The following is a 288,358-nucleotide window of genomic DNA, read 5'->3' on the forward strand; positions in this document are numbered from 1 at the left end:
GTGTGTGTGTGTGTGTGTGTGTGTGTGTGTGTGTGTGTGTGTGTGCGTGTGTGTGCTTATTTGTGCATCAGCCACTTGTACACAACACTACAGGAAAGTGTGAGGGTTTTATATCAGGATTCGGTTTTTGTTTGTGTTTTGCCAATTAGACGGACACTAATATGCTTCACAATGCTCGAACTGCGCAGCAGCAGGGGCTCGGTGTGTTGCAGGTCGCTATCTTTGCAAAACAATGCAGCTCAAACGACGTATATGTGAAGAATCTGATTGCCGCTCGTCAGAGCCGAACCAGCCTGAACGACCCAGTGGCTGTCGTCAGGCTCCACAGATGTCGCCTCCTTCGCTAGATCAGCTCCTGGAAAGTTGTCAGCGTTGCTCCGCTGGCAGAACTGCCGCTTCTCTTCTTCTTGTCTGTTGTACGTCTCCTGCTCGTCTTTGCTTCGGTGTTTAGCATTTGCTGACTGAACAGCAGAGGCGATAATGAGGGAAGGTGTATTGTCTTTCTGTCCCTGCATCAATGTCCTCCTTTTGCAGTGAAACACGTGGGATTACATCCCTATACATTTTGATTTTCAATATGTGTGTTTTGTCATTTATTCATTCAATTGTAATGCGAAATTACAGTTATGTAAAGACTGGATAAATTATAAGCACTTTCTTGAATATCAACACATTTATTGTCTGTTTGGTGGTTATGGAAGACGTTCTTTGTATAAAACTGACACGTTGGCATCAGTTCCCAGTTCCAGCGAACCAGCAGACACTGATCAACATTAGCAATCATTTCGAATCATGTCTCTGTCCATCCAGCAAATGTCAGTCCAATAGTCCACTCGCATTTTTTGGTTTGTTTTTTGTATTTTATTTATTCCATTCATTAAAAAGAAGAAAATAAAAATCAATTTAATGTTAACACAAAAGTTTACAAACGTCTTCTGAATGAAAAGGAGCAGAAGGAAGAATAATCTTCTTTAATCTGTCCCTAATCAGTCCTTGTCTGGCCACCATCAGACCCTGAGACACTCACTGGTTATTTAACTTTAATTCTGCCGTTTGGTTCTGAGCAGGTAGGTTACAGGGAGGTTCGCCATACTATTTTCACCAAAAACATTTTTTTTCCAGCAGGAAATGAGACGAGAAAACCAGAACAGTTCAACAGCAGTGGCTATTGTATGTATTGGACAGTATTTCAATGGTTCATTTGGTAAGCTTGGTAATATCTTCAGTGTCGTATTCATAATCTAGGACTGCACAGTGGTGTATTGGTGAGCCATCTCATGGTGAATAGGGCACTGGTTTGACTTGGCATGGGGGGGGTGTCTTTAAGACAAGGTAAGGTAAGGACAGGACAGGACGAACAGCAAAACAATATTAACAATAACATATATTGTGCCACTGGCCCATATTCTATGGAGGTCCATTTACAATCTTACACCGGTTTCCTTCACTTGACAACAAACATTCATGTGAGGCGAATTAGTGACCCCAGATTGCCCCTGGATGTGAATGATGGGGTTTGTAATTGTCTTTCCATTCTTGCTCTTGTGATCTGTCCATTAGACTTAGACTTAGACTCAACTTGATTTATCCCTTGGGATGATTCCGTCAGGGAACCTTCCCAAGTGATAAATAAATTTGAGTCTTTGTCCAGTCGGCTGGATTCAGTTACAGCTCCCATAAGTTGGATAAAGACAATATAGAGAATAAATAATTTTGCTCAGCTATAATTCAGCTTTTCTAATCAACAATATATGACATGCACACGGCAAATCAATGATTTAGAGAAACCTACGCTTACAAGGTTTTACTAAATCCAACAGAAAAGTGATTTGACCTCAAGCGATGCCACAGTGTGACAGTTTGACCTCACAGCCACAAGTTGCCAGGTTTGATCTTCCGTTCACTGGTGCGTTGTGTTGCATTTGCGCTCTTTTTTTGTCCCGGTGGCTTTCTTCCAACGCTTCTTCCTAGACATACAATCAGGTGGATTAGGGATTCAAAATTTCCCACCGGAATGAATGTGGGGCTGTGTCTGTTTATCTGTCAATCTGTGTTCGCTCTGCGATAGACTGGCAGGGCTTTCCCTGCCTTCTGCACAGTGTGTGATGATACAGGATCCACCGCTTCCCCATTATCAGCCTGAAAGGAAATATGTGAGGAAGGACTGGATTTCCTTTTTTCCCTAAGAGAAGCAAAATTTCTTGTGTAATTTAGTTTAATGTTTGCTGAGGAGGAGTTTGCCACAAGCAGTAGATGAACACACCATGTGTGTGTGTGTGTGTGTATGTGTGTGTGTGTGTGTGTGTGTGTGTGTGTGTGTGTGTTTATAAGTAGGACAGTTCTACATTAATAATGGCCTGTCACTATGTATTTTTGGAGGCGGCGTTCGGCAATTAGGGTTGACTTAAATCGCCCGGGTAAATACTTTAGTGTTTTTGTTTTTGCTACAAAGAATGACACAAAACCCGGAGCAATGACATCAATCATTGATTGTGGAACTGTGTAGCTCATTTTGAGTTTTAGTGACGTACTGACGTGTTTCTCCACCACTCTACTGGCTTCACGCAACTTTCAAGCAAATACAACATGCATACTGACTTCTTTACAGATACAGAGTGAATATAAACTATTGTTTTTGCACAAAATAATGTAATGTACCGTAAATTAAACAAACACAATTTATTTAACTTGACAACACACTAACGGTTGGAATATTTCACGGATGATCACAAGCAGTTAAGGCAGGGGTGTCAAACACATTTTGGTTCAGGAGCCACATATATCCTAATTTCCCCTTGAGTGGGACGGACCAGTAAAATAGTGCCATAATAACCTTCAAATTTAAACTTTAAAAGTTTTTGTTTGTTGTTGCACAGAGTACACGTGATGAAAATGTCTTAATTAACTTTCACATGTGACCCTGGCACTTGACCTAAGCTGGACTTCCTGGCATCAGTGCTCCAAGCTGCGGAGCCAGACAACACAGAACATGTCTTCTGAACACACACAAAAGTAGCCGAAGAAAATATGAAAATATATGAATGAGAGTCCATGAAAATTCACTTCAATACCTAGACAAAATTCAAGGAGAATTCTAAACCATTTTTCCTTGAAAATTTAAAAATCAACGTAAACAGGAGAATCTTGTTTGCGACTAAATATCAATTATTTTTGCATGCTCAGAACACAACTCAATAAATACCAAAATATAACATAGGAGATTGCATTTCAGGTAGTAGTGCTCTATGACGGTCAGCCATTTTCTGACTACACAAATAAAAGCAGATTGTTAGATTCACTATTCATATTCTTAGCATGTCTGCTGTGAACTTTTTGTTTGAGGTCGCTCCACAGCATTTCTCAGGGATTCAACTCTGGCCTGTGACCAGGCCACTGCAAAGCTTACTGTTTATCTCTTCTTCTTTTTTCCCCCAGCTATTCTGTAGACGATCTAAGATTTACCTCAATTTTAATGGTCATTGTTTTGCTGCAACAGCCAAGAGCTTCGGGTGGCAGACAGCCAGCTGAAGTATAATCACATTATTCTGTAGGATACCTTGAAAAACTTGGGAATTCATTTTCCCCAGGAGGATGGCAAGTGAGCCAACAAAGCAGCCCCAAGTCCTAATGCAACCTTCACTGTACTTCACTGTGTTTTTTTTTTTTTATGTTTTATGGAGCGAGGTATCCATTCATTCATCCATCTTCTATAAATAATTTCACTTAACTTAGGGTTACATTGTACAGGAGCCGATCCCAGCTGACTATAAAGACAGGCATTGTACAACCCAGTCGCTCACTCCGATTGCCATGGTTACAGTCATCAAATGATGTCCAATGCTGCCGTTGGAGGGAACTAGAGTACCTGGAGAAAACCCTGTCGCTCGCTGGGAAAACATGCAATCTCTTTTAGAGCCATTAGACTAATATTGCCGGGCCTAGAGATTGCTTGTATGTAACTTTCAGGTACAAGTAAGCTTTACCATCAGCTGCTTCGGTCATCTTCTATAGCCTACTGAACAAATGACGTTAGTTCCCTGTACTCCTTGCTCTTCCCCCATCGTCGTCACAAACATCCCCTCTTCTCAAAGCAAAGGAATCAGGTTAACGAGACTTGGTCACGTGTCTTGGTAAACGTTTTGCCTCTTATCAAAGTGGTTTAATCAGTTCTTTGAAACAAACTGACCAAGTTCTATTGACCTGATTCATTTGCTTTGGGTTGCCTCATAGGTTTTTGTTTTTGATAACAAATCTACTATGTGTACGTCCCACTATGAACATATAAAGTTTTGAACGGTGAAAAACAAACTGATGTATGATGCATTACTTTTTAATCCGCCTCCAAATAAGTAGTCATGGGTGACCTGTTCAATAATCTTTTACCCTAAACCACAAACACACTCATTTCATTCTGTCCAAGTATCTGTTAGGCAGCTTTAGCCTGGGGCGTCACAATCCTAATTCAATTACTCACAGCCTTAATCACTGATCCTGTTAAATGGCCCTTGTGTGGATTGTAAGTTGGATAGCTTTGCAGCTTGAGACATGCTGCTGGACTTCTAAGGCCAGCATTACAGATACCCTCCTCACCCAGGAGCTGGCGTGAGCGAATGTGTGACACCCACGGACCAGACGGTCTCACTCCGCACCCAGTTCATAATAGCTGCTCCTGTCAAAGCTGGGCTGAGCCAGTGTGAATAGACGGTGATGCATCCTGGTCAACCGTTACATCCACTGATGACACCTGCCAGTGCAACTGATCAGCACTGCAAGACTGAAAGAGTGTGACGAACTGTGTGTGAAGAGTCAGTCACACTGAGCGCAGAACTTTTAATGTGATTCGAAGGAGGGACAGAAATGTGTGCGTGATGAAAGTTAAATGTTAGAAACACAGTCCAACATGTATATGTATGTATTGACTAAATTAACAGGATCAATCCACCTTCTATCTCACTTTATCCAACTCAGGGTTGAAAGCGGTTCTCTTCCATTCACCAGGCACCAGGAAGTACGGAGGTTAGTTGAGGTTTTAAGTCCAGGCTGTTTGTGATATCCTACCAAGTCCAGCAAACCTCATCTGGGGCAAAAAAAACAGACAACTTCCTGTCCCCGGTATCCAGGCCGGGGATTCCTCGAGCCCCTCCTCAGCAGCTGCCTGAAAGCACTTTGTGATGGGTGCTATCGCTGGCGCCACCACCAGGTGCTTACAGCATAACCACGGTCATCAACACCATCAAAGCCCACCACAAGCCAAATAACCGAAGCGGAGAGATGCCTAACACACATGCCTCGGGCAGCCTGGCCGACTCACCTCCGCCGCCGACAGGAAGTGGACCTTGTGTCAGATTCCACCGAGCAGTTGGGCATTCTGGAGCTCAGGGTTCCTTGAGAAGAGCCCATAGACCAGGCCTACGAGAGGAAGCCTGCCATGAACCAGGAGCTGGTTGATGAGTGCAGGAGGCGAGGCTGGAAAACCCCGCTGTGAACCTCCGGAGGTGGGATGCCGAGGTTATGATGCCCGGTGTCTGGATCAAGAGGGCAGATCTGTGGACAAACGCTGCTGGAACACTGTCTGGGGTCTGATCGACCGCAGTTGGGTCGCCTGCGCGAGGGTCTCTGATGTTGAAAGACCCCCTAAATCCATTCCATTGACCCGAATGAAAATACATTCGAACGCTTTTTAGATTTCATCATGACCTCAATACATTTCTATTTTGAAAACATTGCTTTGTACCCACTTTGACAGCTGATTTCTCAAGTTCTATTTTAGTTGAAATTAGTTGCATATTTGAAGTGTATTTCAATGTTAAATTAAGGATGCACTGCTGAAGATATGGCAACATCTAACCCAATCCGTGACATACCATACATATCGGGGCATTACGGTACATTCATAATTATTGTACTTTGACTTTTTCCTTAAGATAAGAGCAATACTTTGATTTAAATGGCTTCTAATGAGTTTCATCCTCCCTCCTCTGTCTGACACATCTGCTTTACACAAACTGTCACACTGCTCGACGCTCAAACGTGCGGTGAAACTGAACTCAACCTAAAGAAGCTGAGATACAATTAGACAAACATACTTACTCACCTTCACTCACCCGTATGAGTGCAGCTCTTTCTGTCCGGTTATTGAAATTGGCAGGTTAAGAAAATCTATACAACGGGTGCTGGCAACCTCACGCTTCTTCTCATCGTTTTCAGTTGAAGACGGCATCGAGTTCTCACAGGTAATTCACCAACTGCTGTTTCGGAGTGTGAAAACAGCTTTTTCTCTTTGTGTTTCTCAACACTGCGCTTGTGTAAATTATTCCTTAACTAGTCCCTTGCTCAAAAGAATGATTACAGTGAAAATTAGACCAAAAAGAAATACTCAATAATATTTTTCATTTAAACAAGCCAACTAAAGAATTTTACCTGTTAGAACTACACAGAACACATTGGACCAATGACAACATTGTTTTACCTTTTGTCAGTAACGTACAATTTCCACAGAGGAAGATCCTTAAACCCAGTTTTGAACTGAAGGTCATCTCTCTCTGAAGCGGCGGTGATAACCACTGCACAAGCATACGGCCCCATTCGACGCGTCACTAAAATTATGATCACAGTCCCTAAAACATCCTCAAGCACTCATTAAAAGCCTCTGGCCTGCTGAGCAAAATAAAGCAAAGGATGAGTACTGACATTTAGCCCTCCGAAGTGAAAAGTGGGCGGTGGGAAGGAGGCCGAGGCTTACTGCTAAGATGATAATCTGGAGCTCTGTAATTGTTCCTTGTGTCACTACAGCACACTGCTGGCCAGCACACTCCTGTGCTCTTTGTGCTTTCACATCCAGAGCTGCGGATTCACCCCGTAGGCTGAGGGCGCCTGCGGTCCCCCGGGGACTCCGGCGACTAATGGAGGTGCAACATGGGGAGTGGTCAAGTGGCACAGTGCGCCTCCCGCGGCCAATCTTATTTGATGCTCTTTGGCCTTCTTTACCCTTGCTTCGGAGTTAAATGTCAATCAGAAGCAGTGGAGGGACTGGCACAGAGGGATAGAGGGTCCCACCTCGCAGATGAGTTGACCTCGCCATTTAAAAAAAGGGGCTGTCGAAAAATAGAGCGAGGGCGGAGAGTTTAGGGAGTGAGACCTTCGGCGTCGGGGTGACCGGATGGAGCGGTCTTGAAAGACAAGCCACTGCGCCTTCTAAAAGCCATGACCGCCACCCTGTAGTGCTCTAAAGAGCAGCGCAGCAATGTCTGTCTCAGCACATAAATAATTCCAGTGTGCGAGTGTGTGTGCAACCTCGAATGTGGACACAGCCGCAATATGAGTGAGCCCTTTCATATATAGGCCTACTGCATCTGTGTACCTTTGACACCGCGGGGAAAAGATTTGTCTTAATATACACTTTTCATTATATCTGTCTAACTGAGAGAGGGAGCGCAGCAGCACTGTTTGTTTTTCCACGGTTGCTGTCCACCACCTCCCTGTCTGATTTTCCAAACCTTGTCAACATGTGTCTCGCTGTGTTTTGTTTGTGTCAGTGACAGAGCGCGCGATTCTCATGCAGTATTGAGCAGGTTATGACCTAGACAGCTTGTCCTCCTCATCCAACACCTCTCCATCTTCAGCCTCCCACCGGCCCGCGTCCTGCCCCCAACACTGATACCTTGTGCCGTCCGTCTTAATTCAAGCATGAAAAGCTCACTTGAAAAATCATTCCACTGTACACTAACAAAGGGGCTAAACATAGAGGGGCTGATTGTTGTGATGGTGTGTTCCCCTCCTTCGCAGTTAAATATATTCAGTCGTTTAAGCCCCACTGATCCCCTCCCTCTCTCTCCAACTCTCAGATGTGAGACAGACGGAGGGGCCTGACCGCTGGCCAAGGTTAACAGAGCCTTAAACTGTGTTTGAGCTCTGCATCACACGCCCACCACCGCAGAGATCAAACGCCGTTCTTCTCTCGGCTCCCACTGACAACTCTCGGCTAACAAAACTGTCTCGCTTCTCCTTTCTCGGGCCTGTCTGCCGTGAAGCCGCTCGCGGCCCAGAGCAGACCCGATCACACCCAAAGCCCGGTGCGAATCACGCCAGCGTGAACCAGTTTGAACCTTCCCACAGTCATTATGCATGTCGATCCTGAATATTCAAGCGTGGTGATTGATTATTGCCCTGTGTGTGATTTCGATAATCTGGCTGTATTTGGGAAAATTCTCTTGCAGGATATAAAGTGGCGATCATCTGAAATCCTGCGTGTTTGGAGTGAGATTTCTTCAAGGTCATGGATCCACATTTTTGCACACAGACCAACTTTAATAGTGAATTTCATTGAGAAAACAGGCAATTTTGTTAAAAACGTTAAATGGCATTGGCACTCCTTCTACCAGCCCCATGCATCTCCACTAACGAACCACTCCAGGATGCATCCGGCTGTGCTCCAGGGTACAAACATTATCTGTAGTTCATGAGCACCACTCTGTGGCACAATGTGGAATGACAGCGGTTTGCACTCTGCAATAAAGCCAACAGATAGCAGCAGAGGACTCACAATGCAGGGCTGTGATCCCTTCATATCTAGGAATGGTAAGATTATATGGAGATGTATGCCAATTATGGGACAATCACATGTGTGAGGCTCTTCTCATCCTTGTATGTGTTCATGTTCCCCTCCCTTGGGATTCAGCAGTGCTTCATGAGAGGGAAGGCCGAGCCTTGTGAAGTCAAAGTTTTGATGCGAAATAGAATAAATTTGGGTTGTAGAAAAGCACTACTGGGCTGATTCACATTACACTGCTGACAGACTGAATGTAGCCTGTCAAGACATACCAAGACACTCCAAGTGAGAGCTTCTTCTTTTTTCTTTTTTTTATTGTGCTGTGAGGCCTTTCTTGCCCTGACAAGTCTGCCATTGCCTGGCAGTTCATTGTCTTCCCTCTGTGACTTTATCATAGCCTCTGGGAAGGTATTCCACTCCTTCTCCTCCTCGGCGCACGCCCACACGCCACTTTACGAACACACAGCAAGCACTTTGCACTCGCTATATGGGTGTGGTTTCTGCTGTGCAAGCAAGAGCTCAGGGCGCAGGCATAATGACAGCCAGTGCAAATATGAATCCTTGACACTCAAGGCCCCCGTTTGATAGCTGATTAAATAGAGTTGATGATGAGGGAAGTTGCGCCAAGCCTGAAAGCGGCATCCAACAATATATAATGAACTCCTTATCTCAGTGTTTTTGTACATGCCCCTGCTTTCATGGGTGCTTTGCAAGCATACAAGATGACCCAGATCACTCAGAAAATGTAGATCATTCTGTCAGTCAGATCAATTATTCATAATTAAAACATTTTTTGTTAAAAAAGATGACATGGCATGCTCGCTTCGTCTTGATGCGCCAGAGACACAATACAGATGGTTGCTTCTTAATGGGCGGGATAATGTGAAGCACTAAGAAGAAAAGTCCCCAGTCAGCATTACTGGAATCGGGGTTAAACTGGAAGTCATCCTTCCCTCTTTCTTCTCCTTCTCGTCCTTTAAATCCTCTGTCATGCGAGCAAATGGTGGTAGCAAGGTTGCTATATATAGGTGCTAAGTAGAAAAGGAAACTACATTAGCATTTTCATCAAGGTCTCTGTGTGCCCAATAGGGGGCATCTATTCAAGCTACAAATGAGCGTTAATCCTTAGTTTACATGTATAATCCCCGTCAAAACGTCTTTTTTAAAATAACCATTTTAAAAGCCATTTATTGTTTAGTTGTTTTTTTTTATCTAAATTTCTTTACTTGTTACAGAGTTTAATTGTTTTTGAATCAGCTGATTGTGTCTGTTGTGACAAACTGCTGTATTTAAAACCAAAGCCCATAAATTGGATAATCTATTTGGAGGTGGGGATGTGAATGCTTGAGCTTTCTCCAAATACTCAGATTTTGTCCCACAGTCTGAAGAAGTGCATTTTAGGTCAACATCCCAGTAGGCCTGTATGTGTCTATGTTTGTCTGTCTGTAATGTATCGGTAAAGCGGTTAAAAAAAACAAGACGTGGGGCAGGGTAAGAAATTCAACAAGTATCCTAAATAAGTTGAAATGTGTCAAAAATGACTGGAAAAGCCTGACCTTGTGTAATGTAGGCAAACAGGTGCATGGAAGCAGACAAGCCTTGGTACTCAAACAGGGAAAGAAACTGTCATGCTGCGAAGGCCATGGATCGATATACAAACCAAAACCTCAATTTCAGAGCATGTATGCAGAATATCAGCAGAGGAGTGAAGAGTATTAAAAAATTGCACACATATACAACTACTTGATCATTGCCTGAATGGTTCTCAAATACTAAAAGTTTTACTTTTTAATTGAAATTTTTTATTTAAATGCATTTTTTTCATGGCACATCTGTCATTAAACATGTGAACCGCTGTGTGGCCATTCGAAGAAAATATGATTATAGATTTTTCGAAGTACATTACATATTGTATATTGTATGTGTAAAATTACAAATTAAAGAAAAAAAAGTGACAGTAATGTGAGTCTGATACTTTCACCACAGAAGAGAATTTACATTATGTGTATGGGAAGGCCTTTTCCAGAAAATCGACCTTGTGTTAGGCTCCGTGTCTCATGAATCCGATGTTATTTCAATTTTAAAAGATGATTTAAGTCTGACATGAACTACACTAAAGTCAAGAAGTGAATACCGGCAACTAAATCTTTGCATTTCATTGTAGAGGATCTGAGTTTCTTGTACTAACGCAAAACTGTGCATGAATGTACAAATATAATGTATTTCACATGTATAACCACTTCAACTCCTTTTTTTATCAGAGGCAGCTGAAGTTCTTGAGAAGATCAAAACTAATTCCCTGAAAGAAAAGCTGCCCACTCGTTGTCTGATCTCCAGTTATAGTCAAGCCAAATACTGGCGGGCACGCACTCTTATCAACGTACAAAACACGGAGTTTTCTATTTAAAAAAAAAGAAAGAAAAAAGGATTGTATCTTATTGTGCATTTCTTTTACATGTTCAAGTCTAAATTTAACAACCTCAGCGCAGACCAAGCCTGAACTGTCGACCTCGTGACCTCTGGCGCCCTGGACCCCATGCTGAAAACCAGGAAACCAATGGCCATAGGATAGACGATGAGCAGAGCCCACTGTAACACCAAATTATGTCACAAACTAAAATCCTCACACTTCACTTGGCCACTGTAGTCTAATCGACTGATAGATAAATGTCTGGCTGGATAAGACGGTTAATAATTGATTTACTATTATTTTTTTATGGACGTACTTACAATGGATGGATCAATACATAGATAGCAGTTATCGCTGCCAAAGGAGGTTTGACCACCCAATAAATCCAAGGTTCACATTGCGATATAAATGTTTAACAATAGTAGTTGAGAAGATGAATTGTATTGGGTAGTATCTATTCATGTCGCTCAGAGGATTATCGGAGCAGAGTCAATGCAGTTCATGCTGAATATTACAATTACCCCCCCCCCCCCGTAGACCTCCTCTCTGATCTGATTTACGACAACATTCCACCAAATGCTAGTGGAAACAAGCATTTTTCACCAAAATACAAAAGCAAGAGCCTTCAAAATAAAATGTGATTCATGTGTTTTGATAAAATTCTGATTCTATTGATTGTTTAAAATGTCATCATGTTCCTCGGCACACTTCCGAGGTGGTTACAGACCCCCGATTGGGATTTATTGGATTAGACTACAGTGGCCACGTGAAGTATGAGATTCTGGTTTGCTGTGAATGTGCACTGTGCAGCTATGTAGTCAATAATGAATGGCCATTATTTCTAATGTATGTAATTTCCTTTGGAGAAAAAAAAAAAGATTGATTCGTGGAAAGTTTAACCCATTGATTATATCACACAAAGCATTTTATAGATGCATACAAAAATATACATCATAGACGTGAACAACATTTCTTTACAAAAGGCTCAAACATAAGGCTTTAAAAGTGTCTAAAAACCAAAATATAAACGCACACACAAACAGTAATGAAGTGCCAAAATGCATCATAATACTGTACCAGATGTTGCACTGGATTTATTTTTGATGAATTATTGCACTGGATTGTTGCCTCATCCTCAGACCTGACAGCAGACTATTTGCACTACAGAGGTCTTACGGCCTGAGGAGAGAAAAGCTGCTGCAGAACCTGGTTGTTCTGCCGCCTCATGCCTCACACTTTATTCTATATTCCTGCATGTGCAAAATCTGAGTGATTCCGCCATTGCGTAAACACTGCAGCTTTTAGTCGCGAGTGAGATTAACACTCTGTTAATCGAGATCTAATGGTAAAGACCTAACTGGTGGTTTGCTGAGGGAGGTTTGAGTTTTGTTTTTCGTGGACCGCATGGTCAGTGTTTGTAGGAAACACACAGATCTGGAGATCAAGATTAAGATTCTTCATTATCTGTTTTAAAGTATTTCTTTTAAAGCTTTAGTGTATTTCTTTTATTGATATATTTTTTCTTAATTGCTTTGTAAAGCTTTTCTGTATTTCTTTGTAAAGCACTGTGAATTGCCCTGCGTTTGAATGGTGCTCTTTAAATACATTTGCCTTGCCTTTCCTTGCGAGCCCTGCAAACAGTCCTCCAGTCTGGTTTCTTACAACTCTTTTGAATTGAAATTGAAACACGCCCATCCCCTTGTTGACAGATCGATCTGCGTAATTCCTGCCGCCAGGGGTCGCTGTCACACTGAACCAGGCTTGCTGTGCCCGAGTCTGGGTTCAGGGGCATTAACGTGAGTGTTGTGAGGCGTGTGTGTGTGTGTGTGTGTGTGTGTGTGTGTGTGTGTGAGTGAGAGAGAGCTAGAGAGAGAGAGAGAGAGTGTGTGTGTGTCGCCAGTGAAAAATACCCGGAGACGGACTGAAACAGTTTTGGTTTGTTTGTTTTGACCGTGCCAATGTGTGTGGCCTTTGAATATATGATATTCACCCCGGCGGAATCATCTCATGGACACAAAGAGCATATCGAGAATGAGGGAATAATCGGTGGAGACGCGCGGCGGAGGGCTCGTCTGTAGCTTGACGGTTTTGTTGAAACTGCGAGTGGGATCCACACAGCTGCCGCTGCTGCTGCTGCCGCTGCTGCTGGCTACGAAAATGTCGAGAAAAATAGAGAGCAAGCAAGGTAAGTTTAAAAAAAATTATAATAATAAGACTCCTCCGACACGCCGCTTCCAAACCTTCTGGTTTTCAGCGGGATAACGGTATTCCTCACGCGGGACGCGGATGGATCGAATGCGGGTTCCGTGGTGCCGTGTGTCAGCCCCCTCCGCCAGACGGGTCCGTTTCAGTGTGATTTGTAAATTGGGCCTCACGGATGAAGCCGTCAGCTAGCTGGCATTAGCTCCATCCCTTGTAACCGTTCGGACCTCGTGTCTGGCGGAGATGGTCCGCTTTTACCGACCCGTTGGCTGGATGATTACCGTGGCTTCCCCCCACCCCCCCACCCCCCCGAGTCAGACGGCGGAGCGAGACGGTGGGAGAAGCTCGGCTGCAGGGGGAGAGAGCCATTTAAACGTGCTGTAGCCTCCGCCGGTATTCCACCACTCTGGTTCAGTGTTTGAAAGCACTGTCTGGGCAAAACTTTTCAGTTTAATACAAACATATTCTCCCTATTTCTATTTTGCTTCCTTGTTTATCGTTTTGCGACATTTGAGGATTTTATTTTGTTTTATTTTTAGTGTTGCTAGTAGAAGCTACACGTTAGCGGCTAACGCCACTAGCTGCGTTGTTACAGTGCACTAGAGTTGTAACACGCCCCAAAAAAAAAAAAAAACACTGCCTTGTGTCTATTTATGTTGATATCAACGTGGGGGGTTCTTTTTTTATTCCTTGATTTTCTTCTCTTTCTCGTTCGTGTCTGCCAAGCACCGCTCGTTCAGTGTGTGAGAGAGAGAGAGAGCTCCGCAGAGCGCAAGCAAAACCACGAGAGGAAACGAAGTGGTGTTGGTGGAGGAGGTGGCGGAGGAGGGAAGAGCTGCATTTTGGAAAGGAAACTTTATACCCGCCAGCTACACTTGCATCCCGCTCCACCAGCTGTCTCTCTCTCTCTCTCTCTCTCTCTCCTGCCCTCGTCCCTCCTGAGCTGCCTGCAGCAAATGGACACACACCAGCAGCAGCAGCAGCAGCAGCAGCTCACACAGGGACCGACGCTGGGAGGGAGTGTCATCCACCACTCAGGCTTCACAGGCATAAAAGTTTCCGATTCCTTTCGTGTCTTTGCAGACAGATGACTACTTATGGTCACGACCCAGAGGTTTTTATCTGCAAGAAATGTTCACGTCCACGTCATGTCACCCACCACTGGCAGGTGGAACTCATGCAGATACAAATAAAGAATGTGTAAACAACCACCAACATTTCTTTATGGTAGATGGATCTCACTTATGTGGTGCTTTTCCACTGCGTGAGCGGTCCCCAAAGTGATTCACACTGTTATTCTCATTCACCCATATGTATGGCCTGTCCGTACAAGAATGCTGTTTCACGAAACCCCATCGTTTTTTGGGCCGATTGTCTGCACGGCGCAGCATTTGAGGAGCCTGAAAACGGGTTCCCGAGTGGGGAAATTTTAAAATATTGCCTCAGCTTTGAGGTGTGGATGGACACAACATGTCATTGCCCCACCTCTAGACCCGATAACCCTGCGACCTTTTCTGCAACGTCACTTAATAACAACAATGGTTGCTAGTGGGTTTAATAAGACGATGTCTCAAATACCAGGATAAGCTGGAATATTCTGTGTCTTCACCTACGTTTTTGTGTTCTCTGTGTTTTGGTCTCCGTTTCTGGTGTATTTCAGTGGCAGAGCTACTTGCCAGGCCCGTGTACTACATTGTTTTGAGTGTTGAGTGTTTACAGTTACGTTAGGATGGAGATTTTTTTTAAGAAAGAAAAAAGCTTGTTTTGGCTTGTATGGACAGGGCTTAATGGAGGCGACTGCCATGCAAGATGCTCTGTCCATACATTGGGATGGACCTGTGACCTGAACGCAAATCTGTTTTTCTGGCCTGGGTCGTCTGCCACCTTGAACGCCTGAATCACCCACAACCAAACAAAGTTTGTCGAGAGTTGTAAACCATATTGAACTTTGAAAATTAGCCTGACACATTTTCTCAAGCTCAGTTTGAGGTTAATTGATAACTTAATCCTTTATAAATGTGAGTGTGTAACAGCTCCAGCAGCGCAACCCGAAGTTGGATAAAGCAGCATAGATGATGCATGAGTTGGGTCAGGGGCAGCCACAACACTGAGACGTAGCTACCTGGTTGCTCTCGTAGATGTTTTTGTACCAGCACTATATTTCACTTGAGATGAAATTGGGCTGCGTGTGGTCCCTGGGCTAAAATCTGTCCGACACCCCTGGGTTTGGTTCGAATTTCAGTTGACAATATATGAAAGATTAATTTTCTATTCAATTTTTATCTTTGTCAACTCAATCTAAATGATACAATTCCTTTTCAAAAATTTGTCTGCAACTGTTTATTCACATGTAATTATGTGAAAGGTTCACTAAACCAATGCAAAGAGGCTAAAGAGCCCCATGTAGCTGCTGGTCTATCCTCAGTATGACTTTGCTTCAGTGGTCTCTAAGCCATTATGTGAATTTGAGTTCATTGAAGGATATCTCTTTTAAATCCATCAATCCATCTGCAGTCCCAGCTTTATCCACTTAGTGTCACGGGGGCCTCGAGCTCATTTCATCTTAAAGCCTGAAAGCAAAAGGCAGTGCACACCCATGACATGTCGCCAGTCCATCACAATGGTGACCTTCTAATTTTCGAGGGGGTCTTATTTGCATAAAAAAACAGGGAGCAGCACTTCTAAACAAAACAACTCGACATTGAATACGGCGCAAGTACAGACAGCTCGGCTCACCCACTCCCACCCACACTACCAGCCCCAGCAGCCGTGCAAAAAAAACAAATCAAAGTTGGCAGCACAGACCAAAGTAAAAGATCATATCTGTGCCATGTAGAAGTTTGAGGAAGTTGTTTTAAAATATGAAAAGAGAGAGGAGGGGGATAATTCCACTCAGATGGAGCTTTGTATTCAAGTAATATGTTTCTGACTTTGGCACAAACTCCAGGGGCCAACAGACATCCAAGAGTGATCGTTCTCTCCAAAAAAGGATTATTTTCATAACTGCACCTTCCTCACAACAGACAGATATTTGTGCATAAAAGTCTGCTCATCTTCAGATATAATTATTCTGTACTTGGCAAGACAGACCAAAGTAAAAGACCTTGTCGGTGCAATCAGCAAGGTGATTTAAAGTGAGAAATTATAGAAGCTTTCGGCAGCAGAAAGAGGTGGGGAGAGTTCTCTCAGAGGGAGCTTTCTGATATGCGTCTGACTCCTTTGAAAGCTCCAGGGACAAAGAAAAAGGGCTACGCAAAACTGCTTTAGGTGTGAGGACTAATTGATGTAAACACTTTAGAGGATGAACTAGTTCTTTTTAATTTTCTGGAATCTTAACGTCAACCATCCAGGAAAGCTGTACATTGTGCTATGATCCGAAGGGAGACTTTTCTCTAGAGGATACATTTAGCTTTGTCGCATTATAACCACAAAAACAACTAAAGAGACGATGAAATAAAACTGCATGTTCACATGAAATTAAATACAAAGTTTACTTTTAAGGCAAAACTGCGGCTGTGGCTCCAAATTGCACACTCGTGCTAGAACAACACATTTTAGCCCATTGTCAGCCGGTATGAGCGCCAACCTTCCTGGGTATGATAAAGAGGTATAGAAGATGGTTGGAAAAAGTTCATTATTGAGAATTCTCACGTTTTGCACTGTGTCTCCAGGCAATTAACAACAATACTGACCTTCAAGACCTATGAAGGGGGTTGTTTGCTTACTGTTGTGGTAAAACCACGCATTTAGAGCTTGTACATCGTGAAACCTTTGTTGTTTTTAACATCAGATGACTTTCCTGCATTTAGTTCTTGTGTTTAGCTCTATTGCAAATGCAGCTTCCTCCACTTTTCATCATGTTGTCAAAATGGTCAAATTCAAGAATATTCTTTTTCAAGCAAAACTTTTTGACTTTCTGGGTACTTCTGAGGATTTGCATTTAATTTACATGGTCATGCAAAAGAAATCCATCTATGTTCTTTACTAGTTAATCCACACAGAGCCAATCCCTAATAATCAGCAAAAGAAGGATACACTGGACCATCACATGATCACAAACTGATTTCATCCCAACAAGTAATTAAACTAGGAAGTGGTGTATTAATTTCTGCCTCACTGTGGTTCAACATGATCTCACCCATCAGCTCTCCCATGTATCCATCCTCTGGGGTGGACCTGATTCCCCAGGCTTCCCGTGGTGTTTACTGGGTCACTTGTTGGTCTGTTGTCATGTACCCATCGATCCCAAATTAGACCCAGAGGACACGCAACACTGGCAGGCAGTATAATGGAAACGGGCAGAGGCAGGGCCAGGGATTTGTGGCAACACTGAAAAACTGTTAAAGCAGCTTCAGTGTAGTAAGCCCTGTCTCCCCAGAGAGTGAAAGTGTGGAAGAACGTATAGAAATGGTGTTAAAAGTGGTCTGTGGTACGTGGAGCCTCTGAAAAAGGAGCACAAAGACTGATACGCTGGTGCTTATAAAAGGATGGCACATAGGCAGAGTCATGGGCCGAGGCTGATTAACTGGTGTCCAGATTCTGAATAAATGTGGCATGCAAATGGTTACCATAGCACACAGTCTGAGCAGGCCTATCAATGCACACACCAACACCGAGCTCCAGCAGGAGACTTATGGCTGGCGTCTTTACCGAACTGCTCACTATGGATGCAGCGTCTCTCCGTCAATGACTTGTGCTCTCTGGGGAGTCAGGCGCTCAGTGTTACCTCTCCGGAGTCGACTTCTCACCCTGCAGTCTGGAGTTCAGTGAGGATGTCGCCTTCTAGGGAACAGAGCGGGCGCGTTATTGTTCCTCTTTCAACACTGAACCCCCTTCTCTGCATACGCACCCACATGACTTCATCACTCAGGCAGCCCGAACTGTTCTCCATAAACAGATCCACTGTCTGCTGGTGTTTCCCAAAAGCTGTCAGCAGCCGGCAGCCCGACTTGCGTCTTTGTGTTCTCCTCAGAGAAAATGAATTGGGTGGAGAAGACTGCAGAAGGTTTTGGGAGTGTGTTTTTATTTGCCACTTCGCACATGGTGTACTGTGTTGTTTTTGTTTGTACGGACTCTGACAAACAAGGCTGTCAGGGGGCTGTAAAATGAAAAGGATTCAAACCTGGGGATGTTTTGGAGTCCGCCCATAATGAGTATCTAGTTTACTCTTTCTGTGTTGGCGTGTAGCTCGTTAATAACTCTTTGGGTGTCTCTCTTCAATTTGAGTTGAAGAATTGAAGTCAGAAGTTCTGTTTTGTTAGTAGTGCAAAACATGAGCCTAGGATGACTGGAATACATTTCTTGCATAGAAATATGGGAATGCTTGCTTTTACACAAAAACATTTTTACAGCACAAAATGTCTTATATGTTTATACGACAACGTTTTCAAGTGAAAACCTAAAAGTTTTGTCGTGTCTTGGGTTTCCATTTACACACGGCAGTCCAAGCCACTGAAAACTTGAAAATGGCTTCCAAGTTTTATAGTGTCGCCCATAAACCTCATTTTATTCTTTCAGAGTTTTTTTTTTAACACACTTGGTTCAGAAGCTGAGAACCTTTTGAATTTCAGCACTTTATATAACTTTGGTAAACTTTCTACAGGGCCAACTTGAGATGTAGTCAGCAAAAAAATCCAAAGTTCAGTTGTGGATTTTAGGGCCTTTTTGTTTAGAGTTTACCTGTTTTGCCTTGGATTTTCTCCAGAACGCCACAGTCCAAGAACATACAAATAAGTTTGCATGTGGCTGTATGTCTTGGGTGTACCCTGCATTTTGTACGCCGGATTGCAATGTTTGACATTTTTTGTACTGGCTATAGGTTGTGACGTGTATAATCAAATGAAAGGCAAATTTCTTTAAAAATATTTGAGTAAAGTACATATTAAGTTAACCTTGCTAAATGAACCGATGGTTAAAAAAAAAAAAGTTGCCTATAAAACTCGTCACAGCTCTTTATGATTCATTTGAGACAAATTTTTTGAGTCAACACAATTTCTATTCAGTGGAAAGAAAAGGAAGTAGCATCATTAGGTTGTCACTCCGGTGCACTCTTTCTAAACCATTGATGACTATCTTTTAGCCATTGCGTTGCATTTCAAAAACAAGAGACTCTTAAACATTTAATGCAAAAATAGATGTCATTTTGGTTTCATTGTGATTTTCTCATGTAAACTATCATGGAACCCAGAAACTTTAGGAATCAGACTCTAATTGACACTTTTGCATGTATATTTTTACTTTCATATTTTTAGTAGTGTATATAGTTGCAAAAAGGATCTTTTCCTGTGTTCCCCTTGCAGACAGGAATTGCGACACAACAGACTCGCCTGTGTGGCAACAACGGCGTGGGAGTAGCACAGTGTTTTATAATTAGCATGTGGACTCTCCTCTGACTGGACAGTTGATGATAGTAGCCAGCCACAGCGGAACTGATCCATCACTTCCTTATTTTAGACGCTCGGCTCCCAACCCGTTTGCACAGTGTGGCAGTGTGCGTCCGTGTGTTTGCCTTTGCAAAGGGTTTAGCTGTAATGCAAAGTGTTTACTCTCAAGCATTCCAAGAATTAACGCCCAAGTGTAAGTCAGTTTGATGGCTTTGTGTTGGATGAGTGGTTGCTGCATAGCTTCAGACCAAAATATCTCCCTGTGAGATGCACAGAAATAGCGAGCCCCACGCTTTAGTCACCGAGGAAGAGCTAAAGTAGTCCCGATTACAAAAGGGTTCCCTAGACAATTGGGTCTACCCACATTGCTGATGAGTGATCCCACTGTTGCACAGGGCAAGCTATGAGACTTGGTTTGACATGCTGCAATTTTGAGGTTTCATGGCAGCAAGCATTTCACCCTCCCTCTACCACAGAATGAGAGGCTTGCTGTTCCCGTATAGGTTTAGCTGTGTTGTAATTAGATTTTTCGTGTGTGTGTGAAAGCCATGCATGGGAAAGCGAAAAAGAAGGAGGGAAAGGAGTTCAGAGGGAGAAAGAAACAGGGTGGAGAACTGAGAGGAACAGTCTCTGCACGTACAGCGAGTCAGGTAGACAATTGGATGGATTACACGATGGGTAATGATTGGACGGAAGCGATCGATGAGAAGTGGAAAACAGTGTCTCGGAGGGCCATCGGGCCTTTGTAATATGAATGTTTTCAAGGCCGCTCTGCTCTCAGCATCTTCAACAACATCTTCCGCGGAGCTAAAGCCGGGAGTTAAGATTATTTTCAGAGATCTCGTATGTAATTCAATACGACTTGCATTTGTGGCGCACACTCTTTTCTCTACTTTCATCCGTGCGTCCGAGACTTTGTTCGTCTGAAAGGATTCTGAGACGATGCTTCGCTGGATTCCACTGCTGTGTGTTGGCCTACATGCCACAGAGCAGGTCATTTATTCCTGCAGGTGGCCCGCTCTCTCTCTCTGATGAATGTTGAGTACACGCTCGCTCTAGTTACCTGTGGATTGGAGCCTCTCCAGGATCACTGATGTCAGCGGGTTTCACCGAGCTGGCCCTGCCCGGGAGTATGTGATTCTCGCCCTCTTACAAGAGCATTTTAAAATAAACAAATCACCCTAATTTGGAAAAAGGAACACTGCTTTTTAAATTCCTCTTGACTTCTGTCAGGGCTATTTGTGGATCTTTCCTTTAAAGTGGTGTCTTAACGTGACTGAGTCAAGTGAGAACGGTCATGAGGACCGGATAGTTTATGACTAACGCTCAGCAGTGCTTTTGAGTGATTGCTGTAAAAATGGCAGCCTGACTAAAACGCACCGTGTACAAAGAGTGCAACCATCACAATCACCTGGATTAGACGCTGTGAGAACTAATTGTTCGTGGATGGGGAATATAAGCTGGAGGAGCCAGGCCTCCTCGGAGGACACGGACTCCTCTCTACAGGGGGATCTAGATGAGGACACAGGTAAACACATCTAAATATATACACACACTATGTCTGTGTTTTTTGTTTTAATCGACAGTGAGATCAATGTTGCAGTTCATACTTTCTTATTGAAGCTGGTGTCTTTTTGTTGCATCAACAAGGAGAATAACATCGATGAGACTTTTTATACTTTTGTTATTCGCTACTTTTGCTTCAGTAAACCCGAATAGATTGAAATTGAAATGAAGACCACTAAAAAAATTCCTTTGTAACACATAGTCTTGTTTCACTTGCACAGTTTCTGGAGTAACTGCTTACGGAAGTTTCTTGGAATGCATTTATTCAACACTTTTTTGGGGGGGAGTGTTGGGTGAATGCATATTTTCATTGTTCTTTAGGGCGATGCACGCTTCTTTGTTTAAGGCTGCTGTTGCCAGTTTTGGAGCTCTCATGTAAAATAGGCTTGCTGGCAGAATAAAATGCAGGGGACATTCCTCACTGTGCTTTTTGTGTCGTGTGGCTTTATAGAAGGTGCTCATTTGCTCTGCTGCTGCCTTTTGGGTGGACCCAGCCCGAGGAGGCTGCTCTACAGAGCCACAGCCTTCCATCACCGGCTGCTCCTTTTGCCTGATTGAAACCAAAACTTGTAGACCAAACAGAATATATAGCCACTCTAATCCTGCCTCATGAGGTGAGGAGACTTTAGTGTACCTACATTCTGTGGTCTTAAACCTGTTGGTATTGGTTGCACACTATAATCGTTGCACCCTAAATCCAAGCCACCTGCCTTGCTTCACCATGGCAGTTTAGTGTGTTTGTTGACCCACATGTTTGGTTAACACAGCTTGATTTATTAATGTGTTATGAGCTTGTGCTTTTCCCGTTAAGCTGTGTGAACAGATCCACCCTGGTGAGCCTGTAGCACATAGAGAGGCTCCATAATTAAGGTAGTTGAGTCCATCATTGTGTAATTACACAGCGCCGGGCGCTATAATACCCTGTTTTCAAAACACACAGTCTGTGGTGTGCTGGGCCTAATAAATCTGTGCATTTCAACCCAACAGGCAGTAAGAGTCGGTGTTTGTGTATGTGTGTGTGCATGTATCTAGTCTGTCTGCGCTGACCTCCCCGGTCTCTGTGGCTGTGATGACCCACAGTAGACATGGATAAAATGAGTAATGTGTTTCGGAGAGATGTACTGAACTGGTGTACAGATGAGGTGTTCTTATTTTTTCAGCCGCAGATGAGCTGGAAATGCACTGATAGTAGCTTTGGTTGGTCACTGCAGATGCTTTTTGAGTCCCCTCACTGTATTTTAAGTTTTCACTTTCCAATAACCGAAGATAAACGAGGTATTCAAATGCAGCTATGTTACCTAATTAGGCTTTCTACATTATTTATTTATGCTTGCACATTCTTCCTTGAAGCAGATTTACCTAGTTGAAGCCTCAATCTGTTCGCATAAAACTGCTATGCATATTTTCTTTTATCAAGCTCAGAGAGAAAGAATAAGAAACTTTGCAGTTGATATGTTTCAAATGTGTGCCAATCAATGGCTCTTAATCTGTCTGTGATCCATTTGACTGCTTCTGTGTGAATTTAAATAAAGAAATACTGCATATTTCATGGCTTTTAACACAGTCACATTTAAGCTGCATGCGTCGTTGCATCCAGAGTTACATGTTTGCATGCAAGGATTAAATGGCCCTAATATTATTTGAAACTTGTATCTGGATGACAAAGAATAAATAAAAAATGTTCAGCTGCAGTGAAATACTTTAATGTCAAGTTATGCTTGTGGCTGTGTGCTGGTGATGAGTGTATCAAATCATTGAGACCCCCAGGGTGGCATGGCCGGGTCAGGGAGTTGGCATACAATGAAGGGGATGTCCCGCAGTGGCTGCCAGTTTCCGACGCCCGTCTAAATCAGGAATGGGCAGCGAGAAGTCGCCATCGCTTGCAGACAAGTCACCCTTGTTGTCAAGGCAGATGTGGGTGTGTGCATGTGTGAATGTTTGCTTGCATAAATAATCACAAATCCTTGCTTTAATGTTTTGGTTTTTTTTGTATCCTACTCTAACCACAGTTGACATACTTTATTGCAGACACACATTTTGTGTACTTCGTCAGTGATTCCTCGAGCCTGTAGCCTTCTGGATTGAGTGGAGACTTTGTGTTTGATTGTGTCAGTCTTCACTGACCCATTTCCTCAAGGATATTCTCATTCATGCAGCCAGAATGAGTGAATATGCTTTTAAACCAGCAATCAAACTTAAAGCACATCAGTTGTAAAATACACCACACCACACCTTACTTTATTTACTCTAATCAGTAAAGTTGTCATTCAAAGCACTCATTTTATTACACTTTTTGACTTAATACCTTTAAAGGAAAAGCCTGTATGCCAGGATGAGGCCAAACTTTAGTTCTTAAATTTCTTGCTGATATTGACAAAGTACAAACCTTTCCTTATTTACATTCTTCGTTAGTAACCTTAAAGTTGCAGATCGGTTGATGGCCCCTGATTTCAAGCATCAGATGTGTTTTCAAGGGAAACCCCAAAGTATTTTTGCTGTAATTCAAACATGTTTGATTGCCTTGTTTAACGTCAGCTCTTTCCTTCCTGTGTACTGCATTGTGCCTGCATTCAGAGGTGATACCAGACATCTGCTAAGCAATGAATATGTGCGCAGTCCTGAAATGCAGAAACACATTTGTGTTGTTTCACTTTTAGCTTCTCTTGTCTCGAAAATTCGGATTTTGGAGTTTTTGATTTACTGTCTGAAATTCAATCTGCGAGTGACACAAGTTCAGTAAATGTTCTTGTTTGAGTCAAAGTTTCTTCTGCACACTACTTGCTAAATGGCACCTCAGAGATTGTTCGGGACTTCACCTCACCAGTAAAGTTTCACTCTCAATTTCTGTATGAGGGGGCTGTACTGCTGGTGCTAGTGGTTAGCACTCTGGGTCTCACCACAAGATTGGATTCTGGAGCCATTTCTGTCTAGAGTTTGCATGTTATGCATGCATTTTTTTCTTTCTTTCGGTTTCCTCCCACAGTCCTACAACATGTGCTTGAGGCGAACTGATGTGAATGTGGCTTCTTTAGTTGTGAAGATTACCTTGTTAACAACTATTCTAACAAGTTTAAATGGTTGTTCTTCACTCAATTTCTTTTTTTCTGTAACAATCCAGAAAACCCACGAGAAAAAAATCACCAGCACCTTTTAATCAACGCATGTATAGTTGTGTTTATCTATGTTACGTTACGACAATACACACGCATCTGTTATATTGGAGGTTTTAATAGTTTGATTAATTCTCATTTTAAAGACTGTTTTTTCGGCTAATCCCGAACCATAAAGTTGTTGCGGTTGTCCTCCCACTTTCATTTAACGTCCCAAATCTAGTTTCTCCAGGATTTTTTTTATGCGTCGCTCCGACACGCTGTTTCATGTGGAGAGATGTCATTCCACAGAAGAAAATTAAAATCTCACAGCTGTTTTATGTGAATGCTTCAAAAAAACAAAAACAAAAAAACTTTAGACGCCACAACGTGCTCTGCTCAGAAGTGATAGATCACCATTTTTCCATGGCTACTATAAATATAGTGCTCTAAATGCAGTAATAGTTGGACACTTTGATGGAGAAAATTCAGATCATAAAGTTAGAATCCTATAATTGGAATTACATTTAGCTGCTGCATTTAAATCTTTAATTGCTTAAATGAAAAGCGTTTGGGTTTATTTATTGGGAAATAAATAACAGAGAAAGTGCTCAAGTCAGAACATGGTCATTGTACTTTTGTGTGTGCATGGATGAATGTCTATTTAAAAACAAGAACAGGTCGGTTCAAGTTGACTTTGTGTTACTGCAGTGGGCGACTGATTATTAATCTCTGACATGGTTGAAACAGTCACCGCCTAATTATAAGTGGCCTGGTGTGAGGGTGAGTCTCTGCTGCATGATGGACACGTCTGTTATCAAAGTCTATTTTCAACCAGCTGTGAAAATGACAACATTCCTTTTGAGTTTGGTTTGCCGGTGTGCATTTCAGCTGCGAGATGCCATGAAATATGTGCCATCTGTCTGTCAGTCTCGCCCAATAATGTGCTTGTGCAGTGTCAAGAGGATTGACAAGTCGCCCGCCACCAAGACAAGATGGGTTTTGTGGGGCACTCTTACACGTGGAGAGTGGTACCACTCCTCACTGCTTGAGGCCATTTACTGTTGCCTGTGCTCCTCTGTCTCGCTGTATCTGTCTCTGGCTTGTACTCAGCAGTGAAGTGATTGGTTCTCTTGTGGCTGTTTGTCTGTGTGTAGGATCTGTCTCCTATCTCAAGTGCTTTATAGTGCCTGTTTGCTTCCTGCTCTCTTGCCAAACAGCTGCCGCTCAGTGAGAATTCTGAATTCATCTCAGCAGATCACAGGGGCTTTTTTTTTTTTCTTTTTTCTTTTTTAACTGTCGCAGCGACTCCGTTCTGGTGCTGCTTGATGTTAGAGATACTGACAAGCCGGGTATTTATAGCACTTTGTGGTTCTTGAGTCTATTGGCGTTACCCAAGGTGAACCTGCCGCCTGCCTGTCAGTCTGCTCTCTTTCTGCACAAAGATTCAGTTCAGGAAGCCAGCTTTAAATGGCATGCAAAAAAAATAATAAAAAAATGCAGTAAGACGCTGCATCCCGGAGGTCATCTGAAGGATCAGAGTACTTTGATTGTGTCTATGTTGTGTGGCGCATTGTGCTTCTTTGTCTCGTGTGTGTCTCTGCGCAGGCAGGATTCAGGGAGGTGAGTTGTTTCATATGGGTGCTGCAGAAGTTGGGTTTAGTCTGAACTATGAACGGGGAGCGGCCCTCCGCAAGGGAGACATGGGACAGGAAATCATACCAGTGACTTCGGCGTCAGTGGGGAAGGAACAGGAGGGGTACCCAGGATGGTGTGTGCCGTGTGATTTCCCGCTTGCAACACTTTACATCATATAAGCTTGCCATGCCCTCCAGTGGAATTTTATAAATATATAGCACTCTTGACTTGTCATTCTTCACGCCTATTGATGTGATCCAAAAATATCCCTTTTTTGATACTACAAGACATTTTCACAATTATATTTCTGATCATCGATAAGCACCAGGAAAAGTACGACCATTTCAGCTTTCGTAGCACTAGGTTAAGTTGTGAATAATCAGTTTCTCAATTTGTTTATAGACATAAAGAAATACCTCCAATAACGTTTTGAAGTACTGTCTATTTTTATTGTACAATCACAATTGCATTCATTGTAAACCGGGCTGCAAGCTTCTCTAAAACGCAGTTGACCGATAATCTGAACTGTCCTTGAGCATTGCTTCAAATTTGCCAAAAGCACAGGCGACCAACACTCTGAATTATCCTTGAACACTTGTGAGAATGTGCTAAAAAAAAAAAAAAAGGTCCTCATGCAGTGGAGAATCTTTCTGTTCATGCAGCACTGGAAAAAAAATACTTAGAATGGAAAACATTATATTATCCATATTTTATCATATTTAGTGCTACTTTTAGCTAAAACGTGTAAGGTCATATCATTAATCAACAAAACCCGATGTCATAACAAATGTGGCAATTTGATTTAAGTTTTTTTGTTTTGTTTTTTTTAACTTATTCTCTGAATCGTAATGAGACGTTTCTACTCTCATCACAACAATCTAAGATAACTATGTATCGTAACTTGGAAATATTCCGATGATTAGCTGTGTATTCGAAATGAGTCATTTAGATCTGTACCAGGGGAAAAAACATGTTTTTATAACCTTTTCTGGTCAACGATTGCGTGAAAACTCAAGCGTTGGATGTTTAATAATACATAACACAAAGAAGACCATTACTAAAGCTGGCATTAGCTAATAATTTGTGTTTTTGTTGGAACAGTTTGACTTAAAACTGTTGGAGTTCTCTGAATCGCTTAACTTTATTGGGAAATCAACCAAAACCAAAAGAATGATCATATGAAAGAATTGCAACCATGATATATTTCTCACGGTTGCATGTTTCATACTAATTCTGTGACTTGAATAACAAATTACTTCATTGGGCTTTGCCCTGTACTGATCAACTCTCATCTAACTGACTGGTAATACTACATTACTGCTTTGGAAGATGTAGGAGATTTTCCCTTTTTCAGCAGTGACACACATTCAGGCTTTCAACTTTGATTTATCGTCTTTGGGTTTCATTTTGTGGTTCAAGCTCGCCTCTGGACCTTTTGTACCTCACTTTGTTGTTTACTCAACCCCGTTGTCATTGTACCCAAGTGTGGTTGGGAAGTATTATTTTTTTATTTTTTACAACTGGGGCATCAAAAGCTTCCAGCTTATGTGCCATATATTATGTTTTGTTTGTTGTCGATGATGTTTGAAAACCAGGCCCTGAGGCATCCCCTCCACAACCTTTTGCTTGTGGTTGAATAGTTTAGAGAGACTCTTTGTTTGCTCATTTGTGTCTGTCTGTGGATGCGGATTCTTGTGTGAATAATCCGTGTATTGTTAGTTTGTGTGTAACTGTTGTGTGTAGGACAGTCGAGTCAGCGCAGCCTCGGGGTGAGCGCCATAGCTTTTAGTACACACCCCCCAATGAGCTGCTGTGCCAAATGCTCCCATTATCTGGTTCCTTCAGCTGGTCCAGTGCCCACTACGGCACGTTGACCCACATTGTGGCTATCCTACTACTACTACTACTACTACTACCACCACTACTATCACTAAGGCACTTTAATTTGGAATACTGATTAAATCAAGTGTAAAAGTTGGAATTTTGTGAACAGAATTCAATTTTTATTTCCTACTTGTTGTATAGTTCCTGAAGTAATCCACCATGGTTTGGTTTCGGTTATTATAGCACAGACTGGGCAGTTGTTAGCAATTCAATTCTTTTTACATTTCAGAAATTACAAGTTATTCATTTAAAACAAAAGAAAAAATAGACTTGTTACCTAATAGGACCCGTTTAGTTGTGGCTTAAGTCATCCGCAGAGCGGAGCACGATCCAGGGGACCAATATGAGTCATGAAATGAACTGCTCTGTAAGTTTTTCCATTGATAACTCATCCCCCTCATTGTTAGACACTTGTTTTGAAAACCCAATGTGCTCACATGGAAAACACAAAGGTTAGAATGAAAGGTTACAATTTGAAACATTAAAAATACATTTATTTGGGCCTTTATTACTGGAGCTACTACTACTCCTCTTAATGCTGCCAGAGTGAGAATTGTTTGCTCACACTAATTGACAAGATCAGTCACAGCCCACAGCCAGTGCTGCGTGATGCGATCCTGCAACACATACAGCCTAATATACCAAATTCCTCTTAACTTATTTGCAATTACACATGCCATTAAAAGCAGTGGAGTGGAGTAATTGACGTGGAAAATTGCGAATATAGCTAGCCTAGGGGTGCGAGTTAATTTGGCAACCAAACTACCAAAAGCAAATTGGATAACGTTCTGTTATCACAGATCTGCAGTGAGGTGCAAATGTGGACAAACAATGTGGTCTTTGCAATCAATTCGCTTTACCTAGAAAAGGGGAAATGTGTGGGTAAACTGCAAGCAGCAGTAGCAGCAGCAGCAGTGGCGGCGGTGGTGGTGGTGGTGGTGGGAAGAGACAGAGAGCTGTAGAAAAAGAAACGAAGATGGCGAGGAACGATGGTGTTAACTCTGGACAGAGAACGCTTTGGGAGATGGAGTTGTGTTGGCTTCATAGCTGAACAGAGCAAGCACCGAGGCCAAAAGCTTGTAAATGTTTATGCCACCACACAATGCACTAGCCTAATGGTCCCACCCTCTTCTAACACTGACTTCAGAGTTAAATGACCTACATGAGTATTGTGGTCGAAAAACCACCCTGCATGTAATCAACTCAGTTTTAACACTGCATCTGAAATATTTAGAACAAGAACAGTTAATGTAATTGCTCACTGTTAATTCTGTGGTGATGAAATCGTCTTCTGAAAAGATGAAGCTCGTTGTGAAGTATGAAGATAACCACAATGCTTTGCTGCTGGTTTCTTTTACCAAGCCCTTGCATGTGTGCCAAACCTGTGTGGTATTACACAGTCTGTCAAGGTCTCCCATGGGGTGGTAGAGCTGAGTCAAGGTCATGAGTTATGAGTGACGTCAATGTACACCCCGAACAGGTCACCGCTCCATCATGGAGCAAACACGGAGACAGAGAATCTCATACTTTCACACCTATGGGGAATTTAAACAGACTTTGGCTCTGAGGTCTGTTGGTTCAAATCCCACTGCTGACCTGTGGGTCCTAGAACAAGGCCTTTGCCGCCCCACCGGCCCCCTATGTGATACAGTAATTTAACCAAAAGGGATCAGAAATGTTTTAACAGTTGTCACCCAAGAAAGTCAATGTACTGTTTATATATCCCTGATTTGATCTTTTCGCCATCCTTGTATATTCTGCATTTAACTCGCATATCATCAGAAATGCACCGTGCACTTGTGAGCTCAACGACCAGAATTTTTCAGAGCTGCCATACTACCCTCAATATAGCCTCATCATCCACCACATCGAATCTGCAAGATATGTCATTATGAAGTAGCTTATAGTGTCCTCTGACCTGCATTGAATCCAGGTGCTGTAGTTTACTTGTAGCTGTGTTATGACAACAACAAGTTTCCATATCTTCCTCTGCCTGAAATCCTAGTTATCTTAAACAATAGCACAGTATGCCATTGTATATTTCTTGTGTGGATTAAAAGTACTGCTGCGTTACCGAAGCTGCTGTTTTACTGCAATCTGTGACTGAATATTGTAATGATAGATCATTGGTTGATCCATTAGTCCGTCTTGTTCAATGTGTGTGATATCAATGATCTTGTAAATCTTTATCCAGTTTATAATCTGCAACTGTTACACTGATAGTTTTCTGTTCATGGGTTGCCTTCCCTTCATTTATTCCCATTATGATTTTTCTCTAAACTCAAAGAAAATCTCATGCCGGGGATAGCCTCCCCTTAACCCCCCAGATTATTCCTGTGGCTGCATGCTCCATGAAGCATTCTAGCACCTCCTAGGGGTGCCCACTACTTGAATCCACTGTTAATATTTTAATTAACACGATACCAGACAAACCGACAGACTCAAGAATTCAGGTGTGTCACCAAACGATTAGACCGGATTAAATGCTATTGTGTCTCTGCTTGCTGCTCGTTATGTCTTAATACAACATATTTTATTGTTGCTGATAATTCCTGTTTTGCTTCACCTAGAGATTTATTACACAATATTATTGTTGCACAGCATTCCTGTTGGAATAGTTGTTCAGAAGTTGGGATGGGAGTCGGTCATACTTTCTAGCTGAAAAGCACTCAAAAGTCTTTCTTTCAAGCTTTCTAAGCCAAACACATATGTCCAATGTGACCGAAAAGAAAGAAGGTTAGCTTGTGTGGTTGCTGGTTAATATTCTGTTTAGCTCAGAGTTATCTCATGACTCACTCGGGGAATGATGTCTCTTTTCACAGAACAGGAGTTTCCCTTTATAGACGTGTTTTCAGTCATCGCTCCACTGTGTTGTTTGCTTAGACTCGTGTGAAGATGGCTCAAACCCTCTGAAGCTATGTTTTGGGTTGGGTGGTTGTTGTTTTTTTCTTTCCCCTCCTTCCTGTGTTACTGTTCACTCTCTCTCATCTTCACATTGCACACAGACTGAACACAGATGACCAAATGCAATCTCGCTGAGCTGCTATGGATCCGATTGGCTGTTTTGTTCAAATAGATTTGCATTATAGATCGCCTTGGTTTGTGCGCTCTGTTAGCCACAGTTGACCAGGCCATCTGTTTCCATGCAACCCGGCACACAGAGCAGCTTCATCACCACACTGATATTTGCTCCTGATTATTGACCTGTGACGGGTGGGCCTGCTTTGCTAGTCATCGACACGCTGAGGGCCACGTTTGAGTAAGTTATTGTTACAAAATATTGGATGAGATGAATTTCATAGAAAGGAGAGAGCAGCAAATCCAAAAACTTACTTATTTCTGCTTGGATGAAAAATATAACCAATTGCATTGATGTGTAGTGGTTAGTGCTCTTGCCTCACAGTGAGAAAATCCCCAGTTCGAGTCCAAGCTTGGTGGCTTTTCTGTGTTTCTGAACTGATAACCTCTTCGAGATTTATTCTGCCTGACTCTGTGGCTCTGAGCTTCATAAAGTGGCAGAGAAGTTAAATGGACTGAATAGTGTAACTCTCCACTGGACAACAAAAAACATTCTGCAAACATTTTGGGGATGTTGTGTGCACAATTTCTATAATTGCTAGGTTTAATTAAGTGAGCCACAAGTGTATCACTTCAGTGTTACACTTATTCAAATATAAATAAACTTCACGTCTGTTAGAATTCAATTTTCTTTTTATTTCTTTATTTTTTTATGTCTAATTCATCAAAAATCATGTTTATTGCCATTTTCTGGAGTCGTCAAGAAGTGATTGGTTGTAGAAATCACGGACTTGGACTTGCCGTTCTGTTGATGATTGTACAGTCCATGTGGAAACCATCTCCTGTGTCTCATTTAGTCATTTGTTAAGTGAAATACAATACATTGGAAGTGCGTGGAGCACTTAGCGTCCATTGTATCTCATTTACTTACTCGGTAAGTGGACCTGATGCGCTTGGTGTCCCTGTGGCTCATTGATGAACGACACACTCGAACAGCACAGCTTGAAAACTATAAAGACCACAGTTGGACCTCTTTTTCTATTGCTCCTCAACCCAGCTGTTAACCAGGATCAGGGCTCGATCCTCCACCAGGGCTTCCTCTCCTCGCTGCTATGCTTTGGATTGCAGCTTGGCCTGCGGCACTGTGAGATGGAGAGCCTGGTGTATCCTACAGCGATGCATGAGTGCAGCACATTGATAACAAAGGACATAAAGAGGATTCATATTGAACACTGAACACAGCCAGCAGGAATAAACCACTACAATGGAGAGAATAAATAATTCACTAAGCACTTAACTGTTTCCTGTTGAGTTTTTTTCTCTTTCCTCGCCATATTTCTTGCTGCTGTTCATCCCACATGCCTCAGGCCTGCATTTCCCCCTCTTGCTTTCACAACAGGTCTTCCCTGTGGAGATGGGATGTTTGGCACAGCTCCTCCACGTTATGTGTTCCACAGTATAGCAGCCAGTTTGATTCTTTCACATTGCTGTAATGTTCAATGACAGATACGGCCTCGATGTACGTTGCTTACGAAGCACTAATTTCAAGTTTGCCCAAATTAACAGGTGAATAATTTCTCAGTCGACTAAACGGAGATTTGAAATTAAGACTACTTGACCAATGTCAAGGAAAAACTTCAGTAAACTTTGTGTTCTATAAATTCAGATGGAAGCATATCATGAGCTGTGTAATCTTGTCCGACTGGTTTGTATCCCATTGTCTCCTGGTAGATTATATCAAATTGGAGTGTGGTCAGCATGCAGTCGTTCGGCCAGCTTTATATCCAAATGCTTGAATCAGTTGTAGTTATGCATTGCTCTAATAGAGTAGTTCTCCAATTTATATTGTTGACGGTATAGGTTTCAGGGAGGTTTTGTTTTTATCATGTAAAGCACTTCGTGTTACATTATTTTTCGATGAAAAGTGCTATAGGCACAAAGAATGAATGAATAAGATATGTTGAGTTTGAATATACTTTCATATACTTGTTGAAAACTGGAATTGGAGGCATCAATAAGACTCCTTAACAATATATTTTAGGGACAATATTTCAAATACTCGACTATACTTTGTGCTAAAATCTGAGTGTTATCCTTTTTGTAGACTAGATTAATTCAGTCAGTTCTCGACGCAACAAAAAAATGTCAAAAGTTACTAATCTGCATCCCCATCCTAGTGTGTCGTAGTAAAAACTCCCAGTAATATATTTATGCATTGGTTTGTTATTAATTGATTCCATGGCTACAAAATGATGTATCATTTTCCACTGTGTTGTGCTGCACTAGAAAAAGTTTTCAAATTGTTTTGTTAACTGTCTGAATAACTCCAAAATCGTATTTTCTTCAGCTTTTCACACCACAAATGAACTCATTGAACAATCGAGTTGCTCAGAACATCATGAGTCACGTAATGATAACAATAGTCAACCTGTTGATTGTGCTTCTGCTTCCCTAAATATAACTGTAACAACCTCAGGAAGGTACTAGAAAATCTGTGGGGCGCAGGCGCTAATGCACTCGTGTAAAAATACAGTAAGATAAATATTATGGTGGCGCTCGTGCTAAAAGCAGTGAAACTCCTTTTCTGTTTCTCTGCCATGTAAAGTATATACGCAAATATCATGAACACTCAATAATGTTGAATACATCCTTTTTTTTCTCAGAGGAAGTCAAAGAGTTGCATCATTGCAAGTATGAGTAGTTTTTATTTGAAGTAATCTCAAGTTCCAAGTATTCAAGTATTATTCATCAAGTCCTCTGTATGTAAACACTTTTAGTTTTATTTCCCCCACAGTTGCATTGGCAATGTTGGCTAAAGGTGCATGAAATACATAATGAGGTCTTGGGAAATTGTTTCCACATCTGCATAATGAAGGAAGTGAGATACTTTTCATGTGTGCAGCACGCATCATCTGCTCTGCTGCTCATTCCACAAATGCACGTTCCTTACAAAATGGTGTGAGATGCATTGCCAAGAAGCATCGTTTACAACAAAGGAATAATCTACCAAACACAAATTTCCTCCTTTTGTAGATAAGAACACAGAATGTGTCGACATGCATGCAGATGTTGTTTATGAAACGAACAAAAAAAAAAAGTCTCTCATCCTCATTCTCTTTGTTTACAGTCCAGTGCAGCTTTGAAACTGATTTTTTCAGTATGTCTTGCACACATGCTTTTAGACCATGCTCCTCCTCTTTTTCCCTCCTCAACAGCTGGCACAGTGACCTTTGTGACTCTTGTTTCAGTCTGGGAGCGGGCTAAACAGGTCCATAAACGCAGCTCCTGCACACACTTTCACTGTGGATCCCTCACTGTTGGAGTTCAGCAGGAGGTGACAGCTGTGTGCGTAACCTTAAGCACAGCCTCCGCCGTATCTTTTTCCACCCTGTTCCCATCTCTTTCCGAGGGTATAGGAGGCAACGAGGGGGCTGACCAGCTGTCCTGTGCAGATCACACCTGTACTGAATGAGAAGCACATCAATCCAGTCAGTCCCTCAGTCAGACCTGGACAGGCGCGTATGCTGCCCGTCATCAGCTGTGTTCTTCAACAACAGCACAGTTCCTGTCTGGTCTTTTCGTTGTTTGAGCCTCTCATGACTAAGGACGCTTGGATTTATTGTGATTTTATGGTTGTAGATGTGTTAGAGAATTAATGTGCAATAGGTGAGTGCTTCTGCCCCTTTTACCCAGACACCTTTTAATGTTGGGAATACAATTACGAAACACCATTTAAAGCAAATCGCACCAGTGTTCACGTCACTGAACACAGTCTGTCAGGCACACATCCAATTTGTTGGCAGTTTGTGTCCCCAGAGAAATCGGTCGAATCCTGCTCCTAGAAACTGCTATAAATAAAGAAAAAGCACATTAAAAGGCAGAGTTTCAAAGACCTTCAGGTGTATTTGTCTGACAGCCTGTTTTGGGAATGGAGGAGCTTTATTTATTTATTTGAGCTTTGTGTGAACATGATTAAGCTGCATTTTGACTGTTTTGCATTACCAGTAGCAAAACATTTATACCCTGGCTGAATGAGCTGTTGATGTAAATTCATGTTTATGTTTACTTTATGTTTGACATATTTTGCACACTGATCGACAATCTTGTTAACATAGCGAGTTAATGAATGTGTCTACCGTAGCAGCTCTGTGGCGTTGATGGGGAAACAGTAGACTGGTTGTATTCCTCAGAGGATACCAGCGGAAATTGGGAATCTATACATTGCCTTAAGGCCACTGTATTGAATTTTGTGGTTTGTTAAGATACACATTTGACTTGGCAAATGTGATGTGAAATCGACACAAAATCCATTTCAAGGTGTATTGCATATATTTAACACTTAAGCGTTTTCCTTTTTGCCAGGAGCACCCATAAATTTACACCCTCTATGTGTGTGGGTTTCTGCTTGCTTGTAGAGTAACAAAGCCTTCAGACAAACCAGCAGCTGGAACGCTCCTGGGGACTCAACAGTGTTGTGAGAACTCTCCCAGGCTTTGTTCAAGAGTCGTTCAGGCTGGAGTGTTTGTTTTAAATGTCCCCATGGCCTTTCACAGCAGCCAAGTGTCTGAGCAATTTAAATGCCTCCAAAAGATGTTTACTTGGTAAATCTTTGACTATTGACTTTTGACAATGTCATTCTAGCTGTTTAACAATTCTTTCTTTTTTGCATATCCAGCAGATTTGTTTTTGTTGCTTCAGTCTAAATTAGGGGTGTCAAACGGGCCCACAAGAAGCTCCAATCTGGCCCGCCAAACCACGAAGGAAATTTCAAAGAAAACATTTTTTATTTCTTTTTTAACTACTTTCTTAAGAGTAGTAGAGACGACGCTGCCTTGAAAGCGAGCTACTTCTTTGTTCGTAAATCAGCATTTGCCTAAAAGCCATGCTGTCAAGGTGATTTTGTATAGACATGCATAATGCAACAGCTATAGGAGACAGGGTTTTTTGGGACATTTCACTGTACTATTGCACCAGAGGGTTATCATTAACATCGGCTTTATGTTGAGGTTGTAGTCATTTTCTGTAGTAAATGCTTGGTTTTGCCAAAATAAAGACATTTTCATTTCATATTCTCTGTGCCACAACAAAGAAAAAGTATAAATATAACGGTTATTATGGCAGACAAAGGTGTACATATACCCAACGTAAGTAAAAGACACTTATTAAAGAGGATAGATATACCTAATGTATAGATGTCTCAACAGAAAACACATAACTGTTTAAATGTTTAAATATGGTTCAGCAAAATAGAGGTGAACATGTCATCAACACAATGGCGCTCACCACTGTATGGCTTTAGTCGCACTCTTGTGGTCCTTGTATAGTGTAAAAGCCACCATTCTCGGGTGCCACACCACCTACCGTAAATCCTGGAGCACGCATTACTAAGTGCTATCAAATAAGTGCTGTGGGAAAACCCAGAGTGAATGCCTGTTAACTATAAACACAGAACCGCCCACAGACAATGGTGTTAACACTTTTTGAAAGGTGTTTCAGTTAATTTGTCACCGTGCTGCATTCAACCCCCCCAAAAGTTTACATTTTCTCCAAAAATGTGACTTAAGTCTGGGCTAAACATAAAGCATTATCAAAAAGTCCAAATGTTTTTCAGTTATTCATGCTTCATTATTAGTACTTCATCATTTCCCACCTCTGACCATCAGACTATGGCTCAGAAATGCTGTAACAAGTGTGAACTCGTCACATTGTTCTGTAAATGCTGGTGCGTTTACAGCATAATGCAGCTTATGAAGATAAACCTAACCTTTTATGGAAGTCTAGCCACACTTTGCTGCTTGTTGGCCACACTCCTCTGCTCAGTTTTTCCTGAGCCTCAAATTAAATGTCAAATCTTCTGTTCACTTCTTCCTGCTTCTGCAGCCGCTTTGAAAAGTTATAAAAAAAACATGGCTGTGAGTACTCCTCATGAAAAGTACAAATGTTGTCACAGGTGTACCAGTGCGCTAGAGTTCTCTGAGGCGCACCAATATTAAGTGTGTGTTGTGGCCCAGACAGCTGAAAAACATTAGGGGGAAAAATATTTTCAGTGTGAGGTTTTTCTCTTTCTCTCTCTGCTCTGTCCATGACTAGTCAGATTCAGTGCGAGAGACATTACAACCAATGACATCACCAGCTCATAACTCTTAGCAGCAGCAGGCAGGAAGCCGGGGAGCAGGAGGGATGGCTGGAGGAGGGTGGACACCGAGAAGGCCTGCATGACTATAACAGAGCACTTCACTGTATTCTCTCTCTCTTTCTCTCTCTTGGTTTCCTCCTCTTCATTGCTGACTTTTTCTTTCACACTTGTTCATTTCTTTCGGGTTAGTGATGTCATTCTTTTTCTGTGGCCAGACTTCCACTGAAGTGGAAGTCTGGTTTTCTTACAGGGGGTTGGCTCTGTTCTCAGAAGTGAGAATTTCTAAGAGGTGGTGGAGAAGTGAGAATTGTGCAGTGGATAGCGGGAACCAGTCCCGCACTTGTGAAAAAAAAAAACCCAAACCAAAAAAACAGCTGAGCTGCAGGGACTGCGATGAGGAACCGTCTGTATCGATCATGCGTGGCGGTGACTCACTGCACTCAGGTCAGTGTTGCGGGATTGGCCGCCAAGTCGCAGCTGTAAAAACGCGCATAGTCCTTCTGGGCCTGTTCAATCTGGGATTGAGTTGAGAGGGTTCAGCATATTGTGATGTCAGCTACAGTCTCTGCACTTGTGCCAAGAATAAAACGGGCAACCGGGTCAAACTGATATCCGAGATTATCTGAGCCAAAATTCATGCCACGAGGCTGCTGTGCAATCAAAAGCATACGGATGCTCTGTGCGACTTTGCCAGGCTCCCATCCTGGCTTGAGGCGAAACTGGCCAGCACAGGTATGCACAGCCTCAGGATAGGAAGGCATAAAAACACACTTTCAGCCTTAGCCATGTTATTCAGGCTCCAATCGGATGAACTGAAGAAGCACAGCGTCCCCTGTGGCTGAGCTACAGCATATCGATCGAGGCAGCTCTCGAGAGGAGAAGGTTGTCCATTTCTGCCAGGGTCTTCAGTGTGCAGAGTCACTGCTCCCCCTCAGATAAACTCGAGCACCTTCCTCTGCCTGGCTGCCCACACCGGCTTTTATTTCTCAACTCCACTGTGTTTTAGCAGTCAGAGACATTGTGAAATGAAGAAGCACAACACACCATGAGGAGGTGACTGTCTCTGTCACATGGTGTTGTTCCACTGGCTTTACTTGAGCACAATTTACAATCGTAGAAAACACACATTTCTAAAATAGAAATTTGGGGCTGTTGCTTGGTTGGTGAAGTGAGCCATCCTCCAATCCTATTGTTGGCAGTTTGATCCCCCACTTCAGCAGGATGCTGAACCCCAAGTTGCTCTTAATGGTGCACAAGCACCTTGTATGGCAGCTGTTGATATTTCAGTGCATGAGCAAAGGGCTAAATGTGAGGATGAATCACATAAAGCACCTTCAGACTGCTCAAGCTGTGCATTACTTATTTGATAGGTATTTGCCAAAGTCCATTTAGAGTGATAAAGTAGAGAATATTCTAATTAGTGTACCCTCCTCACACTGTGTCAGCTAATGATTTTAAGTTCACAGTGTACCGAATGTGGCCCAATGTCACGTATGTACAATTGATTTGACCTATTTGGGTGTTAAGAACTAGGTCAGATACAGATTATAGGTGGTGAACTGCCGTGAGACACGTTTCCAGCAACGCTTTAGTTTATTGAATCAGCTAAAGGACTTGATTCAGTAGTGCTCACGGAACGGCCTGTGTCGGTTTATTTTTACACAACACTGATAAGATTCTCCACAAAAATGCGGCGTAAAACACGAGCCAGAAGGGTCACGCATACCTCAACTCGCAGCTTCCTAATGGGAGTGAACTTAACTGTGGCTGCGTTCTCATCAACATTTTTAATGAGACACACAGAGTCTTCCTTGGCTGCCTCAGTGAACTTTGGCTTTTGCAGGGAGTGAGGGATGATGAGGATTAAGGGTGGGTAGAGTGAACAGTAGGGTGGGTATGTGCGTGGCATGTTGATCGATGGAACAGATGAAAGCGCAGCCCTGCTGGAAGTCTGGTTTGTGTTGTTTTCCTGCTCTTGATTACCATTTGGAATCCTTTTCTTTCTTTCTCTATTTCTTTCTTTTTCTTTCTTTTTTTTACGTCGATGCCCATGGAATGCCAGATCCCGCTGTCATCGAGCAGAGGGGAGATTACAGCAGATAGAGGCGCAATTTTGTCACTGACAAAAACCCACATTTCCTGCCTTCTCCCACTGCTGTTATTAGGCATTATCTACTGATTCAGCTTGGTGTGGAGATAGTGAAAGAGGGACAAAGACGTGAAGGAACGCCATGCGCGAGCAGTCAATTATCGAGGGATTAACAGAGTAGGGGGCTCTCTCCTCTTTCTGGATTCAACCAGCACTCACCACAGTGAACACACTGCGATTATGAAGCTGCTCGCAATATTGTGCCATGAAGCAAATTTCAGCACTCGCCAGAGTGTTTTATTTTAACCACATTTCATCTGCTCTGTCACATGTGTATATCTGTGCACATGTTGGGCATCTAGATGAGCCTGTCCTTGAGAATTAGGTTGCAACCAGAATGATTAAACTGCAGATATTTGAAAAGTTATTGCAAATAAGACGGGCATGACATTTTCTCAAAAATGCATGTACGTAATAATTGTGGGTTCATGACTATCTAGGAAGTTGCCAATGTGCCACTTCTAAGTGGAAAGAAGTATATCGAAAAGTGTTATTTTCTCAGCATGAAAGTGGAACGTTTTAGAGCCTTCAAAGAAGCTAATGCCACTGAACATGACAGCATTTGTACAGCTACATGATCCATCCATCTTCTATACCACTTTATTCCTCTGAGTCACAGAGCACTGGAGCAGATCCCAGATAACTGAGAAATGGTAGGATACCGTTGGCCATGCACAAAAACGTATTTTTTACTCATTCATTTCAGGCATGTGACATTCAAACATTTTGTGCAATCAACATCGTCTATCAACATACATACTTTGTGTATCTGATTAACATGCCTGAAAAGGAGTAGGAAGAAGTAAACATACTAAAACCTAATCCTTCTCCAATATTTAATAATTATTTTTCTGTATTAGGAATAGTTAATATTATATATGTAAATATAACAGTAAGAATGTTATCTAATATAGACTTATATATATACACACACAAGATCTCATCTTGTGTGTGTATATTCAGACAGTGCTCCTGTTCTCAATAGGCCTGTTCACACCCAAACCCTATATACAAATATACCTTCAATTACTCGTGATGTGTGACCTTTAGATGTGTTATTTGGAGTTGCCAGTTTGCCCCAAGTGCCTCCTCCTGAAATGTAGGAGGGATTGTTGTTATGAGGCGACATTGCTAATCACTACAACACTGTGCGACCCATCCACATGACGAATTGCGTATTTTGATATTGTACCAAGTATTAAACATGAAAGCTCGCCGCAACAAACATTAGTATTTCCTTGTGTGTGTAAATGAGGTGTGTTTGTCCGCACTAATGTGTGTTTGAAGTGTTTCTTGTTTATCCGCACATTTATATGGGGCTGATGTCTTAGCCTTGTTGCGAATGCTACAAACGGGTAATATTTCAAGCTCACAGTTGCATTAGCGCAAACTTCGCCAGTGTACTTTATGCCATATAATTTAGTCCATAGGCGAGTACTTCTGCTTCAACATGTTTGTACCAAGTGTCTATGCTTCCGCAAGACCAAACAATTACTGCAGAAAATTATACAATCACAACATAAAGCCGATTTTAATGAAACCTTCTAGTGCAACATACAGTGAAATCACCAGAAAGCTGTTGCATTAACCATGTTTTTACAAAGTCACCTTGACAGCAGGATTTTGAAGCTAATTTGATAGCAACGAGGTAGTTGGCTACAAACAGAATGTTTGACACCCCTGATCTAGACTGTTCTCAGTTCATGAAGACAAGCAAAGGCAGCAGTTCCTGACGTTTAGAAGCAAAAAAGGAAAATGCAAAGATTCAGAAGAGTCTTAATCATTACACCTTTTTATTCGAATTAAATAAGAAGTTGATATGTTTCAATCTTCAGCTCTTCATTTGGGTTTAATTTCAGCAGAGTCAGATGCTGTGAAAGTAATATCAGCACTATAACGATCTTGTGCCATCTGTTCACATCTAATTTTTGGTGCCCCCTTCCTGTGATTCCTTCCTCCTCGACTGACCACCCCATCTCCTCTGTTTTCCTTCCGTCCACAGACTCGCAACGGTCCCATCTGTCCACCTTCACCATGATACTGAAGGACAAGTTCCATTCTCCCAAGATCAAGAGGACTCCATCCAAGAAGGGCAAGCAGCTGCAGCCCGAGCCGGCAGCCAAGAACACTGAGAAACCTACCAACAAGGTGTGTTTGCGGCCACGTGACTGAAAATGTGTGTGCATGTGAAATCTCTTTCCCACCTACTCCTTGTGTTTGTTTGCCTATCGGTGAGACTATTGTTTTCCTGTCTGATGCTTTGTGCTCCCTCACTCCATTGTGTCTGTGTGTGTGCGTGCAAATTTCCCCTGCTGGTTCCCACAGCCTCCCAGTCGCTGGGCTGGCTGGCTGCGCTACAGCAGGTGTCTAAACCTATAAAGACATGAATGAGACTGGGCCACTTCCTGAATGAACTCCTCCGCTGCCTCTTAAGGGTTTTGGTGTAATGAGTATACTCCCCCAGCAGCCCCGCTGGGGCAGACTGGAGAAGCGGAAAGAGCGCTTCGCAGGAGTACTAAGATCGCTCCAAGCCAAAGTGCTTTGGAACTGTGAGCAAATCATAGAAACAGTCGGGTTTATGCAAAGAATCAAGTTTCTCCTACTACTCAATATTAGGAAATGATAACTACGTACAATAAACGCATAAATACATTGAAGAGCTCAATGAAAGCCTATTTATTTGACTTGTGGGACACTTTTTGGTGTCTTGGCTATCGCTGACTGGCCCAGGCGAGGTCAGTGAAACTCCACAATGCATGCGGTACAGCTGCTTTGCTGCCATTGGTTGTTGCACCTTTGCCCATCTTCACTGTCGGCTAGCAGAACTGACAATCATCAACCCACATGAAGGTCAGTCAGGTTCTAGTTTAGGGGAAGGGGGGGGGGGATGTTGAATGCAGTGTATTTCACCTGACACAGACATCAAATAGTTGCATTGCTGCCCTCAGCCTTGAGGTCAGAGGATCAAGCTTGTAACTGGAACATCAAGTCATGACCCAGCGTGAGATTTAGGAGGGGAAAGTGATAGCCACTGCTTGTCCCCATCATGAACCGGGGGACCCCCCACCGCCTCCTGGGGAAAGGAAATCCTCACTAAGTACGCAAGACTTAAGCCTTTCTTAAACTAAAAGATAAGGACATTTGCTTAGTTTGAGCATGACAAATTTCAGTTTTTATGGATTCGAATTTCAATTCAAGCTTTTGACTGATTCTAAATGTAAACATGAGCTTGTCAGAACCATGTAACCTGTAGCTTGGCCTTGCACAATAATTTGTTTTTATTTATTTTTTATTAATGTGACTATATGAAAATTAATTGTCCATCCACGATTTACAGTATACTGTATCTTGGGAGTCATCCAGTAATCCAGGAGCACTGTAATCCTAAATTTTCAATGCCATTGCCTGTATGTTGGAGCTGCAGGGTTACGAGTTAAGAATAATATCCCTGATTTAAGTTTGGGCTTGAGGGCTTTTCTGTGTGGAGTTTGCATAATCACCCCTGTGACAAAGTAAATGGAATGAGGAATAAACAAAGCAAATAACTGGACTGATTTGGGTTAAAAAAGCAGATAATTTGTAACATGGTGTGTTTGTGTGTGTGTTTTCCAGAAGGTGAGTCGGCTGGAAGAGCACGAGAAGGAGGTGGTCAGTGCCCTGCGATACTTCAAGACAATCGTGGACAAAATGGTTGTTGAAAAGAAGGTGTTGGAGATGCTCCCGGGCTCTGCCAGTAAGGTGCTGGAAGCTATCCTACCTCTGGTCCATGTGGAGGCACGGATACAGCACAGGTGAGTCACGAGTTCTTCTCAAACACTTATAAATCAGTAAAGGACAAATTTAATTGGTTAAAGTCTAGGTGATTCCATTTTTTTTAATATTGTTTTTTACATGTACATCGACTTACGAAAATTAATCTTAACATGTCATTACGATAAACCAGGTTTGTTAGTTGCCGCTGTTGATGTGAAAGTTCACAAGGTACTATTTGTCAATAGGTTCTTGCTCATGTGCCCTGAGGCTGTTAATAGCAGAGCTGGTGCTCACATTCTCTACTTAAGTAGAAGTAGAGCGACCTTCACTTAGAGGTAAATAAAAAGACTGTTAAAAGTACTGATTGAACTTAGTGGGGTGGTTTTGAAGTACAAAAATAGAAATGAATTCTTGACTTTCTTGTGTCCTTTTGTAAAGCATTTTGTGTGCCTACACATGTATACACATGCACCTCGCTCACATTATAAATGTTGTTATTGTCAGACTTTGTTTGTCAGTATGGATACACCAGCTGAAAAATTTGCAGTGACACATGATTCAACTTGTATCATAGTTTTCGAGTCAGAAACGAAATAATTTTATCAAGCTGGCTATGGACCTGACTGGACTTCATATGAAACCGTAATATTTCCATTGAAAAACTTACAAGAGGAACTTCAAAGAGGTCAAAACAAGGTTTGCGCTAGTTTGAGGAACGTCAGGAGGAGAAAGTAGAAATATTTGTGTTAATTTGTATGGAGTAAAATTTAAGCAAATTTAACAATAGAAAGGGGGGGGATAAAAAGCAAAACACTCAGACACCGGAAAAACTGTAACAAAGTGCAAATTCCTCTTTACTTACTGGTGTTGGTAGTTACATGTTGGGACCAGCACTCGCATCGAAAACACGGTGGGACAAATGACACCACCTTCCTGGACTCGATACAGGAAATGTTACGAATTCCATTCATGTTTTGCACTTTGTTGACGTGTCACATTATCAGTTTTTTTGGCTTTCAGGCACTGAGATAAATTCACTCTCTGAGACGTGTCACCTGATGTTATGTGTCAGCTTGTTTTACTTCCTCTGTGGCATAAATGAAGTATTTTTGTCGGAGTAACCTAAGCTGTGTTCAGATTACTGGAACATGTTAAAACTCCTCTCTGGGTCTTTGTGTTTCTTCCCCCCATCCATCAGTAAGAGGTGAAACTACGGAGGTCGGAGGTGACAGATTTTGTATCTTGCGGCGTCGTGTCTAGAAGCAGTTGATGGATTGTTGCTGTAATGTTGCCATGTCAAATCCCAGCAGATGAAAATTGGAGCATTTTGCTCTAACCTTTTGAAATCGAACCTATTTTCGACCTCTACTCAATAATTACTTACCCCTTCTCTATTCAAGTAACCTGTGGAGTCTCTGCTGTTTCTTTTATTGTACAGGTTGTGACACTTTGTGCAATGTTTTACACGGTCTATTGCAGAACGTTCTGTTTTTACCTCAGGGTACATGCAGCAAGGTAAACATTGCCGTACTCGACTTATCACCCAACTTCAGCCCAGACGTTTTTTGGGCCAATAGGCTATGTAACTATTGCATAACAAATTCATTGCGTCAATATTGTTGTTGCTTTTACAGGTAAAACTCTTTCCTCATTGGCTGAAGAAACTTCTCTGATTGTTTGCTGTGATTTGAATCAATATTCGCCCAATAACTGGGTCACCAGTGGGTGTGACGCCTACACACTGCAGTTAGCTTTGATTTATTTGCCGGAAGATTAGTGGATCAGTCCCTACAAGTTCAAGTGACTGAGCAATCAAAGCTGCCCACTTTGTGCAATCCGCACTATTTCTACCCATGTCCACTGTAACCTATAGCTCAAAGCCACCCATACATCAAATGCCTTCGTCAAGCCTTCCAGCTTCAGTTGTCCCCTACTCAGTTCAGGGCTAAGCTGTGCAGAGGCAGTGGAAGGATATTCCAGCACTGTGAATCAGCTGCAGCATGTTGGTACAGGCCTTTGCCACACCTTAGTGTTAGGTCTAGCTGCATGGTTTGCAGGAGAGAGAAAAAAACCCCACTCCGCTCCCCCCCGTGTGGTTATACATTCCTCTGTCAGCAGCAGCACTATCCAGCTTATTCCAGCTTCCAGGCTTGTTGTCAGACATTTCTGCAGTCCCTCAAGGAATGCCAATCCGAGAAATATAGTTCCACAGATGAAATGCATGGAAGGAAATGAGTCATGTGTACATATGTCTGTGATATTTCACACTTCCTGTCTAACATTTGCTTGTCTGGTTCTTTTAGTCTTCACACCCCACTGTTATCTTCAATCATCCTCCTTCTGCACCTCTGGTTTCTTCTCTCATCTCCATTTTTATTTTGCTATTTTTTTCGACTCCACACATCACTCAAATTTTTTCCTGCCCCTTCTTAAATTTCTCTCCTTCGTTCTTTACTCCACCCTTACCCACCTCCCGCTCCCAACAGTTCGGCGCTGTCTTCGTGCCACAGCCGCGTGTACCAGAGTCTGGCAAACCTCATTCGTTGGGCAGACCAGGTGATGCTGGACGGCATCGACTTGGAGGACAAGGAGAACGTGGCGTCCGTCACCACTGTAATCAAAGCAGTGCTGGATGGAGTAAAGGTACGCCCTCCAATCATCAAGGAAATGTGGCGTTGGGACCGTCTTTCTGTTGTGTGTGACCACAGTTACAATCTTTAATCAGAGAGACTGCAGTATAACGTTTTCCACCCTGATTAGGATGACGATGACCAGTTTTTACCACCACGGTAAACCCCATTCACATGACAACATTTCAAGTGAAAAACACATTGTTTTTGTGTTTTCCTTTCAGAAAAGTTTTGCTTGTACAAAGCAGCCTTTTAAAAACAATGGCAAAAAGCTCAATAGCCCTAAAAAAGGATACGCTGGCAAGTTTAGCCCTCATTTGAGATATATTCCCACATTAGTATACAGTTGTCTACATTTGTCTGTAGGAAGCAAACAACAAACAAAGCAGTAGTTATTATTTTAAATGAATATATCCTGCAGCCTAAAAGCCATAAAAGAGGCAACCATGAAAAATGTTGTCAGTCTTTTCACGTTAAATTAAACTCCACATTTTCCTCTGAGACGCTTCCACTTACTGAGTGCTGGAGGTCATAAACTCAACATTATTGATTTATCATGAAAGACATCAGACAGGTGACATTGTCACATGTGACGATTAGATTAGGTGACAAAATACTTCACATTCTTTACCTCAATCTGTGAGGAAAGTCTAAAGAATGGAAAACAAAAAAAAAAGGAATTAAAACAATTGCTTACTTCAATTTAACTTATGGAAAAAAACGCCAGAGAGGCTGAAGAGCTGCAGACGCCGGGCACAGGTTGTGAGTGGGTGCAATAACACATCATTAATGATTAAAGTATCTATTATGTTTTATAAAATCGGAACATAGTTAAAATGCCATTTTATTTTGAGGCATCAATTAGCAAAAGGAACTTGTCATTTTGCCAATCTGTCTTGTGTTTTGTCTTAAGTAGACAATACAATGAAGAGTTTTTTTTGGGGGGGGTTGTTTGTTTTTTTCCAAAGTTTGTTAAGTGTCGAAATAATTTTGTAAGGGATGTAACTACAATACATGCGCTCAGCTTATGCTGATCACATTGAGGCTGGTGAACAACAGTTTTCCCTCCCCCTGCGATGCTCACGGAAAGGCCTGCTAAAAGATGCGACTTCTGCTGGAGCCAATGTGCAGCTCACCCCACTCAAAGTAGCTCGGTGCTTCGCTCCAGTCTAATGTTGACGGAAGCCGCGAAGAGATCGAGTCGGACAGGAAGTTCCCACACATGGGGCATAGAAAAGCAGGAAACATTCCAGATAAAACATATAATGTTGACAGATTGTATTTGACTGAATTTATTGAACATTATCTCATACGTGGGGACAGCAGGCCAGAAGTCAACTTGACAGTCTGGTTGCTATTGAAGTGTGCAATGATGTCATGTTTGAGAGAAACTCAGCATCTCTAGTTAATCATGAAAACATGGTAAGGTGACTTGTTGTGGATCTCTAAATTGAAAAATCAGATGAAAGCTTTTTTTTTTTCTGTCTGAACAGGAATTGGTGAAGTTGACCATAGAGAAGCAAGAGCAGCCGTCACCCACCACCCCTAACAAGCCCACGCCACCTGCAACCACAACGGAGAGGTGAGTACAAAGCATGCAGACGATTCACACATGCAAAGCAGCTCATTCACTCAACCGCCTTTTTTTCCCCCCACCCCCGTCTGTGCAGCAACGCGTCTTCGGAGGTGCCCTCGATAGATCGGGAGCAGGAGGTCTCGAACAAGACGCCTCCACCAGCTGCTCCTGCAGAACCTGCTCCCGAGGTCCCAGACGAGGACGTCGCCCCTCCCAAGCCGCCGCTTCCCGAAGCCAAGATGGCCGAGCTCAGGTGAGGACGTCACACACTAATGCAGAAATCCTCTGGATAGAGAAAACTTTTGACAGTTCACGAGATGAAAGTGTTTGAGAAGTTGTTGAAGTTCGGCGTGGTTGCATTGTGATCGGCAATTTTTTTTTCCCTCACTTAAAATAAAAATACAAAAAGCAGAAGTCCCAGTTCTCTATATATCTATCTGAATTCTTTCATTTTTAAGTTTCAAGCTTTGTCACACAAAACAGGATTTTCCCCAGATTTCTTTCGTTTTCATACTGAACTTAGTTTTCACGTTTTAATCGACCTTGCAGTTTTTGATATGCAGTTTTGGTTTGATTATAAAACAGGCTTATTTCCTGGGATTCACTCATCAAATCATCTCAAGGCTTTAAAAGGCCTAAATGCTTTGGAGGGCAGCGAGGATGAGGCACTGTGGGATGAGCAGGTGGAACCGGAGAATTAGAATGATAGTAGCTGGAGTGAAACCAGTGAAATAGCAAATCTGTGATAGGAGCACTATAGACTGAACTCAAAACTGCATGTACCAAAGAAACATCCTGAGAGATTCTGCAGAGTGGTGCCGTTTTAAGGCAAGCGCTGTTAATGATAATACAAAATGTTCACAACAGCTGTTTAACTCTACATATTTTCGTCTTGTTCAAGAAAATGAAATTAACGTCTTCATGAAAATTGGATTTTTGTCTTCAAACCGTTTTCCAAATATGTGCTTTGTAAAAGCAGAGGTCCTATAATCAAAGGCCCTCTTATATTAGTATCAATACAGTAGTTTTGAATTTTCCAGGGGCTTGCATAGCTTTCACACTCTTTCACATTGGTATGTTTGTTGCTCTGCCTTTTCCTTCCTTACTCTTTCTGCTGTGTCTCTCAAAATGCCCCCTCCCAATCTTTGATTTTCCTTTTGACTCTGGGAACAGAGCGCAGTTGAGTGCTGACGCTGGCCCAAGGAGACCCTCTCAGAAGGAGAAGTATGTTAGCCCATAGGATCATTCGTCTCCATAATAACATCCCACCCTAGCCTCCCCTCCTCCCCCTTCTCATAAAGCTTCTGGATTGGATGAAAGTGTTTCTTTTTGAGGTTTTTTTATTTTGGTTTTTAAACTGCATGGCTGCATTGTCCTAAAGTATGTCATCCTGGATATTTCCCCGAAGACCTCCTCATCCAATCAGAAGACCGCCCGATGCATGAGAGTGTATGACTGACCTATGAAGTGTCTTCATTCGCTGGCCTTCATATATCACAGTCGCTTCTGTTGGCTCGTCGCCCCCCATTTTGACCTGATATGAAATCACAGAGAGACGTGTGACAAGCAGGTTGCCTTCATGTCTAAGCTGAGAGAAGCTTACATGAAACACCCTCACACTCCACAGGAGGGATGACGATGTGTGTGTTCATGTATCCATACATGGATTTTTTTTTTTTGTGTGTGTTGCATACGTGTCAGACAGTGTGTTCCGCCATGCTTGCCTGATTGTCCCTGATTGACTTATAATCTGCCTGACAAAGAGAATTAGCCTTTTCTGTTGATTTGCTGTTTTTTGTTTTTGCACTTATTATTTTTTAATTGAGTGTTTTCAATCATTTGCCAACAGCCCTCCGCCAGCCCTTCCCCCGAAGAAGCGTCAGTCAGCGCCTTCGCCCACTCCGGTGGCAGTGGTCGCACCAATGAGCCGTGGCTCCAGCCTGCCATGCAGCGACCACAGACAGGTGAGCGATTTGCTTAACATTGCTTTACGGCATACCCTCAGTTTTATTGTAAGACCACATCAACACAATATAATAAAAGCCAACTATTGAGCAGGAGTGCAAGTTTAGATCTGTGTCTCTGCGTGCGTCCGTGTGTTTGTGCAGGATTACGAGCAGGAGTTCCCTCATAGGCGTTTCTCTGGAGGGAGCCAGTCTTATGGCGGTGACTCCCCACGCCTGTCTCCGTGCAGCAGCATGGGGAAACTCAGCAAGTCCGATGAGCAGCTGTCTTCCATGGAGCAGGATAGCGGTCAGTGTTCCCGAAACACCAGCTGTGAGACACTCGGTAAGAAAACTAAGACATAACCAGACAGCTAAGGCGGTCCTAACGAATCATCATAACCTTTTTTTTTTTGTACGTTTAAATGTGAGATAAGCAATATACAACGATGATTTTAACCTATCTAAACATTGATCCATCTTGATTTAGGTGTTAAAGTTAAAAGCTAAAATACTCACTTCAGATTAATAAGCAGAAAGTTTCATCAGCTTTGTTATGAATTGCAAATAAAAGACTTGATGAGCCATTCATTTCACATGATTAGCGGTGCTATTTCTCCAGAGGAACACTATTGTTGAGCTCCAGTTACACACAGTGTATTTGTGACAGTCTGGCTTGAAAAGGGCACATTTACAGGATAATAAAGCACAATTTACCCTGAGGTGTCAAACTATCCTCACATTCTTGAATTAAATATAAATACAGATACAAATCTGTGCAGAAATACTCTAGTAAATGCAAAAATGTGAAACTACACATTCTGAAAAGGTTTTAACTGGAAATGGAAACATTCAATCTTGGCATTCAAACATTAATGATTTGACTTGATTCCTCCCAAACCAAATTCCTCAATTTCCGTTTCTATAACTGTTATCATCAGCTGCTTTCATCCTTGAACTGCAGCCCTCAATCGTCTTCAAAGGGTTTAAAACAATTAATCTGCTGGTTTGAAGAATGGAATGCGGAGAAAGTACAGACATTTGTGGTCAAATGTAGGTTGTAAAATTAAAAGGTACAGCACCTAAAAAAAAAATCTACTTAAGTACAGTTGCAATATTCCAATATCTTCCCACTGCTGTATTTAAAGATGATACTCAACTCCATAAAGTTTTGTTTTGGTTTACAAAGTTTAAAGTTAAAATACATTTCTTCTTGTTCAGTTTGTGTGTGTCATGACTGTGCTGTTGTTAAAATCTGTGCTGCGACCTTGAGTGTATCATCATTATATTTAGATAGATATTTCCCTTTTCTTTTCCTTTTCAGACAACACCGAGAATTACGACCCCGACTACGACTTCCTCCACCAGGACTTGTCAGTCGGGGAGCACCTGCCCCCGATCCCGGTGGGAGGGTGTCTGAGCCCCCTGCCCGAGTCCCACAGCGAGTCCTCCTCCCCCGTTCCTGGACAGCAGCCCACACACCCCCGCTTCAGCGCTCCACCGCAGCAGCATGAATACTGGACGCCACAGCCCAATCAGCCCAACCCCTTATCGTCCCGCATCAGCGCGCCGCCGGCGCTGCCGCTGAAGAAGCGGCGCAGCACCCAAACGCCGGCCTTCCCCGACGCGGGGTCCCGGGTGCTGTACGAGCGCTACCCCTCCCAGTACGACAACCTGTCGGAAGAGGAGCTTCACCCAACCCCGCCGTTCCCTCTTTTCACGCCCATCTCGCCCATGCCCCAGACAAACGGGGGCGTGTTCGTCGCGCAGTACATCGCCAGCGAGAGTGCGGACGTCCCCGCCAGCCCACCGCCGCTGCCGGAGAAGAAAAGCAGACACAGTAAGTGAGGGGGCCGGCGGTATAATGAGGGAGTAGTTCAGCCTTTAAATGAGATGACAAAGGCATCTGGAGGTGAAGAAAAGGACAAAGAGTCTAACAAAGAGAAGGGGGGGGGGGGATGAAGGGACAGGGTTCATTTAGGAAAGGAGTGCAGGATGTTGCCTGCATTTCGTCACGGAGATTCATTGAAGCATAGTTGATGTCAAGGAAATATTCTTCTGTGAAAAGAGGCAGGAAGTGAATATCAGGAAGTGCTACAATGGGGTCTGGCTGCGGAGGCACCGAGGCCAACATTTGGTCATTTCCTCCCTCATCTGCTGCATCACTTCCTGCTCTGCTACTGTATTATGTCATCGAGTGCAGTCAGCCCTTCCTGTCTGCTCACCAGTTTGCAATGTGTCAAGATGCAAGCATTCAAGGTTTTTAATGGCCGCCTATTCATTATATTCTTCTGACATTGAAGTGGTAGTATTTATATTGACAGATTTATTGATTAAGTTCCTTTCATAGGGAGAGAGAGAAAATAACTTAGTAGTAACCTTCTGATTACAATGTTTCTTCACTGACCTGTAGGTACGGTTGGCAATTGACTCACACTCTTTACTTGAGTTGAAGCACAGACTTTGGTAAAAGCACAAATTCATAAGTTAAAGTGAAAAAGTACAGGTTTGAAAATGCACGTAGACCCTTTTATGGTGGATTTAATGATTCTCGAAGTCTAGGGGCCCCAGACATATTGGCAATATAGCAATTTTTTGGTTGAACAATTTAACATACAGGAGGGTCTTCCTCGTGGTGATCACCATCAAATGAATCTGTGAAGCATCACAACCCACATACTCAACTTTGCTGCACATCCCACAAATGCATTCTACTTAGAAAGCCTGGTTTTAAATGATGCCACGTTTTGATCTTATAAAGTTTATTGGTTTTAGACAACTTCCCTACCTTTTACAATATAAATAGCTGTAGAAAAGTAAGAGACTGGTAATAAAGAAGGTTTTCAGCTCTTTTCAAAACTTTACAAAAGATGCTTGATGACTCATTTTTTTTGTTTTAACAAAACTAATCATTGAGTACCAGAAAGCTGCTTTGATTTCCCATTTTGTGCTTCGTCATAAGAGAATTTAATAGAGCAGCAGTCATTGATCCTGAAACACTGTGTTGCAGCACTTAAGAGAGGAATGATGGTGCTTATCAGTCCTGAATGAGACGCCAACTAATGTAATTAAGCTAAAAACCGACAGTCTGTGGGGGTTTTTATGTAATAACTTGCAGAATGACAGACTTATCATATGCATGGAATCAATCACCGCAACAGGGTGTATTTAAAAAGTTCATTTGGGGAAATAGAGGAATCTGGGTTTCTGGGGCTCAGCCCACAAGTACAGTAACTGTCAGACTGAGAAAATGTCATTTGTAAGGTTATTACAAGAAACTGAATCACTGGACCTCTTGGAATTATGAAGAAATTGTTGGAGAAAAACAGTTTACCTCATGGAATGAGTCCATTTGTGGCTTGGTTGAGCTTAGTGATGCAACTTTTAGGCAGTAAATATTTGATAATTGAATCCATCTCCCTTCCCCAGTCCTCCAGTACATGCAGTTTGTGGAAGACTACTCGGAGCCGCAGCCGTCGGTTTTCTACCAGATGCCACAGAGCGAAAGCATCTATGAGCAGCGCAACAAGCGTTTCCAGGAGGTCTACGGCTTCAACGACTCCTTCAGTAGCACAGACTCCGTCCACGAGCCTCTGCAGCCCCCCGCATTGCCACCCAAACAGAGACAACTGGTAAGAGAAGCCCTGCTTGTGTGCCGACAGTCAAGCGACTTCGAAAATTGCGCCCATGTTTCATCAACAGAAGAAGATGAAAAGCTTGGCTTGTGTTTTATTTTAAATTCCTGATGTTGATGAGGTCAGTTTGGACCAAATATTTGAGGCGTGAAATCCTTCATTGATAAAATTGGGAATTTCTCTGTAGAATCACATGACAAAAAGTGTTGCGCAATAGCACAAGCATCTCCACTATCTTCATGCTGTTTACTGACTGGATCTGGCGTGACAGAACGCATCCTGCATCCTGGGCTTGAAGTACATTCCCGTGGTAACTCTCATCAATTGTCTGTCAATCTCCCCCCCCCCCCCCGCCCGGGGTTATCTGTGTTATCTCCCGCCACCTATTCAGCTCTCTGGCCCCGATACCTCTATCTTTCTCCTTTTTGTGTAACCGCAGCAGATGCTTGTGCCAACCCGGAGGTGTTTGGTCATTAGCAGTGGATAAGACTCGCCGTTATCAGCTCCCCGCATCAGATGCAGTCCGCTCCTCTTAATCTGGGTCGTCGTCTGGGTTAATTGAGACGCCTGTCTGACAGTGAGTCAGTGGGGAGAGAGAGCGGAAGAGACGCGACGGGATAGGTCGTCGCAGGGGGAGGCAACGCTGTGAGGTTGAAGTGAAACCTTTAAAGGTCCTGAAAAATTACTCGTACGGGCAGCTTTTCACTGTGAGTGATGGGAGTCAAACCTCCACGCCGATTTTCCACCACCGTTCAAACTAATTTGTCCGCTACTTTTCAGGCTTATTTTTAGACTCCTCTTGAATGCGCTCTCTCTGCTTTAAAGAGAGGATTTAGTACAAAATGAGTCTTTATTTTTCTATTCACCAATCACAACTTAGAGCATTGGTGTCAAACATAAGACCCGTGGGCCAAAACCGGCCCGCAAGAAGCTCCAATCTGGCCCACCAAGAAAACTTTTTTTTGACACCCTGACACCCAAGCTGAGATATCAGTGATGCTGCCATGAAAGCCAGTTGCCTCCTTGCTCGTAACCTCGCCGTAAGGCCATGTGAGTTTGTAAAAACACCCATAATGCAACAGCTATAAGAGAAGCTTGTTGGACATTTCACTGCATTTTGCACCCAAAGGTGTCATTAAAATTGGCTTTATGTTGAGATTGTAGTCATTTTCCATAGTTCCAACGTAAATGATATAATTGAGGGACTCCTTATTCCCAAGCTTATCATTAGATTTAAGTATGTTGACACAGGAGGACAGCTCAGACAACCAGGACCAGGGATGGAGACGAGGTGAAGTTCTAATCCAGGCGTCCACCCATCACAATGTGGTGATATCTCCCAGATGCCATAATCACCTCAGTGGTCATAGAATTATGGCTGATGGGTTTGTAATTATAAAAAGTATTCTCAACGTGAACTTCAAAGTTGAGCAACAATTATGACATGTGTAGGGGTCACAGGAGAGAGCTGCAAGGGCAATGTGTTTAGTGTTAAACATGATTTTTGACTCTAGTTTTTAAATGGTTGCAAAATGTAGAATTTAGGACATGCTGTTATGATATAATTGTTTTCATTGTTCAGTTAAAGGCCTTGACAGTCTCTACAGTCCTCTAATTTATTGCTTGTTATCAACTTTCTATGATATAGGTAAAAACCTGATATGTAGTTTTATATAATTATATATATATATCCTGCATATATTGATACCATTCCAAAAAAGTGTTTATTTAATTCCCCATTCCTGCAACAGTCTTATTACCTAATGCAAAAAGTAGCTTTGACATAATAACTACATCTCCTCTTTCAAAATGTGAAAACCTCCTGAGCCTGTGTTAACCGCAGATCTTAGTTCAGGCGCCGAACCAGAAAAGACAGTGATATTGTGGAGAGGGAACTGCAACAATTTTCATTTGTTTGACCTATTTCCAGGTTCAAGGACTCATTCCCGCAGCATTTCTTGCAGACTACCTGTTGTCGGCTGGATTTTAAAACGTCAAAACACAACGTTCTCACACAGCAACAGTCTTGCAGAGTTTTCCTTCACTAGAGCCGGTCAAATTATACTTGAGAGTGACAAACTGTGGGGGGGCCCGAAGCAATCAATGAGACATTTGTGGACAATAAGCAGATGACACTGCCCCAATTGTGGGCATTTTCATTAGTCCAGGGAAGAAAATAGACTTTGTGGCTGTGTGGCAGTCTGTCCTGGACACCTTCCCTCCCGCTGTCCATTGTCCCCTTTCTGCCACCGCGGCCGTGTATTTTGAGCCGCACGCAGGGCCTTTTTATTTTTATCATTCTTTTGTCTGAGCGTACAGTCGAAACCGCGCTCATCTCTGCTCCCGCCGCGAGGCCTAATCTGGCCCTCATGTTTTGGACTTGATGAGCTCGTGGCCCAGTGGAATAAGCCTGTTTGCCTCCTCCATAAACCCGTGTTCCAGGCTTACACGCTTTGGCGACTTTACACGGCTTTACGGGAAGGGGAAAAAAAAAAAAGTCATTTCAGCTGCTGTGTGGATAAGGAAATAGATGAAAAAAAAAAAAATGAACGGATCATATTGGCTCTGTTTAGAGTGTGCTGTAGTTGGCCTGGTTTCTGTAAAGCCCTTAAAGCTAAGGACGTTAAAAGGTTTGTTGGTCTGTCACAGTAGATATGAATGTGAGTAACCTGTACACGCCACGTCCCTGGTCATTGGAGCTTTCGAGGAAGACCCCTTGGCTTAAACTGAACGACTATAGATTCACGCTCTTATAACGTTCTGCTCATTTCCTCCTCGGTTGTTTATAATTGCAGCCAGCGAGACGATGCTCCTGATGACCTCCTCGGCTTTCTCCATTTTGATTCCACTTCTCCGCTGCGCAACTTTGATTAAACCTGCTCTAATTCAGCCTTGCTTACTCGTATAATCAACTGTACTTTCTTCATTTTTTTTTCTTTTTCTAACACCCCGTTTTCCTTCCTTGCCTCCCCTGAACTTCCGTTTTCTCTCATTCCCTCTCTTTCTCTTCTTCCCATCTTCTCTTTCTTTGTCTTTGTTTCCCTCCCAGGCCTCCCACTCTTCTTCCCCTTCTTCCTCCTCCTCCTCTTCTCTCTCCTGCCACCTCCAGCCGTCTGTAGCGGCCATGGAGGAGGCGGGCTCTGGGCTGGGCCTCAGCATGTCCGTCTCTAACTCCTACCTGATTGGCCAGGCCTCTCTGACCACACCCACGGTGAGTGGCCCCCGCCCCTCCTTCTCGTCCCTCCCATTTCTCCACTCTGGCGTGGGTGCTGTGTGGTCCTGGACCGGTCCGGGGTGGCTTGACCTGTGTGTGTGTGTGTTTGAGGTTTACAACAGATCCATCCCTCAAGGGTCAGCCATTCGGTTGCTGTGTGGTCCTGACTGTTAGTCATCCCTCCATCCATGTGTGTGTTTTGACTGCGTGGCTCTTTTTGTTTTGCCGTGTGCTGTTCCTTTTTCTTTTTTTTTTAGACGCTAGATGCTGTGTGATTAATGCGTGCTCGGCGTGGCTATTGAGTCTTTTTGTGGTGGGTTTTGTGCAGCTTCTGGCTTCCCCCGGTTTGTGTGTTTGTGTGCTGTGCTGAAAGCATTCCTCCACATGACAGGTAATTATTTGACCCCTTTTACAGTTTGCCTCACACAAACAGTCAGCGGGCCTCATACAGAAGCAATAACGCCACAACAGACTTTCGCTTATTTTTAGGTTCCTTTCCACAATCTGTTGCCACCTGGTTACTTTTTGATGTCCTCCAGTGTATTTGATTTGTGCTTTTCCCACTCATCCGAAAAATAGATTTTTAAGGAATTTAATTTCCCGTTTTACTGTTATTATAATGATTTCGAAGCAACATTTTTTTTTTTTTATCATTCATATTCATCTTCTATACTATTATAAGATAAGAGACGTACAATAACAGATATTAGGGTGAACAGGAATAAGTCCAGTAATGCAAAGTAATATGAAATATTGCACATGGGATTAATATACTGTACACATGGGAATAGGAGTTTTATTCATGATTTTGGACTGTGGTAGAGGACTGAAGTACCATACAACTTCTACACAGAATGACCCGTAACTTCAGGCTCAAACTGGGGCTCGCCTGTCAAGAGTGCTCACCACTAAACCACCGTGGCCCTTTTTGCAAATCGCTCAGTTCTTTTTGAACGTGCAATTTTTTTTTGCTTCCGTCTGTTCTCATTCTTTACAACAACAAAAGTTATCTGCGCGTTGGTTTATCTTGACGCCTCAGTTGTACAACTGCAGGTTATTTTTATTGTACTTTTTTCATTCAGACTTAGGGGTTCATGAACCTGAAAATGCTTTCAAACATCATACTTTAAAAAAGAATATGTTTGGAAATTGAAGCAGCAACACATTAAACTAAATAAAATTCCCACAGCTGTATTATTTTACTGAAAGCTGTATTGATATATTCCAGGGCTCATGTGTTTGGTATTTATGTGTCAGTAATAGTTCATTTCAGTTTGCCATCCTTTCTCAATACCTTTGGTACAGTAGCTACTCTCCTGGTCTGCTTTTATTCTTAAGAAAGCCATAAAGGTTTAAAAATGTTGCATATCTGTAGATACACTCATGTCTGTTCTCGGGTCCTTGTGCAGCGTTTGAGGGGCGTTGTCTGAGATAATAAACTATTGGCTGCTGTCATTGTTTTAGCACAGCAGGGTAGAAGAAACTTGTACAGTTAAGCATGGATGGACGTGCATGAAGTTTGCTTATCTTGTTTGTTTTATCTTTAATTGAAAATTAAAAGAAAATATTGGAAACGGTTCAAAGGCCGGCCACTGCATAAGGCTCATTGACTCTCGTGTCCAAACCAGCTCATCACAACGTCTGCAGAGATTTTCAGGCCTTTGGTTGAGGATTATATAGAACAAAATCACTTTTTAGTGGGGGAGATTGGGACACTTGTCAGTGGTTTCAGCTGGTGGTCGCGCCCCTGCGCGACCCGGCTGTACACTCCCGTCTCCTGGTCAGTATTTGGGGGGGGTTGGGGGTTTGACCCGTGATGACCCCGAAGTGCATGAGACACGACGTGGATCTCCCTCAGGATAACTCCGCTGGAATGCAGCACCAGATGGACCTGATGGAAAACACATTTCCTCGCTTTCCACTGCCATTCCCTCCGCCCTTCTCTTTTCTCCTCGCTGGTTTTGTGTCACCGTCGCTGTCCTCGCTCCTTCTCCATCCTCTCACTCCGTGCTCCTTGTGGCCCTGCCATATCGACTCCTTCCCTCCTGAAACCCGCAAACACTCCCACACCTCCCGTCTTTTTCTCTTAGGATTGTTTGCATTCTTCAACTCCTTGGGGCACGATTGTTTTTTTTTTTTTTTTTTTTTTGGGGAGGGGGGGGGTCTTGTCAATGGGGGAAGACAGCCATCGCAGCAAAGCTACTTTGCATATGCTGAGAGGAAATCACTGTTTATTAATAATCTGGACTTCCTCATTTTAAGTTTGAGACTGCAGAAGGGGTTTTATTTACCATCCCATTTGTCCTCGCATGAACATGTGCATTCTTGTGTGTGTGCACGTGTGCATGCGTGATTTGGTGATTTGTGTATGCACAAATCTACATCGGTGTGCTGAAACAGGACTGGTATGTGCAACGTGTTAAAACAGGTTACCGCTGCCTCCCTGTTGGCAGGCGTCTCATGAGCTGGCCATACACACACACACACACACACACACACACACACACACACACACACACACACACACACACACACACACACACACACACACACACACACACACACACACACACACACACACACACACACACACACACACACACACACACACCCACACACGCACACACACACTGTTAGGGCATCTCTTGTCCAAACACATACGCGCCCTCGGTTGATGTGAGCTTATCTGTTGCCCTTGTTCAACATTTCTGTCTCATTATCTTCCGTGTCATCTCAGTGGAGATGTTCCTGTCGTCACTGGTTCCGCTTTAGCGTTTTTTTTTACTCTTTTTTTTTTTTTCTCAGAAGTATGTGTGAGTGCATTTCATGTTCAGGCACATCACTCCTCTAGTCCTATAGGCTTCTAACAGAAGTCCTGCAAAATGAGGTGAACTCTTATTCTCCCTCCTTTGCTTCCTTATTGTTCAAGCTTCTTTTGCTACCTGCTCTACTTTTCTCCTCTCTGACCTCTTAGTCCTGTCTTCTTCTGTCTCCCCCCCCACTTTCGTTCTTTCCACCAATCGCAGAGCTTGGACCAGGTTGCCTTGACCAATGCCACCATTCTGGATGGCAGCGGGGGCGGGCCCAACGGTTCCCTGGCTGGCTCAATGGGTTCTGTGGCCGTCTGTCTTCCTTCTGAGTCTTCTCTCACTGACTCCCTCCACACCTCGGCGGTGAGCTTCACTCAGGATAGATGATGGAAGCAGGATAAACTGATTCTGGACCACCTTCCCTGGTGCAGATTGGCGATAGATTACAGCTGTTTGGTGTTCAGTATTGTTGTTCATATGACAATATAGTGACTCATCCACTCAGTGGCATCTTGTTGTCATTATCACTGCCCACAAACTGTCTGCTGTCTGATTATTGGTCTAAAAAAGAATCCCAGTGGAGCATGTTGCACTGCATGTTCTTCTTGCAAGTAAATACTGTTCCCTTTAGAAACCATGCACTCCAGTGCCACCTGGTGGGCAAGAGGACATTGAGCTGGAGGGAGAGAAAAAAACAAAAACAAAACACAGGCTATAGCTGCTGCCTCTCCTTCTGAGCCACATCGTCACTCTCCATGTCTGCTGCACCCTGAGCAAACATTCTGCGACCCTCTCTCCGCCGCCTTACGCCTCGGTTTGTGTCCCTCCTCTTTTCCCGTAGAGCGAGAGCGCGAATGACGAGGGCGGGGAGGGGGAGTATGTCAACTTGTACTCTTCCAGCCAGGCCAATGGGGAGCTGCCTCTCTCCCTCAGAGTAAGTAGCTTGACCACCACGGGTGAAAGGCCAATTCCATTTACACGTCCCATCTCTTCGGGGTATGAATCAATCCAGATGCGGCGGTGGTGTTCTGAAGAGTCGAGGGGCCTGTTGTCTGGCTGGCAGATGTCACTCTCACACGCGTCGCACTGAGTATTGATTCATCTCCTGGACGGATGGTGCTGGAATGGAATGCGAATGTACTGTAGACGAACCTGACTGAGCATGACTTCAGGTTCACGAGGTTTGCCTGCTGAGGGACCCATGTGCTTCGGCTGGTGTTTGTGGGAAATAAAAAAAAAAAAAAGATGTGTGTGTGTGTTGTTTTGACTGCCTGGTGATTGCTGTCTCTCTGGCTGCGCTTCAACTCTTAACGAGCATTTAACCTTGTTTCCCGATCTAACACCCGACATGTCGCTGCTCCGAGAAGGGATTCTCAATGGTTCACCAGTTTTCAATTTTCCAATAACATTCCTCCATAACAGTATAAGTGCATTGGTCGCATGTGTGGCAAATTACGTGTGTGTGTGTGTGTGTGTGTGCGTGTGGTTGTGTTTGTACTCCCTTGGGTCAGCTTCTGCATTTGAAGTGTATTTCTGGCTTCTGTAAATGTGTGACAACGACTGAGTGAAGGACGTGTGATTGTATTTGTAGTTCTACATTTGTGTGCAGCATCGGGTGCGCTGGTGTCATTCTGTTTAGGTACTCATCTGTTGGGGTTTTTTTCTTTTTTTCTTTCCTCATGTTGGGTAAAAGCTGCATTTTACCCATCGACCCTTTCAAACCTGATCAACGTCTGTGATAATAGGCATAACATTCATACGAAGCGTTCATTCTCTTCTCCACCACACATGTTGCATGAGATCCTGGTGGTTCATATGATCTCATCAGTAGTCCGCCTCCTGTCTTTCACTGCATGGAATCGCTCACCGGTGATGGTCAATGTATCCCACAGCGCCGACGTTCATTATTATTATTGCTTATTTTCCTCCATCGATTAGGAAACGATTGCAGCCGATGATGTGCTGCAGGACCAGACCCCTCAGATACCATCCACCAATAGCAAAGAGGCTTTAGAAAAAGAAAGGTAAGTGTTGCATTCATATTTAATTAGGAACAACAATCATCAAATGATCAATATAGAAAATAAAGGATATTTTATAATAAGTCATATTGATAAAAGGAGTTGTCTGTGTATGTATATATATATATATATATATATAACAGTATATACTGTAAGCTCGTCTTGATATCGCAGTGTATTTGTAGTGAGTAAAGAAAAAAAAAAAAAAGTATTTGTAGTGAGTATATACTCTATCTATCATATATTAGCTTTTAATCTTTTTCAATTCTGTTTCACAGATTTCCAATAAAAAAAACTATCACATTTAAATCACATTTTCATTCTGAAAGTTTTAAATAACCACATATTGACACATGGATAAATTATGTATGATTTGTTGTTGGGCGAATTGAAATGATAAGTCATTCATTATTAGACTGTTTGACAAACAATTAATTGTTTCACCACCTAAAGCTCTTACGGCTCTTCACATTGTGGCATTGGCCTTCTGAGACGGAAAAAAAAACCTGGCAGTTATTATATAGAATGGTTTGTTCATGCTCCTGCGATGTGACAGCTGCTAACAACCAATAGAAAAGCAGCAGAAAAAAATGCACCGAAACGATAATTAACTTTTTGTAAAGGAGTCAAAATGCAGGACTATGTCCACATTCTCCCGCTACTTTTATACAAGCTACTGCTACTTCAACTTTATTCACTTGACTTTATTTATAAACAATATTAATTCCCACCATTAATATTAATAGTGGCTATAATGTTATTCTTTTACATCATACATGTTTCAATAGAGAGCAACATGTTGAATATTATAGCAAATAATAACACTGAGTTGTTCAAAGTACACAGTCTGTGGGAGTTTTAATGCCGAGCATGGATTCAGGTCATGTTTCTAATCATTGGTGCCTGAAACGACGGCGTCGGTGTCTTTCAGGAGGCAGAAATCCACGGACTCGGCCGGGAGTGACGAGGAAGACGTGGACGAACTCTCCCTCATCGACCACAAGGAGATCATGAGCAGGATAACACTAAAACAAGAAGTAAGACGGCAACCGCTGCTGGTGTTGTGTGCCGCTTTTTTCGGAATCTGCGGTGCAGAAGCAGCGGCGGCATACAAAGCACATTTTATCCCGTCAGTCCACATCAGGCTAAAGGTCACAGTCTCTCCCAGATGCACCACTGATAGCCGCTGCTGCCCTCTGGAGTCAAAACTCTAAAATTGCAGAGCTAAAACTGACAAACCACCCTCCTCCTTTTCCTCCTCCTCCTCCTCCTCCTCCTCCTCCTTTGTCCTGTGTGGTGCAGTCTGATGTGCAGATGTGTGAAAATGCTGCTTGCTAATCTGCAAGGTGAGGAGCAGCGTGACAGGGATCTGCAGGAGGAGATGGAGGGGAGATCAGATTTGCAGGGGAGGGGAGATTTACGGCCTGGGCTGACATTCAGGGCTTTGCTGAGGGGGAGACGTTGCAGTGCTTGTGATTTTTCTTTTTTCTTTTTTCTTTTTTTTTAATCACTCTGTAGTCTGACTTTTTCTCCGTCATCAGAGGATCTGGTGCAGGACAGGGAGGGCTGAGGGAGGAAAATGTGCCGGCGACAGTTTGGGCAGGAACCGCATCGCCTCACGTCAACTCTAACGTCATCTTTCCCTTTCTCTCTGTCCTTCATCTTCCTTTCCAAATCCTCCGCACCCCACCGACTCTTCCCCAGAATGACGATGGCCCTGACGTTCGTGCCGGATCAGGAGACATTCTATTAGTCCACGCCACAGAGACGGACCGCAAAGGTACAGTACAGCTGCTGTTCTCACTGTGTTTCTGGGTCACTGGCACAGCCTCGTCTTGACAACTTGATGCATCTGCTCTCATTTTCTACATCCAAAGGCGTATTGTTTATATTTGTTGAGTGTGATTCTCTGGTTTGACTGCTGTTGTTATTACTGCTCTGTGAGGAGCATGTTAAATAGCCCCAGTCTGTCTGTGGCCCGGGATGTTTGCAGTGTGCACCCGTCAGACTTGAAGGATGTGTTGTCAGCTTTAATTAGTCAGCTCCGAACATGTCGACTGAAATGCATTTTCTCTTCCTCCCGACAGATCTTGTTTTGTACTGTGAAGCCTTTCTGACTACATATAGGACTTTTATAACCCCAGAAGACCTCATTAAGAAGCTACACTACAGATATCCTTTTTAAATCACTCAACTTGTCACTCCAAGCTTTTCTTTTTTTTTTTTTTTTTTTTGTTGCCAGAAGTCTGTATTTCTGGCTTTAATCCTTCTTTAATTTGGAAAGATTTGTTTATCTTGTTTGGGTTTAAAGCCTTCCTGGCCTCTAAGTCAACTAAAATCCTTCACCACAGGAAACTGATGCTTAAACTACCTGAAAATATTAGATCTTTACTAGAGCCTGAACTCTGAGCTAAGTTTGAACAACTTAAAATTTCCTCAAATTCAGGTCACCAATATTCCTAAATAAAGCCGCTGCTACACTACTCCGGCTGTGGCTCGCTTGGCAGAGTTAAACCTCTCACAATTGCAATGTCGCAGGTTCGATTCCGAGTCTGAACCTGTAGACGTGTTCTTGAGCAAGGCACTGAATCCCAAACTCCTCCCATCGGATAGTTAGAAATCCTTGCAGCCACATCTACAGAGCAGAAAGAACATCTCTGGGTTTAGTGAAGTGTTTGTATACTCCTCTAACTTAATGTGATTTTTGCATTTGATCCCAACGAGGTCGGTTAAAACAAACCTCCTGTTTTATGAAGCTGGAAACTTCTTCCAGTTTTTCTGCACATTTTGTCAGAGAGAGAGAAGAAGTCCGAATTCCATTCATTCTGTTTCTGCAACAAAATCATTAGAATATTACAAAACAGTAACGGTTTAGACCAGAGAATTGGTAAAAAGCTGAAAGGAAATCTGAAAAGGATGAAGAATAGTATGGACAAACATGTTCTGAACTGTAAATCAACAGTCAATAGGAGTATGATCACTAGATTACTTTATCACATACTGACAGTTATTAAACAACCATGGGGGGGGATTATGTTTATTAATCTTCAAAAGTAATTTGCAGAATTAAAAGAAAATGGCCTCTGTTGAAGCTTTATCAATGTGCAAAAGGCTGGAAATCCCGTTTGTGAACGGACCTTAACCACGTGGCACATTTACAACATTCTGCCACAGTCCGGACACGTTCAAGAAGCGCGTCAGCAAGAACACCTTCTTTGTGCTGGTTCGTGTGGTGGACGAGCTCTGGTGAGTGTGAGCGCATTGCATGACGGTCCAACGAGTGTGTAAACCATTCTGTCGGCTCCTGGTTGAATGTGATGCGACGATGCAAAGCCAGTTGAATAAAAAATGTCGCTCTACATTACCTCATTGATTCAATTCAGAAAAAAAGAAACTTGGATAAACTGTCGCTTTATGAAAACCAACAGCTTTTTTTTGTCTATTCACTTTCCTCGTCTCGTCTATTCTCCTTATTCCCACCATCATTCCTCCTCCTCCTCCTCCTCCTTCATCCTGCAGCCTGGTGGAGCTGACGGAGGACATCTTGAAGCAGCTCATGGACCTGGTGTTCACGCTGGTGTGCAATGGCGAGCTCAGCCTCGCCCGCGTCCTCCGCAAGAACATCCTGGATAAGGTGGAGCAGAAGAAGCTGCTGCGCTACACTAACTCCCTCAAACCCCTGGCCGCCCGCGGCGTCTCTGCAAGGTAAGGTGGCGGCAGACGCACAAGAAGTCAGCCGACGTAATGCTTCCGTTAAGCAATTAGTATGAAACCTGTAACCTTGAAGATGGCAGGATCTTTTTCTCTTTTTTTTTTTTTTTTAACCACTTGGCAGAAATGGCAACACGATGAATGAATTTAAATTGTTGAAGTTGTTCCTGGGTGAAGTCCTCTAGTGGAGCGCCGAGGGGCTTTAATGTCCCTTGAAATACAAACTCATATAAGTAAACTAAACATCCAACTAAATGACATCAATTTTGTGCCTGGAATTATTTTATCTAACTTTTATCCAACGATCGATTATGACTAAACCAAATTTAAAAAAAATGTGTCCGTCATTACACACTTTTTAATTTAACCCGTTAAACAGACACGTTTCTAAATTATATTCTTTCTAAATGACTAGTGCCTTGCTTTTGGTGTGATATGAATAATAAGCGGCTTCAAAAAGCCTTAATACTGTCCAGCTTTTGCTTTTAATCATCAGTTTGAGAACAAGAAGTAGGAAAACTCATGAGTGAGAATCAAACCAGATGCAATCGGGATTACTGAAAATCCAGGAAAATGGATTTCATCAGACAGGAGGTCAAAGACAGCTGGGAAACATTGACATGTGGCTGCGACAGGTGGAGGTGAGCCTGTGAGTATTAACTGATAGACTGTTGTCAGAGGGGGGAGGAAAGTGTGAGGACATCTAGTGGACAGAAGAGGAACAACAGACCAGAGGAATTCAGTATCCGCAAACTGAGTTAAAAGTTGTCTCTTTCTATTAAATACAGTAAATTAATTAATTACAGATTTTAAAACTTTTCTTATCAGTGATTTAAAGCAATAAATGCTAATGCATCTAAAAGAAAGTTTTTCGCAAATCATTTCTATTAATTGTTGTTTTTAATTCACAAACTGTCACAGACTCTCAGGTTTTCTGGTTCCTGACTTTAAAATGTTCCGATGCTGCTTTTAGCTGAAACGGTCCTGCAGAGAGTCTGAGACATTTAATATTTTTAAAAATGAGTCTAGATTCTCTGGAGCATGCACTGTAATCTCTGTCTCGTCCAGCCTGAGGTTTCTCTCTCATATTATTCTCTGTTGATCTTTTAATTATAATCAAGCCCCATTTCATTTGTTAATTACTTATAAACAAATTCAATCAATAATTGTATGTCGGCTAAATTTATTCAGCCATTCAAGTTGGTCGATGTTTTTCCGTCTTTATATTAATTTGGATTTTAGTATTGATAAATGTGATGCATCTATTAAGGCTAAATTCATTAAAATCCTATTTTTGTCAAGATATTTGTTCCTCGGTGTGTCTCTGTGAAATGCTGAATCAAATAAATGACTGTTATTATTGGATTTATTACATCTAGTAGTGTTACATTCTCCCGTCATTCGCTTTCATATTATTATTTAATATTTTAAATTCAATTTTTTTCTGTGTTCTGTTCTGCGTGGAGCAACACTCCAGAGACTTCCCCTCTTTAAGAACTGTCCTCCTTTGTCCTCGACAGGCCCGGGACGCTCCACGACTTCCGCAGCCACGAGATCGCCGATCAGCTCACGCTCCTCGACGCTGAACTTTTCTACAAAATCGAGGTGACGGCAGCTTCCGTCGCGGGAATCCATCTCACCGTCGACTTCCAGCTTCTCGCCCGGTCGTGATGGTAAAATTCTTTTTGGCTCCCGGCAGATTCCCGAGGTCCTGCTGTGGGCGAAGGAGCAGAACGAGGAGAAGAGCCCGAACCTGACTCAGTTCACAGAGCACTTTAACAACATGAGCTACTGGTGAGACGACAGAAACACAAACTGCAGCTCTGGAATGACACTTTTAACTGAAATTCTTAGAAGTGAAGCTTCAACTTGATTTTTGACGCCTTGTCATGATGTGATTCTCACACGTTTATAAGACTGGAAGGATTTACTGTTTGTTAATATTCATATTGGATCAAACTGTGTCGTTTATTCTGTCTGCTCTTCTGGATTTGTTATTTTTAACTAGTCTAGTTTTGAGTTAAAACGATGCATTTCTTTTTTCTTTTTATTACTGTCGATTGTCAAAAGACTTGATTTGACTTTTAAAGAATCGGTCAATTTTAACGTCTTCGCAGCCTCTGAATGTCTGACTGTGTCTTGAACTGGAGTCAAACTCTCGGTTGTGATCAGTAACGTTTCCCTGAATAGTGGGAAGCCTCTAACATCTGTGCACGTTTTGTGTTGGAGCCCTTGGTTTCGCTCTTTAAACGGTTGGAGTTAAATGTGGAGGCGTGTTTTGAGTTGGTGGTGACGCAGCAGTGTTGGTGCTCCTGCAGGGTTCGCTCTCTGATCATTCAGCAGGAGAAAGCTCAAGACAGAGAGAAGCTGCTTCTCAAGTTCATTAAGATAATGAAGGTTGGTTAATGAAAAGCACACACACACACACACACACAGACACACACACACACACACACACACACACACACACACACACACACACACACACACACACACACACACACACACACACACACACACTCGCCACTGAACTATTGTTGTTTTTTTTCTTCCTCAGCACTTAAGAAAGTTGAATAATTTCAACTCGTACTTGGCAATACTGTCGGCTCTGGACTCGGCTCCCATCAGGAGGCTGGAGTGGCAGAAGCAGACGTCGGAGGTTTGAGGATCGATGTCTTTCATTCTGCACGTCGCCTCCCAGCGTTCTAACAGCCGGAGTGTGTAAGACGTCTTCTTTCTTTCTTTCTCAGGGCTTAGAGGAATATTGCACCCTGATCGACAGCTCCTCGTCCTTCAGAGCGTACAGAGCAGCGCTGGCGGAGGTGGAGCCCCCCTGCATCCCCTACCTGTGAGTAAAACCCGCTGGGATAGTACCGATCTCACCCAACACAGTAAAGGTCAGCGTTAACCAATAGCCAGAAACTCGACCGTCGAGCAACTTGGGATGTTTTTGTATCAAAAGAAAACTTGAATTTTACTTGTTTCAGGCCCAAAGTTTCACCTTTACTAAGTTATGAAGCATCAAATTTCTCTGGTTTTTGTCCCCAGAATCAGAATGAAACATCATTTTTAGTTTCAAGTACCTAATATTTAAATTAAGCTCTGAGAAAACTTCTTCTTCTTCTTCTTTTCTTTAACAAGGCTGAAACAGCCCTCGTCTTTAACACTTACGTTGTATATTATTTTGATGATTTTCTCTTTTTCTGTCGTCCCGACGATACAAACACAGGATTGAATTATTGTTGAAATCGTGTCGCCTCTGTACGTGGCATTATGCGCTCTTGTCATATGTCAGTATTGGACTATTTATTTTTTTCTAAGCTGTTTTCAATCTTGAAGAAAATCTGAACGTGTTGACTCATCCTCGTTTGTCTCCTTCCTCCTCCTCCTCCTCCTCCTCCTCACAGGGGTCTCATCCTCCAGGACTTGACCTTCGTCCATCTGGGGAACCCCGACCTCATTGAAGGGAAGGTCAACTTCTCCAAACGCTGGCAGCAGTTCAACATCCTGGACAGCATGCGGCGGTTCCAGCAAGTGTAAGTCCATACCCCCCCCCCCCCCCCCTACCCCCCCCGCCATCCATTTCTAAATGAGACATCCTGTCTGGCGCGCGGCGTCTCCACACATCAATAAATTGTCATCGTCTGTTTGGAGCCTCAATGTGCTCCACGTTTGTGTCTCAAGATTTTTAATCTGGTTTTATTTATTTATTTATTTATTCTCCCCCCCCCCCCCCCCTGATAAATGGCTGCATTGATGAAACGCCGTCTGGCCGCAGGCACTACGAGCTGAAGCGCAACGAAGACATCGTCTGCTTCTTCAACGACTTCAGCGACCACCTGGCGGAGGAGGCCCTGTGGGAGCTGTCGCTGAAGATCAAGCCTCGAAACATCACCCGGCGCAAGACGGACCGCGAGGAGAAGACCTAGGGGGGGGGGGGGCGCTCCACTCCACCCCGCTCCGCCGCCCCCCCCAACCCCACCCCCGACTCTGACCTCCAACTGTGCTTCATGACACTAACTCCACTTTAACTACGAGACAAAGAGAGAGACGGACGGAAAAGCGATCCGCTGAAGCTCAACGGGAGAATCCAGAACAAACGTAGAAACAAGTGACGCGTCGCCGAGGTTTACAAAGAGCGCCGCCGCTCCGGGAGATTATTATTATTATTATTATTATTATTGGGATTACGAGGCGCGTTGCTGGAACCAGAGGAAGCCACACAGAGTGGACAGGGAGACACGACGGGAACTACCAGCGTCCACTCCCTTGCGCTCTCTGTTCTGAGCGGCGCTGATGCGCGAGATCGGGCTGGACGGTCCGGACGGCCCGTTTACCCTCCCCACCCCACCGCACCCCACCCCACCCCCACCCCCCTTCAGTCACTCCTTCCTCTCCCTCATCTACGTGCCATTCGTCAAGTCATCTTCTGCAGCCCGCCGCGGACTGCCGCGCCGAAGAGAGGATGGCCTTTACAGACTGGAACCTACGAGTTTGTTTTGAAACTTTTTATTATTATTTTTTTTTTTTTGTGTAAGAATCATGTATGGTTATGAATTGTATTATATACAGTGCTCCTTTTGTTCTCGAAAAGGATGTTTAAGCTTATGAGAAGAGCTTAGCTTCTCCCAAAGTGCCATACGAATGTGCACTAAAAAAAAAAAAAAAAAAAAAAGCGAAGCAAAAACACACACACACACAAAAAAGAGATGAAATTACTAAAGATGCTGTGATCTATGTACGTCATACTGAATCATCGAGTGCCGTGTTCAAGTGTAGAGAACCATCGGGCAATCACAATCAACGTCCTCCCCGTCACGCGTGTGTGTGTGAAAGTGTGTGTGTGTGTGTGCGACTGAAGTCCTCCGCGACCTGTGTGTGTGTCTGCGTCATTCCAAAAATGTGCTGTAGTAAATCATTGCAATTCTTTTTATTTTATTTTTTTTTGTTGTTGTGGGCGGATTAATGGTCAAAACCAACACATCACACTGTGCTCTCAAAAAACTCCAATAAAACAAAAAAAACAGCTGTTTCTATACACACCGTGTCGCTCACGCGCTTCTTATCACAACTCAAGAAGAAGAGATTTCAAAACTTCACAAAAAGAACTTTTTATTCACTGTGCAAAGGGAAGAGATGAAGGTGAACTCAAATAGTTTTACTCTCGAGTTCCATGAGGAGAGCAGAACCACTTTCTCAATCGAGTAATATTTAATATTAAAGATGTTGTTTAAAGCTGTAGGGATCCGTCAACACTTCGTGCTGCTCACATGCCAAACCTCGACAGATTTAAAAAAAAATAAATAAATAAAATGGAGACCTCGTCCAGAATGCAGAACCTTTAAAGCAGAGGCGTGAACCACATTTTACAGACCAGAAACCAAATGATTATTACCAAAAAAAATGACAACAATCTCAACATAAATCCAGTCTTAATTATATTTTCTGGTGCAAAATACAGTGGAATGTCTGAAACAAAAAAAAAAAATTCTAAATTTTTTAATTGTTTCACTATTTCCATTGATGAGCCGGTTTGTTGTTCGACGCCCCTGCTTTCAGTTCAGCGTGTCATATAAGCAGTGCTACTTTTGTACACTAGATGGCAGCAGTGAGTCTTAAGATGGACTTACATGCTATATTCAGCTCGTTAGTTTGCTAACCTACAAAACAGTTTCATCAACTCTTCTGAATTCAAAGTGGTACATACATCTTTTCTTAAAAAAAACAATAGCCAAAAACTTAAGGCATTGACTCAGTGTTGAATGGAGGAAGTCCTCGATGCCACATAAATGCTTTGAAAAGGCTTTTTATAACAAGAACAGGGAAAGCAATGAGACATTAGATTATTACTATAGTTTTAAATATATTAATCTCACTTAGAGCAACAAAACAACATTCTTTTAGTGGTCAGGTCCAAGTGTGAAAGCGTGCATCAAATTCTACCGTCGACTCCGAAGACCTTCCAGCTCAGCAATGTGTCGCGTGACCCATTTTGACATAGAACAGTATCAAGGAAGACTGTACACTTAAAAGTAGAAAGTACACTGAAACCAGGCCGCGGCACTGACCGAGTACAGCGAGGGATGTTTTTCAAAAAATAAAAAGGATGAGAACCTTCTCATCCGCTGTGCACAAGTCGATAGCAGCGGCTCAGGACTTCACAGTTTGCACGTGGGCGGGGCTTAGTGAGGCCGACTGCTGGGCTCCAGCAGGACTCTCTTCCCCAGGAGGCCGGCGGCGGTGCCGCCGGTGGCGCCGGCGTTCTGCAGGTCGCTCTGCTCGCTGATGGCTCGCTTCAGGCTCCGGCTCTGGCCGTTCGTGGAGCCGCGCTGCCACTTGCAGAGGTCGCCGTTCAGGATGTCCTGGATGTGCTGCACGATGAGGTTGATGGCCACTGACCGCAGGTGAATAAAGGATTTTGTTTGTTTTTATTAAAAGGTGCCGCTGAAGTATTGAGAGAACTTGGATGGAAAAGTTAAAAACAAAGCTCTCACCCATATTATCGACTCCCCTCGGAATGATGACATCGGCGTATTTCTTGGTCTGGAAAGAAGAAAACAACCTTTAAAATTAAAAAAAAAAAAAAGATTCTGCTGTATGAAATCAGGTAATTTTGTGTGATATTGGAATTTGCGGTCTCCACCGCTGAAATGACCCGCGTGTGCAAAAGATAAGAAGTAAATCTGGATGCAACAACGATAAAAGAAAAGACGTTTAAGAAGTAGGAGTGCACAGGTTTTCACGGAGCCTGAGGTTTTGTCCACTTTCAACGCTCCGTTAAAACGCAAAACTTCCCGTTACATTCTTGGGGATCCGTTTTACGTGACATCGGTGCTCGGAGCCACTGAAATCGCAACTTTTTGAAAACACTCGAGACTTTTCTGAAAAGCTGCTACTGATCATGTGCACCCCGGCCGTCATTAGTATAGAGTTAGTAATAGTTCTTCTGCACATGCTCAGTAGAAGGACAAGAAGAACCATGTTTTCCTCCATCGTGTCATGACTCCCAGTCCATATTCTCCTGGGACTTGGTACTTTTATTTTGATAGTCACCATATTGACAATCCAACTTGGTCGTCTGTCCACTAGAATGTTGGCGTTCTCCCATTGTTAATGTTTAGAGCAGATTGTCCTCTGCTGTGTGTGTGTGTGTGTGGTTTCATTACAAAAACAACCAACAGCGCCCACTAGTGGCCCCACATGGCGAAACCTCGTGTAAACGGGGTCTAGAATGTGATCTTTCCGTGACGCTCGACTAATTCAGTGAGGTAACGGAAACAAGAAGCACAAAACATGCAAACGGCCGTCGTACTTACAGGTAAACAAAACTCCTCAAAAGCAGGTTTGACAAACGTCGTGTACTGACCGAGGATCTGCTCCAGGTCTCTCCCTCTGCTCATGTCTCGCAGAACTACAGGGGGGGGGGGGGGGGGGGGGGGATAAAATGGCAGATTACAAACGGGACCGCAGCCGGGGCGGAGGGTCCGAGAGAGAGAGACCTTCGGTACCTCTGCGAGACAGCCGTACGTCTGAATCCGTGTCCACGAAGAGCTTCATGTGAAACATGTCGCGCACCTTCTGCGGGTAAAAAACGAGGATTCCTTCGAACAGGACGACGTCCGCCGGGTAAACCGTGATCCTGTCCTCTAACCTGGAGACACGCACGAGGGATTTCAGAGAGAGATGCACTGAGAAAGGGAGAACGAAGGATTCTGAGTCTTTCTCTACCTGGAATGGGTGACGAAGTCGTACGTTGGCACTTCTACGGCGTGCCCCTCCACGATATCCTTCAACGTCTGGTACATGAACTCCGTATCGAACGCCTCTGAGACAGAATCAGAAACATCTGTGACCCGTTTTCTTAAATTAAAACAACAAGGCTCACTTGAGCTCTTTCAGATCCAAAGGACACGTTTGTTTTTCTGTGCTTCTCCCTTTCAAGCTGGAGCGTGACGGGTCGCTCCCTCCCACCCATACGTCTGTTATAACGGATCCTAACGTTCTTCTTAAGGAACCGGGTGCTTAAAAACACAGATCATGTTGCTCCAGGTCTGACGAGGATGTGTTATTTGCAGCTTCAAACTCGGGGCTCAATTTAAATGATCATACGTGAGCGGGGTAATTATGTGTCCACACTTAGAATTTGAGGTGGATTATGTTCAAATGAAAATGAATCCAAGACTTGAAGAGCAGACAGAACCCCATACATACATTAAGGGATTAGCAGATCCACCTGAGAACGATGCCGAATTTATCAGTATTCGGTACCGCGTATAAGAGCCACCTCATGGAACACTTGTCCATCTCGTGTTGACGTGCTTTGAGTGCGATGTGACTGTCGATATTAATTTTTAATAACACCGATGGCAGATAAGCGAGCCATCGAAGTGTCACTGAATAACTCATCGGTCATCTGCTTGAATAGAAACTAGGGTCGTTGGTTCTATTGGGAGGCTCTCCACCTTTCGTGGCCCAATGGAATAGAGGCAGAGCATTGTTTTGTTGGCTCACCCGGATGGTCGAAGTTGTACTGGCCTTTCAGGGCTTTGGCCTTCTGATCTGGAGTCAGGACCTTGTAGAAGCAGTCCTGGCTCACGATAGCGACCTTCCTCTGGCGGTGCTCCACCATGTGCTGGCCCAGCAGCTCCATGATCTTGGCGCAAACTGTGGACTGCGAATAAAAACGAGTCACGTTTATTACGCTGGCATGCGCGATAAGACTGTTGATGAGTAGTTTAAACACACAATGTGAATTTGTTGCATCATAAGTCTTGTTTGTTTTTTTTACGTTTATTATGTTTAATATTTACGATCAGCTGATTTCTTGCAGCAGCTGCACGGAGCCTTGGTATGTAATATAGAAACGTGCTAATATATACACATAGCAATTGGAATGGTTTTAATAATAATGAAAAATGCGTTTAATCTCTAAAACGCTGCAGACAGTTTAGATATCTGGTTAATGTTTTGTTTTAATTGTCACACATTGCTAAGCTACCGGAAGATGCTAATTTGTCGCCCCGAAGCTAAAAACACGTCCCGACCTTCCCGCTGGCGGTTCCCCCGCTGACTCCGATCAAAAAGGGGTGATGCCGCGGCCTCTCGGCCTCTCCCGGGGCTACCGAACCGTCCATGGCGGCCTCACTCGGGGGAGGAAGACGGGAGGAAAAGTGGAGGTTAGCTCGGCTCGGAGCTAACAGTGCTAACTGGGGGAATAGCGACACTGCGGGTGATCTCGCGAGAACTGTCAAAACAACGCGCTTCAGAAGTGACGTCACGCATGAAAACAAATGGCAAAAAGTTTATTTTTCTCCAATTTCCACGGAATTATTACAACGCCAAAAAAAAACTTTTCTAGAGGTGGAAGTCATGTAAACACATTACTGCAATTTAGAAATGCTGGTATACTTCTATAACAAATTAAATAAATTAATATTTTTTCATTATGTATGTCTTCTCATTCATTGCATGTAATTCACTCTTAAAAACCGTAGTTGCTACTCAGTACACCGACAATTTACCTTTGCTTATCTTTAGGCAAGTTTCTTTTTTTAATCATACTTTATTAATCCCCTTTTTTTTTAACTTGTTAAAACAGAGAAGGGAGTCACGAGTAAAGATAAAGTGAATGCAAGCAAAAAAAACGATTTTGAAAACTATGTTGACTCAGTCTTTGCTCGGAATGACGACAAAATGCAAAAACAGAAAGCTGACCATTTATTATAAAATAAATATAAATATATTACACTTTACAGAGAGGTGAAAAATGAAAGAAACTTCTTTTAACATGTTTCCTCTAAAAGACATTTCCCCAATCCTGTTTTTTTTATGCCTGCTTTATACACAACAATGTCTCATATCGGAGAGAATTTGAGTTCGGGTGACTGTGACGGCCAGGAAATGTGTGTCCTGCTGATAGAATAAACCTCTTCCACCAGGAGAGGTTTCATCCCGGGATAATAAACCTCTTAGTAGAGATCCAGCACACAGATTCCTCCTTTGCTTTTGTCATGTACAGTATCAACACGTGACAGACTTTATTGCTTTTCCGGCTCATTGTCAGTCTTTTCAATGTCTTTTCCATGTTGTGAATGATTCTTTCTGGATTCGTCCAACACGATCTCCACAGCGTCACTCCCCTCCACCCTCCTCACCGTCTCTCCTTTGGCAGCGAGGATTTCCTCGATGTTTCTGAAGCACAAAGCAACACAAGTCAATCCAAAGCGACTCGACTTCCTTGCACAAGTTCGAAAGGCTTCAGGAGATGTAGTTTGTCCGCCTTGAACCAAAGCGCCACCCACCTCTTCCCCTCCAGATCGGAGAACCAGGCGAGATTATCAGCGATGATGTGATGGTTCCTGCACCCCGAACACGTGACTATCACAACACCTTTGTGGTAAGCCAGCTTGGAGACCTTCTGCGTGGACCTCGTGGAGCAGACCTGCAGACGGAAACAAAGAGATGACGAGTCGATGAAAAGACAGGCAAGGTCACATAAATTTTTTTATTTTAGGACGAACCACAATCACACACATTTCACCCTTTCTAGAATGAAAAATGGCTCAAGCCCAGTTTAAAAATTGCTTTTACTTTCTGAGATATTACTAATGTTGTTATACTCGAAACCGGCTTTGGACTCTTTGGTCCAGTGTCAGTCTTGGCCTCTTAAAAGTCTTGGTCTTGACTCGGTCTCGGGCTAGTTGGTCTTGATTACAACACTATCACTGTCTTTTATTTATATATATATATATATATATATATATATATATATATCAAATACCACAAAAACACACAAAGTATGACTTCATTTATTGGGGACATGTTTAAAAACAGATACTGTCTTTCAGGTAGTTTTTGATGTACAGTGCATGTAAAGTTGAAAGACTTAAAATATATATATATTTTTTAGATAACTGCGTTAATCAAAGGGGCAAAATCTGGTGTTTAATCAACACAATAAAAAATATTAGCACAATATTTCTTTATATTCTAGCATTTTCCTCAATTTAACATGGCTAGTTTCTAAGAAAAACAAAAATAATACATTTCCATGTTTTGAACAAATCTGTGGGCTCTTAGAGAGAAAACATTAACGATTAATTTGGTGTCCTCTTGTGATCCGGATGTGACACTAGTGTAACACTGGAGACACAGAAGCACACGTGTTACCTTGCACGTGTAAACGAGTTGATAATGAGTCGACTCGATCTTTCCTACAGCGTCACTTCTTCTCCTGATGCAGGTTGAGGTTTGAAATCCTCCGTGAGAGCAGAGAGCAGCTCCACGTGTCCGAGGGGGCGAGGACTGGTGGAGCCTCCTCCGGTGCTCGCAGCAGAGCAGCTCCGTCCCGAAGCTCCAGGTTCCCCCCGGGCGAAGGGACGAAGTGTAGCCGGGTCCAGACGCTCCTGCCCGGCCGTAGAAGGACCGGAACAGCGGCCCGGCTGCGCCATGGATCCTGGAGGAAGAAGCGAGGACACGATACGTTTGTAAAAGCGACATGACAGGTTCTCTTGAGGGTTGTGTTGTTTTGTTTCCGTGAAGGGTTCACGCGGAAGTGACGTCGAGATGTATTTCTGTTTTGTTTTTCAGAATAAAATCATTTATGATCTTCACTAAATAAAAAATATTTTAAATTTTGGACATAAACTTTGTTACATCACTAATATATTTACCCAACATACAAGCATGTTAATAAAACACCACTCCTTATTCGATTAGTAATTCAGTTTCCATCAGCTTTTAATATATATATATATATATATATATATATGTGTGTGTTTTTGTATTGATTGATTAACAAAATGCGATTGCATTCTCTCTGGGATGTCATTATAAAAGCCTTCCTGTATTATATTATTATCGCTCATGGAGGTGGATAATCTCCACAGTTAACATCTTTCTTCACATTCCCTGAGAAGAACATTTTGAACAGATGAAGGATCTATTTTTTAACGATGTTCCTGCTGTCAGTAGAGCTGAAGTGAATCACAAACTCAGTAGTAAGTTAAATGAATGAAGCTGAATCTTAAGAAAGAATGTGTTTGTTTTAGAGAGGATGGGCTCCTCTGACTCCATGTCCCTTTGGTCGCATGAAGCTTTTCTGAATTCCTTTACTTAAAACGAAAGGTTACGACTTGAGTAAATAAGAACGAAGAAATGTTGATTTTACTTTATAAGATCAAACATAAAAGGAAAAAAAAATGTATATATTCATGTTGAAAGACCACGTGTTGTTTCAAACTTTGCATTTTTACAGGAAACATCCATGTCTTATTCATGAAACTTCAATTTAGAACAGCATTATTTATTCAGCAGGAACAATCCTGTGTAAAAGTTTAATTTCAGCCGCGATGCATCTGTTCGGGAGTTAAATGACGTTAAGTACATTTGCCACAATGCTTGATAATGACTGTGTCTAATCTCTGCAATATTGAGTAAAGCCGACGGTACAAGCCTGAGCCAGTCGGCATCGACAAATGAACTGTGACAAGCTCTCCCAAACTGCTGCACACAACCGGCCTGCCTTACATCTTAAATTGTGCGAGTGTACACAGGAGAAGAGGTGACGTGGTGTGCGTTTTAAATGCATTATGTGCGTCCGAACTTTGTTTAGCAAAGCGGATTCCTAACTTGGTTTAGACAAGGCACGGCAAAATGATTTGGATAGCACCATTCAGAGACAGGGTATTTCACACACGGGGCTTTACAAGGGAATAAAGGAAATACATTGAAACAGACAATAAAGAACCAAATATTCAGAGGTTAAGATTATGAAATTATGAATTTGTTGTTTTGACTGACTTGGAGTCGAGGAGTACTGACGTTTAACATTTTCGCTTTAAGGCCTAAAACAATTACCTTCATTTTTTCCAAATTAATTTGTAGATATTTCTGACACGTCCACTTAATTTCATTTATGCTCTCACTCCGCAGGTATAAGACGCTGTGGTCATTCACTGGCACCGATACTGTTTATAGAGCTGCGTGTCATCTGCATTATTATGATAGGAAATGTCGTAATGTTCCATTTCATGAGCCAGAGGGACCATGCAGATGTTTAATCAAAGAGGCCAAAGGATGGAGCTTTGTGGAACCGCACACTTTAGAAGATAAGATTTTATACACCGAACACGGGGGAACCCTTGTTATTGCACAGAGACCAGCAGGTAAGAAAAACAAAAGCCTTATTTTAACCTTTAAAATATTCCTAATATTAAAAAAATGAAGGCAATAAGAATGAATATATACCCATGGTCATATTTTCAAAATTTTTATTGACATTATTTCTGCTTTTGTCTTTTCGCTCTTGATAGCGTGAAGCCATTTTGTGATCTTAATCTGTGAAAGGTGCTATTTAAATAAAATGCACTTATCACTCGAATTCAAAGGTCAAAGAAAAGTTTCACTGATTGGGAGCCGGTTTGAAAAAGTGACGGTAGCACCGTTGCCGTGTAAATGAACACCCAAGATGTGAGCAATTTTTTCCGGTTTCACTTGTTTTCATTGTTGTGTAAACGGGACTGGCTGCAATTCGGGACCAATAGCGATAAAATGACGTTGGACCTCTGACACCTGTAAGAAATTGTTGAAGAAATGTATAATATGGGACCTTTACTTTGTGATATATATATATATATATATATATATCACATATATATATATATATTGTTTTATTCTGACGGCGCCTCGGTGAACCACTTCCGCCCGAGCGCGCCGCCGCGTCTGTGTGCTCCTCGTGCGCGCGCTGACGGACCTTCCTCCGAGCGGTGTTGTTGTTCCTCCTCCGGGCGCAGCGCGAGACGAGCGACTCTCCGGCCCGGCGTCCCTCCCTCCCTCCCGCTCTCCCACTCCCGGCTGGAGCCCCCCCCCCCCCCCTCCTCCTCCCTGCCTGGAGCCACCCGGAGACCCGGTCCGAGAGAAATGTGTCCCCCGTGTGCGGGGGAGGCGAGAGACGGCAGCTCGGATAAAACAGGTGGGTCCTCCGGCGGCGGCGGGTCGTAGCTCCCCGGCTAGCCGCGGCCGCTGCACGCCGCAGAGAGCGACGCGGGCAGCCGGGTGGGACGCGCCTCACCCCCGCAGAGCGAAAGGTCGCAGTCCGGGTTCGATTACATGTAATTTTATCTGACTGCATCACTGACACTCTCTTAATCCGCGTTTAAATCAGATGATGTCATAATCTTTGATTGTTTTTTCTTTATTTGAAGGCCGGTAAGGTGTTTTTATATTTTGACAATATTTCTGCCAAAAAAAAGTGAGATTTCATACAAACTGGGTTGATTCGAGGTTCTTATTATCATAAACTTATTATCAGGTGTTTCTTCTTTTATCTTGAATTTATAATACGTTTATCTTTCATAGATTAAAAAAAAAAAAAAGTAAACTTTTTTAACAACAAAGTTAACATTTGTTAAGAAGGAACCTGATTATATTATTGTAGTTGTATTATTAAAACTTACCTGTAATACTCACACTTCTGCTTGTTTCTTTGATTTTTGATTTTTTTTTTTTTACTTGAATGTTTATTGAGTTTCTCCATAAACAAAACATGAATTGATAAACATTGCAAAACTATTTTCAAACGAAAAGCACATCCACAAACGCATTTTTTTTTTTTTAGCACTCGCCATATCCTCATCAAATTGCCTGAACCTCTTCTAGAATATCTTTTCTCTTAGCCCTATGTTATTGGTCATTTTTTTATATTCTTAAGTGTGTGTCTTCTCTCATGACTGTCTTTAATTTCTCTGAGGTACATTACGGGAATGTATTTGGAATTTCATATCCTAATTTATTTTAAAATAACATCTGCAGGTCCACACATCCCTTAGCTTTTTCTTTCTTTTTTAACGTCCTACCATGTTCAGAGATGTGTTTTCTTCACGTATTCTGCTGCATTTTAATTTAATTCAGTGGTTCTCTGATCAGGGGTGAATCTGAGTATCTGAATAATACATTTTATTTATCAGGACACTCGAGGTACGTCATGAACTGGTTAAGATAAAAATGGCAACGACATAAAAAAAAAAAATCAACATGAGTATATTTGGTGCGACATTTAAAGATTTAGCAGATTTAGGCAGTGTTCACACTCTCAAGTGAAAATGCATTATCGATTTGTGTTTTCATTACAGAAAGTTTTCACCTTTACACGGTGAAGCTTTGAAAACGACGCCCGTTCAAACGTTATCACGGTTGACTGTCAAAATAAAAGTCCCGGGAGAATCTGGTCTGGGAGTCGTGACACTGTGGAGGAAACTTTGTCCGTCTAATCGCACATGTCAGATGCTGAATTCGCAAATAAATGCGCCCTTTTATTTCCCCAACTCAGGCAGTTTGTAATCGAGTACAAATATTTAGTACTCTCTGTTTAAGACGCAGTACCACAGAGCAAAGTGTCACTACACTGCTTTCTTCTCCTAACAGTAACAAAAGCTGATAATATTCATGTTTTAATTACTCCGAGTTCCTGTGGACGTTGACGCCGTCATCGCTACGGCGGCATCATTAAACAGAACGCATTAAAAAAAAAAAAATTCTTTATTTATTTAATTAGACAACATGTGGTTTTAGTAGTTGGAGGATTAGTTCAGTCCAGTTTTCACAGGTTCTCCTTTTCCCCGTCAAGACGTCATTGAATTGGTGACGTTTGGACTTTGGACGCCACTCCAGGGCGTGTTCACACTCGGTTCAAACAAACTCTGTGTCCATTAAGGGAAGTCAGAATGCTGGCGTAAATAAAATACCGGAGGAGGTATCTTTGTAGTTTATGTTGATTGTTTTGTGTGTTGAAGGAATGTTTGTTTGTTTTTTGTTTTTTTTGACTCGTTCACATTTTTCATAGTCTGTTCACGAGTTCTCTGTCGGTACTAATATCTTAACATGGACATTTACTGCAGCATCCTCTGCATAATCGTGTTTCATAAAAGTTCCACGTGTTTTGTAAAGTGCTGCATCTTAGGCCCTGTTTCCATGACGACGGAAAACTTTCTCTGCGTTTTGGTTAGGGCTGGGCAAAAAAATCTATTTAAATGATTCATGGAATTTAAAAACTATTTTTATTTTGTAAATTCAAGGGTTTTTTTCCCCCCACAGTTTCCCCCAAAAATTTCCCGTTCGGTTCTACCGTTCCTTGTGGCTTTCCGTAGTTGCTGTTACACTTTTGCTTAAACCTGGTTAAAGCTTTTTTTTTTTTTTTATTTAATTGAACTTTTTTATTTTGGGATTTTTTGTTTTTGCATTTTAACACCGAGGACTATCACGGCGATAAAGTTGCACTTTTGACAATATATATCTGACGTCTGCAGCTATTTTAAAGTGCATTGAGAAAAAAAGAATTTAATCGAAACTCAAATTTTTCATTTAAAAAAAAAATAATAAAATCATAGATTTTTTATTTATTTTAAGCCAAAGCGCCCGGCCCTAGTTTTGGGTTTCCCTTTACATGACGACGGCGCTCGGAGCCACTGAAAACCGAACTATTTTAAAACGGTTCCCAACTCTCTCGAAAACGCGCCGCGGAAACGGCTAAATAGTAAATAGCTCCTCTGTGCGTGCGCGAGTAGAGGGACAATAACAACAATGGCGGCCTCCAGGCCGCCATCTCTCCCGGGACTTGGTGGTTTTATAGTTGGGAGTAACAATCCAGTCGTCTGTCCACTAGAATGTCTCGCCGTTGTTGGTATTTTTCGAGTGTTGTTCTCATCGCCATGGCAAACAACAGCGCCCACCCATGGTCCGGCATGCTAACTACCTCGTTTTCAGCGTTTCCGTGGAAACGTCCGACATTTGCAAAAACGCCTTTTCTGAAAATGCCAAAAACAAAACGTCGTGGGTTAGGGTTATACCTGAGTGCCAACTGATGTGTATTTTTTCCATTTAGCTCTTTTATCTTGTAGTTTGTTTTGTTTTTTTTCGGTTTTGAAGGGTAAAATCTGACATTGTTCTCAGATTTCTGTCTGGATCCTATGGGGGATTTTTTTTCTGGTGTTCTTTCAGTGGGAGGCGTGGCGCGGCGCTGTAATCAGGTATGTTGGTGGACCTCTGTGTCCTTGAGGGGAATTCGTTGGCTCGGTAACATATTGGCCCGGTTCACCCGCTTCACCGACAGAAGCACAAAAGCAGCTCTGTTCGAGACACAGACTCCGTAGATAAAGTACCAGGACACAACAGTACACCAAGCCCAGACCTTTTCCTGTCCAGGTTTTCATCTTTCGTCACGCCGTGTCCCTCTGGTCTGGACTTGTGGCGGTGAGGCAGGGTGTTTCAGTTCCTCCTTGAGATTTGTGGGAGGCCATTTTAGGAAGATGGAGACTGTGATTTCTTGGACAAGATAAGCTGCTTCCTGTGTCACGACTCCCGGATGTTCTCTTGAACTGATTTCTGTGACTGATTCTGATGAGGTGGCGCCGTTGAGCCGACCGGATTGTCATAGTTTAATTGTCCTGGATGGCGGCTTCGCCTTTCTTTAAGAGCACTTCGGTGTTGTGTCGTCTTTGTAGTTCATACAATTCAGTTGCTCTCTTATCTGTCAAGTCACATGATCGTGGATTATCTGTAGTCTGAATGAACGGACACGCCTTTGTTAAAAGTGTTTGATGTGTACTCTAGAAATGTGTACCGTCAATCTGGCTTTTTAAATACCTCGTGTACCCAGTGGGTACTTTGAAAATATAACTCAATACTCTCCTATACAGTGTATTTACCTGAGAGCTGTAAAGGAAAGTTAAGTTGATTCTTAACAATTACTAATGTATAAGAACTGTAGAATATTCCAGATTAAGTTTAACGCCCATACTTACAGAAACGATGTCTCCAGTTTCCACAAAGTTCTTGAGCCAAACGCCAAATTTAAAGTATAATTTCACTTATATATTATAAGTGAAACCTGAAATCAGGATTTAAATGTGAATAAAAATAAGATCCTAATCTGAAAACATTAAACCTGCAAATGAAATAAAATAAAAAAAAAGATATTTAAGAGTGAAAAATGAAAAGAAATAGTTTTATCAAAAAGAGTTCCAGAACTGAATCAAAATTATATTTAAGTTGAAAAATTAACTAAACTGTTGGAAACACAACGTTTCTGAACACTGCACAAGCGCACCACGGCCGTAGTTAATACTTCTTCTGCACATGCTCAGTAGCTGGACAACGACAACAATGGCGGCCTCCAGAGTGTCATGCCTCCCAGTCCGTACTCTCCGGTGATTTGTTGGTTTTTATAGTTGAATCACCGGTAATAGCAACTGAGCTTTGTATGTGTCCTCATTGCGAAAACAACCAACAGCGCCAACTTGTGGCCTGGCATGGTAACTACATCGTTTTCAGCATTTCTGCCATTTCTGGGTTGTTGTTTTTTTTTTGGTTTCCCTGGACTTCATAATGCTTTTTCACCTTTTGCTTTAGTCTAAATGCTTGACGGGAGCTGTTTCTACATTCATAACTGCGTGTTTGTTAAAGCACTTTGAATTGGATTGTTGCTGAGATGTGTCACCCGACTGGATCCGCGTCAGTCGGTTTCCTTTTGGCTGCTGCGAGTTCTGAGCTGGAGAAAAGCCCAACAGAGGAGCGACACACAGCCTGCCGTTCTGGTTTGCGCTGGATAAAACACTGCGTTTTTGTTTTTGTGGCCACTTCCCTTTCTACCAGCTATCCTCTTTCTTCCTCCTGCTGGGAGGTCCGGCAGACAGAGACTTACAGGATTTTCCTTTTTTTCACCTCCTTCTATCAACTCATCCAAACTTTAGAACTTTGCCACAGAATTTAATTAATATTTATATAAAAGCTTAGTCTACTGCAGACATGGACATTTTGTGGCCTGGGGGTTCATAACCTTCCTTCAACCGATGGTTAAGTCATTGTGACGTCACGTTATAAAGAATGTACATGATGCGTGCAACACGGCTGCTTTGCTTGGATTCTTCCTTCTTCTGGTGGCCATGTTTCATATTTAATTTGACTGTGTTGAAAGATTATCAGAGAAAAATCCTCAAGATATACAGGACTGATGCTGGGTGGACCGTATGCCTCCCTGTTAACAGTAACATTTAAAACAAACTGATCATGCTGCTGTACGTCCTGCAGTGAGGAGGCGGAGGAGCTTTTGACACACAAGGAGAGTTTTGTATTTTCCGCGTTGTCACACTTGTCTCTTTCACTTCCATTTTTTATGTTTGTTTTTTTTAAAGTGTGTACTAAGTTAGTTTCTCTTGATTTTACTAAAGAGACATGTCCGTTTTTAAGATTTTGAAGTCGGACTTCTCACCGTAATGAGAAACTTGCCGCACATCGGGGCAGGTAGAGAAAAAGAAACTTGTACGGACGTGCACGCTATTTCAATATCGCGGCCCTTTTCCGATCTGGCTCGGTTTGCAGTTTTGTCGGCACATGCAAGAATGTCTGCCATTTCCCCGACGCTCAGCACTTTGCACAGCAGATATAATGACCGCGGCAGTTCTTGTGCTTCTAATTCTGCAGCCCCAAAATTTAAATTTGCTGATTGGGCGGCAAGTAATATGATGACGACGGCTCTTGTGCTCGCTTTTGTGCAGGTTGTGTTAATATGTTGAGACGGTCTGTGTTCCATTTTATAGTTGAATGTCTAATCCGACTTTTGTCATTTCGTTTTTTTTTAGTTTTTTTAACATCAAGCAGATTGTCTGTGCTGAGAAGTGCTTTTGATTTAGGCTCTGCTTACACAATATTTCCTTAGTGCTTCTGGGGATTCTTGCTCGGAGCCGCCGAAGCGTTTTGAAAACGGCTCCCAAAGAAACGCATTTAAAAACACGCCCTCTCCATGGAAACGAGGGAGGAAAAAAATGCAAACGTTTTTAGAAAGACGGTTACTGCGCATGAAAATAGTTCGTATGGTCACCGTGATAAAGATCCCACCGTTATCAGCCGTCCGCGTACTCGCCATTGTTAATGTTTACACGTGTGTTGGTCTCTGCGTACGTGTGTGTGGTTTCATTCCCAAAAAACCCAAAACAACAGCACCCACTAGTGGCCATACGTAAAAAGTTCTGAGTTAACGGACAAAAACAAAGTTTCCTGAAGCGAAAACACGATCGCACTGTATTGTAACAAAACAAACCTTCTATAATATATTGTGTGTAATTTATTCCTTATATAAATTATATCTATTCTCTTGTGATTGCCTTCTTTTTCTTTCAGATAAACCATCATGATTCCCATCACAGAGCTCCGGTACTTTGCTGACACTCAGCCAGCGTACCGCATCCTGAAGCCATGGTGGGACGTTTTCACCGACTACATCTCCGTCGTCATGCTGATGATCGCCGTGTTCGGCGGGACGCTGCAGGTCACGCAGGACAAGATGATCTGCCTGCCGTGCAAGTGGGTCGTCAACATGTCGTGCGAGCCCATGCCCGCCGCGAATCTGACCGCGGCCTTCGCGCCGGAGCCCAAGGGCATCCAGTACGACCTCGACCGCCACCAGTACAACTACGTGGACGCGGTGTGCTACGAGAACAAGCTCCACTGGTTCGCTAAGTATTTCCCCTACCTGGTGCTTCTTCACACCCTCATCTTCCTGGCCTGCAGCAACTTCTGGTTCAAGTTTCCCCGCACGAGCTCCAAACTGGAGCACTTCGTCTCCATCCTCCTCAAGTGCTTCGACTCGCCGTGGACGACCCGGGCTCTGTCCGAGACCGTGGTGGAGGAGAGCGACCCCAAGCCCGTGGGCAAAATGAACGGCTCGATGGACAAGAAGGCCTCCAGCGTGAGCGAGGACGTGGAGGCCAGCGTGCCCATGCTCCAGCGGACCAAGTCCAGGATTGAGCAGGGGATCGTGGATCGCTCCGAGACTGGCGTCCTGGACAAGAAGGAAGGGGAGCAGGCCAAAGCGCTTTTTGAGAAGGTGAAGAAATTCAGGATTCACGTGGAGGAGGGCGACATAGTGTATCGTCTTTACATACGTCAGACCATCATCAAGGTCATCAAGTTCATTCTGATAATCAGCTACACGGCCTACTACGTAAGATACATCCGATTCAGCGTGGTGTGTGCCGTGAACATTGAGAAACTGACGGGGTACAACATGTACCACTGTGCCCACCCACTGGCGACTCTCTTCAAGATCCTGGCCTGTTTCTACATCAGTCTGGTGGGGGTTTACGGGATAATCTGCATGTACACGCTCTGCTGGATGCTCAGCCGCTCCCTCAAGCGCTACTCCTTTGAATCGATCCGCGAGGAGAGCAGCTACAGCGACATCCCCGACTTGAAGAACGACTTTGCCTTCATGCTGCACATGATAGATCAGTACGACCCGCTCTACTCCAAGCGCTTCGCCGTGTTCCTGTCGGAGGTGAGCGAAAACAAGCTGAGGCAGCTGAACCTGAACAACGAGTGGACATTGGAGAAGCTGAGGCAGCGCATCACCAAGAACTCCCAGGAGAAGCTGGAGCTGCATCTGTTCATGCTCAGCGGGATCCCGGACACTGTGTTCGACCTGGTGGAGCTGGAAGTGCTCAAGCTGGAGCTCATCCCGGACGTGACGATCCCGCCCATCATCGCCCAGCTGTCCAGCCTGCGGGAGATGTGGCTCTATCACACCCCGGCTAAAATTGAAGCTCCGGCCTTGGCTTTCCTGAGGGAAAACCTAAAGTCTCTCCACATCAAGTTCACAGACATCAAGGAGATCCCACTCTGGATCTACAGCCTCAAGAACCTCGGTGAGCTGCACCTGACCGGGAACTTGAGTGCTGAAAACAACCGATACATCGTCATCGACGGGCTCAGGGAGCTGAAGAGCCTCAAGGTGCTGCGTCTGAAGAGCAACCTGACCAAGCTGCCGCAGGTGGTGACCGACGTGGGCGTGCACCTCCAGAAGCTCTCCATCAACAACGAGGGCACCAAGCTCATGGTGCTCAACAGCCTGAAGAAAATGGTCAACCTGACGGAGCTGGAGCTCGTCCGCTGCGACCTGGAGCGCATCCCGCACTCCATCTTCAGCCTGCACAACCTGCAGGAGATCGACCTGAAGGACAACAACCTGAAGACCATCGAGGAGATCATCAGCTTCCAGCACCTGCACCGCCTGGTGTGCCTGAAGCTGTGGTACAACCAGATCGCCTACATCCCCATTCAGATCGGGACGCTCACCAACCTGGAGCGGCTGTATCTGAACCGGAACAAGATCGAGAAGATCCCCAGCCAGCTCTTCTTCTGCCGCAAGCTGCGCTTCTTAGACCTGAGCCACAACAACCTGACCAGCATCCACGCCGACGTGGGCTTCCTCCAGAACCTGCAGTACTTCGCCGTGACGGCCAACAGGGTAAGCGGCACAATCGGCTTGAAATCATGCAGCGAGCGCGTAGTTTCATCTTAATTCCTGGAGACGTTCTTTGAGCGCATGCGTGGATTTGCTGTGGTTGTGTTGAGCCTGTTTACACTGTTTACAACCTTTTTAAATGAAAACAGAAAACTTCCGTTGCATTTTGGGGGCTCGTCTACGTGTGTGTGTGTGTATGTGTGTGAGCACGGCCTGTTAACCCATGACATCACATGTCCACGTGTTTTTATTGTGAAGTACCAGAAGTAATGGAAAAGTATTATTAAAGGAGCAGTGCGTGTTGCCGGGCAGATTTGGTGCAGCTATTTCTGTTGCCACGGAGACGGAGCACCTGACACTGACGCAGCAGCGGGTGTGAAAGGTGTTTTTGAGACGGTTTCAGCCCTGTGTTGGACGGATGAATTGTCTGTTGTTAACTCATTATCAGCGGCTGCGTTCCGGCTCAAGAATAAGATAAAAAAAAAATATTAAATGTTTTTTTAATCTGTAAGTGAAGAAAATCAAGTACGAACTTCAAGGGACATTCTTAAGTTCTTAAGTTCTTAAGTTCTTTCATGTCGTTCATCTGAAATCGCCGGGCAGGTCGTGCAGATGTTGGATAAAACGCCTCCTATGTAAGAGTGAATCGCTGGCTGTACGGCCAGGGTCTCCTTTTCTTTAAGGCCAGACTGTCAAATCTAATTACACGAGACGTCACGGGGGATTATGTCATGTACTTTTTGCTCCACGTATCGAGGAGGAATGCTCCTGCAGATTATCCCGAGACGCGCAACTAATGCATTTTGTTGAGGAGATGTGTTCCACAAAGGGAAATTACAATAAATGATGACGTATTCCTCAAAATATCTATATATTCAGCAAGTAATTACATTTTTTGTTATAATGAAGGAGTTGACTGAGGACAGGAGTCAGAAACATGCATGTGTTTTTAAGTAAAGATTACTGCTGTTTTACTGTTTGCCTGTTGTGTTACTCTGAAAATGGCTTCCAGCAGGTTTGTGTGGAGCCGCATAAAACCCCATTAAACACAAACTTTTTATTTTTTTCTTGTAAAGCATCCGTATGAACCATCTTTGCATAATCGGCACGTTATCAGGAGAGGTCAGAGGTCACTATTGTTTGATCCAGGGTGTTTATTTTAATTAAGAGGGTGTTTTAAAGGCAGCAGCTGAAGTTTAAACCTTTTTTTTTTTTTTTTCTTCTCAGATCGAGACTTTGCCCCCGGAGTTGTTCCAGTGCAGGAAGCTTCGCACTCTCAACCTGGGGAACAACTGCCTGCAGACGCTGCCCTCGCGCTTCGGCGAGCTCACCGGCCTCACCCAGCTGGAGCTGCGGGGAAACCGCCTGGAGTGCCTCCCCGTGGAGCTCGGCGAGTGCCGCCTGCTGAAGAGGGGCGGCCTGGTGGTGGAGGAGGACCTGTTCAACACGCTGCCGCCGGAGGTCAAGGAGCAGCTGTGGAGGGCCGACAAGGAGCAAGTCTGAGGGGGACGAGAGGAACCAAGAAGCCGGGGGCGGTAAACTTTTTTCTTTTTCTTTTTTTTTTTTAATGGAAAACATCACGACGGGATAAAGCAGGGTGACGTCATCGTATGAAGGGGCCGTCCACACGAGAACGCCGGTTCACGCACCGTTTTTGGCCGATCATCCACAACGAGGCGGCGTTTTTAGAAGCCCGCGATGTCATCTAATAACCACAACAATGGCGGGACTACATGCTCCAGGTGGCGCTGCAGAAGCTACTGACGCTAGCCGGAGGAGGAGCTATACTAGACCTATACAACTCAGAGTTATAAAGAAGTCTATGAGCAGGAGTCCACTTCTATGTGCTCCGTGTCTTCCTCTGCGTTTTTGGTGTGTTTGGTGAGTCACAGCGCCCCCCAAAGGCCTGGAATATGTACTACATGCCTTTAAGCCTCGTGTTGAGCTGCGTTCATCGTGACTGTAAAGACTGTAAAGTGTAAAAGCCATGCAATGAAGTGACGTCGAGTATGCGTGGCCACAGTCGGGATTCTACCTGTTTCATCCAGGAGCCCCCCCCCCCCCCCCCCCCCCAACAGAAACTTTTTTTAAACTCTGCATGAACGGTCTTGCGATCGCTACTCTGCTGGTCGTCGGTTAAATCGCACAAAATAATCCCGCTGGGAGTTGCACCTGCCTTCCTCTGGCCTTCAGACTCAAAAGACTTTCTTTGGGGGACTTTTTTTTTTTTTTTTTTTTTTTTTTTTTTTTTTACAGTGTGGCTCAAGATATGAGTGGACATTGTTGAAATGTGTAACTGAAACCATTTGGTTTGTTTTGAAGCATGAAGGTGTGGCTGGGTCGCTTTCTCTCAGGCTCGACCTACACGAGACACAAAAAAAACAAAAACAAAAAAGACTGCGAGGAAATGTAAGGTGATTCTCACAGCTTGGCCCTTATGAACTCAGAAGACTGATGGACGGTGGTTAATTTATAACGCCAGGCTGTTAGTTAACTACACAGGGTGCCATGGTGGAGAAACAATCCACACTTTCCTATCGGACTCTTTGTTTTTTTTTGTTTTTCTTTTGCTTCACCAAAACACGATCATCTTGTATTTTTATATTTGCATCGTTTTCACGGCTTCTACACATCCACCGAGCTGTTGTTTTCTTTGAGCTTTTATTTTGAAGGCGCCGTAGTCGGATGTCTTAAGTGACCTTTGTCCGATTCTAGTCTTAATGTTTGGCTCTCCCAGCAACAATATGATTTCCTTTTATTAATTTATATGCAAGTTTGTTCGCCCCTTCGACAAGGTACACTTTATTCCGTGAGACGTAACCAACGCCGGTGTGACCGTCTGCGTCGACTCTTGTGGTTGTGCATTCGTCACGCTCGGTTTGCTCAGTGACACTTTCTGTCCTTTCATCGAGGACAAACGGGAGAGTGAGCGAGGGGGGGGGGGGATACATACGATTTCCGACGCTACAGAAGTTTATCTGGCGAGAGGAATGCAAGGAAATGTAATTTCCACCTTTTCAACAAGGAAAAGAACGTTAATCGCTGAGTCGGATTAATGCATGTTTCTGGCGCCGAGTTAAATAAAGCAACGGTTGATCTGTTTGACGCAGACGAACGTGTGATTTAGGATCCCGATGATAAATAATAAAGTAGTAAGATCACTATTTCAGGAGTATTAATGGATAGTAATCAATCCAGGATTCGTGGCCAAAACATCCGTAACCACAGTGAGTAGTATGAATTTAAGTTTCAGAGACGCGTTTTAAAATCGTGTCTGTTAAATCCACGCGGAGCGACGTCGACTTCAGATGTGATTTAAATGAGAAGAAGACACACACACACACACACACACACACACACAGTGATTGTTTTAATGATTGTCTTTAGCTTTAACATGCTGGTTCATGTCCATTGATTCACACACGACAAAATATTTATTTTCACTGCTTTTTAGGGAGAAAGTCCGACCTGCATGAGTTAAAAACTGATCCCTTGAGGGAGTATTAATAGTTCGGAGATGACGAGTGCCATAGAAAAGTTTCTTGGGGGTCTTATTGGGAACTCCTTGATATTTCAATTTGCCAAAATTGTTGGGATATCTGTAGGAATTTTGGTTTCCAATAACGGGAGCCGCTCCCCCACCCCCACCCCCCCCCCCCCCCCCCTCCACACCCCAATGCATCATTAAAGGAAGTGTAAAGTTCTAAAGTATATTTAAGTAAATCTGTAGTGTTGCGCGCACAAAAAGAGAAAAAGATGATTGACTGGATTTTACTGGTCCCACCGATCCATGGCGAAGCTGTTGTGAAGGGAAACGCAACTTTTTTTTAAGCGCTCCTACTTTGTTTCAAGGGAAATTGGGTGAAATGCAACTTTTCGACAACTCCTCCCCCGGGGAGACGGGATGTAACTTTTCAAAAAGGCTCCAACTTCGTTTTCACAGAAATCGGTGGAACGCAACTTTTTGAAAATGCTCCATCTCCATCGAAATCAGGGGGGAAGTGCAACTTTTTGAAAAGGCTCCAACTTCGTCGCCATAAAAATCGGCAAAAAGAAATCTTTTTGGAAATGCTTAAATTTTGTTTTTACGGAACTGAGGGGAAAGCAACTTTTCAAAAATGCTCTAACTCCATCTCAGTCAAAATCGGGGGGGGGGGGGGGGGGACAACCTTTTAAAAACATTCCCAACTCTCCATGAAAATTGAGGGGAAACGCAACTTTTTGAAAATGCTCCAACTGTTTCAACGGAAATGGGGTGAAATGCAACATTTTGAAAATGCTCTGTCTCCATCAAAATGGGGGAGAAATGCAACTTTTCAAGAACACTCCCAACTCCATCTCCGTTGAAATCGGGGGGAAAGACGCAACTTTTTGACAAGCCTCCATCTCCCGTCGGTTTTGGCATTAACAAGCTGGTTTCATGTGAATCACACACAACAAAATATTTGTTTTCATTACTTTTTTAGGGAGAAAGGCCGACCTGGGTGAGTTGAACATTGATCCCTTGAGGAGTATTAATAGTTTGAAGATGACGAGTGCCATAGAAAAGTTTCTCCGGGGTCTTACTGGAAACTCTGATATTTGAAACAGTGTTTTTCTGGGCCCACCGATCCATGACGAAGCTGTTGTGGAGGGATTACGTGACACCAGTGACTCGCGGCCAGGAAATGCCTCCGTTGTTTTTCCTCTGACCTCCGCAGTCGTGACTCAGCGTTGCAGCTCCTCCGTCGCTTCCGCTGAGTCGTGAGTTTCACTCTCGGCCGCCCCTTCCTTTCCTTCGGAGGATTACCGAAAAGAGGGAAGTTTGGATGGTTTGTTTGTGCTTCGTAGCTACAACTCCAGCAGTTGGTTTATCAAACCACAGTATGAGTCTGCATCTCAGAGCCCCCCCACCCAACCCCCACCCCCCCACACACACCCACACACACAAACACTCACACTTCAATTGAATTCTGCCAAAAAAAAAAGTGCTACTCCGGTTCTTTGCTTTAAACTTTTGCATTTTTTTTGTTAAAATGCAATTTATCTGAATGTGTTTATTGTGTTTTCCTTAAAGGGGTCATTTTATGCAAAATTCACTTCCTAAAGGTTTTCCAACGGTACTAATCGTCCCCATACAAGGAACAACGCCCCAGAAGTGAAGACAGTCTGTCCTCTCTCTCCCTGGCTTGTTTCAGGTTTTAAAAAGTGTGTTGCTCCAACCAGCCAATCAGAAATCAAACCCTATATAGTGTCATCGGGGGTTTAGCCAATCACAATCAAGGTAGGCCCTCCCTTTGACTCCTCCCACAATTAGGCAGCTCTGCTCTGGCACATGGCACCACGAGAGGAAGAACTTCCTCCTCTTCCCAAGATGGGCATGTGTGGACGGAGCCAATCCAGTTCACACAGACACAGCAGATTCTGAATGTAGCTCCTATGATCCAATATTCAAATGCAGGAAAATCAATCAACTTTGAATTAAAAGTTTTTGTGGCCAACGAGATCCGTGTGGAAGTTTTGAAAAACTGAATAATATGACTCCTTTAAGGGACTTTTTTTTTTTTTTTCCTGTGTGATTTGTTTGCTCTGTGGCGTCGTGGTTCAAACTCCTGCTGCACAGCGAGAAGGTTCCCGGTTTGAGTCTCCATCTTCCCCCGGTGTTCTCCCACAGTCAGAAAACACAAGGCCCCGTTCACACCACCACGTTTTCAAGTGAAAACACAACCTTTTGAAAACACTCCAACTTCGTCTCCTTGAAAAAAGGAGTCAAATGCAACTTTTTGAAAATGCCCCAAATGTGTTTTTTTCAGGGAAATTTGGAAAAATGCAACTTTCTGAAAATGTTCCAACTCCCATCTCCATCGAAATCAAAGGGGGGGTGGTGCAAGTTTTTGATAACACTCCAACGCTGTCTCAGTGGAAAGGGGGGGGGGTGCGCAACTTTTTGAAAATGTTCCAACTCCCATCTCCATCGAAATCAGATCGGGGGGAATGCATGTTTTTGAAAACACTCCACTGAGAAACGCACCCCCGTTTCCACTGAGAAACGGGGGTGCTTGCAACTTTTTGAAAATGCTCCAACTTCATCTCTGTAGAAACAGGTGGAGATGCAACTTTGTCTCCGTGGAAACAGGAGGGACGGGACACATCTTTTCGACGAAGCCCCGACAGAAAAACGTGTTTTTCAGTGTTTCTGTGACCGTCGTTTTCAAAGCGTTGGAAAAGAAACGCTGTGAAAATGAAAAATAAAAATGATGTGCTTTCACTTGACACACTGTGATGTGAACGGGGCCTGATCAACAGGTGAGACTGTTTGTTACTGTGACTCCGCCCACAGTGACGTAGCATCAGAACCGGTCCGCCGGGACTCTGAACCTGAAGAAAAGCAGTTTGGAAGAGGAATGAACCGACTCTGACAGAACTCCTGTAACTCCGACAATCCTTCTGTAAACGGAGGGGAGCTGTGCACCTTTGGGTCGGACGAACATGAGAGAATTCACGTGACTCACAAATCGCATTATTCTTAAACTGCCATATTTGCATTGCATCGACGTATGTATGAAATATATATATATTTTTTTCTTTTATAAATACACGATTGTATTTGCTCTATTCAATGAGTTCATCTCTGTATTCTGATGCCTGTAGATCAGGGATATTAGGTTTGTTTCTTGTCATTTTGGAGCATGACACCGACTGCCTCCCACTAAAACCCGACTGGCAGCCATGTTGAATATTAACTTGCACGCCGGTTTCAGTCGGCACCGTCTGCATCACACCTGATTTAAAAAAAAAAAGTAAAAAAATAAATGAAGGCCTTTACGATTTGATTGTTGCCCAGCGGACGGACCGCTGGCTTTTTGAGCTGTAACGTCTGTAATTATGGACGACTGAAGTTTGATTTCCTGATGTTCTAACGCTACTTTTTGTACCATTATGACACAATAATAAAATGACACTTAACACTGATGGCTGTTTTTACTTTCGTAAGACCTTACATTAAAGATAACTTTTTTTGGGGGGGGGGTAAAGCTGGTTATTTAGACTTTGAGCTGCATTTCAGCAGAGGTTAGTGCTTCTCTGAAAGAACCAGATTAATTAAACTAATTGTTGATGTCATAATGCTGCTGCGTACATGTTTAGAAGAATGTACGGAAGTAAATCAAACTGTTTATGTAGGTTAAATTATGCTTAAGTTAGATTAAAAAAAGATGTTTTTACAATACTTCTACTAAACTACAGAAATGAGAGAAAATTACTAAAGCAAGGTAAAACAATTTAAAGCACAAGTATGATATGAGATCTAGAAATAAATGAGAAAAGATCAATTTTAATTGTATATTGGATTTATTTTTTAGCATAACCGGGGTCCAGTCCTCGGCGGTGAGGCTTTTTCCGACTCAAAATTGCCGAAATAAAATAAAAATACCTCCACAGCAGATTGTGAAAACTGTTTATTTCTTTTTTGTATATCTGCTCATAATTGGCCCCACTGAAATGTTTTAGCAAATTAGAAATACTAAAAGAATAGAAGGAGGCTCAATGAGGGAAAACAAAAGGTTTATAACCACGGCTTTACTTTATTAAAAACTAAACAAATCCATGTTTTCAAGCTGGATTGCCACTTTGCTTCCTGATTCGTGCAGTAGTAGCCCAGAGCGGCCGACAGAGGGCGCCGTGCTTTCACTTCGTTTGTCCACATCACCGCCACACGCGCGACGCCTACAGGCCGTTCTGTGTAACTACATCAACTCTAAGCTCCGCCACAGGTCTGCGAGGAAAGAGTTAAAGTCCAAAATCCTCTTAAGAGCCGCTGCTCCTCGTCGGTTCCGCCGTAATTGGTTCGGACTCGTCGTCACATGGTCGGAAATCGGCGGTTTGTGAGGCGCACGAGACGCTCGACTCACCGTGTGGCTCCCGTGAACTGATGAAGAGGAGTCTCCTCTGCACGACAACATGGACTTCATGACAGACCGAGATGTGGAGAAGGTGAGGATTACTACAAAGTAACGAAGTAACGAAGGATCGCATGCAGGCTGCAGCCATGCGTTCATCTCACACTGTAAATCTGCATAATATGTTTTTATTTATTTATTTAAAATCCTCTGTGTTCCATCTAAAGTTGCCTTTTCTGGGTTGTTTTTCTTTCCTGCACGAGCAGTTCGCTTCGACCTGATTACATAACATGCTGCAGACTGGAGTGTCCCACTGAGGACAAACACAGACCCTCTTCACCCTGCAGTGCAAACTAATGTCATGAAAAAGTCAAGGTTCTCATGAAAAGAGGAGTCAGTGTTTAAGTTATTTCGAGGTAAAAGTACACAAGAAACGTTAACTTTTAATTGCAGCAGATTGTGCAACGCAACCAAGAATGTTTAATGTTTAAAAAAAGCAATGTTGCAATCCTGCAACTTTTTTTTTTAAAGCAAATGAGTGCATATATTCTATTTTGCTGTAAAACATGAAAAAAATGCAAACTTCACGACTAAAATTGGAATTAAAACTGCTTAATTTAAAGCTAATGTTTATAATAAAACACCAAACAATCACATATCGAGTCCATATTCGCTGGAAAATTCACCCAAAACTATTTAAGTACAGAAGCCTGTCCAGAAGTCAGAATATAATTGCAAAGTTGATTGATCCGTCTGTGTTTATACTATTATAAACTAAAAAGTTCAAAACGTTTGTAAATATTTAACCATTTAGTGAACAAGTGACCACGTTCTTCCTGTAGTAAATGAATGACGGCCACTGAATACAGGATTTAAAAGGTTCAGCTCAACCTTTTAATAAACTGTTTTAAATGTTGATTAAACAAGACAATTCATCTTTGCATTTAAAATTCCACAGATTCTGGTGTTGTGGCCTTTAGTTAATATTCAGGTATAGATGCTTTAAAGATGAATCATTACCCTGCTCGGTCATTGACCCTACAAATATAAACTTGTTGAAAGTGACAGCAGGTCACTTTTTATTCTTCTTCTGAAAACATGTTTCTTTAGTTCTTCTGTAGTGGATCGCTTCAGCTTTCATAAAGTTACATGTAAATCTCATTTAATCTCATAAAAAATATTCTGCAAACATCTAAAATAATTTTTAAAAAGGCTTAAAAAAAAAAAAAAAAGAACCCAGGATAGTTGAAACCGGAAAGAATGTTAAATGGATTTAAAAAAAAAATAAATAAAAAATGTTTGAAACTGCCATGAATGGCTGAAGCTGCTAAAACATATAATCTAATAATATAAATAATAATCAGCTAAAAAAAAAAAAAACTCACTAATATCAACTAAAATGGCCAAATGCCAAAAACTGCTAAAACAGCTTAAGCCACTGAAAAAGGGAAGTTAAAACTAAGAACAGCTTCAAATGTTAAAACAACAAAGATTCTCTATAGATTATATTTAGGAAACTTCATAAGACAAGATACACAACTTCCTACGCCGTCTTATCGGTGCTCTTTTTATTGTTAACCATGTTTTTGAACCTCGAGTCGGCCACTTTTAATTTAACGCCACGATCGATGTTGTTTTAATCGAAGGTCTCAAGATCACAGAAGCTTTATTATAATTTATTAGATTCAAAGTCATGAATTGTGAAATTTTAATGTGGTTTTGTTATGTTTTGTCTTTTTTTTTTAAACCTATATATATATATATATATATATATATATATACTTATGACACATGTCTGTTTTCTAGTGTTTTAAATTAATCACATTTTTTTTTTTTTTTTACGTCTTTAAATAGCTTTCTATAGAATCCGGACATTCATTGAAATACTGAAATATTTTAGCTTCAAAATTCATCCCAGTTTCTAATAAAAAAAAAAAAAAAAAGGCTTATATGAGACATATTTCACTATTTGTAATCCAAAACGTTTCACTGTTATTTGGACGCGTTCGCCACCGGTCAAACGTGGCGTCTCGTCTGGGTGACGCTGCTTTGCGTCCTCAGTACAGGGAGGACGGCTACGTGGTGATGGACGGGCTGCTGACCCCCCGGGAGTGCGACGAGCTGCGGCAGCGGATGGTGGAGATCGTGGACGAGATGGACGTCCCCGATCACTGCCGCATCACCTTCTCCACCGACCACGACGAGCAGCTGAAGGAGCAGGTGGCCCGCTGCGCACGCACGCACACACACACACACACACACACACACACACACACACACACACACACACACACACACACACACACACACACACACACACACACACACACACACACACACACATTGTTTCCGTGACACCGTCAGACGCTCATCCAGCCACGTTTCTCCCACATGCTTTCCACAACTCCAAAAAAAAAAAAAAAGATGCAGGTAAGATACTCTGATGATCAGCCAGAACATTATGACCTTATTTATCCGTCATCGTGTGGGACGTATCAGGGCAGGATATACTTGATGATTTTATTTATTTGGGGGGGGGGGGGGGGGCGCATGCGCAGAAGACACGCCGTTTACAGACGGAAATATGGCTGCCACGCCGGTCAGCGACCGGGGTTGCCAGACGTGACTCACTGCTTTTCAGCCCAAACGACGTAAAAACTCACACACCTCGATAAATTCAGCCTAAATCTCAGCCTGTGTAGGAATCATGTTAAAACCGTGAAACTATTATATGTGTATTTAAAGAACACGTCATAAAGACGCAAATACACGAAACAAACGAAATTAAAAAGTAAAGAGAGTTTGGCTCCCCAGTTGGGGGATACGCGCCATATCTGGCAACGCTGGTCAGCATGGAGATTCATTGTCAAGTGGTTGTTAAATATTAGACGACAAACTCTCGACAACATGACGAGGAAAAGAAGAAGAAGGAGGATGGGGGGGGGGAGCAGAGCTTTTATTCTGGCGGAGCCGCTTCCTCTGTTGAGCTGGTACCACATATGAGCGAGGCCCGGGTCTGGTGTGAAAAAACATCAGAATTGGATTTTCACACGGCCACAGAACATTTCAGATGTGAGTCACTGCGAGTGAAAATAATCTGAATTGCGTCGCTTTTCCCTGCAGTGTGAACGAGGCCCCGAAACACAAAGCAATGATACGGTCACAGTGTTCTGGCTGGTCTGCTCTGCCTCGGAGTTACTTTGACCCTGAGAGTCCCTGTGTGTGTGTGTGTGTGTGTGTGTGTGTGTGTGTGTGTGTGTGTGTGTGTGTGTGTGTGTGTGTGTGTGTGTGTGTGTGTGTGTGTGTGTGTGTGTGTGTGTGTGTGTGTGTGTGTGTGTGTGTGTGTGTGTGTGTGTGTGTGTGTGTGTGTGTGTGTGTGTGTGTGTGTGTGTGTGTGTGTGTGTGTGTGTGTGTGTGTGTGTGTGTGTGTGTGTGTGTGTGTGTGTGTGTGTGTGTGTGTGTGTGTGTGTGTGTGTGTGTGTGCGTGTGTGCGCGTGCGTGTGTGCGCGTGCGTGCGTGCGTGCGCTTCCTCTTAACTAAAGTGAAACTCTGACCTGCAGGGAAACGCCGACTATTTCATCACCAGCGGTGATAAGATCTGCTTCTTCTTTGAAAAGGGAGTTTTTGATGACAAAGGTGAGCTGCAGTGAAAGTACAGTGTGTGTGTGTGTGTGTGTGTGTGTGTGTGTGTGTGTGTATTAAAACTTGTGTGAACACCTTCTTTTCTTCCAGGGGAATTCATCGTACCAAAACAGCGATCTGTTAATAAAGTTGGACACGGTGAGCTGCATTTCATTTCCCCAACACGTCTGTACAAAGAACTCTTCAAAAAATAAATCTTCCAATTCGTTTGTGTTTTTTTTTTTTTACTTCCTTAGCGCTACACGCCTACGAGCCTTTGTACAAAAAAGTCGCTCATTCATCCAAAGTTCAGGTGAGTTCACCGGCAGGATGAAGTACTTTTCTCACAGAGTAACTAACACCGTTTCTCTCAAAGGGAATCGCTAAAAAACTGGGTTTGGTGAGTCCCGTCATACTGCAGGGCATGTACATCTTTAAGGTAAGGCGTACATCTGTAATACTTTATTATCACTTGAGCTTGATGAGGAAACTTTAATCGATTTAAAAAAAAAAAAAAAAAACTATTTTCCAGCAACCAGGAATTGGTGGCGAAGGTAAGAAATGTCTTTATTAACATTTTTAATTCAATATAAAGACAAATTTTTAATCTGGATTAAATGAAACATCTTCCTGCCTTTGATTCATTTTCATTCAGTGACACAACAAAATTGCTGAGTTGTGTTTCTGAGTCTGAAAGGAGTTTTTCCTGACAGTCCTCATAACGTACACATTAAGTTTTAATGTTAGTTTAAATAGACGACAATGTTAGAAAGAAGAAGAGTTACTCGGCTCGTGACCGCAGATTAAAGAAAAGGTAAGTACTAACTTTGTGAAGGGACAGTTATACACATAATAATGATAAATTTAACTTTCATTATAAGGAAAAGTTGCTTACAAGATGATTTTGCGCTGCAATGATTACCCACAGATTTGTTCATAAGATATTAACATATGTTTATGTTCACATTGTGTTAATTCACAGTGATTAAAGTTTGACGCAGTAAATCCTTCATGTGATTCACAAGATATATCTACAGTATATATTTACACAAACTAATTCACTGATAGATTCTGGTGAATCTTTATTATATATATTTAATGTTCTCAGGTTGTTTGAATACTAATTATTTCCTTAATTGGTTTCAAAAATCATTGGAATGTTTTGAATTAGGGATTGACAGTTTGTTTTTTAATCTAGATAAATGATTATTATATAATGGGGAGGGAGGGATAAGCATTTTGTTTCCTCCTCCTCCTTTTGGGACAGCAAATATTTTATTATTATTTTAATATTTTTCTCATTATTAGAAGTAATAGAATTATTGTTTTATTGTCTTTATATTTGTAAAATGTCTGAAATAAAGAGATATAATAATATATTGAGGACAACAGCTACTCAGATGTTTGAGGTCATATTATCAAAAGATATCGTATTATACATTTAAAACGGGTTAGGGTTAGGTAGGGTTAGGTAGGGTTAGGTAGGGTTAAGGTTAGGTAGGGTTAAGGTTAGGTAGGGTTAAGGTTAGGTAGGGTTAGGTAGGGTTAAGGTTAGGTAGGGTTAGGTAGGGTTAAGGTTAGGTAGGGTTAGGGTTAAGGTGAGGTAGGGTTAGGGTTAAGTAGGGTTAGGTAGGGTTAGGGTTAAGTAGGGTTACGGTTAGGTAGGGTTAAGGTTAGGTAGGGTTAGGTAGGATTAGGTAGGGTTATGGTTAGGTAGGGTTATGGTTAGGTAGGGTTAAGGTTAGGTAGAGTTAGGGTTAGGTAGGGTTAGGGTTAAGGTTAGGTAGGGTTAGGGTTAGGGCTAACTAACCTTAACCCTACAGACCTCTACAACTGTTTTGTTTTGTGATATTCCCAATAGAAATTTTGATTTATTGATGATTTAGCCGATTTATATTTTCTATTATTTAGTGTGTACTTTGATACTGCGTGATTATTTTTATTAAATGTTTTTCAGTGACTCCCCACCAAGACGCCACCTTCCTGTACACGGAGCCTCTGGGCAGAGTCATGGGCCTGTGGATCGCTCTGGAAGACGCCACCGTCAACAACGGCTGCCTGTGGTTCATCCCGGGGTCGCACAATAGTACGAGCGGCACATGTGGGGTTCAGCCCGGCGACGCGATTATAAAGTAGTGAACAAAATGCAGGTCTCTCTCTCTCTCTCTCTCTCTCTCTCTCTCTCTCTCTCTCTCTCTCTCTCTCTCTCTCTCTCTCTCAGGTGGAATCACTCGACGTATGGTTCGAACCCACAAAGGTACTTTTCCGCTCACGGACTTCGTGGGCCGAGAGCAGCAGTACGACCAGGACAAGTTTGTGGCGACGCCGGTTAAAAAAGGTAATTTACTGGATGTTCAGTGTTTGAGAAAAATTCATAATAAATTTTTTTTTAAATGAATGTAAGTTTTAAACTGATATTAACTATTTAAAAAAAACTAAAGACGAATTACAAAGAATAAAAATGTGTTCAGGCGGCGTCGTTCTCATCCACGGCGAGGTGGTGCATCGAAGCGCCGTCAACACGTCTCACGACTCTCGCCACGTCTACACCTTCCACCTGATGGAGGCCCAGGACACCCGCTGGAGCGCCGACAACTGGTGAGAGAGAGACACCAGAGTCGTCCATCTTCAGTCATTTCAAAATAAGAGAATCGAAACTAGCGGGAGAACAACGTCGATGCTTTCTCGAATATTTACTTTGTTTGAGGGACAATACTGCAAAAAAAAGAGAGAACATGGTATTAACACAGACATACAGGAAGCACTCTATATCAAATTTAGTTATTAATTGGAAACTTACACATTAACTGTAACTCTGTAAAGCTAAAGTGGACGTCATAAACATACATCGCCTGGATAGTTATTAGAAAGTTGTTTGTGTTAATTACTTGATCTTGAATTGTCGAGAAATGATGCTGCTATAATTAACTATACCCGACTAGTACACTGGTAGAAAATTGGTCTACTAGTCGGGGTTCTAGCTTGTTGTAGTCGACTATTATGACTCGTCGTCCCAACCCAAGAATTAATAAATATTTTTGAATAAATTTAAACACTTAAATTAAGTAGTTTTTTGATATAAATGAAAAAAAGCGGCTTTTTTTAAAACAGTAAAAAAAAAAATTTATCTTAATTTTGAAAACCCGCGTGTGAGATCAAATTTGCAAAAAAAAATTCACTGTTTTGTTATTCTGTGTGCCTGTCTCTTTAAGAGGCGGGGCCCAAAGGTTACTATAGGAAGCTCCTGTTTATTTTTTTTTCCTCATCATCTTTTTCTTCCTCCGCATTTTGGAGGGTAACTAGTCCCACACTGTTGGGCGTAACCGAAACATCAAAATGTGTGGAAAATATGAGAATATTATGCTGTGACTTTAGTTAATGATTCGCCAAACCGTTTCCGCTAACCGTTTCCTAAAATCTGCAAAAAAAATGTGCAAATCAAAACGGATGGCATTTTAGGAAAAATGGAAGCGCATACTCAAAAAGCACATTGAAACTTGAGAAAAATTCTGGAATAATGTACGATGACTTTTGTTTACAATTCTCCAAGCAGTTTGCACACAAAAAAACAAAAAATGCAAAAAATTGGCCAGTCAAAGCGGATGGGATCAAGAAAATACCTCATATTGTCATTTTAAATTGTAAATGACTACATTTACTCTGCTTATATCTTTTTAATCATGATTTCTTCTCAAAACTAAAAAGGTAAAAGTACTTCTCGCTGCGGCGCTACACTTTTAAAAACCCTCGCTGACTGTATTTTATCGTCTTTTTCATCTTTAAAGGTTGCAGCCGTCTGAGGAGCTCCCCTTCCAGCCACTCTACACTAAATGAAGGACGTCTCTGGCAACGTAAAATAATTAATTATCCCCCGAAAGAAGGACCAGAACTCATGTCAACTGTGAAAAAAGTTTTTAAAGTAGTTTACATTCCTCTGATCTCCAGTTTGCAGTCTGATGCGCTACAATCATGTATTAACTGTGAGGAACTTTTAAAAAAAATGTTTCAGTGTTTTTAAACGGGACCAAAAACTTTTAATTCGAATAAACACTTTTCAAATTATTAATTGACTCCTCATTGACGCCAAACTGACATTTAAATCCACTTTTATTTAGCACGTTCCCATCAACAGTTACACCAAGTGTTTTTTAATTTTTTATTTGTGTTCAAATGAGATGATTTTGTTTTTTTATAAATATTTTATCTTTCCAGTCAAAGTTGAGCATTTCTCTTTTCAAGTATGTTCATATTAAGACAAAACTTCCAACTTTCTGCGATACATTATTAAACCCAAACTTTTTAAAATCAATCAGAGAAAACAAGGGGCTGATTGTTATATTGTCGGTTCTAATTGAAGCTTCAGGAAACTTGAGAAAAAAAACTAAAACTGCGACGTGAGTGGGAAAACGTCACAGCACGAATAGAATCTAAATTCAGTAAAAGGACAGACGTTTTGTTAAATATAAACAGAACCCAGCGATTTTATCTTCCGATTGAACACGGAGAAGAAATTCGATGCTGATCGTCGCAGTTTTTTTTGTATATCTTAATGTGTGGTACACATAGCAGGTTTTTTCCCGGAAAATGTCCATTTCCCTTGTTCCAACTTCTCTGACGCGTCTTCTTTCCCTCAAATTCAAAATGTATTTAAATATTTCAGACGAAAAGTAAAAAAAAAAAAAAAAAAAAAAAACTCCACATCTTCTGTTTATTTGCCATGTGGGTTCCTGCATTTTTTGCAAATCATTGTATTTCATTTTTATTTACATTTAACGCAGCATCTCGTTTGAGTGTTTTGCAGTCTAGTTTTTGATCCTCCGTGGCCACCATACCTGGGTCCTCCTGCTAACCCCCCCCCCCCCCCCTCACAAACAAGAGCATTAAACAGAGAAAGTCCAAGGAATATTAGTCATATCTTTAAATTTCTTCACCGGTGCACTCAACATGCAGTATTACATTGTCTTTTTTTTAATGTAAGGATGATGGAAAAACAACATACTTGCAGAATCATGCGAGAGAAAAAACAAAATCACAGCATAAAATAATTTTTTTTTACAAGAGAGCAATATTCTTTTTTCTTCCTGAAAACAAAGTTAAGATAACGACTTATCGCAATCTAATGATTGGAGGCTATTTGTATAAAGCAGAGTAAATAATTTAATATTTCTGATTTCGCGTGGGGGAAAAAAAAGGAGCCTTTGTGTATCGATACGACTCGAAGCGCATCTACAAAAAAAAAAAACCCATGGTTTGGAGGCTCGGTAATACTAAGAAATGTTTATATTCAGGTAATACTTTAGGGGGGGGGGGGGGGGGGGGGAATGGGGAGGGAGTCCCATCAAACCACCGGAAATACTAAGCGAAGTGGATTCATCCAAACCAAAATATATACCGTATTATACCTGCATACATGTTCCAGTACTGGAGTTCACATTAGTTAGTGTCATGCAGGAGCGTCGGGAGTTTTCAGCCACACCCAAGTACAAATCAGCCCTTTGTGGTAAAGAGTTGAGACGGGCTGCCATGCGTTCGCTCACGTGTGATAGAAAATACACGTCTTAAGGCAAATATTTTTAAGTACTTCGTATTGCCGTCGAGGAGGCAAAAAAATTTAATAAAAAAATCAAAGCCTAAGAATGAAGATTCGAAGCAATGTACAAGTTAAGTTTAAATAATGTTCTTCAAAGGCAATACAAAGGCAAGGTTGTTTCTGGATTTGGGGGGGAAAAGATCAAAAATCATAAGAATTTAAAAGACTTTTGTTTCCCACTTTGCTAAACTGAATCCCCCCCGTTACATAATTCAGTTGTCGGCGTCAGCGGTCGAGTATTTCAGGGGTCGGGTCGGGTCGTTGACGGAAAGCGAACGCCGCCGCCGGGAATACTGTATTTAGCAACTCTTCCTCAGATTTCTTCCAAAATACTGAAATGACTGAGACTTTAAAGTCACAAAGTAAAGAGCAGAGTTTCAAACATTTATTGACCCTGCGTGAATAAAACTGTCAAACTACCATAATCAAGAGTAAACAAATGACTTAAATATAAATTCATGTCATTAAATCCACCAGAAACAAGAAGTTGAGTGAAATGTTTGTTTTGTCGTCATTTTTTTTTTCCCCTAGTGCATTTTAACATTTTCTAACTATACTTATGTCATAAAGGGTTTTACCTCTGGAAATAGGCCATCCATACACGATCCAGACATTCAGCAAATTTAAAATCGCCAAATAATTTTTTTTCTTTTTGCTGACTGTGGGGAAAAAAAACCCAGGAAACCTGCAGACCATGCAAACTCCACAAAGTAAATATTCCAAGCCCCCCGACTGGAATTCTATTCGCTGCACTAACCGCCAACACCACCGTGCAGCTGTTACTAAGCTACCGTGGGTGTATTTTCTATAATCTGGATGTGTCTGCAGACTCGTGGTGTGGTTGGACCTGAACAGTCTGTACACAGACCATCACATTCACACGTGATCGAGAGCCCGTCGACCTAAAAAGCAGGAAACCCAAGCATGCGCCAGACTGCATAGAATTGAAGTCACATTTCCTGAACCGAATACTTTAAAAGAAAACTCCTCGGTGCAATTTACTGACGCATTTATTCATTTCCGATGATGGAAGTCTCGTTCCTGCCTTGTGCTAATGAATCGATTCTGGTACGTCTGATATCGTCTCTCATTGTCCTCCTCCTCCTCTCTGACGAGGCTGATCGCTGGCGGGAGGGAAGGATCCGTTTGTTTGTTTGCGCCATTCAAAGCAACAGCAGGATGAAGAGGTAGAGCGGGAGCAGGAGGTTGTCTATCTGGGAGGGAGGTGTAGGCCTCCAGCAGCGCCACCAGCGTGACGGAGCCCACGATCCACGAGTAGGTGGAGTTCAGGTTGATGCTCCCGTCGAAGATGAGAAACATGGCCACGGCGATGATCTGCGCGAACACCGACGTGGCGGTGCCCTCCATCGTTTTCTTGGTGCCGGGCCAACGGATTTCCCCCATGGCGCTGCCGAAGACGGAGGCCACCGTGTCGCCCACGCCCACGGCCAGCACGCCGGCATACGGCACCAGGCCGCCGGCCCCGGGCAGGACCCCCTTGGGGGCGCAGGGCGAGGGGAAGAGCCAGATGGGCAGCGACATGCCCAGCAGCAGGTAGACGTGGGTGAGGATGAGAGGCCCGGAGTCCCGCTCGTCCAGGAAGAGCGTGAGCAGCTGCCTGAGCAGCTGGCCCAGGGGCCGGATCCTGAAGTAACGCACGTACTCCAGGAACAGGAAGACGGCCAGGCAGCCCACCGACGCCACGTGGAGCAGCTGCTTGTCGTAGATCAGCCCCGGGACGTACGTGGCCACGACGATCAGGTGGAAGTACTTCCTCACGATGGTGGACGCCTGGTGCTTCTTGGACCCCGCCTGGCGCTGGTAGTTCTGGTGGAGCACGACGCCGGTGGCCACGACGGCCAGGAGCGCCCAGTAGGCCAGCAGGCAGAGCCGCCGCTCGTTCAGCGCGACGAAGTCCAGCAGCCACATGAGCGGGTGGCGGCCGATGAACAGCGACAGCCACGGCATCAGGATCCCCAGCGCCAGCACCGCCGTCATCGTGTGGAAGAAGAGCGACGACACCCACGTCTCCGACTCCATGAAGCAGAAGAGCAGCGCGAAGAAGACCCCCAGCAGCAGCGAGCCCACCACCACCACGGGCAGGAAGTAGTTCACCGGGTCGCCCTTGACCTCCGCCAGGTTCAGCGAGCGCTTGATGAGCTGGTTCACGATGAAGCTGATCCCGCCGACCACGAGCAGCGCCTCGCCGGGCGTGAAGCAGCGCGGCAGCAGGTAGAGCACGATCAGGCTGAGGTACACGAAGATCAGCAGCACCTCCAGGACCTCGATGACCTCCGACACCGTCAGCGTCTGCTTGGTGGTGTAGAGGATGGCGCTGCCCGCCATCGCTGCCCGCCATCCCCGCGATCACGCAGGTGTTGGTGGGCACCGGCCGGGTGATGCCCAGCGCGATGAGCGACAGGAACAGCGCCAGCATCATGCCGGTGATGGTGACCACCATGGAGAAGCGCTCGAAGTAGACGTTCCCCGAGGCGGAGCACTTCTCCCGCAGCGCCAGGCCCAGCAGCGGCATCACCATGGACGCCGGGACGATGCCGCTGTTCGCCGTCGGGCGGAACTGGAAGACGGCGCCGCCTCGATCCGCAGCAGGCGGTCCCATTTGTGCTGCACGTAGAAAGGCCTAGCACCACCAGGGCGATGCTGCACCAGGAAGTGCTGGTTCCAGACCACCGTAGTGGACGCACAGCACACACCGCCAGCACCACGGTGGACTCCACCAGGACGGGGTTAGATATGCATGGCGGCGCTGGTGGAGGAGGAGGTGGAGGAACGACTGGATCATAACGTCGGTCAGTTTGTCCTCCTGACGCACTTCATCGTTTGGCAGGTACTTTTCTCCTCCTCGCTGGAAAAACAGAGAGGAATCAGTGGAAGTTTTACGCCGCCTGAACTTTATTGTGTCACAAAAAAAAACAACAGTTAATCAAGTGAAAGTATCAGATTCTCTGTGTACTCTACAAAGAATACTCTCGCGCAGTCGCTGCTCACATGCAACAAAACATTTTCAATATTGTTCAAGATTTATAATTATAAAAGTGAATAACGTAGTAAAAGTTAGACGATCAAAAGTAGAAGTAACCAAAAGAAAAGTGGAAACGGGTTGGTAAGGCGACGGGATTCTCCATCGATGGTAAAATAATATGAGGCAATACTCCGTATGTGTTTAAAAAAAGAACAGTTTGTTCAAGGACACAATTTGCCTCAATAAACCATTACAAAAAAGAAACATAGAACAAATTTTTAACCTTTTTTTTTTTTTTTTTTTTACTCTCCACCAGTCAAACTGTCCTCAAGGACCAGGACGGAGGAAAAAGAAACAATATTAAAATATATATATATGTATAAAATCTGTGCATGATTACGAGTTAAATGTGTTTGAAGCCCCTTCAGATGAACTTTTCTCTCTGAAGTCATTAATTAATCTGAATCACACTGATCATTTTGTCTTCTGGAGGCTGTCCACAGTGAAGCAGCCTCAGGGGGGGTTCTCACATGACGCTTTCCGGAAAAAGTTCATCCCCGTCGAATCAGTTTGCAAAGGAAAATAACCAGAAACTACAACTTAGTTTGCAAAAACTAAGAAGCTTTTGTTTTCTCCATTTAAAGATGACATGATGGGATTGTTCGATGAAGCTTTCTTTCACATTAAAGAAGTCATTTCAGCCTGTCTTTATATGGGAACTTCATATTCCAAACGAATACCAATCAATTGACATTAAACCAAAGCTCGGTAGAAAAATATGATTTAGGACTTTTAAGAAGCGAGATAGAACATCCTGCCACTGCACAGATTGCTGCTTCATAAGAACATATACTCATATATAAACATTGTCCTGTCCCAACTATTTCGAGAAGCAATCAAATGTCAAATATTTTCCCATTAGAGGGTAAAATGTCACTTTCAACATCCGGTGTGTGGTTTTGTGGGTAAGACGTTTCATGACTGCATCCTGCTTGGATCAATATTTTTACGCACTAATCCAACCTGGGACACGAGAGAAGACTGACTGTCCCGTTTCTCTGGACGGTTTGTCCTCAGGCTGGACCTTGCTCTCTTGCTTTATCTCCCCCGTCATGAACCATGGCCTCACTTTGCACATTCATCCGGCCCGTGTGAAATTCTCTCTTCACCCTCTGAGCTCAGATCGAGGAGAAATAGAGCTGCAACCTTTTGTTCCCTGCAGGTTTGAGGGACACGCGCGTCTCTCTCTCTCTCTCTCTCTCTCTCTCTCGTCTCTCTCTCTCTCTCTCTCTCGTCTCTCTCTCTCTCTCTCTCTCTCTCTCTCTCTCTCTCTCTCTCTCTCTCTCTCTCTCTCTCTCTCTCTCTCTCTCTCTCTCTCCTCTCTCTCGTCTCTCTCTCTCTCTCTCTCTCTCTCTCTCTCGACTCTCTCATCTCTCTCTCTCTCTCTCTCTCCTCTCTCTCTCTCTCTCTCTCTCTCTCTCTCTCTCTCTCTCTCTCTCTCAGCCTGGATCTCCAGGAAACATCCAAGGCCACATCTGTCCAGGAAAACATCAAACCTCCATCCACGTTCTGATTTAAGCGGCCTGGGTCCAGGGAGGAGCAGCCGAATCCTCACTGGAGCCGAACCACAGGGATGCTGCTGCTGCTGCAGCATCGAGCTAATTCAGCTGAGTCCGCCGGGTCGGCAGCGCGCGCCAGCCCGCCTGGAGGGACTCGAGTCCCGGGCTGACGGAGTGACCGAGGCTGGAGTACCTACCGCATAAGGGATCCGGTCCGAGGGGCGCCGCGGTCCTGTTTGGACAGATCTGTCTCCTTTGTCAGCAGCTGTCGCTCCTCAGTCCTCACACCCAGAAGGAGGGGGCCATGTTTGACAGCCGGGTCACGTGGTGCGCGCGTATAAATATCTCTTAAAGGCGCGAGATTCATTATATCTTTATTCTATTAAAAGAAAATATTGGAGAGAAAAAATCACACACATACAAGCGGCACAATATAGAGACTTTAAACATATATATGTGGTTAGGGTCATATATATAGGATACATCTTTATATTGGTTCAGTTATGTGCTTTTAAATAAGTATGTTTCTTCCTTAGACCTACAATTTATCACGTCACAATGTAGTATTTAGTAGCACACTTTGTATGAGACATTATTGTCGCATTTTCTATTTTGTTTTAGATTTTTTTGCCAAATCGTTAAGAAGAGTCGGAGCAACTTTCTTTACTGGGTAGAATTATTGTTTCTTCCGCTGTAACTTCCGCTAGATGGCAGTACAGTAAGCATCGTCATGCTGTCTATCTCGCTCATGAAGAAGAAGAATCCGTCCACGTAGGAGAACGTGCTTACGTTGTTGGTGACCAAATTGACCATCAGCCAATCAGATGGCAGGAGTGAAGATGGCGGAATCGGAGATGAGCGTCAGGTAGGAGCATAGCAACAAACTTTATTTTAAAGTCTGGACTTAATAAACAACTATTTGAAAATTATTTGTTGGCGGGAGATGATTCATCCCCAGTATGTCTTCCTAACTCGTCGGGTTAGCAGATACGTTCAGATTTCAGAATTTCTATTTTGAGCCCTGAGCAACACGCTAACTTAGCTTAGCATCTGCTAGCAGCTCTGGTTTGAATGACTCGTGAGCAGCGCGGTGTGTCAGCCGCATGTCAACAATAGGACGGCACTGCCGGACACTACGGCCAGGTTACAGTCTTTTGACTTGCAGTATTAAGTCAAAGTGGTTTAGTTAGCATCCCGGGTCAGTCTGACCACGATAACGCCAACGTTGCTGATAGAATCAGAAGAAGAGCTAACCCTTATTTTAAAAAAAACATAAAAATCATATTCCCTGCTGTCACGTTCGGTCTGTCAATAAATTAAACCAGCTGATCTGTCACATGCTGTTAATATTTCCAGTGCACTTTTCTCAAAACCAAGGAAGACCTACTTTGGACGTTATAATATATCACCATTTAATAAACTACTTTTTTAAGTGTTCACCTGAAGGCGCTTGACGATGCATCACGTAGATTAGTTCCCCCCTTGTTGTTGATAATCACATTTTCCAACGAAGTGTCATTCTTGTTTTAGGAGCTGTCGAGAATTATGGACTATTCTCCTCGGCAGGTCTGCACTGAGAGAGCCGGTATGTCTGCTTGACACTAGTAGTCATGAAATGTGAAGTGTTATTAAATCTGAAGGTAAACCAACAGATGTTCTTCTATCTGACCCCCACAGGGTCAGATAGAAGCCGAGCTGGACAGACATTGGGACAGACTGCATCAAGGACTCAGTTACTACAAACCACCCAGGTACGCCCGCTGTTATTTTTAATTACAGTTACATTACTTTTTAGGATTCCTAATGTAGTTGTCATTATCGCTGGTTTTAGCTCGTCCTCTGCTGGGAAAGTGAAGGACAACAAAGATGTTGCGCAGCCTTTGAAGGAATTTGGTCTGAGGATCAGTAAACTTCTGGTAAGAAATCAACAACTCCTTTGCCAGAAAATGTCAGAAGTGTTTGGTTGAATGAATGAATGAAGGAAGGAATTTGGATTTTCTGCATGTGCATACAAAATAAAACATACAATATATTGTATTATTAATCATTTTGATGGCATGTAAAAAAACAAACAAACAGAGGGTGACACAGAAAAGTACTGTATAAATTTACAATAAATAGATAAATACAAGTTCTACCTATACAAACCTATTGCACAAAATTATTTATCAAGTTATCACAGAGCGATTCATCATAAAGAATAATGAGAAATATAAACTGCACCACAAAGGAAAATTTTGAATAATTAAGTAGTTTGTATTGATTCCAATAAAAACCTTTTGCTTGGTTTTGTTTGAGTGACTGCAGCCACAAATATGTCTATTTTTATTGTAGACATATATATTATAACTATTTCAGTATCTCTGTCTGTATTCTGTATGAATATTTTAGTGAGTTTACATAATATAAATACGTCCAATTGTAGTTCATGTGTTTCAGTACATCTTTCATGACCTAAACCATTTTAATCAATAGTCTTTTGATATCCTTACAGAATCTCGATGAGCAGCAGAGTGTACAGATTTTACAGTGCTACCTACAGGAGGACTACAGAGGAACCCGTGATTCACTCAAGGTACTTGTTGTCACTGCTTCGACATATGTGGTGAAATCTTCGTCTGCAATCTTTGTTTTCAACAAAACTTTTGGTTTTACATGATATTAAGCTTCTTTTTTTTTTCCGCCTTTGTTGCTATGAATTAAAATTTCTGTCCAATATCTAATGATAAAGTGCTTTTATTTAACATTACAGGTTGTTCTCAAGGATGAAAGGCAAAGCCAGGCGCTGCTGCTGAAGGTCAGTGCAGAGCTTTTGAGGCATGCGCAACTTTTTTATTTTTTTTAATGCACACAAACCGATCTGGATGCACAAAACTACTTGCTACTCTCACAAATGTAATATCAATAATACGACTCAACGTATATGTGTTCCTTCACATTAAGGCTTTTTGCTGCTAGATTATCCAGCTTTCTCCATCACTCGATTTTTGATGTTTCAATGTAACTTTGACTTTTTATTTTAAATTTGTTGTTACAGATAGCTGATTATTACTATGAGGAGCGGATGTGTCTGCTCAGATGCGTCCTCCTCCTGCTGACTTACTTTCAGGACGAGCGCCATCCCTACAGCGTAAGAATCATTTTTATACAGTCAGATAGGTGAAGAACAACTTTTACATGAACCATGTAGTTCTTGTTTTTGCTTCTGTACTGTAATCGTGTGTGCGTGTGTGTGTTTTCTGCTCAGGCGGAGTACAGTAACTGTGTCACTAAGCTGGAGAAAGACCTTGTGAGCTGCTATCAGGCACAGTTTGAGAGTCTCTTCAAGGCGGAAGCGCCAACATGGGAAACCCACGGAAACCACATGGTGATTTAAAAAAAAAAATGACTGACTGAATGATTGACGTGTATTTAGTTGTCATTCTATATATATTCACTCACGTTTTTTGTTGCTCGTGTTTCCAGACGGAGAGGCAGGTGTCGCGCTGGTTCCTGCAGTGTCTGAGAGAACAGTCTCTGCTGCTGGAGATCATCTTTCTGTATTACGCCTACTTTGAGATGAGCCCTTCTGACCTCCTGAGCTTCACCAAAATGTTCAAAGAAGAGGGCTTCGGTCTGCGGCAGACAAACAGACACCTGGTGGACAAGAGCATGGACGCGCTGGTCGACCGGATTGGGTAAGTGCACCTCCGAAGAGTTTGGGTTCATTTTGGCAGTTGTTAAGTTTGAATTCGGTAGGATCTGTTCATGAAGGATATTGAAGGATATTGAACATCAAATGGTGAATTATTGCCACATAGTTCATTATAGAGCACATTAGCATTAGGAATCACAATAGCTCCGCTCCGCTGCTTTTTTTTTTTGTTGCGCATTTGTTTGCTTGACTGACCTATAAACTGATGGAGAGTTATTGCTGAATTTACTGTTTTCTGGTTTATATATATATTGAGAGTTTTATTTGTATTGCCAGCTTTTTATTTATTTTATATTAATCTCTTTTCTGTTCCTCTTGCTTGCAGATACTTGAGCTCCCTCATCCTGGTGGAAGGAATGGACATTGACTTCTTGCACAAGTGTGCTCTGGAAGATTGTACAGAACAACACCAGTTCTCCAGTGCTGCAGAAGTCGTTAAGGTTTGTCTCAAGTAAACGTTACCACCGGTGGTGCACCATCTACCGTTTTTGAGAATCAGTGAATTCGGCTGAAAGCTTTCCAGGAATGAAAGAATTAAGTAAAACCTCGATTTCTGAGTATTTCAAGGGTGGGCAGTTGAAAACCTGGTCTACTGTGGAAGGCCGACCTTATTAGATCCACTGAGTTCTGCTCCTTATGCATATATATATATATATATATATCTTTTAAGTTTTTTTGCTTGCCTTTTTTTGAAGGTGCTATACAAGGAAATACATTAAAACAAAGTGATTAAAAAAAGGAGAATAAACAAAGTAAAATATTTATTAAAATAAAGGTCAACAAATTTGTATCGTCTATTAGAAAGCTTAAACAGATAATAGTGTTTTAAGTCCTAATTTAAAAAAAAAAAAAAAAAAGGTAAAATGTGTTTGCAGGAGGTTTTTTCCACAGGTGAGCAGCGTAGGAACTAGAAGCTGCTTCGCCTTGTTTGCTTCTTACGGTGGGAACATTTAGTAAACCTCAAGCGTCTCAATGTGTCACATTCTGCAAGATAATATGAGATGCATTTATGCCCGAGAATATTCTAGATTATAGTTTGACTGATCATGGTAATTCAAGGTGCCATCTCTCAACACGGTAAACGGTTCTACCACAACCATGAACTTACTACAGAGAAATAATAAAGCTGCCGCGACAATTATAAAAGCAAAATAAAACTAAAATTGTACGCAATTTTCGTTGGACTCGTTTGATATTTCAGCCTGTTCATTTTCGTCGCGTCTCTTCCAGGAGATGGACCAGCTGCTGCTGACGTTCGGGGACATTCCTCATCACGGGCCAGTGCTGTTGGCCTGGGTCCTGCTGAGACACACTCTGAGACCGGACGAGACCAGTCCGGTGATCCGGAGGATCGGCAACACGGCGCTGCAGCTCGGAGTGTTCCAGTACCTCTCTACCATGCTGAAAGGCCTCGGAGTCTCTGGGAATAACGTAAGTTATTGGCTTTGAGAAGACAAGAATCACCTTTAGGTAAAATGGAGACACTATTTCATTAGAAGAAGTAGGTCTTTTTAGCAGGTCACAATCCACAATCTAGGTTTTCTATAGTTTGTTTTTTTTACTTCAATAATATGTTTTCACTCTCTCCTTCCAGTGTACAGCAAGCACAGCAAAAATGTGCATATATGGCCTCCTGTCATTCGTGATCACTTCTTTTGAAGAGGAGAGCCTACAGGTACGCGGCGTTATTATACAGCAGTGTGTCAGGTTGAACCTAAATTGCTAACGTGCTTTCTTCTCATGCCTCAGATTGACGGCGTGGCCACGCAGTGCTCTCACCTGATTGATGCTGCATGCGAGGTTCTCTCTGCTCCCAGTTTGGCTGAAGTCTTTTGGGAAATGGTGCGGAAGGCAATCGAAGGATTTTCTTTCATTTGAATTTGGGTAGAACACGTTTGGACAAATGTTGATGTGCTGTCTTGTTTTGACGTTTTTTAATTGCAGAAGCCTAACATGGGGCTGGGGATGATCCTGGACAGCGCAGTGGGGATGTTTCCTCACAAGATCGGGCCTCTGCTGCAGCTGCTAACGGCACTTCTGTCCAACAAATCCACCGTTAAAAAGGTAAATGTTATGCAAACACACCAACGCTCTCTCTCTATTTATTTTTTTTTTTTGGTCTCCTGATGTAAATACACTTTGACTTCTCTTCAACAGGTTTACAACTTTTTGGATAAGATGTCCTTCTACACACAAGTTTACAAACACAAGCCCAACGACGTCATATCCAAGGACGACGAGACACTTTGGAGGAGGCAAACGCAAAAACTCCTCTACCCTCTCGGTTAGCCTTTTGTTTTGTTTTCTCCTACGCAATCTAAACACCTACATAATATTATTTATAGATTACATCTCAGATAACTGCTTCTTGAATTTCATGACCTTGTGTTCCAATGTTTGGTCTCCCTCCCTCAGGCACGGGGCAGACCAACCTGTGGATGCCGCAGGGGGTTCTGGGCCAGGTGATGATCGGGGGCGAGCAGAGCTACGTGGTGAGGTGGGACTACTCCTACAGCTCCTGGACTCTCTTCACCTGCGAGGTGGAGATGCTGCTGCACGTCGTTTCAACTGCAGGTGCTCGTCTCAACTTCTTCTTCTGGGGGGGAGAGGAAGACGACTATACAAATTTCAGTGTTTATAAAAACACAACCGCTGTCTGTTGAGCCGGCAGGTTTTTATAATTCTTTTAAAGTTTGTTTTGATTGAAAGTTGATCGTGAAGCTCATCGGTTACCTCACGAAGGGAAATGAGCACCAGATGAAAAAGGGCCACAGTTTTGTCTCTTTTAAGTTTTCCTGGTTTTGAATGCGGGCACGTATATTTAAATACAAATTTGTTAAACAAGAACACATTGTGTATTTGTAAGGAACAATGTTCAGCTGTAAATGTGCTTAGTTTTTTTGTTTTTATTATTTATTTCAGTGTTGTGGTCAGTTCATAATCGAATACGCTTTATAGTCCTTTGTAATGAAGGAGCAACGCTTTGCATTTTTGGCATTTCGAGCCGAAACAGAGTGAAGGTAGATCTTTTGTTAAGATGTGCCGCAAAGATGAAATGCTTCTGCGTTCTGACTCTTGAATTCAGTTGACTCACTCCACAGTTGAGACCTGCTTATTAAAGAGAATAGGTTTGTTTTAGTGCTCACCTGGAGTAGAATAGCAGTTTTCACATCATCACTTTGTGTTTATGGACAAATTACACAATAGTCCCGTTGTTGCTGAGGCTGATTTACATCCAGCGACCCGTCGGTGTTTTTGATCATCATGAATGAAACCTGCCGACTTATCAGCTGAAGCTAACTGGTTGTTGAAGCCCGTTGAAGTTTCACTGCAGATTTCCATTTTGTCGTTCCAGATGTCTTGGCTCACTGTGCGCGAGTGAAGCCCATCCTGGACCTGGTCCACAAGATCATCAGCACCGACTGGACGGTGTCTGATTGTCTGCTGCCGCTCACCTCGCGCATCTACATGCTGCTGCAGAGGTACAGTGACCTCCCCGGGACGGGAAGGCAACGGCGTGTGTTCTTTTGGATTGGATTTGGAAAACATACCTGGATTTGTTATTTTTCTTTCTTTTGTCTTTATCAGATTAACGTCAGTTATCAACCCTCCCGTGGACGTGATCGCTTCCTGCGTCAACTGCTTGTCTGTCCTGGCTGCCAGGATGCCGGGGAAGGTGGGTTCTGCCTTTCACTTCAAAAATGGAGGGTGAAATTAATTCTTCATACATTTACCAGATTATTTTTCTCTTTCTTTTTCCCTTCAGGTGTGGTCCAGTTTGCATCACACTGGTTTCCTCCCATTCGCCTCCAACCCTCTGACCACCATGGCTCAGTGTCTCAGGTGAACTAGAAATATTTCCCGCCTGGTAAATATAACACGCTTCCTTTCTAAACTACTGAGAAATATCTTTTTCTTTTTCTTTTTTGTTTTCCCAGTGCTGAGGGAATGAAGGCAGGTAATTACGGCAACCTGCTGGTCCAGATAGAGCAGCCCAGAGGCGAGTACGCTGTGACCATCGCCTTTCTGCGCCTCCTCACAACCCTGGTCAAGGTGATTCAGCCTCCGAAGAGAACTGTTATATCTGTAATCGGGCTGCTGTAATGTGCAAAGGGCATATTTGATTGTGTTGCAGGGTCAGCTCGGCAGCACCCAGAACAAAGGTCTGATCCCCTGTGTGCTGCTGGTGCTGAAGGAGATGCTGCCCACGTATCATAAATGGCGTTACAACGCCTACGGAGTCAGAGAAAGGATTGGTAAGGGTTTGTTTTTTTTATTATTATTCTCAATTGGGGGAAAAAAGTGACTGTGAATAATAATAGACTCCTTCATTTCTGTGCAGGTTGTCTGATTTTGGAGCTGATTCATGCTATTCTCAATCTGAGTCCCGAGGGAGAGGACCAGGGCAGGTGAGGATGAGTGTTATATCTCATGGAGGGACAACAAATACACACTTAACAACTTAAGTGTAATATGAATAGATCATTAATTTTCTTCATTTAAAAAAAAAATATATATATATTTTTTTAAACTAACCACGAAGACTTTGTGACTACAATCTGATAACAGTACTAATAACAGTACTACGTGGAAGTTGTATGCATCACTGGGAGAATTTCTGCATAACAATATACTTTAGTCAGTCAATTTACAAGATGAAATCATTGTGGTGAGCGCATCGCCTGTAACCCCGTGAAGTTTCTCACGTTCTCCTCTCGCTCTTGGTGCAGCACTCCCACGCTGCAGTCTCTCTGTATCTACAGCCTGGCAAACACCGAAGCTGGACAGGCGGTCGTCAACATCATGGGAGTCGGTGTGGACACGATAGACGTCGTCCTGGCCGCACAGCCCAGCAGGTGAACCGTCTGATTAAATTACATGATTTCCTCTTCGCTTTCAACAGACCCTGACTTTTACTATTTGCTGCATACATTATGTTTTAATGGTTTAAAGTCTTTTGGGTCATTGTGGCTGAATTGATGCTTTACCTTTATGTTCGCCTATATGAGATAAATCCACATGATATATTTCACCCCTTCCCGATGCTTCCAGCTGTGGCTCTGAGGGTCCCGGTCAGATCCTCATCCAGACGGTCAAACTGGCCTTCTCCGTCACAAACAACGTCATCCGGCTGAAGCCGCCATCCGACACCGTGTCCCCTCTGGAGCAGGCGCTGACTCAGCACGGCGGCCACGGCAGTAACCTCATCGTCGTCCTGGCCAAATATATCTACCACAAACACGACCCGGCGCTGCCTCGTCTCGCCATCCAGCTGCTCAAGCGGCTCGCCACAGTAAGACTTACCAATGGTGGTAGAGGATTACCACGGTTTTTGTTGAATGGCGTCTTAATATTAATCCTATAAGTTCAAAACAAGTCAATGGCAGATAAAGCAGCCTGCCAACGTCATGTTGCTGCTGCTGCTCATCCCACAGATGCATGTTCCACTCAAACGTGGCACGATTCAAAAGGGAAATTAAGAAACGGGCTTCGCAAATGTGTGAGATTTAGAATTATTACTAAGCACAGATTTACCCAATTTTTTTCAGCTTCGTTTTAAACATCAGCTAAGGAAATGAACAGCGAAGCAATTTGTCGTCACTCTGAGAAGTAAAAGGCCACAGAGGCTGGACTTTTCTTTAATTTCCACTTAAAACACACACTGCACCAGCTGGTTGTTCAGAGACTCGGTTCTGCCACAGAATGTAAAAGTAGCCTCGCTTTAATTTGACTGTACTGTACCTTTAAGTGTCGCCGTGATGAAGCGCTGAACTCGTGTTGTGTTCAGGTGGCGCCCATGTCGGTCTACGCCTGCCTCGGCAGCGACGCCGCCGCCATCCGTGACGCGTTCCTCACGCGGCTGCAGAGCAAAACCGAAGACATGAGGATCAAGGTCATGATCCTGGAGTTTCTCACCGTCGCCGTGGAAACGCAGCCCGGCCTCATCGAGCTCTTCCTCAACCTGGAGGTGAAAGACGGGAGCGAAGGTTCAAAGGTACCTTTTGTTTTTTTGTTTTTTTTTGCTTTTAGTGCCGCAGCTTTAGGACTGCGGGTCATCGCAGTGTTTTACGCCTTGCAGGAGTTCCTCCTGGGCGAGTGGAGCTGTCTGCACGTGGTGTTGGACCTGATCGACTCCAAACAGCAGGGGAAGTACTGGTGCCCCCCCCTGCTGCACCGAGCAGCCCTGGCCTTCCTCCTCGCCCTGTGGCAGGACCGCAGGGACAGCGCCATCTCTGTCCTCCGCACCAAGTACGCACAGTTTCTCACAAACTTCATTTTTACAGTCAGAGTCTCTGAAAACTTGTTTAATTTGCCGTGCTTTTCCTCCAGAGAACGGTTCTGGGAGAATTTGACGACGCCTCTGTTTGGGACCCTCACACCACCTTCAGACACCGCAGAGGTACTTTTGCTTTGGGGCTCGCATACATTTAAGAAAAATCTGTTATTTTTCAGATTCATCTCCAGAAATAGTAGTTTTTTTTGAAGATCTGAGATTCTTCTTCTTTGTAGTACGATATAAAGGACCTGAAAAGAATTCATATATATATATAAAATATTATTTATTTTTTAGGGATTAAAAACCCACGAAACCTGACTTTTTGTATAATTGTAATCGTGTAACCACACCTCTGTTTTTGTCATTTGTCCCCCGCAGCCTTGCGTCCTCGAGACCTGTGCCTTTGTCATGAAAATCATCGGCCTGGAGATCTACTACGTCGTCAGGTAGCCCCGCATTTTATCTCCTGAACAATAAACTTCCAGACGCTCCCCTCCCGCCTCACCTGACGGCTGTGGCCTCTGTTTGGCTGCAGCGGCTCCTTGGAGCAGTGCCTGAAGGACGGCCTGCAGAAGTTCTCCAACGCCCGGCGCTACGAATACTGGTCGCAGTACGTGAAGTCGCTGGTGAGCCACGTGGCGGAGATGGAGGAGGAAGGAATCTGCTGCTTCGCAGAGACCCAGATGTTGATCTCTGCTTGGCGCATGCTGCTGATTCTCGCCACGAGCCACGTACGTGACCGGAGCTGATGGCAACAAGCTTTTGTCTTGATTTGTTGTATATATGGCTTCTAGTCAGAAGCTGATTTATTAAATTTTTTTAGCTCAGCTTTGTTAGCTTAGCATGAATAATTAAAGTATATATTTCTATATAATTTCCTCCTTGATCCGTCTCAATTTGCCAAAATCCACCCTGTGCTGCACACGAAAGGTGCTTGTATGTCTTAATTCCAAACTGTCCCAGTGTGGATGTATGATGGTGTTTTGAAGGAGATTGTAACCTCTTATAATATCTTGTCATGTATATTATTATTAATATAATTGAAACTCACTGAGCCAGACATTCAGAAGAAAAAAAAAGGTTTTATCGTCTTGTAACTTAACCAAATTAAATATTTGACCTATTGTCCAAACTAATTCTTCATGGTTTTACTCGAGCAGGATTTTTTTTTTGAGTTGAATAATATTTGCTTTGTTTTTAATTTTCAGTCCGATGTGATGCAGCTGACAGACGATTCAACCAAACTGAAGCTTTTCATGGACGTTTTAGACGGAACTAAAGCAGCTGTGAGTCGCCACAACTTGAATAACCACGCTGTATTTTATCTATATTTGTTCTTCCTAATTTGCTAAATAATTTCTCTCCTCCAGCTGACGTCGCCCACGTCTGTACCTTGTCTTCGCCTCGGGTCCATGATGGCCACTCTGCTCCTCATCCTCCTCAAACAGTGGCGAAGGTGTGTCTTCATGCAGTTGATGCTATTTAACTCTTGTTGTTGTCTTGTTGACTCTTGTTGCTCTGTGCGTCTCCAGTGTGGTTGCAGCGGCTCCGGACATCCTGTCGCCGCTCTCCCTCATCCTGGAGAGCGTCCTGCAAGCCGACCAGCAGATGATGGAGAGGACCAAAGCCAAAATCTTCTCTGCTCTCATTTCCGTGCTGCAGATTCAAGGACTCAATGGTAAGAAGTAACTTAAACGCAGGTAAACGCGCCGTTTTTGACCGATCATCCACACGAAGCGACGTTTTAGAAGCCCGAAAATGTTTTTTGTTTGTTTGTTTGTTTGTTTGTTTGTTTTAAAACACTGGTCCCAGAGTGGGGAAATTCTAACTCGCCGGCTCGACTTTGAGGTGTGGACGATCATCTGTGGGAAAAAAGATGACGATGTTGCCCCTATATGCTCCAGCAGGAGTCCACTTCTAAATTTCTATGTGTTCCGTGTCTTTTTTTTTTTTTGCGTTTTCAGTGTATTTGGTGAGTCACAGCGCCCCTAAAGGCCTGGCATATGTACTACATGCCCTGAAGCCTCGTGTTCATAGTGACGAGTGGACGGAATTTTTTTTTGAGAACCTCAGGGAGAAAATAAAGATTGTTTTTGTTCACGCGTCTCTCTCTCTCTCTCTCTCTCTCTCTCTGCGTCTCTCTCTCTCTCTCTCTCTCTCTCTCCTCCCCCCCCCCCCCCCCTAGGCGGAGATATTTCCCAGCTGCCCCAGCTGTTGCTGTCGGTGTGTGAGACGGTGAAAGACGAGGCGCTGGCGCTCATCGACAGCACTCGTCACGCGAGTCAGATGGGCGACGCGGTGGAGGACGAGGACAGCATGGAGACAGACTGTCCTCGCGGCCCACAGAAGGACCAAAGAGACGGGGTGAGGCAGGCAAACACGGGCTCATCTGACTAATAATCTCATTTTAAGAGGTAGAGGTGCCAGAAAACAGAATTGCGAGTGAAAACAGCCACGAATCAAGAAGAAAGATGCTCACTTATTTATTTAATCTTGTTTTTGTTTTGTTTTTTCAAGCTTGATGTAATTCAAACTTTTACCTAATTCAGTCCACTTTCTCACTTTTGCCCCGCCAGGTGTGTGTCCTGGCTCTCCACTTGGCGAAGGAGCTGTGTCGCACCGACGAGGACGGCGAGCACTGGGTGTTGGTGATGAGGAAGGTTCCCGTCCTGCCGTCGGTCCTGAGCGCCGTGGAGCTCAGCCTGCGCTCCAAGAACAACCTGTACTTCACCGAGGCGGCTCTCCACCTGCTGCTCACGCTCGCCCGCACTCCGCAGGTGAACGCCGGCCAAGTAAACCAACATTTTTTCACGCAGACTCAACGTGTCGGGACTTTAATGACGTCTTCGTTTTCCCCCCAGGGGGCGGCGGCCGTCGCCGGAGCCGGAGTCATTCAAACCATCTGCCTGCCTCTCCTCAGCGTGTACGAGGGCTCTTCCAACGGGGCGTCGCAGGTGAGAGAGTCCACAGTGTCCCAGTAAGAACAGAGCGAACGAAGCATCAGAATGACCTGATGACACTGAATTCCTCTCTGCGCCCGAGCAGAGCTTCTCCCGGAAGTCCCAGGACTCCGCCTGCTGGCCGGGAGTTTACCGCCTCTGCATGTCTCTGATGGAGAGTCTGCTCAAGACGCTGCGCTACAACTTTGTCAACGAAGCCCTGGACTTCGTGGGAGTCCACCAGGAGCGAATTCTGCAGGTGGGACTGATTTCACGTCTTTCAGCAGAGACAGGTTTACGGTTTTAAGGGTTCATGTCAGAAAAGTGAAGCTCTCACTGCTCTTGTTTCGTGTCCCACATGACGCCGTCGTCTCTTCCTCAGTGTCTGAACGCAGTGCGCACCGTGCAGAGTCTGTCCTGTCTGGACGAGGCCGACCACACCGTGGGCTTCCTGCTGCAGCTCTCCAGCTTCTGTAAGGAGTGGCAGTTCCACCTGCCCACGCTGCTCCGAGACATTCAGGTCAGTCCACTCGTCGTCGTCCAACAAGGCCACGACTGGAGCTCCTGTCCTGAAGGTCTTCTCTCTCTCTCCGCAGGTGCATCTGTGTTACCTGTGCCAAACCTGCACGTACCTGCTGCACAGCAAGAAGATGCTGCATCACTACCTGCAGGTCAGAAACCACCAACGTTACTGAAGTTACAAAGAATACATTAGGAACGCCGTCACGCTCTATTGCGCATCACAACTAATCGACACTCGATTGTGAACTTCACTAATCGAGGTGATTCTTCATGTTCGTGTAAGATCGTTTTTCCGCGCTCCACAAATATCAGGAACGTCACGAACCGACACGCCGCGTTAAGAGGAACCTGTTCAGACGTGTGAAGTCACATTGCGAATGTTACCAATGTGCCACGACTGACGGGGGGGGGAATAACCGTAACACGTCGCGCCCGCGTGGAATCCCTGCATCACCAAAACGGATCAGAGCAAAGGAATCAGAATTGGGTCACTTCACTCTCATCCGCTGTGTTTCTGGTCTCAGGCTAAAAACGGCGAGGCGCTGCCCCCCGGGCCCCTCCCCAGGACGCAGCGGCCCCCTCCGGCGAAGGAGGCGGCGGCAGCGGCGGTAGGTGGAGGCGAGCGGGAGGAGGCGGAGCAGAAAGCTCTGCTGGCTGTGCAGTGCAGCCTCCTGAAGATCCTCAGCAAGACGCTGGCCACCCTGCAGCACTTCACTCCCGACTGCTGCCAGATCCTCCTGGACCAGGTCAGAACCAGAACACACACACACACACACACAGAGAAACGGTTCAAACTCACGCAGCTCTCCCCCGTGTGTCAGTGTATGGACCTGGCCGAGTACCGGACGCTGTTCGTGCTCAGCTTCACCACGCCGGCCTTCGACCCCGACGTGGCGCCGTCGTTCGGGACGCTACTGGCCACCGTCAACGTGGCGCTCGGCATGCTGGGCGAGATGGAGAAGAAGAAGGAGCCGGTTTCCCTCAGCATCGTCGCCCTCGCCTCCTCGGAGGAGATCCAGGCACTGAAGTGAGTCGCTCTGTCGCCTCGCTCGTCCCGGGAGACGCCGACGCGACGGCAGGAGAAAAAAACCTGTGTGTGTGTGTGTGTGTGTGTGTGTGTGTGTGTGTGTGTGTGTGTGTGTGTGTGTGTGTGTGTGTGTGTGTGTGTGTGTGTGTGTGTGTGTGTGTGTGTGTGTGTGTGTGTGTGTGTGTGTGTGTGTGTGTGTGTGTGTGTGTGTGTGTGTGTGTGTGTGTGTGTCCCCCTCCCTCCCCCCAGGTCTCTGCTGATGTTCACCATGGAGAACTGCTTCTACGTCCTGACCTCTCAGGCGGTGCGCTGCCTCAAAGACCCCTCCATCCTCCCGCGAGACAAGCAGAGACTCAAACAGGAGCTCAGCTCGGAGCTGGTGAGACGCCGCAGCTTCGCTTCAAACACCAAACATGATTTTTTTCGGCAGAACAAACAACATTACTTAGTTCCTGCTCTCTGATTAATGAGTATGAACTGTCCCCCCCACCCCCCTCACACCCCCTCCCACAGAGCACGCTGCTCTCCAGTCTGTCCCGTCACTTCCGCCGAGGTTCCCCGTCGTCGCCGGCCGGCGGCGGACTCCTCCCCTCCTCACAGTCCAAGCCCGCCACGCCGGGCTCCAAGGCGGCGCCGGAGGGCCAGGAGCCGTTCATCCAGCTGGTTCAGGCCTTCGTCAGGCTGGTGCAGAGATAGTCCTTCATCCTCTTTTTTTTTTTTTTTTTTTTTTTTTTTTCGTTCACACCCGGTGTTTTTGCGGATGTGAATTGTGCCGTGTTTCACATTTATGCTTTTTTTTTTTTTTTTTGAAATTTCTAACTTTATTTTGCCAAAAAAAAAAAAAAAAAGAGAAAGTTCGCCCACCACCAAAGCGATGACTTTGGAAGCCGCCTGACCTCCAGTGAAAACTGTTCCTCGTGACCTCGGTTCTATTAAACATCAATGGTCCTTCTTTTTCTTTTTTCTTTTTTCCACAGGTCTAGTTTTATAGGCCGCCGCCGCCACGACGCAAAATAAACCCGGACGCCCTTCAAGTGCGACTTAAAATTAGTTTTAAGGTTATATATTCATTTTTTTTTTAAAGTGGTGGTTAAAAGTTCATCCTGTACAAGTCATTTTCTGTTAATTCTCGGAAACGTAACCTATTTTCTTATTTGTGCTTCTCCGTGTGCGAGTTTCCAAAAAGGCTGCCAACATTTGTACTAAACAAAACTTGTGTGTATTATATGCTAATAAAGGGACTTTTATACCACAACCGGTTCTCTTCGTCTGTTACAGTGTGATTTGTAATTTTTCTTATGGCGACACGAGTGATTATATGTAAATATTTGTTAAAAGGAGTATGTGTCGGCGCTCGTTCAAGCTTACGAAGTTACTATGTACAGCGCCCATTTCAAAAAAATCACGTTTATCCCCTCAGTGACCGATGAGATTTTTAATATCTGGGACGGGAACGGCTTACATTCTTTGTTTAATTTGTATATAGACAATACTTTTTGTTCCTTTGAACAGTTGGTCAAAAACTTCAATGTTCCAAAGTCACACTTTTCTTCCGATATCTGCAATTAGGAAATTTAGTTAGACTGTTTTCCTTTACGTCCCTCTCGGTCACTGGTGGGTGAACTCTTGGACTGCCGGACAGACGTTTAAAAAGGTTTTAAGTAGGATCTAGAACTTGCTCGCGTCTTATCATGAGACCAATTTGAATGGACTTAAGCGGAAATGGGAAATATGACTTGAAGGAAACCTTATCGGACTCAGTTTGGCAAAAGGCCAATATTATTTCTTCTTCAATGTCACAGACGTGCAGTGGTTCAGTATAAAATTGTTCACCGTTTGCACTGGTGCAAAGACAACCTGTGAAAACCCAAGCCAGATCTAGACCCTTCGTGTTCAAATGGCGGCCATTTATATCCTAACTTGCACAAGCTCTGTACTTTGAATACCAAATGTTTGATATAACTGTAATTTTGATGTAGGCTGCTTTATTTGATCTGGTATAGCGGATCCGATTTTTTATTTTTCCAAAAAACAGTATCTTATAAATTCAGAAAAACAGCCATTTATAAAAAAAAATTTAAATTTTTATCTCATAATTCTGAGTTAATTATGTCATTAATTCAGAAAAAGTAGATTTTTATTTTTTCATGTGAATGCAATACGCTTCCATACCAAATATATATATATATATATATATATAATTATTTTTTTACTTTTTGCAAATAATTTAATATATTACACAAAAGTATTAGGGACGCCGAAGAAGAAAAAATTTGCAGGTAAAAAAACAAACCTTCGTGCACTTCAGAAAAAGTCGAAAATCAAAGTCGAGATTTAATTTTTTTTCCAAAGTGCGTCCATCCACATGCCAGCGGTGTGACGACTTTTACAAAATGCATCGCAGGCGGTTTAATGAAGCGGTGAAAAGATGCTTCAGGACAGAATTTAGCTCATAAACACGGTCAGTTATCAGTATCGGGACTAGAAGACACAGTAGTAAGCCTGCAGCGTTATTCCGTCACGTCGAGTACGAAAGATAAAGGAACGGATCCCGGGCTGCTTATTTAAATGTTCTTATTAATCAAGGAACTCCTGTGTAAAATCACATGTTCATAACAAGTACTTATTTTTTTAGCCCCAAAAAAAGTTTTTTCCTTCAATGGCCCTAATATTCTTCCGTAATATGTAAAGTAGCAACAAAAGTGTAAATTGTTTTAATCAATAATTTACTATGACTGGAGTCATTGAATTTAAACAGATTTTTTTGTGCAAAATTAATATAGTTGACCATTTTATTTACAACAAACTTGAAGTTGGCCGGTTGTGTCTCTTCAAAATAAAAGCAAAACTCGCCAGGTTTCATCAGTCAACTGTTTTCTTTACTGCATTTGGACATAATTTCTTTTCACAGACGGGGACCTTAAAACTTCCTACACATAAAACAAAAAAGTAAAAACACGGTCGGTAATAAAATACACTTTCATGTTCTTATAAAAAGAAAAAAATAGCAGGCAAAGTATATACAGAGGCTTTTCTTTGTTTTTTTTAAAGAGAATAAACTTTTACAGCTTCAGTACCTAAAGAACATGTGCAATAATAAGGTGACGCTTTGCCAGCAGGATGACGAAGATGAAGATGAAGAGCAGCGGGTTCAGTAGCCGCAGTGCACAGAGGCGGCGCCGCCGCCGCCGCTCTCGTTGGAGGAATCGGACCGGGCGCCGCTCTGCTCGGGCCGGCGCTCCGCTACTGTCCATTGATCGGCACCTCCTGAAAGAAGAAGACGACGATGATGATGGTGATGGTGAAGAAACAGGAAGCTGGAAAGAAGCCGCAGCTGCAGACATGCAGGACGAACGTGCAGCCGTCGACATTTTGTTAAGATGCTTATTACCTTTACTTGTTTATTCAGTTTTAGACACATGAAACACTAAAACACTAAATTATTCCTGCTTCACGTCTAATAAATACTCAGACGACTGCGTCTCACTAGTATTGGATTTAGCACTACTGGTGCTACTTTTGGCCTACTAGTACGCAATCAAACCTATTTTCTTTACCTCACTAGTACTAGTAGTGAGTGCCAAAATGTCTACTAGTGGTACTAGTAGGGTAAGTTTTATCTTACTAGTACTACTAGTCCACTAGTAGCGTACTCCTGACCTCACTATTAGTACGAGGGAGGCACAAAATGTCTACTAGTGGGTATTTTAGCACTACTAGTAGTGTCGAGGAGGCTACTAGTGAGTGACACATGCCTACTAGTAGGTTTGATTGTGTACTAGTAGGCAGGTAATTGTCTTACCAGTGAGAACAAAGAACTTACTAGTACAACGACCTTAAAAGTTTTCATGTTCTTTTAGTTCTTATATTTTTAGGAGGGAATTAAAATACCGACAGCTGAACAATATCTTTTTTTTCTTTTCTACTTTTGAGACGTATTACTACCCTTTCCTTTTCTTTACTATAATATATGAAAATAAACGTTCTGATTTAGAAGTATTTTCACACGAAACATCGATTGATCAGGGACGTCCTGTCACGTGCAGGAGTTGTTGAAATAGTTTTAAATCTTAATTTTAAACATTTTAGTTTAGGGGCCACATAAACACCAATCTCATCTGGACTGGGTCGGGACCGGTAAATTATTTTAATTTGAAATTTTCTCTGTTGTGCTGCAGACGATACGTCACGGAATCTCGTCTATACGTTTGCAAAATGTTGAAATTTACAACCAAAAGTAAGTCCAGTTTCAACATAAAGCAAATTTTACTGACACTTTCTGGTGCAAATAAACCAAATAAAATAAATGAATGAATGAATAAGAAGCAGCGTTGGCGCTCGGTTAACCGTCTCCTGACTCTTTGGCGAGAAAGCGAACAAGCATGCCTCGGCCTCTTCATGCATCGTGAAAATGTCGCCGTCGTTTGATAAAACCCTCTTTTAAAAAACGCAGGCGGAGGATTTACGCCGTCGCGCCGCCGTCATGCAGGAGACGAAACTTCATGCTTCACGTCAACTGAAAGCTGCGGCGGCGCCGCACTGACCTGCCGCCGCTCCTCCACTCGGGCCCTGCAGCCCGGAGAGGCTGCAGTAATTTGTCTACGGCGTTAAACCGGCGGGGGAGGACGAGAGGGGAGAGAGGGACAGGGTGAGTCGCTGCTCCTCGTCCGCACTGGAATCCACACCGGGACGTTTGAGGGTGAAACTCACCTCCAGGTTCCCCCGGGCTTTCTTCAGCACGCCGTGAGTCAGGGACACTGCGGAGAGGGAAACAGCACCTCCGTTTATTTACGTCCTGAAACCAACGACGTGTTTCAGCCTCAACGTCTGACTTTGGATTTGCTGGAAGTTTCGTCCAGTTAAAAATCTGATTTTGTTGTTGTTGTTGTTGTTTTCTTTCCTTCACATCAGAGCCGAGACACTAAATGTGACACATTTTTCTTCTTAATTAAAAAAATCTATATTTTGAATAATTACAATTGATCTGAATGTATTTACTTTAAGATGATCATGTTTTCTACATATTACATTTTATTTGACTGTTTATTATATTTTTTTCGATCCTTAAAACACAAAGACTTTATCAAATTAAATACTGAAAATGTATAATACAAAATTGTCTCATAGGCCACAAACAGCAGGTGAATATATCTGCTGCATGTTTTATTTGAAACTTATGTATAATAATGTCATTTGCACTTAAATTAAATTAAATAAATTTTTTTAAGTCTAAATAGAAATAATATTGAGGCAAATTCACTATTTCTGCCTTTTCACTTGATCACAGTCGCACGTTTATGAAAACTGCAGGAGTCTGAACGTTCTCAGCAACGTGTTTTACTGTGAAGGTATTTTCTCCTTCCACGTTTCACGGGACGTTTGAGTAGACGAAGCGACCCGTACGCTGATCGATGATGACCCTCTCCATCCCCTCCTTCAGCTGGTTGGTGGTCCGCAGACGTTTGACGGCTCCGCTCAGCATCCTCTCCTGCTGCGACAGCCGACTCTTCAGCCTGCCGATCTCGTTCTTCAGCAGCTCATCCTGATGCGAGGGGCAGAAGCAAAAGGATCCGCTTGTAAAAGATACTTAGTTCGCTTAATTCTAAGTTGTGCGGCGAGTCTGGTCACCTGCTGGTTGTTGTTGCCGTCCCCTGCTGTGTTCCCAGCCGGCAGAGAGACTCTCCACACCAGTTTGAGCAGCCGGCCGGCTTCCTCTAAAACCTGCTGCATCGTGTTCATGCTGCCGGATAAACTCTTCAGATGCTGCTGCTCCAGAACCTGGAAGAAAAGAAAAACTTTTTTAAACACAATCTAAAGTTTCGGCGCCGCGGCTCCAAACGAAGCGGGGGTTTTTCCGGACCTTGTTGTCGGAGCCGTGCTGTCTGAGCGCGTGCAGACTCTCCTGCAGCTGCGAGTCCATGCTGCGCGACAGCCTGCGGCCCTCCGAGATCTGCTTGCGCAGGGCGTTGTGGTCCTCGATCAGGCCCAGGACGTGGCGGCCGCCGCGGCTGGCCCACATGCGGTGACCCGGCACCAGGCGGGACGGCGGGACGGAGGCGCTGTCGCCGGAGCTGCTGCTGAGCGAGCCGCCGTCCGCCTCTGAGGGACGGAAGGAAAGGAGCTCAAGACGCAGGTTTCATCCCAGATAGACGATTCCCAGTTAGACGACTTATTATAATAAGTTAATTATTTGTAACATTCCAGTGACCGAGGATGACTAGTGATGTATTTCTACACATAAAGACACATAGTTCCTTTGAAACTATCTATTTATCTAGAAAGCGTCTATCTGGGATGAAGCCGGAGTTCACGACGCGTCTGTTCTCAACCTGCAGCCGTTAATTTATCTGTATTTTCCTACCGTGTTGGAAACCGGTGTGTTCGCCGCGAGTTTGAAACGAATGCTGATGAGGATCGCAGCCTTCGCGTCCCGGCGACCTGCCGCCTTCATCTGCAAGAAAAAAAAAAACAAAACAAACGCCCAGCGTGTGGTTAGTCGCGTGCGACGCAGAACAAGCCGCCAGCCGAGCGTCTGGCCGTTCACCTGGCGAGGACAGCAGGTAGTTGATGTTGATGGTCTCGGAGCGGTTGGGGCCCCAGAGCAGCTGCTCCTCCAGCCGCTGCCGCAGCGCCGTGTTGGTCTGGATGCTTCGCTCCAGCTGCAGGCGGAGGTGGCGGATCTCACGCAGCAGCTCGCTCAAGTCCAGGGAGCCGGAGGGAGAGGCGGCGGCGGCGGGATCCTGGGCAGCTTCTCGCCACTCTGCAGCATCACAGACACACAGTAGAGAAGATTACATCATTTATCCAGCAGGGGGCAGCGATGAGTTCATGTTTGTGCTGTTAAATATTTTTATCAATTAGAAAAAAAGAAAAGTGTTTGTCATGTGACGTGAATAAAGGAATAGAGCTCAGGAATAATAACTTTAATGATTTAGATTAGATCGTTCTTTAATTCACATTGTTACGGCAGCAATGAGGTAAAAGAAGCTAAATATACAATAGACCTTAACAGAAAAGATAAACTACTGTGAAAAATATTAACAATAAGTAAACTGTGTCAGGAGTGTTTTAAAGCAGCAGGTATGGAGGTATATGACCATCGAATTTACAAAAATAAATATTTCACACGACAACAGTGTAAAAACATTTGAAATAATGACGTCACCAATTAAAAGTGTAAACCAGAGGTCTCCAACCCTTTACCTTTTAGCTTCCCTTTAGCGGAATATTATCTGTATATTATCATAGGGTCAATACTTACAATATGCAAATTCTATTCTTAAAAATGTCATAGAAATATTTTAATAAAGTCTTTCAAATGTTGTGAAATGGAACATAACTGCATCAAGAGAGTTTGTTTTAATCCTTAAAAAATGTTAAAAAGAGCATTAAGTAGAAAGCAAATCAAGTTTTTTCAGCAAAGGTTTGATTTACAGCTCGTTGACGATCATTTTATCTTTGAGTGGGCGGGACATTGGTCATTTTGATTGGCTGGAAACTTAAAAGTGGCTTATTTAGTTCAATTCTTTACATTAACTTATCATCCTTGTAAAACAAAATAAACCAAATCAAACAAATAAGAAAATCTGTGATCTAAACAAGAGTCACGTTTCACATAAAACATTACGACTCAAAAAAAATTCTAGATATTCTCACTTGCAGGCTGTATTATATGACCAAAAATCTGCCTAAATACTGATGAACTCCGCTTTGGACTGAAGGTTTCGAGGTTTCGAGCTTTTGCGTTACCGTCGTGTTTGTTGGACTCGGTCTTCATCTTCTCGTGAACCTGCAGCTCGACTCGGAGCGACTGCAGGAGGCGCTGCGAGTCGGACAGCTGCTGCCTCTGGAGCTTCACTTCGCTCTGCAGCCTGCAAACACCAGATCAACCGTTTCTGACGGCTTCCATCCAGACACAACCAGCCGTAACATTACAACCACCGGTACTTTCTTTATGATGGCAGGAAGAGTCGATGTGTTGACAGCAGCAGAAATAACAACGATTTTCAGCAAATTGAAAGGATGATGATGATTCTGGACATTTTGAACGTAATAAAGCCAATGACAGAATAACTTGCCAACCTATTAAGTTATTTACTTTGACATTCTGACAATATTGGTTGCAAAAGTGAAATTATGATGGTGGAAGACACTTCAGAGCATCTCGAAAAAACTGCAGCGCTTGTTTGGTTTTCTCAGCTTGTTTCGTTCAAAAGTGGTGAAGTTCGCTGGTCGGAGTGATTCGATCCTACAGAAGTTTTACTTATTATTATTCTTATTCAGCGTGAGAAATGTGTTTGAATAACAAATAACTAAAGGAAAAGGTTGAGATTTCTTTGGCTGATCGGTGTAAAAAACACAAAGTCGAGTGAGGAAGGTGATTTTTCTGATGAACACTTTTACTGTTCTAAAGAAGAACGATGAAACACGAGTGGATTTTTAGGGGGAATATGGAGGAAAAAAAGTTTTCCACCTATTCAACAGTCAAACTAATATCCTACTTTAAAAAAAAAAAAAGAATGTGTAATAACAGATAATAAAACCAGTCTTATGCGCCGTGTCGGGGGAGATCGGTGAGTGAAAGGGAGAGGAGTCCGGGTCTGACAGTAAGCTGGAGTCCTGGTTTCTGGTTTCAGCCTCACTGAACTGTGTCGGCGGGATCCGGGGTTAACGGGTCACCTCCTGCCATGATGGCGTTTACGTTTGTTCAGAGATGAACCTCCACCTGTCAAACTCTCAGGTTTCAGAGTTGTGCGAGTCGTATGTAATAATGATAACAGTAATGACTCTTTAGGGTAGTAATCGGCAGCTTCGGGTTTCGTGGAGGAGCGTCTTAATGACAGTGATTGTTGTTATGGCGACGGTCTAAAATGCAGAAAGAAACTTTATTTTGTTAGATTTTCAGGCCTACTGTTATTGAGCTGATGTTCTACACTTTGTTTACGACTTGAGGTGATAAAAGCTGTGTTGGTACCTGTGCAGCTCCTCTTTGCTGTACTGCAGTGAATCCTGCAGCTGAGAGTTCTCCTGGTCGCCGAGCTCCAGTCGCTCCAGCAGTCGGACGTTTTCCTCCCGGAGGGCTTCGCACTCGTTCCTGCTCTGCTCCAGCTTGGCCGTCCGCCGGGACAGAGTCTCTCGAAGCTTCTCGTTCTCCTTCTGCTTGTCTGATGGAGAGAAAAACAAAACGCTTGTACCTCATAGAAGAGATCAGAGCAGTTTGAAGAGGACTGGAGCGTCGTCTCTACACTTAGATTTTCACCTCTGGATCCCAAGCTGAGCTGCTCTTTGAGGGCCTGGTTTTGCCCCCAGAGGAATCGAACCTCGTTTGCCAGCTGACCCTGCTCTTCATTGCCGTGGATGAAAATGTTGGTGGCGGCTGCAACGCGGATTAAAACATGAAATTCTCAGTAAACCTTAGGAACATTCCTACACGGGATCCCAACAGTAAGCTGCGACATTCAGAGGACGCAGGCTGGTGGATTTCGGCTTGTTACCCGAGTCGCTCTCCACCTCGGCGAGTCTCTTCTCCAGCTGCTCGCGGAGGCGGTCGTTGGTGCGAATGCTTTCCTCCAGCCGCTGCCGCAGAGCTCGGATCTCCTGGAGATGTTCGGCGAGCAAGTCTGACCAGACAAGTACAAGACTGTATTAGCTGCGTGGGTACTTCACTGAGACTCAAGATGTTGAAAACACAAAGAATTAAACATTTTAGTTGCGATAAATGTGAGAAAACACAACCAGCGCAGGATCTAAGGTGACAACACATTAAAGACATTCTAAAATGTTAAAAAGTCAAAACCGAACCTGCCAGATGTATTGAAATTTATATCCAACAAAAAAATGTCGTCATTAACCAACAAGTAAACTCTATAAGTGGAAGAATGCCTCATTAATATGTCTTCTATTTAAAAAAGCACGACAAGAATGCAAATTCTGAATGTGCAAACAGAGAAATGAATCTGCATATTTACCAGGATTCACGCCTGCGATCTTCAGCGAGTCTCCGTCCTCTTTATGAGTTTCTGACTGAAGGCCCGAGTCCTGGTCCCGAGTCTGGTCCTGGTCCTGATGCTGGGAGCCGGTCTGGGCCATGATGGAGCGGTGCAGGTCCAGCTCGCTGCGCAGGGTGGCGTTGAGCTCCTCGCTGCCCCTCAGCTGCTCCTGCAGCCGCCCGTTCTCCCTCTGCAGGCCCTGCAGGCCCTGCAGGCGGCTGGCGGCGTCCCGCTGACCCGACACACCTTCATCCTGAACTCCTCCCACAGGAGCTCCGGTCCAATCGGCCGCCTGTCGATGGCCTAAACACGCGGAGAAGAATAGAAACAGATAAATAAGCTTAACGTTCTTGTTCCTGAACACTATTTGCAGTAGAAGCGGTTTTAAATACCCGTTTTGATAAAACTTTATTATGAAATCACTCCAAGATCGATTAACAACGAAGCAAACAGGTGAGGACTGGGAGCTAAATGTTGTGGAATATCGAGAGGAAGAGTTAAGACCTGCAGACCAACATGCTTCGCTTGTGTCTGGAGTCTCCCTCCCAGCCTCCCTTCCCATCCGGGGGAAACACAATGTGAAAACTGAACCCGATAGGTGCCGCTGAATAATGCAGCTTCAAGTGGAGGTGGATTGAAAGCGGACACCGGCTCCGTCCTTGGCCAGCGAGCTTCGTCCTGAGGGACGCGTCGCCGCCACAGAAAGGATCTGAGTGGAAAATAAGTGCCGCTACAGGCCGTGACCACACCGACTGCTCCCCTGGAGAAGGACGCAGGTAATCTCAACGGCATGTAAGATATTGAGTGAATATGCATTTTTAATGCAGCGCGAGGAGTAAATCCTAGTTTAGCACACACCTAAATATCACATCTTGATTTTAAACGTGTAGTGTATACTTATAACTTTATAACTACTGAGAGACTATCACTGAAAAGTTTTTGGTTTAAGTTACTCCCACACTTATAACAACTGAAGAGTAATTTTAAATTCTAATTGTACAAATTCTGGTCCCTGAATAAATAAATTTTAAAAAATCAAGTAAAATGGACCTTATTTTTATTATTCACATTAAGCAAAATATATAAAGAAAAACAGCAATAAACTGACATTTTATGTAAGTTGTACTGAATTGAAATATGGGGAAAATTTGCTATTTTATTGTGTTTTTAAAAAAATCTTTGTGACACTTGATATTTAAACTGAGCAGTCACACCAAATGAATTCTTCAGCATGGGATCTTGTTTGAGAAGTGATGTGGGAAGTCTTACTGTGAGCTCGGCCTGCAGCTGGCGCTGTCGGGCTGCTGTGGCAGGAGGAGGACGTCCGGTCTGAGTGGTGCAGATCTGAGTGAGAGCTGCTGTGGCTCCCGACGCTCTGGACTCTGATCTGACTCTGCAGGCTCTGGATGACTCGGTTCTTCTCCTGCAGCTCCTTGGCCAGTCTGGTGAGATGTGGAATGACTCACGTTAACAATGACTCGGCTTTCGACTCAACAGCTGCATTTTATCAGTCACATTAAGTGAACAGGTTTTGGAGATCAAACAACCAGCAAGTCAAGAAGCAAGGCGGACAGAACTGGAGGAAGAAGCTGAGAGAAAAAAAAAAAAAGTGTTTCTACAGAAAAACACAGCTGGAAAATGTGAAACGCAGGGAGTTCACTGCAAACGTCATGCTGTCCATCAGCGTCACACGCCCACTCACAGGTCCAGCTGCTCCCGGGTGCACTCAGCCAGGCTGAGGTTCTGCTGGACGAGGAGGCTGACGTGCAGCTGCAGCAGCTCTCGCTCGCCCTCTAGCTCCAGGCGCAGATTATCTAACTCGCGCTGGATGTTAGACAGGCTGTCGGGAGGCTCTCCCACGCTCGCCTCGTGGGAGATCGGCGACCGTGGCGCCTGATGAAGCTCCCCGAGACTGCCCATACAGCAGCAGCGACATGCATTAATGCACGTTACTACTTTTAACTGGGAGTTAACATACATATTAGCATAGATTGAATAAGTCACTGATTATTTACCCAATCATTTGATGCTAAAATCCATTTTAGTGTCCCCCCCCCCGCAAAAAACCCAAACATATTCCAATCTAATGTATATATTGTCAATAATTAAAAATCAAAATGTAAAAAATGTAAAATGATTGTTATACAAGAAGTTGATTTACATTGACATGTGGTGTGTGAGACACCAGTGACCCATTTAGGAGCCGAATAACCTTAATGTTTCAGTTCGTCGTCACAAAATTAGGTCAACAGCAGGACACTATTCATAAACAACACACACAGACACTGCGGGTCAAAGAGCAGGGTCAGTGGTGGTGGTGGTGGGGGGGGGTGTCGGATTTAATAAGGTCATGAGACACAAATCAAAACAGCTCAGCAAACAACCCCCCTCGACCTAAAAAGCAGAAACACGTTCACATGAAGACGCAAACAGCTAAATAAATCTAATTAACTTTTTTTTTTTTTTAAAAAGAAGCAGAAAATCTGATAAGTAGAGTCAAATAAAACTTGAAAGTTTCCAATTGAATTGTGTGTTTGTGTGTCTGCCGCTCGCTGCTGACAGGTAATAAACTCTTCATTTTGTGTTTTTCACTAAACTCCAATCCGCTTTGACTGGCCACTCTGCCAGATTTTTGCGGAAACGGTTTGGCGAATGGTTAACGAAAGCCAGGTCACACTATTCCCGTGCTCTCTGCACATTTTGCTTCTAGAGTACACGCACCAAATGGTGCAGGATGAGCGAGGACGCCGGGAGAAAATGACGACGAAGAAAAATAAACCGGGGCCGAGGATTGTGATCTTTGCACCTTGCCTCTTTAAAGAGACAGATACACAGAATGAAAATGACAAATCTGACAATCAAGTGAGAAAAATAAAGAATTGTTCCAACTTTTGAGAAAACTTGATATTCCTCCTCATACTAACATCTTAATAGCTGAAGCAATTCTCCCTTTAGAACCTGATGTGATGTGAACAGATTTTGTTGATACTTTCCTTTAAAAAAACTAAACCAGATGAATGAAATACATCATCAAGGAAATGGAAAGGTAAAATCAGCTCTAAAGACAGAGGAGCCAAACAACACAGAGTCGTATAGAAACAGGTGTACATGTCAACGTTAAATCTTAAAAGCAATAAGCTCCACTTTAATAGGATTGGTGAACCCTAATAGTCTTATTGTGTCTACTGATAGGATTTGGCATGTGTACTTCTAACTTCTGTATGTCTCCAAAATTAACTAGAAAACGGAAAGAAAGCAAAGAGATTTGTAAGAGACTTCTTCCTACGACCGCCCAGATGCATCAAGGTGACATGAACTTATTGGTTCAATCAAAAAACAATTTCAGCTTTCAGGTCTTCAATATTACTGCTTATCTTGGATAAAAAAATCACAAACTATTTAAATGTTTTTGAAATCTCCTCAGTCATAAAATCTAAATAAATAAATAAATAAATAAATAGACCCATTAATAAACTTGCCTCATGCTGAATATATGAGCATTAAATACAGAATTGGTGTGGCTGCTACAGAACTTACCTACGGGACAGTTCAAGAGCCGCCACATCCTCATTATCCAGATGAGACTCTCCTGCAGAAAAGCAGAAAAGACGGTGTCATGAACCCGTCTGTACAAATCATCCCTGGATGACTGCTCCTCTCCTCGTGGCTCCCACTTCCTCTTTGTGGAGAGGTTTTAAACGCCGCTGTGATTGACTAAGACTTAAAGTGACAACACTCCTTTTGACATTACCACATGAAGAAACAGTGTACAAATGCAGATTCATGCAGAACGTTTGCGCAGCTACCTTTGTCCAGCCGGCCCTCCAGCCTGTCCAGGATGCTCAGACTCTTGTCGAGCTGCTCTTTCACCACCTCCCCCATGTAATAGTCCACATTGCTGCCCTGCAGCACCTCCCTGAAGGCCTTGTTCAGCTCCTCCAGCTGCCGACGCTGCAGACCTCCCAGCCTGCGGCTCTCCTTGATCTGCCGCCTCAGTTGTGACAGCTCCCTGGCCTGCGACTGCACCAAGGAGTCCAGTCTGCTGAGAGAGAAAGAAAAATCCTCCAGTCATCTGCATTAATCAAAATTTAGCAGAATTAAATATTTTAATCTAATATTGACTTAATAGACTTTGGGACCTAGCAGGTGATGTGGAGCGACTGCGGCTCTGCTGGAGTTGATCACCGGGGCTTCTGTTGAGCGTTTTCCCTCTTTCAAAGTCCATATTCAGATGGCTGGTGTTCTTCAGGGCCTGGTTCTCCCCTTCTTTTTTCTCCCTGAGCTGGCCATTTCGGTAACTCTTATTCGGGCTGCGGTCCTCTTTGTGTGTGCCTTCATGATCCCTGATGAGGGACGGGTCAGACGTGCTGGCAGCTGGGTCACTTGAGAGGGAGCTTCTTCGCAGGAGACTTTGCATCTGGAGGATCAGTCTGGTTTGGTTTTCCAGCTGGACCTTCAGCTCTCTGACTTGGCCCTGAAGCTGAAGAGGATCCTCAGAGACGCCGTACTCATCGTAGACCTGCAAGCTTTTCAGACTAACCTGAAAACGAAATAAAAGACAGCAGAGGGTTTAACTGTAACTTTAACAAATTCGGCAAAATGGTTGTTGAATGCAATTCAGCAGAACATTTCTTATCTTTTCGAACAATAAAAGGTTGAATATCTAGATTAGGGGTGTCAAAAATCTTTTTTCTTTTATAACAAATTTCTTAAGCGTAACAGACAAAACACAAAACTTGACACCTGAGCTGAGATATCAGTGAGGCTGTCATGAACAATAAGCTACCTGGTTGCCTCAAAGCCATACTGCCAGGTTGAGTTTGTAAAAACATGCATAATGGAACGGCTATAGGAGAAGCTTTTTGGGACATTTCTCTGTATTTTGCACCAGAAGGTTTCATTAAAATTGGCTTTATGTTAAATTATAGTCATTTTCCATAGTAATTGTTTGATTTTGTAATTTTTTTTTAGACATTTTCATTATGTATACTCTGCGCCACAACAAAGAAAAACTTTAAAAGTTATAAACAAATATTATTACAGAACGATTTTACCAGTCCTGTCCACTCAAGATGAAATGTGGCCCCTGAGCTAAAATGTGTTTGACACTCCGGATCGAGATCATTGCTCCATGAACTGAATAAATACCTTGGCTGAGCTGAGTGCTGGGGAGCTCGGGTACGGGGTGCTGGAGTTCGAGTCCAAGTTTTCAGTGGAGGAGAAGGCAGCCTGTTCATGTTTCAGCAGAGAAGGAAGGCTGGAGGCACTGCAGCTGGGATTCACACCCACCTCCAGATCTGGCAACAGAATGAACACAGAAACATTGAGGAGAAAGGGAATGCTTTATGTTCCCAAAACAAATGTGATGGCGCCCATTTGAAGAGGTAACAAAAAAAAAAAAAAAAAAAGAGTGAAAGGTTAATGAGTGATCGAAAGACAATCTCCAACTTTAGAGTGAAAACATGCAAGAATTCATTGACAAGCCGTTTGAATAAAGGAACAGTGCAGAAAAAAACCGAGTTGAAACCAGGAAAAAAAAAAAAGAGACTTGTGTTGTTATAAGACCCAAACAGTGAAAGTTTATCAACGTGGAGAGACAGTGTGTTACAGGTGCCTTTGCTCAATCCCCATGCAGATATTGAAGGAATCTATCCACGCTTCAGATTAGTGTCCATTCAGCTGACAGACATGCAGAGTCTGCCTGAAGGCCGTCTACCTGTGCTACTGCTCTCTTCCCTATCGTTCTCACTCTTGCCACTGGTTTCGTAACCCAGGTCCTGCAAATCCACCTGCACGCCTTTGTCATCCTGCTCAGGAGCTGGCATTGGAAGCAATATATGTTTGTGGTTAGGGGGGGAAATCATAAAAAGAGACTTGTCTCCTAAAGTTGTTGCTAAATCATTTAGAATAAAAAAAAAAAAAATCAAGTTTAAACATCAGTTTATATGATACTGCAGTGCAAATTTCAACTGTTACACACATTCAAAGTAAATAAGCAGATGTGTTATCCTACCTTTCCGTGCCGTTTCAGGGGAAGACGTGTTGGTGAGAGCAGTAGTCAGCTTGTCTTCCAGGTTTTTACAAGCTTTCTTCTTCTCCCTCAGCTCCTTGTGAAGAGCCTCCAGTTGGGCCTGAACAGTTGGTGGTAAGGATTTGGCATCCTGTGAAGTCCTGTGGACCTCGCTCTCCCCTCTGTGCCTCCTCTCTTCCTGCAGTTCACAGATCCTCTGAGAGTAATCAGTGATGACCTTGTGGAGGAAACACAAATGCTGATGGAGCTTTTGTCCCTTTGTTCCAGTTGAAGCGGGCTGACTGCTGCTGGGTTTGGTGGCCAGATGGGTGGTTTCCCTCAGCTGTTCCTTCATCAGAAGAGCTCCCCGAAGTTTGTCCAAATACATTTGAAGGTCAGAGCTGATCTGTGATCTGCCTGAAACTAGAGCGCTCGTGTTTGTACAGTGTGCTGCGAGAAAGGCGACGGCAGACTCCGCCGCATCGAAGCAGTTCAATAAAACTTGGATCACTTCTTGATTTGAACTGTTATTTTCAAAGTCTCCTCCTGAGCCATGCTGCTCCTGTGAGTCTTTGTCTTCAGGTGACTTTGCAGCTGTTTCCTTGTGCTTGGAGGAGGTGCTGTGTTGCGCAGCACATTCTGCAGCCCTCAGTTTTTCCTGCAGCTCTGCATTAAGCCTGTTCTGTTCCCAAAGTGCCTCCTGCAAAGAGTCTGCACGCTGCTGCAGCTCCGGCAAAGTGCCATCAGTACCTCCGAAGACCCCTCTTGGGCCCTTTTTGTGTGAAGAAGCGTTCACCTGTTGTAAAGCGTCCTGTATCCTCGAACAGAGCTCAGCACTGGCTGCATTTCCCTCCTGCTGGTCAGAACAAGCGATGGCTTTCTCTGCCGTGTTCAGAAGTTCGATGAGCTGGCGGTTGAGCGCCTCCTTCTCCTGCAGGACTTTCTGGAGCTCCAAGCATCTGCTGAGGACGCCAACGTCCGTACCAACAGAGCCAGAACCGGTGTGTGAACCAAATCCACCCTGGCTGTCCAGACTGCAGGCAGTCAGGTAAGCGATGGTGGATTCTGCGGCCTGCAGAGCTTCTACATACTGCCGATTGAGTCGGTCCTTTTCCTGGATCTGAGCGTGGAGCTCTTCCCAACCAGAGAGCTGCTCGGTCAGCTTGTTGATCAGAGCGCCTTTCTCTTGACACTCTTGATGAAGGATCTCCAGCTGAGTGAAAAGGACAGCGACGGACTGAGTGTGATCCACTGCTGTTGAATCGTTGTCCGACTCCACTGGACTGCAGCTACGACGAGCAGGCCCCAGGGTGGCAGAAGGGGAAAGATTTTGCTGTATTGATGAGGAAGAGTCCAATTCTGAAGGCATCTGTCGGTCAGATTCATAATTTTCCTCCGATGAAAGTCCTTGACGTCCATCAGCTTCCAGCTGGCCGGAGCCCACAGAGTGACAGCTGCTGCTGACGGCCTCGGCTCTCAGCCTCACAGGCACAGGCAGGCGAGATTTACCACCAGCCTACAATTGAAACAGTGTCATAGATGGTAAAAACAGTGACAGACATCAAGCAGAAAGTCTGAACATGTTTATCAATTTATCAAAACCTACCCTGTGTTTTGCCACATGCTGCCCGGGACTATCTGCAGTGCCGTCAGTGGCAACAGGAGTCTCTCCATTCGTCACCTCACTCAATTTATTTTCCTTCCTTTTCTTCAGCTGTTTGATTACATTACAGTCATCTTTTGTGCCGGGCTGCAGTGTTTCCAAACTCTTTCTCATTTCAGACTGTCCTTCACTGCTGTTCCCGGAAGCGTCTGTGCTCTCCTTCTCCTTAAGCTCAGCAGATTTCTGTTCTTTCAGCAGACCCCGCAGCGCTGTGTTTTCTGATCTGAGCCTGAGCACCTCCGCTCTGCAACAAGAAATACTTGATTAGTCTTAAGTTCAGGGAACTGGCTCGAAAGCAGTTGGGAAATAAAAGATGTAGACTCTGAGGAATCCTGGATAAAAGACCCACCTCAGGTGTGGAATGGATGTGAGCCCGCAGTCAGTCAACAGGACTCTGATTGCTGTTAAATCTCTATTTCTCTCCCTGGAATCTCTCTCAACAGTGTCCAATCTGTAATCCCCAGTCTGACTGAGGTCACTGCCCATGCTTTCACTATCTGACAACTTTCCAGACATGACCTAAAACAAGATGATGTAGACATTTCAAGCATATTTATCTCAGATTTTTCAATAGATATTTTCAAAATGTACAGTATTTAAGGTACTATTTTGTACCTCTTCCGGTTTCATGGCCGTCTTGCCCTCTTCATCCTGACTGGGGAGATGAGTCCTCGTTCTGTGAGCTAATGGCTGCTTCTCCTGCGTCTTGTCAAGCTGCTAGAGTAATGGGATGGGAGGCGAGTATGACAAACATGGCTCGGTAAAAGAAAACTTAATGAGGGAACAGAATCCATAAAACACTGCACAGCAACAGCAAAATGGCGTGATGTGTCTAATGTGGCATGGCGAAGAAAGACCATTTCATGGGAACACAGAGATAAAAAAACAAAAAAACAAAAAAACAGGGACTGATTAGGAAAGGAGAAGGACAGGAAGAGAGGGTAGATTCTACTACAGACGAGAAACACTTGTTAAGAGAAAAAAGATCAAAGACTAACGAGACATTAGTGACAAGCTAGACAGAGCAGAGGTTAAGAAGTAGGTTCAAAAGTTAGAAAGGAGCTAATAAAGGTGGATGTTAGACAATGACTCATGATTCATTACATTTAAATATAACTATCTTTGTCTACTCAAAGGATCAGGAAAACAAACCTGCGACATCTCAAGCTTAAATACAAAATCATTCACGAGGGCCTTTTTGGCCTCTAACCTGTTTCAATTTGACAAGATCCTCATCGTCTTTGTCGTCAGCTTCACGCTCCAGTTTTTCCATTTGTGACAATCGAGTCTGGAGTTCAGTGTTTACAGTCTGCAGTCTGTTGACCCAGTCTTGAAGCTCCACCACCTACAGAAATATTTAGAGGTCATTCCTTATTTGTACCAACAGTAGGTAAATTCAAACTATGCTGAACTGAACAACACCTCATTCAACTGTCCTGGCCTCACTTCACATTCTCACTGGGAGTTATGGAATTGATTTAAATGTATTTTCTTGCTTTCACATCCTTCAATGGGCTGGCTGATGCTTATTTAAGAGAACTTTTCACTCCTTTGAGCCTGTTTGTTGCTTGAGACATTTTTTTTAGTGGTGTCCTTTTAGTTATGGCTAAATTAAAACTTTAACTGGGACACGACTGTACTTTTGTTAAAATAAACAAAGAGTTTTTTTGTGGTAGCACATCGCATTACGTCTTGAGTGTTTGAGACCTTGGATTTTAATCAGAAGTGCATCAACTGTAAAAACCAATTACAATGATATGTAGTGGCAACCAGTGATTAAGTTAAATTTCAAAGCATGTTGCAACCTTATATATATATATATATATATATACATATCAATTACACAATTATCTAACTCTCCAGTGTTCCAGGTATGTTACCTTTTCTCTGAGCTCCTGGGCAGAGAGTTGAGATAAACTATCATCCTGCCCCTCCCCCACGCAGAAGCTCAAGTATGAAGTCTGATCTCCAAGGAAACTTAACGTTTCACCTGCAACAACACAATCAAATAGAATGAAGAGGATTTCATCAAAAAAATAAATAAATAAATAAAATCAGAGTAAATGCATTTTAAAATGGAACCTTCTTTTCAAGCCTTACCGCCATCATTGGCTCCACCAACTCCTCCTCCACGGTTCTGAATGGCTCCCAAACGAGCCTGCAGAGACGCGTTCCAGCGCTGAGCATCTTCAAGCTGATGCCTCATGCGCTCTAGTTCCTTGGGATCATTCAGATCCAGACCTGAACACAGGCACAGAAGGGTCACTTATTGACATTTAAATTCAGAGCATTCTTCTGCAGTTGCATCATTTTGCAACAATTCACAAGCTGCATAAATATAATTTAAGGTTTTGTGAAACTATGTAAACTTGATCATTATGACGCTTTATGTTTCAGTTGAACATCACAACCACGGAAAGCCTGCCGTTAACAAAAGACACTTGCATATCTTTTCAAGTTTTTGCATTTGAAATCGAGACGAAATTTTATTAAATTCCAAACTGAAAAAATTATCAGGTGCATCTCCCAAAATGTTTTAATACAATTAAAATATGTAGTTTTCCCTTTATGTAATTTAAATCAGCGTAACTTCTATTCTATTCTAAAACTTTAAAAAATGCCATGTTTAAGATTTATTACAAATACATTAATAGATTTATGAGGTATTCTTATTTTGAATTGACAAGTTATGAAAATCAAAATGCAGTGTCTCAGAATATTAAAATATTTCATGTTTTTACTCTCAATTTTTTATCGCTAATTAAACTGAAAAAATACTGTAAAATATTGAGTCTGGAAATTATTTTTTAATGTACATATCGCACCATGCAAAATTAGTAAATTAAACAAGCAAATTGGCTTTTTGAATCCTCATTTTTGTTCATCAGATGTTTAATCAGACAAGCTTGTGGCTGAATTCATTTACTCTGAGTGGGTAAAAAAACTGTGGAGTCCAAAGCCACAAGAAAAAAAAAAAAGATTATTACAGTATTGTGTCGTCACAATACAGCATGTGCCTGCAATGTGCAGAAATGATGGTGATTATATAACTGAAACAAGGATGAGTGGTCATGACCCTGCTGCATCTCTGCTGCTGTCTGTGGGAATGTGAGCCTTCGTCCTGTTACTTACAGCTGACCTATTTACACACCTGGCTCTCTGAACGCAGGGGTAAAGGAGGAACGTGTGCGCGCACACACACACACACACACACACACACACACACACACACACACACACACACACACACACACACACACACACACACACACACACACACACACACACACACACACACACACACACACACACACACACACACACACACACACACACACACACACACACACACACACACACACACACACACACACGCATGTGAGTAGACACTTGAGTTATTTGGCTTTGACAACAAACTCAGTGACAGTTTGATTCCATCTTAATGTGTCCAACTGTCTTAAGTTAGTGATGCTGAGAAACATAACCACTGGATTTTGGGGTGGGGGTATTAGGATCCATTTTTAATCCTTAATGGTGTTCTCCATAAACATAAAGCTTTAATGCCTTTATTGACGTTATGTAATAACACACTTCATGTGACAGATGGCTGAAGGAATTGGATTAAAAACCAGAGGGGTGTTAAGAGATGATGCAATCGACATAAAAACAAATGTTTAAAAGGGACAGACAAAACGAGCAGACAGCGTGGTGAAAGTGGCAGGGAGAAGACTGGCTGGCAGCAGCCTTTATTATTTTTTTAATAAAGGAGAGACAGTGCAGATGTTACACACATATGAGAAGGTGACGATGTAAAGAGAAGCAAACAAAGTGAGAACAGTGGAAGGACCAGGTGGCCATGCTGAATGAAACAACAGAGAAGGGGCATGCGCGACTGTTGACAGCAAACACAGCAGACAAAGAAGAAAGTGGCATTTGTGTGTTACCAGAGAGCTCCGAATATACCTCCTGACTCATCGTGCTTAAGAGCTCCACCGGCTTACAATCGATCTGTGTATTTTGACCTCACTTTTCTCTGCGTTACTTTGATTTGATTCAATCGCCATCCTCATTTAGAAACCCGATCTGTTTGCACTGCACCTTCTCTGAGCTTGGCTCTCTGTATCTCTCTCTCCAAGTCATCCCTTAGTTCCTCGTTCGCATTAATGCCATCTTCTAGCTGCTGCCTGAGGAGCTGCACCGCTGTCAGTTCCAGCTGCAAAGCATGAAGACGCTGGGCACTGCAAAACACACGTGAATGAGCGCAGAGTTAGAAAGCACAAACTAAATGAAGCACAAATGTTTTCTGATATTGACAGTGTTTTCCTACCTGTCCTGCTCCTTCACAGTCCTGACTAGGTTAGAGTAGAGCTGTTGCTCAGCCCTGAGGGCTTTGTTTAGAGCATCGTGCTCCTGCTGCAAGGCTATAATGTTGGGGAAAGCCTGAGGATGGAAGAAAAACAGTGTTATAGGCAGAGCATTCAGAATAATGTTTTATTTCTATTTATTTTATTTATATGATGACGTAAAGCTTTACATCTTGCTTGCTGTCTCCGCCTATCATGGTACTCTCCCTTTGAGGGAGCACTGGCAGTGATCGATCCAGGCCAGTGCCAATCACATCATGTGCATGATCAGGACGACTATCGCCTTTCTGACCAAGTCGCTGGTGGAGAACCTGCAGAATCAGAAACAAACCATTAGACTGCTGAGGAAGTATCCACTCAGTAATAATGTAATCTTTTGTTTTACTGTTTGTCTACATGAATACAAAGGACTCATACGCTGATAATCTCCTCCTTGGTTGTGAGAGTGGCAGTCAGGGACTCAATATTAGCCACTTGGCCTTCATTACGACCCTCCAGCTCAGACATCAATGACTGAAGCTCAGCCAGGCTAATCTGGAAATGACATGACAGCAGCAATTTTAGTAATCGCATTCTAATCAGTGAAGTCAAATGCTTCGAACTCACTCACCTTTAGTTCATTTTCCCTTTTCAGTGCTTTGTTCAAAGCTTCAGTCTTCTGTGCCAACTCCTTCTTTAGGACCACAACGGTCTTCTTGGGGAGCGGGATGTTCTCCGTATTGTCCTCACTGTTCCTCCTGGAGAGTACAGCTTCAGCACAGACAAAAACAAAGTGAATGTAGGATTAATATGTGCTTTAGCACGACAAATCTTCAAACTGGGTGTTTAACATGAACGTGCTCACTTTCTCTCTCATCCAACTTCTCTTGCATAATCTGGATGGTTTGTTTAAGCTCCAAGATGTGATCCGGCTCTGCCTTGAGCCTCATCTCTGCCAGAAATTGGTCTCGCTCCTGACCACGCTGCAGAAGCTTCTGCAAAATTACAAAAATAGCCACTGAGCAAACTCGAATACAGCTCGTCTCTTACATTTCAAGACAGGCAAGTAAGTAATTTAGCCTCAGAAAGGAAAAAGCTTGTTGTTCTATGAGGTAGTTCTTATTTCCTCTTCATGTAAAGCAGATTTTACAGCCGACTGACTGCGTAGTATCCCAGAGGATCTTACATTGATGAGGCTGTCTTTTTCAGCCAGAAGTGCTCGGAGTTCTGCGGTTTCTAAATAACCCTCCTGGGCCACTGCGGAGCTTTGCTTCTCAGCGGTGGTGAGCTGCTGTTGTCTGTCAGACAGCTGTCTCCTCACTTCCTGGATCTCCTGAGTACGCTCAGACAGCATGCGGTTGTAGTGCTCAGCAGACTCCTGAGAAGACAAAACGCCACAGTAATGAGAATTAGCAATGTTTGGACTCGAAATATGAATGGCTTTTTAAAATCCTTTTAATTACAGTAGCTTCACCAGGCTCTGCTACGTTCAGGTCTGCGTTTTCTGAACGTTTGTGCACAAAATCTGACATGTAAATACACTGTAGAATATTGAGAGTGAATATGCCAACCTGTAATGAAAGGGAGAGTTGAGTTCATGACTGAGGAGAACTGGAGTGAAACCAGTAAAACTTTTTTGTGAGCTAAACTTAAAGGGAGAAGAAAGAGTGCGCTCGCTCACAGGGATTATGACACTGTCTTGTGCAAAAAGGCACTTTTAGGGACTCATATATAGACCCTTCTGCCGGTAGTTTATAAACTTAATAAATAAAAATACGTTGAAAAGCTGGAAGCAAGCACAACTTTGGCTTTAACCAGCATTTTGGTAAAAACTGAGTAACAAGCTATCATTACATAAGATGTGAACTACCAATTTATTCTTTCAGAAAAGACAGAGAAAATAATGATTTGTCTACTGAAGTTAGTCAAATTACAGTTCTTTGCCTCGAGAAAGCGATGCATGACCAGCAGTACACCATATTATAAGAGTGACACACCAATTACTGCACCGATCTGTATCAGAACAGCCGAGTGGTCTGAAGTGTTAAATATTAAACTTCACATATCTGTCCATGCTTAATTGTCTTTTTCATAGACATGGCTGTTAAGTTTATTTATTTATTTATGACCGATAATGTATCTTTGTATGTTGCTTCCATTAACAAAATTTCTCAGTGAAACCAAAAGTTTTCATCATGAAATGCTGACCTTGAGAAGCTGGTCTTTGCTGCTAATGGTCGCCAACAGCCCTTCTACGGCGCTCTCGTTGTCAGCAACCAGTCTCTCTCTGGCCTTTACAGCCTCGGCCAACATGGCCTCAGTGACCTTCAACCTCTGGCCCATCTGTTCTGCAAGGTCGCGTGCGTGAGTCTGTGACTGACTGAGCAGTGAAGCAGCCATTTCCTACAAGGTGTGATGAGAGCAGAGAAATGTAAGACAGACTGGTGGAAAACTATAGGGAATATGGGTCAAGACACAGCAGAGGATGTAATCAACTAACCTCCATGTCCTTTGTCTTCCCCTCCAGGGAGAGTTGTAGCTGACTGATGATGGAGTCTTTCTCCCTCAGTGATCGGTTCAGGTTGTCTTCAACATCTTGCTTGGCTCTCTGCAGGTTCTTTAAGGTGTTTGCAAGATGCTGCAGCTCTGCGTCCTTTTCCTTGATCATACTGTTAAAATTCTGCGAGGAGAGGAGAGCAATGTGCATGCATCAAAATAAACTCAAACTAATTAAAGAACTCAAAAAAAAAAGAGTCAAAGTTCACGACGAAACACTAACAACTACTCACATCGATGGTTTCCTCGTGATGGGAGAGCAAGTTATTGAGTCTGTCCAGGTCTCTTTCCCTTTCTCTTAGTGATAGCTGCAGCTCGTGAATCTCATTGTCCTTTTCTTCAATGGCGGCAAATTTCTCATCCAGTGCTTGCTGTGAGAGAGCAAACACAATAATATCTGTTTCAAATCATAGACGCAATGGTGAAAACATTACGCGGAGGCGATACCCACTTCCAAGGCCTTCTCTTTTTCCTTCAACCTCTGCCGCAGTTTGGAAAGCATGCCATCGTTACTGCCCGGACTTCTGCTTTGCTCAAAATCTCTGACCATGTTGATATACTCCTGTTTAAAACAAAAAGGTGCCAACATTTTAAGACTATGATAGTAGTAACACCAATTCTTTTTTTTTTTTTACTGGAATAATAATAATGAACTGATATGTGTCTGCACATGTTGAATGTTGGCGAGTCACCTGCAGCTGCTGCTCTTTATCAGCCAGGGTGGACGTGAGTCGCTGGATGGTCACTTCATGTGCCTGAAGTTTCCTCTTGGTTTGGTCCAGCAGCTCCTGATACTGATGCTCCAGAGCACTCTCCCTTTGCCCAATCTCACCACCCAGCTTCTTCAGCTGATTGTTCAGGTCCTGGGGGGAAAATGAGGTGGACATCAGAGATGAGATATAACAATATTCGATTTCAGTGGGAAAATTCAATCCTCGAACCACCTCACATTCAGGGCTTTATCTCCTTTCTTCTTTTGTTGTTGCAGGTCCTCCAGTTCGACCTCGAGCTGCTCCTTCGTCTGCTGCAGGTCCATTAGCTCCTGTTCCTTCCTGTCCAGGGCACGCTGCAGTTTTTGGGCTTCAAGCACTTTTGTGTGGTGTTCCCCCTGGAGTTGGGCCAACTCCGTTTGCTTTTCCATTAGTAGGTTTTGATGTTCTTCTACTCCCTGAAGGGAACACACATATTGATTAAAACAAACGTGAACGTTCTGTTATCATATAGAAAGTAACACCATTGAGTGTAATTCCGCATAAAAGGTACAAATAACATGCCTGGTATTTTTGCAGTTGAGCTTTGTGTGCTGCTTCTCTGGCCTTAGACAAAGCATCATCTCTGTCCTCAATCTCATGACACAACTCCAAAATCTGCAAAATATAAAAAGACAAGTTTGTATTAAATCTTTGCAGAAGAGTCCTATTTCTGGCATGAAGTACTCTTCTTACCTCTTTTTCCTTTTCTTGGAGGACCTGAGTGAGTCCCTGGATTGTTTTGTCTCGCTTCAGAGCATTTTTCTTCTCAGAGTTCAGTTCATTTTCCTTCTCCTCCAACTTCACTGACAGGGTCTGATAATATATGGTAGGCAGAGACCAAAAATTAGCCAATAATACAATTTGCAATTAACCAATGGAGCTGAGTGTCAAGACAATGTACCTTGTTCTGATTCTGGGAATCCTCCAAGGTTTTTGTCAGGTTCTCGTTGGTACTCTTTGTCTGCTTAAGCTCTTCGGAGAGCAGTTTATTGATCGACTCCAATCGATTGATGTCACTCTGTTCAGCAAATCAAGAAAACAAAAAGCAGGAAAGTAAAAACCCATTATTACTGGAAGGTATGTTTAGAAACAAAGCTGCAGTCTGTCACTTCGCATTAACTTTGCTGCAGCGCTTTAGTCAATAGGGATAACTGAAGTAAACTACCTTCACTCTGACTGGAGTGTATTCATCATCAAATTCCTCTGTAAGATCATGCAGGGACTTCCAATCCACCTGTCTAGGCCTACGCTTGGCTCGGGTGTGAGGAGGTATGCCATTTAACCTCTTCAGGACTGGGATCTGACTGCCAGCAGGAGCAGACACTGGCTGCTTGGAGATGCAGCGCAGGATCTGGATCAGGTCAGAGATCACGGAGGGCTGAGTCGAGGAGCTTTGGAGCAGCGCTCTGGCTTGAACCTTTTTTCCAGGGTCATTAGGGGCAACATGTCTGGCAGCAAACACTTTGGCTTCTCTAGGTTTTCGTTTTGCTAGAAGGTCTGGAGCGCCGTCTGAAGAAAAGTCTCGGTTCAGCGACTGCAGGGATGTGGAGCGGCTTTTAAATCCAAGTCTGGGAAACGTGCCGTGACGTTGGACCAGGTCGAGGTACATGCTCTGTGAACGATGTCGTGTGCCTCGGAGTCCAGAATTCCTCATGAACCCTTCCGGTCCAGTACCTGATCCAAGCTTGCTGCCCTTTATGCTTGAGCGCCTGGAAAATGGCCCTTGACTGGCAATTCTATCCAGGCTTACACACCTTCTCATACGACCACTTCCACTTTCCCTGAACTGCAGCCCTTCATGGGCCAGCTGAGACACAGACTCATCATCAAGACTTTGCACCCTCGAGGACTTAAACAGAGTCTTAGAACCCGAGGGGTCCCTGTTGCTGCGTCCGAGGTTGTTTTTGTTGTAGACGTGAACAATGCACTGGATGAGGTGTTCTTTCTCTGCTAGTAGTTTCTGGATCTGACTGATGTGATCTTCCTGCAGTTGGCTGATATTGATGTCACACTGCACCACCTTCTCCAACTGGAACACGCACTTTCCACACAGGAACTCCCCGCCGCCATCCCGAGTCACCTCCCAGCCAAGCACATGGGACAGAATGACTTGGAGCCTCCTCTTTGCTGATGCGCTGAAGATCCAGCGACACTGGCTTCCCACGAGACGAACGCCACATATTCGACACGGTTCCCTCATCGTGCCTTAAGATCGTCCGCTCACTTACTTAAAGCCAGTCAAAAAAATCTCTCGCTGACGCACCAACTGTCCCGAGGACCAAATGGCATGCCAGCCATAGAGTAGCCATCCATCATTTTCTCTCACTGCGACAGCAAGTGAAGCAGAGAGGAAAATGACTGAGTGCAAAGCACTATAAGCCCTAAGCCTTAATAATCCCTGCTCCCGCCTCTATTCCACTCTCCCCACGCATTCAATCAGTTCAAATCCTCTCGGACTCCTGCAACGATCTGCGTTATTGCCTGTTCTAAACCATCTCTAGAAAATCACGCCATGGATACTCTGAGTTAGACCTCAGGTATAGGTTGGACACATGCAGGCATCTCTCTCAGAAGTACTGGTCGTGGTGGGGATTGCTCCATAGAACGCAATATAGTTCATTCTGCATGCCAGTGGACCTAAAAACCTGCTGTGAGATTAAAGGAGGTGTTTTCAAAAACTGTTCCAGTCGTATATTTCACTACACCTTCATTCTGCATGGGCGTCATCCCATCAAGGGTCATTTATAAAAGTCTTCAGAACAGATGCACAATCAACAACACTAAGAAACCAAACCATTTCTCACTTAATAAAGGATGATGCCCATAAATAACTCTAAGGAAAGCCAGACAGCGAAGTAATCCAGTCTTAACTCCATGACCTTTGTGCAGACGCTAAAGGCTGATGAAGAACTATGAACACAAGCCAACTAACAGCTTTCTAATTCCAATGTCAACACCGCGGCACTTTTACTCTCAGCCCTTGTGATGGAACTTTCAGTCCAAAGTAAAAACCAAAAAAATCTACAAACTACATTAAATATTCAACAGAATTTTATGAAACACATATGTGAAATCAAAAACCCCATTCACAAATGATGACGTATAATAAACCAGCATCAGGTAAACCTTAGTATTACCACAACAAAGCAAATGTGCCACAATCGGTTCAGTGGAAACTAAAAAGGCCCTGGGAGGCGAATGGAGGACAAAGGTGTGTCATAAAACATGCCCACATACATTTCCTGAGGGTCACCAGAACAACGTTGACAATCCTCTGAAGTCAAGAGCACTACGCACCTGCTTTGTGTGTCACAGCAGAGAACATCGTGTGCCACAGCGTACAACCCCTCCGATCGGCATTTGAATGACTTGACACTTTTATTGCGCCGTTTTATGAATCAGCTTATGGCATGAGACAAATTCGAAGACGTGGAATCAAAAACAGACATTAAAATGTCTCTTTGTTTGAAAAGGCATGACTCAAAGACCCATCAAAGCCAAAAAGTGCTCAATGAGCTGCCCTCAGCACCGTGAAGCAGATATTTGCTCACAGATTTGGACAGAGAAATCACTCACCTGTCGATCTGGCTGTGGTTTGCCCTTTTCTCGATGGAGCTCATCCCTCAGTGCCTAACAAAAAATAGACAGAGGATACTTGGAAGTCCTTTCATGTTTTAATTATTTAGAGAATGACGGTAAAGTGCAATTTAAAGAATGCACCTATCTGAACATTTCTGTTTTCTACCTGAAGTTCCTGATCTCTCCGGGCCACGAGATCAGACAGCTGTTTAAGGCTGTCAGCAGTTGGCGAATCTCTGCTGTTCTGCTGAATCACACCTTCCTGATCTTTGAGAGAGATTCTCAACTGCTCGATGATGCTGGTAGGAGTATAAGAAAATATGAAATGATTTGCAGAAAAAAAAAAAAGGTTGATGTTGTCTGTGCTCAGGTCCTTTATTTTCTCACTTGTCTTTCTCCTGCAGAGCCTGCTGCAGATGTGAGACAGCACTGGGGCCCGGAGCAGAGGTGAAGGTGCCTGATGAATTTAGGTTTTGGAGTTGCTTCTCCATGTCAATATTTCGGAGCTTCTCCTGCTCTGCGATAGCTGCCATCTTCTCGACCTCTTCTTCTGCCGTTCGCAGACACTGAATGAAACGATAACACCAAATAAAAAATAAAAACAAATCATGATTTTGAGATGAAATCAAGGGCGTATTGATTCTATACTCTCCTGTCAATAAACTGAGTTTTAGACTCACCTGTTCGAGGTCAGCAATCCTCTTGCTAAAAGCATCTCTGAGCGATTCCATCTCCTTCTGAGCTTGCTCCCTTACACGTTGCGGTTCTCCTGATTCTCGACTGGCCAAACTCTCCAAGGCTTTGCTGAGAGCCAGAAAAGATGAGATCTATCATAGCGGACCCGAATATTTGACTTCAACTGACACTGAAATGCAGAATAATACGTACGATGCAGAAACGAGCAGCTCTTGTTTCTCTGCCAGCTCCCTCTTCATGGACTCCAACTCCACCTTCAACTCAATGTTCTATTAAGAGAGAACATTTCAGTAAAATGAACATCTTAAAAGAGGAAACATTCTGAGAGGTTGTTCTGGCAGCTGCATTATTAATTGGGCCAAGCTAATTGATTCCAAGGTTTATACTGGCGTGTGTACATCAAGATAACATTCTTGAAGCAGTTTGTTTTTTAACTAAACTGGGAAAAGCACACACGAAGACAAAGAGATTCCAATGTGATTACAGCTCACTCCAAAAAAAGCTGAAATCATGAAAAGACATTACTGTTCTGCATTTTTTTGTTGTTGAATAAAATCCATCTGTTGCTTTAGTTCTGATCTACTTTAGTCCTGTTAAAGCATCGCTTCACATAAGACTGGGTTAAAATACAAGCAAAAAAAACCCAAATAAACAGAATACCGTTTTAAATACATCCTCGGTGGAGTCATCGCATTTCTGCTGCATGCGCTCTTCCATGAAGTAAATGCGCAGCTTCAGGTTAAAGTTCTCTTTCTTCAGAGCTGTGATTTGCTGGAGATGAATGTGACAAAAATATATTAGCTTAAAGGAAAATAGAGCAATAACTTTTTTTTTTTTTTTTTTTTACAAAAGAGACAAAAAAAAAGATTGAGAAACATTTGGAGGTCTAAGAATAATCTGAGAACATTATATCTGTGTTGAAAAGCTGGCTGACATGTTTACACAGCAGAAAGGGGACATGTGTATGGTCATTGTAAGAACGAAGGAAGGGCCTCGTGTTTGTATGTGTCTGAGTGGCCCGTGTGTGTGAAGTAGACTGTGCATCATTGTGCTCCAGGCTCAGAGCAGCATACATCTGGTAATGGGGGTTGGGTAGACTGTCAAAGGGACGAGGAGGAGGAGGAAGAGGAGGAGGAGGTAAAAGTCTGGACCCCTCTGTAAACCTCTAATCACGTAGCCTGCCAGGCAACACGCGCCCAAAATCTGAGCAAGCATTCCTCCCAAATAGTGAAATATAGGATTTGGCCCACCTCGATCCTCCTCCTCCTCCTACAACACACAAACTTCATCACTAAACTTCCATAAAAGGTCAGTCTGGCTTGATTTTAGTGAAACTGTGGATCAAGTTTAAAACTTCTTTGTTGTGGTGAGATAAAGCCGTCAGCATAACTCATACCAACAAGCTTATCAGTTCAATTTATCAACCATAAACCTCATTACTAAACAAATTACAGAGAATCTCATAACTACAAACTGGAATTGCCTTTAATGTGCAACATTAGTGCAAATCACTCACGTTCTCATAGTCCTTCATGGTGAGCGCTTTAATTGGGGACATCTTGTCGGAGAAAGGTGGAGCTACAAAACGAGAGGAGAGCACAAGAATTAGGTTTGACCATTTGCACTGTTTCCATAAATAACTTCCATCGCCTGCTTCCACATTTATCCTAACTCTGTTTATTTTAGAGAGATAGAGAGAAAGCAGTCGTGTTTTTCACTCCAGTGCCATCAGAGGTTAGAGCAGCTTCAGGAGAGCTGCCCTGTTTAGGCCAGTTGAAGCAGTCCACGGCCGACCATGTAACATGAGTCAACAACACATTTCTCAACACCCAACTCTTGATTCATGGCCGGCTGCAACTTGACAGGAAAGGCCTCATCACCATTAACTTTGACTGTCTGGGCTGCTTGTTTATCTGCATTTTATTTCTCCATTTACAGTCCTCAACATAAGTGTCGGTGACAATAAGAGTCTACGTAGATCTTTGCAGGTAAATTCAATATTATTCCTGTAATCGCAAGATTTTTCCAACACCTGCTGCCTCAGTTGGAAACAAAACTTTGAAGTTGATCTGATTTCTAGAATTAAAGGATTAGCCGGTCTAATTCAGCTGGGAGCTTATTTTGTTTAAATCTGCAATCCAAACCTAGAAACCCAAACTGTACTACTAAAGGGCAACTTCACTGAATATTTTCTTTCTTGAACTCTTTCCCAGTAATATCCGCTGGATGCCCTTGGCTGGATGAAACTTGACTTAAAAGATGTATAAATATGTTTATCACAACATACAGTGCGTTTCATCATGAATCAACTGATTTTCAAATACTTTTTAGAAGAAAGGTGGAAGTTTCCCAGTGCAGCGAGAAGCCAAAAAAGGGTGAAAGACACAGATGACATTTATTCAATAGGTCTTATTTAACCTGTTTGGACTTGTAATAAATGCCTAAATGACACCTGGAGTAGGTTATGAGGTCTGATAAATTCTCAGGCTTAAAAAACTTTAACAACCATCACTTCTAACAAAACACCACTTACTGGAGACGTGAAAATGAAATCAAACAATGCCTAGACATTCAATAAAATGACATTAAAGCACTTTAAAGTTTATGTTCTCCACAGTCTAAGAAGCTGCAGTTAATGTGTGCAAGTCAGAACAAAAACTGGAAGAGCAAGAAGACATGTGATAAGAGCACACGGTCGCTGCACAGGCAGGAAAAGCAAAAGGCCTTTGAGGTTGCAAGAAAAGCTGAAGAAATGCTGATCTGACACAAGTGGTTGTGCATCATTCCAGTGTGCAGAGGCAATGCCTTAAACAAGGTCGACATTGTAAATAGAAATCAGTTCTCACCATTTTAAAAGTTGAATAAGTAAAAGGACTGCATAATATACCACAGATATATCATTATCATGACATCAGCATTCATGTCAAAAATGACCAAAAAGCTCAAGTCATACACAAAAAAAAGAAGTGATTTACTTATTTCAAAAAGGTAGTTGCTTCACAGGCCTAATTATCTTATTCAGTGTAAAAACAACAAAACTCAAAACTGCTCCTGTGATTAAAACAATGAAAACATGGCTCAATCACAGCTAGTGTAAACTCGGGTCAAGAAAACGAGCACTGCTGTCTGGAGGAACAAATCACAGAAAAACCCCTAACACAATAAGATAAACTTCTTGTATTTATAGCAAATCATACCATTTATTGCAATACTCAACAATTACTGCATGTTTATGTGATATTATGCAGTCCTAAGAGCAACATTATCAAACATAACAACTGAAGTAGAGTAGGCAATGTTTTAATAATAAGAACTTCTAACAGATTGGTCAATGCCACAGAGGGTTTGTAGAGAGAGAAACAAGGGGCATCGTTTAATGGAAATAAAGCCATTATTATGTAACTGTTTGCCTGTGGGTCACTGAACACTCCATAGATGGATGCATATAAAGATAAATGCAATCAACTGAATCGGTGAAACTCCACATGCAAATATTATGAAACCAGTCATGAAAGTAAAACGAGGTAAATGTCCACTTGTACCTCCAGCTGCGCCACAAAAACAACAAACAATCAAAGTCAATGCACAAATATGTGTTTTAGTCCAAGTTGCATGATTAACACGGCAAAACGCATAAAATCAAGTAGAAAGGGGTTTCAAGCTGGCGAGGGTTATATTAGGTAACATAAATAGAAACTAAAAGTGCATTGAACTATTAGAACTTGTTCATTTTGAGCAGATTTTACCTCAAGGGGTTCTACTTTTACTTAAGTAATTTGCAAAATCTGAAATTTGTCCATGCTTGCCTTCACCCCTGCAGACATCAATCAAGTGAAGAGCTGTTTTATTTTGTTCTCTCTTCAAAAATGCAACAATATCAGTGCTTTTTAAATAATAAAAATATTATTTAGACGATTTCAGTTTTGTTGGACTAATTATATGGCATCTGCCTGAGTGTCTTTGTGAATTTGTCCACACAATTGACAGGAAGACACAGATGCTGACCTCCATCTATAAATTAGTTGTTTACAGGCTTGCGGGTTTGAGTGGATATTGTTGGTACACAACAAGAGCACGATGCAGAAATAGCCTATTCTTATCAACCACCTTATCCCTTATTGCATCTTCAGGGACCAAATTGTGGGAGGTCACAGCTATGATTCAGCAGCAGTATTAATTAATACACACGGGAGTCACACGCATACACACACCTGAGCAAGATAAAAGAACAAAAGGGAGAAGAAATTAAAGACTTACTGTACCTGTCATGCTGTCGGTGGAGAATTCTCCAGCATTTATAGAGTCTGGCAGCCTGCAGCTGAGGACAGAAACATGTGTCAGTCATTTATAACAGCCACTTTCAGGATTTGATTAAAACTATTAAATTTCCCTAGAAATAATCAAGAGGGACAAGCAGCTCTACAATCTGAGCTCGGAGAGTACACACGACCGCTGATCTGTTGGGTATTCCAAAAACACAGATTCATAGCGTTCATGCATTACTCACGCTGGCCAGTTCCATTGAGCCCTAAGGACACTCCATAAATAGCTTAAGAATGACTCGCTGCTTCATTTACATCCACTCTGGCAGCCTCCTTTCAGCATGCGTGTGCGTGTGTGTGTGTGTGTGTGTGTGTGTGTGTGTGTGTGTGTGTGTGTGTGTGTGTGTGTGTGTGTGTGTGTGTGTGTGTGTGTGTGTGTGTGTGTGTGTGTGTGTGTGTGTGTGTGTGTGTGTGACCATGTGCCAGTGGCAGCCTTGCTCGTGTTTGGTAGACAGACAAGAGGAGGGGAAAACAGAGAAACCAGTGGACGGAGAAGGCTTTCACCGGCAGACAAATGGAGCACTGTGGCTTCAGATCGGCTAAGCATCACAAAGTGGCGGGACAGTGTCGTCACTCACAAACACAGCACAATGCCCCAAACAGCAGCGCCGCACATCTGGATCGCAAAGGCCGTTTGATGGGAACCAGGTAAACGTCAACTGCACATGTAATAATCCTGTTCATTAAAGCACCGTTTCTGTAGACAGACCTGAGAGGGAAATAACATCTATAATGAAAGAAAAACAAGAACTGTGTGGCTCAAGCTCATGTTCCTCCACCCTGACCCTTTGAGTCTAATAATACTCAGTTTAGCATTGAATAACTTCCTCTCATATCTCTGCTGTCGTTAAAAACACAGCTTCACTCTTTCTCTGGTACATTTCTCAGCATAAATGCACAGAATCGGCTTGAAACTGAACAGAAATTAAAATTCTATTGACGGATAAATGTCCTTGTTTTTAATATGCTTTAGTTAAGCATCAAGAAAATATTGACACCATAAATAAAAAAAATAAAAGCGTTATACAGTGACAGTTATACAACACCAGAATCCTGCTGCATCAAATAAAGCATTTCCAAACAGAAATGGAATGTTTTCACCTCGAAACAAAGCAGAAGCATCAGATTTACAGTATTTTCCATTTTCTCGGGTCCCTGGCTTTCTGGGACTTTTGAATATCAAAGCAAAAATGTATTTATAGCCGTCACAGTATCCGTCTTAGACCATAATGACACTGCTTTTTCCCATCTTTGTTTGACTTTGACACACACACACACACACACACACACACACACACACACACACACACACACACACACACACACACACACACACACACACACGAAGGAAATGAGATTCACGGACAAAAAAATTAATAAAAAATCTCTGCAGCCTGAATTTTACCACAATAAATCAAAGCAGATGCAAATCAACTTTTTGCCTGTGACCAGCAAAAAAAAAAGAAAAGAAAAACTTCTTTCAGGGTTTAGAGTGGACTGGTGTAATCACATAAGGCCATTAGTAAGTACAAAAGTTACTACAAACTGCTGACATATATTGCATCACAAAGGTTTCACATGCTAAGCATCTCCTTCCTGTGTTAATGGGGCGGAAGCTGTCCGAAACAAGAAACTCTGATAAGATTAAAAGCCCCCCAATTGAAAACAAGCGAAGCAACTCCCATATGAAACATGGCAAACGTTAAAGAATAAAAGATAATAAAACAAATCGCTGAGAGTTTTGCAGTCGCAGTAGTGACCCCCTGCAAGCAGCCCGTGGAAAACAATACATGAGCCTGTAAACAATGACTTCCTCTTTTTCTCACTGTATTCAGCCACAGACTAACACGGATACACTCGTTCAAATAAAACGACAATACCCAACCATCCATGTACAACTTTAAAACTATAAGCAGTAAAGTGAGTCGTGTTTCAGAATTACCTTATGAGTAATGCAACCCACACATATCAGCTAACATCTTGGATTACTGAGGCGCGTTTACCACCTGGATGACTGCTGTCAAGCACAGCTGGGCTCTGGCACCTAAAGGGAAACTATAAGCAGGAGATAGAACTACACAGTGAGGCCACAACTACCTCTGCAGTAACGCTCCAAACTAGTTGTATCCAGATAACGCACGTTTTACGTACCGATCACATCCGTCTGTCATGTCAAGGAGAAAGAATGTTGACAATAGAAGAGGAACAACATGTTAACTCCACATTTGGCACACACACACACACAAAAAAAAGAGAGCATTGGAGACGTCGCTGCTGCAGTTTGAACACACTGGCTCACATCATTTCCGCTTTCATTCACTCTCTGGGTCAACAAGCCAACCAGCCAATGGCAGTGACATCCCAGCAACCACCGATGAACACGATTTATAACGGTAATAAACCAACAGACACACATGCTCATAGTCACTGGACTTTCTATGAATCAGTGGAGCGTGGATCATGTCTACTTTCTATTTTCGTAGCTCGATTGCTCAGTTAAAATTGCCCCAATACAACGAAAGATGATGTAGTGTAATCCAAAGATGGAGGGTTAATGCGTTTGTAATAGCAGATTATTACTTAGATTATGTTCCTGAGACAACAGTGGAACTGATCGTACTTATAATTATACATCCAGAAACGATCCTTAAATGTTAAAAGCATAATAATAATAATAGTAATCAGGAACCACCCCTTGTGATGTCTAAGGAAATAATAATAATGTAAAATGAAAGTCCAGGTATGTTTTAATCCTGCAGAATACCTTGGATGAAACTAAAAAGTTAACCACCTGCGAGTGTAATTACATCAAAGCCAGAAAGGCAAGCATAAAGAGGAAGATTGCATGTGTATATAATGGTTTTTTTCTCCAAAGCTATGTAACGGAAAACTCTAATACTTTTATGTGATCCTCTGTGTCAGATGACCTCAAGTTGCTTCTTGTTCTGGACTAGACGTGAGTCGAGCTATGCATAACACACGGCCCCGACACAGCTGATACATTAAAAGTATTGTAATCCAGCAGGAAGTTAAATATGTTAAGATAAATGCAGCTGTGTAACAGTCAGGGCCCGAGCAGCGGTGACTGGGTAAAAAAAACTGCTTCTTTTTTTTCTCGGGATTAGCGGGTTAGCTTGCTAGCCGCCGTTGTTAAGTTTTACCTCCCGTTGATGTCAATGGGGAGCGTCAGGTCGTCCCCCACGACGGAATCCATCACGGCGGTTAATTCCTCTTACGGTATCCACAGATTAGTGAGACATTTCACCGACACAAACTACCAAAAAGCGGGACGGAATTCAAAATATCCCAGGCTACCGCCATCACGATATGGTAGACGTCACCATTGTGCACGTTGGAAACTGGTGCTGCCTTCAGGTGCTATGGGAAACAATTTGAATTTACAGCAAAACCTCATAGCAGACACATCAACATGCTAGATATAACGAATAAAAGTCACACATGTATATTTTTTGTCCTTCATTTGCTACTATCTCAATTTCAGTGTTTGTTCAAAACGTTGCATTGACGTGTAATAGGTGTTGACGTCTTCAAATAAGAACTGTCCGAGCCGTTGGAAATGCACCATAAAACAGGGTGGATACTGGTACAAAGCGATTGGCCAAAGCAAACACTTAAAAACACATATGTTGTCAATTTGAACGATGTTGCGTTGACACCCATACTAGCTGTCAGGTGTCTTTCTCTGACGAAGTGTTTATTTTAAGAATCGGTGTCAGATTTTCCATATAAAGTGCCCCATAAACATCCTACTGGTGTAATAACAATAACAGTGGAAGAGTCTCTGCACGTGCATTTTTGCGACGTTGGGATTATATGTATAAGTATTTGTTATTTATCAGTATTTACATTCAAACAAACACATAACTTTGGGAGGACTTTTACTCTTTGAAAACGTGTGTGCGTGTGTGTCTGAATTGTCACAGCGTTAAGAATACACTTTAATCCATATAATTTGTATGTGTCTGTGGTGAGTAGGGTGGCTGTTGTGTTGTATGGTGCAGCAGCATAATTAACACTTTGCTAGAGTGACTGGACTAATTATAGTATGTATGTGTAAAAAAAAAAAAAAAAAAAAGAGTAATCCCTGCTGATCTTCCCTGGTGCAAACAGCTGGTTCTGCGGCGCATGAAATCATCCACATAACGATAGCGACACCATGTGGTTGTATTCTCGATTGCAGCCAGATTAGTGCGAATACAAATGCGACACACAATTGTCCCTCAACGAAATTCGATGATGATTAGTTTCTGTGAAAAATGCACCGCTATTGTTAATGTGTAATGCCAGGCTGAATTATGCGTGCAGTTATAGAAGCAACCAATTTTATGTATAACTTATTTGCACACCATTTTAATAACATCAGAAGACACAATAAATCACTGTGACCAAGAAAGAGACATATATTTGGACAAAATCACTCAGACAAAGGGGATTTCACCCCCCCCCCCCCTTTTTTTAATCAAATTTGAAGCTGTTTGAACATGCACAGATAGAAACTTTCAGATTTCGGTGGACCTAATAGAATGTTTCGCAGAAATCCCCTCAATAGATGTTTCAGAAGGCAACCAATTGTGAAGTTTCACCCCAGAATTGCAAAGTATTTTATTCTGGACTCATTACATCCTTTTCCAACCACTAAGTCAATGTTAATTCATTAACTTTTGTATCTGCGGTGAATGCTTAAAATCATATTTAAGTGATGGTAAACTATTCACCTTAATAAAAATATATTTATCTATTTAGATTACATAGCACTGCTGATACAAAAGTTACCTATTATAGTATATATACAGTTGGAGAGACTTCCAAAGCACCCCATTAACATTCTTTAATGAAGTTATGTCAAAGGTATAGCAGTTAATCACACCCTATTATACTAATAAGCAGCATATGATGATTTAGTTCCTTTTTTGTTTTTTTATTCAGCTCCCTTTTAAAGGTCCCATATTATGCAAAAGTCCCTTTATGATAGTTTTCCAACAGTAGTATGTGTCCCCATAGCCTGTGTGTGAGGCCCCGGAAGTGAAGAAAGTCTGCCATCTCCCTCACTTGCTTGCTCCACTTTTTCGCAAACGTGTGCTCATACAGAGGAATCTGAGATTTTCCCTTCATGATGTCATGCGGGGAAATAACCACTCCCTCTGGCAGTGGATACTCCTTTTGATCCTCCCACAAGTAGATGAGCTTCGCCCTCTACAAGTACGAGCGGGTGCCATTTTTTCCCCCCTTGCAACCACAAGCATAAAACAAACATTGAGTAGACACGGACAGACACCGCTTATTAGCATTTAAAGGAACAGACACAGAAACGGCCTCTTCTCAGTAGAGGGACTTTTAGACTGGCTGAAATTTAGGACCAACGCTGGATTTAGCACGATACACTTTGAATATAATGTTGTTGGACCTGTATGTGAAATTGTTGGAAAACCTTGGGACCTTTCATTCTTACCAATGTGTGTAAAAAAAAAAAAAAAATGATAACGAGCCACACAAAATTGAAAATATTTATTGAACAAATGGACATTGAACAATGACTAAAGAGTAGACAGATAAAGGCACCAGAAATTATCTTGTTCAGAGTTTGATGACTTGCTGTATTTGGCTGATGTTTCCCAAAAAGGTTTCAATTATGAAGGTAACAGAAAAAAAAAAAAAAAAAGCTTTGCACCAAGTCCTATGTGTAAAATTGTGAGGTATTCTTAGCTTTTTAAACATCTACAACAGATTTACAAAAACAAAATAAAAAGAAGAAATTTCACATATTTGCATAATTCTTTAAAACACAAGTTATAGTATAGCACAGCCTTGGTACAGTACATGTTTGATTATCATAGAGAGAGAAAAGACCCAACATAACAAAAATTAAAAAAATAAAAGAATTAACATTGCAATAAATTTGTTCTCTGGAGCCCCAAATTTACACATTAAAAAAAAAAAAAAAAATCTATAAACTCCAAGACCAGTTGGGATAACTGATATATAAAGTTGTCAGAAAGAGTAGTTCAGCTTCAACCAACAGTTATGCTCAGTCAGCAACCACGTTAACAACATTAAATAACATTAAATTAGCAAGAGGGGATCCACTGTATACAGCAAGGTTTACACAATTATACACATTTGTGTCCAGCTACAACAAAGAAAATGTTTTAGTAAAACTATCTCCACAAGATGTGATTCTACCAAGTATTTCACACAGCTGTGTGTGAGGAGGGGGGGGGGGGTCTTTGTACAGAAGAAAGACAACTTTATTGTTTAAAAAAAAAAAAAAAAAAAAAGAACTTCCAGCCCTGTGATTTACACTGGATACCAAAGCAAAAATCTGGTCTTACTTTTAATAGTTATCTCAAAAATATTTTCCCTCAGAATAAGCATCTCTTTAAATTGCAGCATTTAAGAAAGAATCACTCGTAATGACCAACAGATGGCCGACTATCAGGGAACTACGTAGTGTTGGATGGGATATCACCATTGTTGTAGTGCACTATGGAGCTACGGCGTAGGGACTTTTTCTTTGTCTAAGCAAGCATGCACTATAAAGAGAATATATCAGAAAAGTGGTGTCATAACAGCACTATAGTTAGCACCTTAGATCATTTATGTAGCACCATGCATTTGAGGGAGGACCATGGAGGTCTTTTTTTTAGATTCATCAATCCTCTCCGTTGTGGCTCAGTTCTTCTCTAAGGATTGCCCGTACCTGTAGACTGTCAACTGTTAGATGGGAAGGTTGAGAGTCCCACGTGGCTAAATATCGTACCTTTCTATTTTTTAATTCATCATTTAATTTCACACTCCACAGATACAGAGGGTCTAAAAAAAACAAACAAAAAAAAAAACACTACCGAGAACTAGAGCTCCGCAGTCGTCCTCCTCGATGTGACCTCTGACCTCACTCTCCCTTCATCAGTGGCATCCGGTTTAATAATGTATTACGTTTATTACCAATACACCGACGTCCCCCATGTGGACGGCTTGCGAGCATCTCTTTGTGGCTCCAAATGTAATTTGCTAAGATCTGATTAGGCGCCACGTTTTTTTGTGTGTGTGTGTTTTTCCCCCCCCTCCAAAAACAGGGAGAAAATCTCTCATTTGAAGTCCGTACAAATGGGACATCTGCTCAGTTGAGCCTCTCGCTGGATTAATTCGCCTGTGTGGGATCGAGAGGAGATAAGCACTGAAGGCAATTAAAATGGCACCCCTGAAAAATCCTTCCATTTAGGTTTAAAATATCAAATTATCCTCTTATCTTCTATTGCACTTAAAAGATTTTTTATTTTTTTTTACATGAGATATACATGTATAAAAAGTTAATAATAAGCTTATATATATATTTATATGTACATTTAACTGATCCCAATTATGTTAATTCTTCTCTTCTGATTGAATTGAATTCCTGGAATCCCCCCCACCCCCTCTGCCCCCCCCCCCCCCAAAAAAACAAAAAAAACACACACAGCATACAGACTGTGTGCACTTACAAAAATAAGTTATTATAATGTCCGCTGATTAAACTTGGCCTTGGTCTCCCTTCACTAAACAATGTTCTGGAGAGATTCTGTGGCATAGAGCCTTTTTTTTTGTTGTTTTTTTTCCTCCAAGCAGGCACATTAGGTGGAGATCCATCTTGACGAGCTTGACGAAGCTTTTGCCATATTGAGAAGCTATTAGTGCAAGAACTCCGCTCTTCCTCCTCAGCTCTTCTTTGACCCCCCCCCACCCCCCCCACCAACACACCTCCCTGTACTTTCTGCCTATGTGTCTGCAGTCCAATGGGAGATTGGTAGAGTGAAGCAGGATCTATATGGAGGGGGTGGTGGCCTTTTTTGTTTTTTTCTCGGACAGTGTTTGGCCGTGGCTTCGGAGGAGGCTGCTCGGATGCACGCCTGCACGTGTGGTTCTCCAGTCCCTCCGTGCTCAGAGGGCTTAACACTCACAGGAAGCACACGGGACCTACTTCTAGGTGGTAATGCGAACCCGGACTGCTTTTCGGGAGGTTGAAGATATCGACCACAGGGAGCAGGGTGGGGTCCGTGGAGTAAAACACAAATTGGGTCTGGTGCCAGCGTCCGTCTTTTATCTGTATGTGCAATTCAAAAAAAAATTAAAAGTTAGTGAATTAAAAGCCAGAAATTCAGCAGCGGGTTATTCTCGGAATAGACACAAATATAGACGTGAAATCTTCGTGTGCTTCTTCTAAAAGGTTTTGTTAAATATTCAGGTAATATAAAGACTGTTGTCGTTAGCATTCCCGCCTCAAACCAAGAAGGTTTTAGATTTGACTCCGAGCACAGCGTTTCTATACGTGTTTCCTCCTTTAGTCCAAAAACATGCATTTGAGGCTCATTGGTGACAATAAATTGTCTGTAGACCGGTCAAGGTGTATCCTACTTCTGTCCATCGTGAGCCGAGAGCTGCTCCAGATTAAATTGGACAGATGGAAAGTCAAAAGTCATGAATTTTATTTTGGATTTGTATTTGAGTGGGTTCCCAGTCATCTTCTTCACCCAGCTTTGACTTGTTCCACTTTTTGCTTTGTAATGTGAAAACGAGGTGCCGTGCATTGACCGTCTATCACCGAGTCTGGATGTGTGAAGGCATGACATGGGGGTGTAGTGGGATTTATTGAAGGATATTGCTGTTAAATCTGCACGTGTACGAGTTTAATGAGTCTCTGAAATATTGTAGGTGCACACCACTCACCAATTTTGGGCTATTATACACTTTTCGGCTACAACTGATCCAAACTAATCAAGTGTAAAACATACACGGAAAAATGTTAAAACAGATGGCAGTATCTTATTCCTACCCAGCAGGAATCCTCCAAGACTTCTGGCTCCAGTTCTCCTCCGACCTCAAACACCTCCCCAGTCCAGGCCTTGAATTTCACAGACCCCTGGGAAGCCGGTTGATCCTCGGCCGACCTCCAAACCGAGGCGTTCAGACAGTGGACGGTGATGTGTTGCACGGCCTCCGAGCTCAGCAGGTGTAGAAAGTTCAACTGGACACGGCCGACAGTCATCGTTGGCTGCACACACAAAAAAAAACAAAAAAACATGGAGAAACGAGAGTAAAGTCACGTTAATGCTCGTCTATGTTGGGTTTATAATTCGTGTGATATTTTCCTGGTTTATTGTGGTGGCTTTCTACGTACCTTTGACACGGTTACTGGTTTCAGGCAAGTCTGTCCACCTCCAGTAAAGTTGCAGGAGACTTCTATTGTGTCTGACGAGCAACCCAGGTTGGGATCAATCCAGTAAGTGCCTGAACATCGAAAACACATTAATGACATTAATAATCCACAAAAACATGATCCGGTCTTTTAGCACAGCGGGCACACGATCCTCACCGTCATTTAACTTCTGTTCACAGCTGTGCAGGTCCCTGCAGATACGAGCAGGGTTATCCCGGGTGCCCAGTGGGTTCTTCAGGCTCTGGATCAGGTTACTGAGGTAGTGGAGGGTCTTAAAGATCTCTGCACCCTGGTCCAGCATCGGCAGGTCCATTACTGGCTTATTCTAAGAGATGGGGAGAATTAAAATCTGTAAAATCCTGAAGAGTTTAAAAAAAAAAAAAAAAAAAAAAAACATTGAAATATTGATAATCTACTAACCTCAGTCCTGAGTGAGGTGGGTGAATCCAAAAACAAAATACCATCTTCTTTCTGCAGCAAAAAAACAATAATGTGTTTTACAATTACAGCACATATCAACTGTATGAGCCTCATTGGCTGTAATGAAATGAACAAATATAACATGTCTTACAAATGATTGAGGGACAGCCGGGGGACCCTAAAGAGAGAGAGAGAGAGAGAGAAAAAAACAAGTATTAGTTACACAACCAAAAATGTACTTTCTGTTAAACCAATGAGAGTGGAGAACTTACTGGAAGTCCAGGGGGTCCACGGGGTCCAGGAGATCCCTGATGAAGAAGAAAAACATCCACACGAATGTTAACGTCTGTGTTCTCAATCAAGTGCCCACCGTAATATACAAATCACTTGGAATAACAGGGGGAAAAAAATGATATTCAAACATACCCTTGGACCTTGCACTCCCTGTTTAAAAAGAGAGAAAAGACAGATTTTCAGCTGGGATGTTCGTTTTAAAATTCCATATTTCACAGAGCAGACAATGTGAACAACGTGCAAAACTGAATGAAAAGGTGAGGAATACTTACATTCTCCCCACGGTTGCCTTTCTCGCCTCGAGGACCCTGTGAAGACATGCACCTGGTCAGTACGCTGAAGAGCGACAGCTTTTAGAAAAGGTCACGCTTCTTTCAAGGATAAGACTTACCGCGCTTCCACTGGGACCAATTATTCCCACAGGGCCAACCACTCCGATTCTGCCCTGATCAGGACAAACAGGAGAAATGGAGTGAAATAGGGATCTTGAGGATTTCATTACTAAAAGTGTAATCTGAATAGCCTTCTTACTATTGTGCCCTGTGGGCCCTTTGGTCCCCGCATGCCCTTTGGCCCAAAGTCTCCTGGCGGTCCCTGAAAACAGCAGTGATATGTTTTATAGCCACTCATCAAACACAACAAAAACCCATGTGTTAAAGAATGCTCTGTTATACTCCAACCGCGATTTCCAAGTTAATCTGTGCCTCATTTTGAGACATGTGGCATCGACTAACCATTTCCATATCGCAGACAGTGTTTCTAGCAAATAAAGTCTGGCCTTGGCTTCTGCATTATGATTTCAATAAAAAAACTAAATCAGATCTTTACTGTTACACAAACAGGACACAGATGAAATATGTTTTTGGGGTTTTTTTGCATGATGGAAAATTTGATTTACACTTGGGAGCGTAAATCAACTCCGGATTGACGGATGCAGCCAGTGCTGAAAATGAGACTACTTTTCCTAAAACTGGTGATTTACGAAATGAGATTATAAGGACCACAGAATAGGAAGTGAATGGAAGAATTTTTCTTTTATTAACTAGATCTTATGAGGAAAGAAAACAGCCTGTGTTTGGGAAAACTATGATGGGACTGAGTAATAAAGCTGGAAACTGGCTGTTTCTTCTCTGTCTATATATGAAATATTTAGATTATTCTAGTTTATTTGACACTGAAATGTATGTGGCAATGCTTACTTGTATATTCAAACATTCCATTTTCATCAGAAAACCTCTACTTTATGACTAATTGAATTTTATGTATACAGTGTACCCCCCCAACCTCACACCCAATAGTATAGTATACAGTTTTTTATTGTATTTTAAGATATTATTGTTGATGGCTGATAGATTCAAAGGCAAAAAAAGCAAAACTCTTCCAAGATACATCCTTATAAGTAATCTGTAATGGTGTAATTTCACTTTCAATTTTATAATTTAATTTGTTTCTATGACACAAAAAAGTGTGTTTTAATGATGCACTCAATAGTTTAATGCTTTTTTCCATTAAGGTTTTTTCTAAAAAATTAGACGTAAAAAAAAACCCAAACATGCTAAGTATAGGAATCCACATGAACCTAAGGTTCTTGCCTCATTGTGAATTAGTATGTGTCATATCCAGTCGCAATTTTAAAAAAAAATCTTTATTTTGGCTGAAGTAATTCCCACAGTATAAAGGTGATCATGGTTGCATTATGTGCAAACAAGATCCTGTCTTGTGACGAACACATGAACATACCCTCGGTCCAAATACGCCCAGAATTCCTGGAAACCCTGGTGCCCCCGTATCGCCCTGAAGAAGAATTTAATCAACAATCAAAACGCTAAAAAACAATGTACACGTTTATCAAGAATTCCTATTAGTCAGTGATAATATAGCATACGTATGTACATGCAGCTGATACTTACAGGTTGTCCTTTGGGTCCTGCGTCTCCTCGTAGCCCTGGTAGTCCCATCCCACCTTTAAAACCTCGTTTTCCTGGAGGTCCGCTCTGGCCTCGAAGGCCCCGCTCACCCTGGATGCAGGAGTATAGAGAAAAGTTTCATCATCATCAAAACTGTGATATCATATATTGCTTGTTTACTCATACAACATAACACCTGCTCTGTGTTAAGTTGTGTGAAGTAATAATTATATTTACTCTTACCTTTGGTCCAATGCTTCCCTGATCACCTGGGAGTCCGACAACGCCGGTTTTACCACGTGAGCCGTGTTTACCGGGAAGACCAGCCTCGCCATCATCACCGTGCTCTCCCTAGACACATATTGGGAGATCACAAGATAAGCAAAAGCTCTTGTTCCGACCGCCATGGGAGCATTAGATGTCGAAAGAAATAGAGCAGGAAATCCCATTAAATACTGTCCAGATTGGAATGAAGTTCACTTCATGTCGTCAAGCTGAAGATGAGGCTTTTCTGTTGCTATGAACCGATGATAGCTTTTCATAATAAGACCCAAATATGTCCAAATTTGTATGGTTCCAAAGAATGAATACTGTTTATATGTGAACTTTTATGAAGACAAAGCCCTTCTTTATCCTCCTACTACAGTCAACTCTTGAAAGACAGCAAACCCAACAAACCTGGGACTTTGTTACTCCAACATATAGCACATTGCAATTATCACTTGTACCTCTAAAGAGTAGTACTTTGGGTATAGACGTCTAAATATACACCGATCAACCATCATATTATGAATATGTACAGGCTCCATGTTTTGCAGCCAGATACACAAACTGGGATGTTTTCTCATAACCTTTCTATCAGAACCAAATAGGCTGGCGTACACACCCACTCTGCACTAATGATCTTTGACAGCCCATGAGTCTTTTCCAGGATCACTACGTTTCCATCCTTGGACCACATTTGAAATGCTCCGATCAAGACATCTAGTCACCACAATTTGGCTCAGGTCAGACTTGCTCAAATCCTTTATATTTCCCATTTTCCCTGCTTGTGATGAATCAGTTTTGATGGCAAAATTGCTGCCTAATTAATCCCACCCACTGACAATTGCCACGAGAGTCATAATGTTATGTCTGATCAGTTTGTTTTAAGTTTTCTGAGCAAAGGATTAATGATTTCTTTGAAGGACTCACCGGCATGCCTGTGCTGCCATCTTTTCCTGGGACTCCATCAACCCCGGGTACACCCTCCTGCCCTTCTGGACCTACGACACCTCTGGGACCAGAGGAACCACCCCCACCCTGAAGGGACAAGAGGACATAGGTACACGTATAGGTATAATGAAATTATTAGAATCTTTTTTTCTAATCTGTATTTGCTTGAAAATTTAACAAATTTTTGCTTAGACCTCATTTTCATAAATAACTTAAAAAAAAATTCTTATCTTACCTCGGGTCCTTTGGCTCCTTTTTGTCCTGTCTGACCTTTTTTGCCCTTTAGTCCCTTAAAAGATAGAGGAAAGAGATTTTCTATAAAGAATTCACTCCAAGGCACTTCAGTAAAAGCCAGCAGCGTCTGGCACTTATTTGCAGAGGTCACAACAAGACTTCGTAAGTTTCCCTAAAGATTTACAAACTCAGCGTCGAGGCTTAATCAAATGCAGCTTCATGAAGGAATACTGAAAGCTATATAAATCTGTGCATGCCATTCTCTTTAAGCATTAAACTGAAATGAGAGCTGTGTTGTGATCTGTGACGAACTGCAGTGAGCCCATTTTCCTCGGTTAGTTTTTTTTCTTTTCACACATTCAGCTTACATCTTTTAAAGGTAGAAGACACAATCAAATGCAGGGAATCACTCAAATAAAGTACTACTCAGACAAAGCAGAACCTTGGTAATTGTAATCGAGCAAAGGTCAAATTGTAATCGTAATAATACAAGGTTAGAAACTCTTATTGTGTAACACAACTAACTCAGGAAATATCTAAATTTTAACGTCCTTACTCGGTCTCCTTTGGCCCCTTTCGGTCCTTGCTGTCCTCGTGGTCCAGGTTGTCCCTGAAAAAGCCATTTGTGTAAATAAACGCTTCTAAAAACAACTTGTGTGGACACACCTTGGTTGTTTATTTGTATTGAATTAATGTCAGCTGCATATGGAAATCACAAGTTTTGACACTCACCGGCAGCCCAAGAGCTCCAGATCGGCCTCGCTCTCCGTCCACACCAATCTGACCCTGAAACATATCAAACCCGGTGTTATGAACCCAAATGTCAATGTAAGAAACTGCTGGATGAAGTGAAAACCCTCTGGAGTACTCACTTTGTACCCTGGATCTCCTGGTTCACCTCTTTCTCCTCTGTCACCAACAGGCCCCTGATAAAACCAGAATTATATGAGTCAACTGCAAATAATGTGACTTCTGCAACCGTATTCATAACAATCAGCGGGAAAATGAAGCCAGGTAAGTCAAATGTGACTTACTATGTCACCTGGAGGACCAGGAGGACCCTCTACCTTCCCATCGTCCCCCTGCTCGCCCTGCAGATACAAACAATACACACTTTTAAAAACAGTTGGTCTTTGTTTCCAGTCATCATATTTACAAGAAAAAAAAATAATGAAGCACAGTAAACAAGATGCCAAAATGGCCAAGGGTCCAGAACTTCTGATCCAGAGACTGAGAGGCTTTAGTCCAGACTTACTTGAAAAAAATAAAAATAAAACAAAACGGAGGAGGGGGGAGGGGGACGGAGGCTGTCTGGTGCTCATATTTAAGAAACTTTGTCTATTTTGACCGAACTTGCGTTTTTCAAAAGGTGACTCTCTAATATAAAATGATCCACTTGTATGTATATTAAGGGCATGTCATTTCACATTAGGCTGATCTCCAGTTCATGTATGGGTTCGGTTAGTTTCCATGTGGGATTTGCATGTTCTCCCTGTACATGCATCCGAGGCAGTTTTGGTTCCATTCAGGGTGTATTCTATTTTTTTTTTTCTTAATCAGCTGGGATAAGCTCCAGCCCCCTACCTTATGATAGATAACACAGTATTGAGAATTAATGCATTAATAGATGAATATGAAGTGTTAATATCCAACTGTGTACAGGAGGCATTTGTATTTATTGCCAATTCCGTATCCTGGTTTTCTTTCAGGTCACTCAAATGCAATGATTGTTTTTTTTTTTTTTATATTTCATCCTGGACAAATGATTCTAATCCTGATAACACAAAACGAAATCTAACTTGCTAAGGCTTTGCACAGGTTAAACGTGAAGCGAGACAGGCCAGGTCAGGATGGTGTGGACACATCCTGAGGAGAAGTGGTGGATATTTTAGACAAGGAGGTCATGAATGTAGGAGGACATGGAAATGCTTTGTGTAGAGGAGGCAAGGTTAGGGTGATCTGTTGTGGTGACTCCTGACGGGTGCAGCCGAAAAACGAAATAAAAAAAGAACATCTAACTTAAAAGAAAGGAGAAAAAAACAAACATGTTACACATAAAGTGAACGAGGTGTACCTTTTCACCTTTTGGTCCTGGAGACCCCATGGGGCCTTGTGGTCCCTGATGGCCCTGTGAAAAAAAAAACCCAGGAACTTGTGTCAAACACACAAAAGAACCAGAAGACGTTTGTGTAAAGTTCCTCGTAAAGTGATCTTACTTCATAACCGCCAAGACCAGTGTCCCCCTGTTGACCCATTCGACCAGGAGCTCCCTGAACACAACAAATCCTTTCAGTTGATAATTGTAGTCCAAATTAACTGTGATTTTACAAGTGGTTATTATTGTAAACATTCATATAAGTACTGTTAAACTTTACCACGTGTCCAATAGTCCCTCTGGATCCCTTTAGCCCGACAAAGCCCAGCGGTCCAATCTTTCCCACGGTCCCAGTCTCCCCAAGGTAGCCTTGATTTCCTTTGGCACCCTACAAATGTACAAATGATGGCATCCATGTCTTTCACATGCAAAGATTGAGATTGACGGAAGGATTAGTGGTGGATGATCATCTGATGTTCAAACCTTTGAGCCTAGTTTGCCTCTTTCCCCAATTTTGCCAGATTTTCCTTCTTGACCCTTGAGTGAGGAGAAGAAGAAACACATTAAGAGAAGATACAGGGATATTAGTGGACGACGAAGGTGTTCACAAGGTGGCTTACCCGGACGCCAGTGAGGCCAGGACTTCCAGGTGGTCCTTCCTTTCCCTTTAGTCCGATTTCGCCTTTTTCTCCCGAGTCACCCTCCTGACCCATGTCACCTTTTTCACCCTGAGAATATTCAATATTCATAAATACATTTACCAACCTACACCGAATCCAAGGACATCAGGAATATCTATGCTTCACCTTGGTTCCATCGGGACCGGATTGACCGGCTTCTCCCTCCAGGCCTGGCTCTCCCTGCGCGCACAGACGGAAACCAAAATAAATAAAGTCGGCAGCAAGTATATAATACAAAGAATTGATTGTTTATCACTGGTAAACATACCCGCTGTCCAATTAGGCCCTGCTCTCCAATGTTTCCAGCAGGTCCAACAGCTCCCTATCACACAAAGACATGATAAACCAACTGTACTGTGGAATGTAAATAAAGTGTAACTCGAATATGAAACTGCAGCAGTGTCACTCTCTCACCTTCTCTCCCGGCTCGCCTGGCAGTCCTGGTTCACCCACGTTGCCTGGAGGACCCTGAAGAGTGTATTCCATAAGTATCATCAGAGACAAAAGGCATCTTTGTGAAGTAGTTTCACTGAACAGAATCGTGAAATCAAAAGAAATTATTGATCCATCGGGGAGACGGAGTGGAACTGATGGCACACATTTAATCATTTAGTCCCAATAGACCATTTTGTGACATCTGTGACACGCGTGTGTGTGTGTGTGTGTGTGTGTGTGTGTGTGTGTGTGTGTGTGTGTGTGTGTGTGTGTGTGTGTGTGTGTATTTTGTGTTTAGATGTAGAGTTCAGCTTAAATCTATGTTAAAATGAGATTCAAAACTAAGCTTGAGGTCTTTGTTGTTGTGGTTGAGGTTATAATAGCAGGCTGGTGAAAGAACTACGTCAAAGCACAGAGGTGTTTGTGTGTATTTGTTTTGGTTGTGGGGACCTAAATTTGTATGGACAATCACATTATTTTAGGAGAAGACATGTTTTAACATAGGTATGGTTAGAGGCTAAGGTGAGGGTAAGAGTTTAGGGTTGAGCATGCCGCAGTTACGGATGAGTTTAGTTCCAGTAAGTCGATTCAATCTCCCAGGAAGGCAAGAAAGCAAAAGATGTGTGCGCATGAGTGTGTCATGCTTAAGGTTTGACCAAAGAATTAACATTTAACATTCATTCATGGGGTTTTATGATGTTTAAGATCTGGTTTTTAGGGCAAATATTCTCACCTTTTGACCAATTTCCCCCAACAGTCCCACAGTCCCCGGTGGCCCAGGTGATCCCTGCAGAAAACAACAGAGGAAAAAAAACCCACTTGAGATGTTTAAACCTTTTAATCAAATCAAATCAGCTTAAATTCGGTGGAAACTGTAAAAAAAAAAGAGGATGTTGACTTCGAACCAGCCAGTGGCAGATAAATCAGCAAGCCATCTGTAAGCAGTTTGGCTCTGAATGTGATGAGTAAGTGTGCCACTAATTATGCTTGTAAAATGCTGGTGCTTCGCCAACGATACTTATTCATCTCAGTTTATATGAATAACGTTTGTTCCCCGGTTGACTTGCATCCAGCTCACAAACAGTGACGGTAATTCAACTGAAATCCCCTGTGTTGTCCTTTATTTGTATTTCTCAGTAATTATCAAAAGAGAAAAACTAAACTCAGAGTTGCATTGGATTTGGGGGGAAAGCAATTGTGCAGCACAAGAGAGGAGACATTACACAGTATATAAATACAACTTGTTTATGGAGCCTGTCGGCGTGTGTTTGTAGAGTGAATGGACAGTTTCTGCTCTTTCTTTATGAGAGGGGAGATCAGTTTATTCTGGAGGGCTATGCAATAACAAAAGACAATCAATTCAATTATATTCGATCCGTTCATCTTCCATATCACCTTATCCAACTACAGTTTGAAGAGAATAGCAGCTGATCACAGATAACCATGAGCTAAATAGAAGTCATCACAAGTCCATAACAGACCAAACACAGATAGAAAGACACTTTTATTCCCACCTATGGGCCTTTCAGAAAGACAATTTACTCCACACACAAACCAAACCAAATATTACATTGAAACAGGAGCGTGCTCATCGCTACACCGCAGCTTACCCATCCATCCATCCATCCATCCACCCATCCATCCATCCATCCATCCATCCATCCATCCATCCACCCACCCACCATGTGAAAATGCATGATCTCAAGTATTTTACAGCAGATGACATAGTGTTGCACTCGTGTATTGCCAATTAAAATGCAACACGTGCCACTTTAAATACACATAGTCTACTGTATAGAGTACAATAAAAGTATCAGCCATAGTATTTAAACTGGCAACAGAGTAATATTAACGAATGGTTCCTGCGTGTGAACACAAACTATACGGGACTGGGCGCCTCTGGACGACACCCAGCATGCATACATACAGTCCTTCACTTTTCTGCTTTGCATCTCACACGGCTCATAAAACTAAAACCAGGAGAAGGACAGCAAATATCTAACAGTCAAGATTCTATCCATTATAGCAAGAGCCACACTTATTTTCTGTTGGAGGGGCACAGTTCACTCTCCTGCCACTACTGAACAGATGTGTGAAGGATGAGACAATTCTCTGGCTCCTCTGGAGGAAACATTTAATACAGCTGAATATATTTTTTAATAAGCACTAAAATATGTCTCGTAAACTACCTGTTGGCTGTTTGTGCTCTGCAGCTAACAGGATTGGGCGCAGTGAAACCAGGCTGCTGTGCCGTGCCAAAGAGAAACTAATGAAACTTTGTGAAAAGGGAATCGAGGAAGAGTTTGACAGGCAGATTAAACGAAATAGAAAGGAGAAGAACCAATCGAATATTAACAATGACAGGATGTGAGGATACAGAGACGTGAATGAGAAGATGGAAAACAGACTTCGTACCGGCTCGCCTGCTATTCCCTTGTCCCCTGGAGGTCCCGAGGGCCCTTGGACACCCTGAAAATACAACGGTCAGTAAATACACAGTACACATATCACAGTACACAGCATCATCAGCTATTTCTATGTAAGAGAACAATGAACTCACAGGAAAACCTTTAGGCCCAACGTCCCCCGTGTCTCCAATCTTTCCCTGGAGTGACACAAAAAGAGGAAAAAAAAAAGTGTAGAACAGGATTAATTAAACTGCAGTTCATCAGTGCGTGATCCGTGACGTTCACAAAATAACAGGTCCGGACCTGTTACGCTGACGCATGTGGCGAAAGGATCTGAAGGCTTGCTATTTATATAATAACAGCTCGCACGATGATCAGCCACTCCATTATGACCGCTGACAGGTGAATTGAAAGAAACCCCGCTGGTTATCCCTCAATCGTAGCACCAGTTAAAAGGTGGGGTATGTTTGGCAGCAAGTGAGGATTTTCTCCTCAAAGTTGAAGCACAAGAATGGGTGAGCGTAAAGATTTAAGTACAAATTGGAAAAAAATGTAACTGGATCAGAAGATCTCCAAAACAGATGTTCTTCTGGATCTGCAGCGGTCAGTAATTATCAAAAGTGGTGACGAGGTCATGGTCCGCTGAGTCTCACTGATGAATGTGGATAGTAAAGGCTGGCCCGTTTGGGCTGATGAGATGCTGATATCAAACTGTAGAAGATAAACGTGGTTCTCATTGATCGCAGTTCATTGTAATTTCTTGTGTATTGGGCTGCATAGAGAAGTCGTGATGCCAATAGTGACGTTTTGTCTCACACTGAGAGTGTCATCGAGGACGTGAGTGTCAAAACTGAACCATGGCGCAATGGAAGAATGAATCAAAGGACCTTGTGTGTTAATGGTCGCATTAAGGCCCCGCCACACAGTTTCCAGTGTTTGCTGCTATCGTGTTGATCGCCCATACCACACCTTGGTCATAATGTAATGGCTCTCCATAGATTATATCCATATATTTCATGAAGGTAAGTATTGTTTGACAGGTTTAATTGCAGGTTGAGCAAATACAAACACTACAAATGAGCCATGCAAGAAACTTAATGCTGCATTACAAGGTATGGAAATCTAGCCCACAGTTTGTAAAAAAAGAACAACAACGACAAAAAAACTCCTGACAGTGTTTTTCTCATGAGGAATATGCTTTTTTTTTTTTTTTTTCTTTTCACCGCAGGCTTCCACACTGCTGGTATCATGCAGCTCCCCTAAATCATGCACATATCTCGCCCCTCCTGAGAAACATAAGCACCGAAAAAATATATGAGCCTGAGGAGTGGAAAAGTAGAAAAGTACCCCAAAGCTTTACCTGTGGTCCAGGGAAACCTATTTTTCCTGGAGGACCGTCAAAACCCTGCGGAGGCAGAAAGAAGGATGAGGCACGATCAGTGTCCAGACATCAATTTATTGTACATTTCCTGCCTTCTCAGTGGAAGGAGAAGATGTGCGGCCTGCTGTTATTTGATGCACAAGATCCAGTTTCCCTCTCAACAGTCTCTTATGTGTGCTGGATTAAACATTCGTGTGCACCTCTATGGTATTTTTTTTATAGCCATTACTCTCGTGGTTGCCAGCATCCTTACCTTCTTGCCTTCTATCCCCAACTCTCCTGTTGGACCGTCGGGCCCAATCGCTCCCTGAAACGCAAGACAGCTGTCACTTCACCAACAGAGGTCACTGTAACACTGCCAGGCAGCCACGAAGTACTGTAAACAAACATCTCTAGTATAGCTTGACACCAGCTGAACCCAGGTGGGGGAAACTCTCTGAGGGGCTCCGCTTCGAAAATGCATTAACTGAGACAACAGAGAGATAATGATAAGGTCACACGAGGCACCGGAATCGATGATTTGACTAAAGTTCACGATACAAAGTGTGGGAACACACACACAGCTCATACTTAAAACACTCCCCGTCAGAACAGTGGGACTGTTTAGATTACATGGGTGCAACTGTCAAACACAATCAACCTAATGTACATAAAGCTCGACAAGTCCAGTGTGCAGGGATAATAAATAGGAGACAGGCAGTCCATCTGCTTTGCACCTGCCACCAGACGAGTTCCTCATCTTTACTCTGGGAAAAAAAAAAAAAAGCTGGCAAGTCACTGAACTTATACTAACTTCACAAGATGTATTTTTGTAGATTACACTACTTCCTTTCAGATATTCACTCATTTCAGTGTTATCACTTATTCCATGTATATGAACATGCTGTGTCATTTGTTCTAGTCAACAAAGAAATAATAAAAAAACTTTTCATCGTCTTCATAACTGGAAATAGAAACAGTAACAACTAAGCGTATTTCCCAGCATGATTTTCTTTTCTTCTTTAATCTTTGAGAACGGATAATTATATAAAGAGGAATGAGGAAAGGTCAGCATAGCAGTGCAGAGGTTAGCACTCTGGCCTCACAGTAAAAAAAGTTGTCGGTCCAAATACTGGCCGGGCCTTCCTATGTGGAGTTTGCATGTTCTTTCAGCTTGTGCGTGGGCTTTCCCATCCGGGTTCTCCGGTTCACTCCCACAGAAAAGCAAAAATAGATTATTCTAAAACAGAATTTTATCGTTAGTAAAATTGAGGTGAATCAAAATGATGTAAAAAAGGAAACAGTTGCAGACTATATCTAAAGACTTACAGATTTATAGAGTAATTTAATTGAAAGAATTAAAGGCATCAACCAAGCACATGATGAGGTAGGCGATACTTCTTATTGCCTATGGCTCATTTCCAGCATTTTATTTTATATATCTGCCCGTCTTCTATTAGCTTAATCCAACTTAGTGTTGTGGGGGGGTTGAAACCAATCACAGCTGACCATGGGCAAAAGTCATCAGTCCTTTAGATGGAGAACAAAATAAAGAATCACAATCTCATCACATTCGCGGTCATTTTTAACGCCATTGAAAAAAAAAATGAGGTGTTTTTTTCAGGGTTGTGAGAATAAACCATTGTACCAAGAAAAAAGAAAAAAACGACCTCTGGCTCAGTGTCAAACGGGGAATATTATTGCTCTGAGGTAAGGGTGCGAACCACTACACCACCTTGTAGCCCGATAATATCTCATAACGAGAAAACCATTAGGAAGTATGCCAAAGAACCAAAAATGACTACTTGGGGTGAGACAAGACGTATGTGGTGAGTTGAGGAGGCTGGAAGGACACGATGTGGCTCCTGCTCTGCGAGGGTGGGTGGGTGGGTGGCTCACCTCCCACACTTTGAAAACCACTGTTCTAATGCTAACAGATGCTACTGAGACAGAAACTGTGTTTGTGTGTGTGTGTGTGTGTGTGTGTGTGTGTGTGTGTGTGTGTGTGTGTGTGTGTGTGTGTGTGTGTGTGTGTGTGTGTGTGTGTGTGTGTGTGTGTGAAAAGAAAAGGCAGTCAAGATGCTGGCTCGCTGACACAGAGGAGATTCTCACTGACTTGATAATCAAGACACCGTGAGGGTCAGTGTCAGTCCCCACTGTGGTTAGAAGTAACAAGCAGCTTACTGTGATTTTCTGAGGATAATTAATTGTTTCAAAGCAAGTATCAAATACAACATGACACAGCCACAAAGGAGGCCTTGTTGTGTGAGTGATTGATGACTGGGCACAGTGGGAGCTTGGCCCGCGGAGAGCAACGCTTGCTGAAGTGCCATAAGCCTATTATTCATAGAGCTGGATGAGCAGCGCTCATTAACATTCCTGTCTGGGGTACCTGCAACCCGCTGGGTGCGTTTACATAGCCTGATTAGCCAATGAGTAAAGAACATATTTCATCCAATCTGATCATGGAAAAAAAAACACTCAAATATTGTGCCTGAAAGTCAATTAATGACATCAAGCATCTGATGTTCTTTAAACAAAAGGCGGAGACGGAACAACAGGAGCACGAAATTCAAAATAATCAACATCAGCGGCACATATATTGAATCAGGTCAAAAATAACCACGGGCCGCTGAGAGGGGAGGGATGATGAGTCTGCCTTCCAATGTGGAAAACATTAGTTGGTTCGGACGTCATGAGGAGTAATTATACGGAGCCTGATTAGTCTGACTGGAGATTCCTCGTGGCTGGCGTCCAAATATTGAGTCAGAAAGTTTGGATATCACTCACACCCGTAAGTAAAGCAAGGGAAACTGAGACAGGAGTGGTACTAACCTCCTCGTCTGATGCCAATACGCACTTTAGTCTGAAGCCCCAGCACGTCCGTACTCGAAACAACTCGGATTTGAGCAGAGCCCGATGTCGCATCGCTGTCAAAAATTAATGCTTCACGCTAAGTAGCGTCTTAAAAAGGCGTGCATTCATCTTCTATACTGGTTTATGCTGTTAAGAGTCGCAAAACCCATATATGCAAAGAGAGGAAACATGCAAACTCAATCTACCACCTTCGCGCTATGAGGCCAGAGTACCAACCACTGCGTTGTGTTGAGAGAATGCAACATCCAGGAAAAATAAATAAATAAATAAATAAAATCGTGAAGAGAACATGCAAACTCCAGAGGTTTGAGCCTGTAACGTTCTTCCAATGGGGTGACAGCGCATACCACTGCAGCAATGGGCCATATATCTTTTTAGGTCGTCAATATTTAACCTTTAAGGGCAATTCAGGATAAGACATATCAGATTTTTTTCTTTAAATTCCACCAAATCTATATATATATGTGTGTGTGTGTGTGTGTGTGTGTGTGTGTGTGTGTGTGTGTGTGTGTGTGTGTGTGTGTGTGTGTGTGTGTGTGTGTGTGTGTGTGTGTGTGTGTGTGTGTGTGTGTGCGCGTGCGTGGTTGCATACATATAATGTCACAGCTGCTAACAGATTCTGAAAGAGATACCGCTCTGTGTCTCCTGGCTTTGCTAATCTCGGGTTTCTAATCTTGGCCTAACTCGACCGTAAGTCATGAAGCAGCAGGCAGATTTCCCGGCAGTGGAAGTTAACTGAAAACACAACGTGGAGCATCCGCGCCGACCTCAGCAGGCTTTGAATAGGAGCTATTTTAACTTCATTGTTTTGCTGGCTCAGTGGTCCATAGCAACAACTATATATACACACATATAAAAAAACAGGATATGCATAACAGAAGAAGAGCTGCTTAGGTGCATAAAAAAACAGTCTTTTCCATCCTTGAATTCATAAATGTATTCATATGCTTTGTTCCAGAGGTCAAATTTCCTGAGCAACATGACTTATCTGGGCAGTGGATGGTATTTATCCAGGTACAAATCCAGCTGCTGTTCACCGTTTCATTGTCTTTCCACTTACAAATAATCAAATCAATTGCAGCGTTGTGTACAATTTCACTTTTACGGAGATGGCCAAGCTGGAATTAGACATGTCTCGGGGTTGTCTTTGGCTATTTCCAAACAGAACAGGGAAACAGTTTAAGAGAAAAAGGACAAGGTGTAACAAGTAATACTGTCTGCATCAATAAGCCACTGAGTGGATATCTGCCATTATAAACTGGATAAGTAATACATGTGATTTATTGACTGACATTCTGCACCCGGTTCTACACAGACACTTTTTTTTTTTTTTTGGGGGGGGGGGGGGGGGGGGGGGGGGTTCCATATTTATTTACACTTGTGATGAAGTGGCAACCTGCCCAGGATGTACCATGACTTTCTCTAACTTAATTACAACCACTGTTACGTCACTTAAATTGCACTTTGTTATGATTATCTTTTATCTATATTCAGACACAAGCTCTCATTCTGAAGAGACGCCTGTTTGCATTCTAAGTAAAAGTGCTGTCGATTAAAGAATACTCTGACGAAAAAGTAGTCTTCTCTAAAAGTCCTCAAAGTACATTACAGCCACACTTAATTGCATCATCAATAGTATGTATTTGAATCTATTTATCTGGATGAAGCTTTACTGTTTACTCAGTTTGAAGAACAAATCTAAAAAAAATGTTTGATTGTTAATTTAAAATGTTGCGTGGTGAGTAAAAGATGACGTGTTGTAAACTACACCTGGACATGAATCAAATGATCTCGGGCTGCACAGTCTGTCACATTCACTATGAAACGCAAGAGTTTGACTCTAAACACACAAACCTTTGTCATGATAAACTAGAATCTTTCTCTAAACTGACTTCAAAACTGTGCAGTCCTACAGATACTACTGGAAGTACTTAATTACAGCCACTGCAGCTTTGATTTTTCCAAATATTTTGCACATGTGAGCTGATAATGACACTGGATTGTGCTTCTATGCCTATTTTTAGGAAGGTTACACATCTGTAAGCTGCTGTTTTGGACTTCTTGAACACTGCGTGAGTTCTCCGCTGAAGCAGAACAAACACAAAGGCCGATACAAGCCGTCGTTAATCTTCCCACGAATCCCGCTTCCCCGGTTTCACTGTATTGATCTGCAGCAGGCTTCCAGATTAGCCCCAAAAGCCAGGTCACATTTTCCAACCACCACAGAGGTCATGTAGTTGGATTGACTGCAGATCCTTCTTACAAACTGCACCCACTATTTCATGTTTAATGTAATTGTTGAAAAAAAAAGAAAAGAAAAAAGAAATCAGCGTGTTTGTTTTAAAACACTGGCGCTCGTCCAGCAGTTGGAACGACTCTGAAAACGGGATGAAACTTCCTCAGCTTTGACCCTCACATGTGCTGAATGCAGGCGCCCGTGTGCATTGGGCCGGTCATGACACCAGTCTGGAAGCAGCCCCACGTTACTTAATCTGCAATAACAGGCGAGGTGAGCCCTCAAAACTCACCCGCAAGCCTTTGGGTCCTCTGGTACCGGCCGGCCCGACCGCTCCAGCAGGGCCCTGATGAACACAGGAGGAAGCAGGATAAAGTGGGGGGGAAAAGAAAGGGGGAAGGAAAAAGGAAAGAGAAGATAAAACAAAGGTTTACACTGACAGACTGAAGAGCGACCCCCCCCTCACCCCCCCCAGCTGATGACCCCGGGGGGCAGTCTGACCTCAGGAACACACTATAGGGTTTGTTGTTAGATCTGTCACTCACACCAATTAAAGGGTCTGCTCTGGAATCCTGTCCCGCTGCACACTAGAGCCCCATATTTATGTTTGTTTTGGTGGCTCAGTGGCCCCCACCTTCAACTCGTACTCAGTCCCATCTCTGTCAAACCTGGCCACTGCAAGGGGGGATGCAGGGGCAGCTTCTAATTGGTTATAGGTGTTGGGGTTTTGACTGACGGGAGGGTAATGCAGGTTCAGCAGGAGGCTGCCAGGTCTTATAATGCTCAGAGGAGCCACTGCTGCAGACTGCGGGGGCATTAACACTACATGTTACCATCATATACCACAAAGCAACAGTCTTTCAAAACATTGTTTGCCCTCTTATAGCTTTTCAGAAAATAATTTCCCCCCTCCACACACTCATCCTCACTACTCCAGTCTGGGGTTCATTCGTCGACTAAACTCATAAAACATCAAGTGCAACAATTATTGGGTAGAAGAATGTGGGAAGTGCACAAAAGAATAATGACTTACTGTTCTTCCTGGTGGTCCTGGTAGTCCGGTCTCGCCTGGTGTTCCCGGATGACCCTGTTGCATGTGAACAAACAACAATGAAAGGGTTAAAACTCACATTACATCGATTGTGCATCAGTGGATACATAATGAGATTGTCTTATGTAGGAGTCTTTGTCCACAGACGGTCGGCTGGAAAAACATAAGATCAATTTGAAATGTAAAAAGAGGTATTTGAGGTATTTGAGGAAAAATAAGTGTGTTAATGTAGATATCAAGTCAAACTAATCCTTTTTGGCTAGACAAAGCTAAAATAATGCAAATTATTGGCATACTCAGTGGGAAATTATCGTTTTAAAAAGTTGATATCATGGTGTGAATCTAAGTGAATTACATTGAAAACAATACAAAAAAGTAGGTTTGCTCCAAAAATGGAACCTAATCAAAGTAATGCGAGTATTTGTGATACATTATTTGCACTCCTGCTTAACATAGACTTGAATTAGAGAGAATGTGTTTCTTCAGCCACAGAAATCATCTCTTCACAAGAAAGCACACGGACAAAAATACTGGCGAGGAGTAAAAGACTGAGCCACTTAATGAGGAGATGACTTTACACCCGAAAACACAGGACTTCTGGCAGCGCGTCTCCCCTCCTTTCTTTACTGCGCCTCGTTTGAAGGCCAAAGTATTTGTCGAACCACAACTAATACAATAGGGAGTATTTTGGTCACTGGAGTCTGAACAGCTGAGTGCAATAAATATTCAACCCTGTGGCACAGTCCGCGGCTCCGATGGCAGATATCCACGGGAATAAAACGTGGATTTCCACAGTATGAGCTCTCTGTTAGCGGCCACTGATGTCTGCAGGTCGGCCTCCTTCACGCTGCATGAAGCAGTCTTTTCCAGAGGGTCTGTTTCTGTTTTGCAGCCGAGGGAGAAGGGCCAATAGAGAACTTCCTTGTGAGAGCGCGAGTGTGTGTGGTGAAGAAGTCCTGAGAGAAGTCCAACTGGCTGCCAGCCAGCAGGAAACCTCTCTCTCTCTGTTTCAGCAAGAATGATGACTAAATTCCTACCCACTCCAGCTGGTTACATACATTAAACAGTCGGTATAAAATAAAAGCCCCCGACACGACAAAGAAGCCTGTTTGCTTTGTTTTAAAGAGCAGGCAAAGTGTGTGTGAGATGCAAGAAGAAGAGCACAAAGAATGTCTAAAACGTCCGCTTTTTTAAAAGCTTTTCATTATATTGAGTAGATGTTTGCAGGATTGCGTTAATTATAACCAGCGAAGTAAATTTCTACTGGATCTATTTAATTTTGGGGCTTTTTTTTTTTTTTTGTTGAAAACTTTGCAGCAGAAAGTCTTCAGCCAAAGTGCCAAACCGCTGCTTAGAAAACATCCCATGTTGTCCGTGGTGTGATGTGCCTCCTTTCCTCCCTTGGTAAGGAGGCTCTCACCCCCGAGCATGTGCAATATTCCCATGGGAATATCAGACGCAGTTTAGTTTAGTTTAAGTTGGCCATTTCTTAGGTTTCGCTCCAAGACAAACCAACTCCTCTAAACTCTAAAAGATTTCAATACATATCTTTATGCATCAGAGATCCCCCCCCCCCCCATTCCCCGTCTTGTTTACATCTCACCGTTGATCCCTTTTCTCCAGGTGGTCCAGGAACACCCATCTCCCCTCGATCCCCCTAAAAAATACCCAAAATAAAACATTCAGTCTTCAAAGTCACCTTGTGAGACATTCCCAGACAAAGTTGGGAAAAGATTTTTTTGTATTTTTTTTTTTCCTCCAACCTTCTCTCCTGCAAGTCCAGCCTCTCCCACAGGTCCGATGAAACCCACCAAGCCCTGAAACAATACACACTCAGTGTTGGAAGCATGAATGAATGGATAAATAAGAGGGAAACTTCAGTTACTCAACAGTGGAAGTAGCCAAAGGCTTTATTTCTTACTCGTTCTCCCATGGAGCCAACTTTTCCTGCAATACCTGGTTCACCCTGAGGAGGCAAAGTCACTGTTATTTGTTAAGTTCACAAGATTATATCAAACATTCTTCTGTCTCAAGACTGTTTCTTTAATTCACCTTAACGCCTTCTGGGCCAACCTTCCCAGGAAATCCTTTTCTACCCATTCTGCCCTGCAAAAACAAAAATAAAAACCCCAACATGTTGGACAGGATGATGAATTGTGAATAACGTTGATGCATCATTAACACTCATCACAAATACTCAGCAAAAAGAAAAAGAAGGATCTGTTTCCTACGAGATGACATTTTGAGGAGCGGTTTGGGAAGCAGCTGGCAGACGGCCGAACATGCTCGCCGAAATAAGCAGAGCGCAGGTAATGCTGACGGGACTTTTTTTTTTTTTGGCCGGCTGTGAAAGCGGTCAGTGGCTGTAATGTTCCTCAGTGTACAGACAGTCGCTCCCAGGGTAAAGAAGAGAGGGGGTGGGGGTGGGGAAGGGGGGGGTTGCTTCATGCTTTCAAATCAGCGATACCTGAAGGTCAGACTGCAGCAGTCATACGACGGTACAACGTTTCATTGTCCTCACTCACACGCGCAGTAAAAGCTGAATCTTCTTGCAAAATGAATTTGTGTTTTTTTCCGGGATTGCGACGTCTAATCTTCGGATTTAGATTTATGTTTGTTTAACGAGCTAAATGAAGACAGACAGGGAGAATATACTCAGTGCCCAGGATGAGCAATAAACGGCACAGGAGACAGTTTCAGAGATAGTAAAACTGAAATGTACAGAGAAAGGGCCCATTATGTTTTAGAGCTGCGAGGATAAAAGACAGCGAGCTGATGAGGTGGAGGAGGTGGAGGAGGCGGAGGACCGGTGGCACCGAGCCAGAGATCAGTCACAGCACCCGGAGGAGGCATGCACATCTTGGATAGAGGACTTAAAGTGGGTCAGAGGATGAGAGAGGAGAGTGGGTGGAAGATGGGTAAACTTTATGATTAAAAAAAAAAAATAGAAAAGAAAAGAAAAAAATAGGAAGCATCTGGGATAATAATCTTGTTTTCAGTTCCAAAAACTCAGCTTGCAGGCATATCCATGATTCAAATAAAACCCTTTTCTTTATCTTTTGATAAAGTGTTTAAAAATACAAACAAATCCCCTATTGCTGCAGTGGTCCATTACCGTGCTCTCGCTCTTTATTGCAGCTATAAATCCCGGTGCCTATAAACACGGGGGTGGCAGTTATCACCCCCTGGTGGCCAGGACCAGGGATTGCATACAATCCTTTGTCGAGACTTAAGTTCACAAATCAGCCAGACACAAGCCGCAACAACATCTATACAACACCGTGCGTGCATGTTTGTAACTCCTTTCAAATCCAAACGTAAAAATGCACGAGGGGAATCACACTTTATCGCCTCGGACACATTTCAGATGAATTCATACGGTGGTACAACAAAATCTGGGATGCACAATTAAATGTAGACTATTAAATTATACTGCAAACAATACAGGACACTGAGAATTAAAACGGTGCAGTGGAGATTGGGAACAAGTATTGATCTGATATCGATCCATATCTTCACTTAAAAAAGTGCAAAAAGTTACAGAACATGCAAATCAGCTCTAAAATACAGATCCTCAGTCATAGATGGTATAAATCAAAACCATTGATGCACATGAACATCTGCAAATTCACATCAGACACATCCATACATACACGTTATTCATTTTCTGAATATAGAAACATCAGACACTAAAGTTAAACTATAATGGTTTAAATGGACGGAGTTAAGAAGTCTCACAGTCTGACCTGCCCAAGTCAAAACTGGTGCTGATATTCTAACTCACCTCAAGTCCTGTGGGGCCCGGTGGTCCTAATGGGCCTTCGTCTCCCTGAAGAGGAAGGATATTGATCTTAGCATGACTTTTGTTTGGGGACATAAAGCATCCTTCGCCAACACGAAAGGTCTTGTGCAGTAAAAGTTTTAAAGCCTGTCTGGCACTTTGGGGTTGTTATGATGTGGGCGGCATCTGATACTCTTACCTCCAAGCCAGGCACCCCTCGTGGCCCCGGTAAACCTCTGACCCCTGGTTTTCCCTAGATGGATTAAAGGAAGTAAAATAATCATATAGTGTTGAGGTAAATATAGAACATACACAGGTTTCTTTTGTTGTTTTAAGCCAAAGCGGCAACGTGGAAGTAATGCACGTCGGTCACATTGGTCAAAGTGTCATTAAATGACGGATAATTCTATAATTACAATCTGCAAAAGACAAATCCTTATGGCAAATACGTATCTGATATTTCCACGTTTTCTAATGAAATACCACGCTTTTAATTTGTCTAATACTTGAGTTTTTCAACAACTAATGAAAGATCGTGATATGAAGTACTGTGGTTTCTAGAAATACACAGATTATTAGACGACACAGCAAAAGTGATGGTTTTACCTTTGGTCCCTCAAGGCCATTTTCTCCTGGTGGTCCCATGTCACCAGGAAAACCCTGTTTGGATAAAAGAAAACTCTGTTGTTTCTGTAAAGGGTAGATAAGCACATTTCATGTATCAATCGGGACGAAAATACAAACCTCGGGGCCTGGAGGTCCGGGCACACCGTCAGGGCCTCTCTCTCCTAATCTGCCCTGTAAAATCACAAATAAAACCATGAGAAAATTGCTGGATAATCTATTAAATGACTGGATACGATCTGCTTGAAAGGGATCGGGCAATAGGGTTCAAACTTGTCTCCCCTCTTATTCTTAATCTCTTATTGAGAGTAATCTAACTTATAATTTTAGCACACTGGACCAAGAACATCGTCAAATACATGTCTGTTAAGGTATAAGTAAAGCAAAACACATAGAAAGTGAAACAAACAATTAACGAGTGAAAAGTAGAGAATTTTGGTTTAATTTCAGCTTTTCAAAGTTGCTCTTAGTCTAAAAGCCATAGAAAGAGCCTGAACGATTTATTATGCTGTTGTATTGCAATTTGTCTGCATTACATCATGAAATGATGTAATGAAAGAAAAAAGGCTAAAAGCAAAAGTCCAGCTGAAGTCGTAAAGATCTGTATGACTTTCCTTTTAAAAGCTTTTAACTCCTTTTAAGGACTATTTTTTTAATTTGCAATTTTAAGTGTTTTTCTTGTTTCATTGTTACTGTATTATTATTATTATTATTATTATCATTATTATTATTATATAGCGCTGCACAGAATAAAAAGAACAATCAAAAGTGGGTAACTTGGCTTCCAATAAAGAAAAGAAAGGATAATGTTGTTGCACATGTGAAGTTTTCTAATTGACTTGACTTCCTTGACTCTCTAACAACTGAGTCACAATCAGTGATTAAAAAAAAGTTCAAGAAATGAGGTAAAGAAACATAACCTAACAGTTATTAAATCCAGTGTTTAAAATGTTTAAAATAAATAAGGAAAGAGGAAAGCAAAAATACCGAGATGGAGGGAGCTGTTTCCCTTTGCCACCTGTAGCCATATATTAAAAGATGTATTCATAGTCTGATCCAATCTTTGACAGCACCCCCCCCCCCCCCCAAAAACCTGATCTTTATGACAAGAAGCTTTATGTCTTGTTCTATCATTTTTGAGCATTTCTGGTTATTAAAGCCAGACCAGAACTAACCTGCGGTCCGGGTTTCCCACGGATGCCTGGTAATCCTGGAGCCCCCTGGATGCCCTGTCCAATGCAAACAAAACACATTAAAAAAAAAAAAAAAAAAAAAAAAAAAAAAAAAAGGTCAGACACACAGGATTCAGAAGCAACAAGCAGAACCTTGATTTCGTTTATGGGGAAACAGACATTAGGCATGCATGACTCCGCTCACAGTGTTATCTCTTGGGGCCACTCTGTTCTGCGATTGGCTGGATCTGACTGACACTTTAAGACAATTGTGGAGGGCCAACATCAGCGGGATAAGAGACATCTGGCTAAGTCATTGTTTTTTTGTTTTTTTGTAAAGACATAGTTCTGCTACAAAGGCCGTGTAACTCAGGTTATGTGTGCAGCGGAGGCAGGACACGATTTGGATAAAGAATTGAGAGCGTTTTTAAAAAGAAAAACCAACCTTGTCTCCTTTGAACCCAATCTCCCCTTGCTCTCCAGGGATCCCGATGTCACCCTGATGGGTGCAGAGAAAGAAACAAAGAAAGGAAAAAAAACAACAACATTAGGGGGAATTGTACAATTTCAGCTCTGTGAGTCGTTTTATTCATCAGGCAGTTTTTTAACTAGTAGTTTGTACAATCTAAACATTCACAGAGAGCGAGGACAGATCGACGCGTTCGCCAAGTTTCTCAGGTGGCGTCAATCTTTTTCATGTCACAGCAATTGCTTTGTTGCGTTACCCCCACAAATGTTGGCGGGATCGAGCCAGCACAATAAAAATAAATACATAAAAAATGGCAGAGTTTTGATTATTTCAGCTCGACAATGAGAAGCAAGAAGCTTCCAGTCATACCAACAATCATCTCAGACTAAATTAGAGCGGCTCGACCGAGCTGGTGAATATGTGCCGTTATCGCATCTGGACTCATTCGAGGTTTTGGCAGGAGAAACGTCGGCAAAAACACACAAGAGTTCAAGATTTTTACGGTGGGCGCTAAAAGCTCGCCGTGTTCAGGCTTCCGCTTAAATCTGTGGGATTATAACTGTCTGTTGGTGTCTTGAGATACGGTTGCAAAGACCTTTGAACAGATCCCAACACCGACTTCACCGAACAGACCAACATGGTTCACAAGCTCTCTAGAGCTCTTCTCTCCACGCAGTAAATCTTGGTTGATCCGCTTTTTGTATTTTTATATCGGTCACCTGGAGTATTCACGCTTTCTGAACTCTTTTTAAAAAAATCGTATTAATGCAAACCGAGTCAACTGACATTTTAAATAAATAACAACAACAACAGTCGGCTTGACAAAAGCATGCTCCATGTCTCATCTCAGGGTGGAATAGAAGTGACAACATTGCGATGCAAAAAGGTGCACAAATCCATCACATGCTGCTCAAACACGGGCCAATAACAGGAATATTCAGATCACCTTATCACCTTTCAGTCCTGGTTCTCCTGGATTCCCGGGCACCCCCTGCAACAAGCAACAGCAAGCCGGTTAGGAAGCGACCCCCCATCAGATAAACCCTCAGCAGAAACCTACCTTCAACTTTTTTTGCTTTGCTGTCAATGTTATCAACCTTCAGCTGATCCAAACAGATCAACAGAAACCTTCAATTCTAAAAAGATAAATGTAGTGAATGTGATAGTTTCCATGTGTGAGGGATCGACTACCTTGAGTCCATTAAGTCCTGGAGGGCCCATCTCTCCTACAGGTCCCATGTCACCCTGATGCCAGGAGAAGAGATAAACAAGAAATATACCCATATTCACCGACATCAAACACACAAGGCTTTTTACTGATCAAACACACATCCAATAATGACATCAATTCATTAAATTCAACATTGAACTTCATTGTCTAGCTTCCAGATAATCGGTATGGCAGCAGGCAACAGAAAACAAAGGGTGAAAACGTAGAATATTTTATTAGAATTTATTTGAGATGAAGCATCAATCCTGTAATCACAAGTCAACATTGTGCTTCACTTGACGCCTGAATCAAAGAGGGCGCTTGGCTCAGCACCTCAGATATCTGTAGTTGTAATACGTGTGACGGACATCAGAATATGATGCAACGCAACGCCTGAGAATGAAGTCGTGTCCTACTGGAGAGACGTTTCCTCTAAAAACAACAGGGTCTGTTTTAAAGGTCGAGTGCAGGAGAGCACAAGAGGGCTCATTCACTGCTGACGGTTTATATCAACATGATATTTCCTGTTCACAAATTGCAAGAAAAACTAGAAGAAGTATGAGATGTCGTATGACTAAATGGAGCGTTCTGGATGCGTTATCGCTTCCTGCCACAAGGGGCAGACAATTCCAGCTACTCGGCCCGTGCAACGACCTTACATATAGGATAAAGAAAAAAATGATGTTCACGTCAAAGGAAATCTATTTGACTTGATATTTTGTTCACTTAAAACAGCAAATGGAGACATAACTTCCCTTTTCAAGGAATATCTGATCTCTTCTTGTGAAAGTGACAGTTGCTGTCCAGACACTTTGCCTCCTCAGAGAGAAGGACGTTTGTATATTTATGTACTTGAAGCTGCTGCTGCTGCTGCTGCCCTCTGTACATTATTACACTGGACGAAATGGATGCAGAGGACACCGGGCTCGGAGTAGAGCTGTAATCAGAGAGTCCTCCAATTACAGGCCTACCACCACCGCCGAGAATAGACCGGGAGGAGCGGCAGTGACGGGCGAAGACGGGACACGACAGGCATGGAGTGATGAAAGTGTGGATGACCATCATGTCAGATTGGTATTCCATCTTGCAAAAAAACTCTAATTTAAAAAAAAAAGTTTTAAGTGTCTGGTGGTGAAAATGATTACAGGAGTTAATTAAGGCTGTTTTGTTTTATTTTATTTTTTTAAAAACATATACTCATGAGCATTATGTATTGATGGAACGGACGCCTGGAGAGTGAGGGGATGTTCGACAGGACAAGAACACACACGTTACACAGAGAAGCTGCTACTCACGATAAGGCCAAGAACTCCGCTCGGACCGGGGGCTCCCATGTCACCCTGGTCGGAGAGGACGAGAGAGAGAGAGAGAGAGAGAGAGAGAGAGAGAGAGAGAGAGAGAGAGAGAGAGAGAGAGAGAGAGAGAGCGAGATGAAGGCAACGGGAGAAGCAGCAAGTTTCATGGAGTTATTGGCTCTTTTTTCTTCTTCTTCTTTTTTTTTTAAAAAACAAACATGCACAGAAGAGTGGCTCAGTTGTTCATTGCAGGTTATGAGAGGGGGGCAGTGTGCATGTATGTGTGTGTGTGTGTGTGTGTGTGTGTGTGTGTGTGTGTGTGTGTGTGTGTGTGTGTGTGTGTGTGTGTGTGTGTGTGTGTGTGTGTGTGTGTGTGTGTGTGTGTGTGTGTGTGTGTGTGTGTGTGTGTGTTTGTGTGTGTGTTTGTGTGTTTGTGTGTGTGTGGCTTTTCCAAATATGCACAATTTTCTACCTCAAAACGTTGAAGCGAGAGAAAGTTTTGCGAACTCTTGATCTGTGCGCTCCAATAAAACCTGTCGCGTTCAGTCTTGAGTTTTTTGAGCTTTAAGGTCTTAAAGTGTCTCAAAAGAATCCGGCATGGTTTGGTACATGCATCTTCTTTAAAGTTTGAGACGTCACCACTGGGGTTGTTGTTTTTTTTTCTCCACAGAAATCTCAAAATGTTAGCCTGCTGACTTGCAAATTTCCGAGAGTAAACATGGTTGTTCACCGTATCTAAATGGATCAGCCCCGATGGTTAAGTGGTTAGGGCATGTAGCACAATAGCATGAACGCCCTGAACACTCCGCGGTTTGACTTCCTGCAAGCGTCGCTGCATTTTGCATTTCAAGTTAACTTTCTATCTGCACTTATTTCAACACAGAGAGTCCACGGGGGTCCACTGCCTTTCTTCGAGTCAGATTCACACTATGTAGTACAGGTAAACCTGGCATTGCTGGGATTTATGGACTTTTTTTTTGGGAGTGGGTCTTAAGAACAGATGACATATCGAAGTTGCTTCCTGGTTTTCTCAGTGGGAAGAAGCGATCCAGTCGGCAAACATCAGGTTTTCTTGGTGCTTTTGCTTGGTTTGTAGAAAATATCCAGCATATAGGCAGAAAAGTCAGATTATTGTACCTCACACTACATCATTTATCTGCTCTCCCATTAATTGTTCTGTTTATTATCCCCCAACTGGACTGAAGTGACATTTCTGTCATTCATCTCTAGTTCCTCACAAGAAGCAAGAGGATGACCACTTGCTATTTCATATGAATATCTCAATTTTGTGCACTACAATTAAAGTTACACATAAAGACTTTAAAGCCAAAAATGCAAATGAGAATTAAAACAATGGGGCCAGTGTCTTGAATTAAGTGGCTTTTAGTGGGGAGGCTGCAGATTACAACCAATTGAATAGCATTGCAAGCTTACAGGAGAACAAATGGTGGCGACAAAACTTAAAATAACAAAAGAATTCCAAACTTTTTATGATAAAAATGATCAGAAACAGCTTTGTCAGACTGTATTTGCATTTCATTTTCTTCAGCAGGCACATCATAAATCGCCTCTTAAAGTTTCTTTTTTTCACATGTAGAGGAAAAAGTGTTAAATATACTATCTTTGTACTGTATGCCATCAGCTTAGCATCTAATGAGTTTGATCTACGTTGGAATATAAGTCTGGAAAAAGGTTTATTATCAGTTAAATTGCCTGATGTACAAGTCAGAACAGTTTGAAAAACAAAAAAACCGACGTGTGAATGAAGTGCTTTTCAAAACACAAATGTGTTTTATATCTTTTGTTTTTTTCCCCCAGAGGTCTTCAAAGGAGCTGTTGGGGAAGTAATTAAGTTTAAGAGTTTTTCTTTCTGACTGATGTGATGGTTAGAATGAAAGTCATTTGCCACAAATAGTAAAAAAAAAAAAACCCCAACAAAAAAACACTAATTCAAAACATTTGAAAGGCGTCTATATAAACCGAATGGTGTTGGAAACTGTTTGCTGACCCAGCGTTTCTGAACCTGGTACAATTACTCAAAATGACATCCAATTACATCATTTACTATTCTTGGATATCGCCTCCTAATAATACCGAGTGTGTGTCTCAGCAGTCGGTTTACAGCGGAAAATGAAAAATGATGCATTGAAAATTGATTCCTCGCCTCTTAAGACTGCAGGTTTTATTTTTTTTTTGGGGTGGGGGGTGTGGGGGGGGGGGCGTAATATAATCTGCACTTCAGGAAATCCTGGGATGAAATGAAATACAGTAGTAAAGTGGACCCAAATCAAATTCAAACAAAACAGAACAACAGAGGCGAGCTGCTCTGCTGCCAGATGATTTAACCACTCGTGCTGCCAAAGAGTCGCAGCACTAAAACACCGGGAGGGTGTGCGAGTGAAGCCACATTGTGTGTTTGAGCATGTGGTTTGGTTATGTATTTAGGAGTGTGGGTGACCGAGTGTGTGACATACCGGCTCTCCATCTGGTCCAGGTGGTCCTCTCTCCCCGAAGTCCCCCGGAAACCCCTGAGAACAAAGAGAGGAACTTTTAAGTTTGTCTGGCACAAAATCAGACAGCCAATAAAGGTATGCCCTGCTGCTTATTCTGTCTCCATTTATTAACACAGTTATGACTCTGTTTCTGGCCACCTGGTGGAGACAGAAAGCTGGAGGTGCAACGTTTCAACCGAGACAGTAAACGGGCTTATTTATATATTTAGCATTCATTAAACATTAAACAAGCATAACATAGATTATCATTAGTCTTTATATATAGTCTGCACATGTCATAACTGCTCAACAGAACTCAAAATGTCATTTCTTTTGAATGAAGGAAATAAATCATGCAAGGACAAGCAATTTCCCTGACCCCCAGATTCACTTTTTACACCCTCTATGGGAGCTTACTGACCCCCCCGAAAGGCCTGCCCCAAAATCTGTGCTCTGAACACCCTATGAATTTTACTCTCTTCTCAAAACTCCAGTACTCTCTTTTTGCTCAGTTATTATTATAATTCACTGAATTGCGACTGTAATAATGATAATATATTTAATTTATCAACACCTTTCGGGACACCCAAAGTACCCAATGAACAGTTAAAATACAGCTGAACAGTAAAAAACTAAACATTAGAAACATTCAAGGATTTGCAGCAGACAGACATTGTTTAAAATGAAAACTGTCGTTAAAACCTTTAACCCGCTGATAATTTCATCTGTTTGCTGACTTTATTGATTTCTAATGTTGCACTTTTGGTTTTAACACCTAACCTACAACTTTACCAGTTGTAGCTGAACACAAAAAGCGAGAACAAAACAAAACAAAAAATCATAAGAGTGACGTTAAAAAAACTACCTGAAAGAGTATAAATCGCATTACAAGGGTTGTAATTGGACAACAGTGGAGTTTTGATTGCTGTTGCAATAATAACTGGGCAACTATTAATGTTTGAATCATGCATATTTACATTACTACAATCAAGTAGTATTTTTGGGATATTTGTGGCCTACTTGTCATTGTATTCACACAATTACAAAACATAATCTCCTCTAAGAGTTTTCAAGTCATACATTGTTATTGATTATACCCTCAATTTGAATTCCAAAACGTTTGATCCCGACGGAAGTCAAATGAAGAAGAAGAAGAAATGTTGGAGCATTATGCCTTGAAAGTACAGTTAAATGTAATCAAATGCCTGTACTTTGCCCGTTTGCTTAAGTATGTCTTTAACGACAGTACTTTTACGTGTAATTGAGTGTAATGTTCAATAAGTAACAGTGGATGTACAAATGCTGCTGTAATAACAAATTTTCATCGAGGGAGTCTGTGTTTACCTTCAGTACCACGAATAATAATGTGTTGAGGATTTGCGTGTCTCTAATTCCAGAGATAAACTGACAAAGCGAACTTTTACAACTGTTACACAACCAAGCGTGTCCCTCCAGCCACTGAGTCCAATATAACGTGAGGCGATTTGAAATGTGGACCAAATTGGAGCATAATGACCTCATTAAAAGCATTAAATCTATCAGCTGTGGGGTGTAGCTGTTCCACCTAACTTAAGTGCACATGCAGCAGAGAGGGAGAGCGATTATTCTGCCCATTTAGCAGTAAACGAGGAGCTAATGTGAGCCTCGCTAACAGTCTGTGGTGCTGCGAAGAGAAACCACGTCTGCATAAAGCAAGAGGTTCGACAGCACGTCCTCCAGAAACACTCGTAATGGGTAGGTTCTGCTATTCTAGCCTCTGTGCATTGTTTCAAAATGCTTATTACCGCCGCTACCTCCACAAAATGTCAGCTATTTCTGTGAAAGTACAGACGGTTTAGATACACGGCGTGTATATTTATTTTAATCTACGGCTCAGCTCAGAAACAGAGTAAAATGGACTTCTTTGTATTTGAGTTAGTAGTTTGTTTTTCAAGGAAAAAAAAAAAAAAATCACTTGGGGGAGATTTTGACTTTATACTCACAACGTGTTCACCTCGTCCTGAACCTGGTGATCAGAACTGCGGTAAATGCTCTATTTGTACAGATAAAAAAGTGGCTTTATGTCTCTAATAGGTCTCTGGTGCTGTCCTACACCAACTATCCTTATCCCCCAGCCCCCCCAAAAAAATCCACATTAAAGTCAGGTCAAAGAAACACATGAATCTGTTTTATGACTTCAAGAAATTGAGCATACAGGGGAAACCTGTGAAGCATGACAGTGACCCCTAAAAAAAAAAAACCTGAATCATACATCTGTCACCGCAGCCAAACAAACAGAGGACAAATGTGAGAATCCAAAGCACTTAAAAAAAAGAATAAATACTTTGGGGGAAATTCATGTGAGCGTTTAACTGCATCTCTGCATCTGACATGATTTCAAACAAGCCTGTTCTTCGAACATCAAACGGGATCAAACTTCGGCAAAAAACTCGACTGATGGATCTGATAAAGACGACCGCAAAAAACACACACGAAAATCCAGTTTTATGCAAAAAATAAAAAAAATAAAAATTCAAGGTGAAACTGACAACTATTGGCAGCACGCTTTGGAAACTTTTCACTCTGTGCTCTGTTTTAGATTTATATATTACGCCATCGCTCTTTGGTGAAGGATGGATTGTGTGTGTGTGTGTGTGTGTGTGTGGTTGTGTGTGTGTGTGTGTGTGTGTGTGTGTGTGTGTTTCCTCGACAGACTACAAGTGCTCTGGTTCTGCCCATTAAATTTGTTTGGCTCAGGTTCATCTGGTTCTTCTTTCTGCTCCATCCGGGAGGAGAGGACCCGTCTCCGAGGGATCATCTTGTTAAGTGTCCTAGCTTTCCATTTTCCGTATAGGAACGCTGGAAGCAGGAAGACGGGGGATGACGGCGATGGATGCGTTTTCCAGTCGCAGGTTAGTCCAAAAAAAAACAACAAAAAAAAAAGCCACCTGTAGATTCTGAAATCATCCAAACTACACAATGCCTCTGTTGTTCTCCTCTCGACGTCACTCCGTCACTCATTCATTGATAATCTTCTAAAATAGACATACTTTTCTTTTCTCTCTTATAAAGATGTTTGGGAGGGGGGACAAGCGTATGTAAAGCAGATGATTATTAATCATAATAAGTACTCGGCGGATTGGGTAGCTCCAATCTGGTCCAAAAATGTCAAAGAAACCATTGATTGTTTGTTAATAAATTACTTAAGAGTGGTGGCGACAACAAACCACTGAGGTGCAAGTTGAAAAACTGGCATTAGTCTTAAAGTCATGTTGTCAGGGTGAGTTTGTAAAAACATGCATAACATCTATGGGGAAGGTTTTTTTGGACGTATTACAGTATTTTGCATCATTCGGATTGGCGTTATATTGAGATTGTACTAATTTTCAGTAATAATTGATTGGCTTTGCAAAGATATAGCCACAACAAATACAAACTTTAAAATTAATATCTAAAGGTTATTGTGGAACTATTTTACCGGTGCGGTTCATTCTCGATGACGCTGGGCTGAATGCGGTCATGTTTGACACCCCCCCTGATGTAGAGTAACGACCTCCTCATCCCTAAAAGCTCCTCAATTAAAAAACTAGTCGACTTGTAAAGCCTCGATCTCGGCGGACACCAGCTCGCGTGCGCTCAGACTTTTGGCCTTATTTACTGAAAAGCCAATAAGCAACAGCTGCAGGATGATCTCAGCCGTGTGTTTGCTCTCTCTTTTTAAAAACACTCCGTCAAACTGACTTTGAACACTATCTGACACACACACACACACACACACACACACACACACACACACACAGCAGAATCAACGGCTGCCTTCAAATGGCTGGGTTCCATGCTGTGTGTGGGGGGGGGAAACCCCCAAAGAAAGAAAAGAAACCCTTTAACTCCAACAAAAGCCTTTTTCTTGCTGCATCCAAGACCCCGATGTGTGGCTGGTGGGACGCCGCTGTGTTGGGGCTGCAGTGAACCCTCCCAGAAGCCGTGGAAATACTGAGCAGACTCAAACAATGACGTAAATGCCGACCTTATAAATATTCGCATGTGTAGGTGTTGGATTCCTCGTTGAAAAGTGTCAATGCGACACAAAGGAATCCATGATGAGGTAGTGTAAATTAATATTAATGTCTTACTGGGTGAGGGTTAAGGTGAGGGTCCAAACTCAGGATCTGAGTGCAGTGAAACTGTTTTCCCAAGCTTAAGTCATTTTTTTCACCACAAAATTCATCACACTTTAGAAAGATCATCTGTAAAGTATGTTGAGACAAAACTTTACCGGCCTACCCATCTTGCCCCTCTTCCCTGGTTCGCCGGGAATGCCCTAAAAAAAAAAAAAAAAATCCAGACAGGGGAGAAGACAGTGTAGAAGAGGGGGGAAAAAACAAAACAAAGAAAAACAAGAGAAAGTCAGACATTGTGTAAAAAAAACAGCATGTCAAAAGCAAACATAACACAGTTGGCAGTAACTGATCCAAACCCAAAGGACACATTTAAAAAGCCACAGCTCTCTCATCTCCCGCTTCGACAGATGTGAGGAGCAGCTGCCTGCAGCCAATCTCACATTTCTACAGTCTATTATGTGGGAGTTCGGCCTCTATCTCGTTGAGATATCTGTTAATTACACACAAGTTTCTCGGAGAACAAAGTCAAGCATGATCCGCTGTAATTCAAGGTCTGAGCCGCGTCGCCGACTGGGACCAAGACGGGTTTTGATTATGACTTGCCCCGCGCTGACGCAACCCTGGAGCGGGCCATAAGTAGGCTAATTGCTCCGTGTTCTAGACGCTGTACAGGAGTAGGAGGTCTTGATGAGTTCAGGCAGTTGAAAGGCTCTTGAGGGCTTTTAATGTATGACTCATCATTACTCCCACACAACTTTCTGCAGCCAAATCCTGGACAGCTGGGGACCTTTATATCTATTACAACATCAACAACGGGCTGAATGAATTGGCAGACAGGACCATTAGTTAGTTACACTTGGTCATTGCACATTCTTGCAATTCTTTACTTAACAACCAGGCAATCCATCGTCTGATAGTCCCATATTATTACCACACTATATCAGACAACACTTTACTGTCTCTATTTTTTTTGAGATCTCACAGTTAGGCTGGGCTCAGGTCAACCTGGACCATTATCTAATTGAGTGGCTATCGGTTTATACTGTTGGAAAATGTTTTTTCCACGACAACAATCATCTGTCACAATTGCATAAAATTAACTTTAACTGTGTTCTTCTGTCGTGTGCGCCCTCTCCTATCTGTAGATTGTGACAAGGGACGTTATCTCCTTGCAACCATCACGTCTGCAGGTTTAACTTGTTTGTTTGTTGTTTCCTGTCCATTCCTTTTGTTTCTTCTATCGACTAAAGCCTCTACCCCTGAGCCTGGATCTGTAAGAGATTTCCTGTTTATGAAAGAGAGATTTCCTCTTGACCTTGCTAATGCTTGCTCGTGCAGTATGAGTCGTTGCTTTTCCTTATGCATGATATGTACATGTTGTAACCGGTGCTACACACAGTACAGCGAATAAAACTGGATTGAAAGTGGCTGTGAATGAACTCACTCTTTCGCCATCAGACCCGGGCAGGCCGAAAAGGCCAGGGATTCCAATGAAACCCTGCAGGAGAGGACAGGAGAGAGGAGAGAGGAGAGGGAAATGAATGTGAACGGTCGGGTGATCAGAAGAGCCGCGGGAGAAATTAAAAAAAAACAGCAACTCCAACTGGCGTTAGGACTGCGTTTCAGGGGGCCGACGGGTCCAGCATGGATAAGGCGGGCTTCCATGAAGAACCAAGCCATGAGGCAAGTGTATATGCCCATGGACTGCATGGTGCTGGCTTCCACGATGTAGTCCAAGGGCACATACCCTCACGCCAGGGATCTCTGAAGAATGCCAGGACATCACAGTGGGCTGTCAGTGCAGTGGACACACACACACACACACACACACACACACACACACACACACACACACACACACACACACACACACACACACACACACACACACACACACACACACACACACACACACACACACACACACACACACACACACACACACACACACACACACACACACACACACACACACACACACACACACAGAGGGGAAGAAAAACAAAACAAGCACAAACACCACAGTTCAACACCGAAGAGGAACAGTCGAGATGCGAGTTACAAACGAGCACGAGGTGAGCGGGTTTACACATTGTGGAAGGGAGAGGGCAGAGTATGCAGAAAGGTGGCTCAGTGAGCGAGGCAGAGGCGACTTGAATGCCTCCTTAAGACAGCAGGGCCTCATACGGAGCTTAAACAGGAAATTCCAGCCAGTGGGGGCAGGGGAGGCTTTGGAAGCAGCCAAAGGGAGCTGATAAAGAACCTTTATTGGAACGCAACATAAAAAAAAAAAAAATCAGTTTGTGTCCCCGAGTGTGTGTTTCTTTGTTTGTGTACCTAAAGGGTGTGTTTGTGTGTTGAGGCTTATCAACAGCCAGCCTTTTCAATAAGTGTCTGTATGCAGTGACACAATGTTTACACGTCAAGTAAAGGCTTCTAAGTTTAGAGTACTATTTATAGAGATGCACACCAGGCCCGGGTGTGTACGTAGAAATGTGTTTATGTGTGCAGAGGTGGATGCTGATGCACACACACACACACGCACGCACGAACACACACGTGTTGCTTTCATACATGCACTCAGATGGATGTTGTTGCACTGAAGTGTTCATGCATGCTCTCGTGCAGATCAACCAGGTTTCCGTCACATATAAATAGGAATAGTGTTGCAGCCATCGAAGGAGCTGGTTTTATCTGAGATTTACAACTTTCTATAAATACCGAGAGGCAAAAAGTCAACCTGACAGCACTGACTATCAGCATATTACTGATCCTGTCGAACATTAATCGCTCAAACTTGTGCAGAACATTTGATAGAGACGAAGCTGATGTTGTTGACTCTCCTTACCCGCACACCTTTAGGCCCCACCGGTCCTACGGGCCCTGGTAAACCCTGAAAAAAAAGAATTAAACTTTATCTTTTAAAGTTAAACACCCGACTCAGAGTAATTTACCCATGGCAAGCCAAGTATACAACTCAAATAAAAACACAGGTCTTAAAAGCTCATTTGACTTAAGCTGTTTATATGACATACTACCAGAACCCTTAAAAAATGTCGGCTTCCACAACATACTACAGCTCTGCAATAAAAAGTAAATTACAAGGACCATTTCTGTGGCTGGCGTTGCAGCCATGCTAAAGTAAATCAAAATATTCCAATCTCTCTACTCAGTATTTACCCACATATCCCCCCAAAGTCATCTGTTCAGTTTAACCTAATTCCACTTGGCCCTCAGCCCTCGACTCTGCCTCCTGACTACAACTGTACCAGTCACAGCAGAGGATTTACTGCACCTGCCTGCCAGGATAACCTTTGGCACCTGGGCTTCCGACTGGACCAAGCTCTCCCTGCAGGGAGAGAAAAAAAAAAAAGAGAGCAACAGAGGGATGAGGGGATGAGGGGTGGGGGTGGATGATCAGAATTACTGTGATGCAAACACACAGGCTGGTTTCAAAGAGGAAGACGGAGCAGAGGAGATGAAACACGGTGAAATGAGGCAGGTATGTACATGTTTAACCCTTCAGGCGCTGAAGGGACACATGGGCAACCCTTTTCTTTGAGCCATATTTGTTGTAAGGATCTACATATATTCAGAAATACATGAGAAAACAATCCTAAGGAGACGGAATATTCACCTCAAGCCTTAAATGACTTGCATTTGCAGGATAAGGAATCATTTTAGATTAAACAAGATTGATTACAATAACTGTCTGTTGTACGCCGTATGACTGTTTTTATTATGATACTGGTATTTACACATATTTTGAATTTAAGTCTTCTCTTTCTGCCTTTAAACTTTCTCATATATTTAGAATGTGACACATGGCACAGACTGCACCTACATTTTGATTGTAACAACCATTGTCCTCTGTTCTGATTCTGATCTAACAGCCTACCTCTTCTCAAGTTGCAATTTCAATCATGATTACACCAAATCAGTGATGAGAAAAATTCTTGAATTATTCACACTCATGTAAAATAAAATGGTGGAATACGATCTGATTGTTTATTTGATCAGTTCCCAGATCTATAGTTGCATTTTCACAGAACTATTGGAAGAGATGGTATTCAACTATCAAGTACTGTATAAACACCTAAAATGTACTTGATTACAAAACTTCTACATTTATGACATATTTCTCTACATATGCATGTATGCATTGGTAAAATGTAGTGACAATTATAAAGGTAAAGTTCCTGTGTCTTTCTAGACAGTGCTACAATATATACTTTATTCATTGGCTTTTATTGTTCATTTGAACCAAGTTGTGTTATTTTGAAAGGTCATATAAATTCATTATGGGATAGATAAATTATACAAACTACCCACATTTCAAAATATGCTAAATACAATTGTAATTACAAGGAATAAAAGTATAAAACACACATCTTATATTCTGTACGTGCACCTCGACTATATTTAGGTGTTCAAAAGCTGTTGTGTATATGTTAGATACCACGACTGCTAAAAGACTTTTATGTTTTTTTCCTCCACACATTTCAGATGTGGTCTCTGTAGACACCACAGTTGCTAATTACAAGTTCAGTTTGTGTGAGTGTGAGTGTGAGTGTGAGTGTGAGTGTGAGTGTGAGTGTGTGTATATGCATATGCATATGCGACCATCAGAAAACATAACACACATGCACAGAGGCAGGTTGTGTCCAGGATTTACAGTGCACGAGCATCCATGTATAACTTCCTTTGACACGCTGTGGACGTGCAGCCGTGCACGCGCTCTCCCTCTCTTGGATAAATATTGTGCATAACGCTGCCAGTTAAGGGCAGACAAGGATTTGGCAAAGTTTTGGAGCTTTTAACTGGCCGGTGGCGGCGGCAGCGGGAGCGGGAGCGGCAGCAGCAGCGGCAGCAGCAGCGGCAGCAGCAGCGGCAGCAGCAGCAGCAGCAGCAAGGAGTGACTCCGAACACGGCCAGTGGTGTATTACAGTAACAAAGAGTCATCAGCACTTTATGCACACCAGCTGGGTTCTGCTTTCAATAAGTGGAGAATACGCAGTGCCAAACAGTTGTGCTTAATACTCAGTCAGTAGTGCTACGGTGACTCAGACTCGAGACCAGAGTTGTGGTCATCATCATCCTCATCAGCAGCAGCAGCACTGTGGGAAAGAGGGGGGCGTTCGAGGATGGACAGAGTGGGAGGACATAACAGACAGAGAGAGAGAGAGAGAGAGAGAGAGAGGTTCCTGTTCTCCGCCGTGCGTGGTTTGGGAACTCCTTCGGCTAAAAACATCATCGTGGAGATGGGGTTTTACTTAAAAGTGTGTGTGACAGTGAGGAACATGTTCCACTTTGCTGTTCATGACTCAGGTCCTTTCCTAATACAAGCAGTCGTCGGACCGGGCCAGACTGAAAATAGCTCTGCGTGTGGAGCGCCACACTTTCAACAGTCACGTTTCCTCCCACTTAGAGAATGAAAGAGTCCATTGACACTGATTTTCACAGTTGAAAAACAGAACGGCAGATAGAGGAGAGGGTAAAGTTTGAGCAGAACTAATGGAGCTTCGGTTTAACGTCCCGTAAGAGAGTCTGAACGACAAATGACAAGTGGCAACGGCAGATCCCGAGAAACGAAAACAGACAAAGGGAAACGTTCTCCAAGGCTGCAGCATAACGAGCCTTGAGTGTGTCACTGTTGGCCTACTTGGCTTGTTCCCGTTTCTCTTCCCTCTCTTTTTCTCTCTCCTTGGCATCACTTTCTGATATCCTGGAGAGCATCGCTGCAGCGCAGCACTTTTGGCCAGATGTCTGTCCTCACTAGTGCCTCGTAACAGGCTAATCTAATCTGGCCGCACTGCAAGCATGCTTTGGTGCGCGCACACATCCACACAAAGTCTGAGAGGTCAAGCGACCTGGGAGTCGTCGGCTAATCGGGACGTTAAAGAATGAGGTGGCGAGGAGGAATCGGGGTCGACGCGGACAGATACAGCCAAACTAAATCCTGCAAAGTACAGGTAACGTGTAATGGTGATTTTGATTTGTTTGAGCAGCTGTGCACATTTTAAAAAGGGGGGGAACAGAAAGTGAGTAATGATAAAGGGTAGATAAAGAGAGGAAGATACTCACAGGCTCTCCGGGGAGTCCAGGAGGACCAGGGTATCCTTTCTGTCCCTAGAGAGGCAAAATAAAATCAGACATAAATTAGTGTGGGATATCAATGAAAGAAAGAAATGCAAGGCAAACGAGGGAGGGGACCGTCTTCGCTGTGTGGGAAGTTTTCTGCAGAGTGCAAATATGCATCTTTAGCCCTAACGGCACACAACATTCAGTGTCACATGTAAGGAATCAATCGGCACTTCTGTCAAGGGATCAGACTTTCCACTGGCTGAGTTCACAGAGTAAATGGCGCTGTAGGAGCGGGTGCCAGGATCCTGGCATGTTGAGGATATAAATGCCTTCCTGTTTGAGTCAGATAGCGCTTCCCTCCTCCTGCATGCGCAGCAGAAAAACAACAGTACAAGACAGCCTGACTTAGTGCTTGTCTCAAGCTTTTGCTGACTCCAGCAATGCAGACCCCCAACAAAGAGAGGAGAAAAACTAAATCAAAGGATGTGTGTGTGTGTGTGTGTGTGTGTGTGTGTGTGTGTGTGTGTGTGTGTGTGTGTGTGTGTGTGTGTGTGTGTGTGTGTGTGTGTGTGTGTGTGTGTGTGTGTGGGTGGGTGGGTGGGTGGGGGGTGGGGTGGGGGGTCTTCTCAGACCACAGGTTGACAGAATAAGAGAGAGAGCAAAAGAGACAGAAAGAAGAGAGGGGGGGCATAAAGTAAAAACAGACAGTGAAAGAAAGGAAAGACTCCCGTTGTCCCGTTTTTCCTAAACCACAGCTCCGAAACACGGAGCCAAGAGTCGTGGAGTTCCTGTAAACCATCCCTGAGCTCCGTCATCTGACAGCAGCAGGAGAGGAGGACGCAGCATCCCTCTTCCCATCGTGTTACATGACCACTCTCACAGGCTTCATACCAGCACTTTAAACTTCTACCGGCAGTATTAAGTCCTTCATTCTGCACTTTTAGAGCAACTGTGTCAACAACAGGGTTTTTTTTTTCTCCACCCTGTTGTAGAAGAAATAAAACAAAGGCATAACTTCCATGATTTGTTAAACTCAACATCCCAGACTCAATTGGCATATTTGTTCCCTGTATTTGTTCCCTGTATTTATTCCGTGAATAAAGCTTTGTTTTGGAGAAACAGGCCATGAAAACATCAGTACGAGGCCATGCTTGGCGCTGGGATGAAAATACACGAGTAATAGGTATGAAACAAATAGAGTAGAGATGTCATCGGGCTGCTGTGATGCAGCAGCGAGAGCCTGGTGTGTGTTTTCCATATTTATGTAAAAAGCCTCAAAGAAGAGGGTGGATCAACGTCAGGACACACAGTCTGTGAAAATTTCCATTTGGTATTTGAAGCTTCACGAGGGTGGATCGTTGGGAATATAGTAATCATTAGTTTGTATATTAATATATGTTTGATTTCATGTGTTTCAGACGATTTTTTGGCCTTTGGCTCGATTTCCATCTGCGAATTTCCCTGTGTTTCATCCCCAGTCATGACCGAACGCATGCTTTCAAGACAAGTAGTGACCCAGTGTGTTTCTCAGGCATATTGACGTGTGTGCTCGTACACAGCAACACAAACACGCATGCACAGGATACACGCAGACTCCAATATCCCACCTTATTACATGGCTTACTTATAGCACAAACATGTGTAGCAGCTTATGTTCCCATGCTGTGAGGTCCGGACAAACCCACACACGGTCCCGGGTATCAGCCCTACACCCTCAACCTCCGCTGGGCCATCTCGGATCTTATGAGCCTGCTAATGAGAACGGGCATTCCCATCGGCCGGGCCCGTGTTCACAGTGCCACTTGTTTAATGAGCATGTGTGTTCAATCAGATAAACTCAGCAGAATGCTTTTCATTTACATCGGCCTAGACCAACACCCCCCCAGAGAACGCTCAGAAGCGAAATAAAAGACATAGTGTCTGCCGATGACAGCCCGCTCTTCACACACTTAAACTTTCAAATGAGCGCAGACCTTGCGTCTTCTAAGAGCGGCGCAGCGACAGATAGTGTGTGCGTGTCATGTAGTGTGTGTGTGCCTCCGCTGGACGGTCAGCCGGTGGAAAGAAATACACCTCTCACCTCATTAATCTGAGCTTTTCATCTTTCCACCTTTTAAGCCTCCTCAAACGGCTCTGCAGCCTGGAGCCAGATGATTGCTCCCGAGTAATCGTCCGGCTCCATGTATAACTGTACGTTGTGTCTCACCGGGGACTGAAAACAAACTATTTCACAATCTCAACTGCACCATTTAGTTGAAGTATGCCCAGCGGAAAAAAAAAAAAAAAAAAAGCTTCTATGTCTCATCATCCCTGTCTGAACCGCAGCCTCAACCCCCCTTGTTTGCTTTCATCCAGTATCACTATTAAACCCACTGCTGCTGCTGGAGGACAGAGCAGTGATTGCTCGTGTGCGCTATTACTCGTGAAACACGCAGAGAAAATGATGGTTGATTTGAATTCTTCCATAATTGCGACGACGATGAGCATGCACAGTTGTTAGTGTGGGAGAGTAGAAAAGGGGAGCTCAACGGAAAGTCTTTGGTTTGGAACCACTCATCGGGAGCTTCGGACGGATTAATGCCTTACGATAAAATGGCACGCAAAAACACCGAACACGAGTATGATTAATGCAACGTCTTGCCCCAGCAGGGGGGAAAAGAGCACATTATATCAGACTAGTTTGCATTCGGAGGGTGCTCGTGTTGGGAGAACTGTGGTTTGGGTGCTGTTTTAAAGGAAAATCACGCAAACGAGTAAACAGCAGCTGGCATGAGAATTAATCTATGGAGCGTTTACATGCACACAAGTACATTTTTGTTGTTGTTTTATTTTTGTGTGCCATGCTATATGGAAACTTAGCCGTGCCAGAGCGACCACCCGACCATTGCTCCCCGTAAAGTCATCACACATGTCTGTATGGCACATATGTGAAAAGCACATGTAGACTACTTTTAAACATGGGCCCTGCATGACGCGTCTCTAGACAGTCATCATTTCCCACAACATTATATACTCACCGCCGAGTGTTGATGGGTTCGGTCGTGGCCGTCTGGCTTCATATTGATTTTTATAACTAATTCCATTATGACTTGGTCAGTCTCTGATGTTTATGTTTATTTATTATGTATGTATTCCAAAAGAAGTGGGGTTACATGGCCAGTTACTTCAAAAAGTAACTCTTCTGTGGGTCAATTCAATCACTGATTCCGCTCATTCATTTAAGCTTTTTTTTTTTTTATTCAGGTAAGTCCAGTCATTTTCTTTCTTTTTTTCTTTTTAAAGCTTTTTAAGCATTTCCCCCCCCCCCCTATTCATAGTGATTTTATGTATTTTTTTCCCATTTTAGTATTTTTTTTAAAGCCCTTTTTAGCCAAGAGTTAAGAGTCGTTTTGTTGTTTTCTGAACGCTTCAGGGAAACACTACAGAGCCGCAGGTTGAGGACCAATGCCCCATACAACAGAATAAAGAAATATAACAAACATAAAGTGAAGCATGTCACATTTTCCTCATGTCCAAGTTAAATCTGTCAAATAATTATCAAAAATTCCAGGTGGTCAGACGTATTAATCATTTTCCGCGCAACAACCAGAACTACTCTTGAGTAACCAGAGTCATCACGGAACACTGTGATGTTTTAGGGAAACAGATAAAAAAAAAATAAGAAAAATGTGGTGAGGGAATGAATATTTTTAAGATCTAAGAGTTGAATGAGAAGACAGATATCACTGCGGTTTGGTGAGATCAGCACTTCTGTCCGACCGTGCGGTTATAAAAACCCTGAAAAAAAGATAGTTACGATGCTACCAGATATTAAGCCTTGGCTTTCATGTTGAAAAAAAAAGCACAGACAGTGTGAAAGACAGATGTAGAAAAAGGAGAAGCAGCAGGTCAGTTGGAAGACACGGAGGGATGGAGGCGGTAAGGTGAGGCCTGTAGTGCGGCCTTGTTCTCGTAGTTGAGGTTTGGCCCGGAGCAGGTTCCCTCTGCCTGAACCCGCCATACTGAAAAGCCATTCACACTCTCGCTCAGTAGAACAAATGTTGTACAGAGCGGAACACGCTTGGCTTGTCTGACGGTGTAAAAATCGCACACCACTATCGCACTTTTAAAGCGCCGCTGCTTTCCCCATTAAACGTTTTCCACGGAAAACCGGCAGCCAAATGCCAGAATTCCCAGCTGAAGAGTCAAAACATGGGCTGATTTAGAGGGCGTACATAAGTGTGTTTTCCTGGATGTGCGGCCGAGGTGGAAGGTGGAAGGTGGGGGTGGGGAGGGGGGGGGGGGGGGGGGGGGGGGGGGGGGTGTTGTACAGGAGTGCCCAGAGGAAAAGCTGCTTGTTGTCCCGTTTTCCTAAACCGCAGAAATCCAAGCAAATGAGACAGAGCGAGTTAAAGAGCGCGGAGAGGAAGAAACAGCACATGGGAGTATTCAGGGTGGCCTCTGGCTGCGAACGCCGTGGCGTTAGAAGTCGTTATTTCTTGTCAATATTGCGTTAACCTTGGCCTTCAGAGTGTCAGTGGGGAGACCTGCATCAGGACAGGACACGCCTGGGACTTTCCACCTGAGCGGCCCGAAAAAAAAAAAAGAGACCCAGAACAAAGGCCGTTTGAGAGCTGCACAGTCTGGAGACTGACTCACACATCTGTACCAGCACTGCGCCTCGGACACGCGCTTATTAAAGGGCCGACGGCCGAGAACTGCAACATATTGTTGTGCATTGTGCCACTGCAGGGCGGCAACGGGTTAACAAGATCCTTCATATTGGAGAGGAAGCCGACTCCTTGCAGTTCATTTAACAAGTTTCCTTTACAGTCAACATGTCTGTGGTTCAGTGACCAATACCTGAGGCCTTCCCTCATGATGTCAGACTGTGTGTGTTTTCATGAAGTCGCTATGGTAAAAGCCCCCCCCCACCAGACAAAAGGCTATGATGTCACTCTGATAAGTATAATATTCCCTGGGGCTTTATTAAGAAATTCTGCTGACTCAGTGTGAATCGTCTGAAACCACTTCAGGAGGGTAGAGTAGAGTTTCCATCGCTGTCAGGTTAATGTACCTTCATAATAAACAATAATTTGTCCTCAGTCGAGCCAATCAGCAGTCACCTGCAGCTCTGCTTCATACACATCACTGCCATTTAAGTTTGAAAGGAATCTGGGAGGTTTTTTTTTCCACCGATTCTATGTTTTTGTTTTTTTTGTTTTTTTCCGTTCTGTCTGAGTGTGTGTGAGGCAGAGGCATACAAACGGACATAGACACACACACAAAACACACAGAGAGAGAGAGAAAAAAAAAAAGAAAAGCAGACTCCTAACAAAAGCCATATGTTGAGCTTCAAGTAGCCGTCCAACTCCTGGGCTGACACTGCAGAGCACCACGACTCCGAGGAGAAAGCCAGGAAACGCAGAGGAGCTTTACACCTCCGTTGAAACGCACCGCCGTCGACCTGCTAGTCTCAATTACCAAACTAATTCTTCTGCCTTCTTTTCAATGGCCGCCCGATTTTGATGCAAAATGTGAGCGGGAGCCTTTGTAAGCTTTTCTTTACCATCATCAGGCGAACACACACACACACACACACACACACACACACACACACACACACACACACACACACACACACACACACACACACACACACACACACACACACACACACACACACACACACACACACACACACACACACACACACACACACACACACACACACACACACACACACACACACACACACACACCTTGGATAATCCTCGATCTCCCAAACAGACAGGGTAAACTGAGCAACTGCAGCCCCGGAAATTGATTCATTTCAACGGATTTCTAAAATATTCTAAACGCGACATGCAGAAAACAGTTTCAACACTTCATGTATTTCTTTTTAAAGATTGCTCCCTACCTTAATATCATCATTTCAGCCAGTTTTCCATTACTTAGCCCGGTCTTCCTCTCAGGTTTCCACAGAAAGCTGAATGATTAATACATAGTTTTGGAGTTGTTTTTTTTTTTCTTTTTTTGTCAAAATGCTGAGCTACACTGTTTTTATACAATCTTTCCACATAACCCCAAACTGCTGAAGTCTCCTCAGGGAACAAGCATGCTTCGCTGCAAAGACAGCTATATTCTGATGTCTGGCTTTATGTAGGAATGCATTTGCAGAGTCATGAACCTGTTTGCAACTCAGACACTCATGTGCCCCACTTTTATTTTTTTATCTTCCTTACACTAACATATCACTCAAAACGTGACTTAAAGTAACTTTTAAGATGGTGGTAATTTCCTCCCTTCATCTCTTATGACATCTTTCCTGCTAAGTCATCCCCTTGCAGGATCCAGGGAACATATGGAAAAGAGTGATGGAGAGAATTTAAGAGGAGACAAGGGGAGGTTTTTTGTTTTGTTTTGTTGCATGCAAACACAACCATAAAGACACAACATAAGACATGACTCATACAAATGCCCAAGAGTATCACAATTTAAAAACATATGAGCGACCTGCTTACGCTCATCATAAGCTGGTGAAAGGCTCCTTAAGCATTTTTATCCACACTGAAGTCGTTTGGTTGAAAGACTCTGGATGGACAGAAGCTGTTTGGACTTACCTTTCGACCTTCTGGGCCAGGCAGTCCAACCAGGCCAAAGATCCCAGAGTCTCCCTGCAACGCAAGGCCGGAATGTCAAATAGGGGAAAATGGTAAAATGCACAAAATGCAGCCACTAAAAACGCTCCACGTTGCCAAGCAGAACATTGTTGTTACCTAATGAAGCATGTAAGTAAAGGAGGGATATAATACCTTCTCTCCTTTAGGTGAGGGTCCAGGTGAAATGCCAGGGTCTCCTTTCTTCCCCTTGAGAGAGACAAACACAAAGGACGACTTTGTGTGAAAGTTCCGCAACTCATGCTGCGTTCTCAAACTGACAGCATCTGACTGGTAATCAAATTAACACGTCGATTCACTGGCCAACACATTTCACTTTAGACGGGGGGAGAAGGTTAACGCTGTAGAACCCGCCTCTATAAATCACACACTATCAAAAAATGAGTGTCAGTAGGGCCTGGATAGAGTCGTTTTAATACAGATAAGTTCAGTGAGACTGAGGCCCCCTTCAGTCGGACACACCGAGCCTCATTGTCAGCAAGTAACAATAACAGGGGGCTTCAGCACATCAAAGCTACGGGTCGGAAATGACTCCGACTCCCTGTCCTTCCCCTTTAGAACCCCGGCCATGTACATCTTTGTTTCATTGATTAATGACGAAAGAGAAATGATCGGGGTGCATCCCGAGACGTCAAACGCTTGGTCATCCTTCTTTCAACGCACGGCAAGTCGGACAGATCGCGAGCTCTGAACACAATTTGCCGAAGTTGTTTGCTCGCTGAGGCAGGAGTTCAAGCACATACCAATGATCACTTCAATGCATTTCTGTTATTTTGCGCTGGTGTCTGGCTGACGATGTGAACAGTCCCGATCATACTGGGATGTGACAACTCGTGAGGAGTTTCAGGCACGAAAAACCAAGAAAATACGTAAATTACAAAGATTAGATTGATAGATTCTTTATCGACCTTGTATCGTATATCAAAATGATGTATGCTTTGTATACGTTGGCACAGGATTATCCTACCTGACCTGTGGGCAAAGGTTTGGGTGGAAAATTCAACGTGTGTGCATGTCGCGTGATACTCAATTTAGGCGTTCATGAAATTCACGCAATGTTGTCAGGCGCCTCGGAAAAGACGTGCAGAAGCTGCTGAATGAAGACTGAGGAGGAGAAAGTTCATGCCTCAGTTCCTTCACTTGCTAATATGCAGAGACTGGACCTGAAAAGGGTTTAAGTCGGATAAATCCACGAGGAAATTGCATCCCCTGCAAGTGTCTCAAAATATTTTGGAAACTCTTTTGTTAATCTAACAATTTCTGGCACCCCAGTAAGACAGGAACTTTGGTATTGCTTCTGGTCCATTTACTCGGCCCTGCTAACCGATCGAGGCACATTTTTCAAATTCTCATGTATTCTTTTAACCATGAGGCCACTGTGAGCCCCTTGAAGTTTTTCCTTCATTAGAAGTCAAAACAGCCGGTTGTGCCAAAAAACTGTACAAACATGAGCCTTGTTAACCAAAACACATCGGCAGAAGCCACAAAGGGTCTCTTCTCAAAGGAGGACTGGCTGTTAGAATGTGATGTAAATCAGACTGTTGGTGGAGCCATACGGCCGATGGCGTAGTGGCATATAGAGAGAGGTTCCCTGGTTTCAGTCCAGGTTGAGCTTGGGGCGCTCAAATTGAACTTGTTCTCCTTGTGCGTGTGTGGGATTTGTCTGAGTAATCCATGTTTCCACCTGTAGTTTAAAAAAAAAAAAAAAAACAGCATACAAGGCGTGTTGGTGACTAAATTGCTGGAAATCTTTCCAGGTTCATAATCTGCCTTCACACACAGTCAGATAGACGGATTGGAAGCTGCTGGTTAATTCAATTATTACACTAGAAAAACTGTTATGGCTAAATGAAATGAACTTAAATGAATATATCAGACGACTGATGGGAGATCTATGAACTGCCTCAGTTTGCAATAACTGTTCAATAACAATTTTTATCACTTTTAATGTCTTTTTCCCCCCCAATAACAAGATTCTAATGCGTCTTTGTAAAAACGTATGCAAAAGAAAAGAGAAGAAAATAAATTAAAAAAACTAAAAAACCAGTATAGTGAAAATGCCACCATCAGGCTGTAACTCAAGTTACCAGAAATCAATCTTGTGTGTTCAGATAAATTCAAAACAGATTTAGTAAAACTTTTTCCACAGAGATTGAAATTAATTTATTTAAATGTGACACCACAGCTGGCAGAGGATATCACAGATCAGAGGAGGTGAAGGTAGTATATTGCTGTATAATTGTGCCGATTATTTATTACAGGGACATTTGAGCTACAGCGCCACTCCTTTAGCTCTGACTGATGAATTGTTCACTGACATTTAAGAAGCCCAAATGCAGGAAAGAAACTCATCAAAGTATGGGAAAAGAAAATCAGAGACAAACGCTGTGGGTCCCAGTGGGCACTTCCAAAAAGGTCAGTGCTCCGGCGATGGGGGTCAGTGGTGTCCCCACAGTTGTCGTTTATCTAAGGCATTTTTTATAATACTTCTTAAAATACAGGTATTGCTCCTCGTCCGAAAGTCTAAGCACACAGTGTCAGAGGTCAAGGGTGTTTGCTGAGACATAGATCAGCCCAGACAATCACATGGGGGACGTGGAGAGTTTGTCTTGGCCAGGGTCATCTCCTGTTCACACGTTAAACTTGGACAGATTTATTTAAAGTCCTCACTTTCCAACTTTTAATGTCTTTCCCTTGAGCTCTGATAAATCACTTTGACCCCACTGGTGCCAATGCCATATGTGTGTGTGTGTTTTTTTTTTTTTACCTCTCTATGCTCAAATGGCAGTGGAAATATTGACACGCACTCAGTAGACACAGAAACAACATATACATTGAGAATTTTAAGTTTGAGAGGCTAATTTGACAACATTAAAAAGCCACCAAAAAAAATTACATTTGGGAAGAAACTAAATTATTTTGATTATTGAAAGATTTATCTCTTTTGAATTATTTGATTATTCTTTGGCGTTTAACTGTTTCAAAAGAAAGAAAGAAGAGAAAATGAATTTTTAAAAAAAGGCTTTTCAGGCAGGAATGTCGTATTTAGCACCAACCAACAGTCAACAACCAAACAATAGTGAGTTTTACTCGATAAACGACTAAAGAAATCAATAATATTTGCATTTAGAAAGGCCTAGAAATTAGTAATCCATCCTAAAAGCAGATGTTGGTAAACTTCTGTCAACTAGATGACAGTAATTGACACTATAGTTGAAATATAACCGGGAACCCCGACACTGAGCTCGGCAGCACATATGTTAAAGTCATACAAGTCCACAGTATTAAGCACTCAGGTGTTTGTTGTCATGTGTCAGCCCTGCTGTGAACTGAGATGGCCCCGATTCTCCAGCCATAAAACTCCATTACCCTTATTGCTCTTTATGGGTTCCAGCTGATACAGAAAAACTGAAAATGTAAGACGTCCCCACGGGATTATTCTCCAGAAAAGATTCTTATGCTCGTTACGAAATCAGAGGCGGAGGCAGGAACATCGTGACGTAACTGTTGTTGTGAGGAAAAATGGGGTGAGGTGGGGGGGGGGGGGGGGGGGGGGGGGTTGGTGTCTTGCGAGGGGAGAGTGAAAGATCTGCTTGTGACTGCGAGTTAAACTAGAAGTGTGTACCTTGAGCCCAGGTGGACCAGGTCGGCCGAGGTTTCCATTAGGACCAGGATCACCCTGTGGAAAAGCCACACAAGAGGGAAAAACACAATCAAAAGGTGACGGAGATGTGAATCAATCTCCATGTTGGGCTTTGACGTGATGCAGACGGTGGCTTTTGCTACTGTGAATGAGAGCAGAGAAGAAGGAGGAGGAGGAGGAGGAGGAGGAGGAGGAGGAGGAGGAGGAGGAGGAGGTCAAATCTGTCTGGAGAACCTCAGCTTTCATGCTATTTTACCTTGTTTTCCTATACAGTGACTATAGGTGTGTGTGTGTGTGTGTGTGTGTGTGTGTGTGTGTGTGTGTGTGTGTGTGTGTGTGTGTGTGGTGAGGTATTTGGTGTTGGGGGTTGAAGCTTATGGAAAAAGGGGCTCTCCAGAGTGGCTTCACCATATGGATGTGGTTTTCCTGCCTCCTGTTGCCTATACACTCCTGCGAATGCCCCCCCCCCCCCCAAAAAAAACCCCGCCACCCACCCCCAAACACACCCACACACACACATGCAAACAAACACACACATTTGTCTTAATGAGTAATGCAGATCATCCCATATCATAACATTTTGAATTCCTTTCTGGAAACGAACACGGGAGCGAGATCCACAGTGGCAGCATATTGGTAATGTGAGCCGGCCCACTCTGTCCAGCAGCCCCCGTGGGACAACTTGGCAGGAAAAAAAAAAGCCGGAGAATGAATGAATATAACCAATTTTTCTTTGGTTTGAACAACAGCCCGCAGACAGACACACGATGGGGAGGGGCTGCAGTGTCTCTGCCTTTCATCTGTCTGTCTGACTCCTCTTCCTCTCACTGACTTTTTTTTTTTTTTTCCTTGTGGACCGCTGACCTTTTCGCCTGCCCTCCACGTGGTGTGGCACCTTTGGGCCCCTAACCTTACCCCCGTCCCGGGTCAAGGGGTTGATCGAGTGAGACAGAGGGCGGAAAAAAAAAAAAAAAAAAAAAAGAGCTAAAAACTGCTTTAACTGCTGGCTCATTGACTTTCATTGAGGTGAGTCAAAACAAATCGGGAAGCTATTACGTGATATTCTGCTGTGCAGCATCGAATCCCGACATCCACGGACTATCAGACAGGCAGCGCTCTATCATCCCCCAGAGTGAGACAAGAAATAAAACTTGGGTTGGGTTATACAGGTCCACAAAAACTCAATAAAAAAAAAAGAAAAAGCCATTCGAGCTCACATGAGCAAAGCTTAAAAACAGACGGTCCAGTCGAGTGCAGACATGACAGCATCAATCCTTTTCTCTGTTACTGATCTTCCCCTTTGATGACAGTCGTGTCTTATTCATGAGGGAGTGGACGGGACGTTACGAAGCGTGTCTCGAGATGCTCTTATCGCTTGTTTGAGTCACTGAACAGTCAGGATTTCCAAAGCGCCTAATGGCAGGAACAGACTCAAACATGCTCTGTTCTTCTTTTAAAACGGTCAAATATATATTTCTAATCCCATCGCTCTCAGCTCCTAAAGATCTCGCCTCTTCACCGCCCACATTCCTACTTCATTTTCGGTTTTGCGCACATTCCTTGGAGAGCTGGCCGGTCCCAGACGGTGTTAAAGGACGCTGTTGTGCCCCAAATAAACTTAAACAAACCAGACATGTTTGAATTACATGCTTCAAAATTAACCCCCGCGGTTCACCGCAGCCCGGGCAGTACACTAGCAGGCATCGGCTGGCACCCACACTAGAATCTGGGCTCTGGCCTCCAATGTCGTGTTCTCTTCTCGCACAACAGGTGTCTAATTAGAGAAGACCAGGGCAGGGCGGGGCGCGCACACAAGCTGAAGGCCATCAAATAAAAAGGCACTGAAGTCGGAGCAGCGACGCAAGGCGTGACTGTGGTTCCTGTGGCAGTAGAATACTGCCAGCTCAGCACAATTCATACCGATTCTTAGTGGACGAGAAACTCCAAGGAAATGAAAGTTCCACACGTTTCATCATATGGCGACGTGTGTGTGTGCGCGTATGGATATCTGTCCTTGAATCTGAGCAAGCCCCAGCACCATGTGTGCAACCTAAAGCCAAGGTAACACTGCGCATTAAGCCTGAGAATCTTGAATCTGGACACATGACGTCACTCGAGAGGTTACCTTCCCACACAGAATATTTTAGACGAGCCCTTTTAATGGGCTGTGCTGTAAACATGAACCCGACTTTCAACAGCAGCTCATAAAAGACATTTTAAATGTATACGCAGTCGCCGTATTAAAGATAAAAGACACGCCGTGTGATGCCGTGCCAAATGTAAGCCGAAGGGGCAACGTCTGATTAACTAACATTAGATCAAGAGAGCATGTGAAACCGCTGGATGTCTTCATAATTAAAGATCGCCGCGCGCGCACACACACACACACACACACACACACACACACACACACACACACACACACACACACACACGAACATACACACATAAACACACAACAGAAACTTTGCCTCAAAGGACTTGGGGGGAAAGATTTCCTCATTTGTCAGAATCTTACAGGCATGTCTTGAAAGAAAACAGTGGAGTTTGCAGACCAAACCCAGAGAAAATACAATAAAACCTCATGATTACAAAAGCAGACACGACGACTGAACTGCTGACTACCTCAAACAGTAAGGTGGAGTTCTATTATTTAGGCATTTGCAACGATAAGTATAATAGGCCATACGAGCAGTGACAAATTTAAGAATCACCGGGGGAACTCAGGGCTTATCTCATGCCAAAGCAGTTAAACTCTGGTGTTAAGAAATGCCTTAAAGCTCCAAAAAGGAATTGCAAAATAAGGGAATATGAATACGCTCTGTGATTTTTACAATCCTGGAGCTTATTACAGTAACGTTCCAGAAAGCCATGCGCAGTTTAGGGATTTAAAAGAGCATTAAAAGTTGATCTGTTAACAAAACACACAACCCACAGCAAAGATTAGCACATCAATTTGTTCACAAGTAGATTATAGTCCTAGTTTTTTGGGTTTCCACATGCCCATCTGGAATCTGAATTCATGCAGGTGAAGGAGGCTGGGTGGGGGGGGGGGGGGGGTGGGGGGGTGGGGGGGGGGGGGTTGTTTAGTGACAGAGGAGAGGTTCAGAGGAGAAGCCTGAGGAAAGATGGGTGACAGAGGGTTTTTTTTTTTCCGCCCAAACAAAGACCCTTTTGACCGAGCAGGCTCCAGACGAATACATGCAGCCAGTCTTCATATAGATAAAGGCCTGTGCTCTCGTGATGCGCCCACGTTTCCTCTCACACCCTTCTACCACCGTCGTCCTCACACACCCACAAACGGACACGAGAAAAAAAGAAAAGAAAAAGAAATAGCTCAGCCCGGTCTATTCATGGACGCTGACCAAGGGCTTCTGTACCGACGGCCGTCGCCATGGTTACGGCATCTCGCACTCACATGTGTGGGATCAGAGGTCAAGGTTCATGGGTGGTGCTTCTTGGGCTCAATGGTGCTCTGTGTCATCACACAGACTTCCAGTAATCCAAGGCTGCGGAGACTCATACAGGAATCTGGCAGAGTTAGCTATTCGACAAGAGTATTTCACACGGAGGAAGATGCGCGTGACCAAATCCTGAAATTCAGGTTTGGAGGTAATTTCTCCGGCGATAAACAAGACGAATGCCTTTGCCCAAATTGAAACCACACACTCATGTGGACAAGAGCTGATAGTCTGCACGGCTTGTTACGCGGTGCATGTTTAAATATGTGCAAGTGCAGTTTTCCGGGTTTGCACATGACGGCTGCAATTTAACTTGATAAATGCTTTTGTTGACAACAAAACCTCCATAATCTGTCTCCCTACTTATATTCTTTATATAGGCCGGTCACAAACATAGCCACACATGTCTGAGCTACACAGTGTGGGATTAGTGCTGTGGTGTGTATACCCTGCCATGTGAGCACTAACATGGACTAGTGTGTGTGTGTGTGTGTGTGTGTGTGTGTGTGTGTGTGTGTGTGTGTGTGTGTGTGTGTGTGTGTGTGTGTGTGTGTGTGTGTGTGTGTGTGTGTGTGTGTGTGTGTGTGTGTGTGTGTGTGTGTGTGTGTGTGTGTGTGTGTGTGTGTGTGTGTGTGGTAAACACAATGACTATGAACTCAGACACTGGTGGTGTGTTTGCAAGTGACCCGGCGGCATCAAAACCAACGGCCTTTACAAGTGCTTTTTTTTTTTTTTGTTTGTTTTTTTTTGTTTAATTGAAAAAGGCTTGTTTTCATTGTTTGTGCTCTGCAAACCGACCACTTCCACTGACAATGCCGCCGGCGGTTCAACAGCTGGTTCACTGCGGCTGACAAAGGCCACGTCTGAGCCACCAGGATGTAAATCAGTTTGAGCCGACTGGCCGGTACACAGAGCTGATGAATGAGGATTGACACAGACACAGGAGCCTCACCAAGGACAAGTTAAAGTTGAAATGCATAGTTTTTTTTATTTTTAAACTACCATGAAAAAGTGTATATATTTAAGCCTGAGTGAAGTATTACCCCAGAACATATATACCTATGAGTCCCTGATGTTGTGGAACTGCGGCTACAGATGGAATGGGTTGTGCTGATGGGGCTTAAATAGCTTTAATCGGAGCCACACAAAGACCTCTTTATACACCTATTGTGGTGGGGGATCACAGAGACTTTGTCTTAAGAAGTTTCTCAGACTCAGACGGAGATGTAAACACTGACAAAAATACCAATACAAACATAAAAACACAGGGCACGTGCATCTTAAATATCCAGCTGAAATGATAAATGGGGACTTTACTTGTATAACAACACGCTGAAAAGTTTAATTAAATCCAATATAGGGAATCGGCAATTTCATTTTATTATAAATTAGTCTAAGTACTTTGTTGCCTATTTATAATAACCAATCTATAAGACAGAGATGAGTTTGTAATATAAAAAAGAAAAGCATTCAAGGAACATTCAAGTTCCTTCTCAGGGAGGCATGAAGTTTATATCAATACATGCAACCGTTGGTGAGGTATTTCACTCAAAAACTACAAACATTGAAAGTGCACAAGTTAAAAATCTAAATGATTACGTTTTTGATTAAATCAAAAACCGTTCTGCACTCAGCTAAAAACATTATCAGTGTCTGGGATAGAGAGAAACAGAGGAAGAAAAAAGAAACTTCCTGACAGAAAACTCTTGAATGAGACAATATCTCTTAAACTTCCTTGAGAAGGAAAAAAAAAAGAGGCTTTTTCTCAGCTGAGAATGGGATTCCTATGAAGTGTCAGTGCGGCCTGCTGCAGGCAGGAGAAGAAAGTCCAGTGGAGCCATGTGTTCTCTGTCTGTTTACAGTGCTTTTATTAGGCATCCTGTGGCACAGGCAGCCTTTTGAAAGGCCGTCTTTATAGGAGCTTTCCTGTTTATGCTTAGGGGTGGGAGGTCAGCGCTCGCAGGCCTATGGTGAATACGGTCTATCTGCCTGCATAGAAAAACTCTGTGTGTCAGGAGCTTGAGAGAGTGTGTGTGCGTCACGTGCCACATGGGAGGGATTTCAAAGCCTTGGCTTTGCAGATTATGATTGAAACTACACACACCGATTTTTTTTTTTTTTTAAATAAATAAAAAGTCCAAGAGTTTACCTTTTTGGCTTCACACAGAGATAGAAAAGTAAGTGGTTATTATCGGCAGCAGTAAAAACAAAACACAATACACACAGTATGCATTGAAAACAAAGACTCAGACAGTCATTTCACAGACGAAGGTGTGTTTGATGTGGCTGTGAGGGATTGAATGGGACCAAAGAGACTTACTCGATCACCCCTCTTGCCTGGCAGGCCCGTCTTCCCTGGAGGTCCTGGCAGTCCCTGGAGAGAGAGATCACCGAGTCACTGATGCATGCTGATATGCCAGAAAAATGACCCTATTCAAAAAAAAAAAAAAACTAAAACATTTTTTTATCTGCAACACTCCATCGGGGTATTGAGCCTCTTTTGTGTGAACACGGCTACATCACACAGGCGGCACTGTGTCGAAAAAAGTGACACCTTTTCCCCTCCGAAGTTAATTCCATTTCTAGGTGATGAGAGTTCAGCCTTATCCGTCAAGACGTCCCGGGGCCCGTGCGGCAGGAAACCGTGGAAACACTAGAAATAACAGGTCATTTCCTGCGCCACTCAATGCCCCTTGTGTGCGTGTGTGTGTGTGTCTGTCTTTATCGGGCTGGCGCTCGTTCGTTTTCTTTTAATCAAAAAAGAGGAAAAGGAGAAGTGAGGAAAAACAGAGCGCCGGCGGTTACTTTGGCCAACAAGACCAACCGAGACGCCTCGGGACTCCGCTGTAAATCTGTGTGTGGACGTTTGTGTATTATTGATGCAAAAATATCAATACTTGTTTCTCAATATCGCCTCATGTTGAAAGATCATTATTTAAATGCTACGTACTAAACAGGAACTGTTGTTTTTTTCCCGTATCAGATTAATTTCTACAGGTGTTTGAAAGCCTCACGCAGTTTTACTGATATCATAAAGTCAGACTAATACTGAAGTTAAGGATCTGTTTACGCGACAAATGTTTTTCGAGTGAAGTTTTTAGGTTTTAGGTGTTTGTTTACACGACAGCGGTGCTCGGAGTCACTGAAAATGCAACTTTTTGAAAACGGCATCACTTCGTTTTCAGCGTTTCTGCCGTTCCCATGAAAACAGACATCGCTTTCAAAACGTTGCTGCGTAAACGCAAAAAAAAATGCAAAAGCGATGTGTTTTTACTCAAAACGGGGTCTAAAATGTACATTTCTAGATGATTGTTTAATTTACATGATTGTCACAAATGAACAACTAGAACAGGTCCACTAGTGCTATCAACTGCCAATGGTTACCTCAATGCTTGATTAATATATTTTAAAGTAAATCTCAATTCGGAGTCAAAATTCAACTCCAAATTCCCACTTGTTTTTAAATTTTAAACCCGGAAAATCATTGTTATTATTATTATTATTATTTCATATTAAGAAATTCTCACTTGAGAGTTTTGAGCATTCATATGTCAAAGGGTCAGCCCCTCAAAAACAAAAACAGAAATAACAAAAATTGTCATAACCTATATATAAGACAAAAAAAAGAAATAGATAATGTATTCTAAGTCAATATTTTTAACACATCTAGAAGTTCCTTTTTTACAGTATCTTCTAATAGATTCAATAGATTTCAAGTCTGCTCGTGAAATAACTTTAACGCTTATATTCCTGCCTTATCATAACTGACAGGATTAAATCCTGATATTAAGAGAATCAAAAAAATCCAAACCTAAATGGAGCTAAACACAACCTTCTCGGTTTATACCAGTCATTACAGTGACCTCCTGGACTTCTGCTGTATCATTATCCAACCACAGACAAGACTCACATTCTCTCCAGTGACATTGAATAACTGACATATATTAAATGTTATTTTGGGAGAAAAGGGGCTGAAGCAGTTGCTCATCGCACATTGTTCGATTGTAACCACTCCCTGTGTACAGTGTGTCTCAGAATTATCTCTCCCGGGAGGTCGTAACCTCTCCACACCTTCCCTTCCAGTTTGCCTTCCACCCTGGAGACCACCCCTATTGTTGCAGGTGGCGTCCTCGATGGTGGCCTCAACGTCGACACGCACCCCTGTCAGTCGTCACGCCTCCGTCCCCCTGCTTCAGCCGTTCCTCCTCACACTTGTTTGTTTATTTTTCTCCGTTTGCACCTGTCCTTTCTAACTATGGCTTTTCTAGGGGTGTGAGAGTCGCATGAAATCCCCCACATCAGTGAGCATTTTGCAATCAGCACAACTCAAATAAAACGTGACGGCGAAAGACTGTTTGCAGTTCGGGGGTTTTGGACTCGCTGGCGGTGGCCTTGATGAAAGTCTGAAAACCTGAAGATGGAGCGATGATGTGCAAAACGGTATTGTCTGTTCTTGTATAAATATCTGCACTTCACTGGAATGACTTGACAAAGGAAACCCTTTTGAAACTTCCGAGCTGTGGGAGCACTTAAATGCAGGCAACGTAAATCAACACAGAAGCGTAGGTCCGCACGGAATTTGGAAAAACAGTCGATTCACGTTCAAATTAAATGGATTCTCGGTGCCAGCGCGTCCTTAATGGAACAATTATCAGATTGGAAAAAAGACTAAAGCTCTAAATGTTCAGGGCGCGTAAACAACATTCAGGCGTGCAGAGGAACAGATCTCATCGGAAGTCATTCTGTAAAGCTGCAGCGAGGACCCAGAGGCATTTCAGGATGAGGAACACTGCCACATCTCTGTCTGCAGGTTATCGTCTAATCCTTCGCACAATGGAAACGTGAGCCGTCCATTGAGAATGTAGAAAAATGTTTCCGTCAACCAGGGCAATCAATTAAAAAAGTTTATATCCTGCATCAGGCTGATAAAGTGGATTGAAATACATAGACAATTGTATATGTCTGTTCTTGGGCCTTTATTTTCTCACATATATTGACACGGTCATCCAGGTTCTACAAAAACCAAAAAGTGGGCATATTGAAGTCAAAGGGTGAGATTCTGTCAGTGAGTGAAACATTGTGCTGGTGGGAAAAACAGCGATGTGCATGGCATGTGTGTTTAAAATAATCTTACCCATGTTGTAACAGATGCAACACAGGGTTCCTCTACTACCATACACAGACGCACGCAAATACCCACGTGTGCACATGCATACATGAGCCGTTTCAATAAATAACCGATGATGTCCAACATACCTTACTTTGCCATAACATCTGAAACACATACTTTAATGGAAAGTCTGTAAATGTAAGGATTCTTTTTTCTTTTTCTTGCTCTCCACTGTTTTTGGATGCTTCTCAGACTGGTGTAATCGACCATATATTTCTTATAATATTAACCTCAACACATCGTCAGCACTTCTGTGATGTGCAGACAGTCCTTTCGTTAAAAACCTGAATTTCCAACCGTTTAATGACTCTACAAAAGTCTATTTTCTATAATAGATTACAGCATTTTATGTCAGGATTACAGGTACTGCTCTCGGGAATGACTGTAATTTGGTTCATTGTAATGACAGTAAAGTGCGGCGTGAACATCAGTGCAGAGGTAACTCCGAGACACTGTACTCTGCCGTCTGCAGCAGCAAATTACACACTGCTGCTCAGACTCTCAGACACCGAGGAATGATTTCTGCGGTTCTGTATATGAAGGTGAGCAGTTATGACCAGTTTATGAAGTCATACAAATTCTATATGTTATCGTTCACAAGTTAAATATTAGTCTCGATGCACGGAAAGCACATATTTTTACTTCACTTATGTCGCGTTCAGAAGCAGCAACAATTTACCCATTACTTAAATGAAATACTGAGCTTAATTTGATCTTAGTGGTTGGCTATGATGACACGAACGCCGACCGATCCAAAGCAGAAAGTTGCCGCCTCTGAAACTGGATCTGCTGCAGGCTTCTTCTTTTCCACTGTTGCTTTGCTTGCTCGTGTGGAACTGTCTGAGTTTTTCCTCGAGGGTGCCATGAGACAGTTATATCGTAATTGGAAATACATAAATAAACCTGAAAGGAACTGATGCAGGCTTGCACTGAACACTGACAAAGATTTTTGTTTAAAAATGGCTGGCTGAGTATTCCCGTGTCAAGTGACACTAAAAAGCCGGTCCCACCTTTTGCGAATGCATTGGGAAGCTGGATGTTTACCGACTGCTTTGACCCTTGACTTGGCTTTGAAAAGGGGCCGTGCGACCTCCACTAGCACCCTCCGACAGAGGAATCTGGTGCTGAGACGGCAAGGCGTCAGACCTGACACGTCACCTGCCTGCAGGTTTCTGTGCGTTGAAGGAAAAAGAAAGTAGAAGCGAAAGAAGAGAAGATCGAACCTCTGTGGTGAAAGAGATGGTACAGTACCATTTTCAACCAACTACTGCAGCGGGATCCTGCTTCCAATCCTAGGACAGGTGGATCCACCTTGGTTTGGTGAGGATCTCCATCATACACTTTCTGTACTCGCTTTTACCTTCTTTACTCATGGTCATGTCCATCACCCGGAACTGCAGCAAAAACAAAACCAGCGACCCGAAGACAGACGGCTACTTTCGTAATCCTTGTTACTTTGCACAACCCTTAGTGTCGGTTTGACTGCTTTTGCAAACACACACATTCTCACTAACTAAGCAAACAGAGAATCTTACCGGCATGCCAATTTCTCCTTTCTGTCCCACAGGTCCAGCCAGCAGGGAGAACTGTGTCGGTGGCACCTCCCAGCTCAGGAAGCCGTCGGTTGCAGGCGGCGTTACCGAGACGTACGAAGGCTTGGTGGGCCGCGCGCTGGCTGGAGCCTTGGTGGTAGTTCTGGTTTGCTTTGTCGGCTTGGTAGTCGGTTTGGAGGCTGGCTTGGAGGTCTTCGGTGCCACAGTTTTGGAGATCGTTGACTTTGAGGGACCGATTTTGGATATCGTTTGTTTTGAAGGGGCGGCCTTGGCAGGGTTTGAGCTTGGTTTGGACGGAGTGGCTTTGGATGGTGCGACTTTAGGTTTGGGAGATGGTTTCTTGGCTGTGGTGGGTTGTGGTTTCTTTGTGACTGCAGAGTCAGACTGTGTCTTGGAGGGTCTGGTGCCGGAAGTGGTAGGAAGATTAGTTTTTTTCTGCTTGTCTGTTCCTGTCACTACTTTTTTCGAGCCGTTTTGAGGGGTGGGCTTCGGGGTAGTGGGCTTAAAGGGTTTCTGGTTTGATGTTTTAGAGGTCGTGGGCTTTGGGGTTGATGGTCTTGTGGGCGGCGCTTCTGTCCTGAGTGGGGCTGTGACGGTTTCGGTCCTGGTCTTGAGAGGTGGGGTAACCAAAGCAAGCTGGGTTGTGACTGGCATGGGCGTTCTCAGCAGCGGCGTGGAAACAGTCCCGTGGTTCGGCTTCACCGTTTGGGAGGAGGCCACATGTCTGACGGCTGAGGCAGCGGCGGCAACACTCCTGGCGAGGCTGAACCCCGTGGTTTTCCTGGCGGTTACCGCGCCACCGCGTTTCGGGGTGGTAGCGGTAGCTGTGATGTTTCTTTCTCGTGGTAGGATAGGCAGCAAAGGGGGAAGGTTAGGCCTGTACGTGTCAGCTTCCCTGCACTGTTTCTTAATGTACCTGCAGTAGTTGTGAGCTGCCTGTGCAGAAGGGACCAGGTCGAACTGGCAGACGGCGCCCTCAAAGTGAGCTGAAGCTTGCTGCTGGCTTGAACGCCCCAGGAGGAAGGAGCCCTGGAGCTCCGGTGCCAGGCCTTCCTCGCCACCCCACCCAAAGTCTGCTGAAACATTCTGCTCTCCGCAGGAGGCATATAGAGTCACTTTCTGTCCATTAATCCCCACCGCCAGCTGGTGCCACTGGCCATCGTGGGGCTCATAAGGCAGCGACACTGAAGTGTTCGGTCCCGTGTGGAGGACCAGTTTGCCCGGTACGAGCTGCAGACCAAGAAGGAGCTTCTTGCGTCCCGAGAGCAGGGTGAAGAGGAAAGCACTGTTGACACGGTGCGAGCGGACACTCAGGACCAGTGCCAGGTTGGGCCAGAGGGCCGCTGGAAGGATTGAGCGCAGTGGAGCTTCGATGTGCGCCCGCTGGTTGAGGATGATCCCTGATCTGAATGGAATGACACCTGCTGGCACCGAGCGCGACGGCTTCTCTCCCTTGAGCCCCAACTTCTGGAGGATGTCCACATCTGGAAAAAAGAGGGAGAGTGGTGTGAAATATGCAATTCATTTCACGGGCTTATTCATTGAGGATTACACGTTTCGTCGACGACTCCTTTTTGTACACCGCAATTAAATCTTAAGTTTTATATGAAGAATGGAGACCATAAGTCAACCTCATCGTATTTCATAGTACTGTTGAAACTGAAAAGTTTGTCTGTCTCATTATCAATTTAGCATCTCTATGATCTACAAGTGAAATACATTTAGAGAGATTTGTATAAAACTCAAACCGTGGGAAGGTTTCGCATTGAAAAATGCTCAAAGTCGGGGAATTGAAATAGTGCTTTAAGCCTCATTGTAAATTTTTGGTTGATTAATATGCATGTTCAACATATTCTTTTATAATCTCATAAAGTCTGTCATTGTTTGATGCCAGCTCTTGACGATGTATCTCGAAATAACAATGCACAAATCTTTTTTTTCACCAATTACCTATAGAAAGAAAGTCAAGACCTCTTAATATTGCAAAACACAAATATACTAAAAGAAAATCTTTACTCCATTCTGTCATCTATCAAAGCCCGTTTTCATTAGGAAGGCCAAAGGGTTTCTTGTAATAATCTGTTGTTACAAGTGACTGTGTTCTGACAGATGTAATAATTATGTCAACTCTTCCTCTTGAAAGTTCATCATATGCACTATTAAGCTGCTTTGGCAATTTTTTTTCTAAGCCCAAATTTGCAGGGTCATAAAAACCACTTGTGTAAAATGTATTCCAACTCTATAAAAAAATCTGAATGACATGATAATTTCCAATAAAATGTCAAATAATTCCAACAATTAACAAGCGGCTAATTTCTGAGACTTTGTCATCTTTTTCTCAAGTCGTCTCACTGAAATACCACCTCCTGGCAGAATAAAGGTGAAGCTCTTATCAAACATGTCAGACACGGCAGCGTTATTATTATTCATTATCGCAGCTACCGTCCAACCGACACAGAACGCTTGCTTGCAAACCAGTGAAGCTCAAACGCTGCAGGGTGAAAAGGAGGAGGAAAAAGAAAAAAAGTGGAAAAAACAAAAATAAACTCTCTGGGGTTTTGAGGTAACAGAATTGCTTATGTCGGCTGCTTAGTGTAACTTTAGAACAACTTTATGTCCAAACAGGCATAACAAAAATGTGGGAGTAGTACAGCAACCTTGTTGGCCTGTTCAGTGGTTAACGGGTTCACAAAGGTGCTGTACTGGCTTCTGTATTCAAAGTAAGATGTTTCTGAAATTCTTACCGAACTTAAACTGCATAAAACGTCCCCACAAGGATCGCTGCACATTCACTGCTTCTTACAGCTTCCTGAGAGGAGCAGCTCACACCACAACGTGACACTATTTGCTTGTAAATTTAAACCACGTTGAGGTTTGCGGGGACTGCAGCACAAATACCTCCCAGAGTGGGTGTATTTTAACAACTCCAATGTGCATCACTTGTAATTCTCCAGAAGCATCGTTACAGAGTTTGGCCAGTTATCTGTTTTCCCTGTTTCACTGTCCATGTTGTAGCCTACTTTGTCTTTTTAGCATTTTTAGCTCCAATCTCCTGCAACACCGAGTTGGATGAAGTGGTGGAGATGATGAATGGGTGGATAGATATACTTAGAAGAAAATTAGTGCCTATCTTTTTGATAATGGCTACCTTTGTTGTTGGGACACCATGGCTAAGTCAGGTCAAGATTCCTGTTGTGGTTGTTGTTGTTGTGTAGTTTGGAAACGTGATGAATGGTGGCAGTAATCAAAGATAAGCTAAAGCCAAAGCGGCGCACCAAGGTTATAAAATGATCCTTTCTTAGTAGCGACCTCACCAATGCACTCCATAAATATCTGCTGTCTGTGTAGAATTTTCCTTTAATCTGTCTGAAGAGTGCAACTGAAGACTGGAAGAACTGGAGGAAAGCTTAGCTTATTCATTTTTCATTTCACTTCATCTTAGAAAATCACTTTTTGAGGTTTTTATCTATTTCACTGTTGTCCTTTGTTCCAGTTTTCTTTGTCTTTACTTGGTTTGTCTTGCTGTCACTTTGTCAAGCAGTCTCAATTGTAACAACAAAAAAACCTCCAAATACATAAAGTTTGATCGGTTGATTACTAGTTTTAAGGGACAAAGGGAATAGTTTGGGTAGGTTTTGTTGAGGACAGCAGTCAGCTTGTCTGCATGTTTGTTATATTCTAAGTTACGTATACAGTTTCAGGAATGTTTTCTCTCTTCATACCGAGGCACGGTCACTTTTTAAGGTTTTAATGAGCAACTGAACCAAAAAGACATGAGCATCTTCCCCGTGCCTCTCCTCAGGACTTTCAGAACATGGCCACAGAAACCACGAGTCAGTACGACAGAATACATTTTCCGGCTTTTCAGCCAACTTTGCACGTCAGCGTTTCAGTGTCAGTAGTCCCAGTTCTTGTTCTCCCGGCGAACTCTGATCTCAGAACGAGGCCCCTCGCCATCTTTTTTTGTCCGAGGGCTCATTCTGACCCGCGGCCGCTGGGCCTTGTCTAATGGGGACATGTGTACAGAAGCCCTGCTTGTGACACGATACAAAAAGCGAGGGAGCGACGTTGATGAGATGAAAGAAAGTGTGAACGACGAGGGGCGACTGACAGATGGTGCACTGCTCAGCCGGGGGGCGATGGGTCCTCAATGACATGCTTGTCTTTCTATATTACAAAATTTGCATCATTAAAAGAGGTGGAACTCTGGAAATAACATGGAAAGTTTAAAAACCGAAGCACATGGATTTGATGAATGGCGATGTTATATAAGCTGTCCTCATATAGAGATATGTTCTGCCTTTTTATCCTGTTCTTGGTTATCTATCCATTCTCAGTTCTTCCATTGCCTTTGTATCGCTCAGGTTCCTATAATAAGCTTCCAATCGTCCAATGCAGCTCTTTTGCAGAAAATACTCACAAAAAAGGTGTCAGGTAAAGTAGAACATTAAGCAGTTGGTTACAAGTAGTAAGTTTGAACACATTTTTAATAAATTCTCTGCCTTCAAACTTTCCCATATGACTTACCATTCGTTCTTTATGGTCTTTCCATGTTCTGTATCAAGCTGTAAGACTTTCCTTTGCCTCAGAACACCAGGGGCTTTTTAAAAACAGAAACAAGGCCATACATCGGGTACAACGCACGCCCATCCACTAAGTGAATTATCCTCACTGTGTGGTCTCCTCCGCGGGGTAAAGGACAACTGGAGTTGGCAGAGAGGCTCCGGCTGCATTACATGTATCTGGTCTGTGCATAGACTCCTGTCTCCAATCTCCCCATCCGAGTACAACTTGTGCTTTTACTGGCGCATGCATTATTAATCGTGTGGTTTTTAGACGTATAGAGCATAGCTTACTGAATGTCTCTGCACAGACTTGGGTTTTAACACACGTCTACAACTCATGTGTCCGCTGCCTGCCAAATCTGAGGCTCTTCTCTCTGTAACCTTCCTCCTTGTACAGGATGACGTCACCGATTCACACTCGAATCGTGCGTCAACGGTTGGACTGTTCAAGTCTGCAGCGTGCGTTTTAAATTGTTCTAAACCAATGTCCACGGCGAAACGCCGCATGCATTTCCTACAACATCAGATTTGGAATCGATGTTGCTGAAAATTGGTTGCATGCTTCCGACGGGTGAGCCAAAGGCTTTGTTTCAACATGCTATGTAGTCATGTAGAGTGGTAATGATAAAAGCTGAGCCAGAATCCAGAAGTAAAGGAGATTAAAAGCAGTGAGAGAGAAATGCACGCACGGTCACGGCTGTTTTTACTCAAAATCAGTACTTGAACACAGTTCCTAGTTACTTCTTCAAAAGAAAAGAGCTACTCGAGTAGTTAGTTAAACAAAACAGCTTGAATACTCAGCTCATGCATTACTTTTACTTATCTCCCTTTAACTTAGGACGTTCTGATAGTATACAGGAAGTTATGTTTCTGTGAGTTCTCATCTTCAGAGAAGTTTGGTGTTTATATGACGTTTTGAAAAACAATGTAGTTTGCATGCCAGGCCACAAGTTGAAGCAGTTTTTTTGTTGTTTTTTTTTTTTAAATGAAACCAAACACTATAAACATTAACAATGACGAGTACATGGACGAGCAAGTTGGAGCGTTATTACAGGCGACTCAACTATAAAACTTACGGACTGGGAGTCATGACACTCTGGAGGCCGCCATTGTTGCTATGGTCCATCTACTGAGCGTGTGCAGCAGAACTATTTAATACGTTCATTTCAGAAAAGTTGCATTCTCTCCCGTTTCCATGGAGACAGGAGTATGAGCGGGTTTTTTTTTTTTAAAGTTCCACTTTGGGAGCTGCTTTCACTTGAAAATGTTGCAGATTCTTTGGAATGACTATTTGATTTAGTACATATAAGTGTGTAAAAACCTACACAGATGATGTTAACATCTTCATACTTTGACATTCGTTCCTCCGAATAGACGTGCTCTTTCTCTTGCCACCTGATTCACCACCAGTTGTGTGGCCTGTGTTGTTTCTTTGTTTGTCTTGAGTATGTCGCGAGATGATATTGCACATGTAAAGATCAATTTGCAATATCTTGTGCAGCCCAAATTGTTTTAATTTGTTTTAAGTCGGTTACTTCAAGTGCGGGACTTTGCTGTGCAAACACTCCCAAGACGATGACGCAACTTTGAACCATCATGCGGGACTTGACATAACAACTGTATCTGAAAGTCAATAACAACCATATGGCGCAACAAAACAACTGGGACAGGCTACTAATATGCAGACAGCTCTTACAAACAGAGCTAACATGTATTGTGGCCAACAGCTGCATGCCTCAGGGAGCAGGACGGCTCCCCGACGCTTTCACCAACAATAAAGTTACAAGCTCATGGAAACTTCAAGTAAACTTGCATTATTATTTTCATACTGTTAATGTAGTCGTCGTCTCACAGTCACGCATTATGTCATGACTCGTTATTCCCAACAATGTTGCAGGGTCACAAGAACTGGAAAAGTTTGCGAAAGCTCAATTTTTCCAAATGGCATCAAGGTTCAATGGAGAGTATTGGCAGGGAGAAGATCGAGAGAGAGCATCCAATGTGTCTTTACGGGGTGATCAGCGGAAGTGTGTTTCTTGTTCTGGTTGCTCTCTTTGCCAGATTCAGAATACAGATCCAATCAATTGAGTTCATGCGGATGAGAAAGGAAATCTCCGTGACCAAGGTGTCTCCATGAGTCAACCCTCGACTGTTCATTTCTTTAAACAAAAAAAGAAAGAGGGAGAGCATGACTGTGGATTTTCCTAAAGACGTTCTCACTACATAAACTCTTTAGTGATTATAGGACTACCTCTGTTTATTGCTTTCAAGTGTCATAAAAGGAGCTTTGCTCACCTGCTTGAAATACCCGTTTTTATGAGGTTGCAAATAGTCAAACAATAAATTAGACTAATTTAGATCTGGGAACCTCACAACCCGAGGCAGAAATAGTGAGTAGATGGATGGGAGGATCGAAGAAAATAGAAACAAAGCTAATTTGTCAGGCAATTTGTTTTTAAATGTAAGAATTTGAACATTTCAACGATATATTACCAAGCGTGGACTTTTTAAACCAAAGCTTAAAACCGCAGTTTGAGTTTGAAAAGCAGGTTTATCCTCGAAGTAATGAACACGAAATGACATTCTGGTTTGTTCTCGTCGCCGCTTCGTCGGGCCTTATTGAACTCTTTGCCCCGTCAGTCTCAATCATAACGACTTGAGAAGTGAGGGGGGGGCCGACTCACTGGACTGTATCTATAACTTTTCATTAGAGGAAACGAGCGCCGAGTGGTACAAAATGTGGCCGACGGGATCAAAAAGCCACGCAGATACATTTTCAGCCACATCAAACTAAAGCACCTCAACTAAATGAAAAGCCTTTGAATCTCATAACACTGAGGCCGACAACTCGATGAGTGGACATGTGCTGAATACAAAAAAAAAAGATCAGACACTGGTTTATAATTGCCCTAACACATACTTTACGTCTTCAAATAATCCCGCCGCAGCCGTCTTTTTCTGAAGTGTTAAGGCAGATTGTGAAGACGGCGCCGGTGAAGCATGTGGCGACGCTTTATAGGAACATTATTATCAGTATCAGCAGTGCAGGTGCTGCAAAACATTTTTAAAAAGCTGTTCATTAGAAAGCTTCTTTAGAGAGCAGTGATTTTTCCAGTTGCAGCATATAAAAAGTACCTCATCAACTGGATAAGGTACTCCTGTATCGCTCTTGATTATCCCCCCGATGTGATGACATCAGTCAGGTAGTTTCAGTCTGTTTCAGTCGATATCAATGTTTGATGGGTCACGCTGAACTACGTTAACGGGATTGTAGTTTCTTTCTTGCTTAAATGTGCAGTTTGTTTTTATCTTTAAAACAAAACTAGGACCCTGATTTTAAGTGCGGCTTACAGATAAGGTCAACATGTTTTTATTAACCCTTTGAGAACAGGAATGCTGGAACTTATTTTATTTATTCCCGTGGAGTGTTTCTGCCTCCTTTTTCAAAATATCTTTTAATATCTGTAAATTCTCATCAACAAATGGCTGCTGAACCCAGACCCTGCAAATTAACTTATGTTTATTTGCACTATTCAACACTGGTCGACCCATATTTATCTATTTACCTTTTATGTTCCGTGTGCCTGAATTTTTCTTTCTTATTATTAATCTCATATAATGTCCTCTTTTCATTATTGTGTGTTCTCGATTTTTTTTTTTATTCTTGCATCCCATAAAACCTGTGGTTTCAGTGTGGAACATGTACTTAAAACATTTGACTGCACATTATGTTTAATTATTGTGTGGAACAAATAAAAGAACTTGACCCCCTGGTGAATATTGTTTGTGACTGCGGGGCAAGAACACGATTTCATTCCAACTCTATGGGCAAAAAGCTTTTATGTCTCTGCTTGCTGGTAGTTTTAAAGCATTCGCGATATCGTCGAGGACAGCGGTGTCCAACTCGTTCAATTTTATCTCGACCGGTAAAACAGAGGCAATAATAACCTTTGAATATGAACTTTTTCTTTGTTGTGGCGCAGGTTATAAGTTTATGTTTTTTGCACAAATGACATTCAATCTCACCATAAAGCCAATTCTAAAGATACTCTCTGGTGCAAAATACAGTGAAACGTAAACAAAGTGTGTTAAAAAGTCAATGGTTTTTTGCGTTTGCTTGGTTCTTTCCTGGACTGGCTGGTTTTGGGCCAGGCCACTGGTCCTGGTGTTTGTCGCCCCTGGTACGTGTTTATACAGCTTGAGTTCATACAGTAGTTTAATACTCAGCAGTGCTACCACAGGTTCAATTCTCAAGTGTACACAGTCATTTCAAGTGCTCACCTTTTTATTTCTGTCTGTTGCTGCATTCTCGTGGAATTGCAAATGAGGAAACTCTGCAGTCGTCGTCATATTTCATCTGAAGTAGCGGCTATCACAGCCTGTCAAGCAGACGCTGTAAATCACCGCCGTGAAGCAGGAGTGGTTTTGGGAGTAACGGTCAGCTTTGAGCCTACGATCCGATCACTCCCTCGCTCCTTCAACTTCAGCTTAGTCAACACCTGTTGTCATGGCAACGGTTGGCCCAATTCTCACAGCAATGTGTTTACGTGCTTTGGCCATGACCAAACAGGCAAGGAATAACTGCAAAAAAAAATCTCCCCCTGCTCTCTCTGAAGTTTGGAAAGACCTAGAAAGAGGTGAGAAAGAGAAGCCAAGATATGTGGGCGGAGACTTTGTGGCTGCTTACCTTCAGGGTGTACTTGTGTAAGTCCCAGGTAACAAGTACAATATAAAACTGTACAGAGCAATAGGGCTCTCCTGAGGGAAAGAAAAAGAGGGAGGCAGGTTAGACAGAGGCAGACAATTGTAGACCTCCATAAACAGTTTGGCAGCTTTTCAACCAATATAAATCAAAACAGACGACTTTACAAATAAATTGCTTGCATAAGATTTCAGCTGGATTGTCTTTCCTTTTAATAAGAATCTGGTTATGAATCTTGATGGCCCGTTTATACAAGTTCTCCCGCCAGATATCATGGGGGGGGGGGGGGGGGGGGTGTCTGGACCTCTGCTTCCTTGGAAAAACTGATCTTTTCCTTTCCAATACATCATCTGAAGAAGCTTTTTAATTCCAAACTATACAAAACTGTTAATGAAAGCACTTCTGCTGATGATATGATGAAGTGAATTGAAGGATTTAAATTTTTTATTTGTTATTTTTATGGGGGGGGGGGGGGGGGGCTGTGCTCTGAATTCATAATTGGCGGCCAAAAAAGTTTTTTTTAATGTTTTTTGGTCTTATGTAACCGGATGTAATTAACTTCCTCATAACAATTCCTAAGAAGTGCCACTAATAATCGGAAAAAATCTTGCATGGTTTCATTATGTAAAAAGAGTTGAATGAGTATTATTAGATCCCAAAACAATGAAAGAAAAAAAGAAAAGCGAGAGAGACTTGGAATAATCCTATCACAGCAAAACACTGTCAAACAAAACCATATGTTCTGTAACCGAGCTGCCATGTAAATAGCAAACGGAGGCTGGATCCTGCTAAAACACTTACTACGACCAAGAGCACCTCTCTCCCTGCAGCACAGCTTCGAGTTGTGGTTTCTTTTTGAGGCAGAAATAATATGTCAGATTTATCCTATAAGGCTCTTTCCAAAACCAACACACACAAAACAATAACAACAGCAAACAAAAAGAAAAAAAAACCCTGTCTGAACACCACATCCAGGTGTGCAGCTTAAAGAGGGCGACTGACTGGCAAAGTGGACTTGAGGGCCCAGCAGGGGGGCCGAGATCTGGTGACAGGCCGGGGAGCCACTGTTTACCGCTGGAGGTCATCCAGACACACATGGTCACACACTCACATCGGCGGAGGAAATGTGTATAACAGCTGTGTCTGGAGGGCAAGAGAGGAGCAGGCAAACGGGGGGGGGGGGGGGGGGGGGGCTCCAAATACGTAAATGTGGGAAAGACAGTAACTTGTTGCATAAACATATTTACTAGTAGGATCCTGAACAGCCTGTGTCTCGTCTCCCATGGGAAAAGAAAACTCTCAGACCGAACATGAAGCAGCCGCCGCTTCTCCGGCCGGCCTGAATGATTATAATCAGAGTGGTTGTGTGTGTGTGTGTGTGTGTGTGTGTGTGTGTGTGTGTGTGTGTGTGTGTGTGTGTGTGTGTGTGTGTGTGTGTGTGTGTGTGTGTGGGTGTACATGTCTAAGTGGATGTGTGCTCATGAACATGTTTGCGATGTGTATGTCTCCTGCTCTCTCAGCTCCTAGTTGTTAATAAAGCTTCGTCATAATCATTCCCACACAGCAGCTGGCGGATGGTTACTCAGGATGTGTGTGTGTGTGTGTGTGTGTGTGTGTGTGTGTGTGTGTGTGTGTGTGTGTGTGTGTGTGTGTGTGTGTGTGTGTGTGTGTGTGTGTGTGTGTGTGTGTGTGTGTGTGTGTGTGTGTGTGTGTGTTTCTCACAGGGTAATTACGGTCTGATTCAGTGTCTTATCAGCTGAGGACGGATCCATTTTCTGAAAATGAACCATGTGAATGCTTAGATTTTATTACTGTGGCAAAAAAAAAAAAAAAAGGATTCCCATTCTCTTCCTCCGGCTGTTTAAATCTGTGGGAGCTGGAAGAGGTTCCCTGGGAAAATACACAGTTTTCGTTGGATTATCACTATTGAAAAAAAGAAATAAAAAAAATCTCAGTAGCTTGGTTAATATTTCCAATATGGGTGGTTTTTGAAGTGCTTGCTTCAGGATGGGACTTTGGACCAACTCGAGGTGGCGTTGATTCGTGTGTGGTGGGCATTTAAATCAGAGGGGCTGACCTCTGGACACCGACCCTGTGTGGTGCGCTTGTCATACTGCAACAGTGAGCTATGACAGGACTCCCCGAGGCAAGTCAGAGCGAAGCTGAGTGGACAAAATACAACCCAGAAGAAGGAAAAAAAAAAAAAACACACACAGAAAGAATCCCTCCTCCCGAGTCATCCATTACAGTACCGCATGGTTACTGTGCTGAGAGTCCGATCTTAAAGATGGGACTTCTGTTTATCACATCTTTCTCCACATATGCTGCCATTAACAAGCAGATCTTCTTTCCTATCCCGCAGCCAAGTCAGTAAAGAAGACGGAAATAGTGGAGGGACAGATATACAAAGCAGCATGACTGAACAATACACTGACGGAGAGAGTGAGTCAGAGTATCTGAATGTTTGCTGCAATGTGGGCAATAACATCCCCATGTGGCAACGGCATTCATTCACTCTGGATGGTGGAGAGACGCTGCCACATTATATAATCTGGAGTAGAAAGTAAATTGATGCTCAGTTTTCCTTTCTCTCCATCACTCCTCTGTTATTATGTCATCGAGACTCTTTGCCATTATTGTCTCTTTTCCTAAGCCCCCCCCCCCAACCCCACCCTCCAAAAACCAACAACCTACCTCTATCCCTTTCCAAAACCTATTACAAACAGCGAGGGTTTTTTTTTTTCTTTCTGTAACTCAGCCACCAGTTTAAAACTCAGGAAAGAAAAACAATAAATGAAAAGACCAGTGTAGTTTCCATTTCTGTTGGTGAGTTTGGACGACTCATCGATTCCCTGAAAGGATTTTCCCAAAGGTGCACACACACATTGGAAAATTCCTGTGGATGAGCTGACAGCAATTGAGGCGGGAGAGTTGAGTATAAAGGCCAGTCGCATGCTTGTAACACCTTTTTCAGTCGAAATTTTAATCATCCAAAAAGAGTCAATAGGCTCAAGATTAAATTAACCGTATAGTTTTAAAGAAAACCTAATTGAGGCAGTACTTATAATTTCACCTCTTCAGCTGTTTAAAGGTGCTAAAAAGGCAAAATTTTTGCCTGTAAAAAAAAAAAAAAAGTGAATAATTAACAAAAAAAGTTGATAGAGCGACACCATGTGGTCAAACCAGTGAATGACGCGTCGCGCAGCTGACATCTCGCAGGTGGACTGTGTTTGAATAATCAAAAGTAGGGCACACATGAAACGAGTCATATTTGAAGCACTGCTGAGCTGAAACTGAGGAAGTAAACCATCTTCAAGATGCGTTCATGGTTTTGTTTAGTTTTTCTTTATCCCAGGTGAGCCCGCGCAACATCCAGGAAGGTGTGATGAAACTGATTTGAGTCAGGAGGTAACAGTGCGTGAAATCCCGGGACTTTCCTACTCCCTGGATGAAAATATTACCACAGTCACAATAACCTTCTATCACCCAAACCAGATGATGCGTAATAAAACCAAATCTGGTTTGTTTTGGTTTTGTTTTACGCGTCAATAAATGAATGAACAAAAGTCTAAATGAATGAATGAGTGAGATGAACATTGAAGCCAAGTCCTCAGAATTTGTATCAGGGGTTAGAGTTTCACTGTAAATAAATGCGTAAAACGTTGCAGAGTAGTAGAGTTCATGTCCACTGCAGACGTTTCTGTGTATCAATGAGGCGATGCGCGTAATTGTTGATGTATTTAAATGGTCTTTTCCTCACAGTTGAGCATTCGCCTACATGAAAGCAGGGATCCCTTTAACTGCCCTGCGGAAAGGCGACCGTGGAGAACGCGTAAACTGAAAAACATGAAAAGCATCCCCAACAAAACTGACAAGCCGTCTGGTGGATGCTGATGGACCGCTCGTGAAACTTTATGAGACGCAATGATTTCCTCATTTGCTTTGCTTTGATGAGTCAGTTTAGTAAATTAGCCAATGTTCCTGCAGGCAGGTTAACAAGAACACATGATTTTGGACTCACTTTTGTTCCCCTCACCAAGAATCACAATCTATCTTGCAAAAAACATGCAGACTTTTTTGAGTATTGAATATAACCTGCACAAGTTTTTTTTTTTTTTTTTTTTTACCAGTTTGACTAAAATAATAACAGAAAATTTGAGGAAACAAGCGTTTGGATTGGTTCATTTAACCTTGCAATGTGTGGCGTTGTTGTTGAATACCAGACAAATGACACCCATGGTCCAAACAGACCCCATTGAGAGTCTCAGTAATCCCCACGAGGACATCATTCCTGCGCTGTGAGCTGGAACACCGCCAGCCGGCACATCACAGGTACGCACGGACGCACGGGCGCAAAGACGCACGGACTCATCCAGGTACTCAAAAACACACAGTCCTCTTCCCAACATCCTCTCATCAGACCCAAACAAACACAAATAAAAAAACCAAAACCAAAACCTGTTACTTACTTTGTGTCTAGATGAGAGGTTCTGCAATCTCTCCTTCGGGTGCCTAAATTCATTTGTATTCATTTGTCCCGGCAGTCAAAAACCTGATCCGTTAATCACAGCGTGACTCCTTTGCAAGGGGGGCAGAAGACACCGGCCGCCGCTTTACACATTTGACAAGCTTGAGGTGAACTTCCAGAGGGAAAAACTCATGTTGAATTGCCTGTCAAGCCCGACATAAATTCCTTCTGGCAGGCTGGTTTGACAGAGAGTTTTCCTGTGCGATTGTCTGCCGATATTCCCTTGTGTTTCATTCATTTATGCCGATCCGGATTGAGGGACGCGCGGCCGGAGAGGGAGAGAGAGAGAGAGAGAGAGAGAGAGGAAGAGAGAGAGAGAGAGAAAGCTGGGCTCTTTTGAAAAGAGAGTTACGGAGTCAGGAGCGTTGGACTCATCCCTTTCGTTTTTAAATAGGCTTTCTGTGGGTAAAGCGATGGCAAAACGCACCGCGCAGCCAGGTGTCAAGTTACACGCCCAGTGGCTGCGTCGAGCAACTGCAGGCCTCCTCCAGGGGGTGGCCACATGGACCCGACCCCCTCTGCACTGTTAAACCTCATGAATGAACCGCGGTGAGAGCACAAGGTGGACACCAAGAACACCTCCGTGCACTCCTTATCAGTTGTTTGTTGCTGGTCGCATTGAATAACTTGCAGTTTGTTCTCCTTGCAGGTACGTTTTATCTCCCCTTGGAGCCAAAATGGGGGGGGGGGGGGGAAATGTATGGAAGGGGTTCTAAAATTATTTGAGTGACCAATTGCAAAACACCCAGATTAAGTTAATAGTATTTAATAGTTTTAATCCACAGCAATTATCTCTGTCATTTGGTCATAATGGGAGTTAAACACCGTGCAAGATCAAATCACTTCACTGGGATATTATGCATTATTTCATATGTGAGGCATCTGCATTGATGTTGGAGGGGAAAAAGTGTAAATGGAGACACGCAGAAGGAGAAGCACCTGGATCAGCTCCCATTACCTTAATCGGGGTCACAGCCCGGTGCAGGATGAGCCCCCCCCACCCAACCAGAGACCTCTGTACAGTCAACAGAGCCAGTAATTACCACCTGGCATCTGCTTGAGAGGTTCATAAACACACGTAACATAAATAATATTACGCATTTCTGTCAAAACTGATTGCAAAAGAAAGAGTATTTGGTTAAAACAATTCCTTCTGTAAAAATCGAAATGCACTCAGAATTACAGACAAACGTACGTCTGACCAAAGTCAACTGGGGAAGCAGATGATGCTACTTTGTCAATGTCAAATTATGGTTTGGCGAGTTGTGTACATTTCGAAGAAAGTTCCTGTTTGAGCTGCTTCCCATCAACCATAGAAGGTTTTCTGAAGGCCGTTCATGTTCAGCAGTCTTATCTTAGTTGTAGCTATTGAAACTGACATTTAGTTTTTCTGAAATCAGCGTATTTTAATCACAGAAGCGCCCAATTAAAGTTTAAATCTCGACGAATGCATCCAAACATTCTCATGTTTGCTGCATCGGGTGGGTAAACAACCATCTGAGGAGTCCACAGAAAACGTCTTAGTGACTCTTGGTACATTAGCGCTCACTCTTTGGAGCTGACTGGCTGGAGGCCCTCGGCGCTGAAAGGTCGCCTTGAACCGACACCCTGGCCTGGGTGGGGCCCGGCAGCGTGTGTCAGCTCCGCTGATCTCCCCTCATTTCAGCTCCAATTCACCGGTCAGTCAGCGCCCCCGAGGGGGGTGGGTGGGTGCTAATGGACTCCAGTCATTAACATCCTCTTTACGGTCCCCTTCACACACTCCGAGCCTTGTGTTTCCGCCGCCCGGGTGCCACCCGATCCTCCCCGCGCACTCCCAATGAGCCACGGCGACTCTGCCCCCGTCGTCCAAATTACAAACTCCGTACTTGCTCGCGCGCTCACTGCCACCCCTTAAAGCTGCTTAATTATGGTCATTGGCACCAAGTCTGAAAGCTCCCTTTATCCCCCCCCTACGCTCCCGAAATAGGTCCCGCTGAAGCACACAGTCAGCCCAGATCAAACGCTCCCCATAGGGAAGGGGTCATTACTGGTACACAGGGCGGACACAGCCCAACGGGTGCCGAGCCACGCCTTGAGCCTAAATTGCAGCCTGGGCCTGGTGAGGACACAAGACTGCTCTTTGATGCGCTGCAAGACTAACAGCTACACAGCCTCTTTGGATATCAGTGTTTACAGTCAGCCATGCACTGTACATACACATAAACAGCCAATACAGTGTTTTTGCAGACTGAAAGCTTAGGAAATTAGGTGCTGGGCTTGGTCGGGTGTTCTCGTGGTTTTTATTCATCCAGATGCCGGATTTATTTTTATGTAACTAGCAGGTCGTCCAGAATTGTTTCCAGGTGACAAAGCTCCTACGTGATATAAATATGTTGTACGTGAGATGAAAGGATTATAGGAGATTCTCTACACTGTATTTTCAGACTATCAAACCCCTCATATGAACAAAGCTATCAAAAAACAACTTAAAACGAAGGTGGGGTTTTTTATGGGTGTGGGGGGGGGGGGGGGGGGGGGGTGGAGGTGGGCGTTCCGAACATGAAATAACATCACGCATGTTGCCCAACAAATAAACAGGTTATAAAGACAGTCACCTCTGTGTAGGTGTGTTTTCTCGTGGTGGGCAGTGGCGGAGGTGGTGCTGCACAAGCAGACAGTGCTGTCTCTCTCCATGCACAAGCACACTGTTCATACCAGGAATGTGTGTGTGTGTGTGTGTGTGTGTGTGTGTGTGTGTGTGTGTGTGTGTGTGTGTGTGTGTGTGTGTGTGTGAGTGTGTGTGTGTGTGTGTGTGTGTAAAACAGTGTGAATGCACGCGTGCGCCGAGTGTCTCTGCGGCTTGTGTTTCTTTTCCTCTTTACAGGTGGTTGTGTCCACTTGTTTGTTTTCCTGGTTCTGTCTCCTTCCTGATGGTTTGATGCACACGGGGGTGGAAAGTTGGTCAAACAAGTTTCTCGTCTGTTGCCTCTTTTCCGTCTCTCTCTCTCGCTCTCTCAATCCCATTTCGGCGCCTCAATCGTTTCTCTATTGTCTTTCCCCTTCAATCCGCCACACCGTACTCACACCGACTCCTCCGTGGTCTTCACTCTTGTCATCTGAATCTACCCTGCTTTCTCTCACTTTACTCAACCTGAGCCTCCCTCTCTCTCTCTCTCTCTCTGTTTCTCTCTCTTTTCTCTCCCTGTCATTCGCTCACCACAAACATTTCCAGCACTGGCACACCAGAGGAGACAGCCACCCTGAAAACAGTTGCCACGACCATAATGAGCATGTTGAGTTCTCATAATAACACCAGAATAACCTGCCGGGGGGGGGGGGGGGGGGGGGGGGGGGGGGGGGGGGGAGCAGCTCCTGCGGGGGCAGAACCTCGGACCTGGCCAGGACGGACCGTCAACACCGCACAGACCTGCACTTGTTGAAGTGAGAAATTAAAGTTCTCCACTACGTATCTCCACGATGTCCCCCCCCCCCACCCCCCCCCCCCCCCCCCACCTGTGTTTGCACGATTCAGGGTTCCATAAAAATGATGCACGTTTAACATAACAGAGTGTTTGACGTTTGTTTTAATGCTCAGGGGTGAGGAGGGTTCAGAGGAGGAGGAGGAGGAGGAGGAGGAGGAAGGTCACGGATTTTTTTTAATCTTTTTTTTTTGCTCAAGGCGGAGTTCACCAAACTTTATCGGGGGGGGGGGGGGGGGGGGGGTGATTGGACTGTAACTTTCCACAGATAAAATATGCGGCGCACGGCAGCTCCCATCTGTTTTAACCAAAATGAAGTAAGAAATATTAGACAAAAACATCAATTAATTCTGAAAAGTTCACGATACGATAAATACGTGTAACTACGATGCGTGGTTCGTAGTAGTTGTGTCCATTCGCCGCTTCTTTTTACAGTCACTGTAAATTTTGATGGTTTTTTTTAAGCCGGATTCCCGTTTCTCATGCAACCAGGATGTGAACGCATCACGAAGAAGGACTCAAGATAAAATATACATTTTTAAAAAATGGGTAGTGGTTTGCACCCTCAACCTCACAGTAAGAACATCCCGGGTTGGAGTCTGGGGGTGTTTTAATTCAGCTTTTCCATTTTCCTCCTGCAAACATAAAACATGCGTTTAACAGTGACTGTTGACTTTCTAACCATTGAGCCTTTGAGCAATTTAGTCATCATCATATTAAAACACTTTGCTTTTTCTGTATTTTGCCCACAGATATACTGCTGATCTGTCCAGCCTGCCTTCACCTACACTCAGCTCGTTTTGGTTTCTTGAGTGGATGAAGTAATATAATGCGTTGGATCCTACATTTCTAATAACATAATTCCTTCACACTTGTTGGCACCAGAAAAAAGTAGTGAATCCTACATTTTCTATATTCTTTCTTGTTTGCTATGGCAAATGTATTTGGAATGAGCTGGATTGCTACACTTTCAGTACTTTAAGAAAAAAAAGATGTATAATAATAGATATATATTTACATATATAAGCAAACTTGTCAGGTTCAACCTCTGGACATTTATTAAATCTGCAAGAAAGAACACACACCGAGTCAAGTTCTGGTTTTACTCGCGAGGAGAACGGACAGAGAGCGTTTCAGTTACAATCTCCAACCCGCTCTGAAAACTCTCTGCGTCTCCTCTCTTTTCATTATCTCGTTCCGAGGTCACAGTGGAGAAACACAAGTCACACAGTACTTCTGCAATTCATGAGAAAGACTGTTGGTACAGTGAATGTGATAACTTTATGTAGAATTATTCCAACAAAACTGAAAATATTTAAGTCCATAGATCAGTCCGGTTCTGGCTGAGATCAATATATTGACTCAGTTGTTATAAATTCCTCTTTACCAGCGAGCGAAGGCGCAAGCCGACTATGAATTCTGGGTACACCATGGACAAGTCGCCAGTCCATCACAGAGCAAACGGTGAGAGACAGACGCACTCACGATTATATTCAAGAGCGATTTTACAGTCAAACATGCTTTTAGACCGAAAGAAGGACGCCACACTGCCTGAAGAAAACACGCAGACTTTACACTAAATCAAAGACTTGAACGGGGGATCGTCTTGCCGTGAGGTGACAGTGCTAACCACTGTCCCACTACACAACTCAGAATAACAACATATTGTTAGATACACACAGTGAAGCTTCTTTCAGTACACAACATCTTTTTGTGAGTCAGCTTTTAGAGTTTAGTTCTTAAATGAAATAGTATAAAGTTTTAGAATTTGAACATTCCTACTAAACAATCCGAAATTTGAAAAAAGTGTTTTTAAAGATAAATGTATATTAGTAACCGTGACGTCGTAGAGAAGCAGTACTGTACGACAAATGAGTTGTTTTTTTTTACTCGTGAATATGAGTTTTAACTAAAATGGGTGAACGTGACCTTCATTTGAAAAACAAAGGAAAAACAGCAAATGGTAAATATTAATTGTATTTCTACGTTAGAAGACATTTATAGTTTCTTATCTGTCAACACGTGGAAGTGGAGCCGTTGGGTCGACGGCCTCTATAGATTTTTTCCATCGTTCAAACATTTTTCTAACCGTCCAGATATAGTATTGCCACCGGAACAACACGACACCATCGAAAAGGCGCGACACACCAAGAAGTCAGTCCACACCCGCGTGAGCGTGAAGCAGAGACGACATAGTGAACGTACACACTGGAAGTGTGATGGCGGGTATTCCGCCGTCTTCGATACGCATGTGAGAGAGAAATCTGCTGGATCGGACGCTGTGAAATTCCACCTTTCAAGCTCCTCCCGTCGTAAACAGTGGAAGGTGACCGCATGTACAATGAGGGAGGAAGAAGAAGAAGAAGAAGAGGAAAAAACCCACAACCTTATTTTAAATTCCAGGCAAGTTTTCACTCAATTCACTGCATAATGAAATCCCACTTAAGAGTGCAACTTATCTCCTGATTAGATCCAGATTCAATTTCCGATTCCGTACTTATCATCTGTCAAACAGAGCCGTATTTCATTCTTATTCTGGACACAGGGCTCTGTATTGAAATTGGATCGGGCCACCAGAGACCAGGGTAGCCTAAGTAGAAACAGCAGGGCCCAGTGAAACCTGCTCTCTCTGGCATAAAATCAATGCCCAGATTCCAGTGATGCCTTCTGTAAAAGGACTTCATTATGCTCTCAGAATATAGACTAGACAAATATTTGGCTTGGTCATTATGATGCTGTATCCACTCCCCCCTCGGATCCAGGTCCTACACCAGGCTCAGTGTTTCTGCATCTCCCCCCATCAGTCTCTCTCCCTCTCTCTCTCTCTCTCTCCCTCTCTAAGTCCATTGAAAATAAATGAGAGAAACAAAGAAACGCCACATATGCACGTTTTTGATAACCGAAGCAAAGCAGAAGGAACCGTTATGGGGGGAACCTGAGGTTCCTCTGTCTCCATCATGCTGACAAGATTCAGAAGTGGCCAGGAAGTGTCACTCCCTCGGACCCCCACACCCCCACACCCCTCCAAACAGATGGTCTTTCACTTGGATTTTTCTGCTACCGCTCCACGTACCCCCCTCTCTCTTCCCCTCACTCCCACTTTCCTCCACACACACACACACACCTTTGTATTTCCATCACTTACGAGGATATTATTCTCACTTATATTCTTTTCATTCAAACGTACCTCAACCTTAAACTGAGTCTACACCTGAAAATGTAATGATTGAACGTTATGGGCAGTTGGTTACTGTCCAGGCTGCGTAAAAAGGTTTATGTCCCTACACACACACACACACACACACACACACACACACACACACACACACACACACCAGATTCCTCAGATGACCAGCGAGAGGCGTCTTTTTTGTTCCCCCACTCAAACTGTTTCCCCCCACAAGGAGGAAATTTATGCATATGTCTGTTGTTGCTTAAAAACTTGCCACCGTAGAACTCAAAGTAATAAATCAACATTTGGCAAAAATGCGCCTTTTTGCTCGAGTTGCATTTCAGGTTCGAGGCTGCGCTGCAGCTTGTGCGTTCAACATTAGTACAAACAGTCAAGGCGAGATCTTATCGTGAAGTGGTGGTCAGCACTCGTGCCTCATGGTTCGATTCCAGGTTACAGTAGGTGAGTTTGCACGTTCCTCTTGTGCACATGTGGATTTTCCAGTTGTGCAGACATGTGTAGAAGGGTAATTGTGACTTTAAATTGCACATGTGCGACTCGTCGTATAGTATCAGCTTAGAGAAAAGAAGGATTTGCTTATAATATACATGATTTAATTATATCTAAATACAGATTATATAATACATGCACGTGCAGAAGGCCTGAAACATTCTTTAAAGAATTGTCCTTATAAAACACTGAGTTCATACATAGCTTCAACTCACCTTAATCAGGTAAACTACAAATGTATAACTCCCAAAGACTTTCAGTGAAGACCTGACGCAAAGGGCTTATTTTACTTTGTATTACATGATCAAGAACACTAAAGTATTTCATCCATAAATGGAGATTTAGAAATGTTTGTACAAACTGTGCACTTATAGGGGGAGAACCATAGGAGAGGCAGGTTGTTGAGCATTATGTTGAGCCTTAGTAAACCACACGTCATCCTTGCAGTTTGCTTTTCAGAGGAGGAACAGAGCAAGATCTAATTACTGAGGTCAAGTCGAGCAGGTTTTTTTTTGGGGGGGGGGATCAATCCTTTGGCAGAGTAAGACTTGTTGTTTCCTGTCACGTTTGCTTTTATAGACTCATTACCTGCCCACCGTGGCCTTAAAGCGCCAGTAACCAGCAGCAGAGGACTTGCCGGGTGGCCCCACGACGTCTCAAGCCCACTTCCCTCGACAAAACCATGACGTGCCACAATTCCTCCGCCTATCCAAAACATTTCAAAGAGCTCCAAACCAACTTTTTTACGAGAGTCGAGATTCCATGTCAGGCAACAAACGGCTAAATGTGCAGAACCTGGAACCTTTTTTATACCTGAGTGGACAAATGAGTGCAGAATTAAGCCCAAAAGGGAAAATACATACTGCTCCAGTTATAGTCACCAGTCAACTTCGACACCACTTTATCCCACTGTTTCCAACATGCTTGAAGAGGTTTGATAGCAGACATGGGATCAAGTCACACATTCAAGCTTCTTATTTTCATGTACTGTTTTAACATAAATATTAGCTCTAGGTCACGGAACGATCCCTAATATATTTTCGTCATAACGTGGTCAGTTTGAATACGACTGATGTCAAACCAACGGCAAAATGTTCCGTTTTCAATCCCCTATCCTCTAACATGTCACATGATGCAGTGATGTCATTACCTTGGTTAGTGGTTGGGGGGCAAATGCCCGGGGGGAGGGGTGGGGGGGATTTTCGGGATAGCAATGCAAATTGTTAGTCCGTCCATACGAATGTCCGTGTGAGTTTTTTGTTCTCTGCATGCGGTTTCATCACAAAATCAACAGATAGATCGATCGATATAAATTATAAATAAATTAATTTATAAAACACACAAAAAGTACCCGAGATGAAATAACTTAAAACTCGCTGGGATAAAATAAGGTGCCTAAAAAGCAGTGCAATGATAAAAAAGTGGAAATTAGTTAAAACAGAGACTAAATAAGCGAGCATGGTGTTTACAGTTCTCTGCTTAAAAGACGGATGGCGGTGGAAAGAAAAAAAACAACAGTTTTTGAAGCTGGCAGTTTTACACCTCAGGCTGCCAACGTCGTTTTCAAAACGTTGTCATGTAAACTGGGCCACTGGTCACACTGTGTTATACTCAAGTTTCCATCTGTTGAAGTCAATAAGTGGCTCTTTTGGTTCCATATGACCTGCTCAACCGTCAGAGCTGGAGCGAAACAGCGACGTTTGTCGATAAGCAACGAGCAGAAAATCAAGCCACAGGGTTCAAAAGATTAGTTTCTCTTTTATTAATGTCATGTATCGTTGGCGTGAAAATCTGTTTGTCTTCCAAGAACATCATACGTCTTCTAAACTCAGAGTCACAGGTCTACTGAAGATGACCCCCCCCCCCGGGGTACGCTGGTCTGCAGACAGACAAGCACACACACTTTCACACACTTACATACCTACAGCCAATTCTGCAGTCAACCAACACTCGTTTTAGGCTGTGGTAAGAAACCAGAGTACCCCCACAAATACTGAATGATGCTCTGCCAACATGGTCATGCAACATTTTTTAGCTTAACCTTGTGTTCTTGGTTATTTAACAGACATAAGAATGGGATTTTTCACGGCCATTGCACCGGCTGCCAAGTTTCTAAAGCCGTTTAATCTGCAAAGCATCGTTCCTTAAACTCTTGTTGCACTCCTTTAAATCAAATTTTCTCGTGGAAATCCGTTGTACTCACAAAACCACATGAGGTAGAGAGAGTTTTTCAAAGCCTGACCCGTTGCTGACTTCATGTTGCCTCCTGAGCTGCGACACAAACATTATCCACCAACTAAATCTTTATATACCAGAGCTTTTACGTTAAGAAGAAAAATCTTCTTCATGCAGGCTTAAATATATATATTCTTCTTCAGGTGGACATGTTTCCTAAAGCCCTGGAACGCTGCACATGGTGTTATTGTCTCTGCACCTGTACACAAACACTTTCCGTAGAATGTGTGTGTTTATGTGTATGTCCACCTTTAAACGGTCCTGTAAAGCAAAACTGTTCCAGGCCGGTGGCTGTGTCTGGGAACGGCTTTCAGATGGCTCTGATAGTATAATATTATCCAACTCTCTGTGGCTGCAGGAAATTGGAGAATTTTCCTTATAGACACGAGTAATGGGAACATATGGTCCCGTGTCCTGTCCACACCAGTGAGATAACTTCCTCCTCCGGACCTCGACACAAAGCATCATTATCAGCCGAGATGAGGGATTCCTCTTATTAAAGAAAAGACCCTCACTCAAGGCCGAGTATGATTACTGCTCCTCGTGTCAGAAATGACAAATCCCGACTGTCGCACAAGATTTAGTGAGGAGACAGACGACAAACTTTCTCTTAAAATCAACTTTATCTCAGATCGGTTCAGAAAACTATTTATCCCACAAGGGTGCAAGTCGTTTGTAGCCTCAGTTTACATTTACATTCATGCATCAAGTCGGTTAACAAATGAAAAGTAAAAAAAAAATGGAACAAAATGAAATATAACCAGATAAGACAAAGCACCTAAGATTAAAATAAAATATAAAATAAAATAAACCTGACAAATCATTTAAAATGAAAACACATTGAATCTACTGCAGCAAAGCAGAGATTTAACCTCACTGGCTATGAAGGATCTTTTTTGGTAATTTATGAATTTGCGTAGCAATTTATTTCAAGATGTTTTTATTCTTGAAATGATTCTAAATGAAGAGTTGGAAAGTGAAAATGATTGTACATGGTGTTGTGCTGCAACAGGTGCCTGAAAAGTAAAGTTTTGAGCAGATGGACTTATTCTGGAGGTTTGCACGGTGGCATTAATCTCAACACTCAACAATCTGGTACCTGGATGGAGTTTGTACGTTCCCACTGCACAAATATGACTTCCCTCTGCAGTATTCTCTTTAAAGACGCGAGAGTAGGGTTGGTTTGTGTCTCTAAACGCTGTTAAGTGACCGTCAGTCTCTCTTTTAGCCTTGTGATGAACTGGCAGCCATGTCTCCAGTGCACCCTGTGCTTCACCCACTGACAGCTGGGACTTTCTTCACCCCCGTCTTACCCTAATATTAGATAAAGTGGGTGTCGATGAGGGATGGATCAATGGATAAACCTGTATTGTGTTTTGTCAGAACCACCAGATCACGTTTGTCCAATGCAGGAGGTGTGCTGTCAATCTTCGCTCCTCCCACTGGTCCTTCACTATTCCAATGACCCGACCTCCAACTCCTGCCTCTCATACGCCACAGGACCGAGCCAAGCTCGGAGGGGAGAAAAGAGGGGGGGGGGGGGTGGAAGGCTTATCCTTTCTTTTCGTCCACCGAGAACTCTCTCTGCAAAAGCCCTCAGGGCTATACAATAAACATTTCATTTCCTCTGGCAAGCAATGGGAAGGCTTATATGATGTAAAAGAGCAGAAATAGCCACTGAGAAATGCTTGTCACTCCGTTTCTCCAGTCGAACTCGTCCCCGTCAGCCAAGGCACGGATCTCTATACGACGAAGCGTTAAGACGTCTTATTGCGGGACGGAGATGCCTGATGTCAAACGGAGCAAATAGAAGAGGGGCATGTTTAATTCAGAGAGGCGGACACAAAAGGAATATTGTTTGGAGGCGGTTCGTGGAGTCTGTTGTGATTGAGGGAGTCTTGACTTTTCCAGTGACGTCAGAAACGTTTAGCTTCACCAAATTTTCAGGAGTGCAATATTTAATGCATTTTTTTATTTTTTTTACTTTCTAATAAAATTCTTCAAACAACCACCACCAAATCAAATTATTAATATTATTGCAGATTTTTCATATTTTTTAATGAATGGGATTTTTGTTCTTTTTTGGTGGAACTGTAAGGTCAGACTTCTGTACCAAGTCAAGCCAAGCCACATATCCCATAATAGTGGGACTAAAACCCACACTCACTGGGTGCTTTATAAAAGGGGGCATTATGGTGAGGGAAACCTTGCCCTTTACATTTTCTCACACTCATCTTCAGTCCTCCTGACACGGCCGTCCTCCCTTCCGTGGAGTGTGGAAAATATTAACGAAGCCGCGGCATCCCATAAACAACATGTTTTAAATCTGGAATTCCGTTCCTTAATTGCAGCTTTCCAGCGTATTTTTAAAAGCTAGAATTAAAAAAAAAAAAAAAAAGGTGTTTCAGATCAGGATCCAGGCTGTGAGAAACAGTGGGGACTTGGTCGGCGGCCAGGAAGGTATGGGAACCAAGTGGAACAAAGACACGTTGTCAGCTCACCTGCAGCTCTGCGACCAGAATGCCTTTTCTCCACTTTGATATGTTTGATTGTTTGCCTTTGCCAGCTCGCTTGGCATTTCTCTCCCCTGTCATGTGGTTTTCGTGGTTGGGGGGGGGGGTTTCATAGACGATGGAACACAGCGGGACAAATTGTAAAGTGAAACATTAAAGAGGCTTTATTATTATTATAGTATGAAATTGCATTGAAACTTGAGTGGCAACTTCCAGCAATCAGCAGCAGATATACAAGTTGTAAAGTTGCATGCACACATGGTACAAACATGTCAAACTCTCCTTTTGCACATTTACTGCAACTCTAACGCGAGGCTGTGCAACCCGCGGCTCTGCTGTAACGGCTCCCTGAAGCCGTCAAAAAATGGAATGTTTAATAGAAAAAAAAGTTATATCTTCAGTTTGTTTAGACTTTGCACCTTTTTTTTTTTTTTTTTAAAAAGGATTTTTGTCCCAAAAATAGCTGAAAAAAGGTAAAGCAGGCAAACAGGCTTCTATTGCATCATCAACAACAAAGGACAAGTTGAAAAAACTAAAACTGAAAATAGCAAAACATTTTAAAAAATTAATTTAGATGCCTCAAATCAGCACAAAAGGAAAAACATGGCTAAAATAAAATAAAAAATAAAACAAAAAGTGAAAAATTTATAATAAAACAGATTTTAAAAAAAATCACAAAGTAGCATCGAATGAAAAAACAAACAAAAAGTCAAAACAGTGACTTAAAAAAAATAGAAACACATATAAGGAGAGAAGAATATGTCAGACATTCTAAATTGTCATGAATCATCACACTTTTTAAAAGAAAATGTAAAATTATTTGAATGTTGTGGCTCCAGGTAAAACATAACAAAAAAGTTAAAAAAGCAGCTCTTTTGGTCTTAAAGGATGCAGACCCCTCGTCCAGTGCAAATAGCGAAACGTCAAACGCACGGAGAAAAGACGCAAAGCGTCAGGATTCCCACAAAAAGCAGGTTTTTTCCGCAGTCGTCCATGAATGCTTTGGCTTTTCCCCCGGCCGAGACAACACAAAGACCCTCCAAACTCTCCTCCCAAGTGCAAGACCAACTATTATTTTAACAGATTGTTACACCCAGCCAAAATAAATACTTGTAATGATTATACTTAGGTTTCCTCTGTGCACCTGCAGCGTATTTAGGGTATGAGAAAACAGACATCTTCCTCGCTGCTGCGAAGCCGTCACATACGCAGCATGTGGGATGGCAGCAGGATAAAGGGAATAAAGTGTTTCCACCGGACTGTGTGCTTATTTCTTTTCTGGACAAATAAGCACCCATTTGCAAACTCTCAAACCCCTAATCTTTACGGTTTCTAATCTGAGAGCTTAGCCGTGGCCTTATAACTTCCTTTCCGTTGCCATCTTTATGGTCTGATTGTTGAAGTTCAGCCACGCGGGCAGCGAGACTCCGGAGATACCAAATGTCGATGTTGGTCATTCCCTCGGCCGCTGATACTGAAACGCTAAAATAACTTCAAGATGGCCCGAGATAAAACTTCATATATAACATTTGTGGTCCGCAGTGAGTAAATCATGCCGACTCGAGCAAGTTTTCCTGAAGCTCTGTTTGGATTGCGGCTTAATTTGCAACAGATATAAAAATAAATAAATAAAAAAAAAAGGCCCATGGAGGATGAATCCTAATGACTTTGGTGATCCTCTGGCTCTTTCTCTCGAGGGGGAACCAGAAGGTCAAAGTTTGCTCCGATTCAGCAAAGTGAAATCTGACATCTGGAAGATGGACTCGAAGGAAACTCATGAGCTCCAGATGATGGAACCTCGCAGAGGAACAGAAACTCTCAGTCAAACATCGAGTCAATTTAAAAGACACCGGCGCTTGATTTGCCACCGGGGAAGGATCACAAACACGTCGGCTCAGAGCGAGGCTGAGAAAGCAATCCGTGCATACTTCCCATCCATACTTCCAGACTAGACTGTAATTCCATGTTATCAGAGTGTCCAAATAACTGCTTGAGCAGTCTTCAATTTATTCGGCGAGCGTACCGACAGGAACCTCCAGGAGGGATGACATCACCTCAATATTAGTTTGACTCCATTGACGGGACCGGCTCATCGGAGCGTTCAGGGAAACTCAGGACGACTGAACAAGGAGCAGATCATGTAAGTTACCAAAGCGATAATCTGCTTAGAACAACTTGAAATCATCTAGAACCCAGATCCCAACGAGGAATGTTCTGGATGTTGTAGAACCAACACAGTAAAGTTTTAGAGCAGCTTATTCTCACTCTGATTGGTTCTTTATTCACCTTTAGTTCCTCTTTTCCTTTGATTTACATTCAAACCTTCAGATATTTGACATTATATCAGTGGTTAGAAGGGGAAGGGGAGAGAAATCACCTTTTTATAGTCCATTTTCAGAAATTTGTCGTTTTTTTCACCACGACAGACGTCACCAACCTTCACCGCCGTTGGATTATTACTACGCCACCTAGTGGCTTAGTAATATTGTCTCTTATTGTCAAAACAATGAGATCGCCTTATCCCTAAACTCCTTTAGGAAGCCTCCTAATACCTTTCCTTAACTCCTTTAGGAAGTCTCATAACACCTTTCCTAGCTCCTTTAGGAAGCCTCCTAATACCTTTCCTTAACTCCTTTAGGAAGCCTCCTAACACCTTTCCCAACTCCTTTAGGAAGCCTCCTAACACCTTTCCTTAACTCCTTTAGGAAGCCTCCTAACACCTTTCCTTAACTCCTTCAAGAAGCCTCCTAACACCTTTCCCTAACTCCTTTAGGAAGCATCCTAACACCTTTCCCTAACTCCTTTAGGAAGCCTCCTAATACCTTTCCTTAACTCCTTTAGGAAGTCTCATAACACCTTTCCTAGCTCCTTTAGGAAGCCTCCTAATACCTTTCCTTAACTCCTTTAGGAAGCCTCCTAACACCTTTCCTTAACTCCTTTAGGAAGCCTCCTAACACCTTTCCTTAACTCCTTCAAGAAGCCTCCTAACACCTTTCCCTAACTCCTTTAGGAAGCATCCTAACACCTTTCCCTAACTCCTTTAGGAAGCCTCCTAACACCTTTCCTTAACTCCTTTAGGAAGTCTCCTAACACCTTTCCTTAACTCCTTTAGGAAGCCTCCTAACACCTTTCCTTAACTCCTTTAGGAAGCCTCCTAACACCTTTCCTTAACTCCTTCAAGAAGCCTCCTAACACCTTTCCCTAACTCCTTTAGGAAGCATCCTAACACCTTTCCCTAACTCCTTCAGGAAGCCTCCTAACACCTTTCCTTAACTCCTTTAGGAAGTCTCCTAACACCTTTCCTTAACTCCTTTAGGAAGTCTCATAACACCTTTCCTAGCTCCTTTAGGAAGCCTCCTAACACCTTTCCTTAACTCCTTTAGGAAGTCTCCTAACACCTTTCCTTAACTCCTTTAGGAAGCCTCCTAACACCTTTCCTTAACTCCTTTAGGAAGTCTCATAACACCTTTCCTAGCTCCTTTAGGAAGCCTCCTAATACCTTTCCTTAACTCCTTTAGGAAGCCTCCTAACACCTTTCCTTAACTCCTTTAGGAAGCCTCCTAATACCTTTCCTTAACTCCTTTAGGAAGCCTCCTAACACCTTTCCTTAACTCCTTTAGGAAGCCTCCTAACACCTTTCCTTAACTCCTTTAGGAAGCTCCCTCTCCCTCCTAGTTTGGTCCTGCAGCCTTCTTCCTGTTCAACAGGACTGTTTTCCTTTCCTCCACCGCCAACGATCGCTCAAGTGAAGTTGTTGTGGTTTTTTTTTGTTTTTTAAATCGTGTAGACTTTCATCGTTTTTCAAATGTTGCTGTGCAAACGGACACATTTTTCTGAGATGAATTCGCGAAAGCGTTTTCACTTGAAAGGTTGTCATGTAAATGCGGCCCTGAGGCTCCCGCAAACGGAGGATCGGGTCGAGGGAGGGTCGTTGGTAAAAACTCAGGTCCTGTCCATGTTTAGAGGCTTAATTTTGACCGATTTTTACCGTGACGATTGTCTCACGCAGGAGCGATTGCATAATCACATTGAGTCGGCGCAGATTCGGCTCGTACAGTCTGCAAAAACGATTATTTAAATCCGGGAGCTTCGACACCATGGAGGGGATCCCGGTTTGGACCCTCTATTGGGCTGATTTTGGGCCAACGGGCCACATATTCAGCAGTCGTCAGAAATAAACCTGTCTGATTTGTATTCCTTGTAAGCCATTTTATTTCACATGTGGTTTCATGATTTAACAGTTTGAGTCTGGAAATGATTTTTTATTTTCACATTAAAACGGCATATGGCCGAGAGGCAGGTGACAAAGGAAATAATTACAGTCAAGAATGAATAACCGCCTTTCTTAGAAGCACACAAAATAACACTGCTGTTACTGTATGCATTTGTTTTATTGCACTTTTCCACCATCCTGCCTTCCATTGTCTTTAACCGGGAGTTTCCCCGGTTTTCCACTCGCTCATCCACCGAATGACACATCAGAAGATTTACACTCCGTTTTATGTGTGGTGATGATGCGTCTACAAGCATGTGCAGTGGGATTAATTACCTGTTTTTTGATGTTGCCATCTATTTATTAGGGTTGTTTGTTTGTTTTTTTTATTCTGTTTCACAGTTGGTATTTCAATGAGAATTGAATGGGTGATTCACAGGTTGTTTCTGGGATGAGGGCCCATTTTCTAGACCCCATAAACCAAAGAATTCCAAGGTTTTCCTGGATATTAAAAAAAATGGCACTTTTCTGTCTTGGTCTTTTTCAGAAGGAAGGTTATACTTTCTGGCAAATTTCAGTGCCTCAACAATTTCTTCTAACAAGCATATTTTTGAGAGTTTCTTCAACTAAGTTCACATTAAAGTCAAGTTAAAAAAAATCTAAAATCCCAAACACGAGTTAACAAAACTCCTCATAAATCATCTACGTGAGTCACATTTGATAATTCAGGATTTTCCAAACATTGAACTGAATCAATATGTCTAATGATTCACTCATCCTCCTCTCGGGTTCAACTCCCTCTGGCCTGTGCCTAATCTTTCAAACTGACAACTCTGTACCAAACTTAATGGAAATCCAAAAGCCAAACATAATTCATTCCGATATCTCATCCATCAAACTCTGCTGGGCGTCCATCTCTTCTTTTTAAAAAAAGCAGTTTTAGGAATCTCTTTAAAAGACTAACATGCTGCATAAATCCTGAACATTAAAGAGGAATGGAAACTTAATGCTAAAATTCAATTAGCTGCTCATGAATTACCTGGAAGGAAACATGTAAAATATGCCTTTTGTATTAATCTCCAATAGTGTATATAAGAAAATGTAGAAAAGTCAGTGTTGCTTTTGATGAAAAGTTTTGCATTTTGGCAATGTTCCAAAAAAGAGCTGAACCAGAAGGAGGAAAATCCACAGAATAGAACTAAAACTCATCATGACTTAGTTAAGACATATTCTTAATTCAGTGAGAAAGCCACTCCATGTCCCAGTTCAGGCTGCTTCAAAAGCTTCACATATGTGTATGATCAAATTTTTTTATTTTTTAGATGGTTCATTAATCAGCTCAGTTATAGAAAGTTATGAAGTGATAAGTCAGGAAAAGTACATTTTTTCTAGCGTTTGTAAAACATAAAAACACCCAAAATAAGACATTTAAAGCCGTTTACTGACTTGATAGTAGTAGATGTTCAATCTTCAGCATTAGCATTGAAGCTATGCTCGCTATGTGACGAGCCACTGTTACCATTTCATAAACTCCTTTTTCAACTAACTCCATCTGAGAGCAACATGGATGTTGTGCAACAGTAGTCAGCATTCGATCCCGTTTACATTGTATTTGGCCATTTGTTTACACAACCACGGCACTCAGAGCCACTGAAAACACAACTTTTTGAAAAAAGGCTCCGAGACTCCATCTCCGCTGAAAAGGGGAAATGCAACTTAAAAAAAAACAACTAAAAAACACTGGTACTGCTCATGTGCAGTAGATGGACTTTAACAGGAATGGCGGCCTGGTTTTAAAGTATACACCATAATAACAATCCAACTCGGTCGCCAACAGCACCGACTAGTGGCCCGACATGAAAACTACATCGTTTTCAGTGTTTCTGCCGTCTCCATGTAAACGGACACAGTTTTACAAATGTTGTCGTGTAAACACAAAACTTTTCTGAAACAAAAACGATGCGTTTCCACTTGAAACGTTAAAAACGGGGCCTCATTTTTAATTTTTTTTTTTATTTTTTTATTTATTTATTTTTTTTTAAATGGGACACTGACCATCTGAGTTTATTTGGATGTTTAAGCTCCTGATCTCAGTCGAACTCGTTTTTTTAGTTCTTCAGTATTTCGCGTCACGAGATCGTCGCTCACGGCGACGGTCCGTGTCACGATAACGCACCATCCAGAGCCAGGAGAGTGAATCGGCCTTCGTAGGCGAAAAGCGTGTCCACACAGTTTGCCTCTCGGATAAACAAACAATCCCTCGGAGCTCATGAGTTGACCCGGACTCACACTGCACACGGAGCCATGTTAATCTGAGGCTCAGGCACACGTGAGTGACTTATACTTACATCGAATACAGTCTCTTCGCCAGACGGAGAATAAAGGGGCCAGTCCGGTGCCACTTCCAGTGGCGGCGGCGGTGGAGGGATGCTGATCCTCTCGCATCACGGGAGGCTGTGAAACACGGTTTGAGTAAACACTCTCGTTTGGTCGGGGGTCAATACACTGGTACATCACAAAAGCTGGATTCATGGGTCGCTGCTGCGAGAGTTTGGGGAGGAGGAGAAGACGGGCACAGAGCTGTCTTATCTTGCCATCCTGGCATTGTAATTCAGGTCCTTCTAATCTCCCACTCCCTTCCTTTCTAATTACATCCATTTTCTCTCATTTACACTGCTTCTTTCTCTCATTAATGCTCATTTTGTCGACGCCGCTCGACTGCCCCCCTTTACTTTCCACTCATTTCTAGTCCGGCACACACCCTTTCACTGTTTGTTTTCTGTTTTTCTTCCCTGGATCCAGGTAAATGAAGGCCCTGGGAGGGAGTTTCTGGCTGTGGCTGTTGACGCCACAACGAAAAATGCACACACCCGGGCTGAGGTGGAAGTGGAGAGGTTTTGAGGGGGGCATTAAAAAAAAAAAAAAAAAAAAAAAAAAGTCTGTTTATTGACCAACAAACCAACAGGATCTCTGTTCTTGGATGCAAAAACATATCTTGGCAATATCCGGATTGCCTGTGAGAGCTATATTCAGAAATATTAAACTAGTGATAAATCAACAAGTTATTGGCTTTTATTTTCCTTTTCTTTTTTGTGCATTAATTTATTATTTCTAAACTCACAAGATCAGACTGCAAATCTTCCTCTCATGCTTGAGGGTGATGGATCCAAAAAAGGAACAATACTACCTCTGCTGGTTACATGTGCACAATGCATGCATGCTGCAGGAACCTCTGCACCCAGAAACGACGGCCTTACAATGCAAAGAAACCCAGCGATTATTACATATATAGGGCCATGGAAATATACAGAAAATTTGCTTTTGAATACAACAACAAGCACCAACTCAACACACAGAATCCTGTAATCTCTCGTTACGTGGAGACAGCTTGTTACCGAAAGTCTAATAGCCGAGAGACAGAGACAAAATTAGAAGCCAGCTGCAGCCTACTATATTTTTCTTTGAGCATATACAATAATTAACTTTATATATACGTTCGCAAACCCGATCCTTAGCCATACCCAGCTGTGTATTTTTAGTGCCAGCTCCCAGGCTGAGGCCACTGTCATTTCCCAACAAGGATTCAAGTCTTATGCAGGCTCGTCTCACATGAAGCCTCCTGGCTCAAACCGCCACACTTGTCCCAGTAAACCAAACCTTAATGACAGGCTTGTCTAAAGCTGGAGTCTGTAAAAATGCCTCGGGACACTTCTGTTTGTCCATTTCTATATCTTAGTTTACGCGAGTCTTTTCTGTTACACTTTGCTTCCGTTACAGGAGAAAATGTTGCTCCAGCTGTTAAAAAAATAGAAAAGAAGTGTGAGGAGGACGATTGTCCCGCGCCGCTTCTACTTCCAGCAACTGAAATAGAAGATAAGTATGCAGCGTATTGATTTCGATTTCACTCCTTCCTTCTCTCGGAGGCAGGCAGGATGCGAGCTCGAGCGAAATCCCAGTGGGGCTTTGCCTCTTTTTTTTTTTTTTTTTTTTTTTTTTTTTTTCTTCTTCCAGGGCCTATTTTGAAAGGGGCCTTTCTACAAAACTCATTAATATCATAGTACAGTCGCACCTATATTCGCTTGCTGAACTTCCTGCAGAAATCCAAACAGGTCCGAAAGAGACAGATGGACGTTTGAGAATTCCCCATGTTTGCCTCCCACTAGAACAGCGGGTCTGTGTCGAGCCGGAGTCCGGCCTTATGAAGGCCACTCAAAAAGGCACGACTGTGACTCGTTTCACTGAAAACATCCATCAAAAGGCTTCATTTAACTACAGATGAAAGGTGAGCCTTTTTTTTTTTTTTTTTTTTTTTTTTTTTAACTCCTTCCTCGACCTTAAGCCCGGCATGTTGACTCTCATCTGTTTGCGGTTCGACGCAGAAACAGCGAAAGCTCCTTCTGTAATGCGACTCTCCCTCCTTCACAATGATTAGTAAGAGCATCCATGAAACGCTCGTATTTTGTACGTGAAGGGAAAAAAAAATAAAAAAGGGGGTGGCTGCGAAGCATCAAAATACTCTGCACGCAACGAAAACGCGAGTGATCATATCCTGCAAAACAGTCGCCTCACTCTTCATTATTCACACTTCACTTCCTGTGCAGATTTTCAAGCCTGTAGATATATATACAGTATATATATATATATATATATATATATACACATACATGCTCCTGTCATACGCTGTGATGTGTTTCCTATAAAAGACGACGCAAAACCAAGAAAACGTGTGGTTTCATGCTAGAATATGCGCCAGTGGGTGAATATTTTGTATTTTTTGCTTCGTACGCCTCTAAATTGTAAAACAGCAGTCAGGTCAACTTTAACAACCCGGAGTTTTGACAAAATTATGGATTACGATCCTCCCTTCCTTCCATGGTACCGCTTTTTCCGACTTGGTGTTGCAGGGCACCAATACCAGGCGACCGAACAGAGGCAGGGTACGACCTGGGCAAGTCACCTGTCCGTCATAGGAAGTACAGTCACACATACTGACAATCACACACGGCTTCAAATGCGTGTTTTTGCACTGAAAATCCAGACAACACACGTGCAAACATCTCATAGATGCATATTCTCGCTATAAGTACACCCACCAACGTCTAATGGTTGATAAAGAAATGAGGAAAGTATACTTTATTGATCCCTTTGGGGAAATTAATTGTATTTGACCCATCATGGGAGCTGGTGGAGGTCAGAGACACTCTGTGGGAACGGGATTCAAACCCGCATCACTAATGTACAATAAATTAAGTGGTTTCTTATTCTTGTTCATGCTTTGATAGAAAATATGTTACTTGTATGCATGTATGAAACATGTACATACTGTTTAACAATGTGTAATTGCAATGGTGCGCTTTGTGTTACACGGCGTATAAAGTTTACATATATCTCAAATATTACGTTACTCAAGGGCTAAAAACCTGAAGAAATAAAGTATAAACTTGTTCTGACTCCTTTTTAACTAGTGAACACTTAAAAAAAAAAAATTAATTTGTCTTACTATCTTGAATTTGTCAACCTATCAACTGAATACTTGATTATATTCTTTTTTATTTGTATACTTAGATAAAAGAAAACAAAAAAACAATGGATCTCACCAGATTCTTAATTTAGGTCAACAATGATGATGTTGTGCAGGAATACTGAATTTTTATGTTTTATCATCATCCTGAGTCATTATCTATCCCTTAGGGGTCATTAGGAATACTGGACAGCAGCAAGACCAGCACAGTACACAATATATATCTTTACCTACATAATGGCACTTTAGGTTTTGTTTTTTTAGGAAGATTTGTTTTATCTTTGTTGTCTTTGTCTTATTAAAATGTTGTTATATGTTTGAAACCTTGTATGGTTTTTATGTTCGCACAACAGATGAAAATTAGCCTTGAGCCAAATCCAGCTTATTTACCGTAACTAGAAAACAACTCATGAGGTCGCTTGTATATGAATATGCACTGTCCTGTTCAAACAAGTAAATAAATGAAAAATAAGCATTTGAGGCTCTAGTATTATTTCGGTGTATCGAAGAAGTGCTAAAACATTTCAACTATACAAACAAAAAATCATCGGTATACGCAAGCCTCGTCATTTATATTCATTTTACTATTATTTTATATTGTTTATTCTGTGACTTTAAGGCTTTAGTCGGGTGCTCTCAGGCGTAGATCTGAAGCACCAACCTGCTTCCAGTTTTAGTCTCCATTAAAAAAAATGCTTTGAGTCGAGACCCCTGGTATTTCTAAGTTATGTAACGAGTGTTTAATGAACTTCTGGCTGCAAACGGAGGGTTTAACTGCATTTTATTTTTTTATTTTTTTACTTGAAATGTGTGAGGAGGCGTGTCCAGTCTGAGAACTTACTGTTGCCTCAGAGGCAGCGATGGAAGTGACAATTTACGAATACTTACATGACTGTAATCAAATAGTATTTGGGGTAATTTTTTTTTTTTTTTTTAAGTATCATTTTCAAGTTTGTCATTTCACTTAAGTATATAATTCACACCATGCAATCTGCTTTTAAAATCATACGACTCCGCCGAATAATGCCCCAGTTTGAGTTAATCTTCAAACCCTTTTGGTCTGCATACTTCTGACGCCAGTTCCTTCATTCCACAGAAGGACTGATCCGTTGTTCACGTGTGGGAAATGTGCCGTGAACGGAGACTCACTAGAAGTTAAGCGTTATTGGGTGAGTTTTAAGGAAGAACCTTAAATGCAATATAACCTTCACAGGTGAACTAAATGTTCTCTGCATCGGCCGCTGGCGTCAGCAGACAAGCCTTTGGTGGTGGAGGTGTTCCACTGATGTTTCCAGTCAATACAGGACTGCCCTACACTCTGGATTAATGATGTTCTTCAGGTAGTATGGGCTTATCACTGTACCTTCCACAGTCGTCGTGCCACTGCATGAACGACAAAGGCCTAATTTCACCTTCACGGACGACAAGGAGGCATCATTAGTGAACGGCTGCTGGAGACGGGAGAACCTGCAGTTTCTCCAGACCTGAATCTCATAGAAAACCTCTGGGATCAGCGAGTCGCCGTGTCGAGGCTCGTTAGAGTCCCGTATGAAACTACTAACCGAAATGAAACAATAACCTGAAACGTTATACAATATAATGTAAAAACTGGTTGATCATGTAACAGAATCGTTGAGCCTAAAATCTAATAAAACGCCAAATGTAAGTCGTAGTTAATAATGTAAAAAGACCCTGAGCTCAAAACCTAAATACTTTTATTATAACGTTTGATCATTTTATTACATCATATAGTGAGTCAATGTTTTATGGTTTGAACTTGAACTGCTTTAATCTGAAAAACACTGAAAGAATGAGTTCTAAAAGTTTGGACTATTTGTTTATACGTATATCTATATACAGTTTATGGTATTTATGTTTGATTGCTGTTGCCCAAGTCATTAATAATCTTCTGTTCTCTATAACCTGTAATCTAGTTCTCTAATCAGTTCAAAATTATGTATAAATCATCAAAAACATTAAGATCACATTTAAATTCTTGTTTTACATTATTGATCAGGTTAATTACATTTTGGGTTTATTACTTTATATTTTGTTCCATATTGAGTCGTCGGGACATTTTGAGTCGTTCTATTTAAATATCATGATAGAAAATCACCGTTGCATCAATTTCATTGCCAAATATCCCGAACCGTTTTCCTGAGTCATGTATGTAATAGGAGCAAACTGAAGTCTTTGAGTACTTATTCAAAAAGTATTTTTACTTGTTATAAATTAAGCAATGTAACAGCAAAAGGACTTTAGAACGAACCGTAAGTGAACCTTCATAAAAGAAGCTTAAAAGTAAAATATTTATAATTATATCAATGAAATGCAAAGACTGATGATTCTTTCTGATCGAATAGAACAGAAGTACAATAAAATTTTAAATTTCACATATCTGTGTCCTTTATATCGCCATGAAAGCTCCACTGATTACATTTTGAGGGTCGACGTTCATTTTAGCCTCTGAGTCGGTTACGTTAGTCCATCTGTGCACGAATCCTTTTGAAATTCAATATAATACAACCAATGGAGGCGAACATGACAGATATCAATATGACGACAGATGGAGATGCAGAACAAAAACAAAACCGTATTATTGGATTTACATGGAAAAGATCTTTAATGACGACTGCTTTAGCCGTCAGCAGGGACGGTCCCATTAATGAAGACGATGCATCTCAAGGTAAGAAGACAAAAGCCTTTTCAACCAAATTCACATTTATATATTTGTACTTCATGACTGTACATAAGTGCTCAGGTATCTGTTCTTTACTTGCGACATCTGTACTTTCTCCTCCTTACGTCCTTCAAACCGACTTATTGTAACGTCACTGAGGAGGATTCAGAGTTAAAATGAAATCTAATCTACATTCGCTGAATGACAAGACTTCCTCTTACAATTAAAAGGTCCTTCGGAAACACGAAGAGCCTAAAGTGGGATTCATGGTGTTTCGGTCCAGACGGGCCATTACCCAGTTTCTGTTTGTAAAATATTTTTGTTTCAGACACAGAATTACAATATAATGGGATTTGTGATCTGTGTCAATAGGCTGGCGAATCCGAGCGTGAATAACAGTACTTATAATGTCTGCCTGTCTGGGTCTGGGGTGTGTGTGTGTGTGTGTCTGTTTGGAGCTGTGCATAGTGTAGAAATAAAATCTAATAGTATGCAAGTACATTTCATATGCCGTGCAAAAATATAAATGCAACACAGGCCCGTTCCTCCTAAATATTGTTCATAAATCTGAGTTTGACAGATTTATGAACAATATTCTCCTTCTCTGTGTTAATCCATCCACCTCTCAGCTGTGGCATATCAAAGACGTTTTACTATATTTAAAAAGGTTTAATTCAATTTAAACATCATTGAAAATGTCGAACCGATACTTTTAAATTATCGTCTTTTTATTCAGGCGTCTGTACTTTCGTCTGCAGATTTTCCAGAAGCGCTCACATTTCAGTTTTACGACGGTGGACAGATCACGAAGCGACGGAATTGAGGACATGAAACAATACAACACTGTTCGAGAACAGGACTGTTATTAAAAGATACGGTTACCTCACATTATGAGGAGTATAAATATTGATCCTTTAACATTTCGTTTAGATTGAGAGGAGGCAAATAAGATTGAAGAGGGCGGATTATTTTTGAGCTGCATAAAGTGAGAACTAACCTACGGTGGGAGTTAAAATGTGGAACTCAGCAATGAAGCTAGATGCTGTCAACTTTCAAAAAAGCTGTTAAATATGAAATAATTAAGTGTTACAGTTTAGGCAGATGAGGAAGGGAATGGAATATGATTAATTATGATATTCTTATGTTCTTTAAGTCTTTATTCAGTTTTTCTTTTGCCGTGTTGGGTATTTTGTTTACAAATTACACATATTCTAGGTACTGTAGGCATAAATAAGCCACCGGCTTCAGCTTATTTCTTTTCTTGGTCATTTGGAGTGACCAGTATTTTTACTTTCTATGTGTTGAACTATGACCAGAAATAAAACATTCATTATTCCGTATGGACATTTGTGTCTCAATATTCAAAAGCCAATTTAGAATTGAACTAAAGACAAAAGAGCCTCTTAGTAACCTGCAGTGGAGATTCTCCTGTGAAGTGGATGGCAACAGACTCTTCCCTTTTATTTTCTTATGCGTGTACGTTTTTAAAATGTTATGGCTGACCTTAATGTTGTTTATGGCAATTTAGCCCCGCAAGGTGTCAATCAGATGTGCACACGTGAGATTAGATTAATCCAGAGTCTCCATGCGTCCCACAGAAGTCTTGCTCCGGGCACTAAATTACCTATTTGATAGCCTCCACTTTTCACACTCATCCCAGCTACCAGTCATTTACAGATTACACAGTGACTTTGAGGGCGCCCTGTTAATGGTTAGGTTACATACCACACAATAGCCACAAGTCCCACTCGTGCACTCTGTGGTGCTCCCTTTGTTTTCCGCAGTTGCAGGAACATTTAGAGAGCTGGAAACGGCTCAGTTCGTTTAACGCGTCGTCCCCCCCATGTTGGTTTAAAGAGTCTCATGAAAGCAAACGATCAATCATTTTGAACCGAAAACTGCACAATCGGCACATTTTCACAGAATCGATGCATAAAATGAATCACAGCAAGCACACACAGACCTCAGCGTATTCATAAAATTGCGAACTTCATACTTAAAAATGGAAGGCACTCCTTCCTGCCGTTAAAAGCCTGCATTCAGGGGTCAGAAGGAATGTGTGTGGGCGCGTCCACACACTATGTGCAACATAAACTGCAAACATACGGCATCATGAAAAGAGACTGCAACGCCGGAGGAGACGACCCGGCATCGCCTCCAAACACAGAACCAGAACCAGAGCTGAACTGCTATAAGATAAGCTTTCATGACGGATACCTACGTATATCCAAAGCATGGGGAGTACAAATACAACATTTGGACTCAAAGTGGATTAAAGGTTCTGTTGAAAAAATTATAAGAGGGAGTACAAAGTACTCTTATTAAGGTATTCATTTACTTTTTAAACCAAATTTGATCAACAAATGCAGATATGAAACAGAATTTATTTATATTAAAAAAAACTAATTGTCTTTTTGAGTCACTTTTGATTGTTTTCAGCTTGTGTTTTCATTCCAACTTTTTAATGAACATTTTCAGTGTTAATAGGAAGGACGCTCAGATTATAAATTCTACCCAAGTACCGAGTACCAAAGTACAGCTCACGTTTACTCACAATGCTTCACAAAAGCAAAATCAAATTGCAGTAATTGTTAAACGATCTCAATGTCATACCTCCTTTTTATTGTCTATTTTTAAATCATAATTTCTTTGCTTGTGTTTGATAGAAGCCGACTGCAATTTGGGTCACAGTTTGTGTTTAAGCCTTTAAAAGGGAAAGACGTAAGAACGTGTTTAAAATATATATATATATATATATATATCAGTATTAATACAAGAGCCATACTTCGGTAAACGACTTTTATTCATACAGATAATCCCATTGAGACATGTGGACTCTTTACCAAGACAGAAGTTTTGAACTAAAACAGACTAATGTTCCGTTACATCTCCTGAAGCTGCATCTCATTCAGTCTGAATTTAGAGAACTTAATTCAGATTCCTTCAGGTTTAGTCTTTGCATTGACCCAACGTCACATGTTGTGAATGGACACTCGTCTCTAATGTCCAATAGACTCAGCCGGTCACATCTGATCCATTATGCCTCAGAAACATGGAGAGAAAATTCATCAAAATGACTTAACCTAGAATTATGAGTTACAGGCGAGAGGCAGACGAGACGAATGAAGAGCCTCTGACCCGACGATATAAATGCACACACCTTGCACTTTTTTTAAAATCGGAGCTGACTTGCAAACGGAGGACTAGGCCAGAATAATAAAATGTCCCTGTGGAGACACTGCTCTTCACGTTCGTGTGTGACCCGGGTGGCTCTTTCCTTTGTGTCGTTACACCAGTGGGCGTGCAGATGCGAGACACGCGAGTGATGTTGAAAGGAAAACAAAACAAATCTCCAAAAAAAACAACAACAAATGCTTCCACCCAGAAAAGAGTTTGCAAAAGCTGCCATTACAGGAAAAACCGTCCCTCTTTCCCAACATGAGACGACAGAACGTGTCCACTTTTGTTTTTGTTTTACTTTCCCAGACCAGCAGAAGCTACGCATCTTGGCGCAGCGAGACCTCGGTCTGCAGTTGGAAAAGCAGCTTACTGCAGAGTGTCTCACGTATACGGGCGGCTGAAAGGCCTTTCTGAAACAAAACCCCATTCAGGTCAGATTAAGATCACATTCTGGAGGCAGGACAATGAGACCACTGATGTGGGGCCAGCAGAAATAGAGAAGATTGCTTTTGCTGACTTTAGCAGGAGATATGCTTCCTTCCAGGTGACGGCTGGAGCTAAAAAGCAGCTAAAGACAATCTCTCTCACACACACACTATTTTCAATCACTTACGAAGCCTGAAACACCCCTCAAATACATAAGAATTGGCGTAACATGATTAAACAGCTGCCTACACGAAAGAAGAAATAAATCAGTAGATGACCATAGTCCTTTAGCCATTGATGATGTACGTCATACCACTGTTGTACACTGTGGGGCGCTGTTGAGCGCAAATTTGTCCCGTTTGTTCGCGACCACTCAAGTGGTCCGTTTTAATTGAAATGAATACTGGTGAAATGGCCATCATGCACAGTTTAAAGGTGTTTTCGATGGGAGTACGGCAGCGTGAAGCCAAGAGCTTGTGTTGCCCGCTCTTACGGAATGCTTAAAGTGAAACAACGCACCACCTTGTGGTGGGAAGTTGTATTACAATATGAAATGGACTGGAGTAAGCTGGATAGCTTTGAGCACATAAAACCTCGAGACATATGTTGATTTTCGGTCATCTTGAAATAGAGAGCCAATATACTTATTTTGATGATTACTTTTAGATTTGCGAAACTCCACTGCAGCTGCTTTGACTTCTGTCTTATTTAAACACACGGACATGAAAATTTGTTGTAATTTACTAGGCCTGTAAAATACTTTTTGCATCTTTGTCGGTGTATTCTGATTGTGTTTTATAAATTAATGTTGTCCTCATGTCCTAAACTTTAAGCAGAATATCATCTCTTTTTAATTCTAATACTTTGAATAAAGTTTTAAATTCCCAATGTACTCAAATATCTTCTCCATCATAGATATTGCCGATACATTTCAGGGCGATATTCATCTGCTTAAAAAAACGGGGCCACTTGGAATTTCTAAGCACAGAATTAAGAGGATGTAAAATTGTTTTGATGTATTTCCCCCATTTCTTTGTAAAGCACTGTGAATCGCCTTGTGTCTGTATTGTGCTATAGAAATAACTAAACAGATTTGTGCTCACAGTTTTATTCATCGGGAAGTGAATATTTGGCAAAGGCCAGGCTGCTCTCCTGAACCACTTTTAATTAAAACACGGATGTTTATATTAAAAGTATTTCTTCTGTATTTAATTTATCTGCAGCACAACGTGACATACAGCCGAAATACACAAAGCTGACGGCTATCTCAGATTGATCCGTGTCAGAAATATCCATGTCTTATTTCTCAAAGACGGTTGACGGGATCCAGGGTGTCATTATGTGTATTGATGTGCATCTTTGAGACGCAGTGTAGGTCGACGTTGTTGAGTTTGTGATCTCCCGACACAGTTTTCGCAGAAAGCACAACACAGTTGTTACAAAGGAAACTGCACAGGATGGAAGAAAGAAGAAGGACGTCGCTCAACAGGAAGTTGACAAGCAAAAATGAGTCATCGGTCAAAGAACTGGAGCAATAAATAAATTAAAACAGAGATCACTAGTTTTCCTATCAGCTTATTAGATGGAGCCAAGATTCCCTGCGCAGAGTGTCTGTCTGTGTGTGTTTATGTCCAGCGTGAAGGATTTAAACTCACCGTCATAGGTTTATTATGTGCTATTCTGGATTTCATAGGCTTCAGTATAAGATTGCCCACAGTCTATAGGAGCCTCAAGACACACGTGTAAACATTCTGCCGTAAAAAGAAATGAGCTTAAATCTTCATTCTTTGCTTCGACAGCCTCATTTCACATGTAAATGCCAGGCTGGACACTAAACCGTGTCGACGGACCGAGTGGCGAGACGTTGACTATTTAAGCGACTGCACTGCCACACTACCGGGGCTTTAAATCCGTCTGGGGCACCACCAGCTGTCGGGGACTAAAAAACAATCGCAGACGAAGTTACTGGATTCTGCAGTGGTCGCACTGAAATAGTATGAAAACCACAGCCAGAAGAGTTGGTTTGATACACGGATGGTGCGTTATGCGATTAAAGGCAGACGAGCTCCTGCCCGTCGCGGATCCAGGGGGCTGACGACCTGTCGGATCCAGGAAACTGTAATGAGACGTGTTGGGTTTTTATTGGGAAACCCGGCTCATTTAATCACTATTATTACAGGTCAAACCTTCCTGTAAAAACACTTACGCACAAACTTGCTCTCTCTAACTGTGCTTCACTCTTTCCTGTCCAGTGTGACCGTAGTGATTACAAACAAACCAAAGAGCAGCCTTCACCACGTTTCTTTTAGGTTTTTCAAACATTTGAACATGGTGAGTTTCCGTGACAGCAAGGTGACAGGTTCCAGAGCCTCTAATTAAAAAATCAGTGCAAGGAAAATGTTATATTTAGTAGCATTCGTCAAACACGCATATTAAGAACTTGAAACCCTTCACATTGTGTGCATTTTAAGCAGTCGTAGACATTTAATTCATCTTTAGGATTGTAGAGTAACTGAGGCTAATTACATAGATATTGATTTCATACAGACATTTTAAATGACTATTCAAATTGCTTTATTTAGAAGACATTATTTAATTGTTCTTTTTATTACTTTTCTTATTGTTTGACTGTATTTATACTACCTTGTTTGTTTTTTTATTTCATCTTTTATCTTATCTGGTTTTATCTTGCTGTTCTGACATTTTCCTTATGTCCCATCCAAAATTGACTTTCTAAAAGGTTTTCTATCAGTACTAATCGTCCTTACTCCTGGAATGACGCCCCAGAAGTGAAGACAGTCTGTCCTCTCTCTCCCTGGCTTGTTTCAGGTTTTAAAAAGTGTGTTGCTCCAACCAGCCAATCAGAAATCAAACCCTATATAGTGTCATCGGGGGTTTATCCAATCACAATCAAGGTAGGAACTCCCTTTGACTCCTCCCACAATTAAGCAGCTCAGCTCTGGCACATGGCACCACCGAGAGGAAGTACTTCCTCCTCTTCCCAAGATGGGCATGGGTGGGCGGAGCCAGTCCAGCTCACACAGACACAGCAGATTCTGAATGCAGCAATAAACTTTGAATACTGAAGGTTTCTGGACCGACCAGACCAAGAGGAAGAGTTGAAAAGCTGGAGGATAAGACTCCTTTAATTGTTTCTTCGACAGATTGATGATTCAATTATTTACTATTTTTTGACATTGGGTAAATAAGTCGTCTGAATAGAACTCATGTTTATACAGTAATAATTTGATGGAATGTACGATTACAGTTTTTTACTTTAATAATTCCAGTTCATTCACTGATTAATTGTTGAAAAGAAAAGCTGTGGACTCCCTTTCTGATCTGGGGTGAAGTCTCAGTGAAGCCAGACACACCAACACACAACAGTGGCAGCTTTGGGATGCCAGAGATGCTGTCGGCTTAAACAGCGGCAAGGGATCGTGTGATTTTCCAAGAATCTTTCTCCAAGTTTATTGTCATTATACCTGCGGTCTTTGGGGTTTATTGGGTCGGCGCTACAATACAGAAGCCTTCAACTAAAGCCTTGGACAGTTTCCTCGGTCTGCTCTAGATTCCATAAAGCGTATTATTTTCTTTGTCAGGTGCAAATCTGACTTTGACCTCATTTGAGCAGGCGGAGCCTCGGACCCTCACTGCGATGACTGGATATGAGCTTTTTTTTATTTTTTTAAAGCATTTACAAGCATGTTAACAAACTCTAGAAAAGTTAAATCAGCTCATTCGCACCCGAAGTGTCTGCAGCCTTATAGAGAGCTCGGTTACATAACGAGTGAAACCAGCATGTAAAATGTTTCTGCAAAGTTTTGGTTTGGATTCAACTGTCTGGGATTTCCTAAGTGGATTACAGAGCATGTGTAACACTTGTCTTTGTTCCAGCGTCTTTTTTTTTTTTTTCTCCTCTGCTTGAAACCATGTTGTGGTATAAATAACCCATTTATGGAGTGTTTTATTGTGCCCGTTATGTTTATAGTTTACTGCAAATCATCTCATCTCCTGCTTTGACTCTGATGTATATTTACGGGTTTTAACTTCCGTTAACAGTTCTTGTGTTTTTGCGTTTTCGAATGAACAGCAAGTGTATAAAACCTCAGCTGTAAATATACATTTCGCTAAACGACCACAGGAAAAGTACCCGCTGCCAATATGTAATGATGTAGTTTTTTTTTTTTTTTTTTTTTTAATTAAGTTAAAACATCTCCTTCGTCACAAATAGAGCCGGGTTATTTCAGGATGATCTTCATCTTTGGTAAAACAAGCTTTTTTTTTTTTTGTTTCAAATCTCGAGGGACAGAAATAAGAGTCGATAAACTGCGGTCAAAAGTAGCTGAAACATATTGGCCGAGCAGAGTGTTTGCAGATGTCTTCATCATCTGGAAGCGAGCGTTTGGGACAAAGTAGAGGGCAAGCGGCTGCACGGCCAGAGCCAGAGCCCATCAATAACTTCCACACAGGCCTGTAATAAAACGTGATCTGATCCGCTCCATCACAGGCGGCGTCTCCACCCTGCGCCGGTCGGACGGAGACGATTGAAGGCTCCTTTGATGAATCACTCAGTGCCTCGACACGCCGACGGCCCCGGACCATTGCAGCTCGCAGCAATTATCAGAAGATTTATTCTTTTTTGAATTGACGGCACGCGCATGTCCAAACCTCTGGCATGAATTTACTTTTTTTTTTTTTTTTATAAAAAGAGCCAAACACCTGCTGGTGTTCCAAAAGAAGAGGCTGCAATGCTGCAGCTAGGACCTACAAGGCAATGAACATTCGTCAAAGTCAAAGTGTTGTGGTCAATTCTGCTGTACACACTCAGTTTGTACCACAAACTTTGTACACTGTTATACACTAACACCCCCGACCATGGAGCAGTGCGCGAGTCGATCACTGTGGAGGAGATTCATCCAATGGAGAGACTCACACACAGTCTGAGACCGCAAGAGCCACAAATTAAATTTTTTTTTTACAAAAAATAGACAAATTACAGAAGACAAGAAGACGACGACGCCATCACCTCTACCGGACAACAAGGATTTGACTCAGTGGAATATTCAACTAGGTACATGTGTGGTAGAAACCCAAACCACCTAAATTGTTAAAAAAAATTTTTAATAAATACAATAAAAAAAATTCAAGATTAAAAAGGAAGAAATTTAAGAAGAGAAAGTAGACTAAATATATCACCCAAAACAGAATAGCACCACCTCACTGTGGTCAGATGTTCAGTCGGACTGGAAGCAGCGTCCGCTACAGTAAAAACTAGAACCAGTTCTTCAAACCAGAGCAGATTTAATGGAAATAAAAGGGTGTGGTTGGAAAAAGTAACTCGTATCCTAATTGGCAATTAAAAATCAGCATTTGTGTGTTTATGCATATAGAAATACATTAAATATTAAGTATATATCTCCCCCCCCCCCAGTACAACACAGCTGAGCACTAAGTTCAGCTGAAATTAATCATTAGTTAATTGAAAATCTGAATATAATACACATTGGCCTGTTCTACTACAAGTTTTCCACTTGCTCTTCAGGTTTCAGGTATTCTGTTCTACCGAATGTATATTTTAGAAACAGGCCACATGGCAGTGCGACTGTTTATGCTCCGGCCTTACAGCCAGTATCCATGAATATATTTGTTAATATGAAGTTAAAAACGGGTCGTGCTGTGGTTTATATTGGAGCTATTCTTACATGGTGTTTATTTGAATTGATTGTGAGTCTACAAGGATGTGGGCATTGAGGACCAGAGGATGGGACGCCGTGTCTTTTGAATCTCGATTTAGGTTTGTTGTGACATACGTTGTCAGTCAGTACTTCCCACAACAGCTCCCTCCCTCCCTCCCTCATCAGGACCCCTGGAGTTTGCACGTTCTCCATGTTTTCTCAAGGTAGTTTGATTTCTTCCTTCGTTACGCTCAAGCACTTGAATAGTACAGACGTCTATGTACACAAAAAAAAAAAAAAAAAAAAAAAAAAGAGGCTTTTGTCAATTATTTGTGATCCACTTTGAGTTGCATAGGTGAAACCTCACAAAAAAAAATAAATACAGATTGACTGATGAGTAATTGAAGTAAAGGAAACTCGTAAACCCTTCCGAACAAAGACTGACTGACTAAAATCAAAAGCTTTTTTTTTTTTTTACTTGAGTTCAATCAGAATTGAACTGAAAAACGATTTCCAGCCTCACTTGTACACCAGCAGCAAAAATCGCATTAATAAAATGTTCCAGATTGGTGATCAATATATTATTAAAACTAGAGCTACAATCGGTAGAGCGCAGCCCTTCGCCTAATTTTGTGCGGAACCGAGTTAGCATCACTAGCGTGATAGCCGTTAGCTCATATCAACGCTAACTAGCCTGTCAGGTAGCTACATCACCGTGTGAAACTCTGAGCAGAGAGCGTCTCCATGGCAACAGTAGCTGATCTTCTTTATGGAGGTGCCGCTCCTATCTGCTGTGTATGAGACATTTTTCGCAGTCTTTTGGGGATTTATTCGTAGACGGTTAGCCGTTAACGTCCCAAAATCTAACGGATTGGTCCTTGGACGATGACAAATCATTCCTGAAGATTTCATGAAATTTAGCTGAGTAGTTTTTGCAAAAATGTCGATAAAACATACAAACCAATAAATGAATACGTACAGATGAACCCATAACCTTCTTGGCGAAGGTAAAAGATGTTCCATAAACTTATATAACTACATGAGTTTTCTATATTTCAGCTTTTCAAAGCAAATGTTTGTGACTGAAGGGTGTAGACTTCATGTCTCCTGTGCAATCAGAGCTTCTGGGAAGACGTCGGCTTCACGTGACGAATGTTGCCATCGTCTCTTCACATTAAAAGATGTTTACTACCATGAGAATCTTCAGCTTTGCTCATGTTCGGCCCTTGAGCTGTTGCACAGAGAAAAGCACCGCATGCTGAATGCACACGATTCTGTCCAGATGGAACAGTTTTCAGAAAAAAAAAAAAAAAAAAAAGTCAAGCAAAAGCTATAGAATGCATAATTAAAACACGAGAAGTCCAAAGCAGCTGCACACAGAGGCACAGACTCCCGGCTTGGGAAAGTTGCCTAAACCTCAAAAAGGAAAGACGGAGTTTTCAAAAAGGGAGAAGGAGCAAAAACCGCAGATGTCGTCAAAAAGAGGGTTTATCCTTGAGGTTACTTGCTTCTGCGTAAGTGAACGTGGGCTGCGGGGCCACATGAATACCGAGGCTCAGCCCTGAACATAAAAACTCCCAGGAACCTGTGCGGACACCGTGACAAAATAAAACATTAAAAAAAAAAATTAATTTAAGAAAACGGACACACTGTATGTTCTCATGAGTGACAAACGTGCACATGTGAAATCAAACAGGCTTTTCTTTCATCAGTCGCGACATTAACTCGCACTGACCGACCCCTCGAATCGGCGGCGGCCTAAACTCCGTCCTTCAGAGTAAACACCCTAAATAAAACCACCTTCTCTGGTTTGGCGAGTTCCTCTGTGAGAAGATGCAGCTCTCTGAGGAGAAGCATTCATTAGAGCGCCACCACCCACATGCAGTTTACCCGAGTCCTCAACCTCACATTAACAATCTCTGCAGGCTGTGTGTGTGTGTGTGTGTGTGTTGAAGTCTACATGTGGTTTGAAGAGGAGGGGGCCTGGAGCTTTCCTGCTCTGTTGACCCCGTTTCCACTTTCTCTCGGAAAATCCGAACCAAACCTCCAGTCTGCTATTGGCTTTCTACAAAGAATATTTATATATATTTTTCTCACATCACCTAGAAATCACACTAATTGAGCTTGTGTGATTATAAGCCGATGAGTAAGACGTTTATCTTGGCCGTGGAAAAAAAAATAGCAGCATTTCTTTTTTTTTTTTAATTTCACACAAACATTATGTACAAAACCCACAGCCTGGCCACTGAATTATGCTTTTTTTTTTTTTTTTTAAAGATACACAAGCATGGCCACACGATGGGCTGGCTGAGTAATAACATCATAAACAAAAGTGTGAACAAACATTTTGATGTAAAAGCTGAGGTGCCGCTGGCTACCCAGCACTGGGCGGAGGCGGAGAGTGAAATCTAAAAATAAATTTAAAAAAAAAGCCAACCATTGCAAACATGCTGTGAACACATTGGAAAAAGCTTCTGCAAACTGGAGCTCCGGCCTTTATGAAATTAGCACCGCAGGTACATTTGTCTAATCGTGTCTACAGAGTTAGTGTTGCAGAGCTTCCTTCTATTTTGGTAACCAAGATAAATACTACCGTGGACCAAAGATGGCGTCTCCAGTACAGGTGAACGTTGTTACTTCTGTAATAAACACCGATGAACAGAGGAAAATTACAAAAGTAGTGCAACGTCTCTGCAGTTGTGTTTTCGTTGCAATTAGATGGTTTTGTGATGATGTTTGTTGGTTCCGATTGTTTTGTGTCACCTGAACGCACCGTTACAGCGAGTTGGCCTGTGACTGGCTGAGAGTGGAGAAGGGGGCGGGTCATGTGACCGTGCAGAGACTGCATGTAGTGTGTGTGTGTGTCTGTTTGTTTGGAGGAGAGACACGGTTCTGTTTAATAAGAAAGCGGCTTTGCAGACAAGAAATTCGTCCTGCAGGGGGCAGCAATAGTAAGGCTGGAATAGTAACTCTACAATAGTAACTCTATAATGGTAACTCTATAATGGTAAGGCTGCAATAGTAATGCCGCAATGATAAGGGTACAATAGTAATGCTACAATAGTAATGCCGCAATGGTAACGCTACAATAGTAATGCTGCAATAGTAATGCTGCAATAGTAATGCTGCAATGAAAAGGGTACAATAGTAATGCTACAATGAAAAGGGTACAATAGTAATGCTACAATGGTAATGCTACAATGGTAAGGCTGCAATAGTAATGCTACAATGGTAAGGCTACAATAGTAAGGCTACAATAGTAATGCTACAATGGTAAGGCTGCAATAGTAATGCTACAATGGTAAGGCTACAATAGTAAGGCTACAATAGTAATGCTGCAATGAAAAGGGTACAATAGTAATGCTACAATGGTAAGGCTGCAATAGTAATGCTACAATGGTAAGGCTACAATAGTAAGGCTACAATGGTAATGCCACAATGATAAGGCTACAATAGTAACTCTACAATGGTAAGGCTGCAATAGTAATGCTGCAATGATAAGGGTACGACAGTAATGCTGCAATGATAAGGGTACAATAGTAATGCTACCATGGTAAGGCTACCATACTGCTTTGGGAATAGTAACGTGTTAGATTACTCGTTACTGAAAAAAGTGGTCATACGAGATCAACGTGTTACTAATCAACGCGTTTCCGGCATCACTGGTCATGTTGACGCTAATTAATTCAGATTAATCCCGGAGAGCGGATCGTCTTCAGGACGGTGGTCTGCCATTCAATCTGCTGCCGGGGACTGGTCACCGGCCAGAGTTATTCTAGACGTGCTGAGATGTTGTTCTTCGAATACTTTGAGGAGGAGAGACGGACGGACAGGAGGGGGGAAAAAGGCTTCACACACACCCTGGAGCCCGGCCAACATGGATTCGGGTGTTGAACCACTGGCATGAAACAGTCTGCAGAACACCCAAACATTCTGTTTGGTCAGCTTGTGGTGCCGTGGCAGAGGCCAAACCTCGTCTTTGTGGAATTCCACAGACAGAAGCAGCAGTTTGAACAACGGCTCAAGGACATGGAACATTTTTTTAAATGGCAGCAACATAAACTTACTCTGTTCATGTTACACTCAACCGCTTCATAGAAATAAAAGTTCACCACTAAATATAAGAAAAGGACATCTTTCCATCTTAATGCTTAAAATACACTGTTAAAAAAATAAATAAAAATATAGGAGTTGGCACAATTCAAAATTTGAAGGCAACAAGGTTTTGGGAATTTTTAAGTTGGGCAACAAAACTTAAAATGTTTGAATTTGGTCCAACTTATAATCATATTTAAAAAAAATCTTCAACTTGAAGTTGTGCTTACTTATAATTGTATGTATACTTGACCTCAGAGTATTCTGTTAACTTGGAATAAGTTGCAGCAACATGATTTTGTGAACTTCTGTTAATCTATTACAAGTTGCAGTAAATTAAAATTTGCTTTTGGAGTTATGAATTTATGTCCAGGCAGGGACCCCCATTGTTTACAGACACTGAATCCAAAGTCACTCCCAACAGTGTGTGTGTGTGGGGGTGGGGGGGGGGGGGGGAGATTGCTAAAGCTGTTTAACAATATAAAACACTTTTTTTTTTTTAAATCCATCTACCATCTTTCTAGTATCAAGAAGAGAGGTACGGTCATCTCCGTCCACTGAGGCGACAAAGCTTTTCAAAACAAAAGACTCTGTTGATGTTTCACGTTAATGCTGTGACTCACGTTGGCCACTAGATGTCCTCCTCGAGTTGCCAGGTGAACTGCGGCCTTTCCCTGAAATACATTAAAGTAATACAGTAACTTCTAGGTCAATCCAATTTTAATTTATTATAGGTGTGAAAGTAAAATCCTGGAATGACAAATATTTACATATATACACACACACACCACAACATAATAATGAAATACTTGGCCAATATACTGTATAAAGTATCTCACAACATGTGAGTGTGCAGGAATGAGGGTAAAAACAAAAGTGCAAGTTGTGATTACTTGTTGTAAAGTCTGAAGAAGAACTTTCCTTCACATGATGATGAAGAGCAGCTTGTTCAGAAATAAAGACACCAGAAAAACACGCAGTTCTGAGGCCATCTTGGACTCGGGTTTGACACCTTCTACCCCCTGCAGACATGTGGAATCATCGACCTGTTCTGAGGATTTACCGGCCTGTTCTAGAGGAGAGTCAACCCGGCCTGCAAGAGGCTCCAGTCCGTCCCATTAAACCACCAAACAAATCATTTAAAATAAAAAAACTCCCCGTGGCCCTCCAGGACCAGCTTTTCACCACAGAACAGCAGGTTGAATCCAAAACGGTGTGCTCACCTTGCTGACGAAGTGAACGTGGTCGTATTTTTGACGGACCTCATCAGGACCTCAGGATTCATTCTGGACCCGTTGTTGTTTTCTTTTTTTCTTTCATCCCTCCCCTGCTAAGTGTCCACCCACGCGGGTGTTTTCAATTATGCTTCGCCTGATTAGACCTTCTGGCAGGACTGTGTGGGCACGCAGCTGCAGACTGCGCTTCGTTTGACTCACCCACTTGTTATTTTGCATGTGCACCAAGGGCAAAGGCAGCGTCTCTGGGACTATGTTACCCACACATTTGAAATTGTCAAAGCAGGAAAGGAAAGAAATAAAAAAATAAAAAAAAAGGACAGGTATTAGTAACCACCACCACCTGGCTTCAATACATTGAGATGTTCCAGTTGGTCGCAGGGATGTGAGTCAGACAGAATATAAAGTACCGACATCCAGATTACTGATCCACGAAAGCAGCTGAATGAAGTTAGATGATTCTAATATTAAATACACAATCTGTGAAGCTCTTAGTGACAATCAGTAGCCGTTCGTCAGCAGATATTCCAGCAATAATCTGCATCAGATTGAAGAACCATTATGGCTCAGAACTGTTCTCATTCTTAACTATTCTTATATTTTTTCATATTTTACAATATTGTATAGTTTTCTGTGTTTCTTGTTATTATTCCTAATTTGTTGATGATTGTTCAGGTAAAAGCACATTGTGCTGCTGAAATGTGCCAAACAAATAAAGTTGAGGTTTCTATAAAGTTCCTGGAAAGTTCTTGTTCAATTTGTGTCGGTTGTTACTTTTTCTCCACATAAAAAATAAATAAAAAATAAAAAACCTAAACTAAGAAGAATAAGAAGAGATCCAGTTTAAAAGCGTTTCCATCAAACTGGTTCTGCGCAGCCGAGTGTTTGATCGTTGCCTCCTCATATCTCTGCTTACGGCCAATGGGTTTGCATGTTCTCCCCGTCCATGCATCTTTCTTCTTCTCTCTATTGTTTTGCCAGCAGTCGTCCAATCCGTGTGCTGACTGAGATTAAATAAGGCCATTAGCCCGGTCACAGGAGTTGGTTAACGACACAGACTGAATCACCATGGTTACTAATGCACTCCTGTTCTTGTGGGACTGAAATCACTGCTCACGGCTTAAAAATCCACTATAATTTGCGAAACACAACTTCAGAAGTTGAAAAAGGAAACGAACCAAAAGAAAAATATCATCGGCTGAAAGATTTTCAGCTGAAAAGGCAAACCAGAAGGAATCATCAGCATAATTTCTAAAGACAATAATAAGTTGAGCTGAGCACGCCAGCTCGATGAGTCTTTTGTTACGACTTCTTTTTTCCTTTCCACTTGTTTATTTGACATTTGAGGTCTGATTTGTATAAGAGAGATAATCTGGATTTAAGAGACTTGACTTGATTCAGGTGAATGCATTTTATTTGAAAACCACAAATTCATGAGAAAACACATACAATGATCAAATGAAGACAAGTTTATTTTGAAGGATGAGTTCAAAATTAACATTAAAGGTTAAAAAAAAAAATACTTTTGAGGTAAAAACACCTAAAAAACCTTAAAACACGGCGCTTCTAAATGCTTTCATATTGTGACTAAATATAAGGATTTCCAGCTAAATGTGAAAAGATATACTTCAAAATGCTTAATTTGTTCCTTGTAATCTTATTTCAAGCACATCTAGAGAAGTGTCACTATAAAACAAGTCAAAATAAGTTGAATTTATCTTAAATGGAGACGAGGAGATTGAAATTATTAAAGCAAAAATCTATTCTTCTTTGAAAAAGTATACTTTTTTTTTTTTTTAGCATTTTTGTATTATTACAAGACAGAAAGCTTGAAAATACTAATAAAATATAGCTTAAATTAAGTTTCTCCTGCTTTTTTTCAAGATCTCAAAATTCTAAGTATTATGTCTTATTTAAAGAAATCTCACCAAGACAATTTTCACTTGTTCTATTGGCAGATTTTTTTAAAACTTATTTTAAGGTCAAAGTACCTTGAAATAAGTTTCTTTTTAAATTAAATTATCATTTTGAGAGGGGCTGTTTTTCCAGTGTATATTCAAATTAAAGTACGGATACGTAAATTTTCTACTTAAGTGAAGGAACGAAGCAGTTTTTGTTACCCTGTATGATATTTCGGTCGGTCGATACTGAGGTGGTCGCTCTTTCACTCTAACGTCGCAACGCGTCGTTCAGCCGTTGGGTTCGGTTTGTCCCTTGAAGTTTGGGAAGGACAGTTTGTCCAGGTACGTGAGGGCCTTGCAGGTCACCAGGCCGTAGTAGGTCTGCAGCAGCGAGCAGCGCCCGCCCCTCCGCTCCAGGTCCGGCCACACTCGCTCCATCTCGCCGCGTCCCATCCCCGCCGAGCTGAACAGGTAGCGGTAGCAGCACGGGTTGTATCGCACGTGTTTGTCTCCGGAGAATCGGGCGCTGTGCGTCGGTGCGACGCCGGCCCGCCGGGCGCAAAAGCCCACGAAGACGTCGGCCGGCACGGGCGCGAGGACCGCCGCCGCCGCGACGTACACCTTACGGACCACGTCCTGGGACAGGACGTAGGCCGTGCCGTCGCAGTATTCAGGCAGGTGCCTCTCGGGGTAAAGAGACGGGGGCAGGTAACCAGGACTGCTGGGGTCCCGGTCCGGGGAGTCTCTCTGGATCACCCGGCCCAGGTAGAGGTCTTCGGGGTGCCTGTGCAGCCCCAGCAGGTAGCCCCCAATGGCGGGAAGGTTGACAAACGCAGAGTCCTCGGTCAGCAGGACAAATCGTGCCAGAGGACAGAAGGTGATCACCCATCGGAGAGCGAGGACGGTCCTCTCTTTTGTACCGTGAAGCGAGGAGTCGGCCGCGGCGTGACCCTGGACTACGTCCCCGCAGTCAGCAGCCTCCACCGTGAGGCGCTCCTGAGCACCGGCGGTCTGACTTGAACCCAGGAAGAACAGGATTCGCGCCGGAAAGCCCCCGATGAGCGTCTGGTTGGCCCAGGTCTTCCTGACGGTGTCCCGCTGGTCGCGGTCCGCCGGCGAGCTGAAGACCAGGACGAGGAGGAAGAGGTCAGAGTTCCTGCAGGCGTCGGGGTTGGTGAGAGGGTAGGCCTGGGACACGTTCTCCTTGACGCCGCTCAGATCGAGTTTCCTCGCTCTCTCTCTGACGCCAACCACCGTGGCGTCGGTGTAGACCCCGGGCGTAGGCTGCAGGAGGTACTCCTCCACGAAATCCGCCCCGAATAGCAGGGCGTGGAAGAGCGCCACGTTGAAGAGGAGGAAACACCACTGGTGGGTACGGAGCCTGCACGGCGAGCACTGGGCACAAGCAAACGCACTCAACATGAAACCAGCAAATCAAAACCAACGGACAAATTCAAATCTCCACTCGTTTTCTTTCTCTCTTTCTTTTACCTGCATGTTGTTTTCTCTGGTTATGAGCAGCAGGTGACCAGACGACCTCCCGCTGTGGTCGGCGCTGCGACAACACTGGCTGACGGAAAGGTTTCCTCTTACATGAAACTCGAGCGGCCTGTAACCCGGCACCCCAACCCCGAGTCCTGGCTTCCCTGCATCCTTCATTCAACTTTCATGATGGCTTGTTGACAAACCGACTCGCCTCTGTTTTATACGCCGACCAAAACGTTTCTATGTTCAGATATTGTTTGCACGTGAGATATTTGTTGTCTCTTGTCGTCCTAATACTGACGACTGCACCATGTTTATGAGCTGAATTCTGTTCTGGAGCATCTTTTCACCACTTCATTAAACCGGCTGTGATGCATTTTGTAGAAGCAGTCACACACGCTGCCATGTGGATGGACGGACTTTGTAAAAAATCTTTTTTTTCTCTGTGAAAAAAACAAATCTTGACTTTGATTTTCGACTTTTTCTGAAGTGCGTTAAGGTTTTTTTTTTTAGATAGAAGATAGATAGATAGATAGATAGATAGATAGAAAGGAACAATAAATTATAAATACATTAATTTATAAAACGCATACACACACAAAAAAGGCATTCCAATACTCTAGTACCACACTTCTAAGTCACTACTTTACAAAGAGTTTCAAACGGTATATTGCATTGAATATTGCACATTTCAGGGACTTAACTTATATTAAAAATCATGTTGTACTCTTTTTCTTGCCTATATTCTCTATTTTCTTATTTTTATTCTATATTGGGTGTTATATTTTGGATATATTCTCCATGTGTTTTCGGGTGATCTATGTCAACACCAAGGGAGGGCAAAATTTGTATTCTTTGTGTCTTATATACAACAGAATTGACGACAAAGCTCACTTTGACAGTGATAAACTTAAAATAGCGAGTTCACATATAATTTCCTTATTGGAATTAAAGACATTATCATGGATAAATAGACTACAAGCTCCCAGGATTAAATATTCTCAACGAAGACAGCAGGAGACATTTCCATCATGACGTTTCAACCTATTAAATTGTGGTGAAGAATCGCACTCTGTCCACTAGGTGGGGCCAACGCGCCCTTCCCTTTGAAGGAGAAGAAGAAGAAGAGCCGGAAGCTTTCCCAAACATTGTCCGTCATGGCGGCCTCCATCGAGAGTTTACTGCTGGAGATCTCCGGAGTTCAAGACCCGATAGAGGAGCTGCAGAGCCTGAAAACGGCTCTTTTATCGATTCCTGTCAGCTCGCTGAGGGACTCGGTGAGCGGCCAGCGGCTGCATGTCATTTTCTCGCTGCTGAACTCCAATGAAAGGTGGGTTCGATCCAGTGAGGGTTTGTTTACATCAGACTGCTGAGTCAGTCCAGTGTTTTACTAGGAGGTTAACGCGTCGGCTGGTTAAAACTCTGCATTTGTGTGAAGCTCTGTGCCGGGAAAACGTGTGGTTGTAATGCTGCTCAGAAAGTAGTGAAGCGTGTGCATGGAAATGGGTTTAAAGCCAGTCTGTGGATTATCCAGCTTCATTTATGGTTTCCTGCAAAAAGTGTTTTTATTGCACCACTTCCCAATATGTATTGTTTTTCAGCGGTGCAGAAGAGATCGGTGAAGCCAGGTTAGGCTAGATTTTGACCACGTTATTGTAATATACGTTATTATGACTACATACTATTATCAAAGAGTTACCAGAAAACGAACCCTGGTAAAAGTTGTTTTAAGAGATAAAATGGGTCTATTATTATCTATCTATCTATATATTCTCATCCTAATTCCATTTAATGTGAATGTTCGTTTAATGTGATGTTTTGTGCTTTTTAGGATTATTTGTTGACGTTATAAAACTGAATGAGCTCAGATGGTATAGTTACACAAACATTATTAATACTGACTACTTCTAATGGGGATATACAGTTTGTGTGTCATACACAAGTAATTTAATGTGATTCTAGCAAAATAGTTCTGCAATACATTTGACCTTATTATGAGGAAAACATATTCAGTTTCACTTCAGATCAGCAGAGCGGCTTTAATTCAGCTGTATGGCTTCGGACATTCATTAAAAATGTGTGCAAATGTCATCGTAGTCGTTTTCAATAGGAGGAAAGTTTGTAATGTGACAACTGTTTAAAAGTCTTTGGAGATGATTATTTAGTTCATTTAACTTTTGAAAGCATTATCCACCCAGTCAGTCACACGTCTCTACTTTTCAATCAATCAGCACAAAGTTCAGGTGGTAAAAGTAATTGGAAATGTGAGACCGCAGCCGTGAAATAGACTTTTCTTCCGTTGGACTTGTACTAACCTGAGTTCTGTTCACAGGGAGCAGGTGCAGCTCTGTGTGGAAATCCTTGAACGCATCCTAATGGCCCTCAGCCCCTTGCAGGTGGCCCAGAGCTACAGAGCGGAGCTTCAGGGAGGTTTATCCCACCCCGATGAGACTGTGAAGATACTGGCCTTGACACAGGTTGGAGCATGAAGTAAATTCCCTGTAGTGTTCAGTCTCTCTTCAGTCTCCAATCTGAACTGGCACAGTGGGTTGTTAGTTAGTGGTTGTTGATCGCTTCTGTGTTTACTGCACCGTCGACCCGCATTGGCCTTCGTTTTTCTGCTCACTGAGGCAACGTTGACAAACTCTGTGAACAAAACAGTCGTTTTTATAAATTCCTGTCAAGTTAAATTCTTCTGGAGCCACAAAACGTGTTTAACTTTTAAAATGACAATAACACAGCTCATGAAGTTGAAAACTACAAAAACTGACATTTTATCAGTACATTTAGGAATGGGAAACAGTTTGTGTGGATGTGTTTAACAGTTTAACCCTTTAAAAAAAACACATGTAAGGATTTTCAACAGTTTTAAACTAGTTTGTCTTTTTAGCTTTTCAGCCTTTTTTAGTGGTTTGTGTTTTAGAATTTTTTGTTGTTTCACTTTTTTCACAATTTTTCTGCAACTTTAGTCAAATTTAGTTGTTTTTTTTCTATTTCTAGCTATTTAAAAAAAAAAAATTGTTTGTTTTTTTGTAAATATTTGATGAGGATTTCAGCTCGGTTTAGGCGTTCTGTTATCTCACTCTGTGTTTAGAGATAAAATCCATTTTGAAAATGAGTGCAGTGTGTAACTAAAAGAAAAATCTAATTTAAAAATGTTTATCCATATAAAAGTTAGTGAAAGCTTCAGAGAACCACTACAGAGGGGCTGAAGAGCCACATGTGGCTCCAGGGCTGCGGCTGAACGGCTAAACCGAGAGCGTACTCCACATGAGAATAACTCACAACACCATCTTGTGGTGCAATTTGGTATTACAAGACATTTACATGCTGGGATTACTTGGTCGGTTTACAAACAACAACAGTTATTGTTATAAAAAAATCTGCTGTTTGAGCTTTTTGTGCGCGGTGCACGTTGTTTGTTTGGCAGATTAGCAGAATAGTGGGGCACCCGGAAGCTTTCGCCGAAATCGTCAACAATCACGACGTCCTCCAAGCGGTGATCCTCTGCATTGGCGAGGAGAAGATGGCCGTGGCCAAACAGGTGAGGAACCATAAGTCCTGGAGCATCAATCAGGACGAGGTTTTTTTTTTGTTTTGTATTCTTTAAATAAATCTAACTACATATTCCATGTTTGATTCATTCAGGCCATTCACTCCCTGTCAAAACTGAGTCACTCCAAACCTGGATTAGACAAATTGTTCCAGACCGACCTGCTGAAAGTGATGAAGGATGTGATGGACAAGAGCGACGTCATCCGATACAGAATATATGAGGTACCATCAAATGTGCTTAATTTAGCTTTAGGGGGGGGGGGTCATTATTCATCTTTTTCACTGATGTGCCTGAGAAAAACACTCTTATTTTGGTAAAATAATTGCAGGTTTATATATAGTCTCAACAGAATGTGACTTCTCTTTGTTCCTCCTTGCAGCTGGTTGTGGAAATCGCTTCGGTTTCTCCCATCTCCCTCGGCTACTGCGCCAACAGCGGCCTGGTGTCCCAGCTGCTGGGGGAGCTGACTGGAGAGGATGTATTGATCAGGTTGTTGCCCAGATCACATGTTAAATTTACTCCTCAGTTATACTGCAGTCGCTTTCACTGCCTCACTCTGGCTGCTCTATCACACTGCAAACTAATAGTTTATCTGCACATTTTTATGTCTCACCAGAGCGACTGCGATAGAGATGGTGACCAGTCTTGCTCACAGTCAGCACGGTCGGCAGTATTTGTCCCAGCAGGGTATCATGGATAAGATCTCCAACATGATCAGAGGGGCAGAGACCGACCCGTTCTCCTCCCTTTACCTCCCAGGTCTGGTTATTAGTGTATTTTTGATAAACTGCTGCACCATAACGGAAAATAGTTTTCAAACGACTTTCGATCTTCGTCATAATTCAGTCTTTTTTTTAAATATATATATAACTGTTGTAGGTTTGGTGAAGTTCTTTGGGAACTTGGCCATCATGGACAGCCCGCAGCAGGTGTGTGAGACGTACCCAGCGTTCCAGAACAAGGTGTTTGAGATGGCCCTGGACCCGGACCCCGCCATGACCGGGGTGGCCCTGGACACTTTAGGCTTACTGGGCGCGACCGTGGAGGGGAAGCAGGTCCTCCAGAAAACAGGTCTGCTTGTAATAACTAGAGTTTAACAAGAAACCTGACATGTACCTTGTTTGAACTTATATAATCTTTGTTTTTAATCGATGATTGCTTGATGTGAAAGAACTCGGGGTTAAAATAGAAATAAACGCAAAACTCTTTCTCATTCCATCCACTAAAGTGCAGCAGGAAGTCAAGACATTTCTTTAAAGTGTGATTTAAAAACCAATTCAGTGTTTTTAATCATCATCAGCTCATTTTATTTCGTTCTATTTTCACTGTGCCAGTTATTTGATTCAGGGATGTTCAATGATTCGATGTTGAACGTGTAACATTTGCAGAACTTTGTCTCTGGGAATCTTAATCTTAATCTCAATCGGGTTTCGCCCGATTTATTTCTTTTGTAGGTTTGGAACCTTCAACCTTAGACATTAGAAATCTGCACAGAGATCATATCGGTTCAGGACCTTTATAGTTTTTAAGTCATTTTTAGTTTCAAAGAAGATTAAACTTGTCAAAAATTATTTTATGTAATATTTCCAATGTTTTCTTATTTATGACACTTTACTTTTTTTTCCATGTTAATGATGCCAAGGTTTACTAAATTAAAAAAACATTAACAATAACCTATAAATGTGATTCAACTGAATGTATTGTCAGGAAAAGTTGGAAGCAGTTGGAGACCCCCCCCTCTAAACATCCAAAGCCGTGTATATGTCGTATGTATTCAAGTATTATGCAGAATCACAATTTTTTAAAAATTTGCCTCTTGATCTTCTTCTTAAAGGTACAGTATGTTATATTTTCAGTTTGATGTACAGTAAATACAAAAAATCTCAAACGTTCCACCAGATGAAACTGGTTTAGTGTTGCAATACAAGTTTGTACCACAAGGTGGAATATTGAGTACATTTTAAAACAATAGCTTGAAGCTTTTGGCTTCAGTGTCGACTCAACACCGCCCCCCAGTGTTCAGTAGAAGCATCACTCTTTTTGCAGCTCGTTTCTCACATTTCCTCTATCTTTCTGTGTTCAGGGGAAAAGTTCAAGGCCGTGTTGAGGAGGATGAGCCAGCTGTCCTCTTCTGGAGCGACGGAGCTCAGGGTGCGCAGCCTGGACGCCTTATCGCAGCTTCTTAGTCTCCAGGTATTCACGTGCAGCGATAACGGCTCAGAATCTGTGTCTTTAATTCTTCTACTCTGTTTCTAATCCGTGCCGTCACAGGACGGTGCGGGTCCTGCCGGGTAGAATTCCCTCCTGTAGCATTAAGAACTGGAAGAATAATCCTTGATAAATATTCTGAAGAGCAGCGAGAGTATGTACTGTAGGTTTTACTACACAAATCACACTGTTTTAACCGCAACAGATTCGGTCTGAACTGGAGCAACGTCAATGTCCAAAGCCTCCGAGCAAAGGTGTAAAAAGAGTATTTTAGGAAAAGATCTCTAATTCAAGAGTCAAATAATACGATTCTTTTTTATCAGTTTTACTTTCGAGCGAAACAGTATTTTAAAGGTCGAAGCGGTGAAATAAATGACTGGTTATTAAAGTTTGCTTTGTTTTTGTTGCAGCCAGAGCAGCAGACGGAAGACCTCCTGGCCCTGACGGAGTCTTGGTTTCTCCATTTGTCCAAACAGCCCATGGACATGATCCGCACCATCAGCACGCAGCCGTTCCCAGAGCTGCACTGCGGCGCGCTACGTGTACTCACCGTAAGGACGGATTCAAACCACGCAGAATGAGACCGCGGAATTTAATACAAGCGTCAAAAAGAGAGTTTTGATTTAATTGAATAACTTCAGTGTGAAAATTGTGCACACAAGACAAATTATAAGGTTATTTAATGATCCGAAGGATAACGACTATCCTTTATCAAACCATGTATTAATGATATATGTGTAAAAATCAAATGTATAGAATCAAGACCCACAATTTTATAAAGTCGACTGCAGGAATGAAGCCTGAATATGAGGCCTCGCAGATAAAACAACTCAGAAAACAACTAATCTCAACATGTTCATTAAAATATCAAGAGAAAAGAAATAAGTGAACTCCCCGGGTAATGATGTTAAAAGAAGCTTATTGGAGTCAATCGTAAGCGAACCTGCCGATTTTAATGAAAGAAGGTTAGAAAAAACACAACGAAGTTTGTTTTGCTGCTTAAAGAGACGAGATTCACGACGAAGGTTTAATGATCAGTAAAGTATGAAACTATTTTCCTTGTATATGCGGCTCGGATGTCGGTCAGATCGTGTTTTACAACCAGTTAACGCAGTAAAGACATTTTGAAAGTTTATATACTTTTTCTTCATCTAATTCAGACGGTCAAACGTATATATGTTTTATTTCGGGTTTATTACAGATAGACCTTTTCTTTTCTTTTTAATAATGAAATATGTCTGGATTTATTATGGTGGAATTATAACACATTATCCATGAGCACGCACGCACACACACACACACACACACACACACACACACACACACACACGCTGTCAGTACATCGTCACTACTTTCATTAATACTTTGGAAACTATGTTCCGTGCTGCTCTGAAAAAGACTAGAGAGTAGAGGAGTGTGTCAAAAACAAATACATAAATCACTCAAAAATTAATAAGATAAATAAATAAATACAATGAATATTTTATTAATTTTAAAATTGTAAATAAATAAAAGAAAGTGTCAAAAATGAAAAGAAAAGGAGTGAGTGTATTTTCCACCATGCGTCCCAAATGACTTTCAGCCCGAGCTGGAACAGATGACAGGTTGTTTATTATATTTATTTAGTTAGTTTTATATTTATTTATTTTTTAGAGGGGCAATAATTTATTGATTTTTTTTTTTATTCTCTTCTTTCAAATAAGCATATATATTTGGTACATGCAGTATTCTTATACATACTTTTTCAAT

General features: G+C 42.7%; 11 protein-coding genes across 14 annotated transcripts in view; 5 read left to right on the forward strand and 6 right to left on the reverse strand.

Annotated features, from left to right (window-relative positions):
• Positions 1-12,744: 12,744 nt before the first annotated feature.
• Positions 12,745-69,003, forward strand: rapgef1b (Rap guanine nucleotide exchange factor (GEF) 1b; the record flags this gene model as incomplete). Of its 4 annotated transcripts, none has more annotated exons than XM_080476649.1 (24): positions 12,745-13,143; positions 41,026-41,171; positions 42,636-42,814; positions 45,263-45,419; positions 46,900-46,988; positions 47,077-47,235; positions 48,832-48,946; positions 49,091-49,271; positions 50,250-50,765; positions 52,355-52,557; positions 59,426-59,518; positions 60,523-60,608; positions 61,537-61,642; positions 62,310-62,385; positions 62,693-62,777; positions 63,759-63,851; positions 64,125-64,310; positions 65,837-65,921; positions 66,016-66,110; positions 66,635-66,713; positions 66,874-66,975; positions 67,067-67,164; positions 67,724-67,852; positions 68,095-69,003. In XM_080476649.1, 24 exons carry the CDS (start codon positions 13,116-13,118, stop codon positions 68,243-68,245), a joined length of 3,237 nt encoding a protein of 1,078 aa, XP_080332775.1. In that variant the 3' UTR covers positions 68,246-69,003. The 4 variants fall into 4 exon arrangements, with proteins under 4 accessions (XP_080332775.1, XP_080332777.1, XP_080332774.1 ...); XM_080476648.1 differs by lacking the exon at positions 12,745-13,143 and adding an exon at positions 20,990-21,071; XM_080476651.1 differs by lacking the exon at positions 59,426-59,518 and having other exon boundaries at positions 12,757-13,143.
• Positions 69,004-69,411: 408 nt separating this feature from the next.
• uck1 (uridine-cytidine kinase 1) lies at positions 69,412-73,556 on the reverse strand. Its single transcript, XM_080476652.1, has 7 exons — positions 73,361-73,556; positions 72,828-72,987; positions 72,045-72,141; positions 71,825-71,967; positions 71,633-71,727; positions 70,811-70,859; positions 69,412-70,710 (listed from the first exon to the last, which is right to left on the reverse strand). The coding sequence occupies exons 1-7, from the start codon at positions 73,448-73,450 to the stop codon at positions 70,499-70,501; spliced, it is 846 nt and encodes a 281-aa protein (XP_080332778.1). The 5' UTR covers positions 73,451-73,556; the 3' UTR covers positions 69,412-70,498.
• Positions 73,557-74,260: 704 nt separating this feature from the next.
• On the reverse strand, positions 74,261-75,834 carry dnlz (DNL-type zinc finger). The gene is made up of 3 exons (XM_080476653.1): positions 75,486-75,834; positions 74,618-74,757; positions 74,261-74,507 (listed from the first exon to the last, which is right to left on the reverse strand). The coding sequence occupies exons 1-3, from the start codon at positions 75,813-75,815 to the stop codon at positions 74,354-74,356; spliced, it is 624 nt and encodes a 207-aa protein (XP_080332779.1). The 5' UTR covers positions 75,816-75,834; the 3' UTR covers positions 74,261-74,353.
• An 8,664-nt stretch (positions 75,835-84,498) lies between these two features.
• Positions 84,499-88,113, forward strand: lrrc8aa (leucine rich repeat containing 8 VRAC subunit Aa; the record flags this gene model as incomplete). Its single annotated transcript, XM_080477315.1, has 2 exons — positions 84,499-86,613; positions 87,838-88,113. The coding sequence occupies 2 exons, from the start codon at positions 84,499-84,501 to the stop codon at positions 88,111-88,113; spliced, it is 2,391 nt and encodes a 796-aa protein (XP_080333441.1).
• A 6,205-nt stretch (positions 88,114-94,318) lies between these two features.
• On the forward strand, positions 94,319-102,771 carry phyhd1 (phytanoyl-CoA dioxygenase domain containing 1). The gene is made up of 11 exons (XM_080476739.1): positions 94,319-94,581; positions 96,549-96,707; positions 98,048-98,123; positions 98,220-98,267; positions 98,366-98,421; positions 98,485-98,547; positions 98,641-98,662; positions 100,066-100,194; positions 100,330-100,446; positions 100,580-100,706; positions 101,894-102,771. Exons 1-11 carry the CDS (start codon positions 94,549-94,551, stop codon positions 101,940-101,942), a joined length of 879 nt encoding a protein of 292 aa, XP_080332865.1. The 5' UTR covers positions 94,319-94,548; the 3' UTR covers positions 101,943-102,771.
• Positions 102,772-104,755: 1,984 nt separating this feature from the next.
• dolk (dolichol kinase) lies at positions 104,756-107,795 on the reverse strand (the record flags this gene model as incomplete). The annotated part of the gene is given in 9 exon segments (XM_080477645.1): positions 104,756-104,918; positions 104,920-106,050; positions 106,052-106,297; positions 106,300-106,341; positions 106,344-106,370; positions 106,372-106,392; positions 106,394-106,408; positions 106,410-106,465; positions 107,705-107,795. Coding segments are annotated over 9 exon segments (1,686 nt in total). The 3' UTR covers positions 104,756-104,861.
• Positions 107,796-109,064: 1,269 nt separating this feature from the next.
• nup188 (nucleoporin 188) lies at positions 109,065-123,959 on the forward strand (the record flags this gene model as incomplete). Its single annotated transcript, XM_080477316.1, has 42 exons — positions 109,065-109,105; positions 109,771-109,825; positions 109,918-109,991; positions 110,072-110,156; positions 110,735-110,815; positions 110,993-111,037; positions 111,278-111,370; positions 111,488-111,607; positions 111,706-111,917; positions 112,260-112,374; positions 113,165-113,365; positions 113,529-113,609; positions 113,684-113,776; positions 113,879-113,998; positions 114,092-114,218; positions 114,350-114,508; positions 115,290-115,416; positions 115,523-115,610; positions 115,701-115,777; positions 115,873-115,987; positions 116,070-116,190; positions 116,277-116,343; positions 116,665-116,790; positions 116,987-117,227; positions 117,723-117,929; positions 118,014-118,183; positions 118,265-118,334; positions 118,590-118,657; positions 118,747-118,942; positions 119,420-119,497; positions 119,582-119,667; positions 119,744-119,889; positions 120,397-120,575; positions 120,788-120,988; positions 121,073-121,165; positions 121,257-121,409; positions 121,533-121,670; positions 121,747-121,821; positions 122,197-122,418; positions 122,494-122,699; positions 122,949-123,078; positions 123,213-123,959. 42 exons carry the CDS (start codon positions 109,065-109,067, stop codon positions 123,393-123,395), a joined length of 5,265 nt encoding a protein of 1,754 aa, XP_080333442.1. The 3' UTR covers positions 123,396-123,959.
• A 1,600-nt stretch (positions 123,960-125,559) lies between these two features.
• cdk5rap2 (CDK5 regulatory subunit associated protein 2) lies at positions 125,560-159,991 on the reverse strand. Its single transcript, XM_080476882.1, has 51 exons — positions 159,771-159,991; positions 156,550-156,605; positions 153,804-153,865; positions 152,948-153,058; positions 152,480-152,556; positions 152,272-152,395; positions 151,979-152,157; positions 151,758-151,890; positions 151,589-151,642; positions 148,914-149,030; positions 148,706-148,825; positions 148,535-148,627; positions 148,210-148,428; positions 147,953-148,123; positions 147,712-147,822; positions 147,494-147,631; positions 147,205-147,384; positions 146,913-147,107; positions 145,891-146,082; positions 145,570-145,699; positions 145,336-145,475; positions 145,143-145,259; positions 144,896-145,036; positions 144,689-144,801; positions 144,460-144,599; positions 142,462-142,602; positions 142,242-142,351; positions 141,572-141,706; positions 140,977-141,078; positions 140,711-140,880; positions 140,305-140,605; positions 138,702-140,214; positions 138,405-138,506; positions 137,837-137,985; positions 136,828-137,228; positions 136,495-136,727; positions 136,226-136,277; positions 133,958-134,130; positions 132,668-132,991; positions 132,194-132,319; positions 131,959-132,075; positions 131,674-131,863; positions 130,449-130,570; positions 129,244-129,459; positions 129,061-129,150; positions 128,560-128,798; positions 128,328-128,477; positions 128,103-128,241; positions 127,410-127,456; positions 127,244-127,298; positions 125,560-125,966 (listed from the first exon to the last, which is right to left on the reverse strand). Exons 1-51 carry the CDS (start codon positions 159,821-159,823, stop codon positions 125,851-125,853), a joined length of 8,679 nt encoding a protein of 2,892 aa, XP_080333008.1. The 5' UTR covers positions 159,824-159,991; the 3' UTR covers positions 125,560-125,850.
• Positions 159,992-164,221: 4,230 nt separating this feature from the next.
• col27a1a (collagen, type XXVII, alpha 1a) lies at positions 164,222-238,795 on the reverse strand. The gene is made up of 61 exons (XM_080476934.1): positions 238,482-238,795; positions 233,998-234,068; positions 224,728-226,229; positions 220,343-220,396; positions 214,544-214,597; positions 211,054-211,107; positions 210,862-210,915; positions 204,260-204,304; positions 201,471-201,524; positions 201,024-201,068; positions 199,620-199,673; positions 198,331-198,375; positions 194,058-194,111; positions 191,584-191,628; positions 190,270-190,323; positions 190,025-190,069; positions 189,055-189,108; positions 188,613-188,666; positions 187,558-187,611; positions 187,420-187,473; positions 187,013-187,066; positions 186,817-186,861; positions 185,085-185,138; positions 184,954-184,998; positions 184,796-184,849; positions 184,636-184,689; positions 183,015-183,068; positions 182,274-182,327; positions 177,143-177,196; positions 176,869-176,913; positions 175,661-175,705; positions 175,516-175,569; positions 173,834-173,887; positions 173,080-173,133; positions 172,934-172,987; positions 172,792-172,845; positions 172,606-172,713; positions 172,469-172,522; positions 172,266-172,373; positions 172,107-172,160; positions 171,965-172,018; positions 170,925-170,981; positions 170,763-170,816; positions 170,623-170,676; positions 170,447-170,500; positions 169,892-169,945; positions 169,636-169,743; positions 168,685-168,792; positions 168,445-168,552; positions 168,275-168,328; positions 167,066-167,128; positions 166,926-166,979; positions 166,807-166,842; positions 166,667-166,684; positions 166,513-166,548; positions 166,392-166,418; positions 166,241-166,291; positions 165,977-166,145; positions 165,782-165,891; positions 165,437-165,655; positions 164,222-164,707 (listed from the first exon to the last, which is right to left on the reverse strand). The coding sequence occupies exons 1-61, from the start codon at positions 238,532-238,534 to the stop codon at positions 164,561-164,563; spliced, it is 5,286 nt and encodes a 1,761-aa protein (XP_080333060.1). The 5' UTR covers positions 238,535-238,795; the 3' UTR covers positions 164,222-164,560.
• Positions 238,796-279,648: 40,853 nt separating this feature from the next.
• Positions 279,649-280,782, reverse strand: b3galt9 (beta-1,3-galactosyltransferase 9; the record flags this gene model as incomplete). The annotated part of the gene is made up of 1 exon (XM_080477646.1): positions 279,649-280,782. One exon carries the CDS (start codon positions 280,780-280,782, stop codon positions 279,649-279,651), a length of 1,134 nt encoding a protein of 377 aa, XP_080333772.1.
• Positions 280,783-281,959: 1,177 nt separating this feature from the next.
• psmd5 (proteasome 26S subunit, non-ATPase 5) overlaps positions 281,960-288,358 on the forward strand; it is an 8,004-nt gene continuing 1,605 nt past the window's right edge. The window contains exons 1-9 of the mRNA XM_080476458.1: positions 281,960-282,175; positions 283,178-283,322; positions 284,276-284,389; positions 284,494-284,622; positions 284,781-284,890; positions 285,018-285,160; positions 285,281-285,472; positions 286,485-286,594; positions 287,020-287,160. Coding sequence (XP_080332584.1) covers positions 282,003-282,175; positions 283,178-283,322; positions 284,276-284,389; positions 284,494-284,622; positions 284,781-284,890; positions 285,018-285,160; positions 285,281-285,472; positions 286,485-286,594; positions 287,020-287,160 — 1,257 coding nt within the window. The 5' untranslated portion in view covers positions 281,960-282,002. The remainder of the gene's footprint in view (positions 282,176-283,177; positions 283,323-284,275; positions 284,390-284,493; positions 284,623-284,780; positions 284,891-285,017; positions 285,161-285,280; positions 285,473-286,484; positions 286,595-287,019; positions 287,161-288,358) is intronic.

Source organism: Lipophrys pholis (genome assembly GCF_963383615.2).
Source record: "Lipophrys pholis genome assembly, chromosome: 12".
Lineage (NCBI taxonomy): Eukaryota > Metazoa > Chordata > Actinopteri > Blenniiformes > Blenniidae > Lipophrys > Lipophrys pholis.

Coding starts and splice junctions, on each gene's coding strand:
- cdk5rap2 (XM_080476882.1), bottom strand. CDS start 159,823: ATGGATTCCGTCGTGGGGGACGACCTGACGCTCCCCATTGACATCAAC. Junction 142,603..144,459: donor GAGAGCCAAGCTCAGAGAAG/GTGCAGTGCAAA, acceptor GCCTGTGTTCAG/GTCTGGATCTGAATGATCCC. Junction 136,278..136,494: donor GGAGGGCCGGCTGGACAAAG/GTAGCTGCGCAA, acceptor GCTTTTCTGCAG/GAGAGTCTCATCTGGATAAT.
- phyhd1 (XM_080476739.1), top strand. CDS start 94,549: ATGGACTTCATGACAGACCGAGATGTGGAGAAG. Junction 98,663..100,065: donor ACCAGGAATTGGTGGCGAAG/GTAAGAAATGTC, acceptor AATGTTTTTCAG/TGACTCCCCACCAAGACGCC. Junction 100,707..101,893: donor CGCTGGAGCGCCGACAACTG/GTGAGAGAGAGA, acceptor TCATCTTTAAAG/GTTGCAGCCGTCTGAGGAGC.
- col27a1a (XM_080476934.1), bottom strand. CDS start 238,534: ATGAATTTAGGCACCCGAAGGAGAGATTGCAGAACCTCTCATCTAGAC. Junction 220,397..224,727: donor AAGGAGAAATTGGCATGCCG/GTAAGATTCTCT, acceptor CTCTCTCTCCAG/GGACTGCCAGGACCTCCAGG. Junction 199,674..201,023: donor TGGGGCCTAAAGGTGTGCGG/GTAAGGAGAGTC, acceptor CCTCTCCTGCAG/GGTTTCATTGGAATCCCTGG.
- uck1 (XM_080476652.1), bottom strand. CDS start 73,450: ATGGACGGTTCGGTAGCCCCGGGAGAGGCCGAGAGGCCGCGGCATCAC. Junction 72,988..73,360: donor GGGGAACCGCCAGCGGGAAG/GTCGGGACGTGT, acceptor TTTTATTCGCAG/TCCACAGTTTGCGCCAAGAT. Junction 71,968..72,044: donor GACTTCGTCACCCATTCCAG/GTAGAGAAAGAC, acceptor GCGTGTCTCCAG/GTTAGAGGACAGGATCACGG.
- dnlz (XM_080476653.1), bottom strand. CDS start 75,815: ATGTCGCTTTTACAAACGTATCGTGTCCTCGCTTCTTCCTCCAGGATC. Junction 74,758..75,485: donor AACTCGTTTACACGTGCAAG/GTAACACGTGTG, acceptor TTCCGTCTGCAG/GTCTGCTCCACGAGGTCCAC. Junction 74,508..74,617: donor TCCGATCTGGAGGGGAAGAG/GTGGGTGGCGCT, acceptor TTTGTGCTTCAG/AAACATCGAGGAAATCCTCG.